The 288,358-nt window shown below is 40.3% G+C and overlaps 4 protein-coding genes and 1 non-coding gene across 10 annotated transcripts; 3 read left to right on the top strand and 2 right to left on the bottom strand.

The window, feature by feature from the left end:
• Positions 1 to 9,878: 9,878 nt before the first annotated feature.
• Positions 9,879 to 10,962, top strand: Ninj2 (ninjurin 2). Its single transcript, XM_076852540.1, has 2 exons — positions 9,879 to 10,104; positions 10,796 to 10,962. Exons 1-2 carry the CDS (start codon positions 9,951 to 9,953, stop codon positions 10,960 to 10,962), a joined length of 321 nt encoding a protein of 106 aa, XP_076708655.1. The 5' UTR covers positions 9,879 to 9,950.
• A 3,163-nt stretch (positions 10,963 to 14,125) lies between these two features.
• B4galnt3 (beta-1,4-N-acetyl-galactosaminyltransferase 3) lies at positions 14,126 to 117,543 on the bottom strand. The gene is made up of 20 exons (XM_076852539.1): positions 117,375 to 117,543; positions 45,990 to 46,093; positions 44,604 to 44,681; positions 37,518 to 37,613; positions 36,945 to 37,035; positions 36,095 to 36,195; positions 35,557 to 35,624; positions 34,188 to 34,266; positions 33,996 to 34,062; positions 31,298 to 31,441; positions 29,915 to 30,024; positions 28,842 to 28,942; positions 28,551 to 28,612; positions 26,610 to 27,405; positions 21,278 to 21,597; positions 20,143 to 20,296; positions 19,818 to 19,890; positions 18,740 to 18,893; positions 18,000 to 18,126; positions 14,126 to 15,453 (listed from the first exon to the last, which is right to left on the bottom strand). The coding sequence occupies exons 1-20, from the start codon at positions 117,541 to 117,543 to the stop codon at positions 15,345 to 15,347; spliced, it is 3,003 nt and encodes a 1,000-aa protein (XP_076708654.1). The 3' UTR covers positions 14,126 to 15,344.
• On the top strand, positions 18,918 to 19,030 carry LOC143398742 (small nucleolar RNA SNORA76). The gene has a single exon (XR_013091337.1). It is a non-coding gene; the product is annotated as a small nucleolar RNA SNORA76 (small nucleolar RNA).
• Positions 117,544 to 144,379: 26,836 nt separating the features above from the next.
• On the bottom strand, positions 144,380 to 194,629 carry Ccdc77 (coiled-coil domain containing 77). 6 transcript variants are annotated; one of them, XM_076853957.1, is made up of 13 exons: positions 181,541 to 181,572; positions 177,122 to 177,175; positions 176,535 to 176,663; positions 174,674 to 174,911; positions 162,525 to 162,667; positions 157,484 to 157,580; positions 155,551 to 155,623; positions 153,163 to 153,254; positions 151,907 to 152,055; positions 147,839 to 148,058; positions 146,203 to 146,328; positions 145,954 to 146,106; positions 144,380 to 144,898 (listed from the first exon to the last, which is right to left on the bottom strand). In XM_076853957.1, exons 4-13 carry the CDS (start codon positions 174,845 to 174,847, stop codon positions 144,752 to 144,754), a joined length of 1,374 nt encoding a protein of 457 aa, XP_076710072.1. In that variant the 5' UTR covers positions 174,848 to 174,911; positions 176,535 to 176,663; positions 177,122 to 177,175; positions 181,541 to 181,572; the 3' UTR covers positions 144,380 to 144,751. The 6 variants fall into 6 exon arrangements, with proteins under 6 accessions (XP_076710072.1, XP_076710073.1, XP_076710070.1 ...); XM_076853958.1 differs by having other exon boundaries at positions 174,674 to 174,887; XM_076853955.1 differs by lacking the exons at positions 176,535 to 176,663; positions 181,541 to 181,572 and adding an exon at positions 194,536 to 194,629.
• On the top strand, positions 194,542 to 281,938 carry Kdm5a (lysine demethylase 5A). The gene is made up of 28 exons (XM_076853951.1): positions 194,542 to 195,107; positions 198,462 to 198,539; positions 200,115 to 200,237; positions 205,842 to 206,012; positions 209,424 to 209,558; positions 217,983 to 218,088; positions 219,313 to 219,404; positions 220,516 to 220,674; positions 222,094 to 222,213; positions 223,090 to 223,248; positions 226,882 to 227,063; positions 228,582 to 228,744; positions 230,042 to 230,161; positions 233,833 to 234,027; positions 242,846 to 243,027; positions 243,782 to 243,906; positions 244,353 to 244,503; positions 247,394 to 247,508; positions 249,833 to 250,188; positions 255,094 to 255,232; positions 258,351 to 258,530; positions 259,184 to 259,345; positions 260,720 to 261,271; positions 261,617 to 261,760; positions 267,818 to 267,977; positions 269,555 to 269,775; positions 271,721 to 272,131; positions 279,182 to 281,938. The coding sequence occupies exons 1-28, from the start codon at positions 194,943 to 194,945 to the stop codon at positions 279,386 to 279,388; spliced, it is 5,073 nt and encodes a 1,690-aa protein (XP_076710066.1). The 5' UTR covers positions 194,542 to 194,942; the 3' UTR covers positions 279,389 to 281,938.
• The last annotated feature ends 6,420 nt before the right edge of the window (positions 281,939 to 288,358 follow it).

The following is a 288,358-nucleotide window of genomic DNA, read 5'->3' as shown; positions in this document are numbered from 1 at the left end:
GGAGCAGTGAGTAATCTGGTGTGGCCTACCACTGCTCCTGGCACAGGCAGTGCCTTAAGGAAGGTTAGCTGTCTGCTCTCTCCCCTGTAGAGAGTTGGTTGGGGGCAGAGGGGAGAGGTCTGCAGCCCAAAAACAGAGACCTGGAGACCCTATGTGGGTTGGCTTGTGTAACCATTTCCTTCCCTGAGAGACTGGTGCAGCTCAATGGTGAGAGCCAGGAATCCAAGACAGAGGCTTTCAGATGAGCAGGGAGAAGCATTCCAAAGACACTGGGGGTGGCTGAGAAGCTAAATGGTGCCTACATTAAAATTTGTGCTGAAATCACATTGTTATGTATAATTTAAATGCACCAATGAAAATATGGAAAAAATATTTGGGCTGGGATAGGCCATGAGTCAGAACATATTATTTTTTAAAAAAGTACCAGATGTAGTAGTGCAGCCTAGTAACTAGGGAAGCTGAGGCAGGAGGATTGCAAGTTCAAGGCTAGCCTAGGCAACCTAGTAAGACCCTGTCTCAAAATAAAAAGTAAAAAGACTGGGGATGTGGCTCAGTGGTAGAAGAAAGCCCCTGGATTCTATCCCCAATACTGCCAAAAAATAAAATAAAAATGCCTGTAGGCCCACTGGTGGGAGTATAGTCTTGAGTAGGAGAGATTTCTCTCTCCTCATATTTGTTTAATACTTTACAGTTCTCAAAGCACATTTGTTCACTTTATCTCATGGATATTTTTTCCTTTCCTTTTTTTTTTTTTTTTTTTTTTTTTTGTGATGCCCTAGATGGTATCCAGAGCCTCCTGCATTCTAGGCAAACACTCTACCACTGAGCAACACTACTAACCCCTCATGTATCTTTCTAAGAATGCTTTGTGCTAAGCAGGGACGATATTCCCATTTCACAGATGGAGAAGCTAAGGTCTGAGGGAGATGAAGCTATAAACTCAGTTGTATTTTAATTTTTAAGGTGCTGGGGATGGAACCCAAGGCCTCCAGTACTCAGCAAGCATGCCACACTGAGCTACACTTCTAGCCCTATTTATTTTAACCATTGGACCCTTAGGGATGCTTTATTTTATTTTATTATGGTACTGGAGATTGAACCCAGGAGTGCTTTGCCACAGAGCTACAACCCCATTTCCTTTTTTTTTTTTTTTTTTTTTTTTAATTTTGAGACAAGATCTCACTAAGTTGTTGAGAGTCTCACTAAGTTGCTGAAGCTGGCCTTGAATTTGCTATCCTCCTGCCTCTGCCTCCCAAATCCCTGAGATTATAGGCATGCATTACTGCATCCAGCTGTATATTGTTTTTGTTTCATATTTATTACAGGCATGGTGGTGCATGCCTGTAATCCCAGGGACTTGGGAGTCTGAGGAAGGAGGATCATGAGTTCAAAGCCAGCCTCAGCAACTCAGCGAGATTGAGATCCTGTCCCTAAATAAAATATTTAAAAGGGCTGAAGATGTGGCTCAGTGGTTAAGCGCCCCTGGGTTCAATCCCTGGTACCAAAAACAACATTTCAAATTCAAAATTCAAAAAAAGACAAGGCTAGGGGCTGTGGCTGTGGCTCAGGGGTAGAGCGCTTGCCTAGCATGGGCGAGGCGCTGGGTTCAATCCTCTGCACCATAGAGAAATGAATAAATAGGATAAAGGTGTTGTGTCTAACTACAACTAATATATATATAAAGACAAGGCTAAAGGTGTAAAACTCAATGGCAGCACACTTGCAAGGCCCTGAGTCCCGACCCCAACATCACAAAGAAGAAAAAATTAAAAAGACAGATAAAAGTCCCTTTCTCAATCCTGTTCTCCCAACTACCCCAGACCCAAGCCTTCTGCCTTTGAGTGTAGCATACTTTCTGCCCAGCAGCACAGGGGCTCAGGCATGCAGCCTCAATGCAGACTCAGGAGAGTCTCAAGCAAATTTCACTCAGGCAGAGGATGAGCAAGTGTACGTATGTACCCTCACGGGACTATGGAATTGTCTTCCTTTTTCTTAGGTCATGTATGTTTATCTTTAGCTCCTAAACTCCATGGAGACAATACACTTCTGGGACGACATGGAACAGGGGTCAAATTACAAAAACTGCTGTGTCATCTTGGACAAGTTACTTGGGCTCCCTGAACCTCCATTTTCTCAACTAGGATGGTGATGCCTTCATCTACTTCACAGAACTGTTGTGAGGACTAGATAAGATGACTCATGTCCTGTGTTTAGCCCTGTGCCAGTCACAAAGGCATGTACTCTGTAAGCAGGAACTGCAACAGTCCAATGTATTGGAAACCTCCTACACGTGTGCACAGTGGGGCAGATCCATTATCCTTCCAAACTGAATTCTGATGGGGCATTAGGGATCTTAGACACCGGGGTTAAAAGCAAATTGGCACTGAAGGCCACCCAAATCCATTTGTCTGAACAGATTGCATTTCCTGCGCTGGATCTGCCCTTTCCCTGAATGGGAAACTAGCTTTCTCAAAGCCTGGCTTCCCACCATCTCCTTTTTAGGGGAGACCTGGCTTTCCTGGGTGTTTGGTCATTTTGAGGCCAATAGAGGGCCACCAGCCAGGTTTCCTGGGCTTATTTGTTTGTAGCCCTTCTTTCGAACTGACCCACAGGAAGACTGCCATATGGCTTTTCTCAGGGCTAACAGGCATGACTCACTCAAAGGTCACCAATGCCCTAGAGCTGCCGGGTTCAAAGTGACTCACTAACTCTGCCCTGGGCCTGCCCCCCACCTTGCCTCTCTTGGGGGAATGTCCTCAGTCCCTGAGACTCTCCTCAGAGGAGGGGGCTTCCCCATTCCTAGATCACTCTGCTGGAAAAGACCCAAGCCCTCAATCTCACAGCAAGAAAAGGAGCCCAGTGAGGGGAACCAGCTTTACACATGTAGCAGAGCCGGGACTTGGACCAAATCACTACCTCTCAGCCCTCTCAGGCTGGCCTTCCCCACAAGGCCTTGCTGCCACCACAGGCTCCAGGTCCTCGACACACAGAGCACAGGATCCCATGGCTTCTTGGTAGAACAGTTACTTACTTAACTTCCTTGACCCTCTGGGACAACATCCCTATAATCTTGTTTCCAAGAAAGGGCAGAATGAACCATTGGAGCTCCTGGTCCCGTGACCATAATGTCAATAAACAATGTAAAAACTTATTTACTTTTCCGTTTAAAAGGCATTCCTTTCTTATCCAACTTTAGTTTTGTAAAGAAACAAAAATATAGGCCAAAGATTAGGGATAAATAATTGTCTGGCAGAACAATGAAGCCATCCATGATTTCAAGGGATGGAATCCACTCCCGCCTTAGGAACTGGGACTTGGCAGAAGGGCCCTGGGTGACAGTGAATCTGAGCTGGAACCTACAGGACGAGGAAGAGGGAGGGAAATGATGGTGACTGGGGATGAACCAGGAGTGGCAAGTGGGAAATACCAAGGAGTGTGCCTATAATGTCCCCACCCCCTGCACCATCCCACCCCAGTCACCAAACCCATGTCCTTTTGTGGCCCCAGAATTCCAGTTTGCCCACAGCCAGCCCTGCTCCAACTCATATCAACCAGAAGCCCCGCCTGGTGGCCTGGAGTTTGGGTGCCACTGGCTAGCAGGATTGTAACTGGTTACCAGAGCTATAACACTTCATACGGGGCCTCTGGGAGCCCAAGGAAATTGGTCTCTGGCCCAGGGTCCTGCTGTCTATGAGTGGAATTGAGGGGTCAAGTGCAGGAGAGAATGAGCCATAAAAGAAAGATTCTGAGAAACAGAGCGTCATTGAGACAGATCTCAGACTAAAAGGAAAAAAAAAAAAAAAAGAACAACTTGGTTTCTGTCTGTCCTTTTGAGGAGGAACAAAGTATCATTCACTTTCTTCCCAGTCTCCTCCAGAGACAGGATTTTTTCCTCTCAGTTTATGGATGTGGAAACTAAGCACCAAGCAGCAAGCCCAGGGGCAGAGGGGAGGACAGGAGTCCAGGCCCACTGGCCCCTGCTCTGAGAGGCATCAGAAGCAGGCAGAGGGCTTGTAGCTTTGAAGTAAGAGGAAGCCTCCAGCCTGTCCAGTGCAAGATCTGGCAGACAGGCCCTGCAGGCTGCCCCTGAGCCCTGGGAGGAGGCCGGGGCCAGGGCCAGGGCCAGAGCCAGGGCCAGGGCCAGGGGAGGGCAGCAAGTGGGAGCCAGCAATTCCCAGTCCGTGAAACATGAATGACTCACTCTGGGTGGCTCTGTTCCCCGGTCCAGCCCACATTCCCGGGCCTTTGTTCGCAACCAGCCTGGGCCTGGCCTTAAAGGGCCAGCTCCTCTGAAGGCAGGAGCAGGGACCACTCTGCCAGCCACCCACCCTCTCCTCTTTTATCCTGACCCTTGGTGGAGTTGCTTGCGGGCTCTGGGTGTGGGTAGAAAGGATGGCATCCTGCAGGATTTGGGTGTTTATCTAATCCAATCCTCAGGTTGCAAGGGAGGGCCCTCAGGTGATTTCAGCCATCTCTGCCTCTGAGCTGGGCTGCCAATGAACTGCCACAGCAGGATTACGGAAACTCTTTCCCTGCTTTTGAAGATGTTACCATGAAGGGGTCCCTTTCAAAACAACTTCATCCAGGGTCTCAGAGTCAGCCCCTTCTAACTGCCAGCTCCCAGGCTACAGATTGTGCCGGGGCCCCTCCCCTGGAACCCCTTCCTTAGTCATTCTTCTACCTAGCCTTGGCCCTGCTTCAGAATTGGCTCATTCTTTATCTTTGTTTGTTTGTATTATGGTACTGAGGACCCAGGGACACTACCACTGAACTACATCCCCACCCGTTCTTGTTCTTTATTTTGAGACAAAGTCTTGCTAAATTGCCCAAGCTGGTCTTGAATTTATGATCCTCCTGCCTTGTTCTCCTGAGTCCACTGGATTAGAGGTGTGCACCACAACACGTGATGGTATTGGTTTCTTCCTCTTCTTTTTTTCCATAATGCTATTAAAAAAAAAATGTTCTTTTTAGATATCCATGACAGTAGAGTGTACTTTGCCATATTATACATACATGGAGTTTAACTTATTCTAATTAGGATCCCATTCTTGTGGTTGTATATGATGTGGAATTTCTCTGGTTGTGTATTGGTTTATTCTTTCTTTACCACTGAGCCACAACCTTTTTATTTTTTATTTTAAGACAGGGTCTTGCTAAGTTGCTTAGGGTCTCACTAAATTGCTGAGGCTGGCCTCAAACTTGCGATCCTCCTGCCTCATTCTCCTGAGAGAATGAGGTGTGCACCACTGCACTTGGCAGTATTGGTTTACTCTTGAACTCTCCTTTGACACTCAGGTCTGGTTGGTTTCCGGTTGACCTATTCAGACTTGCGTCCTTTTCAGGCTCCCATCTCGAGCCTCCCAGGAGTCCAGGTTTCACACCAATCCTGTCCTGTCAGTGGATTCCTGGGGGCAGAAATGCCATCCTGCTGCTTTTTTGGATCCTGCACGCCACCATGTGGACATTCTGGAGAACTGGTGCCTTGAGAAGATGAGAGAGGACAGGCACCTCACCGGGGTCACCACCTTAAGCAGACCCTGGAAAAACACCTTCCGTTAGAAGCAGCCCAAAATCAGCACTCCTTAAATTGAATTTAGAGAGGAGAGGAAGAGGTCTTGAATTTAGTAGAGGATGAGATTGAGGCCGGCACCTCCTAAACTCTTTGTGAATTTCCACAACTCTGTGAAGCTCAGGGCTTTCCAATTAGATTCAACAGAAGCCAACCAGCTCTTAAAAGTTTGCAGAGACTGGGGATGTAGTTCAGTGGTAGAGTGTTTGCCTAGCAGCTCGCCCTGGGCTCCATCTCCAGAGCTGGAAAAAAAAAAAAAGTGAAATTTACAAATAACAATAGTCTATACCCCACCCCCACTCCAAACTGAAGATTGGACTCAGGTTGTTCTACCACTGAGATACATCTCAGGACCTTTTTATTTTTTATTCTGAGACAGGGTCTTGCTAAATTGCTTAGGATCTCACTAAGTTGCTGAGGCTGACTTCAAACTTGCAACCCTTTTGCCTCAGCACTTGAGTCACTGGGATTAAAGATATGCACCACCAAGGCTATGCCCAGATTGGGATATTTTATGTAGAGGCTTGGGAAGATCTCTCTGTTCCCTCTTCCCCCTCCTATCACCATTTATTTAGTCAGTGCTGAAAACACTGCTAGAGGTTTGAGTTTAAGGTTTTGTCTACTCTTCATATGCAAATATTCAGAGAAAGGTGTCTCCCTTGAAGCTAGATGGATCTATCAGATTTTGAACTTTCTAATTGGGTTTGGAAGGAAGAAGCTACTGAACAAATTCGAGTGTAGGGTGGGAAGAGGAGGAGTGAGTGGGCATGGGGCAGGAACTGGGTAGAAGTACTCTGAACACGTAGGTGGGTGGCAGAATCAGAGACTCTCATAGTGACCGGAATGGGCTAGGACCACAGGTTGTAAATGACCTCTGGCCTTTGTGAGGTGTTGGCCCTGGGATCTCTGTCCCTAATCAACCAGACTGTTGGTTCCTGACAAGCCCAGACTGGCTTGGCACTCATTTCCAAAGGCTCTGAATGAGGTGTGTGGCCTCCCAGGTCCACACAGGTCCTCACCCCGACACTATCCCCATCTCCTCCAACTCACAGCCCCCAGTACTGGCCGAAACCCAGGCCCCAGAAAAATCTAACAGAAAGGAATAACAGAGGCAGGTATTTCATTCCTTCGTGTCTACAGCCCTGTTTCCTATTTCTGTAGGCTCTGGGCCCCAGTCTGATGTTGGTACCTGTGAAAAATAACTGGCAACCAGGGTCTGGTATGAACGACCAGCAGCCCGATGGGTCAGTGCTCATCAGGGACATGGGAAAGAAGTTGCAACAATGCTTTATCCCACCTTGGGGATACACAGCCCTGAGCACCACCTGACATGTATGGTTACACTGTGTTGAATGAAGGGTGCCCATGAGTCTCCATTCTCAACCTCCTGAGGAAAAGTGTATAAATCGCTCCACTGGCTAAAGCGCACACTTTGGATTGCCCTCTGAGTGTCCCACCGTGCCTGGAAGTATTGAGTATACGCAGATTTTGATGATTTAATAATGCGCAACCACTTCCCCAGAGTGGTTCCTTTGTGCTTGGATCTTCTCGTGGGTGCATTGGAAACAGAAGTCTCAAGGCACGTGCACTGCCAGCACTGATCCCATCTATCAGGGCAGGTGCTCTTTGTTAACCTCCTTGTGACCCGGAACCTTCCTTGACTAGATATATGGATCCTCCTGGCAAAGGGAGTAAGGGGCCTGGAGTTTAAAAATGAAGGTCACATAGAGGCTGAACTTCAAAGGCAAACTTTAGGAGGACTGGGAGACAGGGACCCCTTTCTGTTGACTTAGGACAGATTTGGTTCAGTCTGCAACAAAAAGAATGTGTGGATTAGAGTTGGGTTTTTTGTTGTTGCTCTGTTTTGTTTGTTTTGTATTACCTTAAATTGGTAAAACACTCAGGGTGTTTTACCTCTGAGCTACATCCCTAATCCCTTCCTTCCTTCCTTCCTTCCTTCCTTCCTTCCTTCCTTCCTCCCTCCCTCCCTCCCTTCCTTCCTTCCTTCCTTCTTTTTTTGAAACAGGGTCTCTCTAAGTGACCAAGGCTACATAAAAAATATAAAGCTTATGGTCTTGATTTAGGGTGAATACGAGAGGGAACTGAAGTGGCTGGTCATGAGAAGGGAAAGGAAGAGAGAAACGTGAAAGAATAGGGATAGATGCCTTTTCTCCCAAAATGACATGGTCCCAAGGGAGGGTTCATAGTTCAGTGAATTAAACATGAGCTGCCTTTCAATCTACTCAGTCCCTGAACTAAGAACCCTGAAAGGTATTGTGTCCAACTACAACTAACAAATAAATATTTTAAAAAATAAACAAAATTTTAAAAAGTGAAATTTACAAATAACAATAGTGTGCCTGACCCAAAACAATTATTAATGCTGATTCTGAGATTATGCTATCAGAAAAGTTTGGAGGGGCTGGGGATATAGCTCAATTGGTAGTGCTCTACCAACTTTCCCTGCATATACGAGACCTTGGGTTAAATCCCCAGCACCACAAAAAGAAAGTATGGAGATCGCTGCATTTCAGAACATTTTCAGGGTTCTTATAGTCCAAAGTTCTGGTTACATAGGTTTCTCCTCCATCTTAACTTACCTCTGTAATTACCTGTTAAACAGAAAAGTGAAGTGCCTTGCTGTGATCACACTGAGTGCAAGACACACCCAGATCCTCTGAACCTGCCCTATCCACCCACCCACCCATCCATCCATCCATCCTTCCATCCACCAGACCATCTGTCCATCTATCTGTCCATCCACCCAAATAGAGAGCCATCCTGCTATGGTGACCTTCTGGGTCAGCTTCCCTACCTCCAAGCAGTCACATCTTTCACGTTTCTCTCTTCCTTTCCCTTCTCATGACCAGCCACTTCAGTTCCCTCTCATATTCACCCTAAATCAAGACCATAAGCTTTATATATTTTATGCAGTGCTGGGAATCAACTCAGGGCCTCACCATGCTAGGCAAGCATTCTACCACTGACTCACATCCAGAGACCACAAGAGCATAATGTTTAAATGAGTCTCCTTACATCTGGTCCACCCTGGTTCAATCTATCCTAAGCACCACTGCTAAGTCAATCTTCCAAGTGTTCTCAAATGACTGCAGATGGCCTGCAGCATCCAGTGTGAATTTCTTGGACCACCCCAGAGGCCCTTACCATATGCCCTGTATTGCGATTACATCCTTGGAGTTAGAGGTTTCTTGAGAATAACAGTTTTATTTTATATTCCAAAATCAAATATAAATTACATTTTAATAAGCCCTAGCTAAAAATTATTTAAAATATTAAATTAGCTTGGGAGGCTAAGGCAGGAGGATCACAAGTTCAAGGCCAGCCTTGGCAACTTAGCAAGGCCTTGTCTTAAAAATAAAAGAAGGGTTGGGGATGTAGCACAGTGGTATAGCACCCCGGGTTTAATCCTTGGTATTGAAAAATAAAAAACAGTTTTTAACTAGCATGCACTAATTACTGTGTATATATATACATGCTTACATACATGTATTCTGACAGCCTATACTTAATGGCCAATATGTTTGTGAACAGGGCTGAGGCTCCAGGGTTCTTAGTTCAGGGACTGAGTGGATTGAAAGGCAGCTCATGTTTAATTCACTGAGCTATGCACCCTCCCTTGGGACCATGTCATTTTGGGAGAAAAAGCATCTATTCCATTTTACCCAAGCTTCAGACCACCTATTGCTGGGTGTATCAAGGTGTGAGGGAAAGTGGTCCTCCATAAAGTAGACGTCACAGCATAGCATCACTTCAGAGCTCAAAGTTTCTGTAGCCCAATGTTTTATTTATTTATTTGTTTATTTTAAAAAATATTTATTTTTTAGTTGTAGTTGGACACAATACCTTTATTTTATTTATTTATTTTTATGTGGTGCTGAGGATCAAACCCAGGGCCTCGCATGTGCTAGGCAAGTGCTCTACTGCTGAGCCAGAACCCCAGCCCTCTTTTGTTTATTATATGAATTTATCTTGTCTGTGCTTACTTATTTATTGAAACAGAGTCTCCCTATGTTGTCCAGACTGATCTCAAACTCCTGGGCTCAAAAGACCCTTTACCTCAGCCTCCCGAGGAGCGGGGACTGCAAGTCTGGGCCACTATGCCCAGTAGCCCTTACTTTTTCTTCAAGCCATAAACCCATAAACCGTGCAAGGCCTCACCATCAATGTTGAGGGCGTTCCCACCTGCTTTGGGAAGGGAATTAAAATCTCTCTCCACTTTCCAGTCTCTCCACTGCTTCCCTTCTGAAGTTTCCTAGGTAAGTCTGTGCTTTCTCTGTTACAGCCTGGGAACTCCAACCCCAGGAGGAACCAACCCATCAACCTGAACCATTATGCCACCAAGAAGAGTGTGGCAGAGAGCATGCTGGATGTGGCTCTCTTCATGTCCAATGCCACACGGCTGAAAGTGGTGCTTGAGCAGGGACCGTCCTCTCATTACTACACTGCCCTTGTCACCCTCATCAGCGTCTCTCTGCTCCTGCAGGTGGTCATCGGAATCCTCTTGGTTGTCATTGGTGAGGAGCCAGTCCCCTGTGTTGGCACATGCCAATTTAGATATTTAGTGTTAGCCCACTGCACCTACAAGTGCACAAATAACTCCTGTTCAGCAAGACTAGAAATCTGTTCTATCCTGGTATCCCAGAAGACGGACACTCCACAATACCTGCTGAATGACTGTCTTTACTCACTGTGGCAGAGTTCCCTACAGGCATTTTGGTTTTTGGTTTTGGTATGGAGGATTAAACCCAGAGGCGCTTAACCACTGAGCCACATCCCAGCCCTTTTTTTTTTTTTTTTTTTTTTTGTATTTTATTTTGAGGCAGGGTCTTGCTAAGTTGCTCAGGGCCTCACCAAATTGCTGAGGCTGGCTTTGAACTTGTGATCCTCTTGCCTCAGCTTCCTGAGCTGCTGGATTACAGGCGTGCGCCACCGCACCCAGCTCCCTATAGTATTTTGTGATTATTCATCTCCACTCTTGGAAGAACCTGTTTAATTTCCCAAATCCTATCCCATGAATACCATGTGCTGGTCAGGTGGGCCAAAGGCATTTCAATTTCAGTCCAATGATGACACTTCACCCTTCATTTCTGCCATGTGGATCTCTGAAGTGCCAGATTTTCTCCAAGCTAGTGGATGTGGGGAGGGAAGCTCTAGGGTGTGGCTCCTGCTCTGATCCTCACTTCCCCGCTCCCTAATCCTCCACAGCACGGCTGAACCTGAACGAGGTACAGAATCAATGGCGACTAAACCAGCTCAACAATGCTGCCACCACCTTGGTCTTCATCACTGTTGTCATCAACGTATTCATTACAGCCTTTGGGGCACAAAAGACAGGCTTCCTGACTGCCAGGGCCTCAAGGAATCCTCTTTGAGCATAGCCTGGGACCTAGGTGAGGAAGGATGGGAGGTTCCTGATCTAAGGGCTCTCCCAGGTGGCCCCTCTGTCCCCTCTGGGGGTTGGGGCAAGAAGAATCTCCCTTGCCAAGCCAAAGGGGAAGGCCTATAGGTCTAGGGCCAAAGGGGTGTGTTGCAGAGTGGGGACTGGTTCTTTTTTTTTGGGGGGGGGGGAGAGGGTACCAGGGATTTATCTTAGGGGCATTTGACCACTGAGCCACATCCCCAGCCCTATTTTTTTTTTTTTTTTGTATTTTATTTAGAGGCAGGGTCTCACTGAGTTGCTTAGTGCCTAGCTATTTGCTGGAGCTGGCTTTGAACTTGAATCCTCCTGTCTCAGCCTCCCCAGCCGCTGGGATTACAGGTGTGTGCCACCGTGCCAGGCAGGGGACTGGTTCTTAATAAGACCTACCCTAAGTCCTTTCTCCCAGTGAGTGACTCCTACAGTTCTTAGGCTCAGATTATTCCACAGCCTGGGATGGGCTGGAAGCTAATGTGGCTAGTGTTTGGTTCAGCCCATCTAGCAAGAGAAAGACAGAAATGTGAAATGTCTCTTTCCTATTGTCTATCAGCTCTTGTTACTCAAATTATGGTTCGTAAGCCAGAATAATCTACAAAATCTCTTGGGAGCTGGCTTTAGAAATGCAGTACTTCAGGCCTCCATTCCGGTCATGGAATCAGCACTTGCATTTTAGTAAGATTGCCAGGAGAACAGTGTCTCCATCCAAGTTTGAGGAGCACTGGTCTGTCCTGCTCTCCTCATTGCCTCTTGTCTGTCTGCTTCCTCTACAGGTACTGGTCCTGGAACTGCTTCTGCCTCCTTCCTCCTTGATCTGCCATGCTAATGGGCACTTTCCACAGCCCCTGGGAGAGTTTCTAAAAGGGTAATATAGCTGTGCTGGCTTCTCCCCTATAGCACCCAAATAAAGATGTGATACTTTACTGGTCTAAGGGACTCCACCTTGTTCAGATTCCTGAGCTCTTACTCCAGTACTGCCAATCTTCCCTCCCTGGCAGCATCTCCTGAGCCTATGGCAGGTTAATGTAAGATCAAGCCTGCTTAGCCTTTGGTTCCGACCCCACCCCATGCCCTCCCTCTGCTCCAGGCCTCAGTTCTCCCTTTGTGTAAAATGGATTAACTTCTATCTATAAAAATCTCTGTGAATCCACTCAGAGTCAATCTCCTTGTCTTCAGTAGTGAAGGCTCCAGTATCCAGGCTGGTGTCTGAATGCCCTCTCTGTGTCCTGGAAAGGGATTATTATATCTCCTACCTCAATCACAGATCAGTCAATTCTGGACTAATGCATTTATGCACAAACCTTTTCAAGGATCTACTGAAACCCATAATAGCTTTCACATTACAGTGTCTCCTGCTGGGTGTGGTAGCACATACCTATAATCCCAGCAATTTGGGAGGCTGAGACAGGAGGATCGCAAATTTTTCAGGCCAGCCTCAGCAACTCAGCAAGGCCCTAAGCAACTTTGTTAGATCCTGTGTCAACATAAAAATACATAAATTAATTAAAAGGGCTGGGGGTGTAGCTCAATGGTAAAGCCCCTGGGTTCAATCACTAGAACCCCCCACCCCCAAAGTGACTCTTAAGCACATGTTTACTAAATACAAATTTTGATCTTCACTCAGGCCAAATACAACTAGGTGAGTAAACTTGCAAACAGAAGTGATTTTTCATTTTTATTGGTCTTGCACATGCTAGGCAAACACTCTACCACTGAGCTACATCCCCAGCCCTATCTGCTATTTAAATTAATTAATTAATATTTTTATTTATTTTTGCTGTGCCAGGGGTTGAGCTCAGGAGTTCTCTACTACTGAGCCATATTCCCAGCCCTTTTTATTTTTTATTTTGATAGTGTCTCACTAAGTTGCTGAGGCTGACCTTGAACTTGTGATCCTTCTGCCTCAGCCTCCTGAATCTCTGGGATTACAGGCATGGACCACAGCCCCATCTTACCTTACAATAAGCTACCCCTTGGCTCTTATCCACTGCTCACCAAACCATCTGGCCCTATAGCTAGCCTTCTTCACCCAGGGTGTCTATAGTCATTCTCAGCTGAATGGCCAATTTCCATTAATTTACTGAACAGAAAATGCCTGGTCTACTATCAGACTGTGAGACACCAAGGACAATGTTATATCCTTGAACAAACCACAGCATAGAACTCAGCAACTTCCCCAAACTAGCAGCAAAGGTGGAGGGCAGTGAGGGAGGTCCTCGGCATACCTCTCAGAGGGATGGAGATGCAATCCTTGTGCCCCTCAATTCAACCCTCTTCCATGAATGGACAACAGGAAAACACAAGAGCCATTTTTTTTCTAAGAAGATGCTGTATTTAATGTTTTCCCTCCCTTCACCCACTCCCTCCCCTCACCCAAGACATTTCTCTACAGAGTAGGGGCCATGCCAGGCCCTTCTCATTAAGGCAGATGGTGGGGAGGTAACAGACATCAAACACAAGGCACTGGCCCAAGGACAGAGGGGTGTGGGCAGGGCAGGGAAGGCTGGGCTGGCTTCTGGTCCTTAGGAGAGGTGGATAAAGAGGGCTGTTGGGACTGTTGCCTCCAGTGCAATGCCAAGGATAAGAGTGGCCCTAAAAAGAAAGCTGGCACCCCAATCAGCCAACTGCAGTCCTAGCCTACCTCCTATGTGGTCCTTTCCAGAGGGTACAGTCCTGAGCAGGGACCAGTAAAAGCCACAGCCCAGGGGGGCAGGTATGGCATACAAGCCACCGCCTATTAACTGAAATGTCTCTGTCCTTCTTGATTCCTTAGAGGAAGGCAGGATTCTCCCCAAAGTCCAGAAGGTTCTCAATGGGCTCTGTCCTCCCATATGCCACAGTTTTGCTCTTGGTAAATGCAGAGCCCACCAGGTAGACCCTAGCTCTGAACGATGTGATGTAGACTGTCACAGCACGGAGCCCCTGGGCCCCGCTGCACCTCCCAACAGGGAGGCCCTGTGCTCAGCTCTGTCCACAGACTCTGGAGTTCAAGATCCAGCATCCAATGCACCATTGGTGAATTCAACAGCAGCAGTAGAAAAGTCCCCAGCCACAAAAGTACCCGGGGATTATTAGTGCAAGATAAGTGCATGATCATCAGGTGACATAAAGGGTGGTCGCAGACTGAAAAGGCCAAGGGTGATTTTCCCTGAAACTGCTTTACTTTTCAGTTCCTCCTGCTCCCCTCCCCTTGGGGAAGATACCTTTCAGGACAATACCCTCAGCTCCCCACACCTCTTGCCTTGCCCACTTCCTGTCTCGAGGTCTGGGGTTTTACCCACACCCCTTCCTTGTCTTCCCCTCAGGGCCAAGCAACTGGGGCTCTCCCTGCAGGAGGGCAAATTCATAGGGGAGCTGGGCTTCTGGGATTCAAGTTTTCCACTTCCCTTTCCATCCCTCTCTGCCTGATTTCTGCCTCCTCTTCTCATCTACACAAAGTTGATGGATTATGTCCACATCCTCTTTGCTTGCCTCTTTCTATCCTCTCCAGAGGCCTTATCTCACAGGTGAGCTGGGAAGGGAAGGGGCATCTATCTCTGGTCTTTTTCATCTTGTGGATTCTGCATGGCCCATATGTCCAACACTGGGCAAGATAAGCCCAATGCTCATTAGTTCCCGATCTCCCAACCCCACTGTTGTACCTGGACCTGGCTGCCAGTTCTGTGCTTCCAGTCTGAAGTTAGTGCCACCTGGAGGGATTAGGTTAATGCCCTAATCGACGGCCTGTGGTTCAGTGGCTACCAGGAGAAATGTATGTGTGTTTAGAAGGCACAAGCCTGGGCTAGAGCTAGACCTGCTCCATGTGTGGCCAGCACCTCTGGAAGGGACAGTGCCCTAGGGACACATCTCTACACACAAATGGATCTGGGATCTGCGATTGGGATTATTCCTTCAATGTACAACTTCACCCCATTCGCAGTCAATGCTGGGTCTGAACAGCAGTTTTGGTTCTCTGGTTAAAAAAATAAACCCCTCATTAAAATATGTCCAGCAGAAGTTTCCAGTTTCAATGGCCAATACTCCCAAGAGGAGCATGGGGGGGTGACTGGAATGCGCCTTCATGGATAACAACAGTATTGCTCAAGCAGGTCTATCCTTCCTTGACCTGGCTGCCCCGTCTGTCTCAGGAGCCGTTCTCTCTCTGTTGATTGAGTGAGTGGCAGAGGAGTCTTGGCACCTGTCTCTGCATGAGGGGACAGCTCCCAGTGGAAAGGGGAATTGGCTCTGAGGCCTCTCGGGGCCTACTCATCGCTTCTGCCCCCCTGCCCTCCCCTTCTCCAGCAGTGAGCAGGGGTGCTGGGGAACAACAGCAAGTCAAGGAGCTGCACGTGGCTCCAGGGATTACGGCATCTTCATTTGGCGTCGGTTCCACATGCCTCGCTTGGAATGGAAATGATGGAAGAAATTCCTAAGGGAAAGACGCTCCACTTCCAGGCCTGCTTGGAGGATCCTGAAAGAGGGAGGGGCAGGATGAGCCCACGGAAGCACACACAGCAACTGGGAAGCAGCTCGGGCCCCTGAGGAACTGACCCTCTCACATCTACGTCAGACCCTGTTCCTCCTTCCCCTGGTTACCTCCCGTGGAACAGAGGAAGTTGGGTGTAGTGGAAAGAGTGCGGGCTTTGAAGCCCAGCTGCTAGTGTTAGAATCCCAGCAACATGACTGGGCAAGTCACGACACCTGTCAGAACCTGTTTGCTATCTTTAGAAAGAGGATAACAATTTTATAAATATATGTGCTATTTGCATCCATCATCTCTAGTCTTCACCACTTACTTCCAACATACATACACATATACATACATATTATACATAATATAATACACATAAGTAGATATGATGGATGTAAAGCACAGTTCCTGATGCCTAGTAACAGCAGTTCAGCTCACAGGGCACTCATGGTGATATCTGAGAGAGTCAAAGGGCTAGAGTTGGAGATTCTATCCCCAGGCCCTGCCCTGCCTCTGTTTCTCTCTCTCTCTCTCTCTCTCTCTCTCTCTCACTCTCTCTCTCTCTCTCTCTCTCTTTCTTCTAGTGCTGGTGATGGAACCCCAGGCCCTGCCTCTGTTTCTCTCTCTCTCTCTCTCTCTCTCTTTCTTCTAGTGCTGGTGATGGAACCCCAGGCCCCTTGCATCTCCAGCCCTCCCTGTTCCTTCTCTATTTGCATAGCCCATTGGGTGACCCTTTCACAAGAAGGCCTGCACTTCTGACAGAGCTGCAAGTAGCTGGAATTGGAAACAGATTCATTCTCTTTGGGCCTTAAAGGAAGCAGGCAAGTTAAGAATCATGACAGACATCTGTGTCAAAGCACAAAGCCCAGCTGGGTGCACAGTGGCACACACCTATGACCTCAGAGACTGTGGAGACTGAGGCAGGAGAATTCCAAATTTAAGGCTAGCCCTGATAACTTAGGCAGATCCTGTCTCAATGTAAAATAAAAACAGCTGGGGAGGCAGCTCAGCGGTAGAGTGCTTGCTTAGCAAGTGTGAGGTCCTGAGTTCTATCCCTAGCACTGCAAAGGGGGAAAAAAAAAAAAAAGAAACGCCCCCAAAACAAGAACAAGAAGCCCCCCACACACACAAACACACAAAGCACAGCACAAAGATCAAGGGTGATAGTAACCACGATACTGGGCTTCCCAACTTTTGAGATCAACTTTGATCTAGTTTTCTGAGATCCGAGTTATCTGACATAACATCCCTCAACATCCCCCTTTTCACTTTCAGTTTTCTTGGTATTGTCACCTTCCATCTTGGGGAAAATCACACACAGGCCTAGTTTTTAAGCTTCTGACACTTGAATGGGAAAGATCTGGGGCAAGTTATTACCTACTCTTCATGACTCAGTTTTCTCCTTTGAAAAATGGAGAAAATTACAGCTACCACACAGGGGTTTGGGGAGAGAGAAACAAAGGAACGTGTGAGTCACCTGCCAAATACAGGTGCTCAGTGACTGGTGGCTGCATCTTGTCCCATCTCTCAGGAAGAAGTGAATGCCTTTGTCAAGGTCCCCTGCCCCAGGTGCTCCTGACTTTGCCCTGTCCTCCTCCTCCAGTCACCCTTCCAGTAACTAAACCCTTTCCTCCCCCTCTTTCTCCTTTGCTCCTTCCTCTTAAGCTCAACTCTCAAGGTATCTCTTTCCTTCCCTTTCTCTTAGCAGCAAACTTCTTAAAAGAGGAATATCATGCAATTATAGGCAGCAACTTCCTCCCACTGCCCCTATGTTTCTTCCTCCCCTAAACTTGATGTCACTGCACATTTTTTTTTTTTTTTTTTGTGGTTCCAAAGCTTGAACCCACAGCCTCATCAGCCTCATGTGTGCCAGGTACACACACCTGAGCCACATCCCTAGCCCTCACTGCACAATCTGGCTCCCTGCTAAAACACTCGCTCCCAGCCCTCCTACCACGCCTACAGCCTGTACTGTGTTCTCCTATGTTCCCCTTCTTCTCTGAGGCTATTACCTCTTCTCTAAATTTCCTCCCCCCACTGACTCCCCAAATCCCACAACCTCCTGGATATCTTGTTGCCCTTCAATGCTTCTTTTGTGAACCCCAAAGTCTTTCCTGACCCTTGGCCTATGTCTCCCTTATCTATTTCCACACAGCCTCTGGCAGCTGTGGTGGGGAGATCTACCCGGTTTAGGGACAAGGCAGTGATATTCGCCAGAGCGCCTCACCTGGTGCTGAGAACATTACCACTTGAATTTTTACAGATCAACTGTTTTTGCTTTTCCTTTGACAGTTTACTGAGCAGTTTAATTGTCACAGCAGCCTTGTGACACAGACAGCAGGAGTATCATCCCTCTCTGCTAGCTTACAGAGTGTGTGTGAGGCAGTCACCTGAGAGCTTCCTCAGAACCCATGCCTTTTACTTGTCCATTGGGAAATCGGCAGCCAAGGGGCACAGCTGGGTGATCCAGCTCTGTTCCTTCCTTAGACCACAGTATGGAATGCAATTCCAGCAGATGTCTTGGACGCCCTCCTTTCCCTAGTCACCTGTCCAGCAGCTCCCAGTCTTCTCCACCCCAGCGGTCTCGGAACTCCTTAGTGTTCATGCCCCCGATCTTGTCTAGGTCTGACTTGTAGATGCCAAGCAGCCCAAATCCATTCACCTCCCAGTAGCCTGTGGACAGACAAGAAGCTCTGGGTGAGATGAGCCACGGTCAGAAGGAAGAAATGTAAAAGGCTTCTGGGCTGTGCTCTTAGAGGCTTTTCTGAAAGAGGGAGGGTGGGGGTGACTAAAGCTGAATGCTATCTTAGCTGAACATGTCCCTTGCCTGTTTGGGCAGAAGCCCTCTAACCAAGGTTAGGGTCCACCAAATATAGCACTGACCACAGGCTGATGACAGGATCTGACAACAGCAGCCACACAACACACAGCTGCAGGTCAGTTTACTGGTCCATTTTCCTCTTCACAGGCAGGGAACCTCTTCCCACCTTCATATCCTCACAGGGGCACAGCATGCAGCACACAGTAAATTTCTAATAAGTGTTTGGCAAATGAATGAAGGGGAAGATGGGGTGGGAAATGTTCACTGCTGCATCTCTGGCTGTGGCTGTCAGCACAGCTCGGGGTACTTCTCTCTGGACTGTCCGGAGGCTCAAAGGTAATGGGGGCAGGGCAGGGCAGGAAAAGAGGATAACGATGTTCACAAACATGACTGTTTTCAGCTCTGAGGTTGAGAAACCAAGGCCACAAAGGTTTTTCTTCTTCCCTAGCTCAGAGCAAGGCTCACCCTCAGGCCACTGTGGGGTGGCCCCGCAATGCAGCCTCATCACCATCGGGGCAAAGGCCATCTTGCCCTCCACACAGTGCTTCCGGATGGTATCAACAACTCCAGCGGGGAAGTGGATATGGAGGTCGCAGAGGAAGATGATGCTGTGTGGGTCCTGGGGACAGAAAGGGCAGGGTCAGCTGTGCCTGTGCATTGCATTGGGGATCAGGCTGCAGAGCCAGAGTACATGCTTGTGCATGACAGGGGCCACCTGCCTCCCACTGGCAGCCCTTTTAACCAAGAGCTGCATGGCCATGGAAGGAAAAAAAAAAAGAAAAGAAAAGAGGGGGGTGCAGGGTCAGCAGAGGGCTGGTGAGAATCCTAGGAGAATCCCTAGGCTCTTCTCTATTAGAATGACTAACAAACTTGCACAGAACCAACCACTGGGCAGGTTTCCACACTACTGAGCATCAGAACAGAGTTCTTACCATCCAATAGTGAATTCTGACTCCCCCCAATTTTTGTGGGCTCTGAGGACTCTGGACAAATGCTCCATTGTCATTTGCTTAGTCCCACACTTGGCCTGGGCCTGCAGCATAGCAGGGATAATGCTCCTTGCTACAGTTTGGATAAGTATCCCTCAAAGATGCATGAGCTGAAGGTTTGGTTGCCCATCTGTAGCGCAATAGGAAGTCAGTGGAATGTTTAGGAGGTAGGCCTGGTGTGGGGGGAGCTAGTGCCCTTAAAGGGGGTATTAGGACTCTGGTTCCTTTGTATCTCTCTTTTGTTTCCTGGCCACCAATAAGTGAGGTGCATCCTTCATTCCACAATGATGTTTTGCATCAACACTGGACCAAAGGCAATGGGGCCAAGTGACTATAAACTGAAAGCTCTGAAACAATGAGATAAAACAAACCTGTCTTTCTTTTTAAGTTGATTCTCTCAGGTATTTTGTTGCAGTAACAAAATATTACTGTGGAACTAACACCAATGTGTCCCCATTCCCTTCCCTTTTCATGAGCTGACACATCTCAAATGCCTCTCTACCTCTTAATCAGTCTCTAAATCATATCTCCTAAGCCCCCTACAGACTGATTACCTTCACCAGGTCTATGCCAGCCTGAAGTCCAGCTGAGCGTTCAAAGTTTCCACTGAGCTTCATATACTGGTAGCTGTAGGAAGAGGAGAAAGCAGGGGCTGAGGATTAGGACTCATCTGCAGCGGTCCCCTGGAGGAAGAGGAAAGCTCTTCTTCAGCACAGAAGAGATGGAGTGTTCCTGGGATGGGGTTCATATCAGCAGATAAGTCCTTAGGGAGAACCTAGCGACTGGGTGGGACTTCTGGCTCTGCACTGGACTGAATAAACCCTAGGACTTCAGGAAGGAGGCAGCCCAGGTTGTGGTGTGGTCAGGGGTCCTCCTCACCTCCGCAGCTTGGATCTCTTCAGAGCTGTCTCAATATCCATGTCCTCACTGCTATAGTCAGTGATGATGATGTTGAAGTGTGGGTCACTGGTGACTTGGAACAGGTTCTCCATGTCTCTGATGAACTGGTGCACCCAGCGTGCCTGGTTCTTCACTGCCCCGGTGGGCCAGGCAGGAAGAAAGAAATAGGTAAGCGAAAGATGATCATATCCACTGAGAGCTCCAATGTGAGTCAGGAGTCCCCATCAGACCTTTGCTTAGGGAACAATGTGGCTATAGGAAATCATTTAGCAAGAGCAGAGACCCAAAGAGAGGGAGTGCTCACAAGTAACCTGGCCTCTATATCCAGCTCCATGAACATTCTGAGAGAAGGCCCTTGAGAGAAGGCCTTGGGCTAGGGCTCATCATTAACTCTCTCCTAGCAATCCTGCCATGTGCTAACCTTCAGATGTATTTTCTATCCTTTCCTGCAACACTGTAATACTCCTGCCTGTTATAAGTTTTCCCTTTTCATTACCAAAACCATGCGGGACCTGGCATGGTGGTGCACGCCTGTAATCCGTGTTACTTGGTAGGCTAAGGCAGGAGGATTGCAAGTTTAAGGCCCACCTCAGCAATTTAGCAAGGCTCTTGGCAATTCAGCAAGATTCTGTCTCAAAATAAAAAGGGCTGGGGATGTGGCTCAGTGGTAGGGGTGTCCCTGGGTTCAATCCCCAGAACCAAAAAGAAACAAATAAATCAATAAAAACCACTCTAGGGCTGGGAATATGGCTCAGTTGTGGAGTGATTGCTAAGCATGCTCGAGGCCCTGGGTTTGAACCCCAGCACTAAAATATATAAATAATAATAAAGCCATTGTATATAGTATCCTCCTTATCTTATTTATTCAACAATCTCAGTTCATAATCACATCCAGTTCTGAAACCTAGTGTGAAAGAAAGATCACTGGCCTACAAGTCAGCATCTATTCTTAGTTAATTTACCAGTCATAAGCTCATTCCTTTTTGTGTGTGGGAGGCTCCATTTCCTTAATTATAAAGTGTCTTCTTCAACAAACTCTTGGGAGATTCAATCAGAGAAAACAGATCTGGGTGCTCATAATTATCATTAGGATCCCTACCCTCCTGAGGCTTACCAGGCACGACAAAGTGGACCACAGCTCGGTGATTCCATGAGAAACCCTGGGGCCAGCAAAGCTTGGGCTCTGGATCCCGGACATTCAGGACATGTCTCCGACGTCTGTGTGGGCTCCAGACCAGGCCCTGCAGATTCCGGGCCTCGGTCTCCTCCCCACCTGCTGGATCAATACCTTGCCAGCCTCGTGTGGACACGTACTCAGAGAGCCGCACCAGGCGCTGGCCTTGTTCTAGCAGTTCAAGCTCCAAGAGGTAGCGACCACCACGTAACTGATCCTGACGCTTCTCCACATTCACGATGCGCTGCAGCTGGTACCTCCTGTGGCAGAAAAGGTGGGAGACTTGAGTAATCCTCCCTGCATTGTGAAGGGAGCATGTGGGGTAGAAGCCCATGAGATCAGTTATCAGGAGACCCTGGGTTTTATTCTAGCTTTTCCATAAGCAAAGGGACCAAGGGAAGTTGCACAACCTCTCCAGGGCTCAGTGCCTCCATCTTTAAACACATACCTACTGAGCTGTGATAATCTCTAAGGTCCTTTATAGCTTAAACATTCTAAGTATACAAGGTGAATATGAGGGGTCACCGTGAAGAGGTTCCTTGATAAATTGACTCTAGTTAATAAAAATTCTTTGTTCAAATTAACATTCTGATATGTTGACTGGTTGGCTCAACATCATTAGTCACTAGAGAAATGCAAATCAAAATCACAAACAGCATGGTATTGGCATAAAAACAGACACATAGACCAATGAAACATAATAGAAAACCCAGAAATAAATCCAGGTATTTGCAGCCAACTGACTTCCACCAAAAGCAGCAAGAACACAAATTATCTAAAGGACAGTCTGTTGAAATAAAGGGTGCTGGGAAAACAGGATGTGCACATGCAGAAAAGTAAAACAAAACTCCTATTTCTCACCACATACAAAAAATCAACTCAAAAATGAATCAGACTTAAGACCTGAAACTATGAAAACAGGAGTAACGCTTTAGGACATTCATCTGGGCAAATATATTTTAGATATGACCCCATAAGCACAAATTGATAAATGGGATTACACCAGACTAAAAAGCTTCTGGGAGCTGAACCCCTGCCCAAGGAGTGGAGGAGACAGAGACGACCAATGCGGCCCCACTCGCAGAGGAGGAGAACAATGGCACTGTGGCCCCCCATCTACCAACACGTGGCTGTTCTGGCCTGTTTCTGTCTAGAGACAACAGCCAGGACGGGGAAGACCATCACCAGGTCCCCACAGGCCTGGTTACACCAGAGGTGAGGTATTGGTAACCTGAAGAGATATTACAAAACTATAGCGTAGAAACTGTAATACTTAGGAGAAAGACACATGAACAACATGAAAAAACAAGGGAAGAAAATGCCCCAAACAAATCATGATGCTATAATAATAGAATCCATTGACAGTATAGGAGATGAAATGTCAGAGAAAAGTTTCTGGGATGGGGGTGTAGTTCAGTGGAAAAGCATCTGTCTAGCATGTGTGAGGCCCTGGGTTTGATCCCCAGCACTGCAAAAAACCAAACAAACAAAAAGTTCCTGCACAATGAGTGAAGAAACAACCTACAGAAAGGGAGAAAATATTTGCAACTTGTTCTTCAATGAAAGTTTAACATCCAGAATCTATAGGAAACACAAAACAACTCAACAGCAAAAAAAAAAAAAAAAAAAAAAAAAACCTCAATAATCTGATTTAAAAATGCAAAGATGACCTGAATAAACATTTCTCTCCCTCCCTGCTCCCCACACCCTGCCTTCTCTCTCTTTGCAGTACTAGAAATTGAACACAGGACCTTGAACATGCAAGGCAAGAGCCCTACCACTGGCTATTTTATTTTAAGACAGGGCCTTGCTAAGTTGCCAAGGCTGGGCTCAAATTTGAGATCCTCCTGCTTTAGCCTCCTGAGTCACTAGGATTATATGCATGCATCACATCTGAATAGAGATTTCCTAACAGAGGATATATAAAAGGACAATAAGTATATAAAAAAATGTTCAACATCACTAATCATCATGGAAATGCAAATAAACCACAACGAGATATCATTTTAGCCTACTGTCAGGGCTGGGGTTGTGGTTCAGCAGTAGAGCACTCACCTAGCACATGCGGGCACTGGGTTTGATCCTCAGCACCACATAAAAATAAAATAAAGATATTGTGTCCAACTACAACTAAGATAAAATATTAAAAACAAGAATGTCTACTGTCAAAAAGTCATAATATAATAACAACAACAAGAAGCTGTCCAGGATGTAGAGAAAGGGGAACTCTCACGGAGTCCTGGGAATGTAAATTAGTACAGCCGCTAAGGAAAACAGTATGGAGGTTTCTCAAAAACTCTAACTAGAACTACAATAGGATCCAGTAATCCCTCTACTGTACATACATCCAAAGGAACTGAAATCAGTATGCCGAAGAGACAATTACATTCACATGTTTATTGCAGCACTATCCAACCAGCCAAGATATCAAATCAACCAAAATGCTCATCTTCAGATGAATGGGAAAATGTTGTATATATACAATGTTATATTATTCAACCATACAGAGAATAAAATTCTATCATTTGCAGTAACATGGATGGAAATGGAGGACCTATGTTAAGTAAAATAAGTCAGGCACAGAAGGACAAATACTGCATTTTCTCACTTATGTGTGGAAGCTAAAAATTGATCTCACAGAAGTAGAGAATGGAACAGTGATTACCAGAGCCTGGGAAGGGGATGGGGAAAAAAAATAGGGATGGAGAAGGATGGTTAATGAGTACCGGGGTTTAGTGGATAGAAGGAATGACTTGTAATGTTCTATAGCACAGTAGGATAAATATAGTGGAAAACAATTATTTCAAACTTGCTAGTAGAGAGGATTTTAAATGCTCCTAACACAAAGAAATGATAAATGTGGAAGGAGAGAGATATTCCAATTTCTCTAATCATTATACACTGTATACTTGTGTTGAACTATCACACTATCCCATAATTATGCTTAGTTACTGTGCATCAATTCAAATAAAAAATATGGCTGGCAGGGCTCGGGGAATAGCTCAGTGGTAGAGTGCTTGCCTAGCATGCTCCAGGCAGAGAGTTCAATCCCCAGCATCATCAACAACAACAAAAAGGCCGCCGTTGTGGCTCAGTGGTAGACTGCCTGCCTAACATGCATGAGGCACTGGGTTCAATCCCCAGCACCACATAAAAATAAACAAATGAAATAAAGGTATTGTGTCCTTCTATAACTAAAAAAAAAAAAAAAAAAAAAAAGGCTGGGGATGTAGCTCAGTGATAAAGTACATATTTGACTAGCCTGAGCAACATAGAAAAAAAAAAAAAAAGAAAGAAAACTAATAATTACATGACTGGTGAAGAACTGAATAATTTATAATTACATTTAAGGAAAAAAGTTACATCAATAACTTATTACACATTTAATTTATTCATATAAATTATCTGGGCTAAGTAAAATTTATGACAAATCCATGTGTGAATTGGAGCATTCAGCATGTATATTTTACAGTAAAGTTCATTTATTTATTTATTGAGCTATGTTTAACTTCATGCATGTTAAGCAAGCACTCACCACCTCCAACCTCTACAATATTAAACATTGTAGATTACTGGGAGAAGACTCCTAAATCACAATGAGATTCCATTTTGTTCCCATTAGATGGTTATTTAAAACAAAATAAAATGGAAAATAACAAGTGCAGATGAGGATGTAGAGAAACTGGAACTCTCACATGCTGCTGATGGGAATGTAAAATGATGTGGCTGATTTGGAGAACAGCTTGGCAATTCCTCAAAATGTTAAACACAGAGTTACCACGTGACCTAGAAATTCTACTCCTAGGTGTACAAATACCCAAGAAGACTGAAACATGTTTACACAAAATTTGATACATGAATATTCAGTGCAGCAATGTATTTGTAATAACCAAAAAGTAGAAACAATCCAAATGTCTATCAACTGACGAATGGATACACAAAATGTGGTATATCTAACACAATGAAATATCATTCACCAGTACAGAGGAATGAGGTAATTGACATGTTCTATAACGTGGATGACCCTTGAGAATATTTTGCTAAGTGAAAGGAGACAGATGCAAAAGGACACATATTATATAATTCCATTTATATGACATGTCCAGAATAGGCAATTCTTTAGCAATAAAAAGTACATTAGTGGTTGCCAGGGACTGGGAGGAGGGAGGAATGAGAAGAAACCACAAACAGATGCAGAGTTTCTTTTAAATCCCTTCCTTCTTTTAATTAGAAAAGTGTTCTTCCTATGATGCCGAGGCTGGCCTCCTGTCCTGGACTCAAGCAATCCTCCTACCTCACCCTCCTGAGCCCCTGGGGTTATAGGATGTACCACAGCACCTGGGTATAAAAAAGGTAATAAAGGTAATAAAAATGTTCTGGAATTAGTGGTGAAAATTACATAATATTGTGAATATACTTTTAAAACCAATGAATTGGCCAGGTTTGTTGGTACACGTCTATACTCCCAGCTACTTGGGAGGCTACAGCAAGCCAATCACAAGTTCAAGGCCAGCCTGGACAACTTAAATGAGATTCTGTCTTAAAATAGAACTCCAGGGGCTGAAGTTGTGGCCAGTGGTAGAGCACTTGCCTGGCATGTGTGAGGTCCTGGGTTCGATCCTCAGCACTGCATATAAATAAATAGATAGATAGATAGATAGATAAAATAAAAGATCTATTTACAAATATATATATATATACACACACACACACACACACATATATATATATCCCTAGACATGCCTCATGACTGAGCCCTAAGATATTTTTATTTAATTTTTAAATTTGAGACAGACTCTCGCTAAGTTGCTTAGGGCTTTGCTAACTTGCTAAGGCTGATCTGGAACTTGAGACCCTCCTGCCTCAGCAGGCGCCATCACCAGCAGTCACTGTATTTACAGGTAGATACCAACATGCTTGGCTTAGCCCTGAGGTCTTAATTTGTACTTTTAGCCTCTGTTCTTCCTGTTTGTCCCTCTCTCTCTCTGAGGGAGGGGACCATATCTACCAAGCCTTCTCATGCCTCCACTGGGGGCCTGGGTCAGATACCCAGGTATTTTAGAACCTGTCTGACTGGAACAAAGGACTAACTGGTGCAGAGCATTGCCAGGGGCAGGGGCCCTAGGCACTTGTCCTTCTTAGGAGCCTGGGTTGGGAGGAAAATTCCACTATTTTGCAGCAGGGGGCACTTGCTACCAGCACTCAAGTCCCTGCCCTCCTGGTCAGCCAGCAGCACCCCAGCCCTTGGCCCCAGGAAAGCCCTTTACCTTACCCCCGGCTCCTCTGGTTGAGCTTCTTCAAGAAGACCCGTGTGACCTCAAGGGCCTCCTGCTCTGGAAGCAGCAGATTGCCAGATGTGTTACAGTTCAGGTCAATCCAGTCCGTCCTCAAAGCTTGGAAGTCGAGATTCCGGGCACTGAAGGTCTGGTCCCAGTTTACTACTGGGTCAAACACAGGGACATATTCGAACACCTCACTCATATCCTCTTCCTCTTCTTCCTCCCCCTCTTCCTCTCCCTCCACTTGTCCTTCCTGGCCTGCAGCCGCCACCACTTCCTCCTCTCCATGCCAACCCCATTTCGGGGCCAGAGGCTCCATCCTGTCACCCCTTCTCTGCTCAGCAATGTATGATTCCACTTGGTTTAGCCACTGGGACTGCTCTAGAGTTTTCTGGGGTCGGTCACCAGTGGGCCTGGGTCGTCTCTTAATTTGAGGCAGGTTCCCCGCCAGGCGCCCAGGGGCCCGATTGTCAGAATGAGGTGAATCTTGGCTGGGCTCAGGGCTAGGTTTTCTCTTCCTCCTCGCCGGTGACAGGACTGGGATGTCACTGGCCCTCACTGGGAAGGGACCAGTGGAGTTATGCTTGGAAATGGGAGCCAGCGGGGCCCCCTGAGGCTGAGCCAGGAGCTTCCGCAGGCTTCGGAGGCGGTAGTCAGTGACCTCCTGGCCGGGGTTAGAGGCAATCATTTGTTTTCCCTCTCGTATCCTGGTATCCTGGTCCTGGGAGGCAGGGGTCTCCTCTGCCACTTCTTCATACGGGGATTCTTCTAGAAGGTCCTCCTCAAAACCTGTTAATAATAACCATTCCTCATCAGAGTTTTCAACCTTTTCCCAAGAAGACAGAGAAGGCTGCTGCTGAGGATGCGTGTGAGACACCAAGGGGCTCCAGATGGGGACTGGATCCAGGCTCTGCCAATGAATTGTGAGACCTTGGGAAAGTCTTTCAACTTCAATTAACCCCAGCTTCTTTATCTGCATTAAGGCTCCAAAAATCCACCTCTCAGAGGGTGATTATGAAGACTGGTGATATAAAGTACATAAAGTAGGGTTGGGGATGTAGCCCAGTGGTAGAGCACTTGCGTAACACGTGTGAGAACCTAGGATCAATCCTCAGCACCACAAAAACAAAACAAAAGTACACTAATAAAGTACATAAAGTGCACAGCAGGTGTCTGGCCCCTTTTAGGACCCAGTAAATGTTCTCAGGCATGCCATACTCCCTCAAGAAGAAAAGCCATGCATGTCTGTAATCCCCAGCAGCTGGGGAGGATGAGGCAGGAAGATCACGAGTTTAAAGCCAGCTTCAATAAAAGCGAAGCAACTCAGTGAGACTCTATCTCTAAATAAAATATAAAATAGGGCTAGGGATGTGGCTCAGTGGTCGAGTGCTCCTGAGTTCAATCCCTGGTACCCCCACCCACCAAAAAAAGAAGAAAGGGCCTCTCCTTAGCAAAACTTCCCAAGTGGTATGCCAAGGATCGTTTTCCCCTCCAGAAGTCCAAGTAATCTCTAGGGCTCTAAATCTCTGCCAGCTGACCCTAGCATGCTGTTAAAAACGGTGTCATTCTTCACATGTACCTTGATATGGAAAAGTTGAGAATGTTGTTCTCTATTCCCTTGGGTGAGGGGAGGGGTCAATGTGATTTGGATTTTTTTTTCTTTTTTTTTTTTTTTTCCAGTACTAGAAACTGAACCCACTGAGCAATATCTCCAGCCCTTTTTATTTTGAGCTTTGCTAAATTGCTAAGGCTGGCCTTGAACTTGGGGTCCTCCTGTCTCAGTCTCCCGAATCACTGGGATTACTGGAGTGCACCACTGTGCCTGGCTGTGACTTGAATTTTTAAGATCCTCAGGGGCAGGGCTGCATGATCTGAACCCCTACCATGCTTGCCCCTCCCAGCCTGACCCAGAAGCCTCAGCTGTCACTCTGTACCTGGATACTTGGGCCCCTCCTTCTCTGGCTGGTCAATCTTGATGTACTCCTGAAAACTGAACCTGTAGGAGGAACAGAGATGTGGATTGCCTTCAGGTTCCATGCAGGCTCAGCGATGGGCTGGAATGGAAGAGGAGACTAGGGAAGAGGATGTGTGTGTGTCGGGGGAGGGAGGTACCCAGGAAGAGCTAAGACTCCTAGGACTGGGAGGGCACTTGGGGCCACTCTAGTCCAAGCAGCTCTCCTGGCTGGGAATAAGGCTACCTTCCTGCCCCATTCAGTGCCACTTACCTGTCCTGGTAGTAAGCATTTTCCTGGTAGAAACATTTATTGTGGGTCTCCATGTGGCTCAGGCGGGTATAGTCATTGGGATAAACAAAGGACAGATGAACCTGGGAGTGGAGAAAGCAGAAGCAGAAGGAAGAGGGTGGGATCCTGTTAAGGAACTAGGTAGCTGGGTTAGCCTATCCCTGGTTATCATAATACAGAGCTCCTAGGGACCCGTCTATGGCAGGGAGCAATGGGCTACTCTGAATGAAACATTTGGTTATACTACCTGGGATTCCCCTCTACCCATCACGTCTCTCTCCTGGGTCCTCTGGACCAAACACACCCTTGAGGCAAGTTGTCTAGTTCACATTGCCTCATCTCCTCTTCTGGCTCAAATCCCCCAGCTATAGCCAGGTCCACTCCCTCCTCCCTGTGCCATCGATCCTCTCCTGTCGCCTCTGAAGCTTTACCCGCCACCTCCTACAGCCCAAACAGCCTCTCTTCTTACTGACTGTACTGCCTCCTTAGCCCTCCTTAAACAAGATCACTGCCGCTAAAAACAATTCTCAGGCCTCATGATGACTCCTGACCACTTCCTTCCTGCCCCCATCTCTCTCACAATCTCACAGCTGAATATACAGTGTTCACTCTGCCTCTCTGGCCTCTAAATGGGCTCCAGGTCCTCTAAAGCTAAACATGCCCATTGTTGATTTTACCCCAGTGCCTTATTGGAGCTTAACAAATGCCACTGAATGGAAGGCCAGTGGGACTGAGCAGGACAATGTGTGGCTCTAGGAGCAGGGACTGTAGGAAGCCTCAGCCCGGCCACCTGACATCATCAGTGTAGCAGTTGATGTGTGTTGGGTGGTGGGGGGTCCTAAAGCACAGCACCCATTTGCATCCCCTGCAGAACAGTCCGTCTGGGTTAGTCCATGTAGAATGGAAGTTCTGCCCAGTCCAGGGACCTGTGGGACCATCCTGTCTGCTGGGATGGGGCATAGGGAAAGTGGGGAGTCAGCCTCAAGCACCGCCCACCCTAGTCACAGCCAATAATCCCTCCCCAGTCCTGCCCCAAACCCAGATCCAAGACTTACAAAGCGGAGGCCCTGGTAGCGCTGCAGAGGGAGCCCATCCACCAAGTAGCTAGGTTTGTAGGGACAATCAGGCAGGATGTGGCGGAGGTGGGACTTGGGGATCAGAGGCACTGAGGACAGGAAAGGAAGAGGATTGAAGGCAGGGGATGAGAGCATAAATGGGGCTGGCTTAGAGCCATGGAGAAGGCAACTGGCAGAGAGTGAGGGCTGAAGTCCTCTGAGTAGCCACTTCTCAGTATTCACTGGTGTAGCTGTGAATCATGTCCATCAGCTGAGGCTACCAAATAGGCTGGCACCTCTCTCCAGGGGCAGGGGTGTTCAAGGAACACGTTGGTGGCAGAGGATGGAGGACATGCAAAGCACAATGTGACTTTGGAATCACAGGACTGGCCTATCCTATAAGGTCACTAATAAGGTCTAGAGACTTTTGAGAGGCCACAAGCCACCCTAGTGCAGTACCAATAACTGGATTTCTTTTCATGGGTCAAGAATCCCTTTATCTTCCAGTTGTCTTTTCTTCATCTCTCCCCCACTGGGGAAATGGGAGAGAAAGCATTGTTATCTTATAAAATATAAACACTATTTGGGATTAATTCTATGGTAAAGCATATTACTGAACCCAGGTGGACTTTATTGCTGAGCAATATCTCCAGCCCTTTTTATGAGCTTTGCTGAATTGCTAAGGCTGGCCTTGAACTTGGGATCCTCCTGTCTCAGTCTCCCAAATCACTGGGATTACTGGAGTGCATTACTGTGCCTGGCTGTGACTTGAATTTTTAAGATCCTCAGGGGCAAGGCTGCATGATCTGAAATCTGAACCCCTACCATGGTTGTCCCTCCCAGCCTGACCCAGAAGCATGCTCAAGGCCATGGGTTCCATCCCCAGCACCAAACAAATAAAAGTAATGCTTTAGTGTCAACATATTTCTCATTAAATGACAAAGAGTTGGAATTTTATTTGTGATACAGGAGGGATACATGGGGCCTTCTGGATTCTGATTCTATTTCTTGTCCTGGGTAGTGGTTATACAGATATATTTGCTCTGTAATAATTCATAGAATTATAAATTGGACTTGTGAGACCCTGTCTCAAAAGAAAAAAAATCTTAAAAGGTTTGGGAATGTAGCTCAGTGGTAGAGCACTTGACTAGCATGTGGCCTTGGGTTTGTTTATAGCAGCACAAAACAACAACAAAGAATTGTCAAATTGGATGTAAATATTTTTGTGCTTTCTTGTATGCCTGTTATATTGTATACAAGGGGGAAAGATCCTGTGACTTGTGGGATATTGTGGTAGAACTGCCAAGTCTCCCGAGTGTCCTCCATCAATACTGAGGGAACTGGCAGTGTGCTACCTCCAGGTGGGATGTGGCCAGGCCTTACCTTGATAGAGGGTGTCCCGGGGGTCTGGCCGAAGCATGTCAGCAGGAGGCTGCTCATCTCTGGCAAGGGAGTCGGAGGAGCCCACGTGGCTGGCTGCTGTCTGTGGGATGTGGCCCACCTCATCCATCCTTAGGATGGTCTCATCTTGGCCCAGGAAAGAAAGAACAGAAGGAAGCTGTGAGTCTCAGAAGAATCCCGCCTCCTCGCCTTTGAGGGACAAGGGAAGGGACCCTGACAGCTTCTGTATTCTAGAGGGTGCAGTCCAAAATGTGCTCTGTTATTTTTTCACAAAATGGATTAATGCTATCTTATAGAAAGTTGCCATTATATTTAATTTATTTAACCAACACCTATATAGTATTTATTTTGTACTATTTTAAGTGTCTTACAAATATTAATCCATTTAGTCTTCAAAACTACCATATGACTTAGGTACAGGTTGAGTATCCCTTATCTGAATAGTGTTTCAGATTTTGGAGTTCTTTGGATTTTGGAGGATTTGCATAGTTGAGCATCTCCAGTCCAAAAATCCATCAGGTGCTCAAAACTTTTAGGATTTCAGCTGTGTTTGTCTGTAATCACAGCAACTCAGGAGGCTGAGGCAGGAGGATTGCAAGTTTGAGGCTAGGCTGGCAACTTAGCAAGACCCTGTTTCAAAAATTAAAAAGGGATAGAGATGTTGCTCAGTGGTAGAGTGCCCCTGGGTTCAATCACGAGTAATGAAAAAAAATAATAATAAAATGTTTTGCATTTCAGAGCACTTCAGATTTCACACTTTCAGATTAGGTATGCTCAACTGCTACTATTATTATTTCTATTTTACAGACTTCAGCATAAGAATCTAAGTCATTTGCCTAAGATCACACAACTGGCAAGTGGGAAATCCCAGCTTGAACCCAGGCAATAGAGTTCTAGCATCTGTGTTATGAGGCCTCAAAGACTGCATGCAAATCAACAACCACAATGAGTAGGGCGCCCCCTAGTGTGAAGCACAGCTCCCAACAGCCAAATAGGAGATCAGCCTCTGGTGTCTTTATCAAGTTCATGAATATTGACCTTTTCTGTTCTGTTCTGTTTTGTTTTTGCAGTACTGATGATTGAACCTAGAGGTCTGCAAATGAGCGTTCAACTCCTCAGCTGACCTCATCTCTTTTCTAACCACACCACTTGGGGGTTGCTTGCTTTTCTCTGCCCTCTGTTTTTTTTTTTTTTTTTTTTGTCTTCAGCCCCAGATAGCATGATAGAGTTCTTCCTTCTACCCCCACGGCTAGCTACTGTTGGCACCTCTTACTGGTTCTTACCTGAACTTTGCTATGGGCTTCTTTCTTGGTTCACATTGAATCTGTGGATTCCAACATCCCTTCTTCCTCTTGCCCTATCCCATCATCTCATGACCTGTACCCTCTGCCCTGACCTTGGCCTTCTACTTTGGTCACCAGCAATGTCCTCCACCAACCATGCCACCTTCTCTCATGAGCCCAGACTGTCCTGTTCTGTCTCCACCCAACACACTGACTTCCCACCATCACAACAGTTTCCCTGGGCATGCCTTTCCCATCCTCCCATGGGGTTCTAGTCCTGCCTACTCTTCTTGCACCTACCTTGGAAGTCCACAAATTTGGCGGGGGGAGGGTGTTGCTGGGGAGGAAGCCCAGGAACTTGCGCATGCTAGATAAGCACCAGAGAGCTACACCCCCAGTCCCACCATATTTATTTTTAGTGGGGTCTCCAGATACAAATCTGGATAAGGAAATGATAAGCAGTAAAAAATACAACTAAAGAGCTCATTTCCTACAAAGTTAAAGCAGATTACTGTTTCTTCTTCTCTTGCCTTGGCTTTGCAAGAACCAGGGTTGCAATTAAGGGACTGGAGTGAGATGTGGTGGAGCACACCTGTAATCCCAGTGACTCAGGAGGCTGAGGCAGGAGGATCCCAAGTTCCAGGACAGCCTGGGAAACTTAGTGAGACCCTGTCTCAAAATAAAAAGTAAAAATAGCCGGGGATGTGGCTCAGTGATATAGTGCCCCTGGGTTCCATCCCCAGTACCACAAAGAAAAGGAAAGTCCCTTATAAGGTACATGATTTGTACATCTTTTCTTCCATTGTGTGGATTCTCTCTCTTTTTTCAGTGCTGGAGATTAAACCCAGGGCCTCATGCATGCTAGAAAAGTGCTTTACCACTGAGCTGTACACCTAACCCTTCTTTTTACTTAATTTTTTTTTTCTTTTTTCTTTTTTGGTACTGGGGATTGAATCTAGGGGTGGTCTGCCACTGAGTTACATTCCCAATCCTTTTTATTTATTTTTTTTTTATTTTGAGTCAGGGTCTCACTAAGTTGTTGAAGACCTCGCCAAGTTGCTGAGCCGGCCTCAGATTTGTAATCCTTCTGCCTGAGCCCCCTGAGTCACTGGGATTACAGGCCTGTGACACCATCCCTGGCAAAGGCACTGCTCTAAAGAGAGTGCTCAGAGAGCTTCCAGCAGGATTTTACAGGGGTTGCTGACTCTGGAAAATGAAAGACCCCTGACAGTAAGGTCCCTTAGGTTCTGCTCATTGCTTTGGACCTTCATACCATGTCCCAAGCACTTTAGCCCCCACTCCTCCCACCTCACCCTGGACCACATTCCCCAGGTGTGCTGAGCCCCACGCGCAGGCACCCCAGCCCCCATTTCCAGGCTAGGGTAGAGCTTACTCACTTGTGAAGAGGGACAGGGAAGAGGAATCAATTATGGTGAACTTGGCTCCAGGGTCATTCCTTCGCCACTGGGAAAGGAGAGAGGAGGTTGTGATGGATTGGAAGTAGCTGGACTCTGGACAGGGTTCAAGGGACAAGAGCGGGGAAGTGCCAGGAACTGAGCCGGGGTTGGCAGGGAGAGCAGGGCACTCACCGCGACCTCCACGTGGTCAGTGCCCTCATCGTTCTGCTTGTGCAGCACCTCAAAGTAGTACCTGTGGGAGGCTGAGAGGCTGGCAGAAGGGAGAGCAGGGAAATGGGGAGACAGTGCCTCAGTCCCCAGGTCACCACCCTCACCCCTCTCCTCTGCTCTGAGAATCCCAGCAGCCTGCCTTTTTTTAATCCCTGGGGTTAGAGCCCCCCCCCCACCAGCACTTACTAACTGTGTGATCTCTTCTCTTCTGTCAGTGGGTAATAATAGTACTCACTTCACAGGATAACTGGAGACCACTGGGAGAGCTCCTGGGGCCACGCTATCCCTACCTTGCCCACACTGGCCAGCAAAGTAACAATCCTTTCACTGTTAGGAGCAGCCTCGTGCCTGCTACTCTAAGTGCTTGACATATACTGTCACTAAGTCACAAACTTTGGGTAATTTCCCCAGAGTCAAGAAGGTAGTAAGCAGGAGTGGGGGATTCGAACCCAGGCAGCCCTGCTTCAGAGTTCGCGTCCTTCGCTGATGGGCTGAATTCTATAGGAAGCACTCACTATAACAGCTGGCACATATTAAGAGCTCTTTGCAAGCCAGGTGGTCTTATTTTTCCTTCTATTTTTTTTTTTGTTTTGTTTTGTTTTGTTTTTCTTTTTTGGTGCTGAGGGTGGAACCACGGATCTTGCAGGTGCTCTACCACTGTGTCTAGCCCCAGATTATTATCTTCAAGCCAATGCTTGTAGAGGCCACCAGGTGGTGCTCTGAAGTCGGGCTAAACCCTCCTTTTCAGCAGCACCTTAGATGCCAGCTATCATCGCTTTGCCCCCAGACTACCCAGGGATCTTCACAGTCAGGTGATCTGCAGTTCCCCGTAGAAATTCCCGGTTGCCCAGGCAGAGCAACCAGTCAAGGATGTCACAAGTCTGGGTGTTTCCAGGGACAAAGAAAATGGGAAGAAGGAGGGCCAGGAGAAAGGAGACCTTTTCTAGGCCTGAGTGTTACTGAACAGCTGTGTGGCCTTCAAGAAGTCACAAGCCTTCTTTGACCTCAGTTTCCTCATCTGTAAAACGAGGAAGGACAAATCAAATGGTTTCAAAGACTCCAGAAAGTGTGGGTACCAGGGCACCCTGAGCCTGTGGAATAGGAAGGCTGGGATGGTGGAAAGGCGGGCTATCTCATAATGGCCTTAGCCATTATGCACCTCATGATGTCTGTCGTGGGCTGGGGTGGGCTCACTCAATGGTAGAACACTTGCCTAATCTGTGTGAGGTACTGGGTTCATTCCTCCACACCACATTAAAAGACAAATAAGTTAAAAAAAAAAAAAAAAAAAAAAAAAAAAAGAATATTTATTGTGACCCTCTCTACTCACCTTACTGGCTTGGAAATTTGACTTCGAAATTTCCCAAACTCTCCAGGGGCCGTCCATTCCTTTCCAGTCTAGAGGTGTGGGGAGAGAGAGAAGAGAAGGAAAAATAGAGAACATGAAGAAGGATGGGAGGTGATGAGTGGAGACAGGAAGAGGCAGAAAGGAGAAAAGCAAGAGGGAAAGAGTAGAAGATGAAAGTGATAGAAAACAGAAGAGAATTAAGGAGGGGGCTGGTCGGCTCAGAGAAGACACATCCCACCAATGCTAGAAGAGGCCTCAAGCTGTCAGCCAGCTCGGAGCCTAAGTCCTGTCTCAGCACAGAGCTAAGGCGCCTACAACCCAGAAGACGTCTGTCCTGGTCCCAGTGCAGAGATGGGCCTTCTCTGGGCCCCAGACTAACTCCTCACTCTACCCCTTTGTGGCATGGGGTAGGGTGAGAGCTCACGCTCCTTTTCACCCCTTCTTCATACCAGAATTGCTCACAGTAATGACTTTGCTCCTGGGACCACTGGCAGAGCTCCTGGGGCCACGCTATCCCTACCTTGCCCACACTGGCCAGCAGCTGAAGGCCTGAGACCTGGTCGTCACGGCTCAGCCAGAATTCAGCGTTGTCATCTGCAGCAATGGCAAACTGGATTTTCCCTGGGCAGTGGGGAGAGAATGTCCAGGTAAAAGCAAAGAAGGCATTGCATAGAGTTGAAGGTCTTTTGTTAGGACTTAAGTTCCTCTCAGGGGACTTGGTGCGGAGGCTCCCCTCTTTCTACAGTGAGAGTCTCTACATTTTCTTCTTCTTCTTTTTTTTTTTTTTTTTTTTGTTTGGCACTGGAGATTGAACCCAGGGGCCCTTTACTACTGAGTTACATCACCAGTTCTTTGTCATTTTTTCTTTTTATAAATTTATTTATTTTAATTAGGTATTTCTGATAGAAGAACGCATTTGGATTCATTGTACATAATCTCAGCACAACTTTTCGTTTCCCTGATTGTACGTGATGTAGCACTGCACCACATATGCAGTCATACATGTACCTAGGGTAATAGTGTCCATCGCACTCCACCACCCAGTCCTTCTTATTTATTTTTTAAATTTTGAGACAGGATCTCACTAAGTAGCTGGGATCACAGGTGTGGGCCACCATGCCTGGCTGGGGGATGTTTCTATATCCTGGGGGCAGTGTGAAGATGGAGAATCCAATACAGATAGGGAGAGAAGTTGCAGCCTTGAGGGGGATCTGGATGGGTCCTCACCATGACTCAATTTCCCCTCTCTCTCTGATAAGAGGGTCCAGTCAGTCAATGGCAGGTTTATTTCCCAACTAAAGGCTTATGTTCTCTGAGTCCCCAGCAGAATTCGGGAACAGAAAGGAAGATGGGGCTTTGAGGTGCCTCACCATCAGTGAAAGGGTGCAGGTAGCCAAAGATGCGGAGGCCATAGTTGGTCCATTTGGGAGACACAGCCAGCTTCCTCAGGGTTGTGCGGATCTATGGAAGGAAAATAGAAGGACACTAACTCAGAAGTGGGAAGAGGAAATGGAGCAAATTGTTCTACTCAGGGTTAAGAGAAAACCAGGCCCTCCTGGTTTTCAGAGACAGATGGGACCAAGGGTGTGGCTTGGCCAGCAGAGCGCAGATTTCAGCTCCCATTTGCCTCCTCATTCAAATGTCTTTATGCAGTGCACACCCCACACAACTGTCTGTGGCGGCTTTGAGTAAACTATATTTTGAGCCACTATGATAACTGAAACTGAAATGATGCCAAAGGTGGTAGAGGAATTGAAAGAATCCCTGGGAAGGAACAACAGAGGTATTCCTGGCAGAGGAAAGGAAGACCCACTAGATAAAGGGAAGAATATGGACCAGAAAAGAAGCAAGGGAAGAGGAAGGAAGCAGGAGATGAGAGACAGGACTGGGGCAGAGAAACTGGGGTGGAGGGAAGCAGGCAGGGTTGCCAGGCAGGCACTCACGTGTGGGTACAGTGGGAAATGGAGGTTCCTCCTGAGCTGCTGGATGGAAGTGCCACACCAATCTTCAAACACATGCAGGTTCGCGCGGCCACGGAACTATACGGAGAAGAGGATGGTGGGTGAGTGTGAGCACCTGACCCATGTCCCGTGGCTCCACAGCTCCAGGAACACGGAGAGGCCAAGCCAGGGCTCCTGTGAGGTGCGGCTCGTGGTCATGCCTCCATTCCCATTTGGCACCCCCAGCTCCTCTCAGGAACCGCCATAATTTGGATCCGTGACACCCCAAAGGCCCCTGTGGTGAAGACTTGGTCCTCACTGATGGTGCAAAGAGAAAGTGGTGGACCTTTAGGAGGTGCGGCCTAGTGAATGGAAGTTAGGTCACTGGGCATGTCCCCTCGATGGGAACATTGGGACCGTGGACCCTTTCTCTTGCTTTTTGCTTCCTGGCTGCCACAAGGAGGCACAGTTTTCCTCTGCCACATGCTCCCGTTATGATATACTGCCTCACCACAAGCCCAAAAGCAAGGGGCCAAGTGACATGGCCTGAAACCTCTGAAATCATAAGCCAAACTAAACCTTTTTTCCTTGTAAGTGGATTATCTCAGGGATGGAAAGCTGACTAACACAACCTCCACAGCCTGACCTAAGGATGGGTCTGTCTTTCCAGCCATGCATGTGCAAATACACACACACACACACACACACACACACACACACCCTGTCATTTCATGCAAGAAGGGGGCTGGTTTGCATTCCCCAGGCAAGGGAGGGTGGTAATAGCCATGACGGAATAGCAGAGATGATAGGGAGCTAGAAGGAGGAGCTAAGCTGGGTTTCAGCTCAGAACTTGCTCCCCTCCTCTGCCCCCTCCCCGCTGCACCTCCTAATGAGAGGAAAGCCTCACAGCTGTCTGCTGGTGAAACCTTATCTACGCAGTGGTCTTCCCGCTTCTGGCTGGGGTTGGGGGAGCAGCTGGTAAAGAGCTATGGGAGGTATCTGGGGGCCCTATGGGCTGCTCCCACCCGGGGCCTCCTGCGGCTCTCCCAGGCACTCAGAAGCCTCTCATGCAGCACTGATAGGTAGAAGCAGTCTGTCCCCTTCAGGCCATGGCACTGATCAGGGACGGGACTGGCCTGAAGGCCTGGAGTAGAGGCCCCCTTCAGAAGAAAGGGCTAAGGCAGAAACCAGTACCCAGGGTGGGTGGAAAGGCCGAAAGTCCAAGAGAAAAGGGGACGCAGGGATGCTGTCCCAGAAGATCCAGAGTTTCAGATTTCCCTCGCTCAGCTCTTTCCTCCTCCCTGTCCCCAGAGCTTCATCTCCAGGTGCCTCAATTAATTACACTATGCAAACAAGCCCAGTCTGTCCCTCCCCTCCGTGGCCCATCGGTTACCAAAATCTGAGCTGCCCTTAGGAAACCTGGGCAGAGGTGGGAGGGACACCCAAACGGGATGCCCAGATGGAAGGGAGTGGCAGGAGGTCTTCAGTGAGAGTGGAGGAGGGGAGGGAGGGAGGGAGGGAGGGCAGCAGCTCCTCAGCAGCCAAAGGTCTGGGTGTGGCTGGTGGGATGGCCACGGCCTTGGGGGTAACATGGCCCAATAACTGGATCCAGAAAAGACACAGGGCAGCCTGTCCCTCCCTGACCCTTCAGTAACTTGGCCCTTCCTGGGCCGGCTGGCCTGGTCAGTGCTAGGAATGTGGGACCTTGGGAAGCAGCCATTAGTCACAGGAATATGAGTTGGGGGCTGGGATGGGTGGGAGAGGGAATGTGGGCTGGGTAGGTGGGAGGCGGGTTAAAGCCTTCAAGGAAGCAAAGAAAGAGGACATTGTGTTAGTTCTGGGGAAATTCCTCAAGTCCAGTTTATAAGACTCAGTTGTCTCCTCCCAACAGCCTGCTCTCTGCCTCCTCCCTGGGAGATTTCAGGGCAGATCCAGAAACTGAGAGGGAGGGCAGTGGGAGAGGGCAGGCCACCAGAGAAGTCCACTGTGTGCAGCCTGCAAGTCAGAGGCTGCAGGGGGCTGGGGCGGGGGAAGGAGGGAGGCTGGCTGGCCACCTGCCCCTGCCCCTCAGGGCCTTTCTTGCTTTAGGAATGGAACCTGGGACACTTTGGGGCAGCCAGACCAGGAGAGGTGGGACTGCTGGAAAAGGGCTGGCCATTTCCTGGGAAGTCTAGACCCTTACCAGCATCAGGCTAGCCTTTGAACTGGGCCTGCCCTACCCTTGGCTATAGATAGGGTTATCTCAGGGAAGCATCGGTACCCTCCTCCTTCCCAGGCCTGGACTGGGAACCCTACCTGGATTTGTGTCCCTCCAAGTGTGGGGGATTTTATATCTAGCAGGAATATGGGACTCCAGCACACCAATCCTGCCTTCTGCTCACACTCTCCCTGTCCAGTAGGGGCTAAGGGAAGGGCAGAGGTTCCTCCAAGTGCCAGAGAAAATCTATGGCCAATTATGGTTCTGGAACTTCCAGTAAGAAATAGTGGAGAAGATACTCTTGGAATGGTCTCATTTTAGAGGTGAGGTTATTGAGGCTCAGAGAGGCAAAGTGACTCCCCAAGGACACACAGCAATTAACTCTGTGGAAATGGGGAGGGTTTAAGCGGGTATGCATCAAAAGGGTGAGGCCAGCTTTTGGGTCCTCACACTGGAACATTCACCATCTTGATCCGTCCTCTGCTGGACCATGGCCAGGCTTGCCAGGCCTGCAGCAGACCTATGTGGATCTCAGCTTCTTCCCTTCCAATGAGTCCTCATCTGTCTCCAGAATTATCATTCTAAAACACAAATCTGATCAGGCTGCCCTGCTGCTTAAACCTCCAGACAGCTTTGGAACAAAACCTCTCTTTCCTTGGCTCAGCACAGTGATGCACATACCTGTAATCCCAGCAACTCAGGAAGCTGAGGCAGGAAGATCACAAGTTCGAGGCCAGCCTCAGCAACTTAGGTGCCCTAAGGAACTTAGTCTTAAAATTAAAAATAAAAAAGGCTGGGGATTTGGCTCAGTGGTTAAGCATCTCTGGGTTCAATCTCCAGTATAATAAACAAAACAAAACAAAAACCTCTCCCTGGCCTTTCGGATTGACCTACTTTGCTAGTCTCACTTCACATTCCTCCTGATCATACCTACGCTCTACCCACACCATACTGCCTGTCTTTGCCTAAAGTGTCCCGCTCTTGACTTCTGCTTTTATAAATGTCATTTCCTGATTGAAAGGTCCTATCAGGTTTCCCATGTGTCAAACTCTTATTCATTCTTCTGAGCTCTTCTCAAGTATTTCTCTGAAGTATTCTCTTCCTTCCCCAGAAAGAGTCAATAGCCCTCCCCGGTGCCCCCAGCACATCTTAATCACTGAATGAACAAAAGCTTGCAGGAGCTGAGCCCAGAACAACATGTCCCTGCATTTATTCTATAAGCATCAAGTGCTTTCCACCAGTCAAAGATGAAAGAGTTGGGGATGTGGCTCCATGGTAGAGCACTTGACAAGAATGTGTGAGGCCCTGGGTTCAATCTACCCCAGCACCACTAAAAATTTTTTAAAATGTACAGAATATAAGACAAACTACAATGATGGTGATTTAGAGATCTGAAAACAGCAAAGCCTGATCCATACAAAAACTTACACATAAATACTCACAGCAGCATTTTTCAAAATAGCAAAAGCAAAAAACAAAAACCCCAACAACCCAAATGTCTACCAACAGTTAGATAAAATGTAATACCTTGGCACCATCTTCCTAGAAATTTTTGAGCCCTGAGGGCCATGTGAAGAAGTGATTGACTGAAGTGCAGAAGTAGAAAAAGGTCCAAGCAAACTGTAGCTCGTGGGCCCATGGAATCCAAAGAAGCAGAACTAAGAAATGCCAGAGGCCAGGGAGCTGGTACACGCTGATGGACGGCATGCTGAGGACCAGAACTCTCTCAGGGGAGAGAACTCCCACCACCATTGCATCACCAAGACCACCTCTGAGAGGCCCATTGCTCATATAAAACATCCCCAGTCCTGTGGCTTTCTGTTTTCAGTCATGGGCAAGCGTAACATATATACAATAAAACATCCCTTTTGTTGTCTTAGTTGGAGAATTTTTTACAAAGGTGGCTTATCTGTGCAATGGCATTTAATGAAGTCATAAGAGTGACACACCGACACTTGCTGCAACATGGATGAACCTTGTAAACAAACTAAATGATGAAGCAGACACAGTACCACATATCGTATGATTCCATTTCTATGAAGTATCTAGAACAGGCAAATCCAGAGAGAGCGAAAGTAGATGACTGTTTTCTAAGGGTCGGGAAGAGGGTAAGGAAGGGGGATGTAGCTAGGGAGTGCAGGGTTTCTGTTAGAAGTAATTAACAATAAAATTGACTATGAGGGATGCACAGCTCTCATGAATATACTAAAAGCTACTGAACTGTATACTTTCATTTTACTTATTTACTTTGTGGTACTGGGAATTTAACTCGGGGCCTCATGCATTCTAGGCAAGCACTGAGCTGCATCCCCAGCCCTTTTTATTTTATTTTGAGACAGGTTTCCCTAAATTGCACAGGCTGGCCTTGTACTTGGGATCCTCTTCCTCCTGCCTCAGCCTTCCTTGCAGCTGGGATTACAGGTATGCACATCTTATCCAAGTACTAATAAAGATTTTTCTAAGCTACTTTTAATATGTAAAAAAAAAAACATGCAATGGAAACCAGTCATCCATCCCCAAATGGTCATACACATGTACTAAAATATCAAGTTTCTTTTTTTCCTTTCAATATATTAGTGATGGAACCCAGAGGTGCTCTACCACTGAGCCACACTCTCAACCCTTTTTATTTTATTTTATTTGGTACCAGGGATTGAGCTCAGGGGCATTTGACCACTGAGCCACATCACCACCTCTATTTTATATTTTATTTAGAGGCAGGGTCTCAGCCTTGCCATTGCTGAGGCTGGCTTTGAACTTGTGATCCTCCTGCCTCAGCCTCTTGAGTCATGGGGATTACAGGTGTACGCCACTGTGCCTGGCCTTATTTTTATTTTTATTTTGAGACAAGGTCTCACTATATTGCTAAAGATAGTTTCAAACTTGTGATCCTCCTGCCTCAACCTCCCAAATTGCTGGGATTACAGGTATGTACCACCATGCCCAGATTCAAACATTTCTTTAAAAAATTAATCCTGATGGGTGATGCCACCTGTAATTGCAGTGACTCAGGAGTCTAAGGCAGGAGGATTGCATGTTTGAGGCCAGCTTTAGCAACTTAGTGAGACCCTGTCTCAAAATAAAAAAAGCTAATTCTATTTTAATTATTACTTACTTTTTATTCACTGTTTTTGTTTTATTACATATTCATACGTATATATTTATATCTTTTGCAAAAAAATTGGGGGAAATTAATTATTAGTAAATGCAGAATAGTGTGTCATTATAACCTTTTAAAATAGTTAGTTCATTAAGAAAAATGATCCAAGTTGCTCTCAAGAGAGGACTATATCACCAGACCAAATGATTTGTAAGAGAATTTCTTTTCAAAACGATATCTCCAGATGGGGCAGGGCACAGTTACCTGGTGATGTCACCTAGTACAAGTGGGCCAGTATTGTAATCCATCCTCTCTCAGGGTTTTCAAAAGAGGCGGCTTCACAGGGTGGCTAACCTAACAACGCATTTGGTACCGTACTGCCTCCTTCACTCCTGCCCAGAGCAAGTGGGTAGACTGGAAATAAAACCACCCAGGCTAAAGAGATCAGTGCGATAGGTGTGGCTGAAGACAATGAGCTGGCCAACACCACCCAATCAAGAAAAGAAACCTAGGTCCACTGGCCTCGAGACAAAAAGACACTGGATTCTAACCAAACTAAAATAAAACCCAATTTAAAATTTTCATCCCCAAAGCACCATGTCCTAAGTCTTAGCACAAGCATTTACCGGACGCAATTTGGGTATGCTCAGTAATTTCCTTGAGCCTCCATCTCTTACTCAAAAGAAAAGAGTACTAAAGCCTATAAATACAGTGTATGAGGATGGTTGTGCTTTTTTGTTTATGCAGCGTTAGTGAACACACCATTCCCAGTTGGTTATGATTTTTATTAACACATTTAACTGTTTTCTAAGACATTTTGTAAAGGAGAGTTCCTAATACATATACCTTATAACCTTACCATCATAGAATATTAATAGATAGTTCATGGAACAAGCAATTTGGGGGCACATAAGTTGGACCATGCTGAGCTCAACCAAATTGAACAGATGACTGCAGAACTTCTCAGAATCTTTCATATGCTAATGTCCATTTCCAAGAAGAGATGTAGTACACAGTTTTGTTTTGTTTAACTCATTTAACTATAAACTCCTTTCTTCCTGGAATATCTTATGAGACTTAATGGTCCAAGACAGTTTGAGAAACTTGTTAAATCTTTAAGATTAGGGATTGGCCTGGGCATGAAAGTCACGTAATTTTCCTGAGCTTTGTTTTTCCCACCTATAAAACAAGGAATATGATTCCTATAGTTTGGATCTGCAATGTCTCCCAAAGGCCCATATGCTTGGTCCACAGCCTGCAGTCCTACTGGGAGGTGGAGGACCCTTTCGGAGGCAGGGCCGAGTGGTAGGAAGTTAGATGGTTAGGGGATATGGGGACCTTGGCCCCTTCCTCCTGCTCTTTGCTTCCGGCTGCCATGAGGTGAACAGGCCTCCTCTGCCACAAGCTCCCACCATGAGGTACTGCCTTATTCCAAGCAGAAGCAAGGAACCAAGTGACATGGACTGAAACCTCTGAAAGTGTGAGCCAAAATAAACCTTTCCTCCCTGTGAGTTGTTTATGTCAGCAATGGAAAGCTGACTGACACAAATACTACCTTACAAGGTCCAAAAGCTGGCATCAGATGATATGCAGAGCCTGGCACACAGTAGGCATGAGCAAATGTTAGGGCTCCTTCTCTAAGAGAAGAAAATCAAATGAACTGGGAACCCCAGGGGCAAACATAACGGTCATACTCCCTAGGAGAAAGTTTTCCATGATCTCTGGAATTATCTGTTAATTAAAAAAAAAAAGAAAGAAAAGAAATTAATCCTGTCAAAGAAGAGTCCCTTACCTCTGAGAGCCAGGGTACAGGTTTGTTCCACCTCAAGTAGCTGTTGTTACTGTTCCCACTTTGGTCAATTTCTTGGTCCTAGTGGAAGAACAAAGAATGAACTCTGTGAGAACATTAGGGTGAGAACCTGGGAACAAAACAGGATTCAGGGACCCTTGAAAGTGCCTGTGGGGAAGCAGTCCCTGCCCCCAGGAAGCTTCTGACCTAAGGGACACTCCCATTCACTTACACATATTCCTCAGGAGAATATGTCCTTAACAGTGTCATCTGCATATGCTCCTGAGCTTTGAGATTTTCTCAATTTGTCCCATATGGAGAAAAATGTTTTTTGTTTTTTTTTTTACTAATTAAATCAGGGCCTCCTGAGGGCAGGGGCTTTGACTCCTTCTTCCTCTACTTCCCCCAGGGCTGTGCCCAGATTTGTCACTACTTGTCTCAGTAAGTGGGAGTTCCTCAGGTACAAATCCTCCCTGCCATGAAGTCCACAGATTCACTTTGGTTCTGGTCCAGGCTTAGGCATCCATGTCTGCTGCATACTCGATTAGGGCCTCCAGACTGAGCTGGACCCCAACTTCCCTAACCTATCATAGGCTCAAGAAACACTGCAGGAATTTCCTAAATCGAGCAAAATGCTGCTCCATTACAAACCACACACCCAGCTATTTGCAGGGAGGGATGTCTGTCTAGCTTGTCCTCTGGCTTTCAGTAGCAAGCATCTGGTTATTTTCACTAAGGTACAGTTCAGTCTCCATAACAGGAAAAGGCAGGCCATGCTATTTGATTTGCCTTTTCTTTCTTTCTTTCTTTCAAGTACTGGGGATGGAACCCAGGAACTCTCTACCTCTGAGCTAACACCCCAGCTCTCTTATTTTATTCTGAGACAGGGTCTTGCTAAATGGCCAAACTTAGACTTAACTTGCAATCCTCTTGGCTCAGCCTCCAGAGTCACTGGAATTATAGACATGCACCACCATGATGCCTGTTTTTTGGTTTTTGTTTTTGATTTTTTGTTTTTTGTGGTGCTGGGGATTAAATGCAGAGTCTCACAGTGCTAGGCAAGCATTTACCACTGAGCTGCACTCCTAGCACCAAGACATGTGGGTTGACTTGGAGGCCGCATGCATGGAGCAGGTTAGATGCAGGTAGCTTGAATAATGCGGCAAAGACAGAACAGGAAATCCAGGCCTAGTGCTAGCACCAGGTTTTGAGGAGGGCAGGATGGGCTCAGCCAGGAAATCCCAGACGGCAGACTGGGATTCCACTACTTGTTTCTCCTCTTGTCTCTCACAGGACAGAGCAGAGGTTTCCCTAAAGCCAGGGGAGGTGGAACAACTGAAGGCCCATGTTAACACACTAGCAGGGAAAGGTGCAGCCCCTGCCACATACCTTGAGGTTCAGCCTCTGGGGACGGTAGAATTGAAGATTGGGATCCTCAGCTGGGATGTTCCTGCTGGCCAGAGCCTTGGCCAGTTCTCTCCAGCTGCCATACCCTAGGGAAAGGAACAAATAGAAAAGTAAGGTCAACATAATTTGAGGACCTCATAAATCTGTAAGCTTGGAGGGATGGAGATAGTACAAGTAATTATCTTCCCTTCTGCTCTTCACCCCCTCCATATGGTAGGCATGAAGTGGGTGAGGCAAGGGATCATTAAAAATTTGGCCAAGCTGGGAGTGGTGGTGCATGCCTGTAATCCCAGGAACTCAGGAGGCTGAGACAGGAGGATCACAAGTTTGAGGCCAGCCTCAGCAACTCAGCGAGGCCCTAAGCAACTTAAAAAAATTAAAAGGCTGGGAATATGGCTCAGTAGTTAAGCCCCTGGGTTCAATCCTCAGTACCCCACTTCCAAAACAAACAAACAAACAAAAACCTTGGCCAAGGTCCACAGGGTGGAAAGAGGAAATGAGCTTGGCTAGAGTAGCTTAATAGTAAAGGGTCCCTGGGCTCAATCCCCAGTACCCTCCCTGAAAAAAAGAATTTGCTACCTTCCAGAAATCACAAGAGCCAGGCCAGGTGTGACCATCAATCTACCACTGTTGACTCACTGCAGGCTGAGATTCTTCCCCAGGTGCCCCTGGAGATTGATTTCTTCCCAAATGCTACTATGGAGAAATGGACATTAAAAGAAGTGCTCTCAGGCTGGGGTTGTGCTCTCAGGCAGTAGAACTATTACAGAGTGCTTGCCTATCATGTGTGAGGCACTAGGTTCGATTCTAAGCACCATATACATAAAAGTAAAATAAAGGTCCATCAACACTAAAAAAAAAAAAAAAAGAAGTGCTGTCTTTCCTCCAGCTTAATCCCTCTCCAGGGAAGCACAGGGGATTACAGTGGGTAGGGGAGGCCTTCTGCCTACCCCACCATTAATTGATGGGTTGTTGGATAAAACCAGAGCTGGGAGAGACCAAGAAGGATAGGCTTGGAACTTGGAGTTTGTCAAACAAAGTTATAAACTGCTGGAGATATAAGTTTAGAGGCCTGGTGAAGCCTGGATTGATTTGGAAGCTGTCTGTGACCAATGACATCTGCATCCTGAAGGCTTTGGAACCATTTGGCTTATACACATCTGGGAAGGCAAAAAGCCAACAGACGGTGAGAGGGAGGGAGGGAAGAGGAAACTACTGGGGTGCATGCATGCATTCCTCAACAAGCAGAGAGGCAGGGGCTGCACTGGGGTGAGGGCAGGAGAGAATTAGAGTCTGGTGATCAACTACTGTTATTCACTAGAGGCCAGAGCTTCCTTCCTGTCAGGAGAGCTCTCAGGCATAACTGTTGGGCCCAAATAGCTGCTAGTCCTACCTGGGAATCATGGGCCATCAAGATCTAGATGGGACTTTCAAGGTCACTTCCTCCTCATCCCAATGAGGAAAATGGACCCAGGCTGGTGAAATGACAAAGCTAAGTTCACTTAGCAAATAGTGAAAATAAAACTAGACCCCTCGTGGTCAGAAAGATTTCCACTGGGCTGCTCTTTCTCTCCCAACAGCTTCATTAACATGCCCCACGAGGCTGGGGATGTAGCTCAGTGGTAAAGTGAATGCCTGCCACACAGGAGTTGGGCACTGCACAAAAGGAGACTGACAGTCACCCACCATCAGGAGCCAACAGATGGCAGTAAGCTGAAGCGTCACAGGATCCCTATGTGAGCAGAGTCACAGGGAGCCACCAGACACAGGACGAAGAGCACAAACTGCAAATGTGGGCCTCACAGAAAGTGGCATCAACAGTGTGCAAGAGTCTTGTAGTAACTCTGGGAGTGGCTAAAGATAGAGAGTCACATTCTGGAATGCAGGAGTCGAGAGGGGATGCTTCTCTTACCCGTTTTTTGTTTTGTGCTACCCCTTGATGTTTATGAAGCTTTTCACAGGCACAATTTCATTTGAGCCTTCTAAGAACTTCATGAGATAGGCCAGGTCTGATTACTTCCATTTTACAGATGGGGTAAGAGAAGACCAAACCCAATCAATAAATGGGCAAAGGAACTGAACAGGTAGTTCAGTTCCAACCCAGGTGCCCTTCAACAGATGAATGGATAAAGAAAATGTGGTACATATGGAATATTAATCAGCCATAAAGAAAAATTATATTATGGCATTTGCCAATAGACAGATGGAACTGGAGAGTATTATGCTAAGTGAAATAGGCCAATCCCCAAAAATCAAAGGTCCAATGTTCTCTCTGATATATGGATGCTAACACACAATAAGGGGTTGGGAGGTAAGAATAGAAGTTCATTGGATTAGACAAAGGGGAATGAAGGGAAGGGAAGGGGAATGGGAACAGGAAAGACAGTAGGATGAATCAGACATAACTTTCCTATGTTCATATATGAACACACCAACCAGTGAAACTCCACATCATGAACAACCACAAGAATGGGATCCTAATTAGAATAAATTATACTCCCAGTGTGTATGTGTCAAAATACAATCTACTGTCAAGTATATCTAAAAAGAACAATTTTTTTTTTTTTTTTTTTAGAGAGGAACCCAGTGTTCAAAAACAGGGCTAGTTAACACCCACGACTATATTAGACAGAACTCTATCCCACATGCCTTAATGGCAAATCTATGCCTTTGGGTTTCTGCAGACATTCAACCTCTGCTCCTGTTATAGGAACGCATGCAGGTTTATCCTTCTGCCATCGAGGTCTCTCTTGTTTTCATGACTGGCTGGCCAGCAGTCTAAAATAGGCCAGAGGAGTTCAGTGAAGGAGTATGTTCTGGAGAAGCTGGGTGCAGGGGACAGTGAGGTGAAGTGCAAACATGGGAAATAAGGGAGAAAGAGGAAGAAAGAGGAAGAACGCTCTCGGACCTGTACCCTCCATCTTCAGAGGAGCTCAGGGGTAAGTGGTTTGATTACCTGCGATTCCAGCTCAAACATGTGATCTAAAGTTCAGAGCCCCCTCCCTTACCAGCCCCCAAAGAACTGTTAGCTAGTGGCTGGGGGGCAGGGCTTCAGGGGCTTGAATGACAAATGAGTCACAGTGTAGGGAGGAGAGGGACAGACCCTGCCTGGCTTCTGCATTTGGACTGGGTCATCTCTTTTGACCTTGCTCTTAATGACTAAATCCCACCCACTTTGGAGAGTGGTGAGGAAATGCCCACAGACACAGCCTTGCCCTATCAGTGTAGCCATGGAGGCGTGTCTCAAATGCAGGTTCCTTCTCATAGAATTCTCAGCTCTGGTCCAATTCTTTGACTGTTGGAAGTCACACTAAGACAACTTATCCCAAGGTCAGTGAACTATCACTATGGGTTGTCAGCGCCCCGGCATCTGCTGGGAAGTGACAGTCATTCTCCTGTGCTGGGTGCTCTTTGCCCTCTTTTCCAGGAGGCCTCATCCTCGGGCCCTGTCCTGGACCTGCCCAGTTTTTAGCAAGACTCTTGCTAAATCAGTTCAGTAAGAATCCTGCAACCCTATGGGATCACTTTTGATATCTGATCAGCGCCTCACTTCCCACTCTTGCCTTCAGCAACAATCCTGCTAGGCCAGTTCAGCAAGGGTCCCCTGAGGCCTCTTCCTAGTAATTGTCCATCCACTGACCCCTCACTCTGCTTTTTGGTTATAACCCCCCAGCTGCCTCTGCCATATTCAGAATTGAGCTGAATTGAGCTTCCGTTCTACACGGAAGTCCCTTTTGCCTCTGACAACAGTACTGAGTAAAATCTGTCATCACCACCTTTAACAAGAGTGCAGGGCTATTTCTCTTTAACTGAAGGTAATAGGTGGCTCTGTCTGTAGCAAGGGCAAATAACACTGAGGGGAAGAAAGGAGGAGAATTGCAGGGAGAAAATTCAGTGAAGTTAAACCTAGCCAGGCCCTGCCCGTGGGTCATAGGTGTGTCTGGGTGGTCTGAGACACCTGGAATCCTCAACAGCCTAGCCTTTAGCAATTTAAGGAGTACAAGTATCCCTTTGCAGACTTGGCCATATAGCAGGAAGATAAGTAAGGCTTTGGAGTGAGAGATGCAATTATACAACTACCACTTATAAAATGTGACTGCTTGTAAAAATGGTTGTACCTCTTTGGCCTTGATTTCTTATCTGGATGGTGGGGATAAAAACAAACCAAAAAACCCAAAACCCTGCCCTTCAGGACAGCTGTGACCAATGAACTATGTATGTCAGACCCAGCATGGGGTCTGGCATCCAGCAAGTACTCAATAAAATTCCTCTTCCTTACAACTATAATGGACCAATAAAAAATATATAGAAAGAAGGAGCTGGAATGTAGCTCAGTTGGTAGAGTACTTGCCTAGCATGTGCTAAGGCCCTGGGTTTAATCCCTAGTACTGGCAAAAACAAAAGAACAACAACAAAAAAAAAAAAAAAAAAAGAAAGAAAGGGAGAAATTCCTCTTCCTAACAATTTGAATTGGGGAGTTGGGAGATGTAAGAGATGTAAGTTTTAATCCACCACCACTTCTTTATTTCCCCCAGTACTGGGGATTGAACTCTGGGGCACTCTATAGCTGAGCTACATCCCCAGCCCTTTTTATTTTTTATTTTGAGACAGGGTCTTGTTAAGTAGCCCAGACTGTCCTCAAGTTTGTGATCCTCCTCCTTCAGTTTCCCAAATTACAGGCATGCACCATCAGGCTTGGTCCCTTTTGAATTTTATGAACTGCAAAGAGCAGTTTACACTCATTCTCTTCTCCCTATGCTTAATGACCAGAGAATAAGCAGACTGTGGGCCAGCAGTGGTTCTGTGGTCGCACAGCAGCAGACAACACTGCCTCTTCATTCCACTGTGGCTGTCCTTCATACTTTCCTGCTGCCCATTAATATTCACTCAGTGCACATTACATGTAAGGCACTGTGCCGAGTATCTGGACCCTTCTTCCTCACATCTTGGCTTCTGCATTAATCCTGCCAGTAGATATCCAGGCATTACTTCACCCCCCTGGGGGAACTTGGAGCTAAAGAATGTGCTGATTTAACTACTGACACTTGTCACTTGCCCTCTGGTAAGCGAACTCCTGCTGCTCCTGGCCAGACCTCTCCTCCCAGAGCACCAGCTGCCAGGGCCTTTTTCTCCTGCAACAGGTGTCATATTTGTACCAGGAGACAGACACCCCCATCTCAGGTGACAGATAAAGCACCACCATGGGCCTCATATTCTGCCCTCACAAAGCTAGGCTATCAAATTCCCCATCAGCTGGAGCTTTGCCCGCTTCCCTCCACTGGGCAATGCAGACTCATCAAAGGCCTGAAGATTATCATCTTGGCTCTTTGGTGAAATATGGCGCGCGCGCGCACGCGCGCACACACACACACACACACACACACATCTCCTTTGGTGCTTTTTTCCAGACACTTACATACATTATTTCATTGCTTCCTCTCAACCTCCCTGTTAGGTGTTGTCAACTCCACTTTAGAGATTACAAAAAGGAAACAGAAAAGTGGAGTTGTGGGCTCAAGGTCACACAGCAAATAAAACAATCCTAAAGAATTTAGTGCCTGCAACACAATAAGCACTGAACATACTGCAGCTTGTTATCTTTATGATTAGTCATGATATGGCAGATCTGAAGCTTGCATTAATTTCTTCTGATCCCTGCTCTGGTGATCTTGCTTTTGATCATATGGTCATTAAGGTCATTCATGGGGGAAGAAAAAGGAAGCTCTTTGCTGCTCAGGCTATGGTTGATGTTGCAGATTCCTTAGTGAAACTGTAGACCTGTGTTCCTGACTCCATCCCAGGAACTAAAACACTTCAAAGCACTTTCAATTCAGCAGGCAAGGGATGGGGGTGTAGCTCAGTGAAGAGCACTTCCCCAGCTTGTGCAAGGCATCCCAGCACCAAAAACAAAACAAACACAAACAGAAAAACAATTTGGCAGGTGAAAAGTTCAGATGAAATCCACATGTAAGTATAAAGTCTGAAAGCCTGCTACTAAAGACCTCAGACTAACTAGCTAAGCCCCAACACACACAGCCATGGCCCTCTCCAGGAAATTTTTCTCCAATCAGCCAAACACGTAAGAATGTCTTCAAACCTCTACCTGTGTTCAGTAGGGCATTTTACCAGGTAAGTAATTATAAGGATAGCAATAGTAATAGAGCTAACATTAATGAGCACTGGTTATATACAAGGCACCATGTTAAGAATTTTATTTCACTGTGTAAAGAGGTAATAATGTGCACACACATACACACACATGCCACTTCATGGTGAACAGCAAGGGAACCCACTAACAGTAATATTGTCAGCTTCCAATGAGTTAGATTTGCCTCACCCCTCACTCCCACATCTTATTTCTTTCTCATGTGAAAATAGATTTTACCTGTCTGCAGATGGAACAGGGTATAGACAGCCCAAACCAGTGGATGATGCAAGCCCATTCATAAGTAAAGGGGATAAATAGTGGAGCAAAAGGGTTAAACCCCCTTCCTCCAGCAAACAAAACAAAACAAAACCCCAAGCTCTTGGTACCAGTAGGGAACCTGGGGTGAAGCTGCGGGTAATGCCTGGAAGAGAGGCAGAAGCATGTGGGTTGGGGTGGGAGTGATATCCTGCAGGCAAAGTGCATGGAGGCAGTATCTCTGCAGTTCTGTCTCCAGTCTTGGGACATAGCGCCTATAGAAGCTAGTATGAAGCTAGTATGGTAGAGCATGCCTATAATCTCAACAACTCTGGAGGCTGAGGCAGGAGAATCACAAGTTCAAAGCCAGCCTCAGCAACCTAGTGGACTCTATCTCAAAACAAAAAAATAAAAGGGCCCCCTGGGTTAAACCCTCAATACTAAAAAAAAAAAAAAGTGGGAAGTGTTGCACCTTCCCTGAGCTACAGAGAGATTTACAAGAAGGGAAGGACTGGCCCTTCCAGGGCTCTAGAAGGTTGGGGCAGAGAGCATAGAAGGGCTGGTTCCACCTACTCAGCCAGACTCAAAGGACCTAAAGATGCAGGACGAGTACAGATTTGTAAAGAAGCCCCAAGAGTGCATATAGAGAACTGCTCACTAGAGACTAAAACTGCAAAGAGGAAAAGTGATGAAATTCAGTGACGCAGAATAGAGATGGAGCCCTTATCCCACTAGAGAAAAAAGGGTTGTCTAGGGCACGAGAGGCCATGGCATCCAGGACACAGCTTCATGAATGCCAGGAAACAGCAGAGTCCCCGGATGAAAAAGCAGTGGCTGGGGTTCTGCTCTTAGAGACCACTGGAGGGCCAATCACAGATCCTCAGCAGGACAAAGCTGCTATGGCTCAGAGCCAGGAGGGCCTGGACCCCACCAGAAACCATAAGTGCCACACCCAGTCAGAGATAAATCCAGGGACCTATTACCCAGGAGGGCATCTTCAAGGCAAACCCAAGGCTCCAGTGACAGAGACAGGTGTGTGGCTAAGCCTTTCCTTTCTAGTCCACAACACCCCAGGGAACTTGATGCAATAAAAATTATTATTACTTTAACTATAACAATTAACATTTATGGAGTAGGCATATATATACACACATATATGTACCTATTTATTCATATGCCTATTACATTGAATATTTAATATTATATTTAAATGGAACATAAATTATTTTCTTTAATATAATAAACTCACAGGAAAACAGGACTTAGAAGTTAAAAATCTTTCCAAAAGTCAAAGTGACTTCCAGTATTTGGAATTTTTGTTTTGTTTTCTGGTGGTTTTGTTGTGGTGGTTTGTCTGTTTGCAGTAATAGGGATTGAATTCAGGGGTACTCTGCCACCAAGCTATATCCCCAATGTCCCACACACACACTTTAAATTTTGAGATAGGATCTCACTAAGTTGTAGAGATTGGCCTCAAACTTGAACTTATGATACTCCTGCCTCAGTCTCTCAACTGGGATTTTAGGAATGTGCCACAATACCTAGGTCAATGCCAGTATTTGAATGAGGACAGACCCCTATGTACTTAATTCCATTACTCTATATGCTTGAATGTGCTCGAGAGTTTTTTCTCTGCCTCCAACATCACCATCCTTATGTGTCAGGTATCTATTTAGTCACTAGCCTATTCCTGTTCTCCTATCCCTTCCCCAATTACCTCCCATGCACCCACCTACCACACCCCCACTACCAGATAATTTCCTTACACTAATTTGGCCTAAAATCTCTCATAAACACCAAAGAAATGCAAAGGGAAAGTGGAGACACAAATGTAATGGACATAAGCACATTTGAGCAGGGCTTGCTACCACTTCCTGGTTTGTTTGGTTTATTCCCTGTACTGGGCATTGAACCCAGGAACTCATGCATGTTAGGCAAACCCTCTGTCACTGAGATACTCCACCCGCAGCCCTACCTTTTTTGCAGACAGAGTCTCACTAAATTGCTGAATTTCCCAGGCTCAGTAAATTACTATTCCCCTGCCTCAGCCTCTGGAGTAGCTGGGATTACAGATGTGCCTTACCACTGGGTTCCCTCTTTCTGGTTGAGCTATTTCCTTCTTGAGATAAATAATCCAGGGCTGGGGTTGTAGCTCAGTGGTAGTGCACTTGCCTAGCATGTATGAGGCACTGGGTTTGATCCCCAGCACCACATAAAAATAAATGAATAAAATAAAGGTACTGTGTCCATCTACAACTAAAATATTTATTTAAAAAAAATAAGTAATCCATTTGAGGGGCGTGGTGAACATCTGTAATTCCAGCAGCTCAGGAGGCCAAAGCAGGAGGATTGCAAGTTTAAGGCCAGGCTCAGCAATATAGTGAGGCCCTGAGCAACTTAGCCAAGACTCTGTCTTAAAATAAAAAGGGCAAAAGGCTGTGAGTGTATATCAGTAATAAAGTGCCTTTGGTTTCAATCCCCAGTACCAAAATGAATGAATGAATGAATAAATAATCCAGCAATATGTCCCTTGTACAGGCTGTCCTGGGAGATTATCAGTGGTTGCTCAGCTCTATCCCCTTCTCCCTCATAGCCCGGGTGGGGTAGGAAGGAATGTTGGTGGAAAGAGAGGAGCAGCAGAATGGGGGATCCTAAGGTTTCCCTGGCTCCTCTTTGTTGAGTAGATACATATAGGCAGGGCCCCAATAAGCTGAGCCTCTTCCCCTACCAGCCCCAAAGCCTGCTGCTGTTCAGAGCCAGGCCTAGAAACCTGAAGAACAGCCAGTTGCTTTCCCAGCTTCCTGCCAAACTGGCACCTGAGCTGCTGGAATGGTTGGGGCTGCTGCAGGCTGAGGCTTGCCAGCCAGTGACACAAGGACACAAGGACTCTACCAATTTCCCTATTGGGTGCTGTCTACAGGGACCCAAAACAGGGCATCTGAGCCCTTGCCAGGATGTGTCTGAGGCTATCAGGGCTTCATGCTCATCTAGATATCCAGAGAAAAGCACAGAACCCAGGAAGTGGATAAAGAGAAGAGATAGAGAAAATGCCCCTTCTATTCTGCTGCCACAGCTTTCAGAATATGGATTCTTTTCGCACACAGTCCAGTTTAGTAAATTTCCACTTCTGAAACCAAGGGGTTGAACAGTAGAGGCCCCAGACGATGTGGCCCAGCCCTGGGTCACCTCTAGAATATGATTACCACCATCATCATTACAAAACCTAAAACAAACTGTCAGGCAGGGTGGTACACACCTGTAATCCCAGTGACTCAGGAGGCTCAGCCAGGGGGATCACAGGTTCAAGGCCAGCCTATGCAACTTAGCAAGACCCTATCTCAAAATAAAAAATAAAAAGTGATAGGGATGTGGCTCGGTGGTTAAGTGCCTGTGGGTTCAATCTCTCGTACAAAAAACACCAAAATTAAAAGGTCTGGGGAGCCAGGCACGGTGGTGCATGCCTATAATCCCAGCGGTGCAGGAGGCTGAGGCAGGAGGATCACAAGTTCAAAGACAGCCTCAGCAAAAGCAAGGTGCTAAGCAACTCAGAGAGATGCTGTTCTAAATAAAATACAAAGTAGGGTTGGGGATGTGGCTCAGTGGTTGAGTGCCCCTGAGTTCAACCCCCGGTATCCCCACACATCCCTCAAAAAAAGACCTGGGGATACAGTTCAGTGGTAGAACACCCCTAGGTTCAGTTCCCAGTACCAGAAAAAAAATTAACCCACAACACTTAAAAGGCCCTTTACTAGTCAGTGTTGTGACAATTACAGTCATAAACGCCGCCCTATGCTAGGGAAATATGGACTTAAGACCCTTCATGAACTGGAAGCATAGCTATAATCCCAGGAACTTGGGAGGCTGAGGCAGGAGGATCGCAAGTTGTTGAGGCCCTACACAACTTAGTGAGACCCTTTTTCAAAATAAAAACTAAAAAGGACAAAGGGTTGGGGTTGTAGATCAGTTACCATTGAGTAGCCTGGGCTCCATCTCCAGCAGCAAAAAAAAAAAAAAAAAAAAAAAACCCAAACCAAAAAACAGCCAAATAACAACAACAAAAAAAAAATAAACAAAAAACAACACAGATGAAATGGATGGTTTCAGGATAATTTAAAGATAATAGGGTCCAGGACTTCATAGACTGGCCCATGCTCAATAAAGAGGTGCTTTAGTCCTTGGATGGACCTAGATAAGGGCCACTTAGGTCTTTTCAGGACCCCTAGGATCAGGACTGACTTTTCAGAACCTATTGGGCATGTTTTCTTCTGTCTTCATGGAATGGGACAAAGACAAACAATGCATGTCAGGGAAGATGTGGGACTATCCTGGAGTTTTTCAAAGAAGGTCCGGGTTGGGGGTGTAGCTCAGAGGTAGAGCACCTGCCTCGAATGTGGGAGGCCCTGGGGTCCATCCCCAGCATGGGGGCTGGGGGTATAGAGTTCAGTGGTGGTCATGAGTGAGCAAACAGCATATTGGGAAAGAATGAGCAAGTGGATCCATGAACTAACCAATCACCAGGTACCCACTGAGCACCTACTGTATAGTGAGTATTATGTTAACTGCTGTGATAGGAAGGTACGATGGGTGGAGACATTCAGCTCCACACATTCCTAGGTGCAGCTCCATGGTAAATGCAACAACCAACGTTTCTGGACTTCTGTGTGTTTTCTGGCACTCACACTTGTGCCCATTCACAGGCATGAATAAGCCAGTTCTGCTGAATGCAAACAAGAAGACGCACACTAGACAGCCGAGCTAATTGGATGCCATTTTCCAGACTTGCGGGAATTTCAGGCAAAATGTTCTGCAAATGTTTTCTGGGATTAGAAAACTGATCTTCAGCTTCCCGAAGAGTCTTGGAGAAGCTACAGAAATATAAGAAAACCTGATTCTATAAGATGGCAATAGAGTAGTTTCAGCAGAAACAGTGACTAGAACTAGCCCAAGGCTTGACACTGCCCCAGGAGGCCCTGAAGGAATTGGGACAATTGTCTGGTAGCTGGTTCAAAGCCTGAGCTCCTTCTTTTACCTCTTTCCAGGTGGAAAGGAGGGATCAGGAACTCTCTTTCCTATCAGGGTGGAGGTGACTCCATTCTGACTTCAGAGAGAGGAGTAGTTTCCATAGTTGGAGGTCCTCAATGGAAAGGAGGCATTTTAGACACAGTAACCAGAATGAAACAACTGAAGACTGGAAGAGGAGAAGAACAGGAGAACAGAGTTGAGAATGTGGCTTTTAGAAGGATAAATGAGTTATGAGGAAAGCCAGGCATGATACCATGCACCTGTCATCCCAGCTATGGGGAGGCTGAGGCAGGAGGATCACTTGAGCCCAGGAGTTCAGAGCCAGGCTGGGCAAGATAGTGAGACCCCTGGGTCTCTTAAAAATTTTTATTTTTTAAATTTTAAAAGAGAGACAGGAGGGGAGAAGTGGGTAATACTTGATAACTGCTGATTATGAAAGGCTAGAAATGTGGGGTGACTGCAGTAAGATACCAAAAGAGACTTAGAAAGAAAACCACACTGTTTACAAAGCCTTTCTTCATACATTATCCCACTCACCCCACTAACGGGTTAATACCATGTGCATTTAACAAAGCTTAATCACAACAGCAAATAAACGTGTATTTGTTCAGGCCAATCATTGTCCTAAGAACTTGCCATATATTGTCTCATTTAGTCTTCAAAATAATCTTTTAGTTATGCTTCTCTTTGCACAGATGAGAAAACTGAGGTCTTGAGTGGTAAAGAGGATACATATCTCCCTAAGAACTCACAGCCTCTAGATTATTAATAGAGTTGACATTTATCTCCTGTTTCCTTTTTCTTTTACTCTCCTAACAAGTGTCTTACACAGGTCCTTTTGTTAGTTGAAAAAAGCAATGGCATCCAAGGGAAGCAGAAAGAGGTAGGGGCCCTGAGGTCAAGAACGTTCTTTACACATGCACAGGGATTAGTTTGGGGACCAGCAGCCAAAAGCCTCATCCTCATCCTCCCAGCCTTCTTTCTCCCCACTTACTGGGACAAAGCCTAGGGTCTTGAGCATGCTAGCCAAGCACAGTGCCACTGAGCTACACCCCCCAGTCCCTGAACAACACACCCTTAAGCATCTTGTGCGCCTTCTCTTTTCTGAAATAGGCTCCAAAACAAATAAGGTGCTTTAACTAATCTGGAGAGCTGCCTCCTGCAAGACCTGCAAGGTCTGATGAAGGTGATTTGCCAAAGCCTAGCTGAGGTTGTTGTAACCTGTTCTTGGAAGAAGAGAGAATGGGATAGGAGGGCATATATGACAGTAACTGTGTTCCCCAAGAGAGGAAGATGAGGACTCTGCTACCCTCCTCACCAAAAAGAATATATTAATGTAACTTCAAGGGTTAGATCATACCAGGGGCAGAAGCCTGGTCACAGGAATTAGGCCCCTTCCCAGAGTCAATAATGCCACCACAATCAACCTGATAATTTTTTTTTTTTTTTGGTGGGGGGACAGGGGGCTTGGGGATTGAATCCAGGGGTGCTTTTCCACTGAGCTACATTCCCAACCCTTTTTATTTTTTATTTTTAGACAGGGTCTCATTAAGTTACTTAGGTTAAGTTGCTGAGGCTAGCTTTGAACTCGTGATCCTCCTGCCTCAGCCTCCCAAGCTGCTTGAATTACAGGTATGTGCCACAATGTCCAGTATCATCTTTATTTTCATCCCAATGCAATGAATCATTTCCATTTTACTGATAGGGACACAGAGACCCACAGTTAAGTTAACAGATTTGTCTAATATCAAAGGGAAGCCAGTGTTAAGGACATGGTTAGAGTCTTGGCCTTTACTCTTGATCCAGGGCTGGATGTGCCACCATAGTGTTTAGCTGTGCCTGTTGGAGTTAAGTGAGCTACAGGTGGAGAATCTGGATGAGGACACCGACTGGGCCTGATCTAGAAGAAGCATTGTGCAGGCAGAAATTAGGTCTCGCTTATTATTACATTTTCACTGCGTAAATGAGTTGAAATCAGCAATTCTCAACACCTAGCCTCAGAAAGGTTACATGACCTGGATCTGATTTTATATTCCCGTTGTGTAAATCAGACAGTTGATGCATTGGGAGCAAATGACTGAATGACAAGGAAAGTTCACGTGAGGGGCCTGGCATATCTGTCATCGCAGATTAGGAATCTTCCAGGCACAATTCTGGGGTAGGGACTGGCTGAAGTGGGCCTGACATTCTGAGAAATTAGCAACAATGAGCTGACAGCTGTCTTAACACCTAGTGCCTTTTAGGGCACTCTTTCTCTTCCTTTCTTCCTTTCCTCCCCTTCTTTCTTTTTTCCCTCTCTCCTTTCCCTCCCTTCCCTTCTGTGGTGCTGGGGATCAGGCCTTGAGCATACAAGGCTAGTACTCTACCATTGAGCGACAGCCCCAGGTCCCTTTTTTTGGTGGTGGTGAGCGGGTGGAGTACAGGAACTAAACTAATCAGGAGCACTTAACCACTGAGCCTTGTTCCCATCCCTTTGAGACAGGGTATGGCTGAGTTGCTTAGGGCCTGGCTAAATTGCTGGGGCTGGCCCTGAATTTAGGATTACAGAGTCACTAGGATTACAGGTGTGCCACCACACCTGACTCCTCTACATTTTTAAAATGCAATTTGTAGGGGTGTGTGTGTGTGTGCGTGTGTAAGTGTATGTAACATAAAATTTAACATTTCAATTATTTCAGTAGCATAAATACATTCACATTGTTGTGCAACCATCACCAATATCCAACTCCAGAACTTTTACATCATTCCAAACTGAAATTCTCTATACATTAAATACCTCTCCAAGTTCAACTTCTCTAAGCCCCTGGAGACTACTGTTATACTTTGTTTCTTTTAGGAAAAAAAAATAATAGGAATATTATTGTTAAAACCTTCAAATTTATCTAGGTGAATAGTCAACTTAATTAAATACTAAATTATAATATCAAAGTGTCAGTTTATTTATTTTTTTTTAAAGAGAGAGAGAGAGAGAGAGAATTTCTTTTTAATTTTTTTTTTCTTAGTTTTCGGTGGACACAACATCTTTGTTTGTATGTGGTGCTGAGGATAGAACCCGGGCCGTACCGCTTGAGCCACATCCCCAGCTCCAAAGTATCAGTTTATTAACTGACCAAGTTCTGGGTGCTGTGGCACATGCCTGTAATTCCAGTAATTCTGGAGGCTGAGTCAAGAGGATCCCAAATTCAAAGCTAGCCTCAGCAACTTAGCAAGATCCTGTCTCAAAATAAAACAAAATTTTCTGAGGATGTAGCTCAGACCATTCTCAGTACACCACCACCTCCAAATAACATCAAATTGTGAACATAGAAACAAAAATTGAAGTTTATAAGAATAATAGTGGATTTTTTTGTTTGTTTGTTTGTTTGTTTTTGTTGGTACTGGGGATTGAACCCACGGCCTTGTGCAGGCTAGGCAAGCACTCTACCAACTGAGATATATCCCCAGCCCCAGAATAATAGTGTTTTATTACCAAATTATTTAGAACACATACAATTCTCAAACCAACTTTGTTTTTGGCTATGGATTGAATTTTTTTAATTAATTTTTAATTGGTGCATTATAATTATACATAATAGTATAATCATTGTGACATATTATTGTGTGTATGTGCGTGTGTGCGTATATGTACATATATACATATATACACATATACAAATAATTTGGTCAATTTCATTCCCCAGTACCTCCCCTTTCCTTCCTTTTCTTCCTCCCTGACATATATATTGATATATATTATATATGTTTATATAAACACACATATGTATATTTTAGTTGTAGATAAACACAATACCTTTATTTTATTTATTTATTTTTATGTGGTACTAAGGATCAAATCCAGTGCCTCACATGTGTTAGGCAAGTGCTCTACCACCGAGCCACAATCCTAGGTCCTGATATATGTATGTATGTGTGTGTGTGTGTGTATGTGTGTGTGTGTGTACCCAGGACCCTGTACCTGCTGCGGAAATGCTCTACCCCTAAGCTTTCTGTTTCTGTGAGCTCTACTATAGATACGTCATGCAGGTAGAATCATGTCCTTTTGAGTCTGGTTTATTTCACTTAGCATGTTTTAAAGCCCATCCATGTTGTAGCATATGTTAGAATTTCCTTCCTTTTTTAAAGGCCAAGCAATAATCCATTTTAGGTATATACCACATATTTATCCATTCATCCATCTATGGACACTTGGGTTGTTTCCATCTCTTGCTATTTTCCATATGGGTGTGCAAATATCTCTTACAGATCCTGCTTTCAGTTCTTTTGACAGGACACTTTCTTTTAATAACACTTTTTTTTTTTTTTTTGGTAGTGCTCAGGTCCAACCTAGGGCTTCAATGCTCTTCCACTAAGATACACCCCAGTTTGCCCTCTGTTTTATTTTATTTTTAAATATTTTTCTACGTATTTTTATTGGTTCTTTTTAATTATACATGACAGTAGAATTCATTTGTTATAACTATAAAAGCATGGAATATATCTTATTCCAATTAGGACCCCATTCTTGTGGTTGTACACAATAGTGGGATTCACTGTGGTGTATTCATATATGTACATAGACAAGTTGTGTCAGATTCATTCCACAGTCTTTCCTTTTCCTATCCCCACATCTCTTCCCTTCATTCCCTTTTGTCTAATCTACTGAATTTGTATCCTCTCCACCCCTGTTATGGGTTAGATTCTACGTATCAGCAAAAACATTCCACTTTTCTGCCCTCTCTTATAAACTGTAAAAACCAAGCAGGTGCAGAAGGCTATGGGAAGCCACACTGCTACCCTCTTAATAGAAACAAGGTGGCAAACCTCACGTTTGAGAATGTAGGAAGTGTGGGGTTGGAAAAAGGAGGAGTGATGTGTGAGTAGAATCAGTTTGGAACAATCCCAGGCAACAAGTTAAGAGGAAAAGCAGAACCTCTGAGTGGGCCCAGGGTGGGCTTTCCCTAGAACAGTAGCCAGAATGGACTCGGGAGTTTCAACACTATGAACTTCCAGCTTCAGAAAGCTGATAAGTTACATGGCCCCTTAGAAACTCCCACTCAGGGCCATATGGGTCTGCAAACTCTTGGTTATTTATCCTTGATGAGATGTAGGAACTTAGAGTAAACATTTAGAATCCTTTAGTACAATTTTTTTTTTCTTGATGGTACTGGAGATTGAACTCAGGAGTACTCTACCAATGAGCTGCATCCCCAGTTCATTTTATTTTATTTTATTTTTTTTTGTTTTGAGAAATGGTCTCACTAAATTACCCCTGTTAACTTCAAACTTCTGAGCCTCCTGCCTTAGCCTCCCCAATAACTAGGATTACAGGCAAGCACCACCACACCCTGCCCTTTTAGTGCAATTTGACATTTCAGCAACATCAGCAAGTGACAGTGTCATCATCTCATTGAACATGGTACAGATCATTTTGGATGTTTTGAACTACTATGGTGAGTCATGTCATGCAGGCTGGATTCTGGTGATGTATAGTATGACCACATATCTGTCACTGACAGATGAGGAACTAAAAACAAAAACAGGAAAAACTGGTCCTTCATTATAGTTTATGGCATACTGGGCCTGCCTGCTTGCCTGCCTTCTGCCGTTTTCTCTTCTTTCCTAACTTGAAGGAAGATAGGAGAGAAAAACAAAAATAAAATTTAAAAATCTTATCTAGGGCTGGGGATGTGGCTCAAGCGGTAGAGCGCTCGCTTGGCATGCGTGTGGCGCTGGGTTCGATCCTCAGCACCACATACAAATAAAGATGTTGTGTCTGCTGAAAACTAAAAAATAAATATTAAAAAATTCTCTCTCTCTCTCTCTGTCTCTGACTCTCTCTCTCTCTCTTTAAAAAAAATCTTATCTAGGTTAACAAGAACTTTTTAAAAATAAATGAACAAGGGCTGGGCACGTAGCTCAGTGGTAGAGCACCTGCCTACCATATGCAAGGCCCTGGGCTCCCTCTCCAGCACAGCAAAAAATAGAAATATAAAAAATTAAAATAAATAATGAACAAATGCAAGTATACTTGAGAAGTGAGAAGAATTTAGATTCAGTAGGGAAAAAAAACTAAGCAGGAACACCAATAGTTAGCTTGGTTGAAATTATTTGCTTTATACCTTCACAAATAAGAATTTGAGCTGGGCATGGGGGTGCATGCCTATAATTTCAGCTACTCAGGAGGCTAAGGCAGGAAATTGCAAGTTCAAGGCCAGCCTGGGCAATTTAGAGAGTCCCTGTTTCAAGATAACAAATAAAAAGGGTAGAGGATATGGGATGTAATTCAGTGGTAAAGCACCCCCGAGTTAAATCCCTAGTACTTGGAAAAAAAAAAAAAGAAAGAAAGAAAATGGCCAGGTACAGGGATACACACTTGCAATCCCAGCTATTTGGACGACTGTGGCAGGAGGATTGCAAATTCAAGGCCAATCTGGCAATTTAGTGAAAACCTGTCTCAAAATAAAATAAAAAGGGATGGGCATGTAGCTCAGTGGTAGAGTGCTCCTGGGTTCTATCCCTGGTACTGCAAAAAAAAAATAAAATAAATTAAAATAAAATAAAATAAAAAGAATCTGTTTATTGGGCTGAAGTGTAATTGTGATACCATCTATTTTAGTTCGAATACCACTGGTCACAACTCTATAAAATAATCTTTACTATTCTACTCGGACCTTCACAAACACAATGAAAACATTAATTCTTAGGATGGCTGAATAAACCATTGAGTGATGGTTTTGATATTGCATATAATCAAAGCACCAGCTCTACGTCTCTGGGAAAAAGTAAAAATTTCGACTAAGTCAACTGGTTGAGTGTTAGTGACCATAGTTTTTGAATCCCAAATCAAGATATGTGGTCTGATGGTAGCAAGAGCATGTTTGAAACAGTTCATCTTTCCTGGTAACCCAGGCCAAGAATTGAGTAATTTGGCATCCAATTATGAATTTCAAAGACCTCTATTGTCCTTAGCTTCACACTTTGCTGAATTCTCTAGTTGTTCAGATGAACAGACAGGACTAATCTATACAACTCTTTTCTAATTCATTTATAATGCTCGGTCAATAGGAATGTTAGCTTAAAATATACAACAGCTCAGGTGGATAAAAAAGCTCATTTTGGCTGGCTGGTGGTGCACACCTGTAATCCCAGTGGGAGGTGGAGGCAGGAGGATGACGAGTTAAAAGCCAGCCAGCTTCAGCAATTTAGCGAGGCGCTAAGCAACTCAGTGAGACTCTGTCTCTAAATAATACAAAATAAGGCTGGGGATGTGGCTCAGTGGTAGAGGGCCCCTGAATTCAATCCCTGGTACCTACCCCCCCCCCAAAAAAAAAAGCTTATTTCAAGACTTTGTATCACGAGATTTGGTCCTTAGCACTGCATATACATAAATAAAGGCCCATCAACAACTAAAAATATATATAAAAAATAAAATTTAAAAAGACCCTCTATCACATGTTCTGTCCCCACCCCAATGACTTCTCCACCACTCCTCTTCCTGAGCCAGCAGGCTGATCTAGGACTAATACTGTGCTGGGATGGAAGTGACATCTGGCCCAAACCATACACAGAAGTGGGGACAGCATAGAGCTGTTGTTGGAGTCTGAAATTCCCGAACATAGAGGGCACAAGTAAGGAGGAGGTGGAAAGCCAAGAACATGAAAGTGACTAACATGACAAATCAGAGAGTAAACATCCCCGGAGTTATTCCCAGCACTGCTGTAAGCAAGGGAGGAGTTCAACTCCCTTCACCTTTGTTCACAAGACTGAGCTGAGAAACAGAGGTCACTGGCTTAAGGAACCTCCCAGAACCAACATATCAACAATGTCTGGTGTGAACCAAAGAAGAAATCAAGGATGTCTAAAAAGTTGAGCTGATAAAAACAGCTCAGAAATGGATCAGACTATTTTAATCCTTACCCCCGAAAAGGAGAGAGAAAATAAAGAGAGAGTCCTTTGCAGAAGGAGCCAATGCTAACAAAAACGTTCCAAACGAAGCGAAGGGGCACTTATTACCTCTGAGTCTTGTGCTGCTACCAGTTTAACATTTCAACCTTCAGATCTCTGTGACTCTCATTTTACCTGCATGAAAATGGTTTCTGAAACTTTCTCCTACTTGGGGTATTCATAAAGACAATATTTTTTTGATTTTTTTTTTTTGGCTTCTTGAGCATAAACTTTGATATTTAATGATCCATGATAACTGTTGGTATCTTAGTATACATAAAACCCTTGGGAAGCTATTAACTGTTTAGCCTTCTTAGGTCTTAGGGGAATATGTTCTCCATCTTTCAAAAAGAGTCTGTTGTAGGCAATTTGTAGGGTAAGATGCAATTTATTCCCTTGAGCTGGCTGAGGCACTGAGTTAGGTTTCCCTGGAGTTCACCACCGTACAAAAACAGATACAGGTTTCTTACAAAGACTGCACAGTTTGTTATTTATTTTGAATTGGCTTCTTGGATCAGTTTATTACCGTTTTGATGGTTGCATAAAATGGTTCACAGTGGAAAGGAAGCTTAAAAAGAGAGATCTTAAAGAGAAAGCCACATGGGCAGTCCACAGGCTAGATTAACTGAACATTGTGCTTAGCTCCATCTGTTGATCAAATATGGTGTAAAGAACCAGATTAAACCAGGCACTGTGGCTCAAGCCGGAACACTTGTAATCCCACCAGTTTGGGAAACTGAGACAAGAGGATTGCAAGTTCAAAGCCAATGTGAGCAATTTAGCAAGACCCTGTCTCAAAATAAAACAAAAAGAGCTGGGAATATAGGTCAAAAGCAGAGTGCTTACCTAAACTGAGCAATGCCCTAGTACCAACAAAGGAAAAACAAACCAGGTTCAGAGCCGGAAAGATCTACACTGAATCCCTGTCTAGCCACTTTCTAACTGTGACCTTTGGCAAGTTCCTTACCTTCTCCAAGCTTCAGTTATCCCATTTCTCTAATCTTTCAGCTGGAAGCATTAATTAGGTGCATAAACCAATTAAACTAACCTGTGTTCAATGCAGACACGGTAGGAAGCAGTTCCTTTAGCATTTGTGGCACTAGCTATTAATTATTGATTATTTACTCTTCACCAGGCATTTTACACTAATTTGTTATATATACCCTGTAAGAAAGGGTGGGCTTGAAAACATGAGGAGAAATGCAAAGAAAGGTAAAGTATTTCTCTCCCCATTCTCCTAATGATAAGATTGAGGTTTAAAGAGTTCACATAGCCTGCTCCAGATCTTGTAGGTGGCTACACTGAGGTTCAAACTGGTCCTGTTTGGCTTCAAAGTCCACAGGCTTCCGGTAAATCCTTGCTACTACCCTGTAAAGCCTGTAGTATGGTGCCCCATTTATGGTGAGGAAATAGAGGCCAAAGAACCAGTCCAAGTCAGGCATTAAGAAGTCACAGTTGGGTCTGAGGCTGTGGCTCAGTGATAGATCACCTGCCTAGCATGTGTGAGGCACTGGGTTCTATCCTCAGCACCACATAAAAAAATAAATAAAACAAATAAAAATAAGTTATTAAAATAATAAAATTTTTGCTGTCCTTTTAAAAATAATAATAGTTTTTTAAAAAGTCACTGCTGGGGCTTGGATTGTGGTAGCACAGTGGTAGAGCCCTTGCCTAGCATGTGTGAGGCACTGAGTTCGATTCTCAGGACCACATAAAAATAAAAGGTGTCTAACTACAACTAAAAATGTTTCTCCTTTTCTAGCAAAGTAATAAACCTTCTTTAAAAAAAAAAAAAAAAAGGAAGAAGAAGTCACAGCTGCCAGATCTGCGTGGCCCTAATGTGAGGTCGGGTTGCATTTCCAAGCCAGGTCTGCCTCCCTCCTGCACCTTTTCCCGGGCAGTGCTCTGCCTCACTCTGGGAAGGGGGGCTTGAGAACATGGGGAAAAATGCAATGCAGTACCAAAGAAAGGCACCTGGGATTCAGTGAGGAGGATGCTGGTGTTCAGGAGGACTTCATGATGAAGAAGTCTGGGGTAGAGATCCTGGGTCTGGGAATGGAGGTAAGTCATGCCCCTAAGGAGACCTTGATTTTATAGGGTGGTCTCTCCAAGTCCCACCCAGATTGGAACCCAGAAAGGTTTTTTTGTTTTCTAAAATCAAACTAACACAACCAGGTGCGGTGACATACGCCTGTAATCCAAGCAGCTCAGGAGGCTGAGGCAGGAGGATGGAGAGTTCAAAGCTGGCCTCAGCTACTTAGCGAGGCACTTAGCAACTCAGTGAGATCCTGTCTCTAAATAAACGTAAAAAAGGGGCTAGAGATGTGGCTCAGTGATTAAACACCTAACATAGGCACACTACCATCTCCAGAATCACAGAGCACAGAGGCATAGCAAGCAGAAAGTTATGATGCCCGTGACTCCTGTCCTCTCACAGGCCTCTCCTCCATTCTTGGGCTGGATGCTCATTTTTCATACTTTTAACCCTTGAATAACTTAACATTTCAGGTTAGTCCAGGGTCTGTTCTTCGTAGCTACACTCCTGCCTGGTTAATCTCATCTGTTCTTTTGAATATCACTGGTATGTTGTTAATGTCTCTAGGTTTGGCCCTGGGGGGCTTGCTGGATTCCTTACTTCCTATATCTAGCTGACTCACACACCACATGGATATCATCGAGGCATTCCATTTTAGTGTATCTAAAACTATACTCAATTTTTCCTCCCCAATCTGGGTCTCCCTAGTAAATGACAATTCCTGCTTCCCAACTTCCCAGGTCGAAATCTTCAAATCATTTGATTTCTTTTCCATATGCAATCCTTCAGCATGTCCTATGAACTCCACCTTCCAAACCCTATTCAGAATCTGCTTATTCCTCCTTCCTCCATCTCCACCACTCTTGTCCTAGATGTCATCTCTCCTCTAGTCTCTTTGCCTCCACCTTGGGATCCTACAGTCTAGCAGTCCAAGTGACCCCACCAAAATGTAAGTCAGGCCACGTCAATCTTCTGCTCAGAGCCTTCCCAAGTCACTCAGAATATAAGATAAAGTCCTTTTCATGGACACGACAGACATGCTGCACCTCTTTGCCTTTGAATTTCGCCTACCTAGAACATACTTCTCTTGGATATTTACATGGCTCATTTGATCTCTTGACCCAGGTCTAGGCCGGAATACCAGAGGGCTCTTCCAATCATCCTATTTATGTTAGCACTCTACCCTCAGCTTCTCACTCTCTCTCTTACACAGTATTTTTTTTCTTTTTCTTTTTTAATTTTTTTGGTGGTGGGGGGCACCAGGGATTAAACTCAACTGAGTCACATCCCCAGCCCCCTCACCTCACTTTTTTAAAACTTTATTTAGAGACAGGCACTGAGTTGCTTAGCACCTACTTTTGCTGAGACTGGTTTTGAACTTGCGATCCTCCTGCCTCAGCCTCCCAAACCACTGGGATTATAGGCATGCACCACTGTACTTGGCTTGCATTATTTTTCTTAATAGCACTTATTATCATTTGACATATTATGTGTGTGAATGTGTAAAATCTATCTCCTATAACTCAGTGATAGAGCACTTGCTTATCATGCTTGAGGCTCTACCTTTGATCCCCAGAACTGCAAAAATAAAATTTACCTTCTCCATAAACACACACACACACACACACACACACACACACACACACACGAATATATGCTCTGTGAGAGCAGAATTTTACCTGTTTTGTTTATTATACCTAGCACATAATAGCCATTGTTGAATAAACGACATCACTGTTAACAGTATTCATCTAGTTTTGCTCAGTGATTTAAGAGTCAGAAGAGCCAGTCACAGTGTCACACACACCTGTAATCCCAGCAACTTCAGAGGCTGAGGTAAGAGGATCACAAGTTCAAGGTGAGCCTCAGCAGTTTCAAGAGACCCTGTCTCAAAATAAAAAATAAAAAGAACTGGGGATGTAGCTCAGCGGTAAAGAGCCCCTGGATTCAATCCCCAGAACAACGGCAACAAAAAAAGCCAAAAGGTAAAGCTATACAACCTTAATCTCTAAGGTCAGCTTCTTCTCTGTAATACAGTGATGTTAGTGGAATTATTATGAGGAACAAATGAGAATAGCATATAGTAATCCTGGAGACAGAAGAAGAATCAACACATTTAGCATTCACAATGTGACAGGTAGTATGCTAAATGTATTACAAATATTATCTCATTTCTCTGGATGCAGGAACACCTGTAATCCCAGCAACTCCAGAATCTGAGACAAGAGGATCACAAGTTCAAGGCCAGCCTCAGCAACCTGGTAAGACCCTGTCTCAAAATAAAAAATAAAAAGGGCTGGGATCCAGCTCAATGGTAGAACATTCCTGGTTCAATCCCCAGTATTAAAATTTTTTAAAAAAGGAAAGAAAAACCTCATTTAATTCTCATAAAAACACTTTGAGAGGATTGGGGACATAGCTCAGCATGCACAGGTCCTGGGTTCAATCCCCAGCACTGCCAAAAACAAAACAAAACCCAACCCTTTGAAGTAGGTAGTCTTATTATCTCCACTTCACAAGTAAGGACATTGAACTTCAAAGATTTAAAGTAACTTGCTCAAAGTCATATACCAGATAAAGTGTGGAGCCAGGAATTGAACCCAAAGTCTCTGGTCCCAGAATCTGTTTTTATTTACTATTCTCCTTTGATTCTAAACTCTTCCTATGAATGGATTCTTTTTTATTTCTAAAAACTCCAGATATTCACTGCAACTAGTGAAAGACCAAGATAAATAAGAAAAAACAATACCTCCTCTCTTCCTATCTGTCCTTTGATAACTGATATTCACAGTTAAGCAACCTTACATACCTTCTTTCCAGAGACTAATAGATTTATTAGTTTTCTTTTAACAAGTAGGCCCATAGTATGCTTTAGCAAACTATTACCCAATTAATGGCCATTCACCTGTTGCCAAACAATGCTTCAAATGTGTATAGCTGCTATACCTTCTGTAGATCAAGTTCCAAAATGAGATCTCTAGGTCAAAGGGTGCGAATAGTTTTAGAATTTTAGTAGATATTGACATATTATGTTCCAAAAAGTTTTGAAAACAATACACATCATCATTTGTATTGTTTAAAAGTGTCTATTTCCAAACAACCTCATTATCACCACATATTTACCTTTAAAATTTTTGTCAATCCAATGGGAACATATACTTTTTAAAAAAATATTTATTTTTTAGTTGTAGGTGGACACCATACCTTTATTTTACTTTTATGTCATGCTGAGGATCGAACCCAGTACCTTAAGTGTGCTAGGCATGCACTCTATCACTGAGCCACAATCCCAGCCCCAGGAACATATACTTTTAAGATACAGAAGGCCTTATACCATACACATTATTTTGAACCGCCCCCCTCCGAACAATAATATGAACATCTCTTCAACAGTTTAAAATTTTTGCTCTGTGGCCTGGAGCATGTTTCTTGATATACCTTAACTGGCAAGAAGAAATTATCATAAAACAACACAGAACCCCATCATACCCACTAGAAGTTTGTTTTGTTTTTTTAAGGCAAACAATAAGTATTGGCAAAGTTGCAGGGAGATCTGAACCCTCACACATTCTGCTGCTAGGAACATAAAATGATGCAGCTAATCTGAAAAACAGTTTGACAGTTTCTCAAAATGAAACCTAGAGTTACATTAAGGGCCAGCAATTCTACTCACAGTTATATACACGAGAGAAACAAAAACATTGGTGCACCATTCTTCTTAAAAGTCCCATACTAGAACAACCCAGATGTCCACCAACAAAGAATGGGTAAACAAAATGTCTATCCATACAATGAAATATTATCCAGGGAAAAAGAGGGAGAAGAAAGAAATGAAGTACAATCAGCCCTCCGTATCTAAGGTTCCGTGTCAGCAGACTCAACAAACCTTGGGTGAAAAATACTCTAGAAAAAAATTGGATTTGTACTAAATATGTTCAGACATTTTTTTCTTACAATTATCCCCTCAACAATATGGTATAACAATTATTTAAATAGCATTTACAACTATGTTTAACTATAAACTATAATAAAAAACTACAATTACACCCAATAAAAAAAGTAGCATTTATGTGGTATTAGTTTCTTCTTGTTTTTGTTTTATTTTGGTACTGGTGATTGAACCCAGGGTGCCTTACCCCTGAGCTACATCCCCAATCCTTTTTATTTTTTATTTTAAGAAGGGTTTTTTTTTTTTTTTTGCATTACACATATATTACACATATAGAGCACAATTTTTCATATCTCTGTACATACAGTATGTTCACGCCAACTTATGCCATTATACATGTACTCTTTTTTTTGCATTTCAATTCTTAATACACATATATACCACAATTTTTCATATCTCTGTTTGTATATAAGGTATGTTGTTCCCAAATTCAAATCTTCATACATGTATTTTGTATAAGGATGACCATCACATTCCACCATCCTTGTTAAGAAGGGTTTTGCTAAGTTGCTGAGGTTATCCTTGAACTTGTGATCTTCCTGCCTCAGCTTCCTGAGTCTATGGGATTATAGGCAAGGGCCACTGTACCCAGCTACATTATATTAGAATTATAAATTGCCTAGAAATTATTTAAAATACTCCAGAGGATGTGCTACGTTATATGTAAATACTACAGCATTTTGTACAAAGTAATTGAGCATCCCTGGATTTTGGGTATCCTGGGGAGGTGGGTCCTAGAACCAGTTCCCATGATACTCAGGGATGACCATACTGACACATGCTACAGCATGGGTGAATGTTAAAAAAAAATATTACTCTATATTAAGTAAAAGAATTCCAACACAAAAGACATATATTGTATGATTCAATTTATATGAAATGCTTAGAATAAGCAAATGGAGAGATTCACATTTGCCATTGCTGGGGGTGGGGAGAAAAGGAAGTGATTTATAATAAACATGGGGGTTTATTTCTGGGGTGATAAAAATGTCCTGGAATTCATGAGATTATTGTACAACCTTGTGAATATACCTTTGAATGAATAATTTTATGAATATTCATTAATTTGATGAATAAATAATTTTTTCAAGATGGGCACTGAGAACCTATATGACCTACCCAGGGCTCTATTTCACTTTCCAACCCCCGACATCTGGTCTCGCCATTCTCTCTCTTTCCAAAGCATCTCCACCCCTGTTTAATTATCACAGATCCCTAGAGAGCTGGCAACAGGTTTCCTTTCAAAGCTGACTCTGTAGGATTTGTAGATAGTACTACCCCTCCCTCTCATACCCAACCCCCTCCTCTTTGTATCCAGATCATTTACTTATTAAACCAATTAGATTAAATGACTCACATTGCACCCATGGGCATGAGGCGGGGTAAACAGCTCACAAAAGAGTCTGACATGCCCTTGAAAGCGCCTGTTTCCCTTTCTGCCCAGCCAACTCCCCTTACCAGCCCCTCCTTCTTCCCCCCCAAATGTTTCTCAGATTATTGCAGGAAGAAATCTGAGGATCAGCAGGGAGTTGCTAGCCCTGCCCACAGTGCTGTCTCACCTCCAAGGAAGACCACACCGCACCAACCCCTCAAAGAATGGACACAATAGCCTTCTTATTTCCATGGCTTACAAAACCAGCAGGAAACCAGCTCAACACCTGGGCAAATGTGTGTAGAATTCCAGGTTCTTCAAAGGCTTGTCATGTGCAAAAAGAAAAAAATGTATATTTTTCTTTCTTTTTTGGTGGTGCTGGGGATCAGGGTCTCAGCATGTGAGGTAAACACTCTACCACTGGTCCACATCCCTAGCCCCTCATGTGCAAAATTATCCAGAGCCCTTTTGTTCACCTAGATACTGCCTCATCTTAGCACTACCCAGCAGGACCCCTGTGACACTGTTTCTCTGGGTGCTCCACCCCTGTCAAAACCTGCTTTGAGTTGGAAGCCTTGAGGATGGCATGTTGGAGGCCTGAACTGGCTTAGGCAACCTGGGCCCATCACTCACCTCACCTGCAAAAGGGAAGGACTTAAGGGTCTAAACCCGTGTGTTTCTAGTTCAATAAATGTGAACCTGACTGGCTAGGCCTGGGAAGGGAACTTGGGTATGCCAGATAGGTCTCCATCCTGGAAAAGAAGCAGTAGGTCTACTAAGGGCCTCCAGATATGTGGATAATTTCAGTGTGACGCCAGAGGGATAAAAAAAGAAATGCTTGCGGAGAAAAGCTTTTCAGTTCTCCTTCTGCCTCCCTCCACTTCTCTGCCCTGCTACCCAGGGTATTGAGCAAGGACACACATCAGTCAGGCTGGCAGGAACCTCTCTGGGAGATGCTTAGAATGACTCTAGTTCTGCTCTCAGTGCCTCCTTCCAAATACCCTCTTGGAGGCATCCCTCCTGACAGCCTGAAATCCAGGAGGGAAGTGTGACTTGAGTCAGATCCTGTCCTGGAGTGGAACCACATCCTCTTGCCACTCCCCATTAGGCATTTCCGTCTTTGTATATTTATAAGACTCTCTTAAAATAGGTCCCAGCAAATAGGAGCGAGACCTGATTTAGGTCATTGAAATCAGCATTTGGGAGAGTAAAGACCCACTGAGAGCAAAACTGCTATTTTTTTTCCCTGATTCTATAACCAGGTTTCAATATCATATAAATCCCCTAGGAGGCCACTCCCTCTCCCCATTCAGTGCTACCTCCCATGTCTCTCCTGCCCTGGAAATCTCCCTTTCTTCTGTCCTCTTTGTGCAAAAGGGTTTCCTAAAACACAGTGGCCCCAGGTTGCCTTCTAATGTTCATTCATTATTAAACACTTGCATTTTGTAAAGCACTTATCTGCTGTCAAGTCTTTTCGCTCAAGGAACCCATCTACCTCCTCCTAAATCAGGACTGAGTTCTATAAGGGGAGAGGGGCAAAGTGCTGAAGGTCAGTAGGTGCAAGTGTCTTCCACTCCCTCTGCCTCAGGATAATTTGCCCATCATCTTTGAAGCATTGGAGGGCAGCAGGTGATGGGGGGAAGCAGTGTCACCAGAGTGTGTCTGTCTCAAATACCTGCTGGGACCTGGAAGAGATTTTCTGTTGGGTGAGAAAAACCAGCTGAGTGTGTCTCCACCTTTCCTAAGTGCAGCAACTCCCTAGCAGGCCTTCAGAGCCTGGCGCTTCTGCCAAGGCACCACTCACATAAAGTCAGCTTGTAAGGTTGAGTGGAAGGGAAGGACCTTGGCTTCCTGGATCCTCTGAGAAATGACTGGTTCTACTTAGCAGAGTTGTCTAGCTTTCAAGTCTCAAGTCTGAGAGAGTCGGTCCAAAAAGAAGTCCCTTTCTATCGCTGTTAGTAGAGAATAACCAGAGAGTGCTGTTGCAGAGACCTGGGTAAACGGAAGTCAGAGGTGGCCAATCTGGTGGTTTGAGGTGGTGGGGAAGATTTAAGTGGGAGGGCTTAAGGCAGATCAGAAGCTCTGACCAATTCCAAGGGAGATCTGCAGAGACTCAAACCCAAGGTGAAATTATAAGTGAAAAAGTTGTTTCAAGCCCAGACACAGTAGTAGACACCTATAATTCCAGAAACTAGGAAGGCTGAGGCAGGGGCATCCCAAGTTCCAGGGCAGCCTAAACAAATTTAGTGAGATCCTATCTTAAAACAAAAAGGACTGGGGCTAATAGTTCACGATAGAGCGCCCCTGTGGCCAATTCCCAGTACTTTAAAAGAAAAAAATGTTTCAAAATGGTACTGGCCCCACTGAGTTGACAAAGAAAGTGTGAAGGCTCTGGGAATTTTATCTTAATTAATTAGTATAAACTGGATGCCCTGAAAAATAGGGGACTGGGCTGGAGAGGAAGTGAGAAGGGCATAAGAGAAGACATCCTACCAGGCATGGTGGTACACGCCTGTTATCCCAGTGACTCAGAAGGCCGATCAGAAATTTTAAGTCAACCTCAGTAATTTAGCAACACCTGTTTGAAAATAAAAAGTAAAAAGGGCCAGGAATAGTAGCACACACTTGCAATCCCAATTATTTGGGAGGCTGAGGCAGGAGGATTGTGAGTTTGAAGCCAATCTCAGCAATTCAGCCAAGCCCTAAGCAACTTAGTGAGACCCTGTCTCAAAATAAAAAGGGCTGGATATGGGGCTCAGTGGTAAAGTGAGTTCAATCCCAAGTACCACAAAGAGAGAGAGAGAGACAGAGACAGAGATAGAAAGAGACATAGACAGAAGATAAGACATTCTGCTTAAACCAGCTGTGGGACCTGGAACTGGGGCACTTTTTAGATCACTTCCAGATATAATTGTTGAGCACCAGAAGTTTCCCTCACAGTTAATACCAGTCTCTACTCAAGTACCCCTGACAGGCTGCCACCAAGCACTGCCAGAAATATCTAGTGATGGAGAATGTTCCACATGCCAAAGCTGTTACTGCCATTGTTGGATGGTTCACATTGATATGAAGTGTCCTAGGAGGCCTTTTATGGAAAAGCACTTCAACCACAGGTGTGAACCCCCAAATACACAAAACTGCTTGTGGAGTAAGGGGTGACGGCAGCAGTAGCAGCATTAGTACTACAGGCCCCTCGATTTCTTTTCACTGAGCTCTGTCAGGTCACTTACACCAGAGTTCCTGCCTCTGATAGTGTCGAAACTCCAAGAGAGCAGAAAGCATCTGTTGAAATTCCCCAGACAACATCTAGGTCCTATGTCACTTTCAGACACTCTTTGCCAAGGAAAGTTTATAATTATGGGGTAGAACATGGTGGTATTTAAAGGTGTGGAGAGGACTGGGTGTGGTGGTGCACACCTATAATCCCAGCTATTTGTAAAACTGAAATAGGAGGATCACAAATTCGAGGTCAGCCTTAGCAAATTAGCAAGACTCTGAGACTTGTCTTAAAAAGAAATTTTTTTAAAAAAGAAAAGATAATAAAGAAGAAAGAAAAATGAGAGCTGGGCATGTAGCTCAATGGTAGAATATAATTTACCTAGCAAGCTATTTGTAAAACTGAAATAGGAGGGTCAAAAATTCGAGGTCAGCCTTAGCAAATTAGCAAGAATCTGAGACTTGTCTTAAAAAGAAATTTTAGAAAAAAGAAAGAAAGAAGAAAGAAAAATGAGAGCTGGGCATGTAACTCAATGGTAAAATATTTACCTAGCAAGCGTGGCAAGTGCAAGACCCTGAGTCCAATCCCCAGTACCACAAAAAAAAAAAAAAAAAAAAAGTATGGGAGGGGGTGAGAATGAAGCTCAGTGCTAGAACAGTTGACTAGCATGAATGAGGCCCTGGATTCCATACCCAGTGCATGCGCACAAGTGCACATACACATGCACACACACACACACCCCATAATAAAAGTGTGGAAGATCTTACACTAACCCAGAAAGATGTTCACAACATAGTCATATGAAAAAATGTTGCCATATATACAAGTGAAGCTCTCAAATATTTAAAACTTTCCCAACCAAGAGGAACCTTAGGAGACATTAACTAAATGTAATGTGGTAATATACATCGGATCCTGAAACAGAAAGAGGATATCTGAAAGGAAATTAAAATAAAATCAAGGGCTAGAATGTATAGCTCAGTGGTACAGCACTTGTCTAGCATGCTCAAGGCCCTGGGTTTCAATCCTAGAGCTGAAAAAAAAAAAAAGTTATAGACTTTAGTTAATAATAAGATACTGCTATTAGTTCATTGTGTCAAATAAGACATTATCAATAGAGGAAACGGGGTGTGCAGTAGATAAGAACTTTCTGTAGTATCATTGCGATTTTTTATAAATACAAAACTATTCATTATAATGCACCAAGGAAAATATGAAAATAAAGAATAAATAAATAAAAATAAAAACTTTGGCTGTGTGTGTGTGTGCGTGCATGTGTAAAGTAGTGAGGCCCTAAGCAACTTGATGAAACCCTGACTCAAAAAATTAAAAAAGGGATGGGGAATGTGGCTCAATGATTAAGTGCCTCTGGGTTCAATCCCCAGTATTAAAAAAAAAAAAAAAAAAAAAAGAAGAAGAAGAAAGAAAAAAAATTCAGTCCCTAAAATAAATAAAATCTGAATCATATGGAAATTTTCAGGGATGTATCTGTAGGTATAGCTGTACTGTACCTGTGCAGTTTTAGAGGTTAAAAAAATGAGAGACAAATTGGGTTACAGTCTGATTTATAAGAAGAGTATTGGCTGATGCTTAACTGGCTCAAATCTATGCAAATGAAGGAAGACAAAAAAAGATGGATGGAATTGCAAATGGCAACTATCCCACTTGTCACTGATCTAGGACTCTTCATGGGAGAGGGTTGGAAATCCTTGGCAGACTCCACACAGCTTTGTTTCCAGTGCCCCATTCTCCTCCCCCTGCGCCTATCAATCCAGATGCAGGACAATTCAAGAGGCAGACCTATTCAGACCCCTATCTCTCTAACGATAGCAATCCTGGGCCTGGGTAACGTGAAACAAGGGTCTTCAGGGGACTGTCCCCGCTGACAATGAAGTGTGGTGGGCAGACAACATCTCATGCAGTGGGAACGTTCTGAAAATGGGACAGGAAAGCGTGAGAAAGACCAGAAATCGCAAAGGCCGAACCCAAGGATGGGGCAAATTTCTCCCTCAAGCACATCTCAGCAAGTGCCAATTCTTAATCTGGGGTTTATCCAAAACACTTTTCCAATCCAAGGAATTGGGGTGAGGTGGCTCTGTAGCTGTGCCTTCCTTGGGCTTTCAAGATCCCTGAAGGCTACAGTGGGAACAAAGGAGAGGGGGCTGTTGTGAGAGCCTGATGCTGTTGTCATTTCTCTGCTTGAGGTCAGCATGGTGGTGACCCTTCTAGGAAGAGCCAAACTCAAGTTGCCTCAAAGCAGAGCTACCAAATAACTAATTCACTCATTATATGTCTGAGAAGTCCTGTGGTGAATTTTTTATAAGACTGCATATGCATGAGAAGTTTTGGTTTTTTTTTTTTTTTTGGTGGGGGGGCTTGCAGATTTGGGTACTGTGGACAGCAGGATAAAGAATAGAAGAAATAGAAGATTTGACAACATGGAAACTACAGTTATTGTAATATATTGTTGTCGTGTGTGTGTGTGTGTGTGTGTGTGTGTGTGTGTGAGAGAGAGAGAGAGAGAGAGAGTGTGTGTGTGTGTGTGTGATGCTGGGGAATAAAATCCAGGGCCTTGTGAATGCGAGGCAAGTGCTCTACCTCTGAGCTACACCCCTAGCCTAGCATACTATATTCATGAAGAATGTTAGCAGAGTGACTAAATAGTGTTCTCATCACAAAAATTCTAACTATGTGAGGTAATGCATGTTACTTATCTAGACTTAGTTATTCCACAGTGGATATATATTTCAAGACATCATATTATACATGATAAATATGTACACTTTTATCTGTCAATTTAAAAAATAGAAAATTTGGCCCTCTAACTTCAAGGAGTTTACCCTCTAATTTTAGAATACTAGACCAATTCGAAGGAAAAAAAACAAACTTACAAAAGCACTAACAATTAATATAGTACAAACTATGACATGCAATAATGGTGTAATTGAAACAGAATGAAGCTAAACTAAGAAGGCTATTCAACATGACAATTCCCAGCCCCTATTTAAATTTTTTAACTGATACATTATAATTATATATGACAGTGGGATACACTGTGACATACTCAAACATGCACATAACATAATTTGGTCAATTTCATTCACCTCCCCTTTCCTTCCCCGTCTCTCTCCCCAGGTCCCCTTCCTGTACTCTGTAGGTCTTCCTTCTAATTTCATCAACATGGTAGATTTTTATATGTGCCCTGCGAGTCCCTCCTTGTGATGAATGTGCTAACCCTGGGATTCAAGGCAGAAAAAAAAACTCTGGATCGAGAAACAAGACCTAGATTTTCATCTTGGTTCTGCCACTCATCCATGCTGTCACCTTTAGGGAATGAGTGGTGAGCTGTTTTTTGTTTTAGTTTCATGTCATCTCTTTCCAGGATGTTAGAAGAATCAATAAGAAAAATAATAAAACAAACACATCTATAACACATATAACATCGATTACACAAAAAATCTGTGCTTTGATGTCTGGAGGGGGGCCAACTTAGATCATGTCAAAACAGTTCTGCTTGTTAATTTCCAATAACAAAGACCTCACAAGCAAACTTAATGGAGTTTGTAGTTCGTATGCCTGTGCATATGTGAATGTGTACAATAACTCCATCAAAGACCCACTGCTTGGCACAGAGAGGAGAATGGACCAAGTTGGCAGGATACCATTCTGCCCAGCTTGTTTCCTTTTATCTCAACAGACATTATTTCCAATGTGAGGGCACCAAACCCCTCCTCCTTCTCCCCCTTCCCACCGCCCAGGATTTTTAAACTGTGACTGGACAACCCCTTCAATTGCCTCCTACTTCCCATAAAACCCATAATCACTAGTAGTGCTTTCCGGCAGCTTTTGGATAATTCTGGATTTCAAAGATATCAGAGGCTTCTGGCAGCTTTCTCTAGAAATTTTCTGTCTTCACTCCTGGTTTTCCTCAGCTCCTTTCCTTCTCTGCCTCACCCTTCCTTCTCTGCTTACCCTTCTCCAGCCTTCTTTCCTTCCTTTTATTGACTCATTCTTTTTTGTCCTGAATTCCTACTCACTACATGCTTCAAAAACTCAAGGCTTCCAGTCCACGAGGTCATAAGATGCCTCTGCAAAGAAAGGCTAAGGAGGTGTGAAGACTGCCCTCACTCCTCCCTTCTCAGCAGGCAATGGGGACATCATTTTCACCTTCTCATCTCACTGCATTTTCCTCAGTAACCAACTCTGTTTATGAGGAGTGGCATTAAAATCTAATTGTCAAAAGGCTGCCGCTCAGCTTTAGGCTATGTACCACTTGATAGTAAAAGGCCGTTTTAATTGTCATCTTGGCAAAATATCCTGGGGTGCAAAGAAATAGGCCACTCTTAATGATCCTCGATTAGTGGCCGAATGAGAGGTTGACAGAGGCCCCAGGCAAAGTGCCAGAGAAAGGGACCTGACTCAGTGAAGAGGCTTGGGTATCACACAGACTTGGCTTTGCCACTTAAGAGGCACACATCCTTGGACAAATTCCTACTCTCACTGAGCTTGGGTCTTCACAGTTGAAAACTGGGGCCAACAAGACACAGCAGGATTTAAAAAAAAAAAAAAAAAAAAGCTTCAAGTGGAACTTCTGAGCCAGACGATATTTTTTAGAATTAAAGATCATGACCTGATTGCAGAAATCAACTTGGTGGGTCACAAACAGTATCTTTTTTTTTTTTTTTTTTTTTTGGTGCTAGGTATGGAACCCAGAGCCTTCCACATTCAAGGCAAGTGCTCTACCACTGAACCACATCCCCAGACCAGCAAACAGTAGCTTTTAAAAAAATAACAAAAAAGTATCCCAGTCATCCCACATAGTTAGTGTAAATATTGTTTTGTTAAACGGTTGTTCCAGATATATCTATAATGTTAAGTGCATGCTTGTGCTGTGTTTGTACTGGCAATGTAAAGTGTATTTGTAGGGGATTGGGGAGAGGCATGGAAAAAGTCTGAGTCTCTGATGTGGGAGGAGCAGCTGACATTTGGAGAAGAGGTAGCAGGTGAAGTCACACATTGAATATCCTGTCTGAGCCCATGAAAGTTGGCCTAAAATTCATTCATTCAAAAAATTCTTCTCAAACTACCCAGCTCTCATCATTTCACATTCCCCCTTAAACTCTCTTCCTGTTAACTTCCTCTGTTGTCCCTTCCCAAACATGTCCCCGGTGCTCAGTATCTGGAGTGTAGATTCACTGGGAAAGGCTTGGCGGCATCTCCCCAAGGCAAACCCTAAGTTCCCAGAGGGCAGGCTGGCAACTTCTCTTCCCTTCCACTGCTTAGTACAGGCTCTAATCAGCAGGAACATTCGATCTCAGGATCGGGGGCAGGCTGCCAGTCTGTAATGAAAAAAGGGCCACTAGGTCCCTTCTAAAAGGGGCATCAAAAGACCCCTAGGGCAGCAGGAAGGGCATGAAGTAGTATCCCAATTTTAAAGGTAAAGAAATGGAAGCTTTTGAGTTGGGCTGAGGCAGGAGGATGGCAAGTCTGAGACCAGCTTGGGCAACTTAATGAAACTCCATCTCAAAATAAAATAAAATAAAAAGGACTGGAATGAACTCACTGGTAGAGCATTTGTCTAAGATGTATAAGGTCCTGGACTCAATCCCCAATATGAAGGAGGAGGAGGAGGAGGAGGAGGAACTGAGGCTCTTTTGGAAGGTGCAGGGAGGGGGGAATAGGATTGAACTCAGGGGTGCTTTATCAATGAACTAGATCACCAGCCCTTTTTAATTTTTTTTTTAATTTTGAGGCAGGGTTACACTAAATTATGAGGCTGGCCTCAAACTTGCAATCCTCTTGCTCAGTCTCCCAGATCATTGGGATTATATGCGTGGGTCACCATGCCTAGCTCCAAACTGAGGCTCTTTTAGAAAGGGGTTGATTTTCCTAATTTTACCTGAGTAAGCTGCAGAGCAGAGCAGAGATAGGAATACAGGTGCACTTTTCCTTTTTTCTTGTGTGTATGGTACTGGGGATGAAACCCAGAGCCTCCCACACGCTAGACAAGTACTCTACCACTGACCTATACCCCCAGCCCACTAGTATGCTTTTTTAAAAAAGGAGGTGGGTGGCCTGCAGTGTGGAATGTTTCAGAAGTGGTAGGATGGAGCAATCGTCTTAAGAGGTCAGTTAATTGGGGGAATTGAGATGTGACAAGGTTCATAGACCTTTAGTGACTTGCCTTTGGTCATCAAGGGCTTATCAGTGTAGTAAATAGTAGCAGGAAAGAGGGGTTGTCAGATGTGCAGTGTGGGCGGAGGGGGGAGTAAAAGCCGATTTTATCATCTTTCATATGATGAGCAACAGGTTCCCTAAAGACGTAATTCACTTCCACACAGCAAGGAGTTAGCAGTGAGCCTCCGATTCACTTTACAGGTCAGAAACCTGAGACACAGACAGGAAAATGCTCTGTCCAGGAGTCCGTGGAGGATTTGACAGCTGATCACAGAGAAGTCACAGCTCCTAGGAAACTCAGGCCTCCAAGAGGAAGGAGTCAATAGAAGGGAAGAAAAGGGTAGGGAGTGGCAGTCCTGACCTGGTGGTGGAGGAAGCAGAGCTGAGGACATTTGAGATCCTGGGGTGTGGCCCCTGAGTAGGTGGTAATAGGTGTGTAAGTGAGAGGGAACAGATATGAAGGCTGAAGCTATAAACCACGGAGGCCCTGTAGTCAGGTGAGTCACTCGCACACACCCTAAAATCCCCAGGATCTCACTGCTGGGAAACATGGGATGAGATTGCAAACCCCCAAACTTGCTCCTTTATTGCCTCTGTTGAGTCACTGAATCTTGTCTAGCTAAGAGCTCCCACTCAGGAACTTGTTTAACCAAAAGACAGAGAGACTGTGGATGTCTTTCCTCCTGAAATAATGGCAAGGATTATCCTCTGCACACTCCGTTTCATTGCCTTATGGGTTCGTTAGTTTTTCTTTCTGGAGAGCAAATCCAGGAACCTTTCACGTGAAGCCAGGCAGGTGCCCTATCACTGAGCTACACACCCAGCCCTGCCTTCCAGGCTTTAACCTCTTTGTTTCTTGGCCTTTCTCCATACTTCCCCTTCCCACCCTCTTTTTTCCTTCTCTGCATCTCTTACCTGTCTCTCAGCCCCATCTCCCTAAGGCATCTTCCATGTCCTTATTATTTGGGTGGAACATAGGGAGCAGTACCTCTATGGCTGCAATCAGATAGTTTACTTCCAGGGGAGGCCCCAGAGTGTGTAAGGAGGCACTGAGTGCAGCTGCCAGGCAGAAGAGAGGCTCAACAATGACAGCTGCAGGGAGTCAGAGCACCTGACACAGAGAGGGCAGACTGTGCTGGGGGCCCAGCTTAGGGCACAGGAAGCCCTCCCTGTCAACAGGTGGCCCACACAAGGTCAGCCAACTGGGTCCAGGCCCTGGGGGGATATGATGGAGAAAATGCTCATAAACAAGCTAATCTTCCTACAGCGGATCTCTCCTTCCTGGGGAAGAAACCTAATCCATACCCCTGGGTCTGGTTTACCCTGAAACTCTACAAAACACTCAGGCTTGGTCTCCTCCTTTGCTCTCAGCCTTGGGGTAGGCCCTCAGCCTTGGGGTAGGCCTAGAGTCCACGAGGGGGTGAGATAAGGTCTGCAACAAAGGGTGGGTGAGGTCCTATCCTAACTGGCCCAGCACTACTCATAGGCTGACACAGGCCCAGCAGTCCCTCCTACTGACTAAGCTCACATTAGAGGGACAGTGCTGCCTACACTAGGTTCTGGGTGAAGAGGCAGAGGCAGGATAGGATATTAACTCTCCCCTGACAGAACAGGATGGCTCCCAGATTTGGCTGTCAATGAGGCTTATCAAAGGGCACTTGATAAACATAATGATATCCAGATCCCACCAAGACATGCTGAATTTGAATTTCTCAAGGGATCTATATTTAACAAGCTCCCTAGATGGTTCCTTAGCCACCAGAACCATCAACTTTTGGGACCCAGTGGGTTCTCTCACTGTGTAATCACCAGCCTCTAGACCTCTGATACTTAACTCCAAGCTTTTGTACAAAAGACAAGTTTAGCTCAGTGTAGAGCATAAGCATATGTGAGGTCCCAGGTTCCATCCCCAGCACCACTGTGTTGGGGACACGAGCAAGGTAAGAAAGCGGGGGACTAGGGTATAATGGTAGAACACATGCCTAGCATACTCAAGGTCCTGGGTTTGATTCCCAGCATGGAAAAAATAATAATAAGAAGAAGAAAGGATCCAAGCAATGGAAAAAAAAATAAGAAGACAGGATGAGCTGGATATGGTGGGTGCACTCCTGTAATTCCAGTAACTAGGGAGGCTGAGGCAGGAGGATCCAAGTTTGAGGCCAGCCTCAGCAAATCAGCAAGGCCCTAAACAACTTAGTGAAATTCTGATTCAAAATCAAAAATAAAAAGGGCTGAAGATGTGGCTCAGTGGTAAAACACCCCTGTGTTCAATCCCAGTATCAAAGAGAGAGAGAGAGAGAGAGAGAGAGAGAGAGAGAGAGAGAGAGAGAGAGAGAGAGGAGGAGGAGGAGGAGGAGGAGGAGGAGGGGGAGGGGGAGGGGGAGGAGGGGGAGGGGGAGGAGGGGAAGCAGAAGAAACACTATTTTCCTGTTTAGAGTATGGGAAATAATAATAGTAGCCTTATCCCAGTCATTCTTCACAACAACCCTGCAAATAAAAGTATAATCCCCAGTATCAAAAGCACCCCTACCTCCAAAAAAAGTCCTGTCCAAAAGAAAAAATACAAAAATGAATGTGTCCCTCAAAGTTCACATGGTAGGAACTTAATCCCATTTTATGGATGAAGAAAGTTAAGCTTCTCAGCGGAAGTAATTTGTCTAGGTATACTTAGCCAGGAAAGAAGAAGAGCCAAGATTCAAACTCAGGTTTACCTAGGCTTGAGTTCAAAGTGCTTATCCAGCCCCATGGAATGGATACCAGCCCTGGCAATGGTGCAGAGTGCTGGAGCCCCACTAATGGCCAGTCATTGCTCTTTTGGTTCATGTATTATGTGGAGATCTGAAGGATCCAGGGCTGAGGTTCCCAGGGGACTCAGGGGAGAAGCCATTTGCCCTCCTGCCAATAGTGCAGCACAAGTTGAATGACTGGATCAGTGTGCACCTGCTGAATGTCCATCCATACTCCAGAGTCCATGCTCCTTCTACTATACCATTCTGCCTACTCACTTATCCTGCCTCCTCTGCCTGCCACTGCAGCCTTTGCACAGGCAGAACTGAACTCACAGAAAAAGACATGTAGGAACCAAGCCACAAGCACTATTCAAGTTGTTAAAATCTTAGCTTGCCTCCTTCCATGAGACTCCCACTTAAACCTTCTCTCAGAGCCTCTGTGCAGCTTGACAGGAGAAGGATGACATTGTAGAGGTGCTTCTCCTAAAATCCTGTGTATCTGCTAGAGATCAAAGCCTTAAGTTAAGAGTTGCAAATTCCTTGTAGCTTGTGGTACTTAATATAAATTTAAGCCGACATTTAAAATTTAAGAAATTGCACATAAACCCCCCGGTTTCTACCTTGTCTTGAAAAGTAGGGCAAACTGGCAAAACAGGCCCATAACCACATGGAAATAAGAGGTTGGAGCCAAGCAGTGGCCACTCCTTTATTCACTCATTTAACAAATATTTTTCTTGAGTGCCTACCATGGGACAGTGCTGTTCTAGATGCTGAGAAACAGGCTCTGACATTATGCTTCATTTACTTAAGTTACCTGCTTGGATCCCTGAGCTAAATGCACTGAGAAAAGAAGGACCATTTCCATGATTTTACCCTTTCCCAGCTGAAGCTTTCTGAAGCGTCAGTATCAACACCCCTATCTCCAAAAAGAGTCCTGTCCAAAAGAAAAAATACAAAAATGAATGTGTCCCTCAAAGTTCACGTGGTAGGAACTTAATCCCCAAAGTATCAGTGAGGTAATGTGGAACCTTTAAGAGCTGATAAGTCATGAGGGCTCTGACCTCATAAATAGACTAATGCCATTATCCTGGGAGTGGGTTAATTATCAGTGACCCCAATTCCCCTTGGCTGTAATCCCAGAGGAGTGTGTGACTGATAAAAAGTTCAGCCCCTTTTCCTTCTCCCTCTCACACACATGCTGTCCACCCCCATCTCCTTTGGTTCTGGGAATTGTGCACCCAGGGACACTCTACCAGTGAGTTATATGCCCAGCCCTTTTATTTTTTTTTTTATTTTGAGACATTGTCTTGCAAAGTTGCTGAGTCTCTCCTCAAACTTGTGATCCTCCTACCTTGGACTCCCAGTCGCTGTGATTATAGGCATTTGTTACAGCTCTTTGCATATGCTTTCTTGCCCTTCAACCTTCTACCATGGGATAATGTATGATGTAGCAAGAAGATTCTGGCCAGATATAAGTCCCTCCACTTGGGGATTCCCAACCTCCAGAACAATAAGAAATAAATCTCTGTCCTTTATAAATTACTTATTTTCAGGTGTTCTGTTAGAGCAGCATAAAATAGACTAAGACACCAGGTGATGAAATAAAGATTCTTTCCAGAGCTGGGCAATGTCCCTATGTCCCCTTGGCTGTAATCCCAACCACTCAGGAGGCTGAGGCAGGAGGATCACAAGTTCAAAGCCAACTTCAGCAACTTAGGGAGGCCCTCAGCAACTTAGTGAGACCCTGTCTCAAAATAAAAAAAAATAAGTAAATAAATAAATAAATAAAACTAACTGGGGATGTGGCTCAATCCTTGGTACAAAAAAAAAAAAAGATAAAGTTATTAGTGATGCCTATTAATATAAATTCCTTAACCTGTATCTCCTGATCCAGCTGGATCTCTAGCTACCTTAGCCCCACATATCTGATTTCCTCAGTTTGTTATCCTAATCTGGAAATTTCCTTTCATCCCACTCTTACTTACCTCTTCATCCTACTCCAAGCCATTATCTCACACATGCTGAAATCTTTGATCTCTGAAAGCTCATTGAGAACCAACAGGAGTGTGGAACAAAACAGAATCAGGCCCCATTTAGGGGCCACAGATAAAGTTATTTAAATTTACCATATTTCATAGAACATCATTCTAGTGTATCAAAGAGGCCATTGGTTTGGAACATCCAACATCAGCATGCAGTGTGATCCTGGAGTGACCTGCAGCCTAAAATGTCTGGTTTTGGGATGGTAACTAAACTAGGATGGAAATGGTGATGAGGCAGCTAGAGAGAAACAATATCTCATTCAAAGCAATCTCTCGGCAGTAAGATCCTGAAGGCTGACTTCATGACACCCAATCAGAAGCAACATCAATGCAAAGACAAAAGAACAATCTCTCTTTAGTGGAAATTGTGGGGTACCACCAAGCTATTAATAAGCTCAGGAGACAGCACAGAGAACTTGGCAGTGGACAGGGCAGTGGAGAGTGTATGTGTGTATAAAACTGGAAGTGAACAGGCAGATCTGTTTATTGTTCAGCCACTGGGTAAGAAATCTAAGGTGGGTGTGGAAGTGAAGAGGTAGAGGAAGAAAGAGACTTAGAAATTCGGTGCGCATTGTACCCACAAGGGGACTTCAGGATCACAATGACTGCAAACAGGCTGGGAAATGCTTAGGGTGAAGAATCAAAACATTTTAGAGCATGGCTGTGCTACAGAACAAGAGAGCAACGAGAAAATGGTAAATAATCCTCACAAAGAACAGCCCTAGCAGGCACATGCCTATATTCCCAGTGATTAGGGAGGCTGAGGAAGGAGGATCAAGAGTTCAAAGCTAGCCTCAGCAATTTATTGATTCCCTAGGCAACTTAGCAAGACCCTGGTTCTAAATAAAACATAAAAAGGGACTTGGGATGTGGCTCAGTAGTAAAGTGCCCCTGGGTTCAATCCCTGGTACCAAAAAAAAAGAAAAAATAAAGAAAGAAAGAAAATGCAGTTCAAATGTCTATATCTAGGCTTAGAGATGGGGTGAAGGTGGAAGAGTGCAGAATGGTAAGTCAAGTGTGGCAAAGGAAATTTGCCATCTGGCTTAGTACTCAGAAAGTTAGAGTTGCCATAAGACCTGGGAATTCCAATAATTAAAAATGGGTATTCAGGGCTGGAGATGTGGCTCAAGCGGTAGCGCGCTCGCCTGGCATGCGTGCCACCCGGGTTCGATCCTCAGCACCACATACAGACAAAGATGTTGTGTCCGCCAGATACTGAAAAATAAATATTAAAATTCTCTCTCTCTCTCCCTCTTTCTCACTCTCTCTCACTCTTTAAAAAAAAAAAATGGGTATTCAAACAAATATTGATATGCTAATGTTCACAGCAAAGTTATTCACAGTTGCTAAAGATGGAAGCAACCCAAATGTACTCATCAACGGATGAGTAGGTAAACTAAACGTGGTACTTCCATACAATGGGATACTAGTCAGCCATAAAATGAATTAAGTTCTACCATGATACAATGTGGATGAATCTTGAACACATTATGCTAAGTGAAAGAAGTCAGGGCTGGGGTTGTAGAGAGCTCGCCTAGGATGTGCGAGACCCTGGGTTTGAACCTCAGCACCACATAAAAATAAATTAATTAATTAAATAAAGGTATTGTGTCCAACTTACAACTAAAAAATAAATATTAAAAAAAAGAAGTCAGACATAAAATAGGTAAACCCTCAGGGATAGAAAACAGATGAGAGGTTGCCAGGTGTTAGAGAGAAGGGGAACAGAAAGTGACTGGGCAAACTCTTGTGGAAGAGTTAAAGATGCTTTGGAGCTGGACAGAGGTGATGGTTGCACAATATTGCAAATGGTCTAAATGCCAGTGAATTGTACACTTTATTATTTTTTATTTTTGTTTACTAAGCGTGTTTACTAAACATGCTAGGCAAGTGCTCTACTGAATTACACCTCCAGTCCTTTTTAAAATTCTATTTGAGACAGGATCTCACTAAATTACTTAGGCTGGCCTCCAACTTGCAATCCTGCCCTACCTGCCCAACACCTGGGATTACAAGCCTGCACCATCATGCCTAACAGAATGGTACACTTTAAAAGGTAAATGTTATATTTCAGTTCAATTTAAAGAGGAGGACTTGGGATGTAGCTTGGTGGTATAGCACTTGCCTAACATGTGCAAGGCCCTGGGTTTAATCCCCAACACTTCCCCCCACCCAAGAAAAAAGAAAAAGAAAGCATATTGGAATACAAGCTAGGGAGAGGGATATTAAAATATTCATATATAGATACAAAAATATACTATCAATAAAGTATAATAAATGCACACTTTACAAACATAAAAACCATTCATAAATACTGATGCTCTTATAATCTTAGTTATCCATTCCTCATACTGAATGTGATTCAACAGAGTTGAAGACCCCTGCTCCCATTATTTCATGGAGATATATTTTCTAAGAGATGAGAAAGCTACCTAAGGGCAAGATTTAAACCTGGGCTGAGCAGAGTAGTGCAGAACTGTAATCCCAGCAGCTGGGGAGGCTGAGGAAGGATGAGCGAAAGTTTGAAGCCAACCTCAGTATCTAAGCAAGGCCCTAAGCAATTTAGCGAGACCCCGTCTCAAAATAAAAAATAAAAAGGGGTGGGGATTGGCCAGGCATGGTAGCGCATGCCTATAATCCCAGTGGCTCAGGAGGCTAAGGCAGGAGTATCACTTCTAAGCCAGCCTCAGCAAAAACAAGGCACTAAACAACACAGTGAGACCCTGTCTCTAAATTAAAAAAAAAAAATTTTAAAAAGAAAAGGGTTGGGGATGTGGCTCAGTGGTTAAGCACCCCTGGGTTCAATCTCCAAAAAAAAAAAAAAAAAAAAAGACTTAATTCTGAATTGATCCATCATAGTCAAGGCTACCATTAGCCTACTGGTGCCTTTGTGCCTTTTGTTCAGACATGCATCTTGGCAACTGGAGCTTAACTGGATTTTGCTTCCCACTTATCCCCTGGGAAGGGAACATCTGTGGATGATCCTACCGTATTGCTATATTGCTGAAAATAGGGAACAACCTTAGAGGTTGTTCACATCTCATCTATTTGCATGCTGGAGGTCTAGGGGATCCTTCAGTTTTTTATTTCAGCTATTACATTTGGAGAGTGGGACATTGGATCAGCTGAATTAAAGTTTACTAAGAAAGTCAGGGTGGGGCTGGGGATGTGGCTCAAGCAGTAGCGCGCTTGCCTGGCGAGCGTGCAGCCTGGGTTCGATCCTCAGCACCACATATAAAGATGTGTCCGCCGAAAACTAGAAAATAGGTATTAAAGGATTCTCTCTCTCTCTCCCTCTGTCTCTTTCTCTCACACTCTCTCTCTTTAAATAAATAAATAAATAAATAAATATGTTTTAAAAAATTAAAAAAAAGAAAAAGAAAGAAAGTCAGGGTGACTAAGGGGAAAGAAAAGGTCCCAAAAATTCAGGAGAAAATGAGGAAGCTTAAAGAGGGCAACTAAAAAGATTCACCCTAGTAAGGTGAACACTCAACCCAAATCATTTTGGAGGGGCAGTATACCAAAGAGATTAAAGATGATTTTAAATCCTGGGTCCCTTACAGTGTGATTGCAACTTGGGACAAGTTATTTGACTTTTTTCTGAACCCCAGTTCATTTAACCTATAAAAGAAAATAATATCTGTAATCCCAGCAACTCAGCATTAGCAATTTAGAGAGATCCCTGTCTCAAAGTGGAAAAAAAAAAAAAAAAGGTGGGTTTTTTTGTTTGCTTGTTTGTTTGTTTGTTTGTTTTGGTCCTGGGGACTGAACCCAGGAGTGCTTTAGCATTGAACTACATCTCCAATCCTCTTGATTTTTTTATTTTGAGATAGGGTCTCACTAAACTACTTAGGGTCTTACTAAGTTGCTGAGGCTGGCCTTTAACTTGCACTTCTGCCTCAGTCTCCTGAGTCATGGGGATTAGAGACATGTACCACCTTACCTGACTCAAATTAAAAAAAAAAAAAAAATTAAGGAGTTGGAGATGTAGCTCAGTGGTAGAGCACTTCCCTAGCATGTGAAGACCCTGAGTTCAATGACCAATACCAAAGAATAATAGTAATAACAATAATACCTACTTGATAAAGAGGTCCTGAAGATTAAAATGAGCTAGTACCTATAAAGGGCTTCACATTTCCCTGGAACTTGGAAGGTCCTCCACAAATACTAGTTGTTTTCCATATGCCAGCTCTGTGTTTATGCTATGCAGAGCCAGAACTTAGGCTAGGTCTCCTTTTTACACCCCAAATTTCTTAACGCCCAGTCAAACAGGTAGGAGCTTTCCACAATATTTCCAACACAAGTGAAATCTGAACATCCATCCTGACAATGTCCTCGTTATTGACTATTGTTATGATTTGGATATGAGGTGGCCCTCCCCAACAAAGTTCCTGTTAATAAGGAACATTCAGAGGTGAAATGATCAGATTATAAAAGCTGTAACCTAATCCGTGGGTCGTACTTTGAATGGACTAATTAGGCATGTGATGAATGGCTGGAGAAAGTTAGGTCCCCGGGGGTAGATCATTGGGGTTTATATTTTATACTTTTCCTCCTGTAAATTGATTCTGCCAGGTATTTTGGTCACAGAGAGGAAAAGCTAACACATTCTGTTAGCAAAGAATGACAATGAGGACACTCCACACAGGAGGTCACAGCCAATCCTTCCCAGCCACTCTCCATCACTCCTCTCAGAGTCCTGTGCTCCAGTCTTTGGTGTTTCTATCGCTTGCTCATTGACATGACTGGTGGCAAGGGGCTGATCTGTGAGTCTTCCTACCCCTGTTCTAATGCCCCCATTTCCAAGAGTGCTGTGAGGCTCTAAGATGGGGAAAACCCTATCTCTCAGGAATTCTTCCAAGCCACACAAGTTACACCTGGATGTCGGCCTCAGTGCCTTAAGTAATGATCCCATGTGCTATGATCTGGATATGGTTTGAGTTTTTCCCTAAGGGTTCATGATCTGGAAGCTTGGTTCCCACTGTGGCAGAAACATTAAAAAGTGGCCTAATAGAAAGTGGTTAGGTTACTGGGGACCATGTCCTAGAAGGGATTAATGCTGATCTCAAAGAGTGCTTATAAGAGTGGGTTGTTAAAGAATTTACCACACCTACTTGGCCCCTTTGGTACACACCCAGTTTCCTTTCTGTTTCTCTGCCATGTTGTGATATCTGGTGGCTGGATAGTTTATCACCCTTCTATTTAAACCCTGCAGTCACCAGACTAGTGAGCCAATAAAAACCTCTTATCATTATAAAATACCCAGCCTCAGGGATTCTGTTATAGACACAGAAATGGACATTGCTGCTATGAAGTGGTGGAAAATATGAGAAGAGGGAGAAAGAGACTCCAGAATCATGGGAACTGTCTTAAACTCTTAGCTGCTAAGTGCACTGTGAGGGATGGTTACGCAGAATTCTGTTTAACATAGGGGTTGGTTATTTGAGACCCCAGAGCCTGTAAAATGAACAATCTGATGATGCTAAGATCCTTTATACTTGAGAATAGATAATGGACCCTTTCCATAGATGATCTATCACACTAAGTGACTTATAGGGAAGTATAGTTTGAGCTGAGCATAGTGGCACACACCAGTAATCTCAGAGGCTTGGTAGGCTGAGACAAGAGGATCATGAGTTCAAAACCAGCCTCAGCAAAAGCAAGGCACTAAGTAACTCAATAAGACCCTGTCTCTAAATAAAATACAAAATAGGGCTGGGGATGTGGCTTAGTGGCCAAGTATACCTGAGTTCAATCCCCAGTACCCCTGCCCCCCCATGAAAAGTATGGCTTGCCTCTCCATAGAGATTCTCCCATTGGTTAGACCATGTTTCCAGAAGGTTTATAAAACTCACCACCTACCTCTATCCATTTTCACTGTTTATCTTTTTAAAACCCCTTCCAAGTCTCTATGATTTTTGTTTCAATCAAAGGAAAACTGCCTGAAGCTATATAACAAGTATGTAGATAAAAGCAGAAACCACTGAGTGGCTGAGATATTGTCATTGTTTTTAAAATTTCTGCTTTACCAAGTTGTGATTCTGTCTCTGCCTTTTCTCTCCACAGGGGCAGCAGGTTCCCCTGTGACTTCATTTCTCTGAGGTATCTGAGAAGAGTTGTTAATTTTTCACTCTGTTCAGCTTTTCACTTGTTAGGACAGACAGAGTGCTAACATCTGAGCTCTCTACATACTGAACTTGGGTTTGTTTTTTTAAGTTTCCTAGTATGCAGGTCTAGTATACAGCCAGTGTGAAGACCACTGTTCTTGTCATTCTTAGCTGTCATTTGGGCCCTAGAGACTACAATTCTGAGGTCACTCACTGAGTCATGATTTCTTCACATCTTTTGTTCCTGGATGACACATTTGTAAACACCACCATGAAGTGGAGAGAGAAAATTCATTGAAGTGGTCAAGTAATTCATAGATCCTTCACATTATCTATTGATCCTGTACCCATTTCCCATAGCTGGTTCCTCCCTCCACTTCTCTCGAGTTTAGCTGCCCTGGGACTATCAGTGCCTCTTTCCTCTCCCAGCCCACCCTTCCTAGTGAATGTGGTAGCCTCTTCACCCATCAGGCGAGGATCCTCCTCATGCCCTCAGTGCATTCTTGTTGGTTCCCTCTGTCTTCATCCTCCCTCATCTCCACATCTAAGTCCTTCACATCATTTAAAACCCAGTTCAAATCCCACCTCCAACACAAAGCCTTCCTCTTCTATGATAAGTTTTATTTCTTGTAAAGTGGTTTCTGGATGCTGGGGAGAACACGTCAAGGGGAGGTAATTTTTTTTATTGTCTACATTTTTATCTTTGAAAGAAAGCTCTTGGAATACTAACTGGATAGAAGTCATATTTCTTTGTGTCCCCTGCAGCCCATGTGGTGTACCACATGAGCAAATGCTTATTGGCTGGACCTGAACACACAGAACAGGTACCACTGGAAAGGCCTGGGGTCATTACAGGGGCAAGTTGGCATCCTCCAGCATGAAACTTTTTCATTTTCTTCTCTTTCTTATTGCCTCTTTCTCTGTTCCTTTTCCTATTACTGGCCCTCCCTGATATAATCTGTTTAGTTTTTGGTTGTTGCTTGTTTTTTTTTCAGTGCTGGGGATTGAACCCATGGGTTATCACATGCTGGGCAAGCACTCTACCATTGGACTACATCCCTAGCCCCCGGTATAGTCTTTGGACCAGCCAGGGGCCCACAGGCATTCTGGTCATTACTTCTCTGTGTACTTCCTCTTCATTGCCTTTTTTTTTCCAAGAAGAAAAAGAACACAAAAAATTTATTACATGCCTAAAGCATGGGAGTATTAGACTCTCTTCATTACCTTTTATTTCTGGAATCATCCCATCATAAAAGAAAGTATACCCCTGAGATTCTCTATCTTGGCTGTTCTTTATAATCACCTGGAGGCTGATGCTTAGCTCCCCTTCTCTCAAATCTCAGTGATTGACTTGGGATCAGATCTTGGAATGGAGGTGGGGGGTGGGGGGTGCGCACACATGTCTGCTGGGGATGGAACCCAGGGCCTCACTCATGCTAGGCAAGTGCTTCCCACTGAGCCACACCCCTGGCTTATTGTGAATAAATAGTCTCTCAAAGCTAGAGGTTTTAAAGTTCCTCAGGTGTTTCAGATGTGCAGCCAGGTTAAGAACCAATGGGACAGACCTAGGATTTCAAAATTCAGCCTTCTCAGGTAAGAGGGATGGGCCCCCAGAGCACAGGACCTGGCAAATATCACTGGCACTAGGATAAGGACCGGTGCTTTATTATGTCTAACATCTCAGCCCCAGCAGGACCCTCACTGACAAAGTGGAGAAGCCAGCTTGTTGGGAAAGGCAGGGAGAAGAAAGATTTGTTAACAGAGGAATGCTGGGATCATGCACTCTTGGTGGGATAGAGGGAAGATTAAAGGAGGTACCATATGAAAAGCAGCTGGCACAGGATTCATTCTCAATAAATGTCAGGTTTTACACTGATATAGTATTTTTATATTCAAATTATTTGCACAAGAAGGAGTGCCAAGTAAAATGAGTTCCGTTTTATAGATGTGGAAAGACAAAGTAACTTTCCTGTATTTCCACCTCCCAGCCCACCTCAGGGCCAGCTCACTGTGCTGGCCAACTCGCCTGCACTCCATTATAGTAGCATTAACAGTTAAGATCTGAATGCTGGGCTGGGGCTGGGGCTCAGTGGAAGCGCACTTGCTCATCAAGTGTGAGGCACTGGGTTCGATTCTCAGCACCACATAAAAACGAATAAAATATAGGTCTGTCAACAACTGAAAAAAAATTTTAAAAAAAAGATGTGAATGCTCAAATCTGACTGCAAAGATGATTCATCATGAAACCTTTGAACAAAGTGAGTAATATCTCTGAACTTCAGTTTTATCTCCTATAAAATGGAACAATAGAAAGATTCCTGTACCTCATGGGACCATCGCAAATATTAAGGGAGATCATACATATCAAGTGCATTATTATTATTACAGTTCTGCTTCAGCACTTATCACCCTGCCTTGTAAAACAGTTTACTTCTTACCTGTTCCCTAGGACACTTGAAAGTTTGTAAACTCCCTCTATTTTTTAATTACTTCTTAAAAGAAATACACCATGCACATAAAAGAATATATACAGATGGTTTAAAGAATAATATCACTCAGCTTATGAAGCAGACATCATCAATTGCTTTGAAGCCCTCTGTACCTCTCTTCATTGCATACCTCTTTCCCTAGAAATAACTGCCTGCCTGAACTTTGTTTCCTTGAGGGTTTTTGTTTGCTTGCTTGCTTTAGAGGTACTGCTGATAGAGCCCAGGGCCTCATGCTACACAAGTGCTCCATCACTGAGTCACACTCCCAGCCCTTTTTTGTTTGCTTTTTTAAAATAACTTTATTTTTTTAATGTGGTGCTGAGGATTGAACCCAGGGTCTTGCACACGCGAGTCAAGCACTCTACCACTGAGCCATAACCCCAGCCCCTGTTTTGTTTTTAAACCAAATATAGATGAACCCCAGAAACTATATTTGGGCTCGCAGTTTCAGAGGTTCAGTTCACAGTCAACAAGCTCCACTGCTCTGGGCCTGAGGTGAAGATGAACATCAAGATGGAAAGGTGCTGTGGAGGACAGATGCTTAGCTCATGGCAGCCAGGAAGCAGAGAAGAAACGGCAAGGTGCCAGAGATAAAATAAAATCCCAAAGGCATGCTCCCAGTGACTCCTTCCTCCAGCCAAACCCTGCCTGCTAGTTGGCCCCCAATACGTGGTCTTTTCAAATTATTAACCCATCAAACGAGTTAATCTTCTGATTAGGTTATAGCTCTCGTAATCTCATCATTTCACCCTGCACATTCCTGCATCGCCACAGGAGCTTTCGAGGGGACGCCTCATATCCAAACCATACAACCTGTAGTCCTAGCTTTTTGGGAGACTGAGGCAGGAGATCACTGGAGTGCGGCAGTTCAAGGTCAGCCAATATACAGAGACCCCACCTCAAAATAAATAAATATACACATGTATACATAGATGATTATATAAATGAGAGGGTAACTGTCCTAGCAGAATTAGAACCAGGCTTTTTTTGACTTCTTAGTTACTTAAACTTTAGGTGAAATTCTCTGGGCTTCAGTTTCCTCATCTGTAAAAAGAAGAGAAGCTCAATGTTCTCTAACTTCCCTTCCAGCACAAAGTATACAGTTAACCTAGGAGATGTTTCTTGGGCTGGGAGCTGGCAGTTATGAATGACTGTAGCAAACTGCTAAAGAACATCAGAACTTCCCAATAGTTGTGCATGCTCATTGGTGGGCTTCAAATGGGTAATAGATATACCAAAGTATCAACTCTTTGGGGTAGCATAAACCTAGGACTGGCTGCATCCAATCACAGAAGCTCTTATCTCTACTCATGAATGGTACAAATATTATCTTATCATTTACTTCAATGCCAATTGAGAAAGAATAAAAAGCATTAAATTCGATTTTTAGCTTCATGTTAAGTGGGAGGCTACACTTACCCTGTAAATCCAAGATGGTTTGCTCCCTAATGCCCCTTCCTGCCCCTTTTTGGATGCTTACTGGCCTATTCTACTGGATGCCATTATCAATATTTCCTGGTGTCCAAAGTAACCTGGAAAGACGAGTGAGTCAGAGGATGAAAATACCTTAATGCAAGAAGGAGAAAGGAAGCCTTGGAGAATGGCCTCAAGGTCCCACCCTCTGGGAAGAACTCTTTTCCCAGGCTTTCTCTGCCGCAGAGGCAGAGACAGGAATGTGGTCCCAGAGCAGACGGGTATGGCTGCATCCAGGGATCCCTGTAAGAAGACTGAGACCTCCCCACAAGTCATCCCAGCCCAGCTGCCTGGGCCCAGCCACAGCTGTTGGCAGGGAGTCTCCAGGTCTAAAATTAGCCTACAGCTCTCCACCCAGGCAGTTCCACCACTCACTCTGGCAGACAGGGGCCCTGTGGTGAGGTAATGACTGGGAGCCTGTCTGCCCTGCCCCAGGACAACGAGGGGTTAGGAGAAGGCAGCACAAAGAAACTGCCCACTCTTCCATCATGGCCAGCCTCTGGCTAGGCTCTGAAAAACACATGAACAGCTAGGCATCTGGCTGCTGGGGGTGGGGGTGTGGGGGGGTGTGCCTTTGCTTTCCTTCTGCTCTTCTCCACGTCTGCATCCACGGGGTACACCCTGTCCTGGCCGTAACTCCAGGCGCACCAAGGAATGGAAAACAAGCTTACTGAAAGCTTTCGATGTGCCAGGTTTTCAACTCACCATCACAACCTTGTGAGGTCAGGATCATTATTCCCATTACACACAACACCACGGGGATGCTCATCAAAATAGTTGACCCTAGTCGGTAAGCCTGCAAGGAGGGATCTAGAAGTACCTCCCCTTGTCTTTTAGAGGGGAAATTTGCTTCCCAAAGGGGCACCTCTAGCAAAGGCTCCCCCTCCAAAGCAAAGCCCATGACTCACTAACTCCCACCTCTAGTTCCCTCCACTTCTGATGATCTGGTCAGGAGGCCTGCAGTGGAAACTGCCAAAATAAGCGGCCAGTTCCTTGGCCAGTCCATGGCAGAAGTCCCTCCCATCCCCGGGCTATGCACACAGTGGCATTTGTGTGATGGCTGCCCGGCAGGCAGGGAGAATAGGGGGCCGGGCCAGGCCCTGGGGTGGGGACTGGACCAGTCCATAGCCCAGAAGTACAGAGGAGGACTATGAGAAAGATGACCATAGTCACCATAACCTGTGGAAATGCCCACTAGATTACTGGGCCTCTCCCAGAGATCCTCTAAAGGATTATCACCACAGTTCAACCAGCCTCAGCCCCTCCCTCCCAGCCCCCACCTATGGAACCCACCCTTCTATCCTGAGGGAAAGAAGAAAGTGTGAGAAGGGGAAGGTGGAGGACCACCACTGTGTCTGGGGATAAGCTGGGCCCAGCTGCCCTCCTGCCAGACTGAGAAGGCTGCACAGCTAAATGTGGGCAGAGCCAGGATCTGAACCTATGCATCTTCCCTGAGTCTCATTTTCCAATCTTTCTCCATCTACATCCAATTCAGAATCTTCAGAGATGAGGAAAATAGCATTTTCTTTGGAAATAATGTCAGAGTCAGAGGGGACCTCAAAAACCATGTAGTTAAGCCTCTGCATTTACAAAAAAAGGAAACTGAGACCCCAGTACTGCAAAAAAGAACATGATACGTGCCTTTCCCCACACTCTCAATCTTTTAAACACTTACTGGCCTCAGAAATGAGGTACATCAGTAAAGCAAGGAGAACCTTGACCTGACCCTCTATGGACAAAACACATAAAGCATAAAATTTTTGAGGAGTAACCAAAACAGCAAATTACCAGTGATTTATGTTTTCACCACTCTCCCCTCTGTGTGTTCTCTAACAGCTACAGCAACTCTTCCTTACCACAGAGCAAAGATGTTGATGCAGGAAGCAGTGCCAATATGAGAGCTGTAACGTTTGGTACCAGGATGGCCGCTGACTCCCCCTCCCTCAAGGCTGAAGTGCTGAACCAGAAAAAAAGAACATCTATTGAAATCCACTCAACAATAGGCACCGATAGGCACCGGAACACACTGTAATCCCAATGACTGAGGAGACTGAGGCAGGAGGATCAAAAGTTTGAGGCCAACCTGGGCAACTTAGCAAGATCCTATTTCAAAATTTTAAAAAGAGCCAGGTGCAGTGGTGGTGCACGCTGTAATCCCAGAAGCTCAGTAGGCTGAGGCAGGAGGATCATGAATTCAAAAGCAGCCTCAGCAACTTAGCAAGGCACGAGGTACCAAACAACTCAGAGAGACCTTATCTCTAAATAAAATATTTTTAAAAGGTTGGGGAATGTGGCTCAGTGGTTAAGTGTACCTGGGTTCAACCCCTGGTACAAAAAAAAAAAAAACTAAAAAATTTTTAAAAGGACTTGGGGAGAGGCTGGGGATGTGGCTCAAGCGGTAGCGCACTCTTCTGGCATGCGTGAGGCACTGGGTTAGATCCTCAACACCACATAAAAGATAAAATAAAGATATTGTGTCCACCTTAAAAAAAAATAAAAAATAAATATTTTTTAAAAAAAGGACTGGGGAGGTAGTACTCAGTTAAGCACCCCTGGGTTCAATCCCCAGTACCCGCCCCCCAAAAAACTCACCTAAAGTCAATTAATATTCCTAAACTCTAAACCACCCCTACTACCCCTTCATAGGAATAAAACTAGCTTCCTTCTTTGTTAAAGGAGGCAACTTGACACTCCCTTGGCCAGTGCTGTCTCCGTTTCTGCTGGCATAAGAAGTCCCAATAGAGTCTTGTTCTCTTCACAGTGTGTTTTTGCCTGATTCTTCTGATGGAGAGGACAAGAACCCACTGAGCCAGTAACACAACCACTGAAGTTCACAGTTTGAGCACAATGGGCGATCGCTTATGTTCTCTTTTAGCCCAGACTCCTATGACTATCTAAGGCTTTTACTTTCCTTTGACAAATCTCAGTTGATTGCACAAGTTCACCGACTTTCCTTGCTGGTTTCTTCTCAGGTCTCATCCTCCTGAACCTTTCAGTTACTTGCTCATCTTGCCCCTATCAAATTCGTCGGTCTGGGAAACAGCTCAGTGGTTGAGCACTGGCCTAGCATGCCCCAGGCCCTGTGCTCAATCCCCAGCACCACACCCACACAAAAGGATTCCTTAGAAGTATGATCCCCTTCCCCATACTTCTTTAATTGTGCATTTTGTCCCTGTCATTGACCAGTGACTGGCACCCATGGTAGGCAATTCCTTTTTCCAATGAACAGATTCAAAATCCTCTGCCTTTATCTTAATAGCTCTGTTAGTCCAAAGAACACCAGCTCACTCTAACGGAGGGATCTGGGCAGAGTGGTACAGTGACACCATCAAAGCCACAGCCATGTATCAAAATGCCCCCAACAAGATATAAATTACTCCAGACAGGCAAAGTGGCGCACACCTGCAACCTCAGCCAGGAGGCTCAAGTAGCAGGATCACAAGTCCAAGACCAGCCTAGGCAACTTAGCAAGACCTTGTCTCAAAATTAAAAATAAAAAGAGCTGTCAATGTAGCTCAATAGGAAGTACCCCTGGGTTTGATCCCCAGTGGCATTTTTTTTTAAAAACTGAGTTAAGTTACTCCAGAGAGATTCTAGAATATATCTTGTGGCCTGCTGAGCTTCTGAACCATCCCATATACCTTACCTAGTGCAGGTGGTCAGAACAGTCTTGTGAGTCTCCCAACTCACTTCAGTGATAAGATAGGTAAACTTAATGAGATTTGTCAGTGCCAGCCCCCTCTTGCTTTAGTTTCTCTTCTTAATAAGAGGTAGCAAGCTGTACTTCCTTTCTTCTAAGCAAACTCCAGAACTCTTCCTTCCATGGGGGTCTCATTTCTACCTCCAATGCCCCATAGGAATCATTAAGCAGCAACAGAGGACAAATTCCCAGATGGGTGGAAAAGGACCAAACTTCCTTCAAGAAGAAGAGAGGTGGAACCTCTGATCCTAAAATGCCAGACTGCAGAGAAAGGTCCTACAGAAAACAAAGTACCACTGTTCTCCCTCACCTTCTGCTCCTCTCACGTGACTGGCTCATGAAACCCCTGCCAACTGGGGAAAGTGTTCATTGCTCTGAAACTCTTCAAGCCTTCTTAGCAACGTAAAGAATCAGAAAAAAATATATAGAAAAACAACTCTTTCATGACAATTTTTTCCCTTGCATGGGGGTGGGAGTTGCTAGAAGAAATTATTTCAGTGGAGCTTTCCACCCCACCTGCCTCTCAGGTCTTCTGATTTCTCAACATAAGAAGCCTAATCACTTCTAGCAAGCCAAATGTTACAGTTTAGGTATGAGGTGTCCCCCAAAAGCTCACGTGTGAAATAAGGCAAGAAAGTTTAGAGGTGAAATGATTGAGTTGTGACAGCTTTAAACTAGTCAGTGCATTAAACCACTTGAATAGATTAACTGGATGGTAGAACTGTAGACAGGTGGAGTGTGACTAGAGACAGATCCCTGGGGGTGTGCCTTTGGGGTTTATATTTTGTCCCTGGTAAGTGGAATTGCTCTTGAGCATGTTCTCTCTCTCACCATCCTGACTGCTGTGTCCTGAGCTGTTTTCCTCAGCCACACCCTTCTGCCTTGATGTTCTGTCCCAGAGCAAGAGTCAGCTGTCTATGGGCTGAGACCTCTGAGACCTCTGAAACCGTGAGCCCCAAATAAACTTCCTCCGCTAAAAATGTTCTGGTCAGGTCTTTTGGTTGCAACAGCAAATAACTAAAACACTAAGTTACATATAAAATGTTTACCTTGGTAAACTAACAAAAAAAAAACTACTTTAGATTTATAAAGGCTGCTAAATTATTTCATAATTGTTCCCCCCCCAAAAAAATCACAATATACTTCCATTTCCCAGAAATTGAACTGCTCTCCACTTTAGTTTTTCTATTAACAAACACCTTGGGTAGTGTATATCCATTTCTTTTCTCAAGGTGGTAAACACCATTTCCAATTTGACAGCTCTTGCTTCATTAAATATCCCCCCAATAATGGCCAGGTGGTGGTTCCTGAGTCATATAATTAAAGCTTTACACCTGTAGAATGTCCCTTATGTAAATATTTTTCTAATTTTCACGAATCAAGATTGAACTCTTATTCAAAATGCTAAATCAAGCTGGAGCATTATTTGATCACCTTCTCTTTGTAATCATCCAAACATGAGCTGAACCCACTTGTTGCCACCTCCCTGTGTTTTTTAACTTGTCACCCACTTCATCTCCCCCCCCATAGAATTACCAGTGATGTACTTTTACTTGCTACCTAAGACCAGGATTATGAAAACTCAGCCCACATCAACTTGTATCTTTTTATAAAAGACTATATGTTTTAAATGTTTTATTACATCTTTCTACAAAAGTGTTTCATGATCCAAGTGTCCCAGGATTCTTTGGATTTAAAATCAACTTCATCCATTCTATTTCTCAACTCTCCTCAATTCAACAAAGTGAGATAAGACAGCATGAATCCATTTGTGCTTTTTTTTAAAAAAAAAAAAAAAAAAAAAGAAGCACCAGTAGCTGGGGATATAGCTCAGTTGGTAGAGTGCTTGCCTCACATGCACAAGGCCTTGGGTTCAATCCCCAGCATCATAAAAAAAAAAATTTAAAAAAAAAGCAGCAGCAGTAGCTCTACACTGGAACAGGCCCTGTTTGCAGGATGGGAGCCTACAACAAAGAATGTGTTGCTTGAGGAACATCAAATCTTTTTTTTTTTCTTTTTTGTACCAAGGATTGAACCCAGGGGAACTTGACCACTGAGCCACATCCCCAGCCCTCTTTTATATTTTATTTAGAGAGAGTTCTCGCTGAGTTGCTTAGGGCCTCGCCAAGTTGCTGAAGCTGGCTCTGCACTTGTGATTCTCCTGCCTCAGCCTCCACACCCAGCTAGGAACATCAGATCTTGCCCCTTGCAATGTGAGAATTCAACAGCAACAAGAACTTCTTCGAAGGCTACTCTCAACCATTAATATGAAAGCAGAGTATCACCAGAGAACTTTCAGGAAGCCCATAGATTGCCCCCAACAGTAGTTGAACTGAGAACATGATCCACCCCCAAACTAAGTGCCAATAACTCCAGTTGGCTCACTGGTAAGAAAAGATAAATGAGGGCTGGAGATATAGTTCAGGGTAGTTGGCTTGCCTGGCATGCACTGGGCACTGGTATAGATCTACAGCACCACAGATCGAGCTGGGTGCAGAGGTGCAGGCCTGTAATCCCAGACACTCAGGAGACTGCAGTAAGAAGATTGTGAGTTCAAAGCCAGCTTCAGCAACTTGGTAATGTATTTAGCAACTCAGTGAAACCTTGTCTCTGCATAAAATACAAGAAAGGGCTGGGGATGTGACCCAGTGGTTAAGCACTCCTAAGTTCAATCCCCAGTACCCCCCCCAAAAAATAGTCAGGTGAGGTGATTTACGCCTGTAATCCCTGTGAGTTGGGAGGCTGAGGCAGGAGGATCTAAGTTCCAGGCCAGCCTGGGCAATTTAGCAAGATCTGTGTCTCAAAAAATAAAAAGGCCTGGGGGTATGGCTCAGTAGAGTGCTTACCCTAGCATGTGTGAGGTCCTGGGTCCAATCTCCAGTATCAAACAGGAGGAGGAAGAGGAGGAGGAAGAGGAGGAGGAAGAGGAGGAGGAGCAGGAGCAGCAGCAGCAGCAGCAGCAGCAGCAGCAGCAGCAGAAGCATTCTCAGCAAACAAAAAGGGAAGGAGTAAAGTGAATGAAAAGTGGCACAAGTGGTGCAACGAGCAGTCTACCCATCAGAATTTCTTAGCCTGGCACTGCCATCTAAACAGGTTGACTAAAACTCTCTAGGTCTTAAATTCTTCATTGTTAAAATCAGGAGGTTAAGCAAATTTTATTTTAAGGGGCAACTCAAGTCAATTCATAGCAACTACCTGGGGAGCTGGGTTGACAAACATTCTGAAGTTGCATCTGAGCTCAGTAAAAGAAATTGCATGTTGTACTGGAGGACTCTGCAATGGGCCCACACACTAGCCATCTCAGAATTAAAAATATATGTGGGTTGGGGGTGTAGATCAGCAATAGAGTGTGCCCTTAGCATGCATTATGCCCTCGGTTTGATCCCTAGCATGAGAGAGAGAGAGAGAGAGAGAGAGAGAGAGAGAAGAGAGAGAGAGAGAGAGAGAGAGAGAACACTATTCCTGTCATAGAATTATTATGATATGGGAGAGACAGCACCCTAAAACCAATCAAAATAATGGGGGGGGGAATTCTCTGACATAAGGATGCTGATTCCTAATGGGGTTGTGGGGGAGCATGGGAGGGTTAGATGAACTCTAGATAGGGCAAAGGCATGGGGGCGGGAGGGAGGGGCATGGAGGTAGAAAAGACGGTAGAATGACATAGACATCATTACTCTAAGTACATGTCTGGAGACATGAATGGTGTGACTATACCTTGTGTGCAACCAGAGATATGAAAAGTTGTGTTCTATATGTGTAATATGAAATGTAATGCATTCTACTGTCATATATAACAAATTAGAATTAAAAATTTTAAAAAAAGAATGAGGGGGGCTTTAATAGTCAACTAAACAAAGTAGGTACTATTAAGAGTCCCATTAGCTAGGTGCAGTGGTGCATGTCTGTATTCCCAGCAACTTGGGAGGCTTAGGCAGGAGGATTACAAATTCAAGGTAAGCCTGGGCACTGAGCAAGACCCTGTCTCAAAACAAAAAATAAAAAGGGTAGGAGGAAGCCAGGCACAGTGGTGCACGCCTATAATCCCAGCAGCTGGAGAGGCTGAAGCAGGAGAATCATTAATTCGAAGACAGCCTCAGCAAAAGTGAGGCGCTAAGCAACTCAGTGAGACCCTGTCTCTAAATAAAATACAAACAGGGCTGGAGAGGTGGGTCAGTGGCTGAGTGCCCCTGAGTTCAATCCCAGGTACCAAAAGAAAAAGAGAGGGAGATGTAGCTTGTAGATCAGGGGTACTGTACCCCTGAATTCAATCCCAAGTATTGGAAAAATAATTTTCATTTTACAGGAAAGGAACTGGCTCAGTAATCTATTCAATGAGGTACAGTTTACTAAATTGGAGCTGGGGCTCAAACTCAGGAAGGATGGCTTCACAGCCTTTTTCTTGACCACTTAGCCATGATGAAGGAAGGTGTGCAGACTCAGTGCTAAATTAGCTGGCATTCCATCAAAGCCTGTAGGAAAGGAGAAGCAAATTTCTCTAACCAGGGACTCTTGAGCCATCTTTGGCTTCTCTATCAATCTAGCTGGAATATACAATACCAACCCAAATGAAGTAGAAGTGAAGAAAACTGAATACTCAACTGTAAATTTCAGACAACTTTAGTGAAAAGAAATTCCAAAAAGGGCTATCTCAGCTCATTCTCAGATATTTGAGGAAGGGTCCAGGGAAGTGATGAGCTAACAGAGCAGCCAGAGTTTTGAAAGGCAAGCAGAAGGGCTGTCATGATCCTGGAACACAGCACGAGGAAAGGCAAAAAGGCGAGAGAAAACCAATCCAAGGCCCAACTCTAGTTCTGCGACAAGAAGTGATGGTGTTGCCACTGTTCTCTGGTTGCCTTATATGCTCTTCTGCATCTCCTAGCAGTAGAGCTGCTTTCTGACTTTTTCTCCCACCTAACATCTGTCCACTGCAACTAAAGGAGACATTGAACATTGAGAGAATGTTCCCAAGTCAATCAGACTCTCAGTACTTACCACATTACATGCTTGGATAAAGCACTCAGGTAGAGTTACTAACTATGGTTTCATGGACAGGGTCAGGGTACCTGTGTACCTGTGTACCTCTCCCCAAAATTCTAGGCAAAATATCTGGAGGTGCAATGGGCAAACTTCTGGAGAGAGGGTCAACTGTTTTTTTCCTCAGATTCTTTTTTTTTAAATATTATTTTAGTTGTAGATGGACACAATATCTTTATTTTTATGTGGTGCTGAGGATTAAACCCAGTGCCTCACACATGTGAGGCAAGTGCTCTACCACTGAGCTTTAGCCCCAGCCCTCTTCATTAGATTCCTACAGTTTAATGGAATCAACAAAAGGTTAAAAAAAAAAAAAAAATCTCTGCAGATGGGGGCACGGGGATGATGCCCAGGTCTAGCACTCCAAAAATTCACAATCTCATGGGGAAAGACAAATTCAGACATAAATAACTCTGATGCAAGGCAGACTTTGATAAGTGCACTAATGGAGGTACCCCCCCCAAAAAAAAATCCTATCTGGGAAGGGAGAGCAGAAGTTAATTCCAGCTGGACTTTCAATAGGACACCCAGCCCCCTCCCCATACTACTTTTGGGATCCAGGTTTGTAATGAGGGAAGAACAACCTCTATCAGTTTCTCCCAAGGTCTAGACAGAGCCTTTAGCCAACACCTTTTTCAAGCACTCCCAATGGAGAGCTCAAAGTCTGAGAGTAACTCCTGCCACTAGGGAGAGGACATTGTTCTCAGGACAACAAGAAGGGTAGGAGGAGTGCTTAACCCGAAAACCAGCAATGACCCTGTTCTACATTTGCTTCCTCTCTACCCAGCTCCCATTTGCTAATTCCGGATGCCCACAGGTGCTTCATTGTGTCCTCTACCCCTAAAATATCTATTTTAGGAATGTCACTCCTTGGAAAGCCCCCTCACCCTCCAAGCTAGTCTTTTCTCACACCTCCATCTGGTCCCTCTTCACAACCATCATGTTTTTCTCCCCCAGGAAAAAATCCCCATCTGAAATTCTTAACTGTTTCTTGATTTCATTATTATTTGTCTTTTCTTCCCTACAAATGTAGGCTCCATGAGGGCAAAGACTTTCAATTTCCCATTCCTTCCCACATCCCTAATACCTAGAACATTGCCTATCATTTAATGGGTGCTCAAAAAACACTGGTTGAATGATTGTGTCTTCCTGTCCCTTTTGTAGTCTTCTTCAGGACCAGCATGGTAACCAAGTCTCACGGGGAGAACTATGCAAGATGAAACAGACATTTTTTTTTTTTCCTCATGAGAACATTTTGAGATGTTGGGTGGGCAAGGCAGACCTTATTGAAACTATCATGGCAGAGTGCAGGCAAAGAACCATGTGTGAAATCCAGAACTTTAGTATTTTCTCCCATTCTACATTAGCTCTGTCACTAAACTCTTGTCACTTCCTTCCTTGACATGTTTCAGCTTTCATCTATTCCCTTTTCAGCTGGATGCTCATCACCCACCATTTGATGATATAAAAACCATGTGAATGACAGCTGTACGTCAAGTCATCTTACAAACTTCCAGTAGCTAACCTACCTGCAGTCACCATTCCTAAGACATTGTTGGTCAATAAATATTTCAAGAATTAAAATACAAATTAGTAGATAAAAAAGACTCCATAATGAGGTTGCTACCACTTTTCAGCCTCATCTCCTTCATTCCATGTGAGCCTCTGCACTACAGAACTTGGGTTCCCATAACTTTTATCTAAACAAATGCTTCATAGGGGAATCTTCACCTTTACTTAGACACACATACTCTGATAATCACAGACTGCTGGAGAAGGAGGAGATCTTAATTGAAGCCAAAGGACTTCCTTTTTGAATACAGTAAAATCACTGTATGAAGTATAGCTAACTTATTTTTATTGACTTAAACTCTTCATAAAGTAAAATAAATCACCAAGGGCCAAAACATGAAGATGTGACAATCCTGTCTTCAGCAGAAGATACTGATCACATCAGCAAGCACATGCTAATGCTCTGGCAGTCCCTTAGAGAAAACAATAATTTAGAGAACAGATTAGATCACATTAATTTTTTTAAAAACTTTAAAACCTTAAGATTAATACAGTATTTTAAGAGCTCTAACAAGTTTGAAATAGAACCAAATAAGACTTACAGACCCTCCCAAAATATAAGTCACTAGAATGAAATAAATGAGATAGAAGTCTCTCCCTCAATTTCTCTTCCTCTTATTTCTCCCCCATCTTCTGCTGCTACTAAAAGTCATTCATTTGGGATATACCTCCATCTCCATCCCCCTTTGCCCAGGCCTTTAGCAGAAATGGAAAGAAAGGAGAACCAAGGACTGAGAATGAGTATTGGCACTTTGTCTCCGGTTCCGGAGGAAATCCTCACTGTCCTCATACTGGTGGTCCGCCAGTGAGAACAGCTGACTGGTTAGGGCGGGTGTGCATGAGCAATGCTGCACACATCCTTTTGAACACTGGGTTGGCAGGCAGGCTGGAAAGGAGTGGATCAGAGGATTTGTAAGAAGATCTCAGCAGGGAGATCTTTAATCCTCTAGGCAACTGCTGTGTGGAGACCATGTTGTCAAAGATGACCTTGGAGGCCAAAGTGGCCAGAGGCCCTGGGATAACTGCCACCTCCTGGTTCAGGCAACTGAGTCTTGAAAGACCAGTGCCAGAACGCCAAAGATAGACTGTCCCCTTGGCCCCTGAGTGGCACAGGAAAGTGCCAAACCTACTCTTGAAAGAGGCATCCCTTTCCAAAGATTATGAAACTAAAGCCTTCACAAGCCGAGTGCAGTGATGTAAGCCTATAATCCCAGCTACTTAGGGGGCAGAGAGGATTGCAAGTTCAAGTTCAAGGCCAGCCTGGGCAATTTAGTAAAATTCAGTCTCAAAACAGAAACAAAAAAAAAACTCCATTTTTTTTTTTTTAATTAACCAAATAATACAAACGTTTTATTTGGTTATTTCAAGTTTATTATGTTCCCCCTTTAAAATACGATATACTACATTAATATTATGTTTTAACCATTTAATGCAAATTTATTTTACTTAATCTACTGCTCATGGTAACTCAGTTACAGAGCTAGGATTTTAAACTAAGAAAACTGCCTAGCATTTCTTCAGTCTGTATTAGTCAGCTTTTTTGTCCATTGCTGTGACAAAATACCTAAAAATATCAACTTAAAAGAGGAAACCTGCCAGGCCCAGTGGCGCAAGGGAGGCTGAGAATTGCAAGTTCAAAGCCAGCCTCAGCAACTTAGCAAGACCTTGTCTCAAAATAAAAAATAAAAAGGGCAAGGGACCTGGTTGAGTGGTAAAACACCCTGAGCCAATCCCTGGTACAAGGATTTTTAAAAAAAAAAGGGACAAAACATTTATTTTGGCTCATAGTTTCAGAAGTTTCAGTCCATGGTCTCTCGACTAAATTGTTTCTGTGCCTGTGGCAAGGCAGAACATCATGGAGGGGACTGCATGGTAAAGCAAGGTTATTCACCTCACGGTGGCTAGGAAGCAGAAAGAGCTTGCTTTATGACAAACTCCTCTCCCTAAATCCATTGAGCTATAAGTCCATAAACAGTTTACTCTATTGATAAGGCTAAAGCCCTCATGATCCATTCATCTTCCAAAGGCCCCATCTCTGAACACAGCTGCCTTGGGGAATCAAATCTTCAACATAAGAGCCTTTGGGGGAAATTTCAAAACCAAACCCTAACAGAGTTCCTGAAGTCCTCATACTTCAGGGGACATGCAGCAAAGTGGCAAATTACTGTGTCCCAATTGTGCCCCGGTACATCCTCCAGAATATCTCTTTCTCATCAAAAACCTTTTCCTCCTACCAGGCCAAGTGAGTGGCACATGCCTGTAATCTCAGCAGCTTGACAGGCTAAAGCAGGATGATCACGAGTTCAAAGCCAGCCTCAGCAAAAGTGAGGCACTAAACACTCAGTGAGACCCTGTCTCTAAATAAAATACAAAAAAGGGCTGGGGATGTGGCTCAGTGGTCGAATCCCCCTGAGTTCAATCCCCAGTACCTGCCTTCCAAAAAATGAACTAACAAACCTTTGCCTCCTAGCCTACCCCCCAAATCCCCATTGCAAGTTTTTGTCCAAAATGAGAATTAAAGATGAAAGCAGTAAAAAAGAATGGTTAGAGGATATGTATTTGGTGGCAGGTGCTAGACATGATGGCCTAGTGACTGTGGTAGGACTAGACAGAGAAGTTGAAGAAGTATTGGCAAAAGAGCCAACTGGGGCATGGATCTAATCATACCTGCCTGCCCAGCCATTCTCCAGTTTCTACCAGACTGCAAACTCTGAAGGGAAAGAGATGGGAAATAACACTCACTGCGTTTCTAACATCTTTTAAATCTAACCCAGCACCTATTGTAAACTTCTGTTACAAGCAAAGCTCTAACAGGGAGGACATTCAAACCCCATGACCAAAATGAAGCATCTGAAGTTTGGGAATGAATAAGTGTTGGATATGAGGTCCCACAACTGGTGAATAATAGATCTCAGATTTGAACCCTACCCCAACTTCAAATTCCACAATTTTTCCACTCAGTACCCGCCAAAAGAGTGGTATTCCATAAATAATTTGCTTTCAGTTTCAAAATGAATCACCTCTGCCACCATTCAAGATTTGCAAAATAAAAATTGAAAAATATATATCACTCAGTTTCCAGGGCACTTATATATAAAGTCCCTTGGAATGTCATTGCTCTATTCCCACACCACCTTTCTTTTTCTTTTCCCATCCCTCTTAGGCCCTCTTCCCAGGCCCTAATGCCACAAAGCACAATTTTATCCACTATAAAGTGGGACGTAAGCATAGCTTTTGCCAGGCAAAGCAAAAACACAGTTTAAAAGAAGAAATTAGGGGCTGGGATTGTATCTCAGTGGTAGAGTGCTTGCCTCACACGAGTGAGGCCCTGGGTTCAACCCTCAGCACCACATAAAAACAATTAAAAATAAAGATATTGTGTCCATCTACAACTAAAAAAAAAAAAAAAGAAAGAAATTGGTAGAAGAAGCATATGCAGTCTCATCTCTGGGCCAGTTTTTCTCAGCTGTTTAAAAAGGGGCAGAATCTCTAATGTTTGTGCCTGTGTCCATAAGCCTCAGGCCAGGCAACAGCCACAGATCTTCATGTTCATAGTCTCCCTGGTGGTCTGAGGGTCTTCCTCCTACACCTTTGGGTGGGATGGTATTCACATGACGAACTTTTTAGGTCTCCAGATTTCCTGGCCAACATCTTCATTGTTTTACCTGTCAGGGGTACCTCAAACTTTATTGAATTTGCTTTGCGTTTATGTCATTTTTTTCAACAACAGTGGCTCAGGCCCCAACATCTCTCATCAAATTTCAACCTCTCCTTAGTCTTTTGATGCCAAAGTTGATATAATCCAATTTTTTTCCCCTTTCTTTGTGGTGGTAAGGATCAAACTCAGGATCATTCTACTTCTGAGCTATAACCCAACCATTTAGCAAGACAGGGTCTTGATAAATTGCTGAGGCTGGCCTTGAAATTGTGGTCCTCCTGCCTCAGCCAACCAAGTAGCTGGGATTACAGGGATGTGCCAACATGCCTGGCTCAACTTTTTCAATTAGCCTAAATAAAGATGGCGGGGGGAAAAGACCATGAAAATAATTTTCCAGCTTTTGGGGATTTTAATTCTAGAATTCTTGTCTAAGAATTCCAAAATCCAGCCAAGTACAATGGCATACATATGTAATCCCTGTGGCCTGGGAGGCTGATATAGGAGAGTTGCAAGTTCAAAGCCAGCCTCAGCAACTTAGTTTGAGGCCCTAAGCAACTCAGCAAGAATCTGACTCTAAATAAAATATAAAAAAGGGCCGGGGATGTGACTCAGTGGTAAAGTGCCCCTATGTTCAATTCCTAGTGCCAAAAAGAAGTGTGGGGGGAGTGCTAGAAATATAGCTCAGTGGTAGAATAGTTTAGAATGCTTGCCCAACCTATGTGAGTCCCTGGGTCTGAACTTCAAGACCACACACACACACACACACACACAAAGAAATAATTAAAATTTTCATTTTTTTTTATCTAATGGCTACTTTAGTATTCAAAGCAGAACATAAAAGTGTAAAAATTTAAAGATCTACTGTCACCAGGCAAGGCAGTGCACACCTATAATACCAGCAATTTAAGAGACTGGGGCAGGAGGATCATGAATTTGAGGTCAACCTCAGCAACTTAGCAAGACTCTGTCTCAAAATTTAAAAAATTTTTAAAAAGGACTGTAGCTCAGTAATAAAGCCCCCCTAGGTTCAATTCCCAATACAAAAAGAAAAAAACTGTCATCTTTGCTCAGAATGTATAACATATTCATTCAGCCCAAGCCATCCAAATTTTTCTTCTTCTAGTAGTAGTATTTTATATTAGCTAATCCATAAATCTATTAATTATGTGGCTCACAAGGTCAAAGGGGGATTACCTGAAGGTTGAAATGTATCATTGGCCTAGTTTGGACCTCATCGTCTTCAGACACAAGGAAAAGTGCTTGTGGAAAATTTAAAAAGGGAAGTTTCTAAGAGTGACGAAACTCTTAAAGAAGTAGACAGTGAGCGGCTGACTCCAAGAACAGCCTCTAGGTCCCCTTCCAAAGCAAACTTGCTATGGCAGCTGCTCTGCTCTGCTTCATAAAGCTCAGCACTAAAGGGCAAGACCAGGCTCTGTGGCCTGGAAAATTACTGCAGCATACTTACCTACCAGGCTCTCCTAAAACCAGCAGAGAAGTGTCTATTTCAGAGGACCTCATGCTACAAAGCAATGATAACCATGCCAGGTGTCCGAATAACTCCTAGGACAGCGAGTGTCAAGCAGCCCCAGTGCCTCCAAGTAGGAGAATGGGACTTAACTCAGATAAGAGTCCTTGGGTGGTGGGGAGGATAAAGACAGTGGATGTGTTGCTGAGATGCTGCTGGCCACTTCAGAACAGAGGCTGTTCTAGGGAAAGGACAGATACCAAATGTGGATATGATCTGCTATTGTCACACACATTCCTGCTACAGGCAATACGAGGTCCAAAGAAAGCATGCTTATAAATGAAAAAACATGGATGGTCTAATTCTTACCTTTGATTTGTATGCAAATGCTATTATCGATTCTAAGTACATAGTACAAGGAACAAGAATTTCTAGGTTCTAATCCTGGAACAGGCACAGATAAACAGTGGAAAATATCAGGTGCTTGGAAATTCAGAGCTGACTGTTCATAACCAGGAAATACCTATGTGAGTATTTAGTATGTGCCCAGAATTAAATAATTTGAAGATGCACACAGCAGGCAGGTCAAACAAATATCAATGTAAAGAAAGATAAGTAGGACACAGGAAAAAGACCGAGAGGTTCCATGGGAAAGAGAAGCAGCCCAGCCAGGCTGCATGAGACGTGGTCCCAGCCCACAAGAAGCACACAAGGCAGTTGTGCCCTGCCTCTGCTCTAAGTTTCAACTCTAAGCCACATTATCCTTCCTAGGCCCACACATCTGTCTCATTTGCTTCTCCCTCCCTGTGTCTCAGATTACTGCTCTGCCTGGGGTTACCTCTGTTACTGGAGGGTTTGTATCCTTTCCAAAGCAGAGTGGCTGTGGTGACCCAGGAGCTGAAGTGCCTGCCTGACATCTGTGGGTGTGCCTCCCTTAGCCCACTCAAGTCAATCACATATCATAAGGGCCAACCAGAGAGATGATGTATAGACAGAAGGCAGCAAAAGCCAATTAGTTCCTGAGCTTGAGAGCAATTTGGGATCCAGGTAAATCTGGCACATAAGCAGGGACATGCCAAACCCACCTTTGGGAGATCTAGAAGGAGGCCAGTGCAAAATATCCCTTTGCCCTGGCTTTCTGCCCAAATTGTTATCTCTTGGATATAGCTCCAAGTTGATCCCAGTAGTAGGTCAATTATACAGCAAAGAACATTTTAGTCCAGATCTTTACCTTCAAGCAAAACCCTAGCTAATCCAATCTGAACAAATGGGTATAACTTGTTAAAACCTGCCTAGATATATAATCTTTAACTTCCAATAACAGTTTGTTCCCAGAGCTGCTTTTCAGCCAGTATACACCAGTATAGCTATATCAGGTATTAAAATACTGAGCTGGGCATGGTGGCATACAATTGTAATCACACTGACTCAGGAGGCTGAGGCAGGAGGATCACAAGTTCAAAGCCAGCCTCTGCAACTTAGTGAAGCCTGCAAGACCCTGTCTCAAAATAAAATATAAAAAGAACTGGGGATGTGTGCTCAGGTGCCCCTGGCACCAAAAGGAAAAAAAAATTAAAAGATTTATTCAAAAGTTTTCACAATTAGCACCATTCTTTACTCTTCTTTCTACTTTTTTGTCCTACCCAACCTAGTTGCTCCATATTCCCAAACACTAAATTTTCCCTGATGCTTAGTCTTTGTTTATGCTGTTTTTTTTCTCCCTGTTTTTTCCTCTTTCTGGAATCCATCAAAATTCTATCAGCTCAGACAGGGGTTGTGGCTCAGTGGTAGAGTGCTCTCCTAGCATGCATGAGGCACGGGTTTGATCCTCGGCACCAAATAAAAATAAAAAATAAAGATATTGTGTCCATCTAAAATTAAAAAATAAATATTTTAAAAAGAATCTATCAGCTCCTCAGGATCTCTACAAATGTCCCCACTTTCATGAAATGGATTGAAAGCTATGCTCCATTTCCAGAAGCATCACAGAAACATCTAAGTTCTACATTTGGAAAACTTGATGACTATTTCATAATCTGATTCTTTTATATAAACACATTGCTCTCATCCCAGATAGAAAGTAATAGAGAGCAGAAACTATATCATGGTCATCACATCTAAATGACTTAACACAATAGGTATGCACTAAATAAATATGTGTAAATAAGTGAGTGAACATCCCTAATTATTTTGTCCAAGGGATCCATTTTCTATTTTTTAATGATTTTTGTTGTTTTTCTCTGAATGCTAGCCCAACTGTGGCTGTTATCTTTTTCTACATATGGAACCCAAATTGCACACCATACATATCTTAAAACTACTGGGTTATTTCATGAAGATGAAGCAGGAAGGAAGCATGCTCCCCTGTCATTACTTTACCACCCTGGAGTTTGTGACTGCCATCTCTCTGTACATTTCTTCCAGCACTAGACCAATACGCCCCTCACACAGGGACAGGCAAATGACAGGTTCTGGGCATTGGAGGCTGTCCTTACAGATGACAGGCAAGCTGGTGGTAGAGTGAGTTGGCAAAGATTGCTAGAAAGAGGAGGCAGAGTGGCTTATTGGGAAACAGGGCCAAGATGGGGCTCTGGTTGTCATGGTCAAGGGCCTGGAGTACAGTTCTGGGAAGGGGCAGTTTTACTACTCTTGTTGCCATTGATGTTTTACTACTCTGTTGCCATTGAGGAGGGAATGTTAGCAACCTCTTTCCTAACTCTTCTTTCCCAATTTCTTCTCCCCAACTCTCCCTTCAAAGAAATAGCTGTGAGATGATAATAAGAGCTATAGGACAGGAAGGAACTTTGATGCAAAATGTCTGGGGTTTTTAAACAACAAAAAAGAGATGGGGGCAAGATGCCAGAAACCACATCCACTGTCTAAATCTCATTCCATAAGGAAATCAAGGAAAGAGCTGAACACTTTGCATAGCAGATGGATTCCAGGGTTCTAGGAGACTGAGAAGAGGAAAGAAGAGATCCATCAGCACCCAGGCTCAACCTCTTTGTTAAAAATTACAGGGAAACAGAAAGCCAGTTCTGGAATAGGAAGTTGGGAACATTTTTCTGGAGAAGGTTTGGAAGAAGAAAAAAAAAGAATAAGAAAACCAAGTCAGATTCATCCACTAGTAGAACCCAACAGACCCAAGAACTGACTGCTTAGGATGAGAAAATCAACAGGAGATAAAAACTGGAAGCCAGAGTGTGAGATTATTATCATGGCAAACAGGTTTTGGACTTGGAGAAGTAAGCACACCTGAAGTAAAAGAAAAGTAGGGATGGGGGAGAAAGGAGGTCACACACACAAAACTGCCTTCCTCTGTCTTTAATTTGTGCAGAAGATTCCCAATGATTGTCACATGAACAAAATGAAGGCCACACAGAGAAGACGTATCCTGAGGAGAGAAGGGAGATCCCTCCCAGGCCTCCCACCTGTGTACACTCGAACAGAGCTCAGCTACTTGGGACTGAGTAGCCTTGTATAGGTAGAGAGTTCAAGGGAGGGAAGAACTAGCTATGAGAAGGCATTCTGGGCTTGTCAGAATTCTCCTAGGTAGAGCTGTGGGACTGTGGCTGAACACAGCTTTCCTCCATATGTTTTAAGATCTCTGGGCCTGGAAGTGCTCAAGTGGCAAAGGTTATACAATATTAGGATCCAGACTAAAAGGGACCTTGGAGATCATTTAGACTAAATTTCTTTGACCTGAAAAACTTGTCACTTTCTTCCTTGATTGCCCAAGCTACTTTGCTTGGTGACAAAGTCAGTCTTACCCCAACCAGAATTATCTCCACTGGCACAGAGTAAGAGGTTAGGCCTTAAATATATATTTCTAACCTGAACCCACTCAGTTACTGTTCTTAGTAATTCTCCTCTTTTGGGCCACAGGAGGAGGCAAAGCACCACACCCAACTCTGGGGAGAGGAGTTAACACAAATACAGGTCAGAGCATTTTCTCTGAGGTTTAAGGAAAGAGGAAGTGAAGCCATGGGATTCAATGAGCTAGAACTTTGAAGGGGGGCCTGGCAGGCAGGGGAAGGGCACCTCACCATTTTGAGAATTTCTCCACTCCTTGTGGCTATTACATTGATCTTTTACTTTCTTAAGTCCATCAAAAGTCCATTGAAAGACACCTGGGGAGAGTCACACCTATTGAAGTAGGGAAAGAGACTGTTTCCTCCCATTTTTTTAGGAGGAAATTGAGGCACAGAAACATCAAGTGACTTTGGTAAAGTTAAAGATAGACATAATAATCTAGCCACTACCGGGTCCACTGTGCTGTCCATCCTCTTCTGAAGTTTGCAGATTCTACAGGATTTGCAAGGAGGGCTTCAGAAAACTAGCAGGAGGTGACCTGAACGAGAAGTAGGGGCTGCGCAGCGAGGTGGTGGGAAACTTGAGAGGACAGGCTGGGAGCCGGGTGAAGGATGGGATGAGGGAAGATGGGGTGTCTCTCCGAGGAATTATTCAAAAAGAACCCAAGAAGACACAGCAGGAGAGGAAACGCAGAGAGCCAAAGACAAGAGGGTGGGCAAACTTTGGGTCGCTCCGACTGGAGCGCATGGCCTCGGTGGAGACCGCCGAGGGCATACTACAACCCAACCTCAAGCCCACGCGTGGACTGCGCGTTTCTTTCCCCCGGAGCTGCAAGCCTGGAGAGGTGGGAGGTGCCCCAGGTCTCAGCCAGCGTTTCGGCAGGGCAAACCTGGAGCCTCCTCGTGTCCTCTCCGAGGGGAGAAACGAGAAGCCCCGAGAATGTCCCGGCCCCACATGGCCCGAAAGGCAGAGCCAGGCTCGGGAATTCGGAGGTCCGGCCCTGAAGCTGCTCCCCACCCCCGTCCTCCTCTCTCCCCCAGTAGCACGGGGCGGCGCCGGGCACCTGGAGACGAAAACGAGTTGGAAATCGAGTCCAATGTTGAGGCGGTTCCCCCTAACGCGCGAGCCACTGGTGCCGCCTCCTCCCACCTCTGCGCTGTCCCTCGCCCCGCGGCGCTACTTACTCCGGTTCAGGGGGTTCCCGCCGACCTGGGCCGACGCCACCAGTTCCAGATACAGAGTCCAGAGCCCCACGGACACCACCGCGAGTACCAGCAGCAGCCGGAAGCGCCTCCGCAGCAGCTTGACCGGGCGCAGGAGCAGCAGGAGCAGCGCGGCCCGGGGGCCCCCCATGGCGCTGCGCCGAGGCGGCCGCCGCCAGCGCGGGCTGCTCCCCACCCAGCCTCCGCCCCCCGGCCGGGCCCAGCGCCCAGGGCGCCCGGAGCCCCAGCCCCAGCCCAGCGTCTCAGGGCTGCGCCGAGGTCGTCTTCCCCGGCCGCTCTCCAGCGGGGCTCCTGTTCATGCTCTGTGAGCAAGGGGTCTCAGGCTGCGCGGGCACCTCAAAGGTCTCTCTCCACAGCAAAGCCCGGCTCCTCCTCCACTGAGTGTCCTCAATGCTCAGCTCTCCACTCCACGCCTCTCCTTGTCGCAAGCTCGCTGCCGCCCTCCCTCCTCGTTCGCTCGCTCGCTCGCTCGCTCTTACAAGCTGCCCAGAAGGAGGCTTCCCTAGGTGCCCGCCCGTCGCCTTCCTTTCCTCTTTCCTCCTCCAGCTCTGGCTGTCTCTGCCGGCTCTGGGCACTACCTCACACCCCACCTGTCCCGCCTCCGCCGAAGCCCCGCCCCCGGAGCACAGGTGGACTCCGCCCCTGAGGAGCCAAGGGAAGGGGAAGAGCCCCTCTGATGGCACCGGGTGGAGGTGGAGCCGAAGTACCGATCCCTGGTACCTCCGCGCACTGAGGATGGGTTGGGTAAAGGAGGGGTGAGTTACGATCAGGATTCTGTGACTGAGGGAAACCGAGTCACCGCCGAAGCCCTTGATGGTGTTCCTCCCAAGCAGAAAAGTGGAGTAGAGGCCCGTTCATATTGGGGTGATACCCATGGCTTTTACTTCAAAGCCTTTCATTGCCTATAATGACCCTGCTCCCTACTTAAGGAGTGGACATGATATTAGTTGGGACGCAATTATACACTTAATACAGCCCTACTTCTTTTTTCAAAGTCAGTTTTGAAGATCCTCCGTTCCCGGCTTCAGTCTCGTCTCTGAGAGGCCCTGAGGGAAACCCCAACAAGTAGTTTTATCCATTCAGGGATGAAATCACTGTTGGGAAAGAATATATGTTGGAAAGTTCCAAAGAAGAATTAAAGACCAAATAGGGGTATGGGGGCTGGGGTTGCAGCTCAGTGGCACAACATGCTGAACAAGCCCCAGGCTCTGAGTTCAATCCCCAGCACCAAAAGAAGTCAAAAACCACAGGGGGAAGGGAGAAGCAAAAAAACTAAAAAAGATCATTAAGATACCCTGCATTCCAGTTCTCTGTACTCCAATTCTCTGCCTTCAGTCAAATAAAGCATTATTATCTGATTTAAATGAGATAAAGTACAAAGGGGCAGAGTGAACTGCCTGAGGTCAGCAGTAGACTTTTTTTTCCACCCTCTCTCGGAGAAAAGGCTATGGAGAAAGGTGGAGGTCTAAAGTTCCTGGTGCCTGACACCATCTCCATTCTGCAGGTGATGTTCAAAGTGTCTGGTCACCTGTGTGACACAGCAATGAGAATGGATGCTGCCCTACCACAGGGCCTGGTTCAGGTCCAGGAGAGCCCCAAGGGGCCATTAAAAAAAAAAAAAAAAGTGTTCCTGGATCAGGAACTGCAGCACACGTCTGTAATCACAGCAGCACTGGAGGCTGAGGCAGGAAGATCACGTGTTCCAGCCTAGCCTCAGCAATTTATTGAGGCACTCAGCAACTTAGCAAGGCTCTGTCTCAAAATAAAAAAAAATAAAAATAAAAGGGGCTGAGGGCTTATCTCAAGGGTAGAGCATCCCTGGTTTCAATCCCAGAACCAATAGATAAATAAATAAAATGTACAGAAACACTTTTTCCTTCCCCTTTGGTGCAGGGGAATGAACCCACGGGCACTCCACCACCAAGCTGAACTCCCAACCCCCCCCCTTTTTTTTTTTGGTACCAGGGATTGAACTCAGGGGCACTCAACTACTGATCCACATCCCCACTCCTATTTTGTATTTTATTTAGAGACTGGGTCTCACTGAGTTGCTTAGGGCCTTGGTAAATTGCTGAGGCTGGCTTAGAACTCAGATCCTCCCGCCTTAGCCACCTGAGCCACTGAGTTTACAGATATGCACCACGGCTCCTGGCTCCCTTTTTCTAGACAGGGTTTTCCTAAATTGCTGAGTCTGGCCTTGAACTTGTGATTCTCCTGCCTCAACCTCCTGAGTCACTAGTACTACAGGTGAGTGCCACAGCACCTGGTTACTAATCTAACTTTTCCTAATTAGCCTCCTTAACTCCAAGCTCCCTTACCCTAATCCAGCCACCATTCTATCATCAGATAGTCTTTTTTTTTAATAAGTGCCTTTTAATTTTTATTTATTTATTTTTAGAGAGAGAGAGAGAATTTTTTTATTTTTTAGTTTTCGGCAGACACAACATCTTTGTTTGTATGTGGTGCTGAGGATCGAACCCGTGCCTCAAGCATGCCAGGTGAGCGCGCTATCGCTTGAGCCACATCCCCAGCCCCATCATCAGATAGTCTTGAGTTTTTCTTTCTTTTTGTCATTTCTTTGTTTCCTGTTACTGGGTATTGAACACAGGGCCTCATGCATTCTAGGCAAGTGCTCTACCATTGAGCTATATCTCCAGCCCTTTTCTTTTTCCTTTGAGACAGTGTTTCACTAAATTGCCTGAACTAGTCTTCTTTCAATCCTCCTGCCTCAGCCTCTGAATAGCTGGGATTATAGATGTGTACCACTGTTCCTAGCAACAGTTTCCATCTTTATATGACCATATGAAACCTGCCCTCCAACATAATTTTTTGTTTTGTTTTTGTTTTGTTTTGTTTTATGACATTGGGGATTAAACCTACAGCCTCACCAATGCTAGGCAAGTGCTATATCACCACTGAGCTACATCCTCATATTTTCTTTTTTAGTTAATCAAGATTTATCATTTCTTGCCGGATGTAATGTGGCTCATGCCTGTAATAGCAGCCACTTAGGAGGCTAAGACAGGAGGATCTCAAGTTCAAGGCAAGGCCCTCAGCAACTGGGTGAAACCCTATCTCAAAAGGCTTAAAAAAAAAAAAAAAGCCTGTCACAGTGGAGCACCCCTATAATCCCAGCAACTCTAGAGGATAAAGCAGGAGGATCACAAGTTCAAAGTCAGCCTTAGCAACTTAGCATAGACCTTGTCTCAAAATGAAAAACACAAAGGGCTGGGAATGTGACTCAGTGGGTAACTAAAATATAAATAAATAAATAAATAAATACAGCAAAAAAGGGGGATGTGGCTCATTGGTAAAATATCCCAGGGTTCAATTAATCCTCAGTACCCTGCCAAAAAAAAAATTTTTTTTTAACCCTTTCTCCAAGATCTATTTCAGATTCTAGTAAGCTTTCTTGGATGAGCCCAGTCCTAAGCAACTCCTTCCTCCTTGGAACTTTTCTTTTGTCTCACCATTTGATACGCTGAGAGTTAACTTTGAGTGTTGGTCCTGATTCCTCAGTGTCATTGTAAGCCTTTAAGAGTGGGAACGTGTGTTCCCAATATGTGGCATAATATAGCACAATTTAGCACTCAGTAATGTTTGAGGATGAGGGTAACACTTTGAGCAAACATCTTCCAGAACATTCACTGGAGTTCTTAAGCAGAAGGTGAATCCAAAGGACAGTGTCTCTGCGATGTTCCAAAACCCACAGATTTGTGCACTTTGCAAACCCTCCTTTCTTTCCAAAAGTCCAAAACAGGAGCAGACAATATGTGCACGCTTTGGCTGAGTCAAGTGTGAAGTGAGCAGGGCCCCTGTAAATAGTCTCTTTCTCACTGGGAGCAACACAACTGCATGTTAGGCTGAGTCACTTGCAGCACTTTGTCATGGAAACAGGTGGAGCCCCACCATGATTCTCTCCTCAAGACTGGCCCTCCTGAGATAATTCATGCAATCATTTCATTCTACCAAATGCTCTAAAGTACCTCTTATGTGGGAACTGGGAGAGAGATAAAACAGAGAGTGCTGTTTAGTTGAGGAGAAAAGGTGGTCCGCAGAAAAAGAAATCAGACATTTTAAAGACCAGATTTTGGGACCAAACAGTGAAGTGTAAAGAAATTCAGAGGTGTAAAGAGATCACCTTGTGCCTTCCTCTTTCACTTCTACTGTTTGATTTGCTTTGGATTTGGGAATGTAACCAAGGTTCCATTTTGCTCCACAACTGAGCCATGCCCCAACCCCTGTACTCTGTTCTTACCACTTGCCCTAGTATGGTGATGTCGGAGTGGGGTGAGGGTAAGAAGGACAAGAAATTCTTGTAGCTAGCTCTCCTCCTTTCCTCTTCTGTTCTCCTGCTATGGTGGCCAAGGATAGAATCCAGAGCTTCATTCAAGCAAAGCAGCAAAGCAAGCACTCTGCCACTGAGCCACACCTCCAGCTTCCACATCCCCCCCTTTTTTTTTTTTTATTAATTTGTGTGTGTGTGTGTGTGTGCACTGCTGGGAATTGAACCCAGGACCTTGTGAATGAAAGGCAAGCACTCTACCAACTGACCTATATCCCCAGCCCCACGTCCCTCTTTGACTTCTAATGATATCACAGCAGGGAAGGACTTAGACTTTGGCACACAAATTCCTTTCTTAATCAACTGAGTTCTAGAGCTAAGTGTATGGATTGGGTTATTCATGATGGCCCATTTGGGTGGCATAATATAGTGTCACCAATGTCTATTCATTTTGTCAATTTAACCAGATACTCACTAGTTCTTCTGATGGTTTTTCTTGTTCTTTTGCCCTTCCACATTCAGCCCAGAATGACTCAAGGTCACAACACACCTGAAAGTAAAAATAATTTTCATTATTTTACCTCTAATGCTATTGGGAGGGGCTCTGATCTTTGGCTTGGCACGGATATTGGAATAAGGGCAGATCAAACCACAGAGATTCTTAGCATTCAGTTACAGGGGCTTGGCAAGATTTCTAAAGTGGGTCAAAGTTAGTATAAACCAGACAATTCAGAATTCAGAAGGGAAAGGTGGACCTGAAGGAATAGCTCAGCTCAGTTGTAGAGTGTGTGCTTAGCATGCACACACACACACACACACACACACACACACACACACACAGGCTCAGTGTTGCATTCCTGTAATCCCAATGACTCAGGAGGCTGAGGTAGGAGGATGGCAAGTTCAAGTCCCGTCCCAGCAACTTAACAAGACTTTCTACCTCAAAATAAAAAATAAAAAGGGTTGGGGGTATAGCTCAGTGGTAAAGTGCCCTTGGATTTAATCCCCAGTACCAGAAAAGAAAAAAAAAAAAAAAAAGAAGAAGAGAAAGATGTCAAGTGACCTGTTGGAGGGGTGACAAAACTGTTGTACTTGGAGTGATTCTTATTCTAGTCTACACACAAGCCAGAGGATACCAAGTAGCAACTGTGACAATGCCTTCTTTCTTGTTTTCTACATCATAAGGTTTTACCTGTGAACTTTCAGAAAACTTTGTATTACGTGTGTCTTACTTCTTACAACTACAGCAGAACAGCAGGAAAGGAAATTCTCTCTAACAAAAACAAGCTTTGCAAGCCTCAGTCTTTTCAAGGTGACCTGCACCAAGTTCACATGACCAGAAAGTGATAGGATCAGAACCAGATCCAGATCTGTAGTTTACTGGTCTTTCTTTCCATAAGATCTCCCCATCTCTGCTCTAATCTTACATTAAAAAAAAAAAAAAAAAATACACACACACACCTTCACTCTCCCTCTCCTCTGCTATTCAAATGCATATCATGGAGATCTCCTGGTAGTAGAAATTCTGATGATAAATCAGTAAGAGTCTCTGTACCATCAATAAGCCAACAACTTAGTCTGAAATGTGTATGGATTGAGTTCCTTTACTTTGAGACAATTCCTTTCATGCACTGGGAATTGAACCCAGGGGTGCTCTACCACTGAGTTACAACACCAGCTCCTTTTATTTTTTATTTTGAGACAGGGTCTCACTAAGTCACTTAGGCTTTCCTCAAACTTGGGATGCTCCTACTTCAGCATCCAAGTCACTGGGATTACAGGCATTTGGGCACCCTGCCTGATGAGACAATTTCTCAGAGCAAAAAGAGCAGTTCTGGGGAGCCGAGTCATCTTGGCAAGCGTTTGTTTATTTTATCTCTGTCAATTCATGCAGATCATTTATATAGAAACTATAAGTTTCACTTATTCCCAATCTTTAGATAAGGACATGGACTCAGAGATATTAAATGACTTGTTGAAGGTGGTGTAAGGTGAACCATATGTATCTTAGATGGGACTCCAACTCAGCCGTTCTAACTTCAGACCTAGTGCTTTTTTTAATTCCCCCTTTGCCCTGTTGCTCCCCCTGGAAGTTCCCCTGGAGAAATAAAGTCACCCTGGAAACTGTGATCTCTCTCTCAACACATCCACAACTCATTCAGCCCCGTGATGATCTTTCCCACCCTCCCCTCCCCACCCTCATCAGTGCTGCCTGCTGTACTCTTCATTGAGATCTTTTCTCCTATCCCTCCTTCCATGAATTCATCATATCCAAATCTTTCTGCAGAGTTTGCTGCAATGGGGGGACGAAGCTCAAGAAAGGGTGAAAACCCCACTTCTCCTTGGCTACTTCTCATGATTTCCTATGTGCTCAGGCCCTTCTGTCTGGATGATAGGGACAAAAAGGTAGGAACTTTATCAAAGCCCTAAGCTTTAGTTTCTCCATCTATGGGCCTACCTACACAATTTTGCATACTAGGACCAGAATGAACGTTCACCATCTTCACAGAAGAATATGTGCACACCTGTAATCCCAGCTTCTTAGGAGGCTGAAGTGGGAGGATTATGAGTTTGAGCCCAGCCTGGACAACATAGTGAGCTCCCTCTAAAATAAACAACAGCAATAAATGTGAAGATCACATCATAGAGAATTCAAAAGAATCAGATGAAGGAAGTCAAAGAAAGGAAGAAGAGAGGGCAGAAAGGTTAGGCTGAGAGTCAAAATAAAGTTCATGGGCTAGGAAAAGATCTCTGGCAATTCCCATACAGAGAGCTTATGACTTCATCACACTCCCAAACTTGAATTGTTGATAGAGTGTTCAACAAAAAGGTAAGGGATAATCCAAACCAGAACCATGTGCTTTGAAGTTGTAAGCAATCTATTGCTTGGTCTTTTTTTTTTTTTTTTTAAGAGAGAGTGAGAAAGACAGAGAGGGAGAGAGAGAGAGAGAATTTCAATATTTATTTATTTATTTTTTTAGTTCTCAGCGGACACAACATCTTTGTTTGTATGTGGTGCTGAGGATTGAACCCGGGCCGCACGCATGCCAGGCGAGCGCGCTACCGCTTGAGCCACATCCCCAGCCCCTATTGCTTGGTCTTGCTTCCTTTTTCCAATTCATACTGTGACTGCTTCCAAGTTATTATTTTTTAAAATAATTTGTAATTGTCCATGGACCTTTTATTTATTTATATGTGATGCTGAGATTAGAACCCAGTGCCTCATGCATGTTAGGCAAGTGCTCCACTACTGAGCCACGACCCCAGCGCTGCTTCCAAATTATTACAATCGCTCTTTCTGCTTTCCTCCCTCAGGAAAAAGGATTCCCCCGGCAAATCAAGAGACAATTATCCAAGTCAAAAAATTAACTTGGATTTGTTCAAGCTTTTCAACTGAGTAATACCTATTATTTCCCTCCATTCAGGTCTGGTTTGTTGCTGGGAAAACCACAAAGGAGCACTTATTTTTTTTTTTTTTTTTTTTTTTTTAATTTTAGCTTTCAGTCCTCGGGATTAAACCCAGAACCTGAACCTTATGTCCTGCTAGGTCCAGCTTCAGCCCCAGAAAGGCTTTCTTGATTTCTCTTTAGTTGGGGCGGAGACAGAAGCTATGTGACATTCCTCTGAAGCTCTGTCTCCTATCTCTCTGATTCCTAAACCCCACTGTGGGACTGAGGGTGTAGCTCAGTAGTAGAGTATTTACCTAGCATGTGTGATAACCTGGGTTTAATCTCCAGCACTGAAAAAAAATGTTTTTTTCTAAGCCCTACTTGCAAGAAATTCTCTTCTTCTCCAGAAAGACATTCTCTCCTGCCTGCATTCTGCAACCTGCTATTATAGATAATGGTGCAGGGATCTGTAGCTGAAACTAATACATAACAGCTCACAGTTCTGAATAGTTTCTTGCGTACTCCCAAATCATGACACATGTCTAATGTCTAGAAGCTGTGCAGCTCGCTGTCACTCCAGGTAGTGCATAAACCTTTGGGTGAAATCTTAGTGCCTCCTTCTTTTCTCCCAAGAACACATCCCAGCTCTTGTTCCCTAGAAATCTGAACCCACACAGAGGATACTCCTCTTCGGTAAGCTGTGTAAATGGTAGAGTCTGGGGCAGCTTTTGAGTATGCCTCAGCTCTCTGGTACCGCCTTCTGTGGCTCTGAGAATATTCCCAGCATTTTCAGAATAGGCTGTAGGTCTCTAGGCCTCTGAGTGAAGCTGTATTTCCTACCTCTCTTCTTTCATATGGGAGAAATAATTTCTTTTTATTTTGTAGTACTGCAGATCGAACCCAGGGTGCTTTACCGGTGAGCTACAGAGCTAGTCCAATAAAGGTCAATGGACCTTTATTTTATTTATTTATATGCAGTGCTGAGACTTGAACCCAGTGCCTCACACATGCTAGGCAAGCCCTCTGCCACTGAGCCACAATCCCAGCTGGAGGCAGTCTTGTTAAATTGTCAAGGCCCACCTTGAATTTGTGAACCCTCTTTCCTCAATCCAGAGTAGTTGAAATTATCAGCACGTGCTACCACATGTGACTGGAGAATGTTGTTATTTTCCATTCCTCTGAGGTTCCTTTTCCTCTACAATCTGCCCACTTATGGATGCCTTCCCCTAATGAAACTAAAATGGGGACCAAAAATAGTAGTGCATGTCTGTAATCTCAATGATTTGGGAGACTGAAATAAGAGGATGGCAAGATTGAGGCCAAGACAATTTAGCAAAATCCTGCCTCAAAACAAACAAAACAAGTGAAAAACAGAAATGGGCAGGATGGGAATGTAGCTCAGTAACAGAACACCTGCCTAGCAGAGCAATCCCAGCACTGCAGGAAAAACAAAACAAAAACCAAAAACAGAAATGGGGTATGGATGTTCCTTTCCTTGCCTCAAACACAATTGAATCCACTCATCTAGGGATGCTGTAGACAACCCAGGCGAGTGGCCCTTGTACAGCTATATTAACCTACCTTATGGCTTTGCTAGGGAAGAACAATGGTGCTAAAGCCCAAGACATGCCCAGAGTGCCACAAAACAGCTCAAGTGCTCAAGCCCAGACAGACTTTCTGAAAACCTCCTTTGTCTAAGTTCATAGGTCCAGGCTATAAACCCGGATGAGCGATCCCCTGCCTTGCCATTTAACACTCAATCACTGTGGCATCTCAGCAGCAGGTCTCAGTTTCCAGACGGTGATGCTGGGCACTGATGAGAGTCGGAGTTGCTGGTTTCAAGTTTCTCAGCCATGTTATCTAAGGACCGGCTGCTTGGGATTTGATCAGGGCTGGTTTGGGAGAGAGGCAGACGCCGTCTTTTCCCCAGAACAGACTACTCTTTGAGCCCTGCCGCCACCCGGACTGGGGATGGAAGAAAGAAAACAAAAATCCCCACTGTATGTGGTTCTCTGGAATTTAACTTGGCCCTGGAGAAGGAAAATTAAAGAGCAACATTGCTCTCCCAGCCTCAACGCCCTCTGCAGGCACCAGATCCTATTGAAGCTGAGCCTTGTCAAGATTGAGAAGGGGTTAGGGTTAGGACAAGAATATTTCTTTTCAGCAGAGGCAGAGGCTCCCATATCACTCCTAGGTGAATATTAAAATATCAAGTGAAGAAGTCTGATTTGTGTGTGTGTGTGTGTGTGTGTGTGTGTGTGTGTGTGTGTGTAGTGCTAGGAACAGAACCCAAGGCTTCGTATTTACTAGGCAAGAACTCTGGCCCTGGTCCTAGAAGTCTGATGTCAAATCGATTTGCAAGAACCATTTGAAATAGAGCATTCTCATCTGGCTAAGAAACTATGAAGAAAGGAGATGAACCCCGTTTAGTGATTGGGATGAGGAGAGTGGGTGAAACGACATAGTGGTATAAAGAGATATTTTGTTTTGTGTTATGTTCCTTCATCCATTTGCTGCACTACCCACTGTAGGTGTGTGGCAGGGAGGAGTGGTCAGGGCAGGTGTTTTCCTGAACTTTATTTTACCCTGGAGCTTCTAAAACATTATTCTATCTTGAGGATTCAGCTATTCAGCCAGGCATCTGATCCTCAAAAGAGGGCTGTCCTGAAGGAGGACAGGCTGAAAGGGGATGTACCTGAATCCTGTCAGCCCTGATTTGTATGTTTGTTTGTTTGTTTTTAGTAGGGATTGAACCCAGGGGTGCTTAACCACTGAGTCACAACCCCAGCCCTTTTTATTTTTTATTTTGAGACAAGAATATTTCTTGAGACAGGGTTGCTGAGGCTGGCTCTGCACTTTCGACCTTCCTGCCCCAGTCTCCAAGTCACTGGAATTACAGGAGTGCATCACCACACCTGGCTTCATCACAGGTCTTTTTAGGGGACATGTCATACTCTGACTTTGTTCTTCAGAAGTTGGGGGGGATTGCTTGTTTTGTTTGGGGGTACCAGGGATTGAACTCAGGAGTACTGAGCCACATCCCAGCCCTATTTTGTATTTTATTTAGAGACAGGGTCTCACTGAGTTGTTTAGTACCTCGCTTTTGCTGAGGCTGACTTTGAACTCTTGAACTTTCTGTCTCCACCTCCTGAGCTGTGGAATTACAGGTGTGTACCACCATGCCTGGCTGTTTGTTTTTGAGACAGGGTCTCGCTGTTTGCCCCAGGCTGTCCCTGAACTTCTGGGCTCTAAAGATTCTCCTGCCTCAGCTTTCGTAGTAACTGGGACTACAAGGACTTGCTATTGTATCTGGTTTCTCCTTCAGAGGATTTAGAGTGACCTCAAGGACTTGCAGTCTTTGAATTAATTCCTTATCTAGGTTAACTACCCTTTTGCTCTATATTTTCAGATCCCACTGAAAATTTTGACTTTCTGGGCTGAATATTTTGCCAACAAGTGGGTATTTCCTTATATTTTATATATTTTTTTTGTACTAAAGAGTTAACCCAAAGGAGCTTTACCATTGTGCCACATCCCCAGCCTTCTTTGTTTTTTTTATTTTGAGACAGGGTCTACCAAGTTGCTTAGGACCCCCACTAATTTGTTGAGACTGGCCTTGAATTTTTGATCCTCCTGTCTCAGCCTCCCAAGTTGCTGGGATTACAGGTGTGCCTCACCATGCCCAGCTTCATACTTTTTTCAATGGAGATTTCTCTGGCCTTTAAGAAAAGAAATCCCATAACATTCTTTCCATCAGTAAGTGGAGTCATAGGACTGATAATACCTAAAGAGAAGATGTGGGTGGCTTGCTCTCCAGTGTGGTGCTCTTAGAAGGTGGTGGACCTTTAAGAGGTGAGGCCTAGTGGAATATCTTCAGATCTTAGGGGGTTGTCCTTAGAGGGGTAAACAGACTCACAGCCCCTTCCTTTTTCCCCTGAACATGAGGTAAGTGGTTTTGTTCCTCCATATGTTGCTGCCAGGATGTACTGTTTCACCACAGACCCAAGACAACATGGGTCAATTGATCATGGATTAGAACCTCAAACAGTAAGCTAAAATAACCCTTTTTTCTTTATAAGCTGATTATTTCAGGTATTTGTTATAGTGATAGAAAGCTGACTAACTCACTTTGGAAGAGAGCCCAAGTCCATTCCCAGACACACCAACACTGGAAGAATAGTTAGAGGTAAGGCGTAGGCAAGTACAGGAGAAGCAGAAGTCAGATAGGAAAGTGATTTAAAGGAGCCAGGAGAGCCAGAGGCAATGTCAATGCACAGAGGGACAGGGCAGCAGTTTCAAAACGTGAGTGTTTAGGAGAAGAAAATAGAAGACCAGGGGCTTGAGGCTAGAGCTCAGTGGTAAAGTGCTTGCCTTACATGGGTGAGGCACTGGGTTCAATCCTCAGCACCACATAAAAATTAAAGATACTCTGTGTTCATCTACAACTAAATAAATATTAAAAAAGAAAATAGGGAGCAGGGGATGTGGCTCAAGCAGTAATGTGCTCACCTGACATGCGCGGGGCGCTGGGTTTGATCCTCAGCACCACATAAAAATAAAAAAAAGATGTTGTGTCCACCGAAAACTAAAAAATAAATATTAAAAATTATCTCTCTCGAAAGAAAGAAAGAAAGAAAGAAAGAAAGAAAATAGGAGACCAGGTGTGAGGCAGGGAAGAGGGAATGGGTGGGGGTCTTAAGAGACATCTGGGCAGGTTGACTTGAGGCAAAATACAGAATTTCAAAGATGAGGACAAAATAGGCTTCAAGAAGCAGGATGGAAGGAAAAAAGAAGCAGGCAGAGAACATATAGCAAAAGGAGTTTCATAAGGTCATTTTTGGGGAAAAGGAGTTCAGAGAGAGAGGGGGGAGGGGCATAGTTATTTGCACATACAGAGCAAAGCTATTTTCTGCAGGAGCTTATCAGGTGCTGGCCTGGCCTGTGGAGTGACACAGAGATATGGGTCTGGAGTGGGGAAACACTCTAATAAGGAAAAGAGCCCCAGACATACCAGTTCAATCTAGACTGATTACTGAGTTTGGGGTTGAAGGAAATCTTATAAAAATTTTTTATGAAGATATTACATCAGGCTCATTCAGATTCTGGATCCCTCTATTTAATATTTAATGATCTTTTCCAAATGTGAAGGCAAGGTTGACAATTAAAAGGCTCTGGAACAGTCAACATAACAATATTGAAGTCATACTAATTTAAAATTAGCAGTGCTATTGTTAAATGCTGAGGTGATTAGTGGATATATCCATGGTGAGCCAAAAGGGGAAAAAAATGTCACAAAGCCAACACAAGGGTAATCAGAAACACTGAGGTCCAAGCTGGAGTTACAGGGACATAAATAGCTATAAGGTACCATGTCAAAAAAGGAATCATCAATTGGGGAGACACTGGGAAAAATGTACACTGGATCGCTCTATTGTTTCTTACAACTGCTTGTGAATTCACAGTTTTATGCATATATATATATATACATAATACAAATATATATGCATATATGTAAATAGTTGAACTGAATTATAAAGAATAATAAGTATTTATCCTAGCCTGGTCATTAGTACACACCTGTAATCCTAATAGCTCAGGGGGCTGAGACAGGAGGATAGGAGTTCAGTGTTCAAGCACCCCTGAGTTCAATCCCAGATACCAAAAATAAATAAATAAATAAATATTTGTTCCAACTTAAAAAAAAAAACATACATATTTGGTCACTAACTTGAAATGCCTCTATTATATAATATGTGATGTCATATAATAATATCTAGTATTAACTGGGTCTATCTATATAGAGATAACTATCTGTAATATTAATCAGGTCTATTCTACTTCACATGCTTTGCCCATTGGTTGGTCTTTTTATGTGTCAGGACAAGTTTTTCTTTTTTGCAGTGCTAGGATTCATTCTATGGCCTTTCATGTTACACAAGTGCTCTACCACTGAGCTACACTTTCAGTCCCAACAACACAATTTTTTTTTCCTTGAGTACCAGGGATTAAATCCAGGGGCATTTAACCACTGAGCCACATCCCCAGCCCAATTTTGTATTTTATTTAGAGACAGGGTCTCTCTGAGTTGCTTAGGGCCTCACTAAATTGCTGAGACTGGCTTTGAACTCACATTCTTCCTGCCTCAACCTTTGGAACAGCTGGGATTATAGGCATGTACCACCATGCCAGGCTCCAACAACACTATTTTAATTAAAAAAAAAAAAAAAAAAAAAAGAGTGGCTGGCTTAGTTTGGAAAAAGAGACCATACAGCTCAAGAGACAAAGAGGGAGAGATGCCAAGAAGGTCCACAAACAAAAACAATAATAGCTGCCGTTTGAAGGTCAAACTCCCCTGAAGGTAGCTAAAGCAGAGGCAATGGGGTTCTCAGAGCAGTCTTGCTCCACACCCACTTACATGCCAGTTAAGATGAAAATATTATTATCTAGAAGTTCCAAAAAAATAAGTGCATCATCTCCAAAGTAAAGAATATCCTATACATAATAACACGAATATACTTTGATGTCACCTTAAATACGATGTGATTAAGTAATTGCTCCAAAAGTCTGGGTCATGTTCAGTTGCTTGTGTAGGGCTAATTTGAAAATAAGCTACCAGTCAGCCCAGGAGTGAATCACTTTAAGCTTAAGCCCCAGTTCTCCAAGTAAAATGAGGAAAATGAAAAATAGAGACATTCAATAAAATCTGTGAGATAATAAACAAACAAACTTAAGCCTGTAAAGCAATGTTTTCATGTAGAGATTTTTTTAAAAAGACTATAAAAACTTGTGTTCTTGGTGGGGGAGTGTACTGGAGAGTTAGCCCAAGAGTGCTTTACCAATGAGTTTTACATTCCCAGAACTTTTGTTGTTTTATACTCAGGATTGAATCCAAGAGCACTTAACTATCGAGCCACACCTCCAGCCCTTTTGAATATTTTATTTAGAGACAGGGTCTTGCTAAGTTGCTTAGGTCCTCATTGAGTGGCTGGGGCTGACCTCAAACTTGTGACCTTCCTATCTCAGCCTCTGGAGTTGCTGGGAATACAGAAGTGCACCACTTCACCTGGCTTAAAAAGCAGTTTGGTTTTTTAAGGGTTTTCTTTGTAGGGTTTTCCTTTGCTTGGCCATCAAATTTTCTCTCCATCTTTATCCCTTCACCTGCCTTTGTTTCTGGCTGGTCTGCCTAGTCTAGACTCATTTGGCTCTGTGAAGTTAGCCAGAGCTAACTTCCTCAGTAGGAAGTTAGGAGAGCAGGTGAAGCAGACTGTGACTTGCTGCTATCCTAGACACTTTCCATTGGCAGTCAGTTCAACTCAATAAATCCTTCATCAAGACCTGCTACAAGGGGATGGGGGTGTAGTACAGTGGCAGAGTGCTTGCCTCAGATGTGCAAGGCCCAGGGTGCATCCCTAGCACCCAACTACTCCTAACAGTTTTCCACTTGCCCTCATCAGCCCCTTTCTGTCTTTCCAAACACTGACTCTTCTCAGGCACCAAGCATCACACCAAGGCCTCATCTCACTTTCAGTGGATGGCTTTGATTTTATTCCTTCTATGAAATACGAAGTGATCATCCTTCAGAGTTACCAGTTTACCTACTCTTCCTATCTCCATCAGTACTGGATCTTATTTATCAACTTCCCCTCTCATTCTTATATCTTCAGTTCCTTTCTCTGACCTTTTCCTTTCAGCCTATAAACATGATTAAGTTTCTCCAGTCTAAACTAGAAGGGTCTCAAGCACAAGAACTTCATTCCCATGAAGTTGAGGTATGCTACCCTTCCTGCATGTAGATAGATTCTCATTAGCCTTTTTATAAGCCTCCACGTGTTCAGATGTTCAGAACCTCTTAAAAACCTATATGTGGCTGGGTGTGGTGGTACACACCTCTAATCCCAGGGGCTCAGCAGGCTGAGACAGGAGAATCTTGAGTTCAAAGCCAGCCTCAGCAATGGTGAGGCTCTAAGCAACTCAGTGAGACCCTGTGTCTAAATAAAATACAAAATAGGGCTGGGGATGTGGCTCAGTGGTCAAATGCCCCTGAGTTCAGTACCTGTACCAGAAAAAAAAATTCTATATGTGGGCTGGGACTGTAGCTCAGTGGGCAGAGCATTCGCCCAACATATTGTGAAACACTGGATTTGATCCTTAGAACCATATAAAAAAAATAAATACATAAACAAATAAAGGCATCCTGTCCATTAAAAAAACACTGTTTTGTTGTTAGTATTTTGGAGACCTCATTGCATAGGCATGATTCCCAGCAGCCTGGGTGGGGAATCCCAGCAAGGTCTCTGTTCAGAGTCTTCTTCACCTCTGTGCAGCATTCCTTCCTCCAGGTTATAGGAAGAATTACTGTGGAATGAAGAAGGACATGTGACCTACTATTGACCAATGGTAGATCAGGAAATTTCTTTATGGCCAGCTCTAAGACAGAAAGGCAGAAGAAGACTAGAGTTTCTATGACACAGCTCAGGGAGGAAGCTATGAGCCAGGAACAGCGGATGAAAACCAAAATATGTATCATCATCTCACAGCCCATCTCCTGGATTTCAAACACCAATCCCTTCAATCAAAAGGATATATAACTCAAAGGATAACGTGCTGGGTATGGTGGAGCACACCTGTAATCCCAGCAGTTTGGGAGACTGAGGCAGAAGGATCACAAGTTTAAAGCCAGTCTCAGCAACTTAATGAGACCCCATCTCAAAATAAAATATAAAACTGGCAGGGGATGTGGCTTAGTGGTTAAGTGTCCCTGGGTGTAATCTCTGGTACCAGGAAGAGAGAGAAAAAAAAAAAAGGCTGGGTGTGTGGTGCATGCCTATAATCCCAGCAGCTCAGGAAGCTGAGGCAGGAGGATGATGAGTTCAAAGCCAGCCTTGGCAATTGACCAAGGCCCTAAGCAACTCAGCAATACCCTATCTTTAAACAAAATATAAAATAGGAAAGGGCTGGGAATGTTACTCAGTGGTTAAGGCCCCTGGGTTCAATCCCTCCTACCTTAAAAAAAAAAAAGATAATGCCACATTACTAGAATCCCATTCAGTTGTTAATAATTAGTCCAGTTCATCATTATATTGAACAAATATGTCTCGGGGTGTGTGGGGGGGTCATTCAGATTTGCAATTTTGGCAGGTCCTGAAAGCAAGAGCGGTTTCCTACAAACATAGCTTTACCCTTCCAGGATTCCAGTGTAATTGAGATAAGAGACAATCTCTTGCTCTGAGCCTCTTTCAAGGTGTTAGTAAAATGTTGAAGTTCCTTCCATTCATAACCCATTTATTCATTTCTTTACCCTCAGCTATCAGTTTTCCTTCTCTTCATTATTACCCAAACTTTCCCACCTTTGGAAAGACGTTAGGTTCAGGCACTGTGATAGTCAATTGCTGGCAGCAATGAGAGCAGTTCACTCCCATTTGTATAAGGTAGGATTACAGAGGTGCAGAACCAGTGGGCTATCCCCACTGCTAGGCAATATGGTGGCATTTACTGCTGGCTCTAATTGCCAGCCACTGGGAATGAAGGCACAGTTCACCCTATCCGATTTTTAGAATTTTTTTTTTTTTTTTATTTTAGGTGTTGGGGAATCAAACCCAGGGCCTCACTAATGCTAATCAAATCTCTACCACTGAGCTACACCCCAAGAATTTAGGAATTCTGACAGGAGTTAAATGAGTAGTTTTAGTTTTCTGTTTAGGAATTATCCCTGCTCCTAGTACCAGCAGTTGTATCCCTACTCCTGGGACCACTGTATCAGGCAGGGAAAAATAAAATTTGAGGTGATATGAGAAGTATCATACAGTTGCACCAACATCCTCCCCGCTCCTAGTCCAGATTCTCCAGAAAAGTAGAGGAGTTTATGGTAGGGACCCTCCCTTACCAACTTCTTTAGGTCGAGTTCACTCTCATGAAGATGTGTAAGCCAGTCCCTCATATCTTTTATCTCCCCATTTTAGACAGCAAGTGTTTTAACTGCCCATTTGATTTTCTTACTGAACCATTACTCTGAGGATGAAACGTAACATATGTTCATTTGGTCTATTTCTTTGCTCACTGTTGGGCATCATGGACCATAAAGTGTGTCCCTAGGTCCGAAGAAATGTAGCTTGGAGGCCCAAGTCGGTATGGGATCTACTGCTGCAATCCTTTAATAGTATTTTGGGCATTTGCATCTCTTACTGGGTATGCAGAGCCCAATCCAGAGTAAGAGTAAGTATCTATTCTTGTCAAGAGCCATTTATAGCCCCCCAGGGCTAGTAGCATTGGTCTAGTGTAATCCACTTGACCATTATGTGCAGGGCCTCCCCTGGGCAAACTTCCCCACATCCATTGGCTGTCTCTCTTTTTCTGGCAGATAGCACAGTCTTTACTGGTGTTTTGTGTCTGAGAGGGTATAAGAGGAACCTATCTAGATTTAGCTCATCTCTGCATTGCTGCAGTATCCCCATATCTTCTTGTCAATTTCAGTCACCTTTCAAACTTGGAAGGGCATTCTTCTGATGGGCATCAACGAGTCCTACTGTAATGCTCCCTCAAACTTCCAAATGGCTGTGCCCCATATAGACATCCCTTTAATGACTCAGGCTATTTTTATTGCATTTCTGTCTGAGATGACCAGGACATTGTTCATTGTCCATGAGTCAGTAAAAACCCAAACACAGGGGCTTCTATTTTGTTTTTACCTTTGTCATCCTTTTGGGTGGGTTGGGGAATGGGGGAAGGTACTGGGGATTGAACCCAGGAGTGCTCCACCACTGAGCTACATAGGAACTCTCATCCACACATCAAGTAGCTCTTTGCTGGCCATCTGAGAGGTGTGTATAAGGCACTATAGAATCCAGTAGCTCCTCCTGCAGTTTCAGAGTCAGTCCTGGGGGAAAGAGTCCCCTGTTCCAGTATCTCCTTGCATTTTCCATTTCATTACTGAAATTCCCAGGGCACTACCATCCCCATTAGAGTGCTTTTCTGACATCATCTAAGACATTGTGGGGAGTGTTTTTGTTTGTTTGTTTTGAGAAAAAGGAAAAATAAGTTTTATTGCTTTGCTAGCAAAGGAGAAACACAGAGGACTCTTGTCCCAGAGTATGTGAGCAAGTTAGAGTTTTAAGGCTATTTTGTGTCCTTTAGTCATGGAATTGTTCTCATAGCAAGGTAGTAAATGCCCTTTAAGTGGAAATTCATTAGTCCAAAGTCTCAGAGCCTCATTGCTGGGAAGCACTCACAGGGTTATACCATAAGCCCCACTTTAGGATCCACATAGGGCTATCCAATAGATAATTTGTCTCTACCACCATTCCAGTTTCTATTTCTCTGCCTTCCCTTTTTGTTTTGTTTGTTTGTTTGCTTGTACTGGGGATTGAATGCAGGGATATTCTACCACTGAACTACATCCCCAGTCCCTTTTAATTTTTATTTTGAAAGTGCAGGATCTTGCTAAGGTGCTGAGGTTAGTCTTGAACTTGTGATCCTCTTGCCACAGCCTCCACAGTCACTGAGATTATAGGCATGTGCCATCAAGCCTGGCTTGCTCTCTCTTATTTGAGAACAGGTCTCTCCATGTTACTGAGGCTGGCCTTGAGCCTCTGGTCTCAAGCTATCCTCCTGCCTCTACCTGCAAAGTAGCTGGGACTTCAGGCATGCACCCCCTGTCCAGCTTTTCCAGCTTATATTTTGCCCAGTGTGGGGTTAGGGGATGTTACTGGCTTCCATTTAGTGTGTTTGGTTAATATGGCCTGAAAGGCAGATTTATGTCTTCTGTGTTATAGTACTAGGTAGGGGAAGTGGTCCCCAGCCAGACACATTATCCATCGGTAAAATAGGTAAAGGAGACATTGCCGCAGTCCGGCTGCAGCAAATTAACCGGGGGTGACGAATGACTTGTGTACGTTGATACAGCAGGAGTGGAAGCCGTTTATTGTAGGACAGGAGTGGTATTTATACATTTTACACAGCTTATCTAATTAGCATAAAATAGATACAGCAGTCAACCAATAAGGAATCTCCACACTTAATGGCTCGCTTTTGTTACTTCACAAACCACTCCCTCTGGCATTTTGCCAGGCACCATGCAGACTTGTTTACAGACTCTAACATTTCTCTGGCAAAATAACAGGTGCCAATCTGACTTGTTTACAGACCTTAACAAGACATAACCTCACATAAAGCTTGTTCAAAAAACCCAATTTTTATTCCAACTTTTGCCTTCAATTCCATCATTTGTTGCCTTTTCACATTCTCCCAACCTAACCTCAACCCCCATTAAGATCACACCAACAGGCTTTGATGGATTTGGTGGTACATGCCTATAATCTCAGTGATTCAGGAGGCTAAGGCAGGAGGATTGCAAATTTGAGGCTAGCCTGGGCAATTTAGCTGGACCCTGTCACAAAATTAAAAATAAAAAGGATTGGGGATATAGCCAAGAGGTAGAGCGCCCTAGGATTCAATCCCCGGTATCCCTCCCCTAAAAGATTGTGCCTTGGAATCACATTGTTTTGTGTTCCTGCATAAGGGAGTTAAAAAAAAAAAAGGTTTTTCTCTTCCCCATCTGGCCATACGCACACATGTGCATATGGCCTCATGTTCCTACCAGCGATAGGGCCTTTCTGTCAGTTTTAACCTTGATTAACCAGTCTAACCTCTCCCCCTGGCAATTTCAGGCAGTGTTTCTTATCGCTATCTTTGCCTTCTGGCTTCTTGAATTCCTTAAAACTTGGATAAATGGAGTGGACTTTCTTGTGACCTTTCAAGTTTCGGGGTGGGGAGGGGGTTTGTGGAGAGTCCTATTGACCCACCCAACCTTTGATAGGCGCTGACAACATCATAATGTCTGCCATATTCAGCCTGACTTCCAATAACCATCTAAAGACTTCTATACTTCTGGGATGATTTCCTCGCTCTCCCTATTCTATTTTTAATCATTTTAATGTCCTTGGTATTAGTAAGACCCACACATGGAAGTTGAGTCAGCAAATCAGATATGTTTCTTGAAATGTTCACTTTTGTGAATAATGTCACATAGGGTGCTCCTGTAGAAAGTGTTCCCTTAATCACAGCATTTACCATAACCTGGGGAATGGGCATATTCAGTGGGTGACTATCTCAGGCACCTGTAATCCCAGTAATTCAGAAGGCTAAGGAAGGAGAATTATGAGTTTGAGGCCAACTTGGTCCATTTAATGAGACCCTGTCTCAAAAAAACAAACAGGAATGGGGATGTGACTCTATGGTAGGGTGCCCCTAGGTTCAATTCCTAGAATCAAGAAAGAAAAAAGAAAGAAGTAGTGAGCAACAGTCAACCCAAATATGTTCTTCTGCTCTGCAGCATTTAAAACCAAAGATACTATTCTTCCACTGTTTTTTTTTAATACTGAGGTTGAACCCAGAATCCCCAGCATTTTTAAATTTTGAGACAGGGTCTTACTACATTACTGAAGACCTCGCTAAATTTAGGCGAGGCTGGGCTGCTCTAGAACTTGTGATTCCCCTGCCTCAGCTTCCTGAGCTGCTGGGATTGTAGGTATGCACCATGGTGCCCTGCTCACATGGCTCTTTTTCACTTTCATTTTAGTCATTACCAAAGGCCATAACCAAGGGATTGTGAGTGTAGCGTGCCTCTTGTTATTTTGCATTTCCTTTCATATCCAATGAGACAATTCCTTGGGGGTTAGGTCTATCACCATCTCTAAATTCCGTTGATAACTTTTATATTAAGTAACTGAACAGTACAGTTATGATTCCACATCATGGGTGACTAGGTAGCCACCCAGAGATCAAAGTTTTCTCATCTCCCACTCCATCATACTTTCTCTTCCCAAACCACATGCTTCTGTGAACCAGGGCAGATAACAACCTCCACTCCTGACACCAAATGTGTGTGAAGCAAAAACAAAGTATGTTGTGTTTCCTCTGCTTTCACATTCAACATAGAAGACGTTTGCAACATCAAAGGTGAAAAGGATTTCTCCCTACCAGCAAGTAAACAATAAATTCTGCAGCAGACACCAGTTGGGTGTCCTATAATTCATTTCTAACACTATCTGCTTAGACATAATGTCAGACCACATAGGTTGAGGGTTTGGTTCCCAAGACTGCCCCTACTTCCGACCCAGTTGCAAGTCTGGGCTTCTGGAAATTGTGACTAATTGATTATAGATTGGGGTTCCCAAGACCCCCTCCTCTTGTTTGATTTGCTTGCTAGAGTGGCTTACAGAACTCAGGAAAGCACTCTGCTTACATTTAATGGTTTAGTATAAAGGATATTTTAAAGGATACAAATAAGCAACCAGATGGAAATATACAGAGCAAGGTCTGAAAGGGTCCCACGCACAGGCTGAGTTTGGGAGCTCTCATCTCCATGGAGTTGGGGGTGCACACAGCTTATGGATGAACTCTCGTCAGCCTTCCTGCAAGCTTCCACATGTTCAGCTGTGTGGATATGCTCAGAACCCTATCTTTTTAGTTTTTCTTTCTTTTTTCTTTTTTGGTGGTGGTGGTGGTGGGAGACTTCATTGCATAGGTGTGATTGCTACTGCTAGTAGACTAGGTGGGGAAAGCCAGCAAGGGCCTATTCAAATTCTTCTTGGCTTCTCGCCAGGATATGGCACAGGACTCCTCTGGAATGACTATCAGGGAAGGGTGGGTTGGAGAATTTCTTTGTGACCAGATCTAAGATAGAACAGCAGGGTAAGATAAGGATTTTTATGACCCACTTTTGGAAGAAGTTAATGAGCCAGGAATCATGGACAAAAAACAAAAAACTATGTAATACAACACTGGGGTTTCTACAGCTCTAAAGCTACTTCTCATCTTGCCTCATTCCTCAATTTAATACAGGCCAACTTCCACCCACAAGTACTTGAAATCCCTCTAAATTCACTTGCTACTGAATTGTCAAATCCCCAATTCTAATTTACCTTATTTTTCTACAGTATTTGACAATTGTCTCAACCTCTTTTTTTTAAAAAAAATGATTACAAATTTATATGCAACTGATGTCGGCACACACAATTTAACCTCTTACTTTTTGAATTCACATTCTCCTAGGTTCCAGAACACTTTTTTCTTATTGTTGTTCAGACAATACTAGCTACCCCTCCTCCAACCATTAGTTTTCTCCTCTTTGGTTCTCTTATTTTCTTATTCTATATGTGCTTTCCATCTCTAATCTTATCCACAGTAATCAGTTATCTTTTATATGTTAATAATTTGAAATCTTTATATTCCTAACTTTTCTCCTGACTCCCATATCCATATTCCCAAATTTGTTGGAAATCTACTTGTTCTCATACACTGATTTTTTTTTTTTTTTTTTGGTGGGGGTGGTTACCAGGGATTAAACTCAGGGGCACTTGATCACTGAGCAACATCCCCAGCCCTATTTCATATTTTATTTAGAGACAGGGTCTCACTGAATTTCTTAATGCCTAATTTTTTGCTGAGGCTGGCTTTGAACTCAAGATTCTCCTGTCTCAGCCTCCTGAGCCGCTGGGATTACAGGTGTGTGCCACCACGCCTAGCTCTCACACACACTGAATCTCAGTTAATGCTGTTACTATAACATGGTTCTCCAAACTGGAAACTTTGGAGTTAAAAAAAAAAAAAAAGGCTGGGGATGTAGCTTAGTTGGCAGAGGACTTGCCTAGGATACGCAGAGGTCCTCCTGGGTTCAATCCCCAGGGAAGTTAAAACATCAACAAAAACTAAACCAAAACAAAACAAAATAAAAAAAACCACAAAGGCTTTGGTGTCAGAAAGTATCTTTTCCCCTAACCCTCACATCTCATCTGTCAAAAAGATCCCATTTCCATTCTTTTGTTTCTCAAATCTGTCCCTTCCTCTCTATTCTCAATGTCTTTCTTTAGTTTACCCTTGAATTTCTCTCTTGGATAAAGACAGTAGCCATCTTCTCTCTGATCCTGTATGCAGTGAGTGGTAACAGTACAATCTGCTGTGTTGCAAATATTACAGTAAATCTTGGTAGCCCAAGTAGTGTGGTGTGGGTGGAGAGGCAGTGAGAATCACAAGACTGGACCCAAAATAACAGCCAGAGGCTATTTTATGTTGTGAAAAATCACATACATTTTATGGATAAAAAGGTGACATTGCTAAGTTACTCATGTATATAGGCTAAAAGAGAAATTTTAAAAGGCAAAGCAGATGACACTGATGGCTGCTTTCAGATCTTTTGTACCATCTTTTTCGTTGTTCCTATAGATACAGCAATAAATCCTGGTAGTGATTACACATTACTCTGGTCTGCAGTACAAAGAATTCCTAGGAAATAAACATCTCACAGATTTATTTTTGCATGATGCTTCTTGTCCATCCCTAATTTTTAAGAAAGTGAGTTTGTATTTCCAATTTTCTTTTTACATGTGAATTGTTACCACCAGCTGTTTCAAATTTTGGTTATTCCCCCCCTCCCCGCCTTTTTTTTTTTTTTTTTGCTTTTTTGTTGTAGTTTTGTTTTCTGAGATGGGGTCTTGCTATATTGCACAGGCCAGCCACAAACTCTTGGGCTCAAGCCATTCTACCATCTCAATCTTGGAGTAGTAGGTACTAGAGGCACATACCACCATGCCTGGCTCCTCACCCCATTTTAAAGTAAACCCAAATGTTTTCAATTGATGCAAAAGTCTTGAATTTAAGAATTGCATAATTGTATTTATTGAAATTTCATACAACTTCTAACGTACATTGCATACTGTCTCCTGTTCTTGCAATTCCCCACTCTGTTCTTTTTTGCCTTTGCATGTTATTTCTTTTTTCTTTTTTTTCAAGTAGCCTCTCTTTGGGGAATCCTGAGGTCAGTATATCTCATTCTTTCAGAACCCTAGGCAGATAGGTAAATACTATTTCCCATCCACACCAAATAGGGAAAGAAATAAGTCAATCAACAAAGACTGTTTATCCAAAGTTGTATAAATACCACATCTTTTTTTTTTTTTTTAAGAGAGAGTGGGGGAGAGAGAGAGAGAATTTTTTAATATTTATTTTTTAGTTCTCGGTGGACACAACATCTTTGTTTGAGCATCTTTGTTTGTACGTGGTGCTGAGGATTGAACCCGGGCCGCACGCATGCCAGGCGAGCGCGCTACCGCTTGAGCCACATCCCCAGCCCCTGCATGTTATTTCTCCTCTTCCTAGAATGCCCAGATTGATTCTGAATTCACTTCCTTTTTCCCCCTGGTACTGGAGATTGAATCCAGGAGTGCTCTAATGGGCTACAACCCCATTCTATTATTAATTCTGATACAAGGTCTCCCTAAATTGCCTTGAATTTATGATCCTCCGCCTCGGCTTCCCAAGTAGTTTGGGTTACAGGGTGCACCACCATATCTGGCTTGAATTTACTTTTTATTTGGTACCAGGGATTAAACTCAGGGGTGCTTAACCACTGAGCCACATCCCCAGTCCTTTTTATTTTTTGAGAAAGGGGTAGGTTTAGAAACTCACTTAGTTGCTGAGGCTGGCTTTGAACTTATGATCCTTTTCCCCCACTTTTGGTACCAAGGATTGAACCCAGGGTACTTAACCACTGAGCCACATCCACAGCCTTTTTAAAAAAATATTTTGAGACAGGGTCTTGCTGAGTTGCTTAGGGCCTTGCTAAATTGCTAAGGCTGGCTTTGAACTTGTGATCCTGTTTCAGCCACCTGAACCACTGTAATTACAGGTGTGAACCATCACGCCTGGCCTTGAATTCACTTTTATGATTCTGCTTGAGCCAGGCATGATCACACACACCTGAAATCCCAGCAGCTTAGGAGGCTGAGGCCAAGGATTGTAAATCTGAGGTCAGCCTCAGCAACAGGGAGACCCTGTTTCAAAATAAAAAATAAAAAGGACTAGGGATTTAGCGCAGTGCCCCTGTGTTCAAACCGAAGTACCAAAACAACAGTAGCAACAACAAAGCAAAACAAAACAAACAAAAAATGAAAAGATTCTGCTCAAAGATACCTCCTTGAGTCATCTTCTCTGCTGCTTCTATCCTATGTACCTATAGCACTGCTTTTCATTCATTACTAACTTTGAGTTTTTTTCTTTTTACCATCACCACCAACCATTGGAGAACAAAGACTGTTTCAGTGTTTTTATTTATTTATTTTTACTATGGATTTAACCTAAGGGTGCTTTACCCTGAGCTATATCCCCAGCCCTTTTTAAAATTTTGAGATGGGGTCTTGCTAAGTTGCTGAGCTAGCCTTATAGACATGTGCGTGTGCCACCATGCCCAGTTTTAGGTTTTTTTTTTTTTTTTTAAGAGAGAGAGAGAGAGAGAGAGAGAGAGAGAATTTTAATATTTATTTTTTAGTTTTCAGCGGACACAACATCTTTGTTTGTATGTGGTGCTGAGGATCGAACCCGGGGCGCATGCATGCCAGGCGAGCGCACTACCGCTTGAGCCACATCCAGAGCCCCAGTTTTAGGGGTTTTATACAGAAGAACCAGCACATTTCTAATACCATAATAATTATTTTTATTTTATTTTTTCTGGTACTGGGGATTTAACCAAAGCGTGTTTTACCAATGAGCTTTTTAACTTTGAGACAGGGATTATAGGTGTACACCACCATGTCTGGCTTAAGATTTTGAATGAAGGAATGAATGGTATTAACTACATCTTGGAACCTAAATGACAATGGTAAACAACTGGTAGAAATTAAAGCCAAAATATTGATAATAATACAAAATAAGGCTGAGTTCAATCCCTGGAACCCAACAACAAAAAAACCTGACATATAACTTACATACCATAAAATTCACCCTTGTATTAAAGTACACAGTAATTTAGCTAAAAATGGGTAAAGTTGCTGGGCACAATGATGCATGCCTATAATCTCAGCAGCTTGGAAGGCTGAAGCAAGAGGATCACAACAAAAGCCAGCCTCAGCAACTAAGTAAGGCCCTAAGCAAAATAAGGGTTGGGATGTGGTTCAGTGGTTAAGCATCCCTGAATTCAATACTCAGTACAAAAAAAAAAAAAAAAAAAAGAAAGTTTTAGAGTCATTGCCCTTGTACTATTCTTACTACCTCCAATACCAGATGATTTCAAGAGATTTAATTTGGAAAAACTTGTACAAAACTGCAGAGGCCAGGGAACAAGAAAGCACTTTTGAGATAAATGAGACATTAACAAAATATAAACATGGTTTTAACAAGACATATAGAAAACTCAAATATTTTTGATTACTTATTTTATTGAAAATAGTTAATTTGAAATATATACATTATTTAAAAAACATGTTATTGATACAATGTCAAACTTTTCATAAAGGATCATTTCAGTCTCACTCCTGCCAAAGTGGCACCTCTATTTTTCTAGAATCATTTACCTAAGAGTAGGGTCTCTACTGCCCTCTGGTGGTAATTCAGGAGATGCTCATGATGGAACAATTCTAAAGTTCCATAGCTGAGTAGTGCAAATTTGCCAAGTGCTGCAGCTTTCTCTGCCTAGGAGGAAGGCAACTTTAATGAATGTCTTTATTCCTTTAGAAAGTGTTCTTCCTAATGACACTCAGCCAAGTTCTTAGCAAAAAACACTTTCTCCTAAATTTTCATCTTTGTTTTAAAAAACAAAACCTGTTAAAACAAACAGGAGAAATAATGTGGGAAAGCCTCCTAGATTTCAGGAAGCTGACCGCCTCTGAAAGTAGACATCAACAGAGCCTAAGTTCATTCTCCAGACCAAACACTTTGGATTTGATGTTCTTCAGTTCTCCTTGTATCTTGTGTGCCCGTCTATTGCTGTCCCGGACCTCACACAGAATGGCAAGGTCCTGGTTTGCCCGGGTACTAATTGTTGCCTAAAGATTTGAAAAAAGAAGAAACAATTATGGCATAAGACAGGGAAGAGATTTCAAAGAGTCATAAAGAGCAGACTGTGCTGAATGGCATCTTTTTATGGGATATTTAGTACACAGAATAAATTCAATTCTTAGTTTTTCAGTAAAGGCAAGAGATTATTTCCCATACAACAGTAGAGAAGCCTCGAAAAAAGAGTGCAATAAACAAAAATGGGTAAAAAGAAGAGATCTATATAAACAACATTATTGGTAAATCTGCTAAAGAATAAGAGGAAACACCTCCTCTTTTTTTATTATTAACCTTGTTCAGAACATAGTTATCATTTTGGATATATGGATGACTAGTTAAATCTCTAAGAAGGCTCTTGATGCAACTTGGCTTCTAAAAAGCTCTGTCTGGGAAAATTACTTTATTAATTACTCACTTTTCCCATTTGTCCAACAGACATAATTCTTTAAATTTACTTCATGAATTGGGAGGGATGACAATTTCTTTTGTTTCTTTCTTTTTTTTTTTTTTTTTGGTGGGGGGGGGTACTGGGGATTAAACTCAGGGGCACTTAACCACTGAGCCACACCCCCAGCCCTATTTTGTATTTTATTTAGAGACAGGGTCTCACTGAGTTGTTTAGCACCTTGCTGCTGCTGGCTTTAAACTCAGGATTCTCCTGCCTCAGCCTCCTGAGCTGCTGGGATTACGACGTGTACCACCGTACCTGGCACCAGGGATGACAATTTCTAAGTTTTGTTTAGATAGAAGTATTAATGATACAGTCATTCAATTATTTCAGTCTATTTTGGTTTTCTCTGTAGTGTGTACTTGTTGAACTGATTTTCAGGGAGACTAGAAGGGTGGTGATCCTAGTGTCTACCAGCACGGAAATGGCACATCTATCTTTCTTTTTTTTTTTTTTTTTTGTGGTGCTGGGGATTGAACCCAGGGCCTTGTGGAAGCTAAGCACATGCCCTACCACTGAGCTACAATGTAGCCCTCATGATCATGTTCCCACACTTCTACCCTTTCTCTTTTGTGGTAATTCAGGACCAGAGATTACCTTATAGAGCATTTGCTCCAAGTCTTTCAGTCTCTGTCGGAGAACCTTAATATCTGTCTTAAAGCCTTCTACTTCCAACATACGTCTGTGCTCTAAGGCCTCATAGCGTTTTGTCATTATCTGTAAACGCTTACTCATCTTGTTAGAGCGATCCTATATATGGAGAATAGGAAGGCATTTAAGAGGAAGGAAGCATTCCCCAGTCACCTACACTTCCCACTCCATTTTAAGTGGCAGAGAATTTTGTACCTTGAAGATCTCTCTTCTTACTCCCTCCTCCTCTCGAATTTTGGCAAGTTCTTCTTCTAGAGCAATGCACTGCTCTTGGTACATGTTGGACAACTTTTTCTCTTGTGCCAACTTATCCTTTAGGGACTGCAGGTTGAAAGGACAAAAAGCATTAATACTAAGTTCTACAAATTAGATGATTCAATTAGCACTTAGGTAATGAAAGAAAAGAAAGAAGGGATTTCTAGAAATACAAAATGAGTTAAGGAACAAGATGGCAAGGAACCTTGGAGAACATATGGAAACCTACAATTTCTTTTTTCTTTTTTGGATGGAGACTGAATTAAGGACCTTAAGCGTGCTAAACAAGTTGCTCTACCATGGAGCCACATTCCCAGCTCCAAACTTCCAATTTCTAGATTACTTTTTTAGCCCCTTTTTGAAAGTGTATATAGAAATCCTTTAAAATAAAGACAAAGGGGTCACAAAAAGAGCTCAGAATTTGTCCCAAATAAAATGTTACAATATATGTTTTGGGCCATGCTTCTTCTTCAAAGAGGAAAAAACATTAACTAACAATAACATGTTTTTATATGTGTTTCATTGAATAGCAAAATGACCTTTTAAAAACTTTAAATAGAGTTTGGTGCAGTAGTGTATACCTGTAGTTCCAGCTACTTAGGAGGCTAAGGCAGGAGGATTACTTAAAGCCCAAGGGTTCAAGGTCAACCTGGGTAATATAGTGAAGCTATCTCAAAAAACAAAACAAAAAAATCTTAAATCAGATGTTACTTACGTAAACACAATCCTTAGAATACAACGGTTGGCACTAAGTTCATATTTTTTACCATGACCTATCTGCCCACTCTTGTAAGCTTCTTGCCTATCATTTCCTCCTTGCTTAATCTTCTACAACCGTGATATCTTTCCTCTTCCTTGAATGTACCCGAGGGCCTTTAAACTTCTTCTCCCTTTGCCTGGAATGCTCCTTCCCTAGGTCTCCTTGGCAAGCTTAGTTCCATATTACAGGTTTCAGCAGAAACATCAGACATAAGAGTGTCCCTGTGCTCCCCTTCTGAAATGGGCTTCCAGTGATTATATGCAATCTTCATATAATTCTCTATTCCTTAATATCTATCACTTTTTATAATCTATAATTTTCTTGCTTATTTGCTATTGTTTGTTTTTTTCATTAAATATAAACACCAAGCCTGGTGTGGTACACACACCTGTGATCCCAGTGCCTTGGGAGGCTAAGGCAGGAAGACCGCAAGTTGGAGGCTAACCTCAGCAACTTGGTGAGACCCTCAGCAACTTAGCAAGACCCTGTGATAAAGCACTCCTGAATTCAATCCCCAGCACCTAAACAAAATAAAGTGGGATGGAGATGTAGTTCAGTGGTAGTGCCCTTGGGTTCAATCATCAGTATTGCAAAAAAAACAGTAAACACCACATGGACAGATCTTGTCTAGTGTATGTACTGCTGTAGCCACAAAGTCTAGCCCATTTGTTAATGATCAGCTATTTTTGGCTGCTGCTACCCCAGCTTCCTTGACTGAATGGATTATATATGATAATATGTAGGTTCTTTGGAATTCTCTGAGTTCTTGTGGTATTCTAGAAAAATAAACATTTCTCTAAGGTATCAGGACATTACCTTAATATATTCATTTTGGGTATGATGACTGTCATGTAAAACTGGCATAACTTTTCCAATTTTATCATCTTTCTTCTTATTCTGCATCCTGTATTGCTTAATCTTTGACATCAACTGATCTTTTTCAAGCATCCATGTCTTCTCTTTAGTTTGGTTTTCAAATCTCAATTTCAAAAAGTCTTTGGTACTCTCATAGAGCAGTTCTTGGGTATGATGGAGACTATGAAAGAGAGGACAAGCATGGACATGAAAATGCTTATATAGTACATCTGAAATATAGGGTTATTCCAAAAAGGAAGAAAACGGTTCTTTTCCAATTGTACAATATATGAATTTTGTAAAATATTAGCAGTTTTAAAACCACACTTATTCTGATCATTGGCAACCTTATTTTTTTAACCAGGGGTCGAACCCAGGGGTGCTCTACCACTGAGCCACATCATCAGCCCTTTTCATTTTTTATTATTATTTTGAGAGAGGGTCTTGCCAAGTTGTGTAGGGCCTGGCTAAGTTGCTGAGGCTGGCTTTGAACTTGAGATCCTCCTGAGCTGCTGGGATTATGGGTGTGTGCCACCATGCCATTTTACTGGGTAAGGGTAATATATCTACCCGTGCTCCCAGGTTCATAGATTAGCCTTTATAAACTTTCTCTATGAAGTCATCTCAATACTTAAGTCCATTTTAATTTCCCATTTCTTATTTTTTAAAAAACTTTTTTAAACCTTATTTTATTAGTTTACTTTTTTTTTAATGTGGTGCTGAGGATTGAACCCAATGCCTCACACATGATAGGCAAGTGCTCTACCTCTGATCCACAATCCCAGCTCTCTTATTATTAATTTTAATATATACCTTGACTCATAATTCAACACTTGTTTATATATATATATTAGATTTTAAATATCAACCTGCAGGATGTTCCCCAAAGTATATACCTTATTTATAATGTATTTTTATGCTACTATGAATAGATTTTCAAGAATACTATCAGCTACTAGACATATACAGGACTACATAGATTCCTGATAACTATTCTCAAGATTTAGAAATTGAAAAATGATGTTTGTAGTTTTGAAAATGAATATCCCTGCCAGCATGGTGGTGCACACCAGTAGCAACTTGGGAAGCTGAGGCAGGAAGATCACAAGTTTGAGGCCAGCCTCACAAACTACTGAGATCCTACATCAAATAAAAAATAAAAAGGACTTTGGATGTAGGTCACTGGTAAAGCACTCCTGGGTTCAATCCCCAGTAAACAACTACCCAGAAATCCCTGGAAATCAGCAACTCATTAATTTAACACCACCACCTAGAAAAATTCTATACTGAATGATTCAATTACCTAGAAAAATATTAAGTACCATGCAGCAATAACTAGTTTTCCAACGAAAACCTATTGTTATATTCACTTAATTCTTTTTATGATTAACAGGGTACACAGATAAGAGGAAAATGATAGCACAGTGCCAGGCACAAAGTAAAGTAAATGTAACCAGATGAATATATATATGTATTAGGGTATATGTGTGTACACAAACAGAGAGAAAAAAGAAAAAAAAGTAAACACACGGAGATAGACTGAGTCAGTTACCACAAGGATCTCTCCTGTTTTCAGTGAGTAATTTTACTCTATTTTACATTATATTCTCAATTACAAATTAGGAAAGTATTGTCCAGTTAATATACAATGATTTGAGAGTGACACCCAAAGGACAATCATTAATGACCTAGGATTTTAGGCTATTCAATAACCTTAGAATGATCTATCTAGGGCTGGGGTTGTAGCTTAGTGGTAGAGTACCTGCCTAGCATGTGTGAGGCCACTGGGTTCGATCCTCAGCACCACATCCGCATAAAAATAAAATAAAATAAAATAAAGGTATTATGTCCATTTACCAAAAAAAAAAAAAAAAGAAAGAAAGAAAAAAAAAATCTATCTAATGGACAAAATTGACCAAGCTTATATATGCAAATAATGCTAAACCAAATTACAAATTATGGGCTGGAGTTGTGGCTCAGTAGAAGAGTATTTGCCTAGCATGTATGAAGCCCTGGGTTTGATCCCTAGCACAGAAAAAAAAAAAAAATTTTTTTTTTTAATATATATTTTTTTAAGTTGTAGATGGACCAAATTCCTTTATTTATTTATCTTTATATGGTGCCGAGGATGGAATCCAGGCCTCACACATGCTAGGCAAGCGCTCTACCACTGAGCCACAGCCCCAGACCCCAGAAGAAAATTTTTTAAAAAGATGTTTAATGTAGAAAAGAAATGGCAAGGTGCAATTTGTGTGTGGCTACTGTGTACACAGGGTAGGACACAGGCTATATAACAAGACCTGAGGAAACAAAAGACAATCTACTATGAGGTGATAAGTCATTATGGAGGCACAGTAATCATTATGGGAACGTGGAAAGGAAGAACTTAATTTGGCCTGGATGTCTTCAGAGAAGGAGTGACAATGCTTATTATCAAGGTGCCTGCTATATAAACAAGAGTTATTAGTCTGGCTGAAGCACAATGTGAACTAAAGCAAGAGGGAAGGAGTTGAAGCTCAAAGATTAATTTGATGTTAGACAATGAAGTCCCTAAGAATTTATGCTTTATAATACAGTAAATGGGAGAGCTATCAAATGTGGTTTTTATATATTTTATCTTTTCTTTTATGGGACTAGGGATTGAGCTGCAAGGCCTTGTGTATGCTAGACAAGCATTCGACCATTGAGTTATAATACCCAGGACTTCTTAAAATTTTATTTTGCGATAGCATCTCACAAAGTTGTTAAGGCTGGCCTTGAACTTGCAATCTTCTTGCCCCAGCCTCCTGAGTAACTGGGACTATAACTGTGTGCCACTATACCTGGTTCAAATGTTTTTAAGCAGTTGATAACTCCTAATAGAGGAATTAATTCATAAGGAAGGTTATAAAATACAAAGAGAAAAGTGATAGGAAGAATAGTTAGATTATTACAAGAATTTAAATAATACAATTGAATCAACAGAAATGAAAAGCAGAGAATTTCTTTTCTTTTTTTTTTGGTACGGGGGATTGAACCCAGGGGCACTTTATCACTGAGCTTCATCCCCAGCCCAGTCCTTTTTTATTTTGAGACAGGGTCTTGCTAAATTGCCCAGGCTGTCCTTGACCTTGCAATCCTTCTGCCTCAGCCTCTCAAATAGCTGGGATTACAGGAGTACACCACCATGCCTAGCCAGAGAATTAATTTAGAAAACTTGTTGTCTTCTAAATATATGGTTTGTAATTAAGAAATGAGAGACCTGGGAGTTGAGGATGATCCTGAGGTTTCAAGGTCGGCAAACTAGATGGATGTAATGATATGAAATTAAACGGGAAAAAGAGTGAATTAGTAAGTTTGAGGTTGAGGGAGGGAGGATTTATTGAGAGACATAAATAGTTTGGTTTCAGTAGTGGTAAATTTGAGGTGTTCAAACATATTCAACAAAGGATATCTTTTTTTTTTTTAAATACTTTTAGTTGTAGATGGACACAATATCTTTATTTTTTTTATGTGGTGCTGGGAATTGAACTCAGTGGCTCACACATGCAATGCAAGTGCTCGACCAGTGAGCCACAACCTTGGCCCCCAAAGAATATCTTTATGGCACAAATCTGGCCACTGGAACTAAACAAAAGACTAAAGATGGTTAAATCAAAGAACAAGAGAGCTGGGTGTGTATTTGGTGGTATATATCTGTAATTCCAGAGGCTTAGAAGGCTGAAGCAGGAGGATCCCAAGTTCTAGGCCAGCCTTAGCAATTTAGCAAAGCCCTAAGCAACTTAGTGAGACCCTGTGTCAAAATAAAAAATTAATAGGGCTGAGGATGTACCCCAGTGGCAAAGCTCCTCTGGGCTCAATCCCCAGTACAGATGCTACAGTACAGAACTGTTGGCTTTTTTTGAGTGCTGGGGATCATAAAACCAGGGCCTTGTGCATGTCAGGCGAGCACATTACCACTTAGTTATGTCTCCAGCCCAAGAATTGTTAACTTTTAAGCTACTCAGAAAAACAGGACACCTGTTAGGTACATGTTTCTTGAGCATTCACCTTTTGGTTAGTTCTTTAATTTTGTCCTGATTTCTCTGGTGCTGAACTTGTATCTCCTCGATGCGAATCCGTCTGTCCTCCATGAGCCCTTCGACTTGTTCTCTAGAAAACTTGGTCTGCTCTTTTAGCTGCACCTGCAGTGCTTCCACCTAGACAGGCGACAGGGGTGAGGGATCCACTCCTGTGTGCACTTAGTTCATAACACTAAAAAAAAAAGCCTTTCCCAGAAAGAAAGCTAAAGTAAAACAAACCTAAAGCACAGCAGCAAAACAAACAGGAGAAAAGTCTCAACTCTAATCTCTTTATTCATGTCTTACAAAGTGAGGTTAGGCTACAGAAGAGCAGACACTTTGTCTACATCACACAGAAAAGGCAACAAAATTTTATTTCCCCAACCCTATCTTGCCTTTTCATTGTCTCCCTTTTAAGAGGTACTGCATGCATAGAAACAGAATGACTCTGAGTTTTTGATTTAAAAAAACAGAGCAAAAGGAATGTAATGTAATTTCCTTCTCTGATTCTGAAAATACTGGCCAAAGATAGAAACTGTCATTTAAATCAATGGGGGAAGGATAGAAACTGCAGTGCAATAAGATAACAGATGACACCAAAGGACATATAATTACCAGGTAACAAGAAAATGATTTATTACTTTCCTAGACTTTAGAACTCATGAACTAAATAAATGGATATAACTGCAAATGTTGATCTGTCAGCACAGAAAAACTTCCCTCTATAATTCTCTTGTGTTCCTCCTAGGCCAACCACAAACTGAATTCTTACTTTAAGATGGTTTTGTTGGGTAGAGCTTAGCAATATGAACTGAAGGTTTAGAGAAGTACTTCTAGAATGTTCAAATAGAGAATAATGGTTTTAAACTATAAACAATTAGAAGAGCCAGGCGCAGTGGTACATGCCTGTAATCCCAGAGGCTCGGGAGGCTTAGGCAGGAGGATCATGAGTTCAAAGCTAGCCTCAGCAAAAGCAAGGTACTGAGCAACTCAGTGAGACCCTGTCTCTAAATAAAATATGAAATAGGGCTGGGGATGTGGCTCAGTAGTCAAGTGCTCCTGAGTTTAATCCCTGGTACCCACCAATAAGCACTTAGAAATTAGGAAAACCTCAATTTTTTAAATCACATGATGCCTAAATAAAACCCATGTGAAATGAAATACTTGCATGATACTGAAGGAACATTTTACAAAGCTAAACGTGTGGACAGAAATCATCTTGGTCTGCCAAAATAAATCCATTACCTGTAGGATGAGTGTTTCTATGTCTCCTTGGTAATGCTCAGAACCGTATTCCTTCTCTCTTAATGATGATCTTTTTTTTTCTTCTTTAGAATCTAAATTAGAAAACAAATATCCATCAACAAGACTACTCAACTTTTCTTTCTGCTATTTAACTTTCAACATTACAAAAAGAAAAAGTTTCAGCATTATCCATGCAGAGGAGTTCAGTTTCTTTTACCTATGACAGAAGGAAAGGAAGGCAAAGGAAAACACACAATACTTATAATGCTTATTTTTTCAAGTGGGAATTTCTGTAAGTAAACTCTATAGGAGTTCTCCTAGATAATCAGATTTACCTTTCAGCAGAATCAACTACTAATGTTCCTTTGCATCGCGTCTACTTTCTTTTATTTTTGGTACTAGGGATTGAACACAGGCATGTTCTATCACTGAGCTACATCCCTAGTCCTTTTTATTTTGTTCATTAATATTATTGATTGACTGATTGATTGTACCAGAGATTGAACCCAGAGGCACTTAACCACTGAGCCACATCCTCAGAAACCTTTTTATTTTTTATTTCAAGACAGGGTCTCACTAAGTTACGTAGGGCCTCACTAAATTCCTGAGGCTGTCCTTGAATTGCCTCAGCCTCCCAAGTTGCTGGGATTACAGGCATATACCACCAGGCTCAGCTGTCTACTTTCTTAATGAGATCTTACTTAATCAGAATGCATAAGGAATAAGAAAAACTAAATTCAAATATTTTGGTTATGACATATTAAACAAACTTCAAAACACAAAGTTATTGTTTTAATTTTTTAATTATATATTTTTTTAGTTGTAGATGGACACAATACCTTTATTTTATTTTATTTTATTTTATTTTATTGTTATGAGGTGCTGAGGATTAAACCTAGTGCCTCACACATGCTAGGCCAGTGCTCTATCACTGAGCTGCAACCCCAGCTCCAAGTTATTTTTAAAATAAGCAACACTATGGGCTAGGGTTGTAGCTCAGTGGTAGAGTGCTTGCCTAGCATGTGCAAGGAACTGGGTTCCATTCTCAGTACTGTAGATAAATAGATAGATAAATAAATAAATGAATAAAGGTCCATTGACAACCAAATAAAAGCAACACTAGTACATACACACAATGGAAGATCACTCAGCCATAAAGAAGGATGAAATTATGGCATTTGCCAGTAAATGGATGGAACTGGAGACTATTAAGTGAAATGGGCCAATTCCAAAAAAACCAAAGGCTGAATATTCTCTCTGATATGTGGATGCTAACTCACAATAAAGTGGGGTTGGGGGAGAATAGAAATTCACTGAATTAGACAAAGGGGAATGAAGGGAAGGAGGAAGGATGGGATAAGGAGAGACAGTAGAATGAACTGGACATAACTTTCTTATGTTCTTATATGAATATACAACCAATGTAAATCCACATCATGTAGTTACAACCACAAAAATGGGAAGTTATATTCCATGTGTGTATATCAAAATACAACCTACTGTCATGCATAACTAAAAATAATAAAAAATTTAAAAATAAAATAAGCAACACTAAAAATTACACTGAGGGGGCTGGGATTGTGGCTCAGTGGTAGAGTGCTCACCTGGCACGTGCAAGGCCCTGGGTTCAACCCTCAGCACCACATAAAAAATAAAAAAGTAAAGGTATTAAAAAAAAAAAATTACACTGAGGTTGCCAGAGTCTGGGAAGTATATAGAAAGGAAAACAGATGCAGGGGTATTGCTGGATCAGAGGATGATTTCTAATGTTCAAAAGCAAAGTGGGATAACTATGGTTGATGGCAATCAATTGTATATTTCAAAACAGCCAATGCAGAAGATTTTAAATGTTCCCCAAACTAAGAAATGATAGGTGATTTATATGTTGATTTTTTCTGATCTGATCACTATACATCATATACACTATTGAAATGCCACCCTGTGCTCCATAAATATATATGATTATTATGTATCAATTTAAAAAATATTAAAACAGAAAGGTAGCAGAATACAACATTTACTATTATGGTATTATGTAAAAATGTGGATGTGTAACCGATGTGATTCTGAAATCTTTGTAATGTTTTGAATAACCAATAAAAAAATAAAAAAAAATATTAAAACAAAGAATAAAAGAAAATATGCACTGAATAAAGTGCAGATTCTTAGATGATTCAAGAAGCTCGGTAAGATCTTAGACCACCAGAGGCATCATTTTTTTTTTTCTAATTGGTTGTTCAAAACATTACAAAGCTCTTGACATATCATATTTCATACATTAGATTATGAACATCAATTATCACTTGTTTAGTAGGAGAAATTTCAAATTATTTGTGCTGTGATTTTTAATTCTGCATCAACGAGACTTTCTAATAACATGGTTGTTACCTGGTTTAGGAGCTGAAGAATCATTCTGTTCACATACACCAGCAGCCTGAATAATGTTTTGAAAAATGCTGACCTAAAGAACCAAAAAAGGATAAGTAGCTTTCCTGTAAGTGTGAAATTTTACTTTTTAGCCTTAATTCTGCCGATTCCACACTATTTTTATATTAAATTTGTCAAAACTGAATAATTATGTAATAAGGATGTTATGCATGTGAGAGGCAACACAAAGTTTTTTTAGATAAAACCTAGTGTTGATATAAACTAAAAAATAAAATTTAGGGATATTTCACAAAATATGCTTTAAAAAAGTGCTCTTTTACAAGGGCCTTTAAAGAAAGTAACAGAAATATTACATATTACAGAAATTTCATATGTAAATATAAGTAAAAACGCTAATGAGAAATTACCTATGAAAAGTGAAAAAAAGGAACCGGGCACAGTGGTTCCAGTGACTTGGGAGGCAAAAGCAGCAGATCAGGTTCAAGGCCAGTTAGGCAACTTAGGGAGACCCTGTTTCAAAATAAAATAAAAAGAACTGGGGTTGTAGTTGAGTGGCAAAACATCCCTGGGTTCAATCCCCAGTATAGGGGGGAAAAAAAAGTGAAAAAATGGAAACAGTAAATAGTATATAAATACATGTAAACATTTCTTTCTTTCTTTCTTTTTTTTTGCAGTGCTGAGAACTCGGAACCTCCTGCATGCAAGGCAAGTACTTTATCACTGAGATCTATCTCCAGTCCAGTCCTATATAAATACTTTTTTTTAAATTTTGTTTTTTGGTACTGGAGTTTGAACCCAGGGACGTTTTACCACTGATCTACATCCCAGCCTTTTTTACAAATTTTTTATTTTGAAACAGGTCTCACTAAATTGCTTAGGACCTTGCTAAGCTGCTAAGGCTGGCCTTGAACCTTCAAACCTCCTGCCTCAGCCTCCCAAATCACTGGGATTATAGGCATGTGCCACCATCCAGGCTCCCACATAAACATTTCTATAAGAATGGAAAAAAGAACTGGAAGCATATACACCAAACTATTTTTTTTTTTTTTTTTTTGGTACTGGGGATTGAACCCAGGGGATCTTAAACTCAAGCTGCATCCCCAGCTCTTTATATTTTGAGACAGGGTCTTGCTAAGTTGCTTTGGCTGGCCTTCAACTTGCAATCCTCTTGGCTTAGCCTCCTAAGTTGCTAGAAATTACAGGTGTGCTCCACCATGCCCTGCTATATTAAACTATTAATAATGGGGGCTGGGGATATAGCTCAGTTGGTAGAGTGCTTGCCTCACATGCACAAGGTCCTGGGTTTAATCCCCAGCACAACAAACAAACAAACAAACAAAACTATTAATAATGGTTCATTTCTGGGTTAGAGGATTAGGGGAAACTGTCATTTTTATATGATAGATCTCTGTACTGTTTTTTTTTTTTTTAATTTTTTTTTTTAGTTGTTGATAGATCTTTATTATCTACATGTTGTGCTGAGAATCGAACCCAGTGCCTCACACATACCAGGCCAAGTGCCCCAGTCCCAGGCCTCTGTACTGTTTTTTAATAATACCATGTATTATCAGTATAAATCAAGATTTTTTAAAATCTTAAATACTGAAACTTTCTTTCCACAAAGTCTGCCCATTTTCCTCTTTAAAATATCTAAAATATCTACCCCTCTGGGCTTTATGTTTCTTTCTCTTTTTTGTGATGCTGGGGATAGAACCCAGGGCCTCACGCATGCATGCTAATCAAGCATTCTACAATGACTTTAGGTTTCTAAATGGGGAAATGGAGTAAACAACGCTACTTCCCAAGGTTTCTGAAGGAAAATGCTTTGCAAACTTAGGTCAACACAGTACTGTACTGGTTAACTACTCTCCATAAGTTTTCTTTAGCAAGTGCTGAATTACTGACCACCATTCAACACCCAAAGATTACTTACTTTGTGGGGAGGCTCCTTATAAAAATAGGTCACTTCTCCAGTGTCCGTTTCCACAAGAGCCAAGAGATTCTGAATCTTTTTCTTGTCTTCTAGTTCTCTGCAATTGTCACAGAAAATTAGCACACATCATGGATCCCAAGTAAGTAACCTTTTCTGTTTCAAGGATCTCCCTTCTGACTTGTTTTTAAAACAGTAATCTCAAATTAAAATTAAATATGACTTAACTAGACCTCAGCTATAGTTAAGACATCAGATGTTTTTATCTACGAAGTCAGAGATGAGGGATAGAAAATAATTTCTCAGTTGGTCTTAGACAGTAACTCGTGGATGGAGAGGTGCACTGCCTAGATCCTTTTCTTCAGTACTGATGGGCTCATTCCCCGACTGCCAGGAATGTTGCCCACAGATGATTCACAGTAGAATCTCTCCAGAACTGCCCTCAGCCAAGGGGAACTACTTCACTGACTCATGCCTCCCATTCCTCAGGGACGGCCCACATCCAATACCTGGTCAATGAGGGAGTATAAACACCCAATCTCCTTGCCTTGGAGCCCCGTGTGGTGTTGGCTGAGATGTGTGGTGTTGGCTGAGATGTGCTGTAACTGAATCACAGTGGAAATTCTCCATCTGTCCAATTAGGCTTTTTCCTTATTTCCTCAGAGGTGGTTATTCCTTAGAGCACTCCCCCAAAAACTTCCTGCAAGCAAATCTTCATTGTGCAGTTTGTTTCCCAGGGAACCCAAACTGATACCAGACAGCTGATAGCAGATCTGCACCAAGAAAGCAAACTCTAAAGAGGGACTTCAGAGCTAGTGATATGGAGACAGTTCATAGAACAAAGTGTTCCTAGGAGAAAGAGTAAGCTAGATGGGGAGTTAACAAGGTACAGCTTAAATAATCAAAATAACCAAAGATGGAGAAGAGGCCAAGGGCTGAAGTCATAACCTTGGGTGCTTTTTTCCAGACTATTAGCTGAAGAAGAGGCTGGATCTCCTAGAAGGCAAAGACCTGTGACACTACAGCAAGTGTACAAGGTAAATGATTGCCCCCAATTCTTCACCACAAGGCCTGCAGTCATTCATTCAAGTAGTTACACCAGGGTAAAAAGAATACCCTGGCACTTCAAGGATTGTTGTATACATGATCTGAGGTGACACTGATACCTGGTTAATGTGAAATATCACCATAGCACAAGGCATATGGGGACCACAGGATAAATAGAATTTTGGTGCAGCTCACAGTGGTTCTAATAGATTCACAGATCCAATCAACAGACACTTTCCCAGTTACCAAATATATAAACAGAATGCACATCCTTGGTCGTTGGTAGAACCTCCAAATTTGTTTCTTGGCTTCTGGGGTCAGAAGCCTTTGACACCATACTCAGTCAAGATGGTAAAAAGACTTAAACAATGCAATGAGGAGAGCCTTATCAACCCCTCATTTCATTCATTAGTATGACTTATACAAATGAAGTTTGGATTCTGGAGAATAATAGCAAATTCTAACCAGGTAACTTCCAATTTCAATCACTGTGCCAGATGTAGTATCTTTGCTAGAGCAGATTAATGTGATCTGAGGTACATGGAATGTGGCCACTGATAAAGGTGAATGCATTCTTTTCCATCCCTCCAAGGACCAAAAGCAGTTCACATTCATGTGAGGTGGACAAGAGCATACTTTTATAGTCTTTCCCTAGTGCCATGTTAACTCCTTTGATCTTTGTCAGTACAGTATAAAAGGATCTGGTTATGGTCATTCCACAGATCACATTTTTTTCACTATGGATAATATATTAAGTTAGAAAGCATGGAAAAGAGATAGCAAATGCACTGAAATCCCTAGTAAGATAAGTGTGTTCCAGAGGATTGGAGATAAACCTGACAAAGACATTAGTAAAGATTGTAGGGATCTGATCTCACATGCCAGAACAATCCCTCCAAAGTAAAAGACAAAATTATTGAACCTTATAGCTACTACTATCAAGAAGGAAATGGAATGCCTGAAAGGCCTTGGAGACACATATTCTATACTTTGGGATACTGTTCTAACCCATGTATAAAGTAACATGAAAAGTGAGCTTTCAGTATGGCCAGGGCAGAAAGGAGGTTCTGCATTGGGTCAAAACTTTGGTCCAAGCAACTCAGGTCATATGACCTGAAAGATCTTATAGTACCTGTGATTTGAACAGGAATCATGAGGAGTTTTGGTTGACCTTATTATAAGAATCACAATAGATCCTCTCAGAATCTGGAGCAAGACCATACCATCTAGAAGTAAGAATTAGAACATTTTGAAAAGCAGCTTTTGTCATGCTGCTAGATCCTGCCAAGATGAAGTGCTTAACTATGAGATATCCAGAAACCACACAGCTAACTCCTTTTAAAATGATGCTGGGGCTGGGGATGAGGTTCAGTGGTAGAGTACCTGCCTAGAATGCATGAGGCCATGGGTTCAATCCCGAGTACCACATACAGACCCACAAAAGATGGTAGGAGCTAGGTATGGTAATGCACACCTATAATTCCCAGCAAATTGGGAGGCCCAGGCAGAAGGATTTTAAGTTCAAAGCCAGCTTCAGCAACTTAAGGAGACCCTCAGCAATTTAGTGAGACCCTGTCACAAACAAAAAATAAAAAGGCGGCTGGGGTTGTAGCTCAGTGGTAGAGCACTTGCCTAGCATATGTGAGAAACTGGGTTCCATTGTCAGAACCGCATATAAATATCAGTGATAAAGTGCCCCTGGGTTCAAGCCCTAGTACTAAAATAATGATGATAATGATGGTGGAGACGGGGACTGGATATCTACATGCAAAGAATGATACTGGACTCTCAATATCATCTATAAAATTTATTCAAAGCTGGGCGCAGTGATGCACGCCTATAATCCCAGTGGCTTGGGAAGCTGAGGCAGGAGGATTACGAGTTCAAAGCCAGTTTCAATAACTTCGTGAGACCTTGACTCTAAATAAAATAAAAAGGACTGGGGATGTGCTCAGTGGTTAAGTGCTTTTGAGTTCAATCCCAGATACCAAAAAAAAAAAAAAAAAAAAAAAGGCTGGAGATGTGGCTCAGGGGTTAGGTGCTCCTGGGTTCAATCTCTAATGCCAAAAAAATAAAAAAATAAATAAAATAAAAAAATAAATTTTACTCAAAATGGATCAAACATCCAAATTTAAGTGTTAAGGCTACAAAATTCCTAGAAGAAAATCTAGAGGAAAAGCTTTTGATATTGGATTTGGCAGTGGTTTCTTGTATAAACCAAAAGCAGAAATAACTAAAAAATAAATAAATAAATTGGACTACAATAAATTTAAAACTTTTGTGCATCAAAGGATGCCAATAAAAGAGTAAAAAAGCAATCTACAGAATTGGAGAAAATATTAGCAAATTATGAATCTAATAAGGGTTTGATATCCAGAACATATAAAGAACTTCTACAACCCAACAATGACAACAAAACCACACAATTAAAAAATGGACAATGGCTGGGTGCAGTGGCACACGACTGTAATCCTAGCAGCTTAGGAAGTGGAGGCAAGAGGATTGTGAGTTTAAAGCTAGCCTCAGCAATTTACCGAGGTGCTAAGCAGCACAGTCAGACTCTGTCTCTAAATAAAATACAAAATAGGGCTGAGAATGTGGCTCAGTGGTTGAGTGCCCCTGAGTTCAATCCCCAGTAAACCCCCCTCCAAAAAAATGGGCTAGGGACATGAACTGACATTTCTTCAGAGACACAAAAATAGCCAATAAACACATGAAAAAATGCTCAACATTGTCATTAAGGAAGTGAAAACAAAATCATAATGAAATACTTACTCATATCCATTAAGATGGCAACTGTCAAAAATATTAAAAAATGGGGCTAGGGATGGGGCTGAAGCTCAGTGATAGAGTGCTTGCCTAGCATTATGTGAGGCACTGGATTCAAGCCTCAGCACCACATAAAAATCAAACAAACAAATAAAATAAAGATACTGTGTATATCTATAACTAAAAATATCAGCAAATATTGCCAGGAATGGTTTCACATGCCTATAATCCTAGCAATTCAGGAGGCTGAGGCTGGAGGATGGCAAGTTCAAAGTAAGCCTCAGCAACTGAGTGAAGCCCTAAGCAACTTAGCAAGATCCTATCTCAAAATTAAAAAAAAAAAGGAGGGGGCATTGGGGAATTAGGGATGTGGCTCAGTGGTTAAGCACCCCTAGGTTCAATCCCTGGTACCAAAAAACAAAACAAGACAAATATTAACAAATGTAGGCAAACATGTAAAGAAATTAGAACCCATTAGTAGGAATGTAAACTGGCATAGCCACTATGGAGAACAGAATGGCAGTTCCTCAAAAAATGTAAAACAGAATTACCAAATAATTCTGTATGCCATTTCTGGATATATACTCATAAGCACTGAAAGCAGGGTCTTGAAGAATTGCTAAGTTGCTAAGACTGGCTTTGAACTTGTGATTCTTCTGTCTCAGTCTCCCCAGCCACTAGGATCATAACAGGTGTGTGCCACCATGCACTGCTTGAAATGGTAAATTTTATCAGGGGTGGAGAGGAGAGAAGTACACTGTAGAGGATGCCATAGTGCACTGCTTAAATGTACCTTTTAGAATCAAGATAACCATCTCCCAGGAGCCAACTCCTTCTCAAGAACTGTGCTTGGGAGAAGGGGGCTGCTTCTCCCAAGTTTATGCCCTCTCCTTAAAGCAACCTGCATTCAATGACTGGTCAATATGGAGATATAAAAGTCTGAATCCTCTGCCTCTGAAAGGCCACCCTAGCCTTAGAGCTCCCTGTTGGGATGGCTTTTTTTATCAATATATCACAGTTCAAATTCTCTCATAGATAGTATATGTCAAAATATCTGCTAAGAGATATTACTCCTGAGAATCTCCCCAATAACTGGTCTGCAGGCAAATCTCCATCTCAGTTTGTTTCCTAAGGAATATAACCTAACAGAATAATTGCAGATACATTTATCATTTTAAATGTAATTTAGAGTTACAACTCCAACAATTCCCCTTAAGCTACTTGGTACCTGATTCTCAGTCGGTCATTTTCAGAGTACAGCCGTAAAACATGTTCCCGTTCTTGGAAGAGACAGACCTGCATATCACTCAGAGCTTTCTGCAATTCAGCAATCTCTTCATCCTTCTGCTGTAAATCCCATTCAAGTCTATGCTGCAAAAAGGAAAGAAAACAACAAATAATAAGGTAATCAAAAAGATATTGGGTCTAAAAGAAGTTATTATTATTATTTTTTTTTTGGTACTGGGGACTGAACCCAGGGTTACTTTACCACTGAGCTACAACATCAACAATTTTGTTTTTATAGACAGGGTCTTGCTAAGTTACTAAAGTTCTTGCTAACTTTGGGGCTGGTTTTGAACTTGTGATCCTCCTGTCTTAGCTTCCTGAGTCACTAGGATTATAGGCATCACTACCACAGCTCACTTAAGATGGTTCTTTTTGAATAAAAATCTAATTTTATTGAACACAGAATAGATGGATTTTCAAATTAATTATTTTTGTTTTTTGATAAAGGGTTGGGGATGTGGCTCAATAGCTAAGCACCCTTGGGTTCATTCACTGGTGCCAAAACAAAAACAAAAAAACCTTAATGAGTAAATGGTACTATACAAACATATTTATTCTTGGCAAAATTTTAGCTAATTATACATTCTTAAATAAATACATTTAAATCTAGAGAAAATATTTGTAATTGGACAATTAGTGCATGGTAAGTACATCATTTAAGCTATTTATAGAAAATAGATTAAACTATCTTAAAGCATAGGTATAAATTTGCATTTTATGCAAAAATTGAGGTTTTACTTATTCTTACATTGATTGGTAGGAGTTTCTATCAGTAACTTAAAAGGCAAGCAAATATTATTTTTTTTTGGTACTGGGAGTTGAACCCAGGGGTGCTTAACCACTTAGCCACATCCTCAGCCCTTTTTATTGTTTTTTTATTACAAGACTGGATCTCAATAAGTTGCTTTAGGGCCTCATTCAGTTGCTGAAGCTGGCTTTGAACTTGTGATCCTCCTGTCTCATCATCCCAAGCCAGTGAAATACAGGCATGTGCCACCATGCCCAGCAATATAGTAATTATTTTTGCTTTTTGATTATTGCTTTTCCAAGTCATGATGATCTCTGGTAAAACTTACCAAATGGATTTCTGTTTCTTTAACAGCAACAAAAAAGATCAGGTACTAACAAAACCATCTTATGAGACAGTGTTTAATAAATATATATCCCCAGTCCTAAGCATATTTTATTTATATAAATCTTCTAGTAGGAAATAGAGAATTTGTTCTTTTACTTAGAAGAAGGCTACATGAATAGTTATCAAGTTGATCTGTATAGCTTACCTACATTTCCATACTAGAAATGTTCAAAAAAGAACTTAAAATGTTACAATTCTTTTTTTTTTTTTTTTCCAATGATGGGGATCAAACCCAGGGCCTACTATACACAAAGAATGCATTCTACCACTGAGCTATACCCCAGTCCTTAAAGTGTCAATGTCTCTCTTGACATGCTTTTGTCTTGATTCTGCCTATGCTTTATTAATGATTCCATATCATTACCTCCGTCTTCATAAATTTTCTTTAGAACACTCATCAATCTCTCTTTTGGGGCTATCCATAGTTCTTTAGAACACTCATCAATCTCTCTTTAGGGTTTGCATCAGTTTCACAGGAGGGCTTTTTTTACTCTCTTCAAAATGAGGCAGGAAGTCCTACCAAGTGTTTTGTGTATGTTTTGTTTCTACATGATAACTATCTCAGCTGGGTGTAATCCCCAGCAACTAGTGAGGCTGAGGCAGGAGGATCCCAAGTTTAAGACCAGCCTCAGCAAAGCAAGAATCTGTCTCAAATTTTTTCAAAAAGGGAGTTGGGGCTGGGGCTGTAGCTCAGTGGCAAAGTGCCTGCCTACCATGTGTGAGGTACTGGGTTCAATCCTTAGCACCACATAAAAATAAATAAAATAAAGGCATTCTGTCCATCTACAATCACAAAAAACAAAAAAATAAAAAATAAACATTAAAAAAAGAGGGGGTTGGGGATGTGGCTCAATGGTTAAGCACGATGGGTTCAAAATCCAGTACCAAATAAATAAATAGGTCTGGAGATATAGTTCAGTGGTAAAGTGCCCCTGAGATCAATCCCCAGTAACAAAACAACAAAACAAAAACTATATCAAGTCTTGCCCTCCAGAGAAATGGATTTCAAGAGGCTGCTTACAATCATGGACTAACTTTTCCCATTTAGACTCTTTTTAAAGTTTTTCTTGGTACTAGGGAGTGAACCCAGAAGTGTTCAACCACTGAGTTACATCCCTGGTCCAAATTGCTGAGGCTGGCTTTGAATTTGCAGGATTACAGGCATGTGCCACCATACCAGCTCCCATTTAGACTCTTTTTTTTTTTCAGTTTTTTTATTAGTTGCTCAAAACATTACAATGATCTTGACATATCATACATTTGATTCAAATGGGGTGTGAATTCTTATTCTCCCACGTGTACAGATTGCAGTATCACATTGGTTATACAGCCATGTTTACACATACAGCCATACTAGTGTCTATTGTACTCTGCTACCCTTCCTATCCCCCTCCCTTTCCCTCCTCTCCCATCACTTCTCTCTACCCACTCCACTGTGACACTTTTCTCTTTTTTCTTCCCCCTCACACCATCTTATATGTAATTTTGCATAACAATGAGGGTCTCCTTCCATCTTCCTTGCCATTCCCCTTCTCTCTCCCATTCCCACGAACCTCTCGTCCCTATTTAATGGTAATCTTCTCATGCTATTCCTCCCTGCTCTTTTTTAAGTCGCCCCCCCTTATATCAAAGAAGACATTCGGCATTTGCTCCTTAGGGATTGGCTAGCTTCACTCAGCATAATCTGCTCTAATGCCATCCATTTCCCTGCAAATGTCTTGATTTTGTTATTTTTTAGTGCTGAGTAATATTCCATTGTGTATAAATACCACATTTTTTTATCCATCTATTGAAGGGCATCTGGTTTGATTCCACAGTCTAGCTATTGTGAATTGTGCTGCTATGAACACTGATGTAGCTGTGTCCCTGTAGTATGCTCTTTTAAGATCTTTTGGATATAGTCCAAGAAGGGGAATAGCTGGTCAAAAGGTGGTTCCATTCCCAGCTTTCCAAGGAATCTCCATACTGCTTTCCAAATTGGCAGCACCAATCTGCAGTCCCACCAGCAATGTACAAGTGTACCCTTTTCCCCACATCCTCGCCAGTACTTATTATTGTTTGACTTCATAATGGCTGCCTTTCTTACTGGAGTGAGATGGTATCTTAGAGTGGTTTTAATTTGCATTTCTCTGATTGCTAGAGATGGTGAGCATTTTTTCGTATATTTGTTGACTGATTGTATATCCTCCTCTGAGAAGTGTCTGTTCAGATCCTTGGCCCCTTTGTTGATTGGGTTATTTGTTTTCTTGTAGTTTAATTTTTTGAGTTCTTTGTATACTCTGGAGATTACAGCTCTGTCTGAAGTGTGAGGGGTAAATATTTGTCCCCAGGATGTAGGCTCCCTATTTACCTCTCTTATTGTTTCTCCTGCTGAGAAAGCTTTTTAGTTTAAGTATGTCCCATTTGTTGATTCTTTTTTTTCTTTCTTTTTTTTTTTTTTTTAAGAGAGAGAGAGAGAGAGAATTTTTTTAATATTTATTTTTTAGTTTTCGGCGGATACAACATCTTTGTTTGTATGTGGTGCTGAGGATCGAACCTGGGCTGCACGCATGCCAGGCGAGCGCGCTACCGCTTGACCCACATCCCCAGCCCCTTGATTCTTGATTTTAACTCTTGTGCTATAGATGTCCTATTAAGAAATTTGGAGCCCGACCCCACGAGATGGAGATTAGAGCCAACTTTTTCTTCTATCAGACGCAGAGTTTCTGGTTTGATCCCTAGCTCCTTGATCCATTTTGAGTTAACTTTTGTGCATGGTGAGAGAAAGGGATCCAGTTTCATTTTGTTGCATATGGATTTCCAGTTCTCCCAGCACCATTTGTTGAAAATGCTATCCTTTCTCCATTGCATGCTTTTAGCACCTTTGTCTAATATAAGGTAGTTGTAATTTTGTGGATTGGTCTGTGTCCTCTATTCTGTACCATTGGTCTACCCACCTGTTTTGGTACCAGTACCATGTTGTTTTTGTTACTACTGCTCTGCAGTATAGTTTAAAATCTGGTATCGCTATACCGCCAGTTTCACTCTTCCTGCTTAGAATTGCTTTTGCTAATCTAGGAATGACGTTGGGATTCTGATTGGCATTGCATTAAACCTATAGAGTACTTTTGGTAATATGGCAATTTTAATGATGTTAGTTCTGCCTATCCATGAACAAGGTATATCTTTCCATCTTCTAAGGTCTTCTATTTCTCTCTTTAGTGTTTTGTAGTTTTCTTTGTATAGTTCTTTCACATCTTTTGTTAGGTTAATTCCCAAGTGTTTTTTTTTTTTTTTTTTTTTGAGGATATTGTGAATGGGGTGGTTGTTCTCATTTCCATTTCAGAGGATTTGTCACTGATATACAGGAACACCTTTGATTTATGCGTGTTGATTTTATATCCTGCCACTTTGCTAAATTCATTTACTAGCTCTAGAAGTTTCTTGGTAGAACCTTTTGGGTCTGCTAGGTATAGGATCATGTCATCCGCAAATAGTGATAAAATTTAAGTTCTTCTTTTCCTATCTTTATGCCTTTAATTTCTTTCGTCTGTCTAATTGCTCTGGCCAGTGTTTCGAGAACTATGTTGATTAGAAGTGGTGAGAGAGGGCATCCCTGTCTTGTTCCAGATTTTAGGGGGAATGCCTTCAATTTTTCTCCGTTTAGAATGATGCTAGCCTGAGGCTTAGCATAAATAGCTTTTACAATGTTAAGGTATATTCCCATTATCCCTAGTTTTTCTAGTGTTTTGAACATAAGGGATGCTATACTTTGTCGAATGCTTTTTCTGCATCTATCGAGATGATCATATGGTTCTTATCTTTATGTCTATTGATGTGGTGAATAACATTTATTGATTTCCGTATATTGAACCAGCCTTGCATCCCAGGGATGAATCCTACTTGATCATGGTGCACAATCTTTTTAATGTTTTTGTAACCGATTTGCCAGAATTTTATTGAGGATATTTGCATCTAGGTTCATTAGAGATATTGGTCTGTGGTTTTCTTTCTTTGAAGTGTCTTTGTCTGGTTTAAGAATCAGGGTGATGTTGGCCTCGTAGAATGAATTTGGAAGTGCTCCTTCTTTTTTAATTTCCTGAAACAGCTTGGAAAGTATTGGTATTAGTTCTTCTTTAAAGGTTTTGTAAAACTCTGCTGTATACCCATCCAGTCCTGGGCTTTTCTTGGTTGGTAGTCTTTTGATGGCTTCTTCTATTTCCTCAATTGATATTGGTCTGTTTAAGTTGTGTATATCCTTCTGACTCAATATGGGCAGATCATATGACTTAAGAAATTTATCGATGTTTTCACTACCTTCTATTTTATTGGAGTATAAGGTTTCATTATCTTCTGTATTTCTGTAGTGTCTGTTGTGATATTGCCTTTTTCATCCCATATGCTAGTAATTTGAGTTCTCTCCTCTTCTTTAGCATGGCTAAGGGTCTGTCGATCTTATTTGTTTTTTCAAAGAACCAACTTTTAGTTTTGTCAATTTTGTCTATTGTTTCTTTTGTTTCAATTTCATTGATTTCAGCTCTGATTTTAATTATTTCTTGCCTTCTACTACTTTTGCTGTTGTTTTGCTCTTCTTTTTCTAGGGTTTTGAGATGAAGTGTGAGATCATTTATTTGTTGGTTTTTTCTTTTTTTGAGGAACGAACTCCAAGCAATGAATTTTCCCCTTAGAACTGCTTTCACTGTGTCCCATAGATTCCTATATGTCGTGTCTGTGTTTTCATTTATCTCTAAGAATTTTTTAATTTCCTCTTTGATGTCTTCTGTAACCCATTGATCATTTAGTAACATATTGTTCATTCTCTAAGTGATATGGGGATTTTCCTTCCTTCTTTTATCGTTGATTTTCAGTTTCATTCCATTATGATCAGATAAGATGCATGGTATTATCTCTACTCCTTTATAATTTCTAAGAGTTGCCCTGTGACATAATATATGGTCAATTTTTGAGAAGGATCCATGTGCTGCTGAGAAAAAAGTGTAACCGCTTGATGTTGGGTGGTATATTCTACATATGTCAATTAAGTCTAAGTTATTAATTGTATTATTGATTTCTATAGTTTCTTTATTCAACTTTTGTTTGGAAGATTTGTCCAGTGCTGAGAGAGGTGTATTGAAGTCACCCATAATTATTGTATTGTGGTCTATTTGACTCTTGAACTTGAGAAGAGTTTGTTTAGTGAACACAGCTACACCATTGTTTGGGGCATATATATTAATGATTGTTATGTCTTGTTGGTGTATGGTTCCCTTGAGCAGTATGTAGTGTCCTTCTTTATCCCTTTTGATTAACTTTGGCTTGAAGACTATTTTATTTGATATGAGTATGGACACTACTCTTGCTTCCGAGGCCCATGTGAGTGGTATGATTTTCCCCAACCCTTCACTTTCAGTCTATGTATGTCTTTTCCTATCAATTGAGTCTCCTGTAGGCAGCATATTGTTGGATCCTTTTTTTTTTTTTTTTTATCTATTCTGCTAGCCTATGTCTCTTGACTGGTGAGTTTAAGCCATTAACATTTAGGATTACTATTGAGATATGGTTTATACTTCCATCCATATTTGTTTATCTTTGTTACTTAACATTTGTTTTTCCTCTTTGATTAGTTTTTCCTTTACTGTACTACCTCCCACTGTTGGTTTTCATTGTTATTTTTCATTTCTTCTTCATGTAATATTTTGCCAAGGATGTTTTGAAGCACTGGATTTCTAGCTGCAAATTCTTTTAACTTTTGTTTATCGTGGAAGGTTTTAATTTCATCTTCAATTCTGAAGCTTAATTTTGCTGGATACACGATTCTTGGTTGGAACCCATTTTCTTTCAGCGTTTGAAATATGTTGTTCCAGGATCTTCTAGCTTTCAGAGTCTGTTTTGAGAGATCAGCCGTTAACCTGATTGGTTTACCCCTAAAAGTAATCTGCTTCCTTTCTCTTGTAGCTTTTAAAATTCTCTCCTTATTCTCTATGTTAGGAATCTTCATTATAATGTGTCTTGGTGTGGATCTCTTGTGATTTTGCACATTTGGCGTCCTGTAGGCTTCTAGGATTTGGGATTCTGTTTCATTCTTCAAGTCTGGGAAGTTTTCTAGTATTATTTCATTGAACAATTGCTCATTCCTTTGGTTTGGACCTCTATACCTTCCTGTATCCCAATAACTCTTAAGTTTGGTCTCTTTATGTTATCCCATATTTCTTGGATGTTCTGCTCATGGTTTCTTAACAGTCTTGCTGAGCTGTCTATGTTCTTTTCAAGTTGAAATACTTTGTCTTCGTTGTCTGATGTTCTATCTTCTAAGTGTTCTACTCTGCATGGTAATACTCTCAATTGAGTTTTTAATTTGGTTTATTGTTTCCTTCATTTCCAGAATTTTTTTTTTTTTTTTTAATATATCCTCTATCTCCCTGTAGAGTTGATCTTTTGCTTCTTGGATTTGTTTATGTAATTCATTGTCAAAGTGATCTTTCATTGTCTGATTTTGATGTCTAATGTCTTCCTTGAGACTCCAGATCATCTGTAGCATATATATCCTGAAGTCTTTATCTGACATTCCATCTGCTGCAGATATTACCTCTTCTAATGCTAAATTGACCTGCATTGTTTGTGGTCCTTTCTTTTCTTATCTTTTCATACTGCTTACGTTTCTTTCCAGCTTTGTGAAACTGTTGTGTTATTGATTTTCCCCCTATATATTTATATTGCTCTTGTGTAGTTCCAAAGTCTCTCTTTTGTGGAGAAAGACAATGTTAACAGTTCCCAATATCAATAGTACATCATCTAAGCACAAGTTTTCATTATTAATACAATTATAGATAGCCTCTATGTCTACCAATGTTGGCTTTAATTATCATTTAAAAAATATAGTCATTAGTTTTATAAAAGGCATACCATTTCTGGTAGCATGAAGAAAACTGAATTTCAGGTGTAGGATGCTATGTTTAGGGGGAAAAGAGTGAAGGTATGGGGTTAATCTAACTTAGCAACTTTGGAGAGCTCTAACCAATAGACGGGTAATTTATAGAGGAATGTATAGATCCAAACTCCTATCTGTATTTAGATACCTACTTATAGTTAGTAAAATTTAGGGGGTTGAAAGTGGGATAGAGGGAGTAAGAAGGAAAGAAAAAAAATAACAAGGAAAGAAAGAGAAAAAAGAGAGGGAAAAAGAAAGTAAGAGAAAAGAAAAAGAAAAAAAATTTAAAAAAAAAAGTTTCTCAGAACTCTTTTTTTTTTCTTCCAGTAGGTGGCGTTGCCTATACCTAGCTTGAGTCTCTGTGTTCAGGGTGGTGGAGGTAGCCAGTGTGAGAGGACTTGAGCTTCCACCTGTAGCCTTTCTACTTTGTCTCTTGAGATGGAAACCAGGTGCCTGATCCATCGCAGAACCGAGCTGGTAGCCATGCCCACCGGTTGATGGGCTTTAAGGGTTGGTGGGATTTTCCAAGATGAGTTCCATCTGTTTTTCTCGTGTGTTTGATGAGGTGGGGGGTGTTGGGGAGACCTTATGTTTGTCCAGAGCTCGGTCTGGTGTCTTGCAAGCCAAGCTTCTGCGTTTTGTGCCTCCTCCGGTCTGCACCCCCACGCCCCACGCCAGCCTCTCCTCCTGGTTGGACGGATGGGCGGCTGGACCCCTCCTCCGGGTTGGGTCATCTGCCTGTTGGGCGGGCAGATGGGCGGATGGGTGGCTGGGCCCCCTCTCGCCTCCAGGCCGGGTCGTCTGCCTATGCTAGCGGGCGGGTGGGGCAGATCCCATTTAGATGGTTTACCAAAAGATCAAATGATCTCTCTGTGAAATATATCAGCTCATTCTCAGTGCAGATTTGCTTCAGTTATGGTAATGTAGATTTTCAGAAACATATCTGCCTGATCCCATTCACAAGTAACTGATCTTCACTATACATCCTATTATAATGGAAGCAACCATGGCTGACTTTTCCTTGCCAAGGGATTCTGCTAGCTAGGTGCAGTGACACACATCTGTAATCCTAGTGACTCAGGAGACTGAGGCAAGAGGATCCCAAGTTCAAGACTAGCCTCAGCAACTTAGTGAGGCCCTAAGCAACTTAGTGAGTCCATGTTTCAAAATAAAAAATACAAAGACCTGGGATATAGATCAGTAGTAAAGGACACCTGGATTCAACACCCCCTACCCATGGCCAAAAAAAAAAAAAAAGACATTTTGCTTTTTCTGTGATTTCTACTGCATCATGTTCTTGATTCTGTCTGTCTTGTATTTTCCAGCTCTTAGGGCATCATATTTCTCTAACCTTTTCCCACAACATAGTCATCTCTTCTGTAACTTCCTGTAGCTCTTCCAAAACTGAGGACATGGTTGATCTGTCAGGGCATGCTAGATATAACCATGCAAGGGAGGAAATAGAAAATGCTCACCACCCCCATGGAACACACACCCAACCCTAAGTCATACTGTGGCCTGCTTATGGGATTTGGCTCAATTCTATTAAAAAAAAAAATTTAGCATTATAAATATATATGTATTTGATAAAAGTGACAGTTATGTGCCCCTCCCACACACCAAAAAAGTCTCACATGTTTGGATAACTATAGTATTTCACACTGCTATAGTGAAAAGCATGGTGCAGGTTGGAGAGGCTGAGATACTGGCAAAAATATTATAATATATAGCTCAATTGAACTATGAGGGTCTGAACTACTATTCTGGCAATAGTGATGGAGATGTGGGGATGGATTAAGTAATACTTTAGAAGCAGAATTCACAGAACTTGATCAAGTGGGGCTGAGCAGAACTGTAGGCAATTAAACCATTTACTAAGAATCAAAATAAAGAAAAAGTTAAGGGATAAGGTATGGAGAGAGGGGAAATATATGGTATATATGTATGGGGGATGGGTGGTATAGAAAAAGGAAAGTCAGTTCAGATATGGATATTTTCACTTGGGCTCAGGAGAAAATTGAGTTAGGTTAGTTATCTGGGTATCATCACTATAGTAGCATAATGCATGGATTAAATAGGATCACATATAGTAGGAAATTTGACACTTAAGACTAAGAAGAGGAGTTGTTGATAGAGACTGAAAAAACAAAACAAAACTTGATCAGAGAGGCTAGGTAGCAACCAAGAAGGAAAAACAACAGAAATCAAGACAGGAAGGGAATTTTAGGAAAGGATAGGTCAATAGTGACAAATATTGCAAAGTCAAAAAGAGAAAAGAGTTTGGCAAATAAGTAGATGGAGAACACAGAAAGAAAAATTTGAGTGGACTTGTGAGGACAGAGATGAAGATGCAGTGAAGGAGTCACTGAGAGTAAAAGTGAAAATACTCTAAGTGTTGTTGGGAAAAGACAGCCATAAAAAGAGTAGCCAGAGGGGGAAGCACAAGTCAAGAAGGGCTTTTTTCCCCCCCTTTTGGGTTGGGAAAGACTTGAGTGTGTTTATACACTGAGGAGAAAAAGTTCATATTAAGCAAACTTGAATAGGTAAAGATGCTTATTCCTGAGAATAAGACATGGGGTTAGGGATATGGTTCAGTGGTTAGAGCAGTTGCCCAGCATATGTGAGGTCCTGAACTTAATCCCCAGCACTGCAACAACAGAAAAGGCTAGACAGAATTAGATGTCTTTAGCTATGCAGACGGGCAAGAAGGTAGTTCATGTATGAAAATTAGTATTCCTCCAGGAACTAGAAAGTAAATTACCTGTTGGGGGAAGAAGGCTAAGACAAGTTGTAGGCTACAGGAGAGTAGTAAAGGTATGGCACAGATGTGAGGGAGAGGAGAAAGAGAGAGATGAGTAAGAAAACTTCTGTATGATGACTGAGGTACAGCTGAATTTGTTTACCATCAACTCATTCTGTAATGCTGAGTGACCTTTCTAGAACAATGGTTCTCAATCAGGAGGGATTCTGCACATATACCTTTACCTCTACTCCCCAACCCCTGCCCCAGAAATATTTGGCAATGTCTGGAGACATCCTTTTTTTCCTTTCCCTACAGTACTTTGGGATTGAACTCAGGGCCTCACACATGCTAGGCAAACATTTTACCACTGTGCTACATCCCTAACCCTTTTTATAATTTTATTATTATTATTTGGTACTAAGGATTGAACCCAGGGGCACTTTAATCACAGAGCCACATTCCCAGCCCTTTTAAATATTTTATTTAGAGACAGGGTCTCACTAAGTTGCTTAGGGCCTCACTAAATTGTTGAGGCTGGCTTTGAATTCAACAATCCTCCTGCCTTAGTCTCCCAAGCTGCTGGGATTACAGGCATGTGCCCAGTTGTCCTTTTTTATTTTTTATTTTGAGACAGCTTTTGCTAAGTTACCCAGGTTGGTCTCAAACTTGCAATCCTCTGGCCTCATCCTTGCAAGTCGCTGGGATCACAGGCATGTACCACCACATGTGGCTATAGACATTCTTGATTGTCACAACTAAGGAAATTATGCTACTGATATCTAGTGGATAGAGGCCAGGGAACACACTAAATATCCTACTGGACAAAGAACAGCCTCCCCCAGGACAAAGAAATATCCAGGCCAGATGTCAGTAATGCCAAAGTTGAGAAATCCTGCTCCAGGAGAATAGGTTGCAGAGAAATGGATTAAAGTGCAGTTGGGTTTCACTATGCAGGTGAAACAAAAGAATAATCGCACAATTGTAGGTGATATAGTTACTATGGAAATAATGCATGACAAGATTTAGGTTAGAAGAGAAGGACATGTCAGAAGCTGATATGCAGCACTTAGAAAACTGAAAAGTTAAGAAAACTATGGAGGGCACAAGGTTCTCCAAGCACTTAAAAAAAAAAAAAAAAAAAAAAAAAGAGCACCAGCAGCTATAGAATGAACAGCAAAGTTAAAGAGTAGTCAGAGTAGTCCAATGTAAAGGCTCCAGCCACCCTCCCACCTCAGTCATCCAAGTAACTAGGTACAGGTCTGCACCACCACATGAAGACATTATCTCTCTCTCTCTCTTTTTTACCTGTCCTTCACAGGCTTCTTTGTAGAACTCTAGCTTCTTCAATAGGTCCTCATTTTCTTCATCACAGTCAGCCACCTTCTTTTGATAATATTCTAGAAGCTCCTGAGAAGGGCACAGGACAGCCAGACGATCTCTGATTGAAGGCAAGGGAGTAGACTCCACTGAATCGGCCATTCTACTCCTCCTGGTGGGACCATTGATGCCAGAAGCAACACTGTATTTGGAGGCAATTGTTGGTCTATGAAATTAGAAAGGATGTATTTGTTAAATTCTCTAAACATTTATAAAGTCTTATAATGTTTAAATAAAAGGGGACTTGTGTTCTAAAAGTGCTTACAATTAAGGTTTTTATATATGTTGAAAGTGGTTAGTGAATAAACTTATAAATGTCTTCTAAGTGTCAATGGTTTAAAGCTAAATTCAAAAGATGTTAAAGACTATAAAGAGGGCTGGGGTTATGGCTCAGTGGTACAGAGCTTGCCTGGCATGTGTGAGGCCCTGCGTTTGATCCTCAGCACCACATATAAAAAAATAAAAGATCCATTGATAACTAAATATATATATTTATAAAAAAAATCACTTAAAAAATGGAATATAAAATTAGAAAAACATCTAATGACCAGGTGCAGTGGTGCATGCCTATAATCCCAGTGGCTTGGGAAGCTGAGGCACAAGGACTGCAAGTTCAAAACCAGCCTCAACAACTTATAGAGGCCCTGAGCAACTTAACAAGGGCCTGTTTCAAAAATAAAGAGGTCTGGGGATATGGTTCAGTGGTTAAGCAGCCCTGAGTTCAATCCTTGGTACCAAAAAAAAAAAAAAAAAAAAAGAAGGACCACTAGTAACAATTAGAAATTTATCAAGATATTTGGACACGATGGTACATCCCTGTAATCTCAGAGACTCAGGAGGCTGAGGTAGAAGGATCACAAATTTGAGGTCAGCCTCAGCAACTTGGCGAAGCCCTAAGCAACTCAGTGAGACCCCTGTCTCAAATAAAAATAAAAATAAAAAGAGACTGGGATGTAGGTCAGTTGTAGAGCAACCTGGCATTCAATTCCAGTACCACTGCCCACCAAAAGATTCATCAAGACATACAGCAACAGGAACAACCACATAGATCCTAAACTCTAGCCTGAGCCTAAGCCAGGTGTAGTGGTACTTGCTTGTAATCCCAACAGCTTGGGAGGGTGAGGCAGGAGGATCTCAAGTTTGAGACCAGTCTCAGCAACTTAGCAAGGCCCTAAGCAACTTAGTGAGACTGTTTCAAAATAAAAAAGAAAAAGGGCTGATGTGGCTTTGTGGTTAAGCATCCCAGGGTTCAATCACCGGCACCAAAAATAAAACCAAAAACCAAAAACCAAAACAAAACAAAACAAAACAAAACAAAACAAAAAAAAACACTCACAAAAAATAACTAAACTAGCATCTGAGACTTGAATTGTGCAGATTAAGACTAGATAATATGAATGTCCAGGAAGTTTTTGTTTATTTGTTTTTAGCAAACAAGAGACTTAAGCTATACAATGAAAGTTAGAAAACAAATGGTACAGAAGAAAAACACTCATTTGAAAATCAATCCAATTTGATTGTCTGTAATTTACAACAAAACAAAGTGCACATCAGAGTGAATAAACTTTATACCAGAAGCCTACAGTTATATAGTTAATGAAATGTCGTTAATATACATGTTCACATCTAAGTAAGCAAGCACATACAGTAGACATTGACATTTATTCTTGGCTGGGGGTGTAAGTGTAGCTTAGTGGTAAAGACATGCACCTAAGTCCCTGGATTCAATCCTTCTTAACAAAAAAATAAACAAACAAACAAAAAACACTCAACTTCACGAATAAAATACCTGATATCTTCTCAACCACTGAAGTTTTGGGGGGCTGGAGTTACAGCTCAATGGCAGACACAGCATATATTTGGTAAGCACAAGGCCTTGAGTTAGATCCACAGTAACACCCAAAAAGGGGTTGGGGGGCTTGAAACAGAAATACTATTTTACTTAATGTTTCATATCTTCAAAGATGGTTGCCTAATAACAACTCCCGGAAATAGGTTAACTGAACTAAAAGGTACTCCTGAGATTCAGCAGATGGGAGCTATCGCACCAAGATGATGATGATGTGGCATATAGCAAATTGGTGGTAGAACCAGAATTAGAAGTTCCATGTTTATATACTGGTTGTTCCCTGTCATCCAGGATCTACTAGCAATGTGCCTAGCTCTCTCACACTAAATGAGTCCTGGTATTACCAGATAAAAGGTTTTTAAATCTAAATTCTGAACGAAATAGTGAAATGAGATCTATAATATAGCTCAAACTGAAATTTAGGAAGCACATTTCCAAAACCTTCTAGGTCCTATACTAACTTGGATTAAGGCTATGGAAGTCTTGAATTCTTATTTTAACAATTCAAAAATAAGTAAATATCTTACTTTCTGCAGACAGGGCTGTGTGTCGGGGTAAAGTTCATACTGTCTTATTCACACCTATGAAATACACAAAAATTCATGATTAGAAGACATTAAGAATACTATAGGATATGGAGGTTGGTCCTCTCTCCAACATTATATTTGCCTCCTAAAGAGAATGTGATGCTTTTAAATGTAGTATTCTTTAAAGTAATTCCAACTCCTAAAATTTTATGCATTTTGAAGTATCATAAAGTACTCTTCCTTATTATTATTTTCAAATAAAATCAGAATGATATTGAATATTTGGGAGATAGCAAGAAAAGTCTCCTCGCCAGGCATGGAGGCACATACCTGTAATCCACGCTACTCAGGAGGCTAAGACAAGCTTGAAGCTAGTGTGGGCAATTTAGGGAGACCCTGTCTCAAAATAAAAAGGGACGAGGATGTAGCTCAGAGGTAGAGTGCCCCTGGATTCAATCCCCAGTACTGGGGAAAAGAAACAAAACACAAAGTCTCCTTACTATCAATGTTACTGGCAGTAGTGGAAAACAAAAAACAAAAAAACAAAAACCCTACAATCCTCTCACTGAAATTACATAAGGGAGATGCAGAAAAGTTTTCTTTCTTTTTTCTGGTGACACTGGGGATCAAACCAAGGCCCTCACACATACTAGGTAAGTGCTGTACCAGTGAACTACTTTTCCAGCCCTTTTTATTTTTTATTTAGAGGCAGGGTCTCACTGAGTTGTTTAGGGCTTTGCTAAATTGTTGAGGCAGTCTTCAAACTTGTGATCCTCCTGCCTCAGTCTCCCAAACTACTGGGATTACAGGTACATGCCACTGTGCCTGGCTTGTAGTGTATTCTCAACATAGTAGTTCTAGGGATTCTTTAAAGTACAAGTCAAAAAACAAAACCCCATCAGGCACAGTGATACACACCTATATTCCCAGATGCTTGGGAGGCTGAGGCAGAAGGATTACAAATTCAAAGCCAGCCTCAGCAATTTACCGAGACCCTATCTCAAAATAAAAAATAAAAAAGGGCTATAATATAGCTCAGTGGTAAAGCATCCTTGGATTCAATCTCTAGTACCATGAAAAAAAAATAAATAAATAGAAATGATTAATTAATTTCCTTTAAACACATCTCTTTCCACCAACCTCTCCAAATTGGGTTGATTTGCCTCCTGTCAATAAATAATTCAGTAAAACCAGGCATGGTGGTGCATACCTGTAATCCCAGTGGCTTGGCAGGCTGAGGCAAGAGGATCTTGAGTTCAAAGCCAGCCTCAGGAAAAGCGAGGCGCTAAGCAGCCCAGTGAGACCCTGTCTCTAAATAAAATATAAGATAGGGCTGGGGATGTGGCTCAGTGTCAAGTGCCCCTGTGTTCAATCCCTGGTACCCCGACCCCTCAAAAAATCCAGAAAATAAAAAGTTATTGAATTGGTATGGTAGGATTATGGGAGATATCTTTTGTATGTATGTATGTATTTATTGGTATTAGAGAACACAGGGGCACTTAATCACCAAGCCACCCCAGCCCTTTTTATTTTGAATACAGGGTCTTGCTAAGAAGTTGTTTATTTGAAAGCGCTGAACACCTTTTCTAAAAATATGGCTTTGTTATTGCAAGGATGGGCCCTGAAATCAGACTTAGAGTTTGTTGTTGTTGTTGTTTTTTTGTGGTGCTAGTGATTGAATCCAGGGCCCTAGTGCATTTGCAGCAAGCACTCTACCAACAGACCTATATACCCAGACCCCAGACTTAGGTTTGAGTGAAAGCTTTGCCCCTTATTAGTTATGTATCGGAGGCACGGCATCATCTCTAAACCTCAGCTGCATGTCACAGGTAGGGTAAGGATTAAATGAAATAGCAAATAAAAGGGTTGAGCACCATGTTTGACACATGAGAACTCAAAGCAGCCTGCTATTACTGAAAATTTTACTCCCTTGCTTCAAATAGTTCTTTGTGTTTTTTTTTTTTTTTTTAATTTACCATTTCTCCATCCATTTCTTGAAGGATATCATTATTCCTACTGCTTTTTTCTCTATCATCTAAAATCTGACTTGGTCCAGGACGCAGGTACATATCTATAATCTCAGCTACTCTGGAGGCAAAGGAAGATTGCAAGTTCAAGGCAGGCCTCAACATCTTAGTGAGACCCTGTCTCAAAGTAAAATTAATAAAGGGTTGTGGGTGTAGTTCAGTAGTAGAGCACTTGTCTAACATATACAAGGTCCTGGATGTAATTCCGAGTAGAGCTTAAAAAAAAAAATTTTTTTTTTTAAATTTTTAAACAAGAGCTGGGGACGTGGCTCAGAGTTAGAATGTCCCTGTGTTCAATCCCCAGACTGAAAAATAAATATATAAATCTGACTTGGCAAATAATTCACAACTACCTGTTGAATATGAATAAATGACATCTCTTTCAAACTCCTGATTTGAATTCTCAATTATGTTCTGGAGATTTTCACCTATATTTCCCATTAGAGCTTAAAAAATGAACTAAAAGCAGAAATCACTCAGCTCATATTTCCCAAACCTTTCCACCCAATCATGTCCCTTCTGACTTCCCCATTAGTTACTAATTCAGCATTTCCAAACAACCTGGGTTTGGCAATTTAAATTCATCACTTGATTATTTTTCTTTCTTTTTTTTTTTTTTGAGAAGGGGTCTTGCTACGTTGCTTAAACCAATCACAAACTCTTGGCTCAAGCAATTCTCCTACTTAGTACCTGTCAGTACCTGGGACTGTAGGTTCATGCTACTTCACATAGTCACTACTTATCTTGAACCTCCCATAGAACCATATGAAAATTTTGTATATTTTTCTGGGCAACTGGAGAGGCTGAGGCAGGAGGATCACAAGTTCAAAGCCAGCCTCAGAAATTTAGCCAGGCCCTAAACAACTTAGTGAAACCTTGTCTCAAAAAAAAAAAAAAAAAAAAGGGATGGGAATGTGGCTCAGTGGTTAAGTACCCTTGGGTTCAATACCTGTGTACAAAGAAAAAAGAAAATTTTGTATATTTTATCTTTACAATGACCATGCTAAGTCAGACCATCAAGATATTCTTTTTTTCATTCCAGTGCTGTGCACTGAACCCAGGGGTTTTTTGCCACATCCCCAGCCCTATTTTGTATTTTATTTACTGACAGGGTCTCATTGAGTTGCTTAGCATCTTGCTTTTGCTGAGGCTGGCTTTGAACTTGCCACCAATCCTGGCTATTTATTTTTTAATACTTTTTTTTAGTTGTAGATGGACACAGTACCTTTGTTTACTTTTATATGCTGCTAAGGATTGAACCAAGTGCTTCACATGTGGTAGACAAGTGCTTACCACTGAGCCAAAACCCCAACCCTCTTTTTATTTTGATACAGGGTCTCACTAAATTGCCCAGGCTGGCCTCCTGCCTCAGCCTCCTGAGTTGCTAAGTGCACCACTTCACCTGATTAGAATCTCAAATCATTCTTACCAGGACCACTACAACAGTTTAACTTTCTACCCACCCCCTGTATAGGTCCTCTGAACCTTTTTTTTTTTTTTTTTTTGTACTTGGTACAGGGGATTGAACCCAGGTGTAATCTACAACTATGCTCCATTTCCATCCCTTTTTATTTTTTGAGACGCGGTCTCACTAAATTGCTTAGGGTCTTACTAAGTTGTGGAGGGTAGCTTCGAACTTAAGATCATCCTGGAAAATTCATTTTAAATACTATCTCCTCATTCTTTTCTGACTTTCTCCATCCAGAATGTTCTAGCTGCAAAATAAATTAACTTGAAATTCTTAAAAACAAACAACAAAAACAAACAAACACTGGAGGGCTGTGGCTCTGCGGTAGACTGTTTGCCTAGCACGTGCAAGGTGCTGGGTTCGATCCTCAGCGCCACATAAAAATAAGTAAAATAAAGGTATTGTGTTCAACTACAACTACAATTTAAAAAAAAAAATCACCGGAGTTTTTGTATATGTATCTTTTATTATTTGCAGTGCTGGGGATCCTACCAGGGCCTCGCGCACTCTAACACTACACCTCGTAACCCGAAACTTACTATTTTATTTACTCCCACCACAACTCTGTTAGGTAGTTTTACTTTTCCTTATTTTACAAATGAGGAAACAGATTTGGACTAGCATGGGGTGAGGGAATACCGGAACCCATCTCCGGTACGTTCAAATCAAAATTCCTTTTTTCACTTCATCGCGTCCTTGACCCTCGCTGCCGCAGCTCCCCAGGGCGGCCAGCCCCGGGTCTCTCCTTTGCAGATACTAACTTTGCTTTTCCGGCCCCCAGCTCGTCTAAGTATCCCCAGGTTCCAGGATCCTGTTCCTCCCTTCCTCACTGCTTCCACAGTTAACTTCTTCCTCACTGGGTCTTCTTCTCAAAGCCTCCTATCTAAACCGCCTTCCTCCTAAACCCGAAACCCCCAGACTCACCACACACTAAGCCGGCGCGTGAGAACTCAACTGAAACACAAAAGTCAAATCAGGGAACACCGCGGAGCCACTGAGCGTTCAAGAATCCGTCCAATCACCCGCGAGTTTACACGACCTTTGGATTGCACACCAATAAGAAGGCTGGTCCCACGCAGAAGCACAGCTCATCCCGCCTGGCCGCTCACCGCGCCAAAAGTCGCCGGGAAATGTAGTTTGGCTTCTGCACGTAGCCCTAGGCCAGGAGTATGTAGCGCCCCCGTACAGCAATTCCCTGTCACAAAACGCTAGTTCTGGAAGCTATCAGTTTAAGCTTCTATTGTTGTTGGGAGGATTGAACCCAAGGCATTTAACCACTGAGCTACAGCCTCAGTCCTTTTTATTTCGTGGTGGTGGTGGTGGTTGGAGGGCGGGGGGCATTAATGGTCTCACAAAATTGCCTGGGGTCTTGCTAAATTCCTGAGCTAGCCTGGAACTTGCGATTTTCCTACCTCAGCCTACCAGGTCACGGGGAGTACAGGTGCGCGTGCCTCCGGGGCTCCGGTTTAAACTTTCATCCCGCAACTTTGCTCTTATGAAGAATGTTGCATAAATGCCATGCATAATCATGGAATTGCTTACAGGAAAAAGCCATCATGTCTTGTTACTGTGGTGTAATTAACAAGCTTGTCTCAAGAATGTGAAGAGTAAAAAAAGTTTCTCAGGGCTAGGATTGTGGTTCAGTGGTAGCGCTCTTGCCTAGCCTGTGTGAGGCACTGGGTTCGATTCTCAGCACCGCATATAAATAAGTAAGTAAACTTTTAAAAATATCTTCTTAAAAAGTTTCTCCTTCAATAATCTGGTAGCATAGAGCCAGGATAGGACCTAGAGTTCAATTTCTCCACTCAGGGCATTATATATTTAAATGTTATGTTACTGTTTGTCTGATAGCAGATATTACTTCTTTTACAAAATGAATATGTGGGGCTGGAGTGGTGGCTTAGAGGTGGAGTGCTCGCATAGGATGCATGAGGTGCTGGGTTTGATCCTTCGCACCACATAAAAACAAACTAATGTATCCACATAAAACTAAAGATACATACATAAATAAATATTTTAAAAAATAAAAAAGAATATGCTGTTTAGGAACATTGCAGCTGGTTCCTTTCCTCCCCTCCCCAATATATATATATATATAAAAATATGGTTGTGGATGAACTTTTATTTTTATTTATTTTTATGTGGTACTAAGAATCCAATCCAGTGCCTCACACGTTATGCAAGTGCTCTACCACTGATCCACAACCCCAGCTCCTCTTTTTAAAAAATAATTTTATTTGCTTATTTGTATTTGGTGCTAAGGATCAAACCCAGTCCCTCACACAGCTCTGCCACTGAGCTACAGTCCCAGCCCATTGCTTCTTCTTCTTGAGAGTTGTGGGAAATGGACTTAAGTCATGTAAGTTCAAAACTTAATTATGGTCTCTTTTTTTTTTTTTTTTTCCAGGAGAGTCAGAAAGAGGAGTAGGGGAAAGACACTTTAATCCCAGACTTAACAGTTACGACTATGGAAAGGCTGAGACTTCACTGGTATAAGTCCTAAGGATATCTAAATGGCACTTGCCATCTTCTCCTCCCAACCCTCTTGTAATTTTCTCTGTTAGTAACCCAGGATCTTGTGTATGCTAACACTTGGTAGGCCTTGCTAAGCTCTATCACTGAGCTACATGCTCAGCTCAAAAAGTGCTTTTTTCAGTGCTATGGATCAAACACATAATAGACTAATGTTCCACAATGGAGCTACACCCCCAGTTCCAAAAAGGTAATTTTTTCCTTTTTTCAGTACTGGGATTGAACCCAGGGGAGCTCTGCCAGTGAGCTCCATCCCCAATCCATTTCATTTTTGAGACAGGGTCTTTAAGCCTCTCCAGTCACTGGTATTACATATGGGCTCCAATGCACCAGCTCAAAAGATTTTTTTTAAAGCACAATTCTCTGTATACTCCTAATCATAGATACCATGGAATACAGAATGAAGTTCAGATAATAATGTGGCATTCAAAGACTGCCACAATTGGACCCTGCTTGTCTCTATTATAAATTACTGACTACATTTACTGAAGGTAGCATACATTTTTCAGCTTTTGCTCACATTCTTCTTTTGATCTGGGTTAGTCCTTTCCATAAATCTTCACCCATAAAGTTCCTACCAAGGCCAACTCAAATATCATCACTTACATAACATTGATTTATTTCCCTAATTGGAAGAATCCCTTATGATCCAATATTCATTTAGCAATCTAGCCCAGAACTCCAGGGTTCAAGCCATCTTTCTGCTTCCCAAGCAGCTGGGACCATAGAAACACACAATTGTACCCAGCTAAAATAGTGTATAATTACTTGCTTGTGCTTATTGTTTTGTTTCCCTCACTACTAGAATGTGAGCTCTTCGAGAACAGATATTTGATCCTTTTTTTTGTTCATTATCATATATCCATCATTTTGAAGAGTACCTAACACATAGCAGATGCTCAATAAACGTTGAATGAATGTATAACTCCTCCCTACATGTGTACTTACCCCCTAATAGATTGCTTTTCTTCCATTCTATATCTAAGTTAATGCATCACGCATGCCTAAAATCCAAGTAGCTTGGGAGGCTGAGATAGGAGGATCCAGCCTTAGCAATTTAGCGAGGCCATAAGCAACTCAGTGAGACCCTGACTCTAAATAAAAATTTAAAAAGGGCTGGGGGACTGGGGCTGGGACTCAGTGGTGGAGCACTTGCCTAGCATGCATGAGGCACTGAGTTTTATTCTCAGCATCACATATAAATAAATAAAAGGTCCTTCAACAACTTAAAAAAAAATTAAAAGGCTGGGGATGTGGCTCAGCGGGTTCAATTCCAGTACCAAACAAAGCAAAAAACAGGGTCATTTTCAATCTATCACTTTCTCTCAATCAATCAAAAGAAGATTGAGCCAGGTATGGTGGCATTCGCCTGAATTCCCAGAGGCTTGGAAAGCTGAGGCAGGAGAATTATGAGTTCAAAGCCAGCCTCTGCAACTTAGTGAGGTCCTAAACAATCTAGGGAAGTCTTGTCTCAAAACAAAAAAAGGGCTGGGGATGTGGCTCAGTCGTTGAGTGCCCCTAGGTTCAATCCCTGGTTTCATTTCATATAAAATGAAATGAAAAATAAAAGTCGAGATGCAGTGGCATACACCTGTAATCCCAGTGGTTTGGGAGGCTAGACAGAAAGATTGTGAGTTCAAAGCCAGCCTCAGCAATGGTGAGGCACTAAGCAACTCAGTGAGACCCTGTCTCTAAATAAAATACAAAATAGGGCTGGGGATGGGGCTCAATGGTTGAGTGTCCCTGGGATTCAATCCATAGTACCTGCCCTGCCTACAAAAAAATGCATCTCCAAAGTACTATATATGTATTCCTACTTTTTAGTTTGTAGTACAAATAACAATTATTTTCTGTTTTCTGAACACTGAATATGAGTTCAAAACAATATCTATCCTCAAACCCATGTTGACAACAAACAACACAGATTGAAAGTGAAATCCAGGGCTGAAAATGTAGCTCAGTGGTATCACTTGACTAGCATGAGTGAGGCCCTGCGTTTGGTTCCCAGCAGCACAAAAAATAAATCAAAGAGAAAAAGAAAAAAAAGAGTTGTTCAAACATTGGACTGGGTGAACACTCAGTAAGAATGTTTGCTAGGCATGGTGGCACCCCCCCCCCGCCCCCGGCCCTTCCCTTCTTCCACTCTGCCCTGTCCAATCCAGTGAAACTGCCCCCAATTTGTTTTTTTGGAATTGGCTTATTTCACTTAGCATGACAGTCTTCAGTTCTATCCATTTACCAGCAAATGCCATAGTTTCATTCTTCTTTATGGCTGAGTAATAAAAACCGTAAATGTTAACTGAATTCTTGAAGTGAATAAATTCAATCAGATCATCAGATACAGAATAAAACTATCATTATTTTGGCCTAAGAAAGTTGAGAGGATTTTTTTTTTAATTTATTCATTGTGTGTCTGTGTGCATACTTGGTTGTGGGGCAGAGAAGCTACATGGCCAGCAGTAGAGTTTATTAATTATACTGATTTCTTGCAATGTTAAATTCATAGGACTAAGGGAACTCAGTCATAAAAGCCTGTGCTTGGCATGCTTGAGGTCCTGAGTTCCATTCCCAAGACTGCAAAAAATATAGTGTACAAAAGAACCAACTTAAAAAACAAACAAACAAACAAACAAACATTGTATGTGTGTGTGTTCTGGGAACTGTAGCATTTACAAAGAACTACTTGTGTATATATACCACTTTTTTTTTTTTTTTATCCATTCATCTATTGAAGGGCATCTAGGTTGGTTCCACAGTTTAGCTATTGTGAATTGTGCTGTACAAATATTGATGTGACCGTGTCCCTGTAGTATGCTGTTTTTAAGTCCTTTGGATATAGACCGAGGAGAGGGATACACAATGGAATATTACTCAGCAACAAAAGAGAATTAAACCATGCATTTGCAGGTAAATGGATGGAGTTAGATAAGATAATACTAAGGGAAGTTACCCAATCCCAAAAAACTAAATGCTGAATGTTTTCTCTGATATAAGGAGGCTGATTTATCGTGGGGTAGGGAGGGGGAGCATGGGAGGAATAGAACTCTAGGCAGAGGGGTGGAAGGGAAAGGGAGGAGACATGGGGTTATTAATGATGGTGGAATGTGATGATCATTATTATCCAAAGTACATGTATGAAGACACGAATTGGTGTGAATATACTTTGTATACAGCCAGAGATATGAAAAATGTGCTCTATAAGTGTAATAAGAATTGTAATGCATTCTGCTGTCATAAAAAAAACAGTATTGAAGATGATAATGTTGATTGTGACAATAAAAATAGACTGTGGGAAAAAAATAACTACTAATATATATACAGCATTAAAATTAAAAAAAAATTTTAGGGGGCTGGGGATGTGGCTCAAGCGGTAGTGTGCTCGCCTGGCATGCGCAGGGCACTAGGTTTGATCCTCAGCACCACATAAAAATAAAATAAAGATGTTGTGTCCATCGAAAACTAGAAAAAGAAAAATAAATAAATATTTAAAAAATTCTCTCTCTCTCTTTACAAAAAAATTTTTTTTTAGTTGTAGATGGATACAATATTTTTATTTATTTATTTACTTTTACATGGTGCTGAGTATTGAACCCAGTGCCTCACATGCGAGGTAAGTGCTCAACCACTGAGCTACAACCCTACAGTGTTGAAATTTAAATGCTTAAATATTTAATAAATAAGATCTGTGGTTGAGACTATTCCTTGGCAAGGTTATTTAATTTTTTCTTTCTTCCCTTTACAGTGGGTCTCTTCTAACTCTCCCATCTTTTTATCATGCTAATTCAAACTCTAGAGTCACAATTCTTTGTCAATTAAGAATAAATAATAGTATAAACAATAGTTTTTAAAGTGTGACCCAGAGATTCCAGACTTTTTTGTCCCCAAAGCATTTTCTGAATGTCTTGAGGTCAAAATTATTTTAATAGTTCACACTAAGATGTTACTTGCCTTTTCCACTGTTGACATTTGCACTGATGGTACAAAAGCAACGATGGGTAAAATTCTGGTCCCTCAGATAATGCTAAGTGAAGTTAGAATAAATGTGGTAGTGACACCAAACTAAACTAGTAGTCATTGTCTAGGTAAAGGGGCATATTACCACTAAGCTCCATTTCTTTCTTTTTTAAGAGAGAGAGAGAGGGGGGGGGGAGAATTTTTTAATATTTATTTTAACATCTTTATTTTTATTTTTATGTGGTGCCGAGGATGGAACCCAGCGCCCCCGCGCATGCCAGGCAAGCGCGCTACCGCTTGAGCCACATCCCCAGCCCACTGAGCTCCATATCTAACCCTTTTTATTTTATTGTATTTTTTGAGAATGGTCTCACTAAGTCATTTAGGGCCTCACTAAATTGCTGAGGCTATCTTGGAACTTGCAGTCCTCCTACCCCAGCCTCCTGAGTTGCTGCGCTTGGCTGTTATGTCTTTGAATAGCCTTTGTGCTGAAATAGGAAATTCACATAAAGTGCTTCTATTGCATACAGAAATACAGTTCTTTTTCCCAAGGAAAAGCACATACCAGCTGAACTAGCCACTTTTTTCATAGAACACAGAGGTATAACAATCGATGATCATTCAGATTTAGGAATTTGACAGTCATTTTGTTGAAATGGAAACAATTGATGCTATTTGTTGGCAATGACAATATTTGAACTTTCAAGTGAAAATTATAACTTTAGAAAACTTGTTTCTGACATCTTGAGTTTGACAGCTTTCCAATTGTATCATGTTATCAATGGTGATATTTTTGTGATTTTGATATTATATAACATGCCAAATTTGGAAGATCTGTATAAGTCAGTGAATCAATATTTTCCAAATGACTAATGCATGATGTTACAAAATCATGACTGGATTAAAAAATCAATTCAAGTACAAGTTAACTATCATTTTACTCTAACAGAGTACACAAAAATCAATTGAGTTGTGCTGGGCGCAGTGGTATATGCCTGTAATCCCAGCAGCTCTGGAGGCTGAGGCAAGAGGATCACTAGTTCAAATCCAGCCTTAGTAATTTAGTGAGACCCTGTCTCTAAATAAAATACAAAATAGGCTGGGGATGTGGCTCAGTGGTCCCTGAGTTCAATCCCTAGTAACCTCCCATCCCCCCCCCCAAAAAAAAAAACTACTGAGTTGGGTGTGGGGGACAAATCTGTAAGCCCAGCAATTTGGAAGGCTGAGGTAAAAGGATTGCAAATTCAGGGCCAGTTTGTGCAATTTCATGAGTCCCTGTTGCAAAATAAAAAATAAAAAGGGCTAGGGATGGAGCTCAGTGGTAAAACACACCCAGGTTCAATCCCCAGTGTCAAAAAGAAAAGAAAAAGAAAAAAAGTCAATTGATAAAAGTTTTGTTTCTGAATAACTAGGCTTTAAGAAACCATAGTGATTGCCAGGAATAGTGGTGCATGCTTATAATCCTGGCAACTCAGGAGGCTAAATCTGGTAAATCAGGAGGATTTCAAGTTCAAGGCCAGTCTCACCAACTCTGTGGGGCCTAGTGGAGCCCTAAGCAACTTAGTAAGACCCTGTCTCAAAAAAAAAAAAAAAAAAAGGACTGAGGATGTGGCTCACCAGTCAAGTGCCCCAGGGCTCAATTACCAAAAATTAAAAAAAAAAAAAAAAAAAGCTTCTTTGTTTCCCAACTATGTGTCTAGGTCAAGCTGAATTTTCTTCATGTACTTCAATGAAGATAACATATCGCAAAAAATTAAATTCAGAAACAGATATGAGAATCCAGTTTGAAACATTAAGAAATTTTCAAACAAAAAACCATTGCCACTTTTCTCCTTATATATATTTTTTTGTTTTGGAAAATATAGTTCTTATTCTGAAAATGCATTTATGCTAACATGTTATAGCTTATTATTTTATTTTTTCATTGTTAATTTGTTCTATTTAGATGTACATGACAGTAGAGTATATTTTGACGTTTATATATACATGGAGTATAACTTATCCTAATTAGGATCCCATTCTTGTGGTTGTACATGGAGTGGAGTTTCACTGGTCATGTATTCATATATGAACATAGGAAAGTTATGTCTGATTCATTCTACTCTTTCTTATTCCCATCCCCCTTGTTTTATTTTAAATGAATAAAATGTTTATTAGTTTTAATTGCTACTATGTAGTAAACATCAATATATATAACCCATACAATAAAAGCTTTTTAGAGGGGCTGGGGATATAGCTTAATTGGTAGAATGCTTGCTTCATATGTGCAAGACTCTGGGTTCAGTCCCCAGCACCACAAAAAAAAAAAAAAAAAAAAGGATTTAGGGGCTCATGCTTAGACTGAGAGTCTACCAGGGCCTCATTTGTCTATTAATTATAAAGTGAAACAATTTTATTTTATTTTTTTTTTGCAGCGCTGGACATGGAACCTAGGGCTTCATGTATGCTAGGCAAGCACTTTACCACTGAACCACATCCCCAGCCTCAAAACCATATATATATAGGCACTGAGAATTGAACTCAGGGGCATTCAACCGCTGAACCACATCTCTAGCCCAATTTTGTATTTTTATTTAGAGAAGGGTCTCACTGAGTTGTTTAGTGCCTTGCTAAATTGCTGAGGCTGGTTTTGAACTCGCAATCCTCCTGTCTCAGCCTCCCTGAAGCCACGGGGATTACAGGCATGTGCCAACTACGCCCATCTTATATTTTAATTTAATGTTTGGCAAAACAAAAAAAAAATTTTTTTGGTACCAGGGATTGGACCTGGGGGTGCTTAACTCCAGCCCCTTTTATTTTTTGAGATAGGTCTTGGTAAGTTGCTTAGGGCTTTCTAAATTGCTGAAGCTGGCTTTGAACTTCTGATCCTACTGGCTCAGCCTCCAGAATAACTGGGATTATAGGCTTGCACCACTGTTCCTGGCAAAACAAATTATTTCATTAACTCTTTTTTTTTAAACTTTTTTTTTTTTTTTTAGAGAGAGAGAGAGAGAGAGAGAATTTTTTAGTTTTCGGCGGACACAACATCTTTGTTTGTATGTGGTGCTGAGGATCGAACCCAGGCCGCACGCATGCCAGGTGAGTGCCAGGTGAGTGCGCTACCGCTTGAGCCACCTCCCCAGCCCCTCATTAACTCTTTGGATGAAATCCAGAGGCACTTACTTACCACTGAGCCACATCTCCACCTGGTTTTATGTTTTATTTTGAGATAAGTTCTTGCTAAGTTGCTTAGGTCCTCCTTAAATTGCTGGGTTTGATTTTGAATTTGCCATTGTCCTGCCTCAACCTTCCAAACCACTGGGATTACAAGTGTGCACCATCACACCTGGCTCATTGACTCTTTTTAGTTAGAATTTCATTGCCTCCCCACCCTACTTTTTTTTCAGTACTGGGAGGGGTGCTCTACTTCTGCTACCATGGAGTTCCAGCCCCAGACTCTTTTTTTTCTCCTCAAAGAGAGTTTTTGTTTGTTTTTAAGGAAAGTAGATACATATTCAAGGGAGAACAGTGGTAATTGAGAGAGAGAGAGAGAGAGAGAGAGAGAGAGAGAGAGAGAGAGAGAGATACACACAACACACATACACACTGTCGTTTGGGGTAAAGTAAGGAATATACATTCAAGGGAGAATGTGGACAAGCTCTAGAAGGAGACAAGAGCCCAGCCCTTTTAAGTTTTTGTGACAGGATCATGTTAAATTGCTAAGAGTGGCTGGCCTCAACTTGCAATTCTCCTTCCTCAGCCTTCCAGTCTCTGGAATTACATAAGTGTGCCACCTCATTGGCCATTTCTTCCTTTTTTTTAATTTAAAAAAATTTTTTTTTAGTTGTAGATGGACAGAATGCCTTTGTTTATTTTTTTATGTGGTGCTAAGGGTCGAACCTAGTGCCTCAGACATGCTAGGCAAGTGCTCTGCCACTGAGCTATACTAGCCTCAGCATTTCTCCCTTTTTTTGGAATTTTTTTTGGTTTTCCAGATTTAAGTAGTAGAAAACCTAAGGCTTCTGTAAGTCATTATAATTGTATACAATGAGTCATGCTTCCCTGTGTCCACATCCCTTTGCAATGTGATTCTGTCACTTTCCATCAAGAAATGCAGTCTAGGCTGAAGGTGTAGCTTACTGGGTAGAGAGCTTGCCTAGTCTACACAAGGTACTAGATTTGATTTCCAGTACAGAGGGGGAAAAAAAAAAGAAAAATAATAAATAAAATACAATGAAGTCTATTTCACTATGCTCCTTTTCTGATACTGGGATTGAACCCAGGGGAGGTTTACCACTGAGTTAAATCCTTGGTTCTTTTTTATTTTAAATTTTGAGACATGGTCTTGCTAAATTGTTGAGGCTGGACTGGAATTTGGGATCTTCCTGCCTCAGCTTCCTGAGTCACTGGGATTATAGGCATGCATCATGTGCCCAGCTATTTCCCCACCTTTCTGATTCTGGGCCTTTCTTTTGACATGCTTTGACCAACAGAATTTGAGAGAGTGTTTGAAACATTTTGGAGTCTAGACCTTAGGCTTTTGCTTCCAGTCTTATCCTATTGGAATGTTAAGACCACCATGCTGTGAAAAAGCCCAGTTTACTATTTTAAAATTAGAAACTAGGGCTGGGGATGTGGCTCAAGCGGTAGCGCGCTCGCCTGGCATGCGTGCGGCTCGGGTTCGATCCTCAGCACCACATACAAACAAAGATGTTGTGTCTGCCAAAAACTAAAAAATAAATATTAAAATTCTTTCTCTCTCTTTAAAAAAAAAAAAAAAAAAAATAGAAACCATGTGAACCAAAGTTTCCCAGCCAACAACTAGTACCAATTGCTAGACATATGAGAACATCTTGCACTCTCCCACCCTAATTGTGTATTAGCTTCTTCTGGAAAATAAACCAGTAGGATATGAGATTTCTCTTTAAGGAATTGGCTTACAAGATTATAGAGGCTGGCAAGTCCAAAATCTGCAGGGAAGGCTGGCAGGCTGGAGACCAAGAAAAAGCTGATGCTGCAGTTGAGGTCCAAAACAAATGGCTACATTCCTTATTGCTCAGGGGTCAGTATTTTGTTCTATTCAGGTCTTCGATTGATTGGATGAAGCTCACTTGCTTCATAGAGGGCAATCTGCTTTATTCAGAGGTCTCTGATTTAAATGTTAATTTCATCCCCAAATGCCCTATCACAAACACCCAGAATGCCGCCCCTGCTTTAATGGGGATTGAATTTAGGGGAACTGGACCATTGAGCCACATCTCCAGCCTTATTATTTTTTAATTTAGAGACACTGGTCTCACTAAGTTGCTTAGTTCCTTGCTTTTGCTGAGGCTGGCTTTGAACTCACAATCCTCCTGTTTCAGCCTCTATAGCTGCTGGGAAACCTTGGTTCACATGTGCCACCGCACCCAGCACAAACATCCAGAATGTTTGACCACATATCTGGCCACTGTGGGCCAGCCAAATTGGTACATAAATTTAAACATTAAACCAGTCAAGCTGTCAGATGACTGTGACTGCATGAGTAAACCCAGGTGAGGCCATGAATCTATCAGATTGCAAACCCACAGAATTGATAATTTTTATTTTCAGTTTTGAGGTAGTATTCTATTCAACAAAGGGTAACTGAAATAGAACTATCTCCTCAAAGTGTCTGTGTGAGGTTTAGGCTGGTAGGTATGAATAATTGGGCATTACCTTTTGTGGATACTATAAATAAAATGAAGGGATACTATCAATGTCATTCCTGGAAGTCTCAAAACAAAATTTAGTGTATGCAAATATAAGATGAGGCAATAAAACACAAGGGAAATTGTTTTGTGGATCCAATTCATTTATTTATTGGGTGAATCCATTTATTTAACAGTCTTATCGCATACTCTCCATATCCCAAGACTATTCAAGGAGCCTGGAAAACAATGGCCAATATATGGACAATGCCCCTGTCTTTGTGCAGCTTACAGTCTGAGAAAGGGAGGAAATTATTTCAAAATGTTTTGACAAGGAGCTGAGCACGGTGGCAAAAGCCTGTAATCTCTGTGGCTCAGGAGGTGAGACAGGAAGATCCCAAGTTCAAAGCCAGCCTCAGCAATTTATTGGGGTCTTGAATTTAGCAAGACCCCATCTCAAAAAAATAAAAAGGGCTGGGAATGTGGCTCAGTGGTTGAGGGTTTCTGAGTTCAATCCCTGATACCAAAAACAACTATAATAAACAAAATATTTGAGAAGGAAGTACTAGTTGCTGATGACTAACTTTGATGATTATTAAAGTCTTTCCAGAGCAAGTGATATTTAATTGAATTAGAAGGAAGATAAGTTGGAAAGACATACATGAACTTGTAGGGACAAGGTTGGGTCAGGAGACTACAAAAATGTTCCACAGGAAATAATCTGTGAAGATTCAGAGTTAAGGCAAAGAATGGTGCATCAAAGCCACCAAAAAGTTTGTAGATTATACAGTAAAGCAGAAGAGATGAAGCTTGAAAGTGGCAGTAAATAAAAAAAAAAAAAAAATTTGAAGTCATTTAATTTTTTTTTGTAAAAGGGACTGGGCTTAAGCAATGAGACACATCCCCAACCATTTTTATTTTTTATTTTGAGACAGGGTCTCTCTAAGCTGCTTGGCTTTGAATTTGCGAAGTTCCTGCCTCAGCTTTCAGAGTCCTTGAGCTAACAGGTGAGTGCCAACATGCCCAGCCATATTGATACTTAATACTAAAAAGCACATTTTCACGATTTCTCCATTAATCCTGTCTATGTTACTTTCCACAATTTGGAGGAAGTAAGAAATAGACACTGGCATAGAGATTTTTTCTTTTTCTTTTTGCGGTTCTGGGGTTTGAACTCAGAGTGTCCCTTATGCACTCTTATCACTGAGCCCTGGCTCAGAGATTTTCCGACAAGTTCAAAACGATTACCGTAGTTTTTTTTTTTTTTTAAATAAACTGAAAAAGGTTTAATACATTATGTGATGCCAAAGGGAGCTAGTTACTGTTAAAATGAGATAATTTAGGGTTGACTGACAAATGCTAGAAAAGAAAGATTAGGAGAGTGAAAAGAATTCTTACGTGGTGGCTAAAGCCGCTCTGCAGGATTTGGGGAATCGATTCCATTTAGAACTTATCGTGCAAACGAGGCGGGTATAAAACGACCAAATACAATTGTTCGTAAGATACTAGCAAAGGATGAAAAAAGAGAGTGTGAGAAATATGCCGGAAATGTTAGTTACTTGGTCAAATGTAGACAAGCGGGATAAAACAAATGACGGCGAACCTGCAGCGAGGTTGGATGGCTACCGTTAGGCCGGGTTTGTTTGCGCGTCCACTAATACACAAAGGGGAACTGCGCCCTCCTCGCCGCCGGAAGAGAACCTCTGCCCTCTGGGGCATTACACATTCCTCCGCGCCGGAAGAGCACGTTCTGCCTCGCCCCGAATACTTCTCCTCACTCTTACCTCGACTAGAGGAGACCGTGGGACCCTCGAGGGTGACCCTCTCGGAGTCATCAGCTGCCCAGAACTGCGACGGGCAAGCAGAGAAATAGCGACACCAGACTCTCCCGAAAGGGAGGAAGAAGAAAAGCGCCGTACATAGAGGCGTCGCGGCGGAGGAATTCTGTTTCCTGCGGTGGCGGAGGAATTTGACAGTACGTTAACTTCCGGAAAAGTCCTGTCCCTGAGAGGAAAAGCCCTGAAGGAAACAATAACAAACGACTGGAGGAAGCGATTCTGGGGTTTCTGCGTCCCGCACTTCATGTTCAAAAAGATGCGCTGCGGCCCCTGTCAGGGGACTTGAAAAGGCGTGGTGGACTTCAGCCAGCCTTTCTCCACTTGTTCTCCTAAGGGGGTCCCCGGCTATTGCCATGGCGGGCATGGGGCCGGGGGGCTACGCGACGGAGTTCGTGCCACCCCCGGAGTGTCCGGTCTTTGAGCCCAGCTGGGAGGAGTTCACAGACCCGCTCAGCTTCATTGGCCGCATCCGGCCTTTGGCCGAGAAAACTGGCATCTGCAAAATCCGACCGCCCAAGGTACCGGAGTCTGTGAGGAGAGACGGGTAGAAGGGAGTATAGGGGATTCGATACGCTTGGTGTGGCTTTACTTTTCAGGTTCTTCTGTCTTCATGTATACTGTTCCTCATTTCTGAACAACTGAAGGCTACGTTTCTGGATATTTTTACCTTAGTTTCTTCTGCAGTTTAATTTCGGTGGGTGTGAACGCCAGAAAGTGGTCTTCCTAGGGTCTTTTCCATTTAGAAGTTGGGCACTGATACTTTTCTCTGGAATTGGGGGAAAGGGTAACAAAAGGCTTCAGGCTTTTGATGTCTGGAAAGGTGTTTAAAGTGTTGTGACCTGACGTGCCTTCCCCTTATGTACAACCTCATTTTGCTTCTACAGTAGAAACTACTTTGATTTTTTTTTTTTAATTTGGTAAACCTGTCCGTTTAAACGGACCTGGATGCTATTTCTGCTGCATCCAAGTAAACGGTAAACCTGGATGCTATTTCTGCTGCATCCAAGCCTGCTAATGCTTAGTTTGTTAAATGTTTGCAGGTCATCTCTCAGGGTTAAGTGGGGTTTTTTTCTTTTTATTTTTTTACTTTTGTCGGGGGAGTGCCGAGGTTTGAACCTAGGGTCGCCCTAGCTCTGAGCTACATCCCCAGCCCTTTGAGTTTGATATTTTAATTTTCAAAGGGGTCTCGCTAAGTTGCTTAGGTATTCGCTAAATTGCTGACGCTGGCTTCAAATTTGTGATCCTCCTGCCTCAGCTTCCCGAGTCGCTGGGATTACAGGCTTGTTCTATCGCCCGGATAGGTCTTGGGTTTCTTAAAAGGTAATTTGAGCTCTAGTTGTTTCCCACAATGGTATCAATAGGCAAGAATTCCAGGCCGATTACTGCTGCGATGGAAAAATCTTACATGGGGAAAAGAAAGAGCATCAATAATTTTTGAAATTCAGAGGTTTAGGAAGACTTGGTCAATAGTGGAAGTGGAAGAAAACGTTGAAAACCCTTGATATAAGGAACCAAGGAGCAAAGATTTTAGAATTGCAATGATTGCAGATAATTAGGTTTGCCTAAAGTTGGATAATTATAGTTCTCAATCTTTAAGGATCGCAGGTATTACTCCTATGGGTGCAATTAATGTCCTAAGAGTTTCAGTGATATGCTCAAGGTCAAAAGGGTTTTTCTTTACCCATTACACCAGTGCTTTCCAAATACTGTTGCTGGATAGCCTGTACCATGGTTGACTGGATGTTTATTAAACTACAGATTGCTAGGCCTTATTAAGACTAGAATCAGGGCTGGGGTTGTACCTCATTGTAGAGCACTTGCCTAGCATGTGTGAGGCTCTGGGTTCTATTCTCAACACTGCATGTGAATAAATGAATAAAATAAAGGTCCATCAGCAACTAAAAAAAAATGTTTAAAAAAAAAAAAAAAGGACTAGAATCGGGCTGAGTATGTAATTCAGTGGTATAGCATTTGCCTAGCGTGTGTAAGCCCTGGGTTTCATATCTCTGAAACTGCCAAAAGAGTGAGGATTAAAAAAAAGGGGGGGAAAGAAAAAAGGGTGAAATCTATTTCTGGATCTGGAATGTTTGTAATCTGCTTTTCTAGCAAATGCTTAGATGATTCTTCATGCAGATTAAGTTTGTGAATTTTTGCTGTGGATAGAACCTTTGCTTCTTAAAGACATTTTGCTTTATGTTTTGTCTAGAGGTAGTAAAGATAAAACTAAGCCCTGTTACCTGTGTTGCATTTAAGAAATCATCCACCCTCACCAGGATTACCATGATAGTTCATACCACAGTGAATTAAAAGCTTAGATGAAAGGGGGAAAAGGAGTAGTTAATTTAGCATCTATAGAATGTTTTATTTAATCTTTGAAGACCTAGTAGGTAAATAAATTTCTCATTTTACACATGAGGCAAGTCTGGATAAGTTAAAAAACAATCAAATTTGTTATCTTGGGCAAATAGCAGAGTAGGTTTTGAACTTCAAAATCAAAGTTTTCTGATTATAAAGCAGGTCTTACTCCCACTATGCTGAATACTGTAAGATTATCAGTTGCAAGCAAAGGATTAACAAATAATTGTTGTGATGATATGCATTGCCATCCTCCAAAAGCTTCTACTTTTTCTTTATCAAAATTATCTAATGCTAACCAAGACTTAAGCATTGAAGTTTTTTCCTAAGCCATATTTTATTCATTAGAAATTCTATTGAAGGATTGTTTTGGTAAAACAAAGTTATATTTTTATTAAAAAGGCTGAAAGAGTACACATATTAAATAAGGTTTATTAAAAACAAATCTTTGACTACTTCTCATATCTTTAAATGCTATTGTTTAGGCCAATCAAACTATGTTCTTTAGAATGCCACTTGAAATATCTGACCTCAAATTAGTTACATCTGTCTGGAAGTTGTCTTTGTTCTGTGGATTTACTTATTTAAAAAAAAAAGTGTGTATATATATATGTATATGTGTATACACACACACACACACACACACACACTATATATATATATGTATGTATGTTTGGGTCCCCAGAAGCTGGACTTTGATCAAAACATTTATATAACATAGACTGTAAAGTGCTTATATTTACACATAAATAAAAAATATTTTAAAAAATTATTGACAAAATTGACTTTTGGGGGAGTGGAAGGGAAACAGGGTCTCTCTATGTTGCCCAGACTGATCTAGAATTCCTGGCTCAAGTGATCTTTCTACCTCAGTCTCCTGAATAACAAACTATTGGCAGGTGCCACTGTAACTGATTAATAAATACTTAAAAATTTCTTTTCTCTTTCCTGCATTGCTGGGAGTCAAACTCAAATCTTGCATATGCTAGCTAAGTGTTTTATCACTGAGCTACATCACCAGCCCTAAAAATTTCCTTCTAATCTTTAGTTTTACCCTTTTTGATTTTTTTTTAAATTTGGTAAACCTGTATGTTTATTGGACACTGTTCTGTAGTACATGAACTCATTGCTTTCTGCATGAGTAATTTGAGAAAGCATAACTGTGGGATGTAAACAGCGAGACTGGTGAGATTTGAGAACACTCTAAGTGATATTAAAATTAAAATTATTTTATGTGAAAAATATTATTCTGTTTCTACAATAAAGAAGACTTACAAGTTCTATTGTCACTGATTTTTGGCAACTCACCCCTTAAAGTAATGAATAATGCACTCCTTGCTTACATACCATTATTATTTTTTGGTGCTGAGTATTGAACCCAGGGCCTTGCACATGCTAGGCAAGTGCTCTACCACTGAGCTACATTCCCAACCCATATTACTGTGTTAAAAAAAGCATATATTTTTGTATATATAGACACAAACATATATACATAAACACATGTCCTTTCTGTTTAGGATTGGCAACCTCCGTTTGCGTGTGAAGTAAAAAGCTTTCGATTCACTCCAAGAGTACAGCGCCTGAATGAACTTGAGGTAAGTGTTATATTAACAATTCTCTTTTCTGATTTTTTATGTTAGGCCTCTAGGTAGAGAACTTTGATTAGCTTATGTACTGAGGCCTAGAGTTTGTGTTAATTGGGATTGACTAGAACAGTTATTCAGTGTTTGGAAGAAGTGTTTGATCTTTAAAAGCTTATGGTTAGAGTTTTTTTATTTAGCTGAGATTATGGGAAATTGTTTCTTACTATATTTTTCATCATGGTAATGTCCAGCTTTGGAGATCTGAAATTCTTAAATTCCACTTTCTCCAGTGTTTATTATTCTAAATTTTTTCAGGGACTAATCTCAGAAGATTTCTGCCTCTTGTGGTCCTTGGAGGATAGTTTCTTTTTTTTTTTTTTTTTTTTTTTAGTTGTAGATGGACGCAAAATATTTATTTATTTATTATTTATTTATTTATTGTGGTGCTGGACATCGAACCCAGTGCCCCATGCATGCTAGGCAAGCACTCTACCACTGACCCACAACCCAGCCCGGAAGATAGGTTTTTTTAATTCTATAAATTTTCATTTGAAAACCTAGTTTTTAAATGGTTTTGTTTTGGTAGAATTTCTCCAGGACTGTTAATTTTGTTTATTTATTTTTAAGCATTTTTAGCTGTAGATGGACACAATATCTTTATTTTATTAAATTTTTTATGTGGTGCTGAGAATCCAACCCAGTGCCTCACAGGTGCTAGGCAAGCGCTCTACCACTGAGCGCCAGTTAATTTTATTTATAAGATTTCCCTTTAAATATTACTAATTCTCTTGGATTGTGCTTATATTATTTGATGGCCTGGGGATGCAGGTCAGTGGTAAGAGTGTTTTCCTGGCATGGGTGAGGCTCTCAGTTCAATCCCCAGTACCACACACTCATCCACCCCTCTCAAGATAAGAAAAACCAAAACATGTATTTTCTGAGATTTTAATACATATTTTTCTTTTAAATTATTGTAATTAGATACTTGAGAAAGCATCTTAATATCACTGAGGTAGAGTTGGTGTACTAAAAGTGTGCATAGTACCTACCGATGAAATGATGGAATTAGGATACTTAGAGACTAGAAATAATTTACTGCGTATTTTGGTTAGCATAAAGTTAAGCAAATTAAAAGAATTCTTTTAGTTGCTAGTGAGAACTTTTTACATATGTTAAAATTATTTTTTTTTTTTGTTGATGTTGCTCTATGGGTTGAACCTAGGGCCTTGCCCACACTAAGCAAGCATTCTACCACTGATCTGTAAATTGTATTTTGAGAGAGGATCTTGCTAAATTGCCCAGGCTGCCTCAAACTTGTAATCCTCCTGCCTCTGTCTACCTCCCAAGTTTTTGGATTACAGGTATATACTACCATACCTGCTTTAGAGTAACTTGTTTTTGCCTTGGTAAATAAAGCTCATTAGAAGTATTTAACCTCTTTACACTATTGGCTTTTTTTTTTTTTTTTTTAAACACAGTTGAGCTAAACAGTAAAGAAATCTTTAAATTACTCTAGATTAAGACACATTGATTTATTTTCAGCCATACCAGTTCCTATGGCCAATATCTATATTTTATTAATCTTAGGCAATGACCAGAGTGAGACTGGACTTCTTGGATCAACTGGCAAAATTTTGGGAACTTCAAGGGTCTACTCTGAAAATTCCTGTGGTGGAGAGAAAAATTCTGGATCTGTATGCTTTGAGCAAGGTGAGGCACTTAAGATGTAATGTTAATGGCTGAATCCATCTTTATCCAGTACAGTGAATAATAGCTTTGAAACTTAAAAGTGAAAAGTTTAGATTCATTTTTGTACTTCGTTTAGAAATTGAACAGAGGGTCTGGGATATAGAGTACATGCTTAGCATGTGGAAGGGCCTGGGTCTGATCCCAAGCATTACATACATATACGTGTACCAAGAAATTGAGCAAAAGTCTGGAAATTTATGATAAAGAATTTTGAAGAAACTTGGAGGGAACATTGCTTTCTGTGTAGGAGTTGTTTGGCAATGAATAAATGGAAACAGATCTCAAAGGTTTGTTTGTTAGTGGGATTTTTTTTTTTTTTTTTTAAATACTGGGGATTGAACCCAGGTGTATTTTACCATTAAGTTACATCCCCAGCCCTTTTTATTTTTTGAGACAGGGTCTCACAATATGTGTGTGTGTGTGTGTGTGTGTGTGTGTGTGTATGTGTGTGTGTGTGTATTATGATATATTATGCTTAGGGTCTCATTGAGTTGCTAAGGCTGACTTTAAACTTGCAGTCCTCCTGCCTTAGCCTCCTGAGTAACTGCCTTAGCCTCCCGAGGTGTGTGCCACCGTGACTGGCCTCAGACTTCTTTTTTTTTTTTTTTAAATTATTTTTTTTAACATTTATTTTTTGGTTATAGTCGGACACAATATCTTTATTTATTTATTTATTTATTTTTATGTGGTGCTGAGGATTGAACCAAGGGCCTTGCACGTGCTAGGCTAGTGCTCTACTGCTAAGCCACAACCCTAGCCCCTCAGACTTATCTTTAAAAGCTGTTTTATTATAGCTACTCAAGAGCCTGAGGCAGGAGGATCATAAGCTCAAGACCAGTGAGACCCTGTCTCAAAATAAAAAGTAATAAAGCACTGAGGATGTAGTGTATTGGTAGCATATCCCTGGATTCAATCTCTAGTACTGCTCAAAAAAAGCTCTCTTATAATTTGTTTTGGAATTAATGATTCAGATTAATTGGCTCCATGGTGTACAATATGCAAAAGAAATACCTATTTACTGATATTATTGGAGTGTGCTGAGTGTATAATATTCTGTATGGAGCTCGTCATCTTTTCTGTTTAACTGAAAATATAGTGTATTACAGGGATTCATGATACTCAGCATTCTTGTGTGTGATGTATGTATCAGTTTTAGTAATTACATTAATCAGTGTAATTATCAGTTTAGCACTAATATAATGTTAAAGGCTGAAGCCAGCTTTATCCAGTATAATGAATCATAGCTTAGAAACTTAAAGATGAAAAGTTTAGACTCCTTTTTGCCCAAATTTGCATTTAGGTTGTAATATTACATTTCCTGAAGTGAACATAACCAACTGACCAGCAACAGATTATAATAATTACCTTGAAAATATGTTTTGTTAATATAATAATTAAAAATCTCTGCTCTGATTGTGAGTGAAGATAACTTTATTATTTGAGACATTTTGTAGCACTTTTTGTGGCCTTTGATATCTTAAGATTGCTATATTATTTTGAAATAATAATTGATAATATTCTTATTTATATTGCAGAGTTAATTTTTGAAGATTTCACTTCTAAGAAAAAAAGTGAGAATAATGATATATATAAAAATTGTTATTATTTTTTCCTGATACTGGGGATTGAATCCTGGGCCTTGTGCATTCTAAACAAGAGCTTTACTACTGACCCATACCCCAAGCCCTTATTTATTTATTTAGTACTGGGGATTTTGAACCCAGGGGTGCTTAACTGCTGAGCTACATTCCCAGCCTTTTTATGTTTTCTTTTGAGATAAGGTCTTGCTGAATTGCCCAGGCTGGCCTCAAACTTGTGATCCTCCTGCCTCAGCCTCCTGAGTCACTGGAGTTGCATTCATGTGCCACCTTGCCTGTGTTTAAATTATATTTGAATTATTTTATGATTTCATTTTAAAGTTAGTGTCAGTCCAGAATTCTCCCTAAAAATTCTAAAAAGTATAGTCTTTTTGTTTTGGGGTGCCAGGATTGAACTCAGGGGCACTCAACCACTGAGCCACATCCCCAGCCCTATTTCATATTTTATTAGAGACAGGGTCTCACTGAGTTGCTTCACTTTTTTTTTTTTTTTTTTTTTTAACTGAGGCTGGTTTTGAATTTGTAATCCTTCTGACTGAGCCTGTTGATCTTCTAGGATTATAGGTGTGAGCCACTGTGCCTGGCCATAGTCTTAAGATAAAATACAACTTTAGTTTTTTTTTTTTTTGGTAGCAGGGATTGACCAGGATGCTCAACTAATGAGTCACATACCCAGCCCTTTTTTATATTTTATTTAGAGTCAGGGTCTTGCTAAGTTGCTGAGGCTGGCCTTGAACTCAAAATCATCCTGCCTTAGCTTCCTGAGCCACTGAGATTATGGGCTTAGTTGTTTTTGTCAGTCAATAGTAAAGCACTGTCAAGAATTATATAGTGCAGTTATGTGAAAACCTGTGATACTGAAGAGAATTTTATAATAAATATGAGAGTTGAGATTGTCATTTTACAGGGAACCACTAGTATAAAAATTATTTTTAAAATTATCTTTTTGACATTTTTATTCAGCCAAAACTTAATCTAAGTTTTGCTGTATAATACTTAAGGTTTTAAATGTGACTTGATTCCTAGAGTGAATAAAATGCAAAAAATATTTTCAAAAATTATTTTATTATTCATAACAACACTCTTGTGGTGATTTACAGCCAAAACTCATTCCACATACCTACTTTATTTTTATAAATACTTTGTACAATTTTCTAGAATAAGTAATTAATTTATGAAATTGGAACTTTCTGTTCCAGAGATTTTTCTTTTTTTTAAATATTTATTTTTTAGTTTTAGGTGGACACAATATTTTTTTTTTAAAAATATTTATTTATTTATTTATTTTTAGTTCTCGGCAGACACAACATCTTTGTTGGTATGTGGTGCTGAGGATCGAACCCGGGCCGCACGCATGCCAGGCGAGCGCGCTACCGCTTGAGCCACATCCCCAGCCCCTGGACACAATATTTTTAATTTACATTTATGTGGTGCTGAGGTTCGAACCCAGTGCCTCGTGCATGCTAGGCGAGCACTCTACCACTGAGCCGCAACCCCAGCCCGAGATTTTTCAAATTGAAAGGTAAACAACATTGGACTTAATCTGAAGATTAGATTGCATTCCTGTTTTTTTTGTTGTTGTTGTTTTTGGTGCTGGGAATAGAACCTGGGGTGCTTTACTACTTTATCAAGCTATATCCCCATCCCTTTTTTAATTTGAGATAGGGATCTTACTAAATTACTGAGGCTGACCTCAAACTTGTGATCCTCCTGCCTCAGCCTCCCAAGTTGCTGGGATTATAGGCCTGTGGCAAGGAATCCAGTGCATTACTGTTCAAAAGTTGTAGAATTTCAAAATCAGGAAGGACTTTAGACCTAACCTAATCAGAATACCCGTTTATAATTCTTATAATATTTGTCAGTTGTATTGTTTAATTCTAGAGAGGACCAACAGTTCCTTTTTGTTAAAAGGGAAATACTGAAAAGCTATGGAATGAAATTGATGGAAGTATATACTATGTAAATATATGAAATACCGCAATGAATCTCAACTTTATGTGTATCTGTGAATCACCAATTAAACAACCAATAAGTAAATTGAAGGAAGACAGTAGAGTAGAGGAAGAAGAACAGGGCAGGGAGTGGGGAAGAGAAGTACTACTGGTGACTGTTATACTGTAAGTAAAATATTAGATTGTGAATCTAATAATAGAGGACTGAAATTACATTCTATGCATGTATGTATGATTATGTCAAAATAAACCTTAGTATTATGTATAACTTTAATGTTCTGATAAAAACATTATGGAAAAATGGGAATACTAACAAAGTATACCTTGTTTAAATACTTAAGAAAACTTACTGAAAGTAGGTTGTAATTAAAGGTTAGATCTGTTTGTCCAAGGATATATTGGACGTCTCTTTTCCCTAACTTGTAAAAATGCTTAAAAACTGAGATTTAAAGCTAAAGAGAAGACAAACTTTGAGTTGTTTTATACTTTGTAATTGTTCTTAAATGTCATTGTGAGATTGCTGCTTCTCATGCTGCTTCACACCTTATAAACTCTTACATTGAGGTATAACTGTTTTCATAATAGTGAGGAAACTGAGCCTCAATTTATATAATTTGATGTCATGTAACTGTGTAGTGACAGAGTTATACTTTGAGCATTGACAATCTGGTTTCAGAAATCATCCTCTTAGGGTTTTTTTTTTTTTTTTTTGTACTAGGGATTGAATCCAGGGATGCTTAACTACTGATCTACATCCCTAGCCCTTTTTATTTTTTCTTTTGAGACAGGGTCTTGATAAGTTACTTAGGGCCTCGCTGAGTTGCTGAGGCTGACTTTGAACTTGAGATCTTTGTACCTCAGCCTCTCAAGTTGCTGGGATAGAGGCATGTGCCACTGTGCCTGGCTTCTCCTTTTTTTGTAGGTTGAATAATAATTCCATTGTGTGTGTGTGTGTGTACACAAACACTATGTTTTGTGTGTGCATTTATCTGTTGGTGGACATTTGGGTTGTTTCCACCTTTTGACTCAACGAGTGATACTACTGTGGACCACATGTTAACTTTATGTTTAATTTTTCACCTTGTCCATGTAGTAAGATATAGTAGTATATATTTATAGAGGAGAAATTGATTTCCAATACTGTGTCACAGTCCTCTTTGTTCTCAGTGAAGCTGAAAACTGCCTATATTTTAGGGTGTGATAAATGTTCATTTACAGTTTTAGGAAGATAGAGGGACATAATAAGTATCTGGTTTGATGTGAGCATTTAGCCAAGTTACCAGTTCATCTTATCACTTCCCACCTTAATATATTATGTGCTATTAGTATATATTATGTGCTGGTAAATCTACTGCAGTCTGATCTTTGTCTATCATTCCCTTCATAGTCTTCCATATAAAAGTGCCCCGCTTCCTTTTTTTTTTTTTTTTTTGTGATGTAGGGGATTGAACCCAGGGCATCATGCATGCGGGGCAAATGCTTCATCATTGAAGTACACTCCCAACCATTTTTTTCTTTTTGAAGAATTATAGCCTCATTTTTTGAACTTGTCCTCTCCATTTGTGGTTTGGTTGACATTTTTTTTTTAAGTTCTGTAAATTTCTTGGTACATTTTGTAATTTTAGGACTTTTTTTGTTCATTTTGTTTTGCATTACTTGTATTTATTCTCATGTCTAGTTTTATTCTTATTTCATATTGTTAGTTTCTAAGAATATGGCATATATATGTGTGTTTGCTTTTCTTACAGCGCATAATTGCAAAGTATAAATTATTAAATATTTTTGAACAAATTTTATTTGAAAGTAGGCACAACAATGTTTATTAAATTTTAGAGTTTAAAACCTACAAAAATAATTTTCTCTATTCTTTTAAATGTTGAAGTAGTTTGGTTATATTTGTTGAAAAGAAATTTATAATCTAAGCCCAGAATAAATTTTATATTTAGTGGACAAAATACAGAGTCAGAATGCTTGAATCTGCCTTCTTTCCCAAATAATTTTTACCTTCTTTTCAGATTGTGGCCAGCAAAGGAGGTTTTGAAATGGTCACCAAAGAGAAGAAATGGTCTAAAGTGGGTAGCCGCTTGGGATATCTGCCAGGAAAAGGAACTGGGTCTCTTTTGAAGTCACACTATGAAAGGATTCTATACCCTTACGAGCTTTTCCAATCTGGTGTCAGCCTTATGGTGAGATGCATTATTGTTTTTTTTTTAATATTTTATTTTTTGTTGTAGTTGGACACAGCACCTATTTTTTATTAATTTACATGGTGCTGAGGATTGAACCCAGGACTTCACACGTGCTAGGCGAGCACTCTGCTGATGAACCACAACCCCAGCCCGCATTATTGTTCTTAGAGTCGGTAAATCCAGTTTAAAAACTTTAGACCTTATTCATTATATGGTTGTGATTGTTTATGCATAACAAAGTGTAATAGATTTCTCCAGACACTCAAATGTGGGAAGGCAAGGTGTATATCTGAGTTTTAAAAATTATAGCTATACTGAATGATTTATAAGATAAAGGGTAATGGGTACAAAGGATGTTTTCTTATTTATTTAAAATAAATCTCTATGCTTCAAGCTTTTCGAAAAATTCTTCCTGTTTTTTTTCACATATTTATGTATTTGGGTGCCGGGGATTGACCCAGGGGTGCTTTACCACTGACTACATACCCAACCTTTTTTACTCTCTTTTGAGACAAAAGGAAGTTTGATAATTTGTTGAGGCTAACCTTGAACTTGCGATCACCCTGCCTCAGCCTTCCAAGTTGCTGGGATTATGGGCATGTACCACCATATCTAGCTCATATATCTTTTAATAACTTTATTGAGGTATAATTTATATGCTATAGAATTCACCTATTGTGCTAGATGTGTGGTGATGCATGTCTGTAATCCCAGCAACTTGGGAGGCTGAGGCAGGAGGTTAAGTTTGAGGCTGGCTTTGGAACTTAATGATGTCCTAAGCAATTTAGCAAGATCTTGCCTCAAATAGATGGATAGATAGATAGGGTTGGGGATGTGGCTCAGTAGTTTAGTACCCATGGATTCAATGCTCAGTACCCATAAAAAAAAAAGTTTACATTAAGCTTCAATAAATTTATATGCTTAAGCAGCAATCATCACATTGATTCCTATTCCCTATCCTCAAACCCAAGCAACTTCTCGTCTACTTTCTGGCTCTAGGTTTGTCTAAGAAATTTCACATAGAGGAAATCATACAGTAAGATTTTGTGTCTGGCTTCTTTATCTAAAGGTTTTCAAGGTTCATCCATATCATAGGATGTATTAGTACTTAAGTGTTATGGCTGAATACTCTTCTATTGTATGAATATACTACATTTTGTTTATCCATTTGTCAGTTGATGGGCAGCTGTTTTTTTTCCATTTTATGGTTATTATGAATAATACTATGACCATTCATATACAAGTCTTTGTGTGGACATGTGTTTTTATTTTTCTTGGGTAGAAACCTAGGAATGGAATTGCTGGATTATATGGTAAGTTTATGCTTAACTTTTTAAGAAACTGCCAAATTATTTTCTGAAGTGGCTGAACTATTATAAATTCCCACCATAATGGAGAGTCTTCCAGTTTGTCTGTTTCCTTACCAGCAGTTGATATTGTCAGTTTTTTGGCTTATAGCTATTTTAGTAGGTATATAGTGATAGTTCATTGTGGTTTTAATATTTATTTTCCAAAGACTACTGATGTTTTGCATCTTATCATGTTTATATTAGTGTCTCATATAGCAAAATGTTAATATATATTAACAAAATGTCCCTTCAGAAATTTTTTTTAATTGGTAATTTGTCTTATACTTGTAAGAATTCGTTCTATATTCTGGATGTAAGTCCTTCATCAGATATATTTTGCAAATGTTTTCTTCTAACCTGTAATTTTTCTTTTCATTTTCATAATGGTATCTCTTTGAAGAATAATTCATGATTTTTTTTCCTTTAAAAATTGTGTTTAGCATCATATTTAAGAAATCTTTTCCTAACACAAGTTCACAAAGATGTTTCTTCTTTTTCATCTGTAAGTTTTATAATTTTAGCTTTTAGATTTTGTTTTGTGATGCACTTTCAGTTTTTTCCCTCCATGTATAAAGTGAGGTAAGGGTGTAGATTCATTTTTGGGGAGAGGTATATGAATACTCAGTTGTACCAGCATCATTTCTCTGAAAAGACTATCCATTCCATTGATTTGCCTTGGCACTTTATTGAAAATCAGTTGACCGTAAATGTGTGAGTTTATTTCTGAGTTCTGTATTGTTTCATTGATGTACAGTAGTCCCTACTTTGTGATTTAATGTTTTGTGGTTTCAATTAGTGTCTGTGCTTAATTGTTGTTTGGGTCTGAAAGTATTAAATGAAAAATTCTAGAAATAATTTGTAAGTTTAAAAGCTTATACTATTTCTAGTAGGATGATGAAATAACATGCCTTCTTGCTTTGTCCCTACCCCTTAGTTACTTAGTAGCCATCTTGGTTGTTAGTTCTCCTGTCACAGTTTCAGAGTGTATTCGTGTAATTCTGTTTTACTTGATAATGGTCCCCAAGAGCAAGAGTAATACTGTTGGCCCTTCAGATATGCCAAAGAGAAGCTGTAAAGGTAAAAAAGGCAAACATTAGGCCGGTGTACATTATAGTACATTCCTGTAATCTGGAGACCCAGGAGGCTGAGGGAGGAGGATTACAAATTTGAGGCCAGCTTTGGTGATTTAGTGGGCTTTAAGCAATTTAGTGAGACTTTGTCTCAAAATAAAAAAATAAAAAGGGATGGAGATATAGCTCAATGGTAATGCTTCCCTGGTTTAATTCCTCAGTATCAAGAAAGGGGCGGGGGTGGAAGAAAAGGAAAAAGTACAATAAGCTATTTTGAATGAGAAATACCGTTAACTTCTTAAAATTACAGTGTGTTGCCTATTATTGCTCTGTTTTGGTTATTAATCTCTTACTATGCTTAATTTTAAATTAAACTGTCACAGGAAAAAAACATAGTATTCATAGGGTTTAATACTATCTTCTAGTTCAGGCATCCATTGGGGATCTTGGAATGGACTCTAAATGTCTACCCTAACACCATTACCACACTGTCTTGAGTGTTGTAGCTTTATAGTAAATTTTGATATTCATTATATAAGACCTCATGGCTCTTTTTCAGAATTTTGAAACAATTTGTTTCCACATCAGTTTTAGAATCAGCTTTCAGTTTGCACAGAAATAAAGTGTATTGGGATTTTTGTTTGTTTGTTTTGTTGTACTGGGAATCGAACCCAGGTGTGCTGTACCTCTGAACTACATCCCCAGCCCTTTTACTTTAGTTTTGAGACTTGCTAAGTTGCTGAGGGTAGCCTTGAGCTTGATATCTTCCTGCCTCAGCCTCCTAGGTTGCCTGGATTATAGGTGTATGCCACCGTGCTCGGCTGCATGTTGGGATTTTGATAGGATTGCCTTCTTTAGATCTTTTTAAGGAAGAATTGCTATATGGTTTTGTATAATTGTAGGGATTTACTGGTTATTATTTTATTTTTCTACTGATTCTCTTATTTCTTATCAGTGAATCTGTTCTCTTTCTGTGTCTGATCTTTTAGGGTGTACAGATGCCCAATTTAGATCTTAAGGAAAAAGTGGCATCTGAGGTTCTCAGCAGTGATATCCAAACCTCCCCAGAGCCGGGCACAAGAACGAACATTCTGCCAAAGAGAACAAGACGTGTCAAGTCTCAGGTATTAATGTCCATGGGCTGTTTTAATAGGAATTTCAAGTGCATTTATTGACAGAATAATTCTGTGGTCATAGGAGGCCATTTTTTTATTTTTTTTATTTTTTTTTATTTTTATTTTTTTTTGTGGTTCACTCATTTTTTACTTTGAGAAATATTATAACAGGAAGTATATGCAAATTTATTTATCTTTTCCATTATTAGGTCAGACCAAACTTTTTAAATTATTTAATGTCACATGTTTAAAATATTGTCCACTGTGATAATAACAACACTCTATAACCTATGAAATATCAGGTCCTTTAATTCAACTGTCTCATGAGGGAGATATAATTTTCAATTTATACATGTGTAAGCAAAAGTGTGATTAATAACTGACAGATTCCCTAATTCTTGACCCAGCTTCCAATTTAGGACCAATCTGAGAAAGCCAAGTGTAATAACCAATTTGAATTGTCAACTTGATTGGATTAATAGATGACGGGAATTTAGAGGATAATGGGTGTGTCAGTGAGGGTGTGTCTAGTAATGACTGGCATATGGGATAGCCAATTGAAATGGAGACCCTCCCTAAGCATGGGCAGTACCAACCAATATATGATGGCTTGGATGGAATAAAAGTTGGAAGAACAAGGAAGCAGCAGCAGATGCAACTTGATTCTTCTTGAAGGATTTCTTGGTTGCTGCTGTAGTCGCCTGAGGATATAGGACTCTGGCTTCTTCACTCTTCCAAAGCATTCTCCAGAAGCCTTTGGTCTCAATTAGGGTAGCACCATTGATCCCTCTTATTCTGGGGCTTCAGCCTCTTGGACTGCACAGCTACTGGTTCTCATAGGAGGCCATTCATATACTGTTTTTTTCTTTTTTTGGTACTGAAGATTGAACTCAAAGGCATGCAATCACTGAGCCACATTCTAAGTCCTATTTTGTATTTTACTTAGAGACAGAGTCTTATTGAGTTGCTTAGCACCTTGCTTTTGCTGAAGCTGGCTTTGAACTCCCTATCCTCCTGCCTCAAGTCTCCCAAACCACTGGGATTTCAGGTGTGCACCACCATGCCCAGCCTACAGTTGTTGTTTAACGCTCGAGGAGACATAGCTTCTATTCACTTTTTTTTTTAAAGAGGTGTTGAAGATAGAAGCCAGGGTCTTATGCATGCTAGGTAGACTCTGTACCACTAAACTACGTCACTGCTTCTGTTCACCTTTCAGGTGAATAGAGAAGAAATATTTTGAGGCTTGGTCTTACTAAGTTGCTGAGCTGGCTTTGAATTTGTGATCCTCCTGCCTCAGCCTCCTGAGCTGCTGGGATTATGCGCATGCACCACTGCATCTGGAAGTCATGTTGTTGAATTCTAGTACATTTTATTTTCATCATTAGCAGAGAGGAGTAAAAAAGAATCATTTTATTTTTTACTCACTAGTCCTTTAAAAACAAGGTTATAAATTTCTTAATGTTTGAGCAATTATAGTGTAACTTCTATAGTGTTCATATAACCTAAAGAAGAAAAACTCCATAATTTCTTTTTTTCTCCTGTTTTCTTTGAAGTCTTAAGGGTTTTATTTTTTAAGGTTGTTAATAAAGATAAGTCTTTAGATTAGAGAGTGAGGTGCCCTTAGAATTCTAATGTTTGGTATTTTTAAATTAACTTATATAGACAGAGGAATAGCAACTTAACTAGATTTCATATATTGTTTTAATATTTAGAAGAATAAAACAAAAAATGGGAATGGTTGATATTGTAAGTAGGAATCAGAAGCAAGATAAATCTGTTAATAACAAGAAGCATTGGATCCAGGGTTGTATGTAGTCTTGTCATAAGTAGGCTAATGATATTTTTTGCTTTTCTAGAGCTCATGGGCTATCTCTCCATCAGGCCATTCCTGCTCTTATTGTTCTGAGTTTATGCTCACTCAGGAACTCTGCCTTTTCTATACTTCAATCGCAGAAAATTAGGTGTCCTGGATAGGAATGTGGTTTTAATAGAAATTCATGGGAAACCGATAGCCCCATTATAAACTTATAAACTTTGGTTTAGTCATTAAGAGATTTTTTTCATTAGTGTGTGTGTGCTTGATTTCAAAAGTTCTGATCATTGTTGGGTATACAATTATGATTCCATTTTAGGACCTGGAACACTGTAGACTATTCTCTTTGACTTAAGTGACTCAGCTTTTTAGAGTTGCCCAGTCTCTCTAACCAGTTGCCAGCTTTTGATGAAATTATTTTTGATGTTCTTTCTGAAATCATGAAAGGCTTGCCTCATTCATTCATTTATTCTTTTTTTTTTTTTCTTGGACTGGAATTTAGGACCTTATGCATGCTAGGCAAGTGCTCTGTCACTGAGTTATACCACCAGCTCTTTGCCTATTTCTAATTCCTTTTCTTTATGTATGTATAAAAATAACAACCATATAGAATTTTCTTGCTCGTTGTAGTAATTGTCATTGTCATAGACAGTTTGTAGTTACTAGAGTTACTTCAGGATTTGAAATTAAGATTGTTTTTTCCATCACTGGGAAATGAACCCAGAGGCACTTTACCACTGAGCTATATCCCAGCTTCTTTATTTTTTGAAACAGGGTCTTGCTAGGTTGCCCAAGCTTCTCTCAAACTTGGAATCTTTCCTGCCTCAGCTTCCTCAAAGTTGGGATTATAGGTATATGGCCTGGTGGTGCCCAGCTAAGAATTTTTTTTTAATTTGTACTTAATTGCTGTATTGCCAGTTGCCTCTCATTCCTAGTGTTGTATTTCAGAACGGAATAAAAACATTTCGTAGAACTTTTTCTACGAAAAACTACTGACATCCTTAGTCTCTGCCTATCTTTGGTAGCAAAGGTGTACCTTTCCTTCCAGGGATAATCCCTCCATCACCACCCCTTTTGGCTTCTTCAGTGATTTCAGTGTATCAGTTGAAAAATATTTTCTGCTTCTTCTGTCTGCTGAATTTCTATCTTGCTCCACAACCACATGCATGTTTTCAAGTTTGTGTCAACTTTAAAAAATAAAATTTATTTCCTATCTTTTTTCACAGAAAAGTTTCTTGGAAAAACTCTATATTGTGTCAGTTTCCTCAACACCTGTTTAATTTTTATACTCTAATCAGACTTTGAGCTAAATAATTTCATTTAAATTACACTGTCCAAGTGACAATTGAGGTGATTTTTAAAAAATAACTGTACCATTTTGTCAAATTCTGAGGCCCCTTTCCATTTTATATCTTATTTGATTTCTGGTCATGGTTGTTGACGCTTCTCCTTGAAATTCACTTAGCTTGATTTTTTTTCTTTGGCTTCTTTAATCTCTCTCTTCTGGTATTCATCTCTACCCTCTGACCATTCCCTATCATCTTTGTTGTCTCTTCTTTCTGTGCTTTATTTTCTATATTTATTAATTTTTTTTCCCTATTGTCACTCTCCTTATTGTCATCTCATCTACTCTGTGATTTCAGTTACTGCCTATACACTCAGGACCCCTGAATATGTGTTGACATCCACATAGCTTTTCTGTTTACCAGGTGTGTGTGTATCTTTGTATTTATGTGTAATTCTTGTTGGCCAGAACACAGGTATGACAAATTTAGTGTATCTCAATTTATTACCACCCTTTCTGAATCTCTTTCCTTCAGTATTTCCTAGCTTGATGACCATTGTTTAATGGTCAGGGATAGGTAATTTTTTAAAAAATTGTGACTTCATATTTTGATTTTGTACTGAAAAGTTCAATTCTGATCTAGCACCACACAGTTTATTTTGTAGTTCTTTTTCTAGCATTTTGAGTTGGGAATCTAATCATTTATTTCTCTTCTTTGGTTTTATTGATGTGTATAAAGTTTCCTGCAATCACTAGTTTCATTTGTTCCAGAGATTTGATGTTTGGTTTTTAATGTTACTTTTTAAGAGGTAGAAATTTCCAGGTGAAAGGGTCCTTTTGAGTTGTAATTTTGTTGCTTATAATTTCATTCCATTAAGATGAGAGAATGTTGTTTTTATTTTACTTTTTAGAACATTATTGCCTGTATGATAATATGGTTGTTTGGGGTAATTGATTAAAATACTTAGTTGTGGCACTTAGTATATAATTAGCATATGTTAGCTTTTATTATTATGTACTCTGTTTTAATAGTGGTAAATGATGTATATTGTTATTTATCATTGAATTAATTTTGCAAAAAAAGTCTTAAAAGTTTTTAAAGAAAATTTGAAATGCGATTTTAGGTTGGTTTTGTTTTTAGATTATTTTTATTAATCTTTATTGCGTACATCATTTGTTACCAAGCTATACACTATCAAGTAGTCTATATTTTATTCAGATTTATTTTTATTCTTATTTATTTATACATTTAAAATAAATTTTGGCTATTAGACTACATTTGGAGATTATGATTATCTAACTTCAAGATTTAATATTGATTTGTCAGCATGCGCTTACATAATAAAATGCCATGTGAAACTTAAACATTAACAATAAAGTTTCCACATAAGAACATAATTTCAACATGAAACTTTTTACGATTGGTATAGCATGTTAACATTGTCATTAAGGATCCAGGCTCTTTCCATCTTTCTGTCTTGCTTGTTTTAATGTGTGGGTGATAAGTTCCCTATTAATTATTGTGTGGTTTTTGCAGAGTCTAGCAGTGTGCTTTGACCAGGCTGAGTCTCCTAGCAGGAAGGGGGTGGGTCAAAAGGATTTACTCTTTGAGAAACTTTCTTTTTTATTAGAAGATTAAAAATATTTCCCAGTGATTTCGGTGAACTTTGTATAGTAGGCCAAAAGTGGATCACATTCCCACCCCTAGATAGGTCATCACCAATAAAGAGATATGAGATTTGTATGATTATCTTAAGGTAGTTATGATTCATCACCTGAGATAGTCATACTACTCTCTACTCAAAGACAGGTATTCATTAGAAGGTTAGAAGTGGGAATTTCTATTTTATGATAACCAGTAGTGTCTCTAGACAGAACCAACTTGATAATTAAGCTTTTTTGAGACATAGGTGAATTTTATTTTGTTGAAAGGAATTTGGGTGTTGCATAGTACTTTGGTGAATGAGGGAGTGTGTGGATTTAAAAGAAATCAAATAGTATTTTCCTTCACTTTGAAGAGGATCAAGAAACTTTTCTTGGGTAATAAAATAAATACATAAGCCATCCAGATGTGTGGGCACATGCCTGTTGTCTCAGCTGCTTCGAGAGGCAAACATAGAAGTTGTAACAAGCCTGGAAAACATAGCAAAACCCTGTCTTGAAAATAAATGCATGGGCTGGGGTTGTAGGTCAGTGGTAGAGTGCTTGCCTAAGCATGTGTGAGGCACTGAGTTCAATTCTCAGCACCACATATAAATAAATAAAGGTACATCGACAACTACTTTTCAAGCTATTTCAAGAAATAGAAAAAGAAGGAGCTCTTCCAAATTCATTCTATGAGGTCAACATCACCCTGATCCCAAAACCAGACAAAGACACTTCAAAGAAAGAAAACTACAGACCAATATCTCTAATGAACATAGATGCAAAAATCCTCAATAAAATCCTGGCAAATCGAATACAAAAGCATATCAAAAAAATTGTACACCATGATCAAGTAGGATTCATCCCTGGGATGCAAGGTTGGTTCAATATACGGAAATCAATAAATATTATTCACCACATCAATAGACTTAAAGATAAGAACCATATGATCGTCTCGATAGATGCAGAAAAAGCATTCCACAAAGTACAGCATCCTTTTATGTTCAAAACACTAGAAAAACTGGGGATAACAGGAACTTACCTCAACATTATAAAAGCTATATATGCTAAGCCTCAGGCTAGCATCATTCTAAATGGAGAAAAACTGAAGGCATTCCCTCTAAAATCTGGAACTAGACAGGGATGCCCTCTCTCACCACTTCTATTTAATTTAGTCCTTGAAATACTAGCCAGAGCAATTAGACAGACAAAAGAAATTAAAAGCATAAAAATAGGAAAAGAAGAACTTAAAATATCACTATTTGCGGACGATATGATCCTATACCTAGAAGACCCAAAAGGGTCTACAAAGAAACTACTAGAACTAATAAATGAATTCAGCAAAGTGGCAGGATATAAAATCAACACGCATAAATCAAAGGCATTCCTGTACATCAACAACAAAACTTCTGAAATGGAAATGAGGAAAACTACCCCATTCACAATATCCTCAAAAAAAATAAAATACTTGGGGATCAACCTAACAAAAGAGGTGAAAGATTTATACAAAGAAAACTACAGAACCCTAAAGAGAGAGATAGAAGAAGATCTTAGAAGATGGAAAAATGTACCCTGTTCATGGATAGGCAGAACTAACATCATCAAAATGGCAATATTACCCAAAGTTCTCTACAGGTTCAACGCAATGCCAATCAAAATCCCAAGGGCATTTCTTGTAGAAATAGATAAAGCTATCATGAAATTCATATGGAAAAACAAAAGACCCAGAATAGCAAAAGCTATTCTAAGCAGGAAGTGTGAATCAGGCGGTATAGCGATACCAGATTTCAAACTATATTACAGAGCAATAGTAACAAAGACAGCATGGTACTGGTACCAAAACAGGCAGGTGGACCAATGGTACAGAATAGAGGACACAGAGACCAATCCTCAAAATTACAACTTTCTTATATTTGATAAAGGCGCTAAAAGCATGCAATGGAGAAAGGATAGCATCTTCAACAAATGGTGCTGGGAAAACTGGAAATCCATATGCAACAAAATGAAGCTGAATCCCTTTCTCTCGCCATGCACAAAAGTTAATTCAAAATGGATCAAGGAGCTAGATATCAAACCAGAGACTCTGCACCTGATAGAAGAAAAAGTTGGCTCCGATCTACATATTGTGGGGTCGGGCTCCAAATTCCTTAATAGGATGCCCATAGCCCAAGAATTAAATACAAGAATAAACAAATGGGACTTACTGAAACTAAAAAGTTTTTTCTCAGCAAGAGAAACAATAAGAGAGGTAAACAGGGAACCTACATCCTGGGAACAAATTTTTACTCCTCACACTTCAGATAGAGCCCTAATATCCAGAATATACAAAGAACTTAAAAAATTAAACAATAAGATAACAAACAACCCTATCAACAAATGGGCCAAGGACCTGAACAGACACTTCTCAGAGGAAGACATACAGTCAATCAATAAGTATATGAAAAAATGCTCACCATCTCTAGCAGTCAGAGAAATGCAAATCAAAACCACCCTAAGATACCATCTCACTCCAGTAAGATTGGCAGCCATTAGGAAATCAAGTAACAATAAGTGCTGGCGAGGATGTGGGGAAAAGGGTACACTTGTACATTGCTGGTGGGACTGAAAATGGTGCGGCCAATATGGAAAGCAGTATGGAGATACCTAGGAAAGCTGGGAATGGAACCACCATTTGACCCAGCTATTGCCCTTCTCGGTCTATTCCCTGAGGACCTCAAAAGAGCATACTATAGGGATACTGCCACTTCAATGATCATAGCAGCACAATTCACAATAGCTAGACTTTGGAATCAACCTAGATGCCCTTCAATAGATGAATGGATTAAAAAACTGTGGCATCTATACACAATGGAGTATTACGCAGCACTAAAAAATGACAAAATCATGGATTTTGCAGGGAAATGGATGGCATTAGAGCAGATAATGCTAAGTGAAGCTAGCCAATCCTTAAAAAACAAATGCCAAATGTCTCCTTTGATATAAAGAGAGCAACCAAGATCAGAACAGGGAAGAAGAGCATGAGGAAAAGATTAACATTTAACAGAGACGAGTGGGGTGGGAGAGAGGGAGAGAGAAGGGAAACTGTATAGAAATGGAAGGAGACCCTCATTGTTACATAAAACTACATATAAGAGTTTGTGAGGGGAAAGGGAAAAAAAAAAGGGAGAGAATTAAACCACAGCAGATGGGGTAGAGAGGGAAGAGGAGAAGGAAGGGGAGGGGGGATAGTAGGGGATAGGAAAGGTAGCAGAATACAACAGTCATTAATATGGTATTATGTAAAAATGTGGATGTGTAACCGATGTGATTCTGCAACTTGTATTTGGGGTAAAAATGGGAGCTGATAACCCATTTGAATCAAATGTATGGAAGATGATATGCCATGAGCTTTGTAATGTTTTGAACAACCAATTAAAAAAAAATATTTAATTAAAAAAAAAAAAGTAAAATAAATAAATGCGTGAGCTGGGCATGGGGACATAATGCCTATTATTCCAGCACTCTGGAGGCTGGGGCAGGAGGATCACAAATTCAACAACTTAGCAAGACCCTGTCTCAAAATATAAGGGTCTGGGGGTGTAGTTTAGTGATAAAGCACCCCTGAATTCAATCCCCAGTACTGGGGGCAAGGTCTGGGGAAGCTTAAATTGATATATTTATGCTAATGTGAATTTTGCTTGTTATTTTTTAGTCAGAATCTGGAGAACTGACTAGAAACACAGAACTGAAGAAGCTTCAGATTTTTGGAGCTGGACCCAAGGTTGTGGGCCTGGCAATGGGAACAAAAGATAAAGAAGGTAAAATCTGTTATTGGTTGTGAAAAGAAATGAATTGCAAGTAATATGGTTATAAAAAAAATTCAAATGAAACTTGAATTTCAGCCTGTTCTGGGAATTTCTTAAGAAATGTAAACTTGTTACATGGTTTCTAGGCAAATCACCTTTTTTATTATCAGATATCTTTAAGATGTGAGGAACAATATAATGTTGAATTTTCATGATTTTAGAAGAGAGACTTTTCCTTCTCCATGTCTAATATGCTACACAGAAATTAATTGCAGTTTCTAAAGGATAGTTTAGTTTTACCAATAATGGTAAAATGATTGGTTTTCACCTAGTGAGCTAAAGCTTATTATGACTTTTAAATTAAAATGAAATAGAGGATTCTCTGACCTTTAGTATGAAAATCTACTGGGAAGAGCTCAGAACTTTTGCATTCTAACCATTTGATGTTTTTTAAATAATTTCCCTCAATGTATTACAACACCATTTCAATAAACTTTTGTGCTTTCTTCAGAAAGCCTAATTTTCTTTGGCTTCGCATGTTTGAAACTTTTGGGAGTAGAATTGCTAATAGAAAAATCAAGTTCCCACTCTTCTCCCTATGTAACATTTAACAAAGAATAGACTGGACATGTTTTACTCTATAAGAATTTAACAAAATGTTGCAGTCACATTATCATTAATTATTCATTTTATGATATGATAGTTAAATCATATAATTCAGATTGTCATCTGAACGGTAGAGGATCAGAAAGTATTGTTCTATCACTCAAAGAATTCATTGTAATAGGATTTACTAAATATGTATATTATGTTTTTTAATTACCCTTTTGAGAATTAAGTACTTCATCTTTGTCATTCTTATAATTATTATATTGGCTGGCAGTGGTTTTAAACTTTATAACTGTTTTGGCTGGCAATGATCTTAAAAATTAATCCCTGACTAATTTGAGAGACCCTATAAGTCCTACAGCAGGTAGAATAGCATTAATGGTTAAACTCTCTGGAGCTTGATTGCCTGGATTAGAATCCCAAATCTGCCACTGACTGGCTATGTGATTCTGAGCAAGTTATCTAACTTCTCTATACCTTAGGTTCTTTATCTTCAACCAGAGATGATATCTACCTCGTAGTGTTTTGAGATTTTTTTACTAATTTAAATAATTTTAAATAGTGTCTGGTCCATAGTAAGCTCTCAACATTAGTTTTTACTATTATCATATAACTTTTTATTTCAAGATGAGGTCACCCGAAGAAGAAAAGTTACCAACAGGTCAGACGCATTTAACATGCAAATGAGACAACGGAAAGGAACTCTCTCTGTTAACTTTGTAAGTGCTTTGGGATGTGTCAGGAGGGAAAGGATTTATTTTAATTTCAGTTTTGCACTTTTTATCTTGGTTTGCTGTTGATTAGGAGACTTGATGGCCTATCTAAAGTTGCAGTTATTGTTTATACAATGTTAACCTTGCTTTGTCTTTTGTATGTAGACTGTTTCCCCTAAATCATATGCTTTCTATGTAACTGTGTGAGAGAATTAAATGTGAATCTGTGAGCAGTCAGCTCTCTATATCCTCAGGTTCCACATTCTTTGTTTCAAAGTGCAGAATATAGTTTTAAAAAATTGTGGACAGGCTTGGTTGCACTTGCCTATAACCCCAACAATTTGGGAGGTTGAGGCAGGAACGTCACAAGATTTGAGGCCAGCCTGACAACTTAGTGAGACCCTGTCTCAAAAGTAAAATTTAAAAAGGGGTTGGGGACATACATAGTTCAGAGATAGAGCATCACTGGGTTCAATACCCAGTACTGCCAAAAAGTATCTTTACAAAACAAGACCTAACATTATTCCCTAACAATATAGTATAACAACTACATAGCATTTACATTGTACTTAGGTATTATAAGTAATCTAGGAATTAAAGTATAAAGTGTATAAGGGAGAATATGCATAGATATGCAAATACTAAGCTGTTTTATAGAAGGGTCTTGAGTATCTGTGGAGTTTGGTATCCCTGGGACTGGGTGGGGGGCGTAGATCCTGGAGTCAGTTCCTGGCAGATACCAAGAATACTTGTAAATTACCTAGATGTATTATTACAAGCAGTTCTCAATATTTGTTCTCTACCAAAGTATATTTATATGTAGGAAAACTGACATTTTTAAAAAAATAAAAGTTAATTTTTACATATCCTAGATTTTTAGGTTTTTTTATTTTAACAACTTGATATGCTTTTATTAATTTGCTTATAGAAGCTTTGGAGGGAAATTTAGGAAGTTTTATGAAGAGCCATTGAAATAATTTGAAATAGATATTCAGGACTTAAGCTACATTTACTTTTTAGAGTACATTATTGTGTTTTAACTATGGAGCTCCTGATAAAAATATAGAATTCTTTATTATAGAAAATAGACTTTTATTTCATTTATTTATTTTAACAGGTTGATCTCTATGTTTGTATGTTTTGTGGTCGAGGAAACAATGAGGATAAATTGCTTTTGTGTGATGGATGTGATGATAGCTATCATACATTTTGTCTAATTCCACCACTGCCTGATGTACCCAAAGGAGACTGGAGGTGTCCTAAGTGTGTTGCTGAGGTACAAGCCTAACCTTTTTGGGCCCTTTTAAAACTAAAAACAGTAATGCATGCATATATACATATGTAAAATTCCTGGAAAGCTTGTCCTGCTCTGTTTATTCTTCAGTAAAAAATTTTTGACGATTTTGAGAAGAGCTCTGTTAAATGGGAATGTAACAGCTTTGTTGTGGCAGCTTGCTCTCAGATTTTCTTTCTCTGACTATTCCTTAAGTAATCCTACTTATTGCTACAGTTGAATGAGATTTCTTCTCAGAATATTCATATTGCTGGAATAGAAATGAATAAAAGCTATGGGATTTTTTAAAAAATGAAAACTGTAATTACTCATGAAATTCTAGAGCTTAGGTGTCATACATCCACTTTTTATGCTGTTAAATAAAGAATGATACCTTTTTATTTGTCCAGATTTTGATTTGATTGTACTAAATTTTTCTTATTAAAAAATAATGGTATCATTATGAAATACATAGTCTGTTACTTATTTTAACAAAATGTCATGGTAGGGCATTAAAGAGGAGTTGGCTGGGTATATCCAAGTACTTCAAAGATCTTTTATAGCCTTTGAATTATTATTTATTTGTTACTGTGTTCAAGGTTAATAGACTCAGAGGCATTTTTACTTTTTTTTTTTTTTATTATCTACACATGACATTACAATGATCTTGGCAATTCATACATTTGTATCATTGGGGTATAATTTTTCTAATTGTACAGATTGCAGAATCACACTGGTCATAGAGTCACCTATATACATACGTCAATCATAATGTCTATTCTATGGCATTTTTACTATAAATATTTAAGTTTTGTTACGGTGATTGATATTATGAACAAATCGTTCTCCTAGCCAGATATCCTAACTGCTTATTGGTTATTTCATTATCCATAACTTTTCCTTCCTCTATGAATATTTATCTTCTCCATGGCCAGATCCACTGAATCCTAAGAATGATAGGCAGGGCCTAGGGTTTGTGGCTCAGGGTAGAGCACTTGCCTAGCATGTGTAAAGCACTGGGTTCGATTCTTAGTACTGTATATAAATAAAATAAAGGTACTGTGTCCATCTACAACTAAAAACATATACTTTTAAAAATGATAAGCATTCCTGGGCTTGATTCCAAGTTGTTAGTCCCAGGTGCTTGTTTTGGTATCTGAGGATAACACCAACTTCAGAGTCTAAAGCTATCTCATTACCACCTTCCTGCTGAAAGATTGTGAAAATGTAGTTGAGGTTCCAGAATATTATTTTATGATACCAATTGCAAGTAACTGATGCTTGCTTTGCTGGCTAGGATTAATTGGATATGTTTCATTTAGGTACTACCTTCCTTGATCATTTCCCTATCTATGAGTTTTTAATATTTTCTCCAGTTGAGGTTCAGTGAATTAATCTTATATATTTTTGTTTCCTTTTCAGGAATGTAACAAACCTCGAGAAGCCTTTGGATTTGAACAAGCTGTACGAGAATATACACTTCAGAGTTTTGGAGAGATGGCAGATAATTTTAAGTCTGATTATTTTAATATGCCAGTCCATGTGAGTAGCAACAGTAGGTTAGTTTGGAGAGATACAAAGATTTATCTGAGTCTAAAGCTTTTGGGGGTAGGTTAGTTTGGAGAGATACAAAGATTTATCTGAGTCTAAAGCTTTTGGTTTGCTTTTTACTTTTAAAATTGTGTGGGAAATGGGCAGAATAAAAAAGATGAGATAACACTAAATCTTGAAATTAGGGACCTATCATCTATTCTGTTTATTTTAATTTTTAAATATATATTTTTTTAGTTGTTTATAGACCTTTATTTTATTTATTTGTATGGGTGCTGAGTTTCGAACCCATTGCCTCACACATGCTAGGCAAGCGTGTTATCACTGAGCCACAACCCCAGCACTTTTAACTCTTAATGTGGCAGTTTGTCATCTTCTACTAAGAAATCTGTTTTAATGTGCATGTGAAAAATTCTTTACAGAAAAATATGAAGCAATTTGGTTATTGCTGCTTTTGTTTAGTTACTTGTATTATGGGGTTTGCTGCTTTTCCTGGAGGATCTTGGGTTTTTTAGTTTCTATCAAAACATTTTGCCGAAGTTGTTAAAATTCAGTTTTGTTGTCATTTTCATTTCCTTCTTCCTACTCGATGTCCTAGTTCAATTTCATCTTTCTTGGGAAGTAACTTCTTTCAGAAAAAAACTGTTCAAGTTCATTATGTTTTTTCTGACTATCCAAATTTTCTTAACTTTTCCCTATTCTTAGTTCCCCATTCTTTGTGGGAAAAGCTAAGACCCTAGTCATTCCTGTTTTGGGAAATGAGAAAGTTTAGTTATGAGTTTGTGTTCACTTGGCCTGTGTATTATGTTATAGTAGATTTATAGTTACAGTGAGTTAATAATATTTTAACTTTGTTTTCTTTTGTAGATGGTTCCTACAGAACTAGTAGAAAAGGAATTCTGGCGCCTGGTCAGCAGCATTGAAGAAGATGTTATTGTAGAGTATGGGGCTGATATCTCTTCAAAAGACTTTGGAAGTGGATTTCCTGTGAAGGATGGTCGGAGAAAGATGTTACCAGAAGAAGAGGTATAAATAGTATTGTCTAAACTTGTGCTTTGCCCCAAACTGGTTTAGTTTTTTCATAGAAAACTACTCTTCTCTAATTTCTTTTTAAAGGTACAATCAAAGTATCCACGAATTTCCCCAGCCTTCTGGAACAACTCTTTCTTTCTTTGGATTTATTTGTTCTAATTAGGTGTATATGAATGCATTTTAATTCATTGTACATAAATGGAGCACAACTTTTCATTTCTCTGAATGTACATGATGTAGCATCATACCACATGTGCAGTCATACATGTACCTAGGGTAATGGATGGCCATCTTGTTCCATCATCTTTCCTGCCCCCAAGCCCCACCCCTTCTCTAATTTTAAGGGATATATTCTTTAAAAATTTTAAGTATGTAGGATTTATATTTTTTATTATTTATTTTTGAATGTTAATCATAGTTTCAAAAACAATGAATTTAAAATATCTTTAGAAACTATAGAATTCTTCATTTCAAAATAATTAGCTTAAAGGTAACTGTGCTGAAAATTTGCCTAGCTTTTTCTGTTGTAAATACTAGAAAGTGATTTATAATTTTTAAAAAATTACATTTATTGATGGGTCCTGAAATGTTTCTTTCTGTATCAAGGCAAGTTGGTTTTTAATCTAGATATTTAAATTGTAATAAATAGGGAAGTCCTGTCACAGACATATGTAAAACTGAATTGAGGTGATCATTCATTTTTCTTTATTTTGGTCCTTGCCACTTTTTCTTTTCCTTTATAATTGGTAGTAATTTAAGAATTTTATCTCTTGTTGAAAGAATGTACTGCTGGATGCAGTGATGCACACCTGTAATCCTGTTTTCTTGGGAGCCTGAGGCAGAAGGATTGCAAGTCCGAGGCCAGCTTCAGCTTCTTATCAAGAACCTGTCTCAAAATAAAAAGGGCCAGGGGTGTAACTCAGTAGTAGAGTGCCCTGGGTTCAATCCCCAGTACATGGGGGTGGGAAGAATGTACTTAGGCTGGGTATGTTAGTACACACTTACAATCCCAGCTACTCAGGAGTCTAATGCAGGAGCTAAGAGGATCTCAAGTTCAGGGCCAGCCTGGGTTAATTGGCATGACTGTCTCAAAATGAAATTAAAAAGCTGGGGATATAGTTCAGTTATAGAGCACTTATCTAGCATATGAGGCCCTGGATGCAAGTCTTAGAACTGCCCCTTCTCTCCCCCAAAAGTGTTTAATCACTCCAGAATCAAAATGTGGCAACAAATGTGAAGTATTTTCTACCAAGAAAAATCATTAGAGACTTAGGGCCCAAGGTTTTTATTGGTAGCTAGTGACATAAGCATCCTTTCTTTGCCAAGCATGTGCTGAAATTACAGATTACCGGAAGGAAGAAATGCCAGCATGCAGCATAAACCATATTGTACAAACAGTCTGGGCACTGTGAGCCATTTTTGAATCTTTTAGGAAAAGTTCTATATTAGTGTAGAAGACTGTTGGGAATTTACCATGAAACTCTACTTTTGTTTATGTTTGAAATTTTCCTACTGAGTAAAGGATGAAATCTGAGCTTTTTAGTCCAAAATTAAAGATCAATCCTTCTTTCTAGTCTTATTTTCTATATTTCTAAGTATTAGTCTTTCACTTTGCCCCTTCACCAGCCAGACTAGTATATTCTCCTCTCTGTAATTTACTTTTACATTCCTGTAGCTCTGTCTCCTAGAATGTTTCTTGAAATCTTTTTTGTTGTCTTTGGTGCCATGGCTTGAACCCAGGGACTCATACATGATTAACATGTGCTGTATCTCTGAACAATCGCTTTAATCCTATCACTTTAATCTCTATCTATATCTTAGCTACCCTTGAAAGCTCAACTCAGGTTCTTCCTTTTCCGTGATGTTTTCTTAGTAATTCATACTCATGATGACTACTATTTTATTGTTCCCCGAAGAACTATATAATTTACCCTTATGTCTACATTTGGAATTTAATATATATTGCCTTGACCTGTAACTTTTTTATATGTAGACCTCATGTCTTTAACTAGATTATTTTTTTCAACCAACCAGGTGTCTAACTAACCAACCCCCCCCCAAAAAAAAAATCGAGTAGTCGAATAGTATGTTAATCCTTTTATCTTTCATTCTTTTTTCTTCTTCCTAATTTTAACCTATTGGGTAGAAATTGTATCTCCCTGTTATATTTTTATTTTTGTGTAGCAGCAAGGGCTATATTCAAAGCATAAAGTGGACTGTTACATTTCCCCACTGCCAATTTTCTACATTCCATTTCTATGCTTCCTGCTGAAGGAGGGCGAAGTTGGGGGATCCTTGTTGTTCCTTTTCTTTTTTTTTTGTACCAGAGATTGAACTCATGGGCACTTGACCACTGAGCCACATCCCCTGCCCTATTTTGTATTTTATTTAGAGATTGAGTTGCTTAGTGCCTTGCTGTTGTGAGGCTGGCTTTGGACTTGCAATCCTCCTGCCTCAGCCTCCCAAGCCACTGGGATTACAGGTGTGGGCCACCATGCCTGACTTGTTATTTCTTATTGGAGTTCCTAGTTAACTTGATTATTCTGTCCTTCATGACTCTTAACTACACTTTGTAGTTTCTTTGTGCTGTATTATGAGTCATTTCCTCAAATCTTGTTTTCTCATTAACAAATTCTCTCTTTAGCTTTTTCATTGGCTATTTAACTTAAGAGTTTTAGTGAGACCCTGTCTCAAAATAAAAAAAGAAAAGGTCAGAGGATAAAGTGCCTCAATAATAACAACAACAACAACAACATCATCTCATCTCTGCTTTTGCATTCAATATTTTGTCATATACCATGCTTTCTCTGGAAAGCTCACACATTGCTGTAAGGATTTTAGTGAAAAAAGCAAATATCATTTTATAATTGTTATGAAAATGCTTTGACTTCATGGATCCTGTCATCCTCACTGTTGAGAATTGCTCAGCGTAAGGTTGATAAACACTCTATTTGATAAGTCTCTATTTGCAGGGGTTAGTGTTTGAAACTCAGTTATGCATTTATGTCCCATTGGAAACTCCAAGAAACTCTGAGAGTAGCTTTCTTTTCCATTCTGGCATTGTTTCACCTGGTTTTAAAACTAGGAATCCCCCCCCCCTTTTTTTTTTTTTTCAAATTTAACCATGAATCAAGTTTCTTTCTTACTGTTATAATTCATCTAATATTTATAGATGAGTCTATAGTGACGGATGATGGTGGTGACTTTCTACATCATATTGGCCTTCAGTTTTTGCCACAAATTCATGATTATGTATCTTATGTTTTGTCTTCACACTGTATCTAGCATCATTCAGTACATATAATATAAACATTTGGGAACTTAAGTTGCTGGAGATAAAGTAGAAATATAGTAGTGATCTATAAAAATGGATCTTACACTATTTTAATGGCAGACTGAATCTTTACTCATATTTTTAAACAGGGTATCTGAAATAAAGGGAAATCTAAATAGTACCTAAAAAGGAGACTGGATTAAATATATAGCTAAATTAATTACAGATATTAGATAACAGCATAGATTTTTTGGTAGATATTATAAAGTACTTTCTCTTGGAAAGATTCTCTTGAGATTTCTATTGAGCTCTCGTCATTTCTGATTTTTCATTTAACTTTTTTCTTTTTTAAGGAATATGCACTTTGTGGTTGGAATTTGAATAACATGCCTGTCCTGGAGCAATCTGTTCTTGCACATATTAATGTGGACATTTCTGGTATGAAGGTGCCATGGCTCTATGTAGGAATGTGTTTCTCTTCTTTTTGCTGGCACATTGAAGATCATTGGAGTTATTCCATTAACTACTTGCACTGGTATGTATGGTCTTCAGAATAGCATATGTACTTAGTGATTTTTTTTTTGAGGCAGAAATGTGCTAGGGATCAAATCCAAGGCCTTGCACAAGCTGAGCACATGTTCTACCATTCAACTATATCTTAAGCCCTGATAATTATTATTTTTTTAAGATTTAATAATAGTAGTTAATATATTAGGGAAAACTCACTTCGAAAGTATTTTCTACCCAAAAGTAGGATAGCATATTGGGGAGGAAAGGGGAGGTGCCTCAGGTTGTCCCCTTGTAAAATATGTGCACATAGTTTAATCTAAAGTTGTAGCTGAAATGATGGTTATTTGGTATACATGAAAATTATTGATCTTTTTTTTTTTTTTTTGGTGGTGCTGGAGATCAAACCCAGGAACTAATACATGCTAGGCAAGTCCCATATCTCTGAGCTAAATCACCAACCCAGTTTTAGTATATCTTGATAGGCAAAATATGGTGTTTAAAAGCTCAAATACAAAGTTCAAATATAATTTGAAGATATGACTAACCTTTAGTAGTTGAAATATTCAAATAATGTTTTTCTTTACAGTAACATTTCTCTTCAAATTGCCCAAGTTACATGTGCAGTCATTCAGTTGATTTGATGATTTTTTTTTTGTATCTCACAGCTTTTATTTATTTACCTAGTTTCTTACCTACTATTTTGATATCTTAACTATGTGATATTTTTGTCTTCACTTAGAAGATAGTACTTAGATCACAGAATACAGTGGAAAACTAGTGATTTTCTTATTCCATTTCTGTGCTGTATAGTGTGATAACTGCTGGCCACATGTGGCTACTTAAATTAATTAAGAGTAAGTAAAATTAAAAATTTATTTTCTTAATTGCAGTAGCTACTTTTTTGTGCTCTATGATCATATGACTAGGGGTCACTATATTGGCTATCACAAACAAAATATTTTTATCATCTCAGTAAGTTTTATGGGAGAGAGTAGTGGTCTAGGGTTTCAGTGATGCCAAGTTTTTGGTCCATAAGAATTATGGATAACTATATTCAAGGTTTCAACAATTCCTAATCTTGGCTTTTTCTTTGGACAACAAAATTAAAGAAATACCTAGAAATAAATTAAACTTATAGGTATTCTAGAAGCCATTGACTTTTTATTTTGATCATGTGGGGAGAATAGGAATGTACAGTGGACTAGTGATTTGAGATAGCTTGTCAGTATCATTTAGAACAGTGGTTTTCATGTAGTGTCTTTCCTGTTCAAAGATACAACTCCGATCTCCCTTGAACAGTTCATGTACTTAGAGTTGTTCCTATAATAGTGGTGATAGGAGGTAGTGCACCTGCCTATTCATATACTTGCACTACTTCCTATTACAAACAAAGAACATATTTGTGAGGTGCTTGTCAGGATTCAGGGCTTTAATCTGGCCATGGAATGAGACATAGTTGATTATAATTTAGTGGGTTGATTCAGAGGCCCTGACTTCCTGGGAGCTATGCTCTACCTGGCTAACAAGTTATTTCATTTGCTAGGGGGGAGCCAAAGACATGGTATGGTGTGCCATCTCATGCTGCAGAACAACTGGAGGAGGTGATGAGGGAGTTGGCACCTGAGTTATTTGAATCCCAGCCTGATCTCCTACATCAGTTAGTCACCATCATGAACCCCAATGTGCTAATGGAGCATGGTGTACCTGTGAGTTTTTGTATCTCCCTTCAGTATTTTTAAAGTTATTTTAGCTCTTGATTGGATAGAATCACATTTGTTGTGTACCTGGAAGTGAAAGATTCTGTTGTTTTCTAGCTAAATTAGGGAACAACTTATTTGTAAGAAGGGATATGTTTTATTTTTATTTTTTATTTTTTTGTGGTGCTTGGGATTGAACCTAAGGCCTCATGTGCTAGGCCACCACTGAACTTCATCCTCAACCCAGTAGGAAAATTTTAAGATATGAATCATACTTTATATATAGCTACTTATTCAAACAGCCTTCTGTTTCAGCAAACCATTTTTTCCTGGTTTGAACAAAAATCTTATTTTTTTCTTATTATCCCTATTTAGCTAGGATATAGGTATTTGAAGTGTTAGCTCTAGTGACTAATTCTTATCCTTGTTTTTTTTATATAAAGATTTTTTTAAATATTTATTTTTTAGATGTAGTTGTCAATACCTTTTTAATTAATTAATTTATTTTTTATGTGGTGCTAAGGATTGAACCCAGGGCCTTGTATGCACTAGGCTAGCACTCTACTGCTTCGCAACAACCCCAGCGCTATTATGTAAAGATTTAACAGCTTTTAATAATGAGATAATGAAGTAAAAATATATTCTAAATAGCTTTTCTCCTTTAAACTTGTTTTGAAAAATGATTATCAACTTACTAAAACCTGAAAAAATATAAATTAAATGTTTGTTACATAAAATTAAAAATTTGTTATAACTTAAATGAGAAAAGTAGACTAACATTTATAGTGTTACTTTGTCCCTAAAGAGTAAATTTCTAATTGAATCTGTAACTTTTCAAGATACCCATAGTATTGTAAAACAAAGTAAGATTCAGGAAGACTAATTTGGGGCTTATTTTATAATGTATAAGTTAATCAGTTTCCCAAAACTTATCTCAAGGTAGTAGAAAATTTCATGCTTTCATGATATTTATAATAGATGAATAAAAAAATTTCTATTATAAAAAAAATATTATGTTAGAAGACTAGTCATTCAGTGAGAGTAACATTTTCAGTTTCTTTTGGTTGCTAATTATTATAAATTATAATATATTATCAGTGACTATTTTAAGAAGGTAGAATTCTAGCTCTTTCTTAAACTCTAATTTTATTTCTGATACGCCTTAAGATAATGCTTTATTATTTTTAGGTTAGAAAGTGCTTCTGGATCTATGTGACTGATAAAATCTGTCTTCTTTTTGTTGTTTTATTTATTTTTTTATTTTTTTTTTTTCATTTTTGTATTCCTGTTCTCAATTTGCATTTAGGTGTACAGGACCAATCAGTGTGCTGGCGAGTTTGTTGTGACATTTCCTCGTGCCTATCACTCTGGATTTAACCAGGGCTACAACTTTGCTGAAGCTGTGAACTTCTGTACTGCTGACTGGGTCTGTTCTATAGCAAGTGGCTGTTGTACGTCCACTAACACCCCTATAAAATGTAGCTTAGTTGTCATATTTGCTTAACTGGGTTCTGCGTAAGGTCTATGAATATTTCAATAGAAACTGGAGTGGCTCTTGTAATTTAGAAAGTTGAAAGTAGAGAGTCTCTCACATTATTTGGAAGATTTTATGATTTTTTACTTCTCCTCTGTTCACTATTTTCCCCCATTATGTTGAACTTTAAATGGACATTCTGAGCCCTTTTTGAGGGAGTATATGGTTCCTTTAGACTTTGCTTTATCTGAGCACTTTGGAATCTTAAAATGAGTAAAGGACAATGTCAGTGATTGTTGCTCTGCTTTTGTATGAGATAGATATCAAAACATAATTAGTTACGGTTACATTATATCAATTGGGAAAAGACTGCATATTTATAATACTCACTCCCTGACTTCATTTTTCTTTTAGTAATGCTGTTTTTGATGCCTCTCAATGTTATGGGGAAAATTATTAAGTAATAGTGGATCTTATATTTTCTGTAGGTACCTTAATTTATTAAATTACATGATTAACCATAGAGAATTTTTGTTTTCTTGGCTAATGAATAAGATGAAATAAGAGCAGTCTTGTCTTATTTATTTTAATTTCTTTCCTTTTTGGGGGTAGGGGGTACTGGGAATTGTGCTCAGGACATTCAATCACTGAGCCATATCCCCCAACCCTTTTTTGTATTGTATTTAGAGACAGGGTCTCACTGAGTTGCTTAGCACCTTGGCTGCTGGGATTACAGGTGTGCAACACCATGCCTGGCTTTAATTTAGTTTTGAGACAGGGTCTTGCTCTGTTGCCCAGATTGTCCTCAATTTCTGGGCTCAATCTAGCTTCAGCCTCCAGAGTACCTAGGACTGTACGTGTGTACATCATGCCTACCTTGTGAACAGTTGTATTTAAATTCAGTAATTTTAAACTTCTTATTGTGCTTTGGAAACAGCATAATTTAGCATGAACAAGACTAAGTTTAGGTTTTGCCTTGAGCTTGAGCTTTATTTTTAAAAATTCAGCTAATATTTATTGCCTGTTTTTTATTCACCTGGTACTTGCCTAGGTGTATGGTAGGAAGCAGGATGATTCAAGAGTTAGGGATTGTTTCTGTCTTTAACATGCTTACTGTAACTGAATTTGATCTTGAGTAGCTCTTAATTTCACTGGGCCTAAGTTTTTTACCTCATAGGTAATGTGCTAATAAATTCATTGAATAATCTCAACCTGGTCAAATGTTGTGGGTGAGGGTCCTTGATACTCTTTAGAAGAAGATTAGTGATATAATGAAAAGTTAAAATAGCTTTATCTCTGGAATGAGGCAGTGAGACTAATTTTTATAAGCTGCAATTCTATTTTATGTGAATTCCTTATAATAATTAAGAACTGAAATCTCCAGTTTTAATTTTTGTTTTTTTTCTATACTGGGGATTGAGCCCAGGGCCTTATGCATGGTAGGCAAGCACTCTACCACTGAGCTACATCCCCAGTCTTCATAGTTTGTTTTTTTCCCTATTTGCTCTCGTATTTTAGCTGTGTGAGAAATGTTTAAAAAGTAAACATTTAAGAATGAAGACATGAAAGAGTTGTATGTTTTTAATAGACAATATGACTCCTAATCATACATTAAAAATACATATTTTTGGAAGTGATTGTTTCTTTGAAAAGCATGCCAGATTCAGAGATAACCTCATGCTCTTTGAGTTCCCTTATTCCTCTCTGCCTTTCTTAAAAAGGAGGTGAATTTGAAAAGGTTTTTAAAGATTCTTTTTCTTATTTTCTTTCTTTTATAGTTTTTTTTATTATAGTTTTAAAATATAAACAGAACAATTTTTAGCCATAAGAAAGAAGTTGAAGTTAGAGTGGGTATGCAGGTGCATGGTGCAGTGTGTGACTCATGTCGTGATTTGATTTATAGCTTGATCATTGTAGAAGTTTACAGAAATTACCTTAAAGAGTATATTTTTTGTTGTTCTGGTTCTTTGTTCTGTGGTGCTGGGGTTCTAACCCAGATCCTCCAGCATGTTAAGGCCACGCTTTTCTGCTGAGCTATAAACTTAGTATTTGATTTATGAAAATTGTTCTTTTAGCCATTTATTTCATTATTATGAAAACAAAGTATTTAATCTCATTATTTCACTTTCTTGAATTTTCCTTCTGCTAGGCTGGTCGTTTTTAAAAGGATTTCTAGAAATGCAACAATTTAAACTGTCGTTTTTTTTTTTTTTTCTTACAAAAATATAAAAAGTTAGTGTGGAATGCTTTAGTAGTACTTACCCCCTTTTTCTTTCCATTTCTCTTTTTTTCTTCTAATTGCATCTGTTCTTTTTGTTCTAGGGCATCTAATCCTTTATGGCCTGAAATTTTACAATTCTTTACTTATTTTTACAATATATTAATTTTCTTATCAGAGTAGCCATGTTACACTGGTCTAATAGAGTTTGCTGCTTCATTTATATGCCAAGGAACTCTGCTTCTTTTTTTAACTTTATTTTTTATTAGTTCTAATCAGTTATATATGACAGCAGAAAGCTTTTCAATTCATTACACACAAATGGAGCACATCTTTTTTTTTTTTTTTTTTTTTAAAGAGAGAGAGAGAGGTAGAGAGAGAGAATTTTTTTTAATATTTTTATTTTTTAGTTATCGGCGGGCACAACATCTTTGTATGTGGTGCTGAGAATCGAACCTAGGCCGCACGCATGCCAGGCGAGCGCGCTACTGCTTGAGCCACATCCCCAGCCCTGGAGCACAACTTTTTATTTTTCTGGTTGAACACGATGTAGAATCACACCACGTGTGCGTCATACATTTACCTAGGGTAATGATGTTTGTCTCATTCCACAATCTTTCTTACCCGCATACCCCCTCCAATTCCCTCCCTCCTCTTGGCCCAAAGTTCCCCCCACCCCTGTACACCCCCAATTGTGGATCAGCATCCACTTACCAGAGAAAACATTTGGCCTTTGGTTTTTTGGGATTGGCTTACTTCGCTTAGCATGATATTCTCCAACTTCATCCATTTACCTGCAAATGCCATAATCTTATTCTCTTTTTATGCTGAGTGATATATTGTGTATATATACTACAGTTTCTTTATCCATTCATCTATTGAAGAACATCTAGGTTGGTTCTTCAGTTTAGCTATGGTGAATTGTATAGCTATAAACATTGAAGTGACTGCGTCACTGTAGTATGCTGTTTTTAAGAAGAGTGGGATGGCTGGGTCTAATGGTGGTTCCAGTCCAAGTTTTCTAAGGAACCTCTATACTGCTTTCCAGATTGGTTGTACCCATTTACCTACCAGCAATGTATGAGTGTGCCTTTTCATATCCTCATATCCTCATATCCTTGCTAACACTTACTGTTGTTTGGAACCCTGCTTCGTGATGTACACAATAAGAAGAAAATTAGCATGTTAGATCCAAAGTTTAGCATCTCAAATTATGGAAATTTTCTGTGGGATGGGCGTTTGAAATTCTAACTGGTTCATAGCATGCTTATTTATAATCCCCTCTTAGATGGGATTTTTATTCTGTCTTATTTATGTTAAAAAGGAAGATTTTAAGGATAAGTAATGGTTCCATACTGGAATATGTTATAAGTAAGTAATTAATTTGGAAATCTCTTGTTTTTAGTTGCCTATTGGACGTCAGTGTGTAAATCATTACCGCCGGCTAAGGCGTCATTGTGTCTTTTCACATGAGGAGCTCATTTTCAAGATGGCAGCAGATCCAGAATGCTTAGATGTGGGGCTGGCTGCTATGGTCTGTAAAGAATTGACTCTTATGACTGAAGAAGAAACACGTTTAAGGGAATCTGTTGTACAAATGGTGAGTTTCCTGAACACATCCTATATAGTTTTTCTTTTTTCCTACATCTCTTGTATTTGATATTACTTATGGAATAAGAAAAAAACTGAACCTATGAAAAGAGTTCCCTTTAGGTGTTGAACACAGAAGTCACTAATTTTGAAAGTTTTATATTTTTATCATCTCTAACTTTTTAAAATTAGAATTCTATCAGGTTGAATTCCTTAGGTATGTATTTATCTTTTTAAATTTTCTAAGCTGACTGTGGTGGTACATGCCTGTAATCCCAGCTAATAATGAGGCTAAGGTAGGAGGATCACAGTTCAAGGTCAGCCTGGGCAACTTAGTGAGACCATGTCTCAAAATTTTAAAAAGGATTGGGAGTATAGTTCATTGATAAAGCACCCCTGGGTTCATGCCTAGTTACCCCCCAGCAAAATCCCACATATAGTGTTATTTTTTAAACAAGAAAATTCAATTCTTTTTCCTCTAGCCTTACATTTGATAAAAGTTACATTTTTAGTGATTACATTAATCTATCTTTCCTCCTTGTAAGTAATTTAGTAATTTAATGAATAGGGAAGACTGAAAAACCAAAGGTTCGTCGCCTATCCTCCCCCCAACCCCCCAATACTAGTGATTGAAATGAGGGCCTCTTGCATGCTAGGTAAGTGTTCTACCACAGAGTTACATTCAGCCTTTTCTAGAAATTTTATTTTGAGACAGGATCTTATACTATATTGTGCAGGTTGACCTTAAAGTTGGGATCCTCTTGCCTCAGCTTACTGAGTATATAGAATTACAAGCATGTGCCACCATGCTTGGCAAGGATTAAGATTTTGAATGCTTAGAATAAATTAAACATTTGAAACATTGAAATAAATGAGAAAAATATGTATCATCAGCCTCATATTGGCCCATTCTCCGTAATCTTTCCTAAATAGCTACCGTCTACTATGCTGTCTCCTCCCCCTGCCCTTTTAGTGTTGGGATCAAATTCAGCTGCATCCCAGCTCTCCCTCCTGCTTTAATAAAGTCACTCTTTCCTCTTTCCTCTTTGCCTGATATTCTGTCCCCACTTTAAAAACTGTTCTGTTGAGGTGTAATTGATATGCAGTAAGTTACATATTTAATATATACAATTTGATAAAGTTTGATTCTCTCTGTGCCCAAGAAACTGTTGCCACTGTCAATATCATGAATATAGGGCTGGAGTTGTAGCTTAGTGGTAGGGTAGAGAGTTCGCCTTGCATGTGGAAGACATTTGATCCTCAGCACAATATAAAAGTGAAATAAAGATATTGTGTCTATCTACAACTAAAAAAATATTTTAAAAAAAGATTGTGAATGTATCTATCACCTCTAAAAGTTTCCTCATGTCCCTTTGTGTTCCTTTTCTCTTGCCTCATGCCATCCTACCCCAAACCCACTAATCTACTTTCTTTACGTTTTTATTAGAGTTTAACTTAAATTGAATCATACAATACCTACAATTTGTGTTTTTGTCTTGTTTTTTGTTTTTGTTTTTTTGAAATAGGATCTCAATATGTTTCCTATACTGGTCTAGAACTCATTGGTGCAAATGATCCTCCAACCTCAGGCTTCCAAGTAACAGGGACTATAGGCATATGCCATTGTGCCCATTTATCTAGCTTCTCTCACTCTGCTTAATTCCTCTGCAATTCATTCATGTTGTTGCATAAATATGTATATAGCTGAGTAGTTTTTCACTGAGTGGATGTACCACGAAGGTTATTCATTCACTTGTGAATATCCATTTGGATTGTTTCCAGATTTTGGCTGTTAATGTTTTAAACTGCTCTAGACATTTGGGTGCAAGATTTTGTACAGATATATGCTTTCATTTCTCTTGGATAAATAGTAAGAGTGGAATGGTTGAGTCACGTAGTATGTGTATGTTTTAATTTTTTTTTCTAAACAACTGCCAAACCGTAAAGTGATAGTAGTATTTTACATTTCCACCAGCAGTGTATGAGAGTTCCACTTGCCTTACATCCTCACTGATACTTGGTATGGTTAGTTTTTTTAACTTTAGACATTTTGATAGGTTTGTAGTGGTATTTCATTGTGATTTAAATTTTCATTTCCCTAATGTATAACGATGTTTATCATTTTTAAGTATACTTATTTGCCATGTATGTATCTTTTGCTGAATTTATAAATTAGGGTGTTTTATTATTGAATTTTTCGGAGTTCTTTATATATTCCAGATACACATTCTATGTCAGATATGTGATTTGAAAACATTTTCCTTTGGTTTGTACTTTGCCCTTTTATTTTCTTAATAGTATATTTTTGAAGAGTAGACATTCTTCATTTTTATGAAGTTTAGCTTTGTTTTTCTTTTATGGGTTGGACATTTGGTTGTATCTAAAAAACCAACCCAAAAAACCCCAATCTTTGCCTAACCCAAAGTCACAAAGATTTTCTCCAATGTTTTCTAGAAGTTTTATAGTTTTAGCTTTCATATTAAGGAATTTGACTCATTTCAGTTTAGTTTTGTATGTGGAGCAAGGTGTAGATCAAAGTTTATTTCCTTGTATACATCACTTATTCTTTCAAGTTCACTTAGTGTAGGATACTAATTTGAGATCTCCTTTTTTTAGAAGGATAGATATTTGATAGCTAAAACGAAAACAAAAACAAAAAAAACTGGTATGTTGTGCAGACATTTTATTTTTTGATATACCTTAGATGCTTAACAATAGAACCTTGTTTTCCTTTGAATGAAATCAAGTTTTTTTTGAAAGTAACACTTCAGTTTGGGAAGTTTGTGTAATCAAAAAATTAAGAAGTTTGTATATCCAAATTTATTTCAAATGATGAATAATATATATTGTAAGATTTGAAGGATCTTGAGAGGATTGAGTATTGGTTTAAGCTAAGGGAAAATGATATAGTAATTTGGATCTGAAAAATAAAACTGATAGTTTCACTTTTTTTAATAGGCATATATGGGAAAATATCAATGAATCAAAATATAAAGCTGACATAGTAAAAATATTATTACCACAAAATATTCAAAGCTCATTATTTTAAGAATTTACGTTAGCTTAGAGAACTAAATGGCTAGATTTCTTTTTTCTAGTTGCTTGAATTACCTATGATAGAAATAAGAAAAACACAATATACAAGTTGATTTTTACAAAACTTTACTTTTTTGAAGATGTATGACAGTTTGCTTGGTAATTAATATTCTTACTTTAAAATAATCCCACTTTATACCTTTGTTCTTAAAATTTGATTTTATTGTACTTTTTTTTTTAAAAAAATGAATTCCTTTTCTTTTAATGAGAGTCTTAATTTTGAAATTTAAATATATTGGGTATTGGGTTGAGACTCATCTTCTCACATTTCACATTTAACCTGAGGTTTTTTGTTTTTGTGTGTGTTTGTTTGGGTACTAGGGATTGAACCCAGTGATCCTTTGCCACTGAGCTATGTCCCTAGCTCTTTTTATTTTGGGACAGGGTTTCACGAAGTTGCCTAGGGCCTAAGGTGCTGAGCATGGCCTCAAACTTGGGTTCCTCCTGTTTCAGCCTTCCAGGTCTCTGGGATTATAGGCATGGCACTGCTGTGCCCAGCTAACCTGAGTTTTGATGGTGCGTTATTTTTTATTTTTTATGATAAATTGAATACATATCACATTTCCTGATCCTCTATCATATTATTTGTGACTCTTTCATCAAATTTCTCTATAGACCCTTTTCCTTTAAATTTACCTTCCTCTTAAGCTTTGCTCCAGGTACTTCTGCCATTTCATTGCATTATGTATTATCTTGAGATACATGTTTTTCCTAACATTTGCTCTACTCTTTTCTCCAGCTCTTTGATCAACTTGCCTATCATTTTCCTCAAATTATCTCTTTTCTTATCTCCTCAGCTGCCAGTGTTTGCAGGGTTCAACCTTTGATCTTTTGTTTCCCCTTTTTTGCTACTTACTTTTCAAGGAATTGTCATCCATTAGGATTTGTTTTTGTTTTTGTTTTGACACTGAGCATTGAATCCAGAGGCACTTAACCACTGAGCTACATCCCCAACCTGTTTTTTATTTTTTATTTTGAGACAGGATCTCAATAAGTTGCTGAGGCTGGCCTTGAAATTGTGATCCTCCTGCCGAAACCTCAACAGAATTATAGGCGTGAACCACTTTGCCCACCTTTGTCCATTAGGATTTTAACAATCTTTAAAGTATTAACTTGAGGTTTTAGTTTTTATCTGGTAATGTTTCCTCCTATTTTATGAAAACACAGGAATTGTTACTTTGAAAGAGGCAACATAAGCTAGGTGCAGTGTTGCATGCTTATAATCCCAGCCACTTGGGAGACTAAGGCAGAAGAATCACAGATTCAAAGTCAATATTATTAATTTAGGAAGACCCTATCTCAATTTTATTTATGTTTTGTCTATTTTTTCCAATTGTTTCTTTCGTTTCAATTTCATTGATTTCGGCTCTTGATTTTAATTGTTTCTTGCCTTCTACTGCTTTTGCTGCTGATTTATTCTTTTTTTTTTTTTCCTAGGGCTTTGATATGTAGTGTGAGGTCATTTATTTGTTGACTTTTTCTTCTTTTAAGGAATGAACTCCATGCAGTGAATTTTCCTTACTACTGCTTTCATAGTGTCCCAGAGATTTCATATGTTATGTCTGTGTTCTCATTTACCTCTAAGAATTTTTTTAATCTCCTCCTTTATGTCTTCTGTAACCCATTGTTCATTCAGTAGCATATTGTTCAGTCTCCATGTGATGCAGAATTTTTTATTCTTTATTTTGTCGTTGATTTCTAATTTCATTTCATTATGCCTGATAAAATGCATGGTAGTATCTCTACTCCTTTGTATTTGCTAAGAGTTGCCCTGTGGCATGTATATGGTTGATTTTTGAGAAGGATCCATGTGCTGCTGAGAAGAAAGTGTATCCGCTTGATGCTGGTTGATATATTCTATATATGTCAATTAAGTCTAAGTTATTAATTGTGTTATTGAGCTCTGTAGTTTCTTTATTCAACTTTTATTTGGAAGATCTGTCCAGTAGTAAGAGAGGTATGTTAAAGTCACCCAAGATTATTGTGTTGTGGTCAATTTGATTCTTGAACTTGAGAAGAGTTTGTTTAGTGAACATAGCTGCACCATTGTTTGGGGCATATATATTTATGATTGTTATGTCTTATTGGTGTATGGTTCCCTTGAGCAGTATGTAATGTCCATCTTTATCCCTTTTGATTAACTTTGACTTGAAGTCTACTTTATTTGGTGAGTATGGAGACCCCTGATTGCTTCTGCAGTCCATGTGAGTGGTATGATTTTCCCCAACCTTTCACCTTCAGTCTGTGTATGTTTTTTCCTATCAAATAAGTCTCCTGTAAGCAGCATATTGTTGGATCTTTTTTTAATCCAGTCTGCTAGCCTATGTCTTTTGATTGGTGAGTTTAAGCCATTAACATTTAGGGTTACTATTGAGACATGGTTTGTATTTCCAGCCATATTTGTTTATTTTTGTTATTTAACTTGACATGGTTTTCCTCTTTGATTAGTTTTTCTTTTGGTGTACTACCTCCCTCTGCTGGTTTTCATTGTTGTTTTTCATTTCCTCTTCATGAAATATTTTGCCAAGGACATTTTGTAGTGCCGGTTTTCTAGCTGTAAATTCTTTTAACTTTTGTTTATTGTGGAAGGTTTTTATTTCATCTTCAAATCTGAAGCTTAGTTTTGCTGGATACAAGATTCTTAGTTGGAACTCATTATCTTTCAGAGTTTGAAATATGTTGTTCCAGGATCTTCTAGCTTTCAGGGTCTGTGTTGAAAAATCTGCTGTTATCCTAATTGGTTTACCCCTATATGTAATCCGATTCCTTTCTCTTGTGTCTTTTAAAATTCTCTCCTTATTCTGTGTGTTGGGCATTTTCATTATAATGTGTCTTGGTATGGATCTGTTGTGATTTTGCACATTCAGCGTCCTGTAGGCTTCTGGGATTTGGGTTTCTGTTTCATCCTTTATGTCTGAAAAGTTTTCTGATATTATATCATTGAACAGATTGCTCATTCCTTTGGTTTGGATCTCTATGCCCTCCTCTATCCCAATAACTCTTAAATTTGGTCTTTTTATGCTATCCCATATTTCTTGGATGTTCTGCTCATGGTTTCTTATCATTTTCGCTCTGCTGTCTACGTTCTTTTCAAGATGATATACTTTGTCTTCGATGTATGATGTCCTATCTTCTAAGTTGTCTAGTCTGCTGGTGATTCTCTCATTGGTGTTTTTAATTTGTTTTATTATTTCTTTCATTTCAAGGATTTTTTTTATAACCTCCATCTTCCTATAGAGGTGATCTTTTGCTTCCTTCTTGGATTTGTTTATGTAGCTTATTGTCAAAGTGATCCTTCACTGTCTGTATTTGTTGTCTAATGTTTTCTTTGAGATTCCAAAACATCTGAATCATGTAAATCCTGACGTCTTTCTCTGTCATTTTTTCTGCTGTTTCTGTTAATTCTTCTAATGATGTGTTGTCTTGAATTGTTTGTGGTACTTGTCTTTTCATATTGCTCAAGGTTCTTTCCTGCTCTGTGGGATTGGTGTGTTATTGTTTTTACCCTATAGGTTTGTAGTGCTCTTGTATAGTTCCAAGATCCATCCTCTGTGGGGAAGGACAATGTTGACAGTTCCCAATATCAACAGTACATCACCTATTCAGTCACAGATCTGCGCTGGTAGCCATGCCCACCAAAAGATGGCGAGAAAGGTTTTCCAAGATGGAGTCGCCGGTATGCTCAAACTGCAGGCTTTGGGACTGGAGTCTTGGAAGACCCTGTCTCAACATAAAAAATAAAAGGTGCCAGGAATGTAGCTCAGTGGTAGAGCATTCTTGGGTTCAGTCCCTAGTACCACACCAGAAAAAAAGAAAAAGAAAAAAAAAAAGAGGCCATGTGCCCATCATTTGTAGTCTCTTCCTACATGATAATTACTGGGGATTGGACCCAAGGGTGCTTTATCACTGGTTTACATCCCCAGCCCTTTTTATTTTACTTTATTTTTTGATATGGAGTCTGGCTAAGTTTAAGTTGCCCAGGCTTGCCTCAGACTTGCAATCCTTCTTCCTCAGCTTCCTGAGTTGCTGAGTTTATGGATGTGCTCTGCCATGCTTGGCCCATATACTTATTGTTGCATATAGTTGTCATCTCACTTTTCTCACCTGAAAATACTATATCTCCACTGCTTGCACCCTTTTACAAACTATTTTCCTTTCTTAATTGTGCACTAAGTGCCAGGATCATGACATAAAAAAGTTGGTATAGATTTGACTCATCCATTTCATTCGTATTTAAGAGATAACTTTTTGAGTTTTTAAATACTTTTTTAGTTGTTGATGGACCTTTATTTTATTTATTTATATGTGGTGCTGAGAATCGAACCCAGTGCCTCACACATGCTAGGCAAGCACTCTACCACTGAGCCACGACCCCAGCCCTCTCTTATTTAAGGTGTTTTTTGGTTGGTGTTGCTTTGACAGTGTCTCTTATCACTCTCCTCACCCCTCTTTTTTCTTATTGCTATGCCATCCTGGTTCAATTCCATAAGTTTCTCATCTGGATTATTCAAAGTAGCCTTTTAATTAGTATCTCTGTCTTGCTTCTTCTCTCTTTTTGTTCCTGATAATTTATGATTTTTCAAAACATTCTCAGGAATGTGTAAGTTTTGGAGTATGTTAGAATATATTTCAAGAAAAAATTGTTTGTTAGAAAATTTGGAGAAATGGGGGTTAGGAAGATACATGGGGTTCTTTACTACATAACTTATCTGGTCCCTTAATATCCTTGTGCTAATAGTTTATGTCTAAAGTGTTAGGGACATAATCTATAGCATTATCCAAAAAAGAATTTGGCATTTAGGGTATGTTTTAGGATTAGTAGTCCTTGGAGTATACACTTTGTGTATACACTTTGCCAAATGACGTAGAATTTTTTGAAGCAGCCAGAAATCTTATTAGTTGTCAAATTATCAGGTTTTAATCTTGTTTAAATGAAAATAAAAATTGCTCTTATAGCAAAATTGGGTTTACAATTGCTTTTCTCAAATAAGCAGAAACCATAAAGGGAACTCTTGTGTAATAAATGCAAGTGTTTGTATAATACACTTCATATGCTGTTACTTTCTATTTGATTTAACTTTCTTCTGTTGACATCTTGTTGAAGTATTTTGATTTTTATAATTCAGTAATTTTATACTTCTTGTCCTTGCATATGTTTGTACACATCAGTGTTATTTTCAGATTACTAATTTATTTGGTTCAAGTTACTGGAGCAGTAATTTAAAAAAAGGTTAATCTTTTTATTATTTTAAAGAGAAGACAAAACCACATAAAACCTGTGTTCTATGTGTATCTTCATGAATTATGTGGTAAAACTTCTTTTCATCATCACTCAGGTCAAGAAAGAAAAGTCAGCTACCCCCAAAACTGACAAACTTATATTTCTTGACCTGACAACCTTACATTTCTTAACCTCCCAGTTAAAATTTCCCTTCCTTCCCCAAAAAAACTATCTTGACTTTTGTAGTAATTATTTCCTTGCATGTTTGTATAGTTTTATCACTCAAACATATATTATTCAACAGCAAAGTTTAAGTTTTGCACAGTTTTAAAGATCTAGTCATCTCCAGTACCATTAAAAAAAGTAGCCATGTTTTAGGAAGCATTTTGATGTCATACCATTGTACCTTCCATATTTATGCTTTAAATTGGAGATTTATCTGTAGAAAAACACAATTTAAGTTCTTTAAAGACGAGAAAGACTTGATCTGGTGACATAAATTATATTTCAGGGTGTTTTGATGTCAGAAGAAGAAGTGTTTGAACTTGTTCCTGATGATGAGCGACAGTGTTCAGCATGCAGAACCACATGTTTTCTTTCTGCTCTCACGTGCTCCTGTAATCCTGAGCGGCTTGTATGTCTCTACCATCCAAACGATTTGTGTCCCTGCCCCATGCAGAAGAAATGTCTTAGGTATCCAAAAGGAATTTGTAAAACTTATATTACCTTTTAAACAACAACAACAAATCTTTATGTTGTTCTTAATTATTCCCTTCCCTGACCCTAAACTGCTCGTAATTTTTTTTTGGGGGGGGGTACCAGGAATTGAACTCGGGGGTGCTTTACCACTGACCTGACAACCTTACACCACCCTTTTTGTATTTTATTTGGAGACAGAGTTTCGCTAAGTTGCTTAGGGCTACTAGGTTGCTGAGGCTGGCCTTAAACTCAGGATCCTCTGCCTCAGCCTCCCAAGCTGCTGGAATTAAAGGCGTGTGCCGCAGTGCCCTGCTGTTAACAACTTCTGTATTCACTTTCCTACTTGAGGTTCATTCTTTTAAAGTTGGCTCTAAAAGTGGCAGCTAAAATTAGTGGTTTTTTTACTAGTTAATTCCATATGTTCCTTGTTTTTCTCTGCATTAAAGCTGTGGGCTTTTTTTTATTGTCTCCCTCTCTCTTCTTTGAAACCCAGGTCTCCCTTTATTGTCCAGGCTGGCCTTGAACTTTGGATACTCTTGTCTCAGTCTCCTAATAACTGGGATTATAGGCCTGCATCACCACACCTGGTTCAGTTTTCACTTAATGTGAACCAAGATTCCATTCCCTTGGCCATTGTACTTTTCTTAAACTGATTGTACTTAAAATTTAATTTGTTTTCAAGTTGTTGGATTTTGAAGTTTTTATTTGTGTGTGTGTGTGTGTATGTCTATTTCTTGTTTTTTTGTAGATATCGCTACCCACTAGAAGACCTCCCTTCTCTTCTTTATGGTGTAAAAGTCAGGGCACAGTCCTATGACACTTGGGTCAGTCGAGTTACAGAAGCATTATCTGCTAACTTCAGCCACAAAAAAGGTTAAGTTTCCTTCTTTTGTATAATATACTGAAATCACTGTCACTTTTAAAGAGGCAAAAGTTTTAAGGATGTTTTTGTTTTGAGACTAATGGGTTAGTTGAATATAGGCTTAATTTTGTACTTGAGAATCCTCCTTTAAATGAAAAAACTGACAAAATGGAACAGATAACTTGGAGTAGATATATATTTAGTGGAGCCTTTGCTAACCAGTGGATCAACACCAAAGGCTTTTTTGAAAATGAAGTAACCTTATCTGAGAGAAGTCATCTGTAGGCATTTGGAATGGGCACCTGATCAGAAGTTTTATTGCATTGGAGAGATTTTCATAGCTGCTATCATTTCATTTCTACTATTAAGTTGATGACTCACTTGAGTGAGATTAGTGAGGATTTTAGAATGGTTTTGTCTGTGATCATAGCATATGACTTTTTATTTATTTTTACAGATTTGATTGAATTGCGAGTAATGCTGGAGGATGCTGAGGATAGAAAATACCCAGAGAATGATCTCTTTCGAAAACTCAGGGATGCTGTAAAAGAAGCTGAGACTTGCGCTTCTGTGGCTCAGCTGCTTCTGAGCAAAAAACAAAAACATAGGTAAACCTAAAAAGAGTTTGATTTTCCAGTGGTTTCCTGTTTCTCTCAGATTAAAAGCCAAAGTTTTAACACCCCTATGAAATCCTATGTTATCACTGACCTCTTATGGCCATGTCTTTCCCAGTAGTGCCCGGGTCTTCTGCTGTTCCTTTTCTCCCTCCCTCAAATTGTCAGAAACTTTTAAAACTGTAATAGTATAAGTTAGTTGTAAATAGCTGTATCAGGAAGACAGCAGACAGACCTGCTGAGTTCAATGCTGGAAATCAGCACTGAAGTTATATAGTATCTATGGGACAAAGACCTACCTGTAGCCAGGAAAATAATTTTTGAAGACACACTAAATTTATTTTATATTCATTTGTATCTGAGGGAATTAACAGCATGTGCAGTTTATGACCTAGCATTCTCTCCCTTCTTAGACATGTTTAATGACTTTTCAAATGAGATTTGTGAAACATGGTCCACAAGTCCACAAGCTTACGAAAATATGAAAGTTTACTTTTTCAAAAAGGTAGATGAGGGGCTGGGAATGTGACTCAAGTGGTAGTGTGCTTGCCTAGCATGCGTGAGGCACTGGGTTCAATTCTCAACATCACATAAAAACAAAAATAAAGATATTGTGTTCACCTAAAACTAAAAAATAAATATTAAAAAAAAAAAGGCAGATGAAGCAGATGCCTGTGGATAATTGGAAAGCAGTAGTATTGTTTTCTTATATGGAGGGAAAACCAGAAAAGAAAAATATCACTTATCAAAGAAGAAAAGAACATACTTAGTTCAAGACCATCCACCTTAAATTGATAGTAGCTAATTGATTCATTCATTCAGGTCCCCAAATTCAAATTTCTTAACAACATAGATCAGGAATATTTAATAACACAGGATATGAATAAAGTATTTTGAGTTTGGGTAACTTCATAATCTACTTTTTATTAGAACTGTTGTGCTTTACTAAAGGGGTGATATATATTATTTCACATTTTTTCCCTCAAAAACTCTCCTTTTTTGTTCTACTCTAGAGCATTCTTGGTGTTCTTCATACATACCAGGCATGCTCTTGCATTCTCACTTCTCTTCACTCAGAGTTCTCTTTCCACCATATCCAGGTGCTTGTTCTTGTACTTTTAAAACTATCACTTTTAGGCCAGATATGGTGGCATACACCTGTAATCCCAGTGGCTCAGGAGGCTGAAGCAAAAGGATTTGAGTTCAAAGCCAGCCTCAGCAAGTTGGCAGGGCCCTAAGCAACTCAGTGAGACCCTGTTCTAAATACAACACAAAAAATAACTAGGGATGTGGCTCAGTGGTTAAGTGTCCCTGGGTTCAATCCCCAGTACTCCAAAAATAAAGAAATCACTTTCTTGGACAGGCCTTTTCTCATAGTCCTTTATGAAATTGCAACCCTATCCTTTCCTACTTTGTTTTTATTCTAACTCTGTCACCTTTTGATACACCAATTTACTTATTTAATGTCATTTGTTCCATTCTCTCTCTCTCTAGGTGGGTGGGGGTGGTGGTGGTGAGCACTGGGAATTGAACCCAGAGGCACATCCCCATTTGTTCATGGACCTTTATTTTATTTACTTATTTATAAGTGGTGCTGAGAAATGAACCCAGTGCCTCACACATGCTACAAAGCACTCTACCACTGAGCCACAACCTCAGCACCCCCAGCTCTTTTTTATTTTTTGAGACAGGGTCTTGTTAAGTTGTTTTGAGCCTTGCTAAGTTGTTGGTCTGGCTTTGAACTTGTCATTTTCCTGCCTCAGCCTTCTGAGTTGCTGGGATTATAGACTATGCCACCACACATGTCTATCTCCTCCATTCTTTCCTCTCTCCACCAGAATGTCAAAGATTTTTATTTTCATTGCTGTATTTCTTGTGCTTACAAATACAGCATATAGCAAGTGCACAGTAAATATTTATAAATAAATAAATGATACTACAAGCTAAAGGCAGGTGGCAGCAAAGAGTAACCTTGTTGGATGTGGAAGAGGCTGTGATTGGTTAAGGAGCATAGAAGGGTTATGCCTGATTTAATGCAATTCATATGCATTAACTTTTCTGTAGTATTATTTCATAGTCATTCCAACATATTCCTTATATCTGAATAGCTTTTGTCTATAATACTTCACATTGACTTCTAAATTACTTTGTGAAGTTTTGTTTTGTTTTTTTAACCCTACCAATTTATCAGAGAATCTTTGAGACTTTTTTTTTTGGTACTGGGAATTGAACCCAAGAGTGTTTACCACACTGAACTACATCCCCAGACTTTTTTTAATTTTGATTTTGAGATAGGGTTTTGCTACATTGCTTAGGGCCTCAGTTGTTAAGGCTGACCTCAAACTTGTGATCCTCCTTCCTTGGCCTTCCAAGTTGCTGGGAATACAGGAGTGTACTACTGTGCCTGTGTCTTAAGAGACATTGCCCAGTAGATCTTACCTTGTCACTAAATGATCATTGAATCCCTTGGGGAATCTATAAAAGCTTAGGGAACCTTTTAGAAAAGTGCATGTACACCCAAGATTTTGAAATAATTTTAGGTGATTTGTTATTCTAAGGCAGGTTAAAGGCCCTTGTTTCAGATTGTAAACATTTTAACATATAGGATTTAGTTTTATTAATAAACCTAATGTGGGTGAATTTATTTAATGTTGGAGATATTTAGCACTTACATATTGGAAGAAATGTGACTTGGAGTGTTGAATCTTAGAATCATTAACTGATGAGTTTAAAATTTTATTTAGAAGTGATTATCTTTATAATGGATTCTAACACCAGGATTCTAAGATTGCTTAGGTTTGAATTCTGAATAGAGTAAGAGCCCTATTTTATATCAGAATGACTGAGTTATTCTTACTTACGGCTCAATATTATTTCACAACAGGCAAAGCTCAGATGGTGGGAGGACTAGGACCAAACTGACAGTAGAAGAATTGAAAGCCTTTGTCCAACAACTATTTAGTCTTCCATGTGTCATCAGCCAAGCTCGACAAGTAAAGGTGAAGTGTAAAATTCTTTTCTTGAGTAATATCCTTTGTAATATGGACAGCTGTTTTGGTTTAACAAAATCATATGTCTGTTTTTTTGTTCTGTTGGCTTCTTTTATATATACTGTTATTTAAGGTTATTTAGTAGGCAGTTTCTTAGTTTTATTCTTAGCCTTCATACCTTTTAACATTCTGGAACTAAGTAAACTAAAAAAAATATTTTAATATTAAATTTGGGTCAGAGCTTCTATACATTTATTTATGTATTTATTTATTTTTGGTATCAAGGAGTGAACCCTTGGGTGCTTAACCACTGAGCCACATCCCTGGCCCTTTTTATTTCTGTTTTGAGACAGGGTCTTTCTAAGTTGCTTAGAGCCTTGCTAAGTTGCTGAGGCTTGCTTTGAACTTGCAATCCTCTTGCCTCAGTCTCCCGAGTTGCTGGTATTACAAACATGCACCACTGCACCTGGCTGAGACTTTATTTAAATAAAGGTAACTGAAACACAGTAAATTGGTTTTAAAATTTGAGTATAGCAGGAAGTTTCTAATACACATGAGCTTTTAAAAATACAGAGCTCTGAAATTATTCAGGTTCCAATGATTTAATGAATATGTAAAATCTCAAAAGTATGTTAGTTTGTATGTTTTGTAATATTTTGATAGTTTTTGTGTTTTGGAAGTAGCTAGGATGTTTAAAATAGCTCTTAAGAAGGTTATCAACTTGTAAAATCTAGTATAATTTATGATCTTACTACATTTCATAAGAACATTTTCATTTTGGTAGTTAGCTACTTTCTTTTTTTCAATGACTTTTTTCTGTAATCAATTGTGATACCACACATTCCTTCTTTTACTTCTCTTTGTTTTTTTTTTTTTTTTTTTTACTACTAAGTGTTGGAGTGTATTAGGAGTCTCAGTTATTTTTTTCTTTTTGGTACCAGGGATTGAACTCCAGGGTGCTTAACCACTAAGCTACATCCCCAGTGCATTTGGTATTTTATTTAGAGACAGGATATCACTGAGTTGCTTAGGGCCTCATCAGCCATTTTTTTAGGTGTAACCTCTCCTGATATCTTCTTGTTTTGTCGAGTGTCATTAAATGTTACCTGCAACTGGTTCATTCCCAGATATCCAGCTTTCACTGTATTTCTTTTCTATGGATTTTGTATATTCAGATGCATACTCTACATTTCTTGGCAGACTAATAGATATCTGAAAAACCTTTTATTTAGTCAAATGAATCAAAATCCTTGATTCCTTTATATTCCTATACTCCATGTCCAATCTCTAAATAAGTGCTGCAATTACCTCCAAAATATATCCCACAGTGAACTATGTTTTTAACATGATCTCTGATTAAAATTGCTCTAGTATCATTATTGCTTGAAATTGCTCATGGCAGTTGCATCTGTGTCTTATATTACCGCAATAGCCTCCTAGCTGCTTTCTCTTCTGCTTTTGTTCTTGGCAGTTTATTATTTGTTTGGTAGCCGGAGTGTTTATCTAAAATATAACTCAAATCATAGAATTCACTTGTGGTTAAAATCATTCAATGGTTTCCCAAAGCCATTAGAATGAAATCCAAACTCATAATCCATAAAACATTAAGTAATCTGAGCTCTGCTTATTCTTTACATCTCTCTCATCCACTTGTAACAGGACATCAAGCTTATTCCTTTTTAAAAGCTTTTGTAATAATATTTGTCCTGCCTGAACTATTTTTCTACTAGAATCTGCATATAGTTCCCACTCCCACTCTCTTGTTTTAGATTTGGTTCGCTGTCTTCTGTGACTACCATTGCTAATAAATGTGCCTCCTGCTCCTCTGGTCATTCTGTGTTTTGTGTTGCCTTATTTTATTTTCAGAATACCAAATATTAACAGACTTTTTTTTTCATGTTTATTGTCTGTCCACATATATTAGAGTATATGGTTTCCTGAAGACAAGGACTTTTTTATGTCTTTAGTACTGTGTGCCTAGAGCAGTGGCTACATCTAAGTTAGTAGTCATTAAATATTTATTAAACGAATCAATTGTATTTTAAAATAAGATTATGGATAGAATTACTGAGAAGCATAATGCTTTTAACTATTATATCTGAATATTTGATGCTATAATTTTGAGACTTATAAGAGAGTCTAGAATTGATAGCTTACCTGAACTCTGTTCTATTCCATGCTTATTTTGTATCTTTAATTTGCTTTTTTTTTTTTTTTTTGCACATTGTGGGGATGGAACTCAGGGCCTTGTACATTCTAGGGAAGTGTTCTCCAACTGAGCTATAGCCTCAATCAAAATTTTCTTTTCATTTTTATTTTTTTCAACTATTCAGAATTTGCTGGATGATGTAGAAGAATTTCACGAACGTGCTCAGGAGGCCATGATGGATGAAACGCCAGACTCTTCCAAACTTCAGATGTTGATAGACATGGGTTCTAGTCTCTATGTGGAGCTACCTGAATTGCCTCAACTTAAGCAAGAGCTACAGCAGGCTCGGTGGCTGGATGAAGTAAGACTGACCCTGTCAGATCCACAACAAGTCACTTTGGATGTCATGAAGAAACTGATTGACTCTGGAGTAGGGTTAGCACCCCACCATGCCGTGGAGAAAGCCATGGCTGAACTACAGGAGCTTCTCACCGTCTCTGAACGATGGGAAGAAAAGGCTAAGGTCTGCCTACAGGCAAGGTGAACACATATTTTGGTGACTGCTGCCTCTTTAATAACCAAGATAGAAGGAAGAAGGGGAAGGAGAAACATAAGGGCCTGTTTCATTACATGTTTATTTAAATGTTTTGTGTCTGCTTTACTAGTCACTGAGTTATCAAATGGTGCTGTAAGTAGGTAGACTGTTTCACATATGTGCAAACTATTGTGTTGAGTACTTTGTATGGTACCTTTAAATGATACAAAGTAGTGTTTTGTTAAGAGCCACAATTAATGATATAATTAGGAAATAATAGTTATAAAGCTCATTGAAATATCTTTTTATTAATCGAGAGGAATGGAAAAATCTGATAGGAACGAGGAGAGAACTGAGCTTGGATGGTGAATTAAAAAGCTTATGAGAGGGGCTGGGGTTGTGGCTCAGCGGTAAAGCGCTTGCCTCACCTGCGTGAGGCACTGGGTTCGATCCTCAGCACCACGTAAAAATAAATAAATAAAGATTGAAAAAAAAAAAAGGAATGGAGTTTAAAAAAAAAAAAAAAAAAAGCTTATGAGAAAAGTAAGAATTTGGGGAGAATCTTGAAGAATGAGTAGGATTGAAGTAAGGTAGGGGGATATATGAGAAACTATGTAAGCAAAGTTTAAGGACTATGTTCAGATGACAGAAAATAAATGTTACTAGAGTGAAAGACTTGCAGGAAAGTAATAAGAGATAGGAATCAGGTTAGAGTTGCATTAGCTTTGGTACCCCATTGGACTTTATGAGATTTAAGTAAAGGGGTCATCATATTTGACTGTATTTCAGTTAATTTGACTAGTAATTAATCATGGAATTTTTTGGTGAAAGCATTTCTCTAGCAGCTGATTAATATCTACATAATTTTCTATTATAAGGATAAGACAACGGGTGCTCAGAGTAGTTACATGGTTATTAAGTGACATAGCTGAAATTTAAAGCCTCTTGCAATCCTCCCAAAGTATCTATGCACTAACTACTTTGTCAGCCACTTACTTTGGAAGCATTTGTAGGAAACTCTTTAGGTGACTTAATTAACACAGCTCTACTTACTTAAGAGGAGTCTCCATGGTTGCTGGATTCTTTGCTCTTCAGGTGCCATGCAGAATGTGTTAAAGTTTATTCATAGCTTTATTCTGAACTAGATGGAAGCATATTAATTGGGTAAAGCTAAGTGATTTTGGAATATAAAACTATGATTTGGTATACCTGATGCAACTGATAGTAGTCTACTAAAATAAGTTTTATTGGGAGTAATATTTGAAAATTTTCTTTTCCCAATCTCCTGTATTTAATTAGTCACCAAGTTCTGATGTTTTTACAAACAAAATATCTCATCTCTCTTTTTTTTCTCCAATGTCACTGACCTAATTATAGTCCTTTTATATTTTCCCTTTATCTTTGCTGTTCAGTAAATATTATAGAGTACCTACCATGTATCTGCATTATTCTAAGTTCTGTGGAGACAGTAGTGAATAAGATACATAAGGTCTCTCTTCTGTCATAGAATTAACATTCTAGTGAAGAGGGGGGGGATAAATAGGTTAATTTCAGATAATAAGTGTCATGAAGAAAATAAAATTAATGAAGAAACAAGTTAGTGGAGATAGTTGGAGGTAGAATCTTTTCCATCTTCTGTTAGAATTATCTTTCTGAAACACATCCTTAATATTCTTGATCTCACAGCATTGGTTATTAAGTCCTTATCATTCTTGGTATTTGTATTCTTTGCTTTTGGCCTTCTCTCTGCCTTTCAAATAATGGCTTTCCTAAAGATTCTAAACTAGATCTTTTTCTTTTTTCACTCTCTGTAATATCCTTGGAAATTTCATTGGCTCTATTTACCATCTTTATAGTGAATAACTCTTAAATTCTCATCCGTAATATAAATGTCTTTCATAGATAACCTCTGCTTTTTAGATAATTCCAGTAGATGTCCCTGGCAGTTACCTCAAATTCCCTGTATCCAAATTGGATTAAATCCTCATACCAGCCCTCTTTTTTGTTTCTTTATTCTGTGAATTATAACATCTTGCACAAATTTGAACAAGCAAGTACTTTAGTAGCTACCTTTTTTATTCCTTACCCTTAGAGTCAATCATGAAATATATTTTTCTTCATTAGGGTGTAGCATTATTCTAGGTTGATTTTTTTTTTGCACTCAGGGGTGCTAAACAACTGAGCCACATGCCCAGCTTTTTAAAATATTTGATTTAGAGACAGGGTCTAAGTTGCTGAGACTGGCTTTTTTTTTTTTTTTTTTCATGTTTTTATTTTTTTTTTTTGTCATACATGATAGCAGAATGTATTTTGACATATAATACATACATGGAATGTACACACATCAATCATAATGTCTATTCTATCCTGCTGCCCTTCCTATCCCCCCTACTCCTCCCCTCCTCTGAGACAGCTTTGAACTCAAGATCTTCTTGCCTCAGCCTCCGGGGCTGTTGGGACTACAGGTGTATGTCACTGGGCCCGGCTTGATAATTATTTTGTCTCAGTACTTTGAATATATCTCTTTTTTTAAACTTTTTTTTTTTAAATCATTCTTTTTTTTTTTTTTTTTTTTTTTTGAGAGAGAGAGAGAATTTTAATATATTTTTTTTTTTTTTAGTTTTTCGGTGGACACAACATTTGTTTTATGTGGTGCTGAGGATGGAACCCTGGCCCCATGCATGCCAGGCGAGTGTGCTACTACTTGAGCCACATCTCCAGCCCCAACTTTTTTTTTTTTTTTAATATCTTTGTTTATTTATTTTTATGTGATGCTGAGGATTGAACCCAGGGTCTCACATGTGCGAGGCGAGAGCTCTACCGCTAGGCCACAACCCCAGTCCCTTTGAATATATCTTGTCTGCTGTTTTGAAGAGAATCATTTTGCTTGGGCTGCTTGTAGGATTTTTTTTTCCTGTCCTTCCTCTTGGACTGCTGTCATAGTAGTTTAGGTCATTAGCATCAGGTTCTGCCAGTGGTCTAACCCTCTCTGATCTGTTCTCCACACTGTCACTAGTGTTGTGCTAATGGTGTCCCTTTTTCATTTCCTTGTTTAGAGCCTTTCCCTATTTTCCCAATGCCCTCAGGATGCAGTCCAAATTCCTCCACCTAGTTTATAAGGCCATTTGTTATCTAACTCCTTGCTTAATTACATATGTTGCCTCATCTTTTGTCATTCTTCCTCATATTCCATGTTCCAAATATAGTAACCTTCCCACCCCAGTTCCTCAAACATATCATGTTCTTTCTTTCTCAAGATCTTTGTGTGTGTTTAGTTTTTTCTTCTGTGGAGCACTGTTACCTCTGCCCATTCTCTGTGGTGTGCTTCTTACCACTCCTGCCCTGTGCTTTCCCACCTTTTCTGATTTGCTTCTATTCAGAAAGGATGAGAAAGCTTAAATGTCAGCAAGGCTTCTTTCACTTGTTAAGTCAATTAGGTCCTTCTACTGTGTATTTTGGTAGCACCTTCACTTTTCTTTATCATTGCAGGTATCATCACAGTGCATCATAACTCCTTATGAATAATCCTCACCACAAGATTAAAAAGTTTCATGAATGATGAAACCACTCTGACTTTGAAGCTGTCTGTTGCTTTACATTTCTAATCTGCTTGCAACTTTTTTTCTTGCCAAATCCCCTCACTCCACCTGCCTCCTTGCATCCACCACATTGTCCCCATCTGAAACTGAATTACCAGCTTCTTTGTTTTCCACACACAAAAAACTTTATTTACAGTTGAAAATGTAAAATCATGGTTCTGAATCTGTGATACTTTCAGGGTCTCTCTTGATCAAATGGGGTCATAGCTGGCAGGAGAGCAAACACAGAGGCTAGGTCAGTTTATTTGACTCAAAAAAAAAAAAAATCACTCAGAGCAAGGGATAATCTGATTCAGTTTTGTTCTGAACTATATTTCCCCACACTGTGATATTACCACAGGCAAATTGCTTATTGTTGGGGTCTATGGGTACATTCTCAGTCTTTCTCATCACATGAGTGATTTTTCCTGAGGAATGTGCTCCCTTATTGACACCCCATATTTTCTGTAATCAAAAAGAAATAGATGTGGAATGATGACAGGTAATCACAGGCCTTTTTAGTTTAGGACACACTAGAGCCAAAAGGACTGACTCTTCTGAATTCTCCACTGCAGAACTGCCTATAGCTCTCAGCCATCTTAGGCCCATCTGTAAACAGTTCTATCTTCATGAGGCCAGCTTCATAGCCACTACCTCAACCTCTTTTTAAATGGTTGTCCATACCTTTGTTCTCCTGGTTTTGTTTCTTTAACCTTTCATTTGATAAAATCATACTTCTTTAAGGCCTGGTCAAAGCTCTTAATTCTTCTGGGCAGATGTAATTACTACTTCCTACAGTTGTGAGTCCATAGTAATTTTATTCTTAGTATAATTCTTCTCTTGTATTCTGATTAATTGAGAATAAGGTCTATGTTTTATTCATCTTGTTTAACTAGTTATTAATGAATGTAGTAAATTAAATGTACATGGTTAACATTAATAGATTTCTAGTCTGTTGCCTTCTGCACTGCTAATAAATATGCATCTTTGACCATTTCAGGTATTATAGAGAGCTAGAGTAGAGGCAGTCCAGTGCTGGGTAGTAAAAGGAGCTTGGTGCTGAAACTCATTCTGAATCAGTACTTCAGGTGTGTCATTTATTACATTAAATGACTTTGGAGAAAACAATTTATCTTCTTTGAGTTAAAGTTTTTTTATGTATAAAGTGAAAATAAAGATGATAACTGATTTGCCTCCTTTATAGAATTGTGGTAGGAATAAAATGAAATCATGTATATCAACATTGTCTATACATTATAAAGAACTGTTCAAATGTTGGTATCATTTGAACTTTTCCTCATGCATCTCACCCTATTTTTATTGTTCTTTTAGACCTAGACACAGTGTGGCAAGTTTAGAAAGCATTGTGAATGAAGCTAAGAACATTCCAGCCTTTCTACCCAATGTGTTGTCCCTGAAAGAAGCCTTACAAAAGGCTCGAGAATGGACAGCTAAAGTAGAAGCTATTCAGGTAAGCAGACTTTTGTATTAACCTACCCATCATGTAGTACCTATCTCAGAAATGAAACCTTTATACCTTTAATTATTTAAAATAGAATAATCACAGTAAAATAATAATGGTACTTAAAATTCACTTACTTTGTTTGATTTTGTAATAAATATTACCTACTTAAACATTAATAAGTTTTGTTCTGAAAAGTGATAAAACTTAGCTATTCAACTCTTACTAGTAGGTTTTTTGTTTTTTAACCTGCTGTCTAAGTATGAATGACTGTTAAAATAAGAGGCAGAAAAATAAAATGAAATTAACATTTACTAAGCACCACAATACTCTTGTGTACTAAAATACCTAAAAAGGTGTTTGGGAACAGGAATATACGGGAAAGGGTATAAAGAAAGATAGGACTCTGGGGATGGGGTTTTGTAGCTCAGTGGTAGAGTGCTCACCTAGCACATATGAGGCATGGGTTTGGTCCTTAGCACCACATAAAAGTAAATAAATAAAAATAACAGCAGATGAAGTAAAAAAAAAATAGAGAAGAAAGAAATATAGGGCTTTGGCTTCAAAATAGCAAATTTTCTAGGTGGAACAACATATTAAAGCAGTGAAGTCAGTGCTAAAAAGTATGCTTAGACTGTAAAAAACCATTAAGTAGCATCTACAGTACTATATGTGTAAATATTCTTAGTTGTAGAAATATATTCAAAGAAAAGGAGAATCAAATCACTTTCAGTAAACTGCTAACCCAACAAAGAACATGTGCTAGGTATTAAGTTTTAATGACTTCTCTTTTACTATCTGAATTTTCAGTTGACTTTTTCTGGGGCTTCCTTAGCTGCCACTGTTTTTTTTTTTTTTTTTTTTTTTTCTTTTAAAAATTACCTCTGTTTTTATCAGGGTAGTTTCTTTGTTTTGTCTTTGACCTGTCTCAGGCAGTTGGTTGTCCTGAAAATTTGATAATCCTTAAACATGATTTATGATTGAAAGACCTAGTTGACAAGCTGTCCTGCATCTCCTTTGTAATTTTGAAATAATTATTTCTCTTAGGCTCTTCCCTTCATTGGAGTATTAACTTTTAGGCTCTGTGTAAGATTCTGTTGATATGCAGACTTTTCTTTAAAATACTTGGGTTTGGAGTAGGCTGGGTCTAGAAGGTGTTCTGTAGACAAATAGCTATGGTTGGGCACAAGGAGGATAATAGTAATAATTGTAATTCTTTTTCTTTCTTTTTTTTTGTGGTAACTGGGATTGCACTTGGGCACTTAACCATTGAGCCACATCCCTAATCCTTCTTATATTTTATTTAGAGACAAGGTCTCACAGAATTGCTTAGGGCCTCGCTAAGTTGCTTAGGCTGACTTTCATCTTACAATCCTCCTACCTCAGCTCCGAGTCACTGGGATTACACGTGTTTGCCACCATGCCTGAATATAAATGTTATTTCTCGGTCCTAAAATGTGAACTTTTTGAGCTATTCCATTTAGCTATCCTTATCTTGGTACCATAATGATTTAATTATGTCATTAAAATATCTCATTGTGCTAGAACCTCTTTGTTTTTTTTTTTTTTTTTTTAATTCATCGGTCTTTTTTTCTGTTTGTTACCCATATGCTTCAGTGTATTTCTCAAAATGAGTTTACAGGCAAATGCTTCATTAGATACATGAGAAATAACTTTTTACTGGAATGTAGTATTTAAGTTCTAGAGATGATAATGGTTTTGTTATATGGCAATATAGAAACATTGTTAACTTAGAAAGAAAGTACTCATTCTATCCTCTGATTATATAACATAAAATGGAAGTGGTTATTAGAACTAAAATCCTGCTTTTAGGTTTGTGTTCATAGAAAATTAAATTTGTCTGTATGGGACTGGGGATGTGGCTCAAGCGGTAGCCCGCTCGCCTGGCATGCGTGCGGCCTGGGTTCGATCCTCAGCACCACATACAAACAAAGATGTTGTGTCCGCCGATAACTAAAAAATTAATATTAAAATTCTCAAAAAAAAATTTGTCTGTAATGGTACACTTGATTTCAACACTGTAGAAATGATGATTCCATTGTCCTAGATAACATTAAATATTTGTTTCCATCAATTAGCAAATTCATTTCCTCATTCCTAATTGTATTTATGCTATCTGTCCCTCAGATTGTCCTTTGAATTAATTTTTATATCTTACTTGTTCTCTTACTAATAAAATAAATAAGATCTTTGATTACATATTCATTAAAAAATGAATGTATGCCAGGCACAGTGGTACACTCCTGTAATATCAGCAGCTCGAGAAGCTAAGACAGGAGGATCGCAGGTTCCAAGCCAGCCTCAGCAAAAGTGAGGTGCTAAGCAACTCAGTGAGACCCTGTCTCTAAATAAAATAAAAATAGGGCTGGGGATATGGCTCAGTGGTCGAGTGCCCCTGAGTCAAACCCCAGTATCAAAAAAAAAAAAAAAAAGTATATAGAAGAAAAAGTATATAGAAGACCAGTAGAGTAGAGGGAGGGAGGAGGGAAGGGCCTGAATACAGGAATGAAATCTATAAATTATGCTCTATATATGTTATATATGTACATATGTGTGAATCACGTGTATGTGTGTATATATCTCACACACAATTATATATCACACCAATTAAAATAACATTAATCTCTGTGGCTTGGGAGGCCAAGGCAGGAGGATTTCAAGTTCAAGGCCAGCCTCAGCAGCTTAGTAAAACTGTCTCAAAAAATACAAAATGAGCTGGGGTGTGGTCCCGGGTTTAATCCCCAGTACCCCTCCGCCCAGCCAAAAAAAGGGATAACTTTAATAATAGAAGGTAGTATTAGAATAGAGCAAACAGATTGGGAAGGTACTAGGGAATGATGTTGGTCAAATTATATTACGTGTATTTACAAAAATGGCATAAGGATTCCCACTGTTATGTATAATTATAATGCACCAATTAAAATTTAAAACATTAAAATTAATGTATAACTTTTAAAAATAGGGCATTGAAAGTTATATTAATTCAAGAGATAAAATTAGTTTTATTTATACAAAAACCAATAGTAAACTTTTTGTAAATTCTTCCAATAGTATATTGCTAGACTCAGAACTCAACATTGTATGAGAATCTATTTTTGTTTTGCAGAGTGGCAGCAACTATGCTTATCTGGAACAGCTTGAGAGTTTATCTGCTAAAGGGCGCCCTATCCCTGTGCGCCTTGATGCACTGCCCCAAGTGGAGTCACAGGTAGCAGCAGCACGGGCATGGAGAGAACGGACTGGGCGGACCTTTCTTAAGAAGAATTCCAGCCATACGTTGTTACAGGTAAAGAATACTTTATATACACTTCAGCACTATAATCAGCAACTGATAAATAAATACGTATAGGTAGTAGTATTTGGTAAGGGAGGTAATACTATTTGGTAAGGGTTGTTTTCAGCGTATTTGGTCATTATGACAAGTGATTGCTATTAGTAATATTGGATGTTGACCTGAAATCTAAAGCCTTTGTTAAGACTCATTTCTGGTTAATTTCATGCAGTGTTCAGAAAAAGCAACCAACCTGGCTCATATATCTATTGTTATTAAAGTCTGTCACTGGAAGGTTGTCTTTCTCAGTAGCACACATTTAAACTAAAACTCACAGTCCTTTTTGTCTTGCACAGTTGAACATAGAGTTAAGAGCATAGGCTTTGGAATACGAGTTTCAGATTTGAGGACTGGCTCCCTAATTACCAACCCTATGTCCTTGGATAAGTTGCTTCCTTTCTGACTCTTAGTTTCTCTTATTTGTAAAATGTGGAATATAATACCTCCTACATAAAGTTGTTCTGAAGATTGAATTAGGAAAGTTGTATTAAGTCCTTTTAATAAGTGCCTGGGACATGGTGAGTTGTCTATAAATGGTTCCTTCTATTAGTTTCACTTTTTAACATTGTTTTGAAAATGATAGTTCATATTTGATTTTATTTTTGTAGGTGCTAAGTCCCCGGACTGACATTGGTATATATGGGAGTGGTAAAAACAGAAGGAAAAAAGTAAAAGAACTAATAGAAAAAGAAAAAGAAAAGGACCTGGACCTTGAACCTTTGAGTGATCTGGAGGAAGGACTGGAAGAAACCAGAGACACAGCTATGGTGGTAAGAAACTGTGTACATAGTGAGTTTGCTTTCTGAATGTAGAAATCTGTGAAGATGTTAGCAGATTTACTGTTTTTAACTATTTTTACTTTCATATACTTTCTCTTTGTGTGTGTGTGTGTATGCATATGTTTATAATGGTAGTGCAGAAAAGGTTAGTGCTCTGCTTTCTTCCCAAAATTGTTTTATCTTTTTCACATATCTCCCCCCCCCTCTCTCTCTAATATATATATATATATATATATATATATATATATATATATATATATATATATATATATACACATACATACATATATATATACACACATACTTTATTTTATTTTTATGTGGTACTGAGGATTGAACCCAGTAACCCAGTGCCTTGCACGTGCTAGGCAAGAGCTCTACCACTGAGCCACAACCCCAGTCCCCATATCTCTATTCTTTGTTATTTTAGTTTTAGGTGGACACAATGTCTTTATTTTACATTTATGGGGTGCTGAGGATTGAACCCAATGCCTCATGCATGCTAGGCAAGCACTCTACTACTGAGCCACAATCCCAGCCCCCTTTATTGTTATTTTAATAGTTGTGTCATATTTCACAAAGTTGCCCATAATTTGCTAAGTTGTTTTCTTTCTTATTTTTTGGGGGACTCTGGGCATCAAACCCAAGGCATGTCTCTCATATGCTAGGCAAGTATTCTACCACTTAGCTGCACCCTTAGTCTGTTGAATAGTTTTCTAATATTAAATAATTTACCTGATACTAAGTTTTTCCTGTTATAAGTAATAAAGTGAACTTCTTTGTGTAGCTCTTACATTTTAAAAATTATTTTCCTACTCTTGATTAATCTTATAACTAGAGTTGCTGGCTTCATACCCAAGATGTTTGATTTAAGGCATACTTCTTTCTCCTCACTTTTGTGGTACTAGGGATTTAATCCAAGGGCACTTTATCTCTTAGCTACATGTCCAGCCCTGGTCTTTATGTATTTGAGACAAGGTTTCACTAAGTTGCAGAGGCTGCCCTCAAACTTGTGATTCTCCTGCCTCAGCCTCCTGAGTGGCTGGGTTTTCAGATATGTGCTATCACACTGAGCAAGGAGTACTCTCTTTCTGTTCTGCCCTACAGAAGAATTTAAAGTATTCTATTGAAGTAAATTGTCAAATCTGGTTGCACTTTGCCTGTTTCCCAGATGAGGAATGTTTGTGTGGATACTGGCTGGGTACCCAAATTTTAGGAAATTGTTTACAACTGATTTTTTTTTTTTTTAAGATATGCTTTGTTATCATGAGGCCACATTTGGAGAAAGATTCCTCAGCCATAAACATTTGTTATTATGGGGTGTATTATAATGATTTCTTTCAGTGAAATGTTTGTCATATACAGGTGGCAGTTTTCAAAGAACGAGAACAAAAAGAGATTGAAGCCATGCATTCTCTCAGAGCAGCCAACCTAGCCAAGATGACAATGGTGGACCGCATAGAAGAAGTAAAATTTTGCATTTGTCGCAAGACGGCCAGTGGGTTTATGCTACAGTGTGAGCTCTGCAAAGACTGGTTCCATAACAGCTGTGTTCCCCTTCCTAAATCAGCTTCCCAGAAAAAAGGTTCAAGCTGGCAGGCTAAAGAAGTAAAATTCCTTTGCCCTCTTTGTATGCGTTCTCGAAGGCCCAGGCTAGAGACTATTCTGTCACTGCTTGTATCCCTTCAGAAGTTACCCGTACGGTTGCCTGAAGGAGAGGCCCTACAATGTTTGACAGAACGTGCCATGAGTTGGCAAGATCGGGCACGGCAGGCCCTAGCCACAGATGAACTATCCTCTGCCTTAGCCAAGCTCTCTGTGTTAAGCCAGCGTATGGTGGAACAAGCAGCTCGGGAAAAAACTGAAAAGATCATCAGTGCAGAACTCCAAAAAGCAGCTGCCAATCCAGACTTACAGGCAAGTTTAGCATTTATATTCTTTTTCAATTTTATATGGTAGTGTTTGTCAGTGTGTGAACAGTAAATCAATTGTACCAATTGACTGGGAAATAACAGTAATTTGTCAGCAATTGTATTATTCTTGGCATCTTCCTCCTACATACATTCGTAGTATTTTCTTTGAGTACCTATTTAGGTCCTTTTAGTGAAATATTATCTGAAATATCATTCAGGTAGACGTTAGCAACATAATCAAATAATTTCTACTAACTGAGGAACTATTAGACTTTGCAGGTTCAATACATTTTGTTATCTTAAGCACTTAGTCTATCTCTCTGTTCATCTTGGAATCTTTGCTGTTTAGGGACACTTACCCAGTTTCCAGCAATCTGCTTTTAACCGGGCGGTAAGCAGTGTATCATCTTCCCCTCGACAAACAATGGACTATGATGATGAAGAAACAGATTCTGATGAAGACATTCGGGAGACATATGGCTATGACATGAAGGTAATTATACATACAAGCAGTCTGAGTACATACCTGTCCAGTGAGTTTGTTTTTATTTTTATTTATGTATGTATGTATATACCAGGGATTTAAACTCAGGGGCATTTAACCACTGAGCCACAGCCCTTTTCATTTTTTATTTGGGGATAGGATCTCACTAAATTGCTTGGGTCTCGTAAGTTGCTGAGGCTGGCTCTCAAGTTTGTGATCCTCCTGCATCAGCTTCATGAATTTCTGGGATTACAGGCGTAGTGCTGCTGTGCTGGGCAAGTTTGTCTGTAAAAAAGCTATTGGATGCTGATGAGGCCTGAAAGGGGAAGAAAAAGTGAGTCATTCATTTGTCCTGAGTTTATGGTGATTACAGTCTTTCAAACTCTAAGGGGGAAAACAAAGATATATTGCTAAAACAATTTTTTAAAAAGATTTTTTTAAAAAAACTGTGTTTTTCTCCTTTTCCTTCATAATTCCTTGTGACCTAGAGGGACTAGAAGAAATATGCCTGGGTGTTATTGAAAGCTTTCATGGTCAATTTCAATTTTTAGATTTTTTTCTTTGAGTTACTAAAGTGTACCTACTCGTGTATAAGAATCCTATTCTATCTATACTGTGAGTCTTTCTTGTCTGGATGGTACTAAGTATGATGGTAATAAATATAATAATTCAGAGATAGGTAATACTTGGGCTCATCATTAGAATTTGAAGAGTTGTAGCAATTAATTATTTATTATCATTATGATTATTTTGATAATGACACCACACTGGTGGTGAAGAGAAGGGTTTGGCAAGTTTGTATTGGATCCAGTTGGCCTTGTATTGTCACTTAGTATTAGGTACACTCTTTTATTTTTTGCCTGAATTGTTTAATATAATACTCAGTTGCTCTGTTTAGAATTTGTGTTGGTAACCTGGGAGTTTGTATCTGAGACTGTTTCCGTACAACATGAGAGAATTTCATCCCTACCTCTTGACTACCTTTTTGATACCATAAACTTCATCCCTACCCCTTGACTACCTTTTATTTATCTTTTCAGCATGTAGCTCTGGTTGGTACTCCTTATTCTTATAGCATAAGAATCCCATTAACATAAGACACTCTTAAGGATGTAAAATTAAAATCATCTATGAGAGAGACTTGTAAATTCATCTACTGGAAAATATTTTTCTCAAGATAAAAATGGATCCAAGGAATGTTTTAATGAGGGAATTTTCAGTTGCATGAATTAAAGACTTGAAAGAAGTTGAAACTTGGGTTAGCCTCATCAGTTAAGCTTCTAAAGCACCTTATTATCCAGAAGTTAATGACTATTTTTGTTTGCATAGTTGAATAGAATGACTGGGAGCAGCTGAATGGGAATGCAGCCTATGCCACATATATAAGTTAGCTTTTTACTTGAATACTAGAATCACTGTTTGTCATATAGACAAGAGACCTCCAGTACTTAAGTTGTTTGCTTTCTAGAACATTAATTATCAGCCACTGCACTAGAATGAAACATGGAGGGCTTTGCTTTGAAGCACATCAATAACCTATGAAAACAAAACATCAAAAGTATTGCATGGATCAAAACTGGTTTGAAACCTGGCGTGGTGGGACATGCCTGTAATCCCAGTGGCTTGGGAGGCTGAGACAGGAGGATTGCGAGTTCAAAGTTAGCCTCAGCAATGATGAACTCTAAGCAACTCAGTGAGACCCTGTCTCTAAATAAAATACAAAATAGGGCTGGAGATGTGGTTCTGTGGTCAAGTACCCCTCAATCCCTGGTCCCCTCCCCCAAAACAAAACAAAACAGGTTTGATGTTTTTAATTCTATTTTTTCAGTTGTCTATGGACCTTGCTTATTTATTATTTATTTATTTATTTATTTATTTATTTATTATGTGGTGCTGAGAATAAACCCAGTGCTTCACACATGCTAGGCAAGCGCTCTACCACTGAGTAACAACTCCAGCCCCAATTAGTTCTATTTTTTTTGCAGAATTTATATGAGAGTTAGTTTACAGTCTCTTTGGAGAGGGTATTGGCAGGGTAGAAAAACAATATTGTGGATTTTTGTAGTGTCAACAATGTATTTGACAACCTAGAAAAGTGGAAGAATAGAGGCAAGATTTACAGTAATCTAAGGTTAAATTTACATTGATGTTGGTATCTGTACATGAAAAAAAATAGACTTGATCATTCATTTTCTCATAGAATATGTGCTTACTGTGTAATGACATTCTCTCTCTTTTTTTTTTGGAGACAAATGCCTGCTGTGTTGTCCAGTCACAAACTGACTTGTGTGATGAAAATTTTATTTGCAGAATTATTTGCATTTGGCTTGATGTTTTTCCCCTTTGCATGATGTCCCCTGCTATGATCATGAATTCAGACTTAAAATACTTTGAATTTAATATATTTGCTTGAAGAAGAGTCCCTATCAGTTTAGGAATAAAGTAAAACAATTATTATAAAATAAAATGAGTCATTCAATTTTAGTTACCATTTAAAAATTAAAACAGGTGGTTTGTCCTTTGTATTATTTAATTACTTCATTTGAATGTAAAATGAATCACCACTAAAATACTTTGAGCAGCATTAAGAAAATCATTACTTAGGAAATCATTTATTTAATGTTGAAGCAAAGTTTCATGGATCTTTTGGAATTGTGTCTGGGATAACCTTTTTGGAAATTATCCATGATTATTTTCTTTTAAATTATATTATTTACCTTTACTGAAACTCTTTGTCCATATTATAGTTTATATTTTGCAAATACACATCAGAAAGGAGGATATAGAACAGAAGTAGGTATTACCTCCCAGAATGCTCACTTTAGAGAAAGGTAAGTTAAGCATTTAGATTCTTTCACAGTTTTTTCTTCACACTGGTTAATACTTTGGGGTAGCTTGACCTTGGGTGGAAATATAGTGGAGTTTGCCAGAAGTTATTTTGTTGTTGTTGTTATTGTAGTTAGTTTGTTTTGGGGAGGCTTCAGGGAATTGAAACCAAGGGCACTAACCAATGAGCCACATCTCTGGCTTTGCATAAAAGCGCCCCCCCCCCCCCCACTTTTTGAGATAGGGTCTCTAAATTGCTGAGGCTGGTCTCAAACCTGTTATCCTGCTCAGCTTCCCATGTGGCTGAGATTATAGGCACACCTGACTGAGATTTTTTGTTGACTTAATATTAGAGGACAGTGACAGATCTTTGTGTAAAACAATTTCTTGGTGAGAGACCATTCTGCCTTGCTTGCTGATTTGCCATGTTTGGGACCAAACTGTAAATTTCCTTTTAGGGAGAGTAATTTTTTTAAAAAGTAATTTTAAAATTGACCAACAGAAATCACACATATTTATGATATATAATATGATCCTTTTATACACACACACACACATACATGGTACTTCTCATGTTTTATACTTCACACTGGGAAAGGAATTGAAAGTAAATTTATTTATCCTTTCATTAATTTTCATCATTGTTTTCTAATCACTATCTTTTTTTTTTTTTTTTTTTTGTCTCTTTGGTACTAAAACACTATACTTTCTATTTATTTATTTATTTATTTGTCTTTTTGGTACTAGGGATTGAACCTAAGGGACACTTTACCACTTATACATCCTCAGCCCTTTTTTATTTTGAAACAGGGTCTTGCTATGTTGCTTAGGGCTTAAGTTGCTGAAGCTGGCCTTGAACTTGTGATCATCCTGCCTTACCCTCCAAAGTTACTGAAATTACAGGTGTGCACCAACATGCCTGGCTTTTCATTTTGAAAGCTTTCCTGTATGAGTTAAAATGAAATGAATAGTGTCCAAATAAGAAAAATAATTTCAATCAGTGAGAAGAAGCATCTGGGAACTGAAGTAGAAAGTTTTACTATGTTGTCTTTTGCCTTTTAGGTTTTAAATTCTTGAGAAGGAAAGAAGATTGTGGACTATTCTTAAATTCTTAGCAAGTGGCATTGTTTTACAGATTTCTCTTATGAACCATTTTTCTTCTAAGTAGTCCTTTTCATAACTAACCATTACTTTGAAACTTACAGGCTTTAGAAAGTATCCTGTTTAAGGATAGCTTCATGATGAACAATAGATCTTCCTATCATGTACCCTAAAAGAGAATCAGGATTTGGGTTAGTCATTAAGCTATTTTTACTGAACTTCTAACACACTCTTTTATATTCTGCTTTATAATTCTGGGACTGGAATACACACCAGGGATTGCCAAGCTTTTTCTATAAAGGACTAGATAGTAAATTTTAAGGTCTCTTTTGTTGCTGCTGCTTCCCACTTCTCCCTCCCTCCTTTTTTTCCCTTTCTCCCTTCCTTCTTTTCCTCTTTAAAAATCTTCAAATTACTTTTACCTCATGATCCATACAAAAACACAGTCCATACAAAAACAGGCTGCCAACTGGGTCTAGCCCACAGGCAATAGTTTGCCAACTCTTGCTTTACACATTTGTCCTTTGACTCTTTTGACAGTAGGAGACATTAGAAAATATTATTCCATGTTTTTGTTATAATCATTTTGTGTATGTGTGTGTGTATATTTTTTAATCATGGCATAGGCAACTGATTGAAATTTCTAACCCTTACCTCCCTTCCCTGTCTTTCCCCTTCCCCAAACCAACATTATTGTCTTCTGTCAGAGGTAGCAGAACTTAACTGGCCAGTAGTTCCTCCTCAGAAGTCTGCATTCCAACTCTGTAGGGCTGCTTCCTTAAGCCTTTAGGTTTTTATAACGCCCCCAACTCTAGAGATGATAGTTCATTTAAGTTTGAGGCCGGTCTCAGCAACTTAGGGAGACTGTGTCTCAAAATAAAAATAAAAAGGACTAGGGATGTAGTTCAGTAGTAGGGCAGTCCTGGGTTCAATTTCCAGTATATTGAATAAACAAACAAACAAAAACCTCTGTCTAAATACCTGGTGTGATTTCTGTTTTCCTGACTACTCTCTGACCTTTAAGCTATATAGGTGAGCTTGTAAAAACAAATTCTGTGAAAAATCATCTGAGACCTAATTAGAGCTGTCAGAGTTGTATAGTTTGTATATTGTCAGTCTCTTTATTATATTAAGAACAAATGGGGGCCTGGGGATGTGGCTCAAGCGGTAGCGCGCTTGCCTGGCATGCCTGCGATCCGGGTTCGATCCTCAGCACCATATACAAACAAAGATGTTGTGTCTGCCGAAAACTAAAAAATAAATATTAAAAAATTCTCTCTCTTTCTCTCTCTCTCTCTCTCAAAAAAAAAAAAAAAAAAAAAGAACAAATGGGAAGATAGTAGGGTTTGGAAACTTAGGATTAAATGGTGTTTTAAGATGTCACTTCTAGGGCTGGGGTTGTGGCTCAGCGGTAGAGCACTTGCCTAGCATGTGTGAGGCACTGGGTTCGATCCTCAACACCACATAAAAGCAATTAAATAAGCCAGGTGCAGTGGCGCATGCCTGTAATCCCAGTGGCTCAGGAGGCTGATGCAGGAGGATTGTGAGTTCAAAGCCCACTTCAGCAAAATTGAGGTGCTAAGCAACTTAGATCCTGTCTCTTAAAAAAAAATACAAAATAAGTCTGTGGCTCCGTAGTTGAATGCCCTTTAGTTCAATCCCTGGTTATCCCTTGCCACACACACCCCCCAAAAAAAGAAGAGAAAAACATAAAACAAAGGTATTGTGTCCATTTACAACTTAAAAAATAAGTTAAAAAATAATGTCACCTCTAAACTTTTATTTTCTTTTTAAAGGATCAGTATTCCTTAACTTGTTGTTGTAGAATACCCACTTGTTTGTGGGTTGTAGACATTATAGAAGGTAGACTACTTAATTGTATATTTTTTGTAGGTGTATTATCTCTGTGGATTACTATTTTTTAGCTTTACTTTCCCTTTTGGTTTGAATTTTAATTTTTACTTTTTTTTAATCCTCCATGAACATTTTATATTTTATTTAATGTCATATAATTAATTTTAATGTCATATTTTTAGTATGTTATGTTAGAAGCTTCCTAAAAACCAATTTTAGATTTTTACATTAGGATAAGCTATGTGGTTAACTAATTCTGAACACCTTTTATTGTTTCTTCTTCAGGACACAGCCAGTGTGAAGTCCTCTAGTAGTCTAGAACCCAATCTTTTTTGTGATGAAGAAATTCCCATCAAGTCTGAGGAAGTAGTAACTCACATGTGGACTGCACCTTCATTCTGTGCAGAACATGCTTATTCTTCTGCTTCTAAGAGTTGTTCTCAAGGTATTACCTTAAAAAAAAAAAAAATCCAGAGAAAATAAGTCTAAAATGAGAAGAAGGGTTGTATTGTATTATTCAAGACTGTGAATCCCTCTTGAATTGAGTATGATGCCTACCATGAAATGCTAATAGAACCTGAAAACACTATTTTGGGAAATCTATTCTCTATTTTCATTTTCTATCATTAGATAATCTAAAAATGAACATAGAATTATAGAGTTCTAATGAGAACTTTAAATTCCATATGATCACATATCTCATTTTTATAAAATTGCTGTTAGGCATTTTAGCCTCCATTTGATCATTACCAATTGTTGAAAGATTCACTGCTCTCTAAGAATATTCATTTTGGGTTGGGTAGCTTTAATTGTTAGAAAAGTTCTTCCTTTCCTTGGTGGATGATTTCTCCATGATGTTTGCTTTTCTTTTGCCTAGTAAAAATAAATTCATCCTGCTTTGTGTTACAACACTGTAATATGGAAAATGTCTCTCTCTCTAATAAATTTTTAAGATTTTATGGAAAAACATATTACAGTCTATTCATTTGGAAGATAACCATTTTTTAGTATATATGCAGTACTGGTGATTGAATACAGGGCATCATGCATGCTAGGCAAGCACTCTAGCATTGAGCTCCCTCCCTACCCCTGGCTCCCCATACACCCCTTTTTAAAAATTTTTTTAGACGGAGTCTCACTAAGTTGCCAAAACTGGCCTCAGACTTGAAATTCTCCTGCCTCCACCTCCTGAGTATCGAGATTAACCTCCTGAGTATCTGAGATTACAAGCATCTGCCACTGTGACTAGCCAACCATTTATTTATATAGGGCAGCTGACTGCTTAATCTTTTGGTATAGTCTAAAATGGAGACTGGGTAAGAGATTGTGCAGTAGTCAGGATAAAGAAACAATTTTAAAGTGGCCTTTGGCATTGTAGATCTTTTTGTATTTGTTTTAAATTTCATTTTCACTTTCTAAGATGTAGTGGTGTGTGCTTGTAATCCCAACTACTAGGGAGGCTGAGGCAGAAAGATCACTTGAGCTTAAGAGTTTGAGGCCATTCTCAGAAGCATTCTAAAACCTCATCTCAAAAAATAAGAAAATGCCCGGTGCAGTTGTGCACTCCTGTAATCCCAATGACTTGGGAGGCTGAGATAGGAGGATCTTAAATTCAAAGCCAGCCTCAGCTATTTAGTGAGGCCCTAAGCAACTCAGTGAGACCCTGTCTCTAAATAAAATACAGAGGGGCTGGGGATGTGGGTCAGTGGTTAAATTGAGTTCAAGCCCTGGTACCAAAAAAAAAAAAAGGACTGGGTTTGTGGCTCAGTGATAGAGCACTTGTCTAAGCATGTGTGAGGCACTGGGTTCAATCTTCAGCCCCACATGTGAGTAAATAAATAGTTATTTAAAAATAAAAAACGAAACAAACTTTATTTTACTTTTATACTGATATAATGAATCCAGATATCTGAAGTCAGTGTAGGAGGAGGGGGAGACCCATTTTGTTCAACATTTACTTTGAAAAAATTACATTTTTCCATGGTTCTCAGTTTTCTGTCTTGTGGTACTTTTTTATAAAAGGTTCTAGCACTCCAAGAAAACAACCTCGGAAGAGCCCTTTGGTTCCTCGAAGTTTGGAACCTCCAGTGTTGGAGTTGTCACCTGGAGCTAAAGCCCAGCTGGAAGAGCTCATGATGGTTGGAGACCTCCTAGAAGTATCTCTAGATGAAACACAACACATATGGAGGATTTTGCAGGCCACCCACCCACCCTCAGAAGACAGATTCCTACATATCATGGAAGTACGGATTTACTGCTAACTTAAATAATGGTTTTAAAACCATGAAAATGCCCCAATTCCTTAGATAGTAAACTGGAGGATGACTGAGGGGGGAGTAATCTGGCTGTCATGCTCTCCCACTTAAGCCCAGAATAATTCTGCTTTATGATTTTCTTTATTGCTATTTTATGTAATATTAATTTTTGTGATTATGGTGTTTGTTTTATTACTATTGGTTTTTAAAATTTTCTATAAAAGGCTATTTTTGTAAAAATTCTTTTTTTTTCCCTTAGGGCAATTGAAAACAACTAGTTTAAAACAGTCTCCTTAGCCCAGCCTTCCACTTTTGGAATGCCCAATATTAGGCAAGAAAATGTAGTGGTTAAAAAAAAAAAAGAATCAAGGGTATGGTTAAATAGAACTGGATTGGATGGGAGAGAGAGTTCATATTTGTATATTATACTTTCATAGCAGTTTGTAATTCATATAGTGTTTTTACATGCATGATCTCATTTGATTTTTACCATAATCCTGAAGAGGCAGGGGAAGAATAGGGCAAGTATTAACCCCATTCTTCATATTGAGAAATTAACAATCAGAGAGATGGAAAGTTAAGATCACACATCTAATAAGAATTAACATACTTAATTCCTAACTCCAAATATTCTTTTCATTATCCTCCTGGTTTCCTGTACTGGAGTCAGTGGTACAGTGACACCAATTGTTGATACAAATGCATTTAGGGTACTATAATTTGGTTTTGGTTTGGAGGAAAAAATCTAAGGTATCCTAATTTAAATAGTGTTTTCTAGTCTACAGATCATTTTCTTCACATCCATTATCTCATATGGTCTTCTTTATTACATACAAGGAAACTCAAAGTATTATGAGGTTACATATGTTGTTCAAGGTGTGATAAACTTGAGGCATTTATAATACAGCAGATTCTACAATTCTTAGGTTCCTGTCAAAGATTCTCAAGTCTCAAATCTGCAGAAAAATGAATTCTCAATGTTTACCTTAAGAATAATCAAGTTTACATTTTTAGGTATTTCTTTTTCTAACCCCTGCATATCTTTCTGTTATCAGACATATTTTTTCTGTTAAAATTTTTAATGTTTATTACATTGGTGAATAATGGCAACAGTGTTAGAAAGTTGAAAACTGAAATTTTGTTTTTGTTTTTGTTTTGGTACTCTTGATTGAACCCAGGGGTGCTGAACTGCTGAGCTACATCCCCAGCCCTTTTATTTTTTATTTTGAGACAGGATCTCACTAAGTTGTATAGGGTCTTGGTAAGGGGCTGAGACTGGTTTCAAACTTGCAGTTCTCCTGCCTCATCCTCCTGAGTCACGGGGATTATAGGCATGTGCCACTAATGTGTCATCATAAAGTGACAGTTTTTTGCATTGTCACATAAACTAGTTTCTAATCCTTGCCGAAGTCACTAAATACCCTTTGTAATGAGATCATGGAGACAGACTTATCTATTTTCCTGGTATTTTTGATAACTACTTAACCACCAAGAATTTATTGAGTTAATAAAGAACTTTTTTGGGGGCTGGGGATGTGGCTCAAGCGGTAGTGCGCTCGCCTGGCATGCGTGCAGCCCGGGTTCAATACTCGGCACCACGTACAAAACAAAGATGTTGTGTCTGCCAATAACTAAAAAATAAATATTAAAATTCTCTTTCTCTCTCTCTCTCTCTCTCTCTCTCTCTCTCGCTCTCTCTCTCTCTCTCTCTCTCTCCTTAAAAAAAAAATTAGAAAAAGAACTTTTTGCAAACAAACTCTATACACATTAAACAACAAATTTCCATTTCTTCTTGCCTCACCCCCAGTAACATCAATTCTATTTTTCTACTTTGTGTCTCTGACTTTGCCTGTTCTAAGTACCTCATGTAAGAGAATGACACTGATTTTAAATGCCTTGCTTTAAAATTGTTTCTGATTTTATATCTTTGAAGGATGATAGCATGGAAGAGAAACCATTAAAAATGAAAGGCAAGGACTCTTCAGAGAAGAAACGTAAGCGGAAGCTAGAAAAGGCAGAACAACTTTTCGGAGAAGGAAAACAGAAATCCAAGGAGCTGAAGAAAATGGACAAACCTAAAAAGAAGAAATTAAAGTTAAATGCAGACAAATCAAAGGAGCTGAACAAACTGGCCAAGAAACTGGCAAAAGAAGAAGAGAGAAAGAAAAAGAAAGAAAAGGCTGCTGCAGCCAAAGTTGAACTTGTTAAAGAGAGTACTGAAAAGAAAAGAGAGAAAAAAGTGCTGGACATCCCCTCAAAGTATGACTGGTCAGGAGCAGAGGAATCTGATGATGAGAATGCTGTATGTGCTGCACAAAACTGCCAAAGGCCCTGTAAGGACAAGGTGAGTTCCAACTTTTTATAGGTGTGAGACAGGTCAAAAACAAGTTATAGAGACTTATGTTTGATGTGTTAATAATATAATTATGATCCAGGATTTGGATTTCCAACATATGTGTTTTTTTAATTTCTATAAAATGTTTTGAATGGTGAGGCTCCTAGATCATTATGTTTAATAGAAGAAATGTTTTCTTTTTTAAAAAAAATTACATACTTAGTGAACATAATAGATAGGAACATAGAGAAGGTATATGACATTTCCTGGCAAACAGAGCATTTCACATATAGTGGGCAGAACAAATTTTAAAATAAGTCTTATATCTTTCCTGTAGGGCAACTTAGAACTTTTCAGTTAGCTCTACGGCAGCCTGAAAAAATCACGGGCCAGTATTTTATATTAAGAGCTTTAGCAAATTGCAGTAATATTTTTTTCCAAAAGACCTAAAACTTTTCATTTCTTATCCACACTCAGGCTCATGTGTATTTGTTGACTGAATAGAATATGATCTTTTAAAAAATATTTTTTAAGTTGTGGATGGACACACAATATTTTTATTTATTTTTATGTGGTGCTGAGGATTGAACCCAGTGCATTACACATGTGAGGCAAGTGATTTACCATTGAGCTACAGCCCCAGCCCCAGAATATGATTTTTTAAAAAAATTCTTTGTAACAAATAACTCAGACCTTTATAGGTATTATTTAAAATTTTTTCAGTCTTAAATTTTAATATAGTAATTCAGTATTGGCATTCTTAAGTTAATATTGATATGAACTTATGAGAAAAATGGACAGAATTTATAAAAAATCTCAGGTCTTTAAATGATTAGAGGCATCTATTATTCTCATCAAGAATATTAACAAATTCATAGTTTTATTTATTATGCTCAATGTACTCTTGGTATTTAGAATTTTAATAGCTCTTCAATTTTAAAGTCTGAGCAGAATAAATAAAACTGCATCACTATTCCCTACAGGTTGTATCCCAACTATCTTCTCAGTCAGGTACTTACACATTTTTAAAGACTGAAGGGACCAAGCAGTCACTTTGTTCAGGCTCCTCATTTTACAAATGATGGAATTGGGAACTCAGAAAAGATAAACCCTGTGACCAAAGTCATAGAGCAAGAACCCTGCCTCTCTGGTCCCAAACTAGGTTTTCCACTAGTATCCCAGCTCTGTGGATAAGTCCTAAGATGTAAGTACAGCAACACATTCCTAAAATGACACTTAATACTTAGTTTTATTTTAGGGGCTTTCCATTCACTTTTGGAAAATGAATTAAGAGTAAAATATTTATCCCATAATCTAATTTTTCAAGGATAGCAGCTATAAATACTTAAATGTGTTTGCTTCCTCAATTTTCTATAGTTTATTTTATATCATTGTCATACTGTCTCTTCACTTTCTTGCTTTATTCATTTCATAAACATTTTTCTATATTATAAACATTTTAAAGATTCATTAGATTTGTTAATATATGTATGAATTATTTTAATCTTTCATTTTGAATCTATTTTCTTCCAGAGTTGTTACTTAAAAGACTGGGAGGGTCAACTGTTTCTCTTTGGGTACTAAAGTATTAACAGCTCAGTGTTGGCAGAACCTTTTTCTTTTATTCAATTTTATGGCAGTTTCAAGACTAGTGGTGAGATAGGGTATTTCTCTTATAAGCTTTTTAAATCATTCTTCCTATAATTTTTATATACATAATGAACCCTTTGTCTTCTCTTTTTTGTCCTTGTCAGTTAATCTTTCCTCTCTTCTCTGCTCACACTTAAATATGATTCTTTTCATCTATTATCCCTATCATTTTCCTATTAACATATAAACACTACAGGCAGTTTTTGTTGTCATTTGTTCTAAAATTAAATATAAATTAACACATGCCTGGAAAAACATGAAATTATCTCTGTGAATGCACTTGTTAACAAAAAATGCAGTGTGTTAAGAGGTGATCATTACTTTTCCATAGATCCTGAAATTTATTCTTGACATCATAGATATTTTTATAGGAACATTTTGATGGAGCAAAGATTTAGTGGAGTGTTCAGAGAAAATGTCTATTTTAACTCTAACCCTTGCCGTGTCACTAGCTTATATAAATTATACTTAGTGTTATTTTTCTCTGTTGAATTTTTTTTTTGGTGGGGGATACCAGAGATTGAACTCGGGGACACTCAATCACTGAGCCACATCCCCAGCCCTATTTTTTGTATTTATTTAGAGACAGGGTCTCACTGAGTTGCATAGTACCTTGCTTTTGCTGAGACTGGCTTTGAACTCTTGATACTTATGCCTCAGACTCCTGAGCTGCTGAGGCTACAGGTGTGTGCCACCTCCCCGATTGTTGAATTTTTTTTTTTAAGTTGTAGGTGGACACAGTACCTTTATTTAATTTTTTTATTTATATGTGGTGCTGAGGATTGAACCCAGTGCCTCACACATGCTAAATCAGCACTCTAACTGAGCTACAACCCTAGTCCCTCTGTGTTGAATTTTAAACAGATTATTTCAGATTATAAATGTTTCACATGTCATTGCTAGTTTGAAACTTTTGTGATTCTCTGTTTATTCTTGACATTAGCTTCACTAAATATTTGGTACATTTCTTTTAAAATTTTTAAAAAGAATTTTAAAACTTCTCAGTTTGTAGCATTTTTCTATGAAAATGTAATTAATGCACAGCACACATCTTTAGAACAAAATGATGAGAAGAAAAGAATGCTTTATAGGGAAGTCTGTTCTTTAAATATCATGCAGCAAGAAATAACTTCTAGGGTTCATTTTTAGGACATTTTTCTAACCTGTAATTACTATTACTTTGTCCTAAAATTTTGCAGATTGAGAAATATTCTTTTAAAAATTAGAAGAATGGTTACTCAATTGTACCTACCCTCATTTTTTTTTTAAAGAGAGAGAGAGAGAGAATTTTTCAATATTTATTTTTCAGTTTTCAGTGGACACAACAACTTTATTTTATTTTTATGTGGTGCTGAGGATCAAACCAGCGCCCCACGCATGCCAGGTGAGCGCATTACCACTTGAGCCACATCCCCAGCCCAAGCCTCATTTTTAAGATGTTTTAGAAAGAATAAAAAAAAGATAATATCAGAATATTATAAAATGATTTTTAAAACTATCTCTTCCATCAATTACCAAATTCAAGATGAAATTAACTTTAAAACAATAACTGTTTTTAAAAAATTAGTTTAAAAAGCAAGTATTTTCTCCCCGAAATATGCTACTTCTTCAATCTTATTGGTACAAAGAATAAAACAAATTAACATTGAGAACAACTTCTTTGGGGCTAATACTTAAGTAGCACTTTTTTTTAGTGTTAGAGTAAATACTTAATCATTTTATATATACAAATAGACTTTCCCTCCTCTTCTACTTTTTTATTCTCTTACTGTGGTGTTTTTCTTTACCCATTACTACTTCCTTAGTTAAAAGATTTAAATTTATTAATTTGTGCCCCTCACATTTACTATTTGTTAGCCACTCAGATTTTAAAGATGATTTTCATGGGGTGTTTCCTTAACCAAAGTATTTGCATTTTTAGTGACTTTACCTGTTCATAACTCTGATAGCATAGATTATCAAAGTCTGGATTAAGTAAATGTGTAACACACACATACATACACACACACACACACACACACACACACACACACTCACTCATGCACACATTTGAGATAGGGTTATTAACTATTCTAATTCACCAGGGACTTTACCAGTTTAAACACTGTTATTCCACCTACTGGCAAATTTATCATTCCTGGGCACACTGGGAATCTACCCCAGACAATAGGTTGTATAATAATTTTTCTTGATGATAAAGCAAGAAAAGAAACAAAAAATAGTTCTTCTCTTATCAATATTTTTATCATAACCATCTATTAATCAAACTTGAGTTTCACTTTTGTTTGAAAAAGCCCATAGAATCATAAAGCACACTAAAGTTTGGAATGTCAACTGAATCCACAGAAGATTTTGACACAGGGGCAACAGATTACTTAGTAACTTGAAAACTCAAAAACATACAATTTGGCTAACTGGGGTTTGGGGATATAGCTCAGTTGTTAAGAGTGCTTGCCTAGCATGCATAAAGCCCTGAGTTCAATCCCCAGCACCATGAAAACCAAAATAATAATTATAATTTGGGTAACTGCATGTGAGTTCTATCTATAATAGTCATTTTTTCCTTCACTAGAAAAGGTGCTTAGTGAGTCACAAAATAATTATAAAAAAACTTAACAGAAAGCCTGATGTGGTGGTCATGCCTATAGTCCCAACTGTTTGGGAGGCTGACATAGGAGGATCACTTTAGTCCAGCCTGGGCATATAGCAAGACCCCATCTCTTAAAATAGCAACAACATAAAAAATGTCTGGGATGTGTTCAATTGACAGATAACAGACTTTATATTACATTTTAAATAGGTTTTTGTGTACAGGTGGGAAATTGTGTATATATATTTTCTTTTGAAATCATGGGAGAGCTAGGCTTAGGAGGGAACTTGCAGTCCATATCACAAAAGGGAAAATAACATCTTCATTCTTGAAAAAGAATGGTCAGTTTAATTTTGTGAAATTTGAAACCAATGACTATAATGCAAAAGTAGATTTAAAAAGACATGAGAAAGCTGGGCACACTGGCACATGCCTATAATCACAGCTACTTGGGAGGATGAGGCAAAAGGATCACAAGTTCAAAGCCAGCCTCTGCAACTTAATGAGACCCTTTCCCAAAATAAAAAATGAAAAGGGCTGTGGATGAGACTCAGTGGTAAAATGCTTTTGGGTTCAACACCTGGTACCAGAAAAAAGGACACGGGACATTTTTCTTGATAATGAATACTGATAGATAAATCGGTAACTTTTTTTTGGATTAGCATGAATTATAATTGAATTGAATTATCTATTGGTTTAGGGGTAGCATTATGAAACAACGTAATATTCTCAGATCTAAGCATCTAAAGAAAAACAGCTTATCTTTTCAATCCCCTTTACCAGTTCCAAACAAAACACTTATCCTGAGTTCACCTTTTATACAATTAGCACTTTGTAAGCCTTTACCTGTTTGCAGTACCTTTATTTCTACTTTGCTGTATTTGAGCCATTATTTCCCTAGTTTGTCTTTGATTAGTGTGCTCCAAAAAGAATATTATGATTAATTTGTTTATTGAACAGACTTCAGAAGTGAAACATTATACAGTTATACAGTAAAAATGGATTTAGGAAGTAATTGATGTTTCAATTTACAGGAAGAAGGTATTACAAAGAGGCAATGGTGATAGTCAAATTTAGAATATATAAGAACCACTTGGAAGCCAGGTGCTGTATTATGTACTTGCAGTTCCAGTTCCAGCTACTTAGGAGGCTGAGGCAGGCATATCAGAAGTTTTAAGACTAGCCTGGACAATATAGCAAGACTGTGTCACAAAAACAGACAAGCAAACAAAAATCAGGTGGGGAACTTATTGAAAATGTAGGCTTCTGATTCATAATGCCCATATACTTTGAGTCTGGGATGGGTTCCAGCTACTTTTTTTTTTTTTTAAGTTGTAGATGGACACAATATCTTTATTTTATATTATTTGCTTATGTGATGCTGAGGATAAACCCCAGTTTCTCACACATGCAAGGAAAGTGCTCCACCACTGACCTACAACTCCAGCCTCCCAGCTACATTTTTAATGAACTATCGAGTGATTCTGATGGAAGAGGTGACGCAATGCTACAGGCAGTTTTATAGGCAGGGAAATTGAGTGAGGTTAAATGGCTAGACTAAAATTATATATACCAGAGTTCAGAACTTCTGAGTGCAGTAATCTTTATACTTTTAATATTGTCTCTTAAGATCTAGAACTCTAAAATAGGAATAATAAAGACCAAAAAAATTATTGTACAAATTATCTTCCCTATCCTTTGTTAAAAGTCTAAAATTACAGACACGACTATCATGGTTTTGGTAATTTTTATAGGGCATGGAAACTAATTTTGAAAATTACTCACTTTCCTAGAATGAAACTCATTTATCTAGCCAAAACTTCCATTGTTCTTTCTCAAGCTGTGCTGAAGTGCTTCTTTGATCCCTTTGTATTCCTTACTTTGCTATGATAAAGCTCATGGTTTAAGTGGCTTCCTGTATTGCCAATGAAATGATCAGTGTTTGTATGAGAGAATAAGCTCTTTTGATCTTAAAGGTTCTCATCTGCCTTAACATAAAAACTACCACAATCACCCTCCAAATATAAAAGTCACTTTATTGTTAACTGTAGGTCTAAGGCTTAAAATGTTGCCAAACTACAGTGTTTCTCCAGCCTCCCGTAATCACAGAATTTTCCCTGTAGAGTTGTAGTTTGCTTGGCATTTGCCACTGACACTTATCAGTTTTCCAGACTTAATTTTAAACACCAGAGTGATCCTATTTACCTGTGTCTTTGACTGTTATAATTGGTTAATTTGTAAGATTTGACCTCTGATATTTGCTAACTTTTTATAGGGAGTTGTATTTGTAACGGAAGAAGAGAAGAATAAAAAATATTAGTTTTAAAAGTGGCCTATGTGACTGCTTTTCTAAAAAGGTATTTAATGCTCTTAGTACTTTGGCTTATCTCTTTGAAATAAAGCTAATACACAGGATTGCCTTCACATTGTTGTACTCTTCCTTTCTTGATTGTTAATTGCATTGTCTTAGAGCCTAGACATGTTAATATTAGCTAAACTACTTGGCTGCTCTAGTAGAAGTTTCTTTTTTGTCAAGTTTTTCCCAAACATGTTTCTGCCTCACAAGGAGCCCCAGGTATTCATGAGGTAATGAAGTACCTAAGAGGCCTAATTTTGTGAACATACTGTGGTAAAATGTAATTTGGGGGTATTAACTTCTCAGCTTCTTTATTTGAAAAATAACCCCATAAGAAGTCATTGTCTATCTCTGGACATTCCAGTTGTTTGCTATCATTTAAGCCAAGAAAGCTCTTTGGTTTGCTTTTATTCTGGGCTTAATGTTGTGTAACCTAAACATTCCCCTATCTTGTCTTCTACAGGTAGACTGGGTACAATGTGATGGTGGCTGTGATGAGTGGTTTCATCAAGTTTGTGTGGGTGTATCTCCAGAGATGGCTGAAAATGAAGATTACATCTGTATAAACTGTGCAAAGAAGCAGGGGCCAGATAGCCCAGGTCAATTACCACCTCCTTCCTACATAATGAGCTACAAACTACCAGTGGAGGATCTTAAAGAGACCAGTTAGCAAATGCTTGGTTAGTTTGGGACATGGGGGGAAATGGACCACATTGAGACCTTAGTCATCAAGTAGAGTGGTTTAGATCCACTCGTAATGTTGCTTCCAAAGATGGCCTTCAGAGACAGTCCTCTGAGTTCTGGCTTCCTCTTTGCATGGATTGTGTGGGCTACATTCCCTGTCTACACATTTGTGCAAAGAATGTCTTCTTGGCACAGTAGCCAGTATTTCAACTCATGTCTCCTTTGAGTATGGTTTACTGCACTAAAGTCAGACACTTGATGGAGCTCTTAGGCGGCTGGTTGGCATTAATACATTGGTGCGCTAGTAAGGCATGTAGGATGTGGCTTATAGCCAGTTGATATTAGTTAGAGGCTTATTACCTAGGGGCAAGCACCATGAGAAGGTGTTGATTGCCTGAATCTTCTTAGCTGGGGTAATTGAAGTTAGAGAACCATTTTTCTTCTATCACCTGGCATTTAATGCTCTACCAATATAATGAGGAGGTACAGGCTAGAGTTACTCCTGTTAGAAGTCTTGGGATTATAGCCCAGTCTGTAGGCCTCAGCCTCTTGTGCTTGTTTATACCAAGAAGAAAACCCAAATAAGAGAACCTTGCACCATCTGAGGCAGATCACCTTACCTTCCTAAGGAGGAGGATGATGTCATCTAGTTAGATTGGATTCTGGATCTACATTTTAGAGAAGAGCAGGTACATGGATCCAGGCTTCTGCACCCCACCACCACCACCACCAAAAAAAAAAAAAAAAAAAAAAAAAGATGATGATGATGACGACGACGAGGACGACCAGTTAGAATGTCTTAACTGAGCCACAGTGATGCATGCTTTTCGGGAAAACCTTCATTTACAAGTATTCCAGACACCACCAGGCTTCAGGCATGGCCATGAGCAAGACCAGCAAATAACAGCTTTTTGCCTTGCAGCTCTGACCCCAATGTTGTCTGCTGTCTCCAATATGGCAACTCTGAACATGGCAACTCTGAACATGGCCTACAGCAGGATGCTGTTGAATAACACCATGGCTTCATCAGAGGATGTGGGGTTGTAGTCCTTCTGGGTGATGAAGTTGTTTTAGTAAATCCATTTTTAAAAAGAAAAAAAGGACTTGTTTTTACTTTTTTCTAAATGTCTGACTACTTACTGTTCTATAAATAGATTATTTTTCCTTTTTTAATATACATATATGAATATATAAATATATATATATATATATTTACTGTTACCAGCAGCATATGACAGTTTCAGCATCAAAAATCCATTTGGGAACTTGCTTTTACTTTGTTGCTTTTTGATAAATCCCAGTTCCTTCCTTGTAGTACAAGGAGTTATCACTCCCTTCTCTATCCTAGCTTGACCAGATCTTCCATTTTGCTTTTGTTCCAATGAGATGTATTTCCTTTTTTTGTGTTGGGATTTATTCCTGTCTTTTGGGAAACTTGGTCTTACTCTAGTCTGTGCTGGCTGTTTTTTCTTTTGTTTGTAAATGTTTGAAACTATGGTGCTGTGTCCTCTTTCCTGCTGTTGCATTCTCTGTTCTTGTTAAAGGGTTAGGTGAGCAGTGTGTAAGCTCTTACTAGTAAGGGGACTAAAATTTTTAAAAGGACAGAATAACTACAAAAAATAGCGTTTTGTCTTTACTATCTTGTGTCTTCATTTTGATTTACAAATCTGTGGTTTGACTTAAATTCTTCAGTTGTCCTTTTAAAAGCGGGTGGGGTGGGCCTAGAAACAGCTTATAGTCTCCTTTTCCCTTTTTGCCCCAGTCTCTTTTAAAGAAATGTCTTCTAGTAACTAGAAGTGAAATGTACTGTCCAGTTACAGTTTGAGTGGGTATGAGATTTAACTCAAAAGTCATCTTACTTAAAAACAGCAAAAGCTTTCTTATAAAATCCAGTTTCTATAAATGCTTTCTGTATGGTTCATACTACCTACTTTTTGGTCACTCTTTCCATAGTACATGACAACATTTTGAGTGTTTCAACCTGTTAGATTTGTAAATGTTGCTGTGTGTGTGTCTTAAGATTTCAAGTGTATGTATGATTTAATCTTTCAGTGGACATTGCAAGGTAACTAATTAACCAATTTTAAGTTTTCATTTTGCCAAACTAAAGACCATCGGTTAAGAAGTTCATCGCTTATATTATAGAAGAAAGCACAATATTTTTTGCCTTTTGGTCTTTGTAAAAGTCTTCCAGTACTTGTGGTTAAAAATTGAATGTAATTCAGTTTTTCAAAAATTCAAGATGTAAGCAATGGATGCCTAGAATACGTTTTAAGATTTGATTTCTCCTTCCCCATCATCTGTTAATTATGTCATCAACAATGGAGAATCATAAGAATGCTGAGAAGAGTGGCCGTTTGGGTGCTTGGTTTCTTGAAGTGTATAGTGGATAAAGTTGGCTGTTTGGGAATAATTTGTGTGTTTGATAATTGTATTTTCTTGTTGGAGACCTGGGGAAAATACAAAGCAGTCTTCTACCCATGAATAGTTGCCTGTCCTGACATTTTGAAGCTTAAATATATTATTTAATTTGTAACTGTGGGATTTTCTGAATTTATTTGAAATATTTGGTCTGCCTTGACCACAGATTTAAACTGAGGAGAACAGAAGAGAGAAATTAGTGCCCTCTTCCCTCACCCAAATGTACAAATCTGAAATTTTGGAATTCACTAAGTAAGATTCATCTAGTTAAAGAAATGTTGGTATTCTAATATAAAACTTTAATGCCACTTAAAGAAAATTACTCATTTACAACTTACTTCATACTTCTGTGTTAACATTTTGTATTAAAACTTGATTTAAAATGTTTCTGAACCCTTTCTGGCTCCCAAATTTGCCATTCTTCATCATATTTTAACTTGTGTTTAATTCTTTCTAAACTTTTTCTCATTGCCTTCATTTCAAATATTTTGACAAAGGTAGTAGAAAAGAAACATGGGGGGAAAATGGTAGGTCTTTGATAATTCTTAAAAGGGTAAAGTCATTAGAACTGTGCAAATTCCCAAATAGCATTAGTAGTTAGCTTTCTCGTTGGGGAAAGAAGAGGGACATTTTTTTCCTTACAAATGTTGATTTTACTTTCTATAGTTACTGCAAAAAGCCATGTTGATATAGATGCTGGGCTTACTAAGCTGTTGCAAACCATCTTTGCCTGCATGGTTCAAACTTGTGCCTCAGTACAATTATAAATTATACTGCATGTCGTACTTTGAAAAGGCAAACATTAAATCTATGATTGCCCACAATCTAGTAATCAGAAACATGGCAAATGCTGACAGAACTTTAAGATCTGCATGATTTTACCTGTGTTTCACTTCTGTTCTTCTCTACTTTTGTCTTTACCATTGTGTCCAGGAAATGTCAATTTGTTTTTCTTAATTGTTGGATCTAGTTCAGTGCATGTGAACAAACTCTCTACTTTCCACTATTTTAATTCTATAGTACATTTGTATACATTATCAGCCAGTACTTAAAGTAGGAGGATAAAAAGAAAAATTAAAAACCCCTCTTTAAAAGGGTGGGATTAAACATTTTTTAAAAGGAGAAAGTGACAGTTTGGAGTGGGATTTGAAAATTGTAAATTGTGGAAAAATGGAACTGTTGAAATTCCACACATAATTAGGTTCAATAAAATTTCACATGTGAATTAGCTTCATATGTGTGGAGAAAGTTGCTTTTGCGGTAGGTCCTTAAGTATAATTCCTTTTGAAATCCCCCCTCCGTTTAATTAAAGCATAGTTACTTCTTTGCCTCTGACTGTGCCAAGTGGTATTTACAGCCTGAGAGGGAAGGAATGGATGTTAGTATATTTTTGGAATTGCAGCCTTCTCTTGGCCTAGATCATATCTAGTCACTACTATGCAACAGAGGATATGCACTGGAAAATGATATGATAGGTTTTGAAAGATGTATCCTGCTTGCTCTTACTCTGTTGTAAACCTCAAGGCCCCCTATTATTATTCCCTTACGTATTTATTTACAATTTACCAGGGTTATTGCTGGTGCCTTATGGAAAGTATAAATTCATTCCCTGATTTTAAGCATGTTTTACATTTTTTTTTTTGTTTTCTGAAAGCATATTAGATATAGTTAATTGCATTACATCTAAAAATAATAAAAAGTGTGTGCACTCAGTTCCCAATCTCCACTCCCAACCCAACTCCTGTCATTTACATTGGTAGAACTTTAAATAGTAACAAAGTAAAGGTAAATATTAGTGATGAGTTTTGACAATTCTGAGAAAATTTAGCAAGTATATGGGAGCCACTTTTAATCTGTGCCAAAGCAGTTCCTAGTATTTTATTTGCTCTCTAACTATAAAATAAAAGAACTGAGCTCAAATAATTTTATGAGTGAAGTGATTAGCCTGTTATGCTGACAGTGGCATTTGGGGGAAAGTGTGAGATTAATTCCTGAAGATTTCACTTGTCCTCTATTTTTTAAAAAATATTTATTTTTTAGTTATAGGTGGATACAGTATCTTTGTTTTATTTTTATGTGGTGCTGAGGATCGAACCCAGTGCCTCACACATGCTAGGTGAGCGCTCTACCTCTGAACCACAACCCTAGCCCCTTATCCTTTATTTTTAAGCAAGAAACCAACCAGTGATGATCAACTTAGACATGTCCTCACCTTTAGATTTTGAGAACTGTATACTTTTGCTGCCAACCAGTGGTAGGGACAAGAAGAAATATTCTTTTTCTTTTGGCCTCCTAATGCTCAGAACTAGTTCAAACCCCAAGTTACTTCAGAAAAGTAAATGGCACTTTATCCCAATTGCCAAGGTCACCAGGTTTTGCAAACATGAAGGACAGATAATTGCTGAAAATAGTAAAGTTTTGCTTATAGTGGATTTGGTACTGGTTTCATGAAGTGTATGATTCGTATGTATAGGTTGGGAAGAAAGCTGGTAGGAAAAGGGGAAAAAAAATCTGGTTATCTTTTAACTTAGAAGATAATTTTCTTGCCAACAAAAAAATATTTCTGAAATTTCATAAAATGACAAATACTTTCCTATGTAAAACTGTAAAATCCTTACAATTTATATCAAATATTTCTTGGGGCCTTGACATTGTGGTTGATACCAATAAATAGAAGATCCAGATTTCCTTTATGGGCCATTCATTGGGAGATCATACATGATAAAAGGAGAGAACAATACAAAAGAATGCATCTGAGTAGCATATTGTATGAATAAACTTTAGTTCAATTTTGGAATTTCTTGACTCTTCTCACCTGTTTGCTCTTTAAGATGTATTTCTATTCATACTCTGGCAGGAAGAAAGAATTAATATTTCTACATAGTATTCTGTGAAATTTACTAGGCAAGACTTTTCTCTGACCTTATCTTTAGAACTGGCCTGTGAATCTTGTCAGTAGGGGGAAAAGACCATCACAAGAAGCCTTGAAGTGGCTAGTTGGTTCCTGCTGGAGAACTTAAAGGAAGCTTTTTGAGTTGTCAGGAATGAAGTAAGAAAGTTGAAGTAAAAATCTAATGTATATTAGAAAAGTTTTTTTTTTTTTTCTTTCCAGAAATCCAGACAAGAACCCTAGAATTACATAATGTGAAGAACACTGGATTTGGGGGCCTTAAAGGACAATTTTTAAGGATTTTCCTTCTTAATAGTTCATAGAATTTAACAAAATAGTAGAGGTTATGTAGTCCAAATCCCCACTTGATTAAAAAAAAATTATTCAGTATTCCTGAGGAGGGAACATATGACCTATAACCTATACTTGACTATCCTGTTTTCATAAGATCTGTTGCTGGGTGCCTGTAATCCCAGCTATTTGGAAGGTTGAGGCAGTAAGATTGCAAGTTTAAGTACAACCTAGATAAGGTAGTGAGCCCCTGTATCAAAGTAAAAAAAAAAAAAAAAAAAAAAATGGACTATGGGATGTAACTTAGTGGTAGAATGTCCCTAGTTTCAATTTCCAGTCCACACACACACAAACAAAACCTTAAGTGAGTCACAAAACCATCCTCAAGCTTTCGGTGTAGTTTTACCTCCGCTTAGGTCTGAGTTTTGCAGAGTTCATCAAGCACTTCCATGTATATTCCCAAACCAGCGTGTTCTGCATCTCTGTGAAGGTAAGGTGAAAGTGAAAGACATTTTGAGAAACCTAACCATGTCTTTGCCCATTCTGAATTGGTACTAACCCTAGTAAGTAATTCCCACTCCTTCCCCCACTCCAAATCAGGACTTGGCTCCCTTCTGCACACTGTACTGCTGTGCTGAAACCAGTAGGCACTTGGGCACTGAACAACTTTAGTCTTTCTGACCTTGTCCTGCTACCCTCTCTGATTGGCGCTAAGCTTTGTTGAGATGAAAAATAGCTTATCTCTAGTAGTTTCTTGGGAATCCAGCACAACAATTCAAGCACACCTAGTCTTGGTCAGTGCCCCAGGCTTCTGTTTGTCATAGAAGCATCTTCACTCTGGAGTTCCAGTTGGAACATTAAGGCTGGTTTAATTCACTCTGCTTCTCATCACTGTATGTATTGCTGTCTTCTAAAATAGAAGTCCATCCAGTCATCAATACTTGGTCATATTCTAGGACTGTTACTGCTTTCCTCAATTTACCATTGCTATCCTCCCTGCCAATTCTTTGCATTAAAAAGCTCTTCCTTTGCTATTCTAAGAAGTAGAGATTAGATTTATCTACTTCCTAACTGGAAATTGGGTCTTCCTGAGCTACATTTACTTTAGGGCTATTTCACATGGAAAGGGCTCATTCACTTGACTGTGAATAAGTAGGTGAGCATGGGTAGGGTACAGGGTCTTTTACCCCTGTTCTTGACTGCCACTATAAAACCATTGGGTTTTGTTTTTCACTGTGAAGCCTCTGCTATCCAGCTGTATCATCTATCCTCATTGCTGTCATCTCTTGTTCCTCCTCTACGTCCATTGAAGGACTTCGATGGTTCGTGGAACCCTTTATCTCCAGCTCTGCCATTATGTTAGGCAATTTCATTCATCATGGATGACCTTAAGTTTCTATATCTCCATCTCCAATAGCATCTTCACTCCATTTAGTAAACCAATCAGGCCACACCTTAGATTCTTGTCAAAAACTTATTTCTGAAATATTAAATTGTAGGATCCTCTTCATAAAACTGATTTTAATGCTTTGTCCTTTGATTCCTTTCACAAGGCATTTGACTTCAAGCAACCTCCAATTCCTTAATCACTTTTTTTCTTCCAATCCGTTTAGTTCACTCAGGCTTCATTCCTCCACTTAGTTTAGATTATGACCTGTCACTCACTCATGGTCTGTTGTTTTTCCTTCAGTCTGGCTCTGCAGAACCTTATCCTTGGATAGGTGTAGCCATATGACTTCACTTTCGTGGGTTGCTGTGTCTGCTTACAACACACCATTGATTGGTGGCACCACACATTGACTCAAGTGGGTAATACTCTCAAAGCCATTGGGCAAGGGGGCCTTTAAGGAACCTGAAACCTCTCCCATTTTTAAAGGGCATTTCAGACTTTCACTTCTCGTCAAATACACAAACATTTCTCCTCTCTCAGCAGAGGCCTGCTGGGCCCACCTAACACAGCAGAAGTTGAGAACTCTAAGCTTCCTTAATTATAAATACCATAAGCATCTTCATCTATCCCAGAAAAGGTATCAATACTAGGAATATGTGTGTGAATGAGCTAGTCAGTGTCTCACTTTAGCATATAAACATGCTCAGGTCTCTCCTGTATTGGTACTCTCCTTTTAACCTTTTTTCCTCTTTTTCTTGCTCTTTATCTTTCCATTATAGCCAAACCCATCTGTTCTATTTCACTTTCACATCACTCAGTTGATGGTAATCTGGATTTTCAACATTTCATTCAAATTATTCCTACTAAAGTCACCAATGAACGCCATATTACTAAGGCTAGTGGATGCTTTTCTCACCTCTCTTCAGCATTTGACACTGTTCACTCTCTTCTTTATTGGCTTCTTGGTCATTCTAAAACGTTTTTTTTCTTCTTTAATGCTTAAAGTAATGTCATCAGGGACCCTTCTTTATACACTGTGGCTACCCTAGTCTTCTTCCAATTACCACTTTTATTCCGATGATTCCCCTGTCTCTGTCACCGGCCCATGCTTTTTAAAATAAGTTCTTTACTCAACTGCAGGAAACATTTCCACTTTTATTTGTTTTATTCAATCCAAATCATTGTCAAAAACCAAACTTACCTCCTTCCTGCCCCCAAACCAGTTCTTTATTCTTTGTTCAAAAGAACAGCTATTTGCCAGGCAATACACTTTGAACCATCCTATTATTTATTACTACTCATTTTTCATATGCAATTAGATGCAACTAAATTCTTTTTATTCACTTCCCTTTCATCTCCATCTCCTCTGTTGCCATCACTTTTCACATGACTTTCATAAACCAGCCTTCAGTCTTGTGACTCTAGTTTATTTTTCAAATTACTACCAGAACAAATTGCCCAAAGAGCCAATCTGTTCATTACTTTCTTTGTCCTATGCGATCTGCCCTGTTTACTGTCTTCTAGGTTCATTTTCCACATAACACCTTCTGTTACTGTGCTTCAGCCGTATTGATTTTCACTTTACACGTGAAAGTAAGGCTACCAGGCTTACTTTCTATAATGCCTTCTAGTTTTATTCTTTTTTTAAAAAAAAATATATTTTCTTTAGTTGTAGGTGAATACAATGGCGTTATTTTATTTATTTCTATGTGGTGCTGAGGATCAAACCCAGTGCCTCACATATGCTAGGTGAGCACTCTACCACTGAACACAACCCCAGCCCTACAGCTTTATTCTTTGAGAGATATTCGCTTAAATGCTCTCTTCAAAGGCCCTCTTATTCTCTCACAATAACCTGTTCTGTTCTTTTCTAGGACTTTGTAATATGTGATATATTTATGAGAGCAGGAGCCTTATCTTCCTTTATCTCTCTATACCTAGCAACTAGAACAATACTATGCATA

The sequence above is a fragment of the Callospermophilus lateralis genome, chromosome 4 (genome assembly GCF_048772815.1).
Source record: "Callospermophilus lateralis isolate mCalLat2 chromosome 4, mCalLat2.hap1, whole genome shotgun sequence".
Classification (NCBI taxonomy): Eukaryota; Metazoa; Chordata; class Mammalia; order Rodentia; family Sciuridae; genus Callospermophilus; species Callospermophilus lateralis.
This window is presented reverse-complemented; position numbering and strand designations above follow the sequence as displayed.

What these genes read in the sequence shown, in the direction of transcription:
- Ninj2 (XM_076852540.1), top strand. Translation starts at nt 9,951, where the DNA reads ATGCTGGATGTGGCTCTCTTCATGTCCAATGCCACACGGCTGAAAGTG. An exon ending in AATCCTCTTGGTTGTCATTG is followed by an intron (nt 10,105 to 10,795) that starts GTGAGGAGCCAG and finishes AATCCTCCACAG; the next exon opens with CACGGCTGAACCTGAACGAG.
- B4galnt3 (XM_076852539.1), bottom strand. Translation starts at nt 117,543, where the DNA reads ATGGGGGGCCCCCGGGCCGCGCTGCTCCTGCTGCTCCTGCGCCCGGTC. An exon ending in CCCAGAGGCTGAACCTCAAG is followed by an intron (nt 44,682 to 45,989) that starts GTATGTGGCAGG and finishes TTCTTCCACTAG; the next exon opens with GACCAAGAAATTGACCAAAG. An exon ending in AATGCTTACTACCAGGACAG is followed by an intron (nt 28,613 to 28,841) that starts GTAAGTGGCACT and finishes TTCCTCCTACAG; the next exon opens with GTTCAGTTTTCAGGAGTACA.
- Ccdc77 (XM_076853955.1), bottom strand. Translation starts at nt 177,159, where the DNA reads ATGAACTTTACCCCGACACACAGCCCTGTCTGCAGAAA. An exon ending in TAGAAACACTCATCCTACAG is followed by an intron (nt 152,056 to 153,162) that starts GTAATGGATTTA and finishes TCGCCTGTCTAG; the next exon opens with GTGGAAGCACTGCAGGTGCA. An exon ending in TAAGAAGAGAGATCTTCAAG is followed by an intron (nt 146,107 to 146,202) that starts GTACAAAATTCT and finishes CTCCATATATAG; the next exon opens with GATCGCTCTAACAAGATGAG.
- Kdm5a (XM_076853951.1), top strand. Translation starts at nt 194,943, where the DNA reads ATGGCGGGCATGGGGCCGGGGGGCTACGCGACGGAGTTCGTGCCACCC. An exon ending in GCAAAATCCGACCGCCCAAG is followed by an intron (nt 195,108 to 198,461) that starts GTACCGGAGTCT and finishes CTTTCTGTTTAG; the next exon opens with GATTGGCAACCTCCGTTTGC. An exon ending in AAGGTCTGCCTACAGGCAAG is followed by an intron (nt 250,189 to 255,093) that starts GTGAACACATAT and finishes TTGTTCTTTTAG; the next exon opens with ACCTAGACACAGTGTGGCAA.